Below are 252,436 nucleotides of genomic sequence, written 5' to 3' on the forward strand. Positions count from 1 at the left end.
GGGACCTGGGGGCTGCTGCTCCCTAGGCTCGGAGCAAGGAGCTGCCCAGCTCGCATCATGTCTGAGTGGCTTTGTAAGCACCCCATTGCTGAGGAAGACCTCCTGGCCTTCACCCAGCAGGGGTTGTGCAGACTCCGCTCCAGAAAACCAGAAAACCACCTCTATGGGAAGAGGAGGAAGCGCTGTCTGAGTTGTCTGAGCATCCAGCAGAAAATCCAGTGTTGTACCTTGGAAAACTGACCCTAAAGACTCCCAACTCCACGTCTGAGTGCCATCCCTTCACGTTTTGGGGTGGCGAGCACGCGAGGGGCAGAAGGATGCTCCGCCGGGACGGGGCTATCACCACCTGGGCTGGAGGACAGGAGAGCAAAGCGGTGCCACCCCCGCCTCCCCCCAGCCCTTCCAAAATAACCAGGCCTGGGAAATAACAGGCAGTGTGAAAGGGATTAAAAAGGCTTCTGCTCGCGTGTGCGCGCGCGTGTGTATGTGTGTGTGAGTCCTGCCAGGTTAATACCGCTGCCTATCCGCCTGACAGCTCCAAGATTGATTACCCGCCGCAGCGCTCTTTATAACTTGATCAGTCGAATTAATCTCTGGCTGCGGGCCCATCTGATGCCAGGCATCACAAATTTAATTTGGAGGTGTCCGGGATCTTTTATTCGCGCCTCCCTCCACCGTGTCCCCCCCCCACCACCACCCCCTTCCCCAGCCCCGTCCCTTTCCCTTTCTTCTCCGCTCGCCAGCACGCGCGGGCGCGAGGCTCCCGCCGCCGTGGGGATGACCCGGGCTGTCAAAGCATCCTCGGGGCTGCGGGGAATAGCATCATCAGGTAAACCCCTGCTACCCGCAGCAGAAAAAAAAGGAAAAAAAAGAGAAAAAAAAACAAAAACAAAAACAACAGAGGCCAAAGCAGACACTAAGTAAGACATATTAATGTACTAAAGACTTAATGAAGTTTGGGGGGGGGGTGGCGGGGATGGAGGGGAAAGTGCTTACTTTATTAGTTTATGGCCGATTAATGGGAACGGTCATTACAGTGATGGAGATGGATTGCTCCCATCAAACCCAAGCACCAGCCCCTTTTGGAAGGTAGAGGGGTGCCGGCGCTGGCGCCACTCCACGTGGCCGGGCATGGGGAGGAAGGTGCTGGGGAGGGGGTGAGAGGGGCTCGGGGGGCTGCAAGGTGCTGGGGGGGTCGGAGGATGCCATGGGAGCGAATGAAGGGGGTTGAGGTGGTAACGGGAAAGGAGACCCCATGGCAGCAGGTAGCCCGGGGGGGTTCTCAGGGCCCCCAAAAAGTGCTCAGGCCCAGCGGGAGAGCATCCTGCACGTGTCAGCACCAGCTCTCAGCCAGGGAGGGCGCAGGACGGACAGACGGACAGGCCAGGAGCTCGGCTCCATGGGTGGTGAGCGGTGGGACTCCAGGCAAGGTCTTCAGGACTTGGAGATCACTTGGTTCCCTGCAGAACCCCATTAGATACCTGCTCCAAGCCCCCGTGGCAATGGCCCAGTGGTCCCCAGGCGCCTCGTGATAATGAGAATTACCCAATAACTCCCCAACCACTAATTGGCAGTTACCTGCCAGCCCCCCGGGGCAGGCTGGTGGCTCTCATCCGCCGTGAGCTGCGCCACCAAATGCCACTTTAGGGCCAGGGGGATAACCACAGCAGGGTCTGCATGTTACCTGGTGGGCCGGCTGCTTTCTCATCCACTTGGTGGACAATCCTAAGGCAGCTCGGCCTCCAGACCCCCTCAGTGCCACCAAGGGGCCGAGGGACTGTCCCCATCCCAAACAGTTCCACGGCGAGGGAAGGATGCTCGGCTGCACGCCGGCATCGAGCAGCACCGCCGCTCCCAGCACCCGGCAGACTCGCAGCCTTTCATCATTCCCGAGTGATGAATAACCAGCCTAATGAACGGAGGGAAACTCGATTAGCGCCGAACACCCATGTGCTTAAACCGGGGCTGATTAAACCCCCATCTGTGCAGGGAGCGAGCCCCGCCGCCGCTCGGAAGCGAGGGAGCTGGCAGCACTCGTGGACACATCAGGTGTTTAGGGGAATTTTTTCCCCTCTGTCCCTCTTGTAAAGTACCCCAGGAAAGCTGAACTGGAAAGTTTTGGAGCTCGTTTTGCCAGGCACTGGGCATTCCTGAGCTGGCTGACCCATTCCCAAAGGATGCTGTTGCAGCTACAGGAGGGAAGCTGTACAAGACTTAGAGACATTTCTGCTCCATGCCTCAGCTGGGGAAAATCAGTCTCACCCTCCGTGCCTCAGTTTCCCCATCTCCCACTGACACAAGCAGCAGCTGCTTAAATGCAGAAGCTCACTGGGATGGGCTTGGTGCTTCCCTGGCCATGCCAAGCCCCTTGGGATCAGCACGACCCAAAGTTTGGCTGCCAAGCACTTTTGGCGTTGATTTTCTCTCGTGCTCGTACAAGATGGAGCCGCAACACCTGCTGGCCGGGCATCAGTATGTAGGAAAGCGCAGCCACTGCTCTGATTGACGGCCCCAGCGATCCTACAGCTCACGCTTCTCACCAGAACTGAGCAAACTGCCCAGAAACCAGGCCCTGGAGGTTTTTTCCCCAGTTTCTCTGCAAAGGAATGAGGCAGCACTGTACCCAGAGCTGAGGGGATCAGTCTGTGCTTGTGCTGGGCTCATAGCGTTTGGAAAAATGATCGTTGTCTTGCATCTTGGTGGAGTTTGGCTGCTTGTGCTGCTTTAACTGCTGGGCTCATTTGCTACCAGGTCCGGAGCAGAGACCCAGGGGATGCTCGGCATCATGCTCACACCAGGACCCTGATGCCACCTCCCAGTCTGGCGCAGCACCTCGGGACAGCCTGGGAGCCCCGAGCCCTTCTCCCCAGCTCAGATCAGTGCTGAAGAAACTTCCCTGTCCAGGACGAGGTCCTGGCGCCTCTCCGATTCTTCTCCTCCTTCCCCAGCCCAGCGTGCAGCAGTGCTGGAATTAGGACAAGGTCCAGCTGCCGGTGTCACAGCTGTGTCACCCCAGCTCTGCGCTGAGACAGAGACGTATGTGGGGCTCAGCTTCTGCCAGGGCTGCCAAAAAAGCACACAGAGGTCAGCACGCCGACCTGCGCCCCCAAATCTCCTCCAACAAGGGCTGTGCTGCGAGACCCCAGCCCGAGCACCCCGCATGGACCCCAAATGAGCCGCGTGCCAGCGGCTCCTCCACCGCAGTGACAGCCTCAGGTGTCCCAGCCCAGCCACATCGCCTCCTACACGCGCTGCCCGGCGCTGGAGCAGCAATAAAAGTGTCAGGGCCGTCTCCTCGTGCATCAGCAGACCGCAGCATTTCGGGAGCGGCCTGCGCAGAGGTTAATTATTGCTTCCCTCTCTTCCCCTCGCGCTCCCAGTTTAAGATGGATCTGACTGTCAGGAGGGGTGACAGATGAAGACAAAGCACAGGTACGGCTCCCATGAACTCTGCGCCCGCCTGCAGCATCCCGCAGCAGCTGGGAGCGGGGCTGGGGGAGGCAGAGGAGGGGGCGAGTCGAAAAAGCAGCAGCCCTGCCAGCGCTGGAGCAGAGATGTTGGGCTGGGAGAAGGGGAATTGCAGCTCCACACGGCCCTCTCTGATGGGAGAGGGGGCTTTTTTTTTTTTTTTCCCCCCTTCCTTACCTGTAAAGGGTGGGAGGTTGCAGCTTCGTACACTCATGTGGTGTCGGTGGAGGAATTTTGCCAAGCATCGAGGACTGAGGTTGAGCACAAAAAAGGGGGCGCACAGACAAAAACCTTCTGCTCCACGGAGGTCCCATTGCTGCAAGTACGGGCATGCATTCAAGCATCTCTCCCCTGAGATTCGGCACAAGAAAAGCTCTTGCGGGTCACTGGAACCCTGTTTTTGAGAGCAGGCCCAAGCCCCTTTTGGGTGGAAGGAGGATTTGAGGAGCTGTTTGTGAGCAGTCCCAGCAGCGTGACAGCACCCGGCTCTCAGCACCCCTCCTCCGTGCGCAGGGCTGGATCAAAATCCATCGCTTCCCTCCCCGGCCAGGAGCCTCGGGGCCAGCACGAAGCCCCCAAAGCACCCGGGGTGGGGGAGATCGCAGGGTTCCCCGTCCCCAGAGGGTTTGGATCTTGTCCCGTGCCGGGAGCTAAGGGACGAAATGCCAGTATCGATGGTTTTCACCTCTGGGGAAAGGCTTCGGTGGCCGATCCCCCTGGGAAGGCCTGAGCCCAGCCGTTCCCAAATAGCGCGCTTCCTTCCCAGGCTTTCCGGCCGTTTCAGCCTCGTTTGATGCCATTTAGCCGCAGCCACTGAAGGAAACATCACTTCAAATTAAACCAAAGGGGAGCACTTCAGCTGGACAACTTTGAAGTCGGAGGTTTTGATAAAAGCCCGCATTTCCTCCCCCTCCTCGTCTTTGTTTTCCTCCCCAAATGGGGAGCTCTGGCCTGGCTGCTCCAGCCCAGCCCGGGTAAAGGCTGCGGCTGTCCCCTGGGGAATCACATCGCATCTCCAGGACCCAGCCCTGCTTTGGTACCCGCAGCTGAACCCGTGCCTGAGCCCCCCCAGCCCCAGCGAGCCCCCGAGGTGCCCAGGGGTGGGGGCCAGCCTCCTGCACCCCCCTCCCTTCACCACCCTGGGGACCTGCGGGGAGGGCTTGGAGCGCGTCCCCTCCCCATAAACCAGCTAAACGAGGCGAGACAATTAAATGTGCGGTTTGATGGCTGCCTGGCAGAGCAGGAGCCTCTCTCTCTTTTAATAAAAGGCCTCTTTCTCGGAGTCGCTCAGGCTGCAGCGAGGGCTGGAGCGCGGCAGCCCTTCACATTTAATTAAACAGCCCGTCCGAGCCTGCCCGCCGCCGCTCCAGCTCCGTACTGCTGGAGATGCTCCGAGGACGGGCAAAATGTCCCTGCCTGACCCCCCCCCCCCCAGACCCCCTGCCCGTGCCCCGAGCATCCCCCTCTGCCCAGGGACGGGGACCCCAGCCCGGCTTCCGCCAGCTCTGCTCCTCGTCAGGAGGCAGAGGGGAAGCGCCCCGCTCCTGCCCGGGGATAAGGGAGATGGATAAGGGCAGGGGGCAGAGGGGAGCCCCGGGCAGCTGCTGGCTGTTTCGGTGAGCACTTGCTGTGCCGGGACCTGCGGTTTAACCCTTCCGTCCCCACCGCCAGGGCAAGGTGGTGGTGGGAGAGAGATGGAGTTTGGGGTGACTCTTGAGGCCGGGGGGACACCGTCCGAAGGTGATTGGCGTTTCGGGTCCTCCTCCCGTGTTTGAAATGAGCCCTGCTGAGCTGGGATCAGCACTGCTTGATTCTGGCTCCTCCATCCTCCGGCAGCGAGCACGGAGCTGCCCGTCCTCCTTCCCAAAAAGCTTGCAGGCTGCTGCTCCCGTCCTGCAAAACCCATCAGCTGCAGGATTGCTGCATGTTATATATGGACACGGGGCTCCGATCCATCAGCTGTGCTCCCAGGACACCCCAGGTCAGGGGATGTGAATTTTTGGGGTGTTCACTAGTACCCAGGATTTGCAGCTCCCCACGGGGCTGTCCCATGCCCCCTCTGGCATCCCACACTCCCAAACCAGCCAAGCCCGGGCAGGAGGTTGATGCCGCAGCCCGGGAGGCTGCTGAGGGGTGCGAGCACTCTCCAGCCTGCGTGGGCTCGGGGGCTGCTCTGCAGAAGCCCCATCACTCACAATTTGAGGCCTGCCAAGCCAGAGGCACGGTAATTGCAAGCCAGATCCCCCCCACTTCCGAAGCCGCGCGCTCCGGCAGGGACCAGGCACAGAGGCTCCCATTTCCTCCTGCCTCCGGCTGTTACGGAGCAGAGAAGTGACAGAGAGCAGCCCCGGGGCAGAAAACGCCCGCGAGGAGAGACAGCAACCAGCTCCGCGATAAGGCAGGTCCCTGCTGAGCACCCCCTCGCTGCTGAGATAACCCCAAAAGGAGGAGCCCCCCCCGTCCTCGGGCTGGTGGCACACAGACGGTCACCTCGAGGGGACGGTGGGACACCACGTCCCTCCCCTGCACCCAGGTCCAGCTCACCCAGGTGCTGCCCCACGCACAGCCCTGCCAGCACTTCAGATAAGCCGGGGGAAGGAGGCTGCCTGCTGGGCTTTATCTGGCTGGAAACCCCCCCCGAGATAGGGGCTGCTGGGGGAGCCGCAGGTGCCCCACTCCATGGCTCTGCGCTGGGACAAACCCCACAGCCTTCAGGGGAAAGGGGCTTGTTGCTAATACAGCAGTAAATGAGCTGGCACGCAGGGAGCAGCCTCTCCAAACTCCATTTCTATGGGGGAACAGTGCAGGCAGCCTCTGCACCACCTCTTCTGGTTACTGCAGGAGCAGGCACTGCGATTTCCCAGGGCCCACCCCAAGCAGAAGGGATGCTGCTGGGATGCAGGACCAAGGAGGGGAGGTAAGAAAGCCACATCCCTCAACCCTAGGGGAGAAAGATGGAAATATCAGCAAAGGGAGCTTGGCAAGCCCGCAGCAGGGACAGTGAGAGGGCTGTGCCACTCCCCAGGAGCTGCCACTTGCCACCAGCCCTCAAGCAGCCCCCCGATGCTCCCTGCAGCCCCCATTACGCACAGCCCCATGGCCCCAGCAGGCTCACAGCCCCCTCTGCCTGCTTTTAAACCGCCCCAATGGATCAGGGCAGGGCTGCCCAGGTGGATCTGCATTAGGTCCAGGCAGCATTTTGTGCCTTACCCCTGCCCACTGCTGTGCTGTGCCCTGCCCAGTGTCACCACGGTCCCATCTCGGAGCCCCCGGGGCCAGCCCTGCTGTCCCCCCCCAGCCAGCACCCCCTGCTCGCCGTGCCTGAGCCAGGGACCTGGCGCTTTTATTAAACTCCTCGCTTCCTGTTTTAAGCTTAATAATAAATTGCATGTCACATTACGGCGCTGTTTATTAAAACCCATTGGCGTGGGCTCCGCTCTGCGGCGGCATTTGAATTATTGAAAGCAACCCCCCGCGGAGACCTATTTGCTGCAAACGCAGGAGGATTTATTTCCATTTTATTTATCAGACGGCGTAAGTGCTGCGGGGAGGCAGGGAAGGGGTCTTGCTCCTTTCTCTCTCCCCAAGCCAGCGCGGAGATGTGCCGTGCCGAGGGCACGAGGGACGCAGGGGTCCCCAAGGACGGGGACGGGCTGGGGACAGAGGTCGGGGTGCAGGTGGCCGCCCCTGCTGAGCCCTCGGTGGCTCCGTGCCTCAGTTTACCCGCTCCCAAGCAGGGCCGGAGCGCCGGGAGGCCCGGCCGGGGACCGTGGTGGCGCGTTGGTGGCTTTGCCAGGAGGTGGCACTGTTCGGCGACACGGAGGCGACGAGGGGCCGGGCTGGGGCGGCTGGCGACACCCTGAGCCCGGGGGAGGACGGCACCGGCTCCGGGCCTTGGGGGGATGCGGGAGGCTCGGGGAGATGCGGGAGGCTCGGGGATGTAAGTTTGGGGCAAGCGCTGGGGGGTCAGGCCGTGAGCTGGGGAGGGGGACACGCCGGTGCCATCCAAGGATCACCCTGGTGGCATCCAGGGACAGCCACCGCGCACCTCCGCAGCCTCCTGGCCGGCACTGGGATGCTCTGGGGACCTGGATGTGTCCCCACACCAGCTCTGGGACAAGCCAGGAGCAGGGGCCAAACCACCCCAAAAAGCAGGGCAGCCAGCCCTGTCCCCACGCTGCCACCAGGCGCAGCTCAGCCAAGTCCCCAGGACCCCCTCCAGGTGCCCGGAGCCGAGCACCGTCCCCACGCAGACCCTGGGGGAGGCACTCACGCAGCCCGTGTCAGAGCTGACCGAACGCTTCCCGAGGCAACAAATAACCTCAATTAGGCTCCCTGGCAGTGACCGATTCCAGCCACGCAGCGATATTGGCTCCTTTAATTTTTAAGGGGCTGGGAGTGGGCACGGGGGACACCAGCCCCCTCGCCTTGCAAGGAACAGAGCCCCAGCACCATCCTGCAGCCTCTCTGCCCCATGGATGGGGTCCAGCCCATCCATCCCCCGGCCAGCCCGGTGTGTCCCAGGCCCGTGTGGCATCGGGCAGGGCTGGCCGGGGTAGGATTGGTACGGGAGCCTGGCCGGGGGCCAGCCCGGGAGCCCAGCGAGCGGCTCGGAGCCATGGGATGCTCTCGGGTTTCCCCGCGGCAGCCGCAGCCCCAGCATGGCCCCGTTCCACCGAACACTTACACAAAGGGGGAGGGGGTGAGGAGCGATGGAAGTGCCCCAGTTTCTCCAAAAAAAAGCAGGTTTTGCACCTAAAAAGAGGCAGAAATAAAAACCAAGAATGGAAAAATCACGCTGCCTGAGGACGCACCAGGCAGTGAAAGCAGCCCAGGAGGAAGGAGCATGTCCTTTCTCCCAGTTTTGTGGGGTTCCCCATCACGGAAAGGGCCCCAGGGCCACGGCAGAGGTGTGGGGACCTGGTGGGGACAGTGACAGGGCCAGGAGCCGCCGCCAGAGGGGCCGGGGAGGCGCAGCAGCGCTGCTGGCTGCGGCACGGGGCTGGCCCAGCCTCACCGGCTGCAGGAATTTCGGGCTGCTGCCAACTCCAGACAAATCCCTTTTATTTGCTTGTTCAGGTTTTGATGCTGTAATTGCATCGTCCGAGCCAGCTCTCGAGAGAAAGAGGAAGGGAAAGAAAAGAAGAAAGGGAAGGAGAGCAGCGTACAAACCCAGAGCAGCCGGGCTGGTCGCATCCTGCCTGGGGACCGGCCAGCTCCTTCCTCGAGGAGCTGGCTCCTGGCCTCGGCTCCAGACCTCCCTGCAGCTGGGAGGAGGGAAGGGGCTGGGGACGGGTGGTGGCAGGGGTAGGACCCGAGGAGCTGGGGGTGCAGAGGGCCAGCTGGATCCCCACCATACAGGGGACCCCCCCAGGACGACCCCTGTGGGTGCAGGACGCTCGCTGCCCTGGGTCAGCTCTGCTCCGTGCACGTGTTCACCAGCACCCACCGAAACGTCCAAACACAGAGCTGCTTGGAAGGGAAGGGACAAAGTCAGTCTGAAAAGGCCAAAAGTGTTTCTGGCCACGTCGGCGTTCAGGCCAGCATTGTCCGGGGAGGGGAAGATAGTGGTGAAAACCACAAGTGTCTGGTTTCCTCAAATCACTACTTTTCTGGTTAAAAATGAAACGGGAAGGAAGGGTGTTTCAGCAGCAAGCTCCTAGGTGCTGGGGCGAAGCCTGGCTGTCCCTACCCAGGGGATGCAGACGGGCCTGGGGACGACACAAGTGTCACCGCCATGTCCCGGCCCCCTGCACCACCCCAAAAAAAAGAGGCTGCGGTGCCAGGACTGCTCAGAGAAGGAGGTTTGGTTTGGGGGTGTTTGCTCCGGAGCCATCCCAACCCCCAGGGATGGGCACCATAGGATGAGGTGGCACCCCCGTGGGGTGAGCACTGCCCATTGCTGGGCTAGTAGTAGTCCTCCTCGCTGTCCCCGTAGTCCTCGGGCACCATGCGAGGCTTCGGCAGGGACGAGCCCGTCAGGTTGAGCTGGTCTGAAACGGCAGCACAGGGACGGCGTGACATTGCCCCCCTCCAGCACCAAACCACGCCGCTGGCTGTGCCCAGTATCCCAAATGTCCCCTCCCGCATCCCCCCCGGGACCTCACGGGGACAGGGGGACGGGTGCTCACCCGGCGTGAAGACGGTCAGGCTGGCGAACGCCACCACCTCCCCGACCTTGTTCCTGGCAAAGCAGCGGTAGGTGCCCTCGTCTGTCACCCGCACGCCCTGGATCTGCAGCCAGCCGGTCACTTCGTACCTCTGGGGACCGCCTCTGAACTGCGAGGGGGGGGACGGTGGTGAGCCCTGGGGCGAGGGAAGTCCCAGCGGGGTGCCCCACCTGGCTGTGGGGAGCGGGGTGCATGCCAGGAAAAGTCTTTTCCCCCCATTAAGTAAGGTTTTGGGGGTGGGCGCAGCCCCCTGGATGGGAGAGGCAGCTCTCCACGGGCAGAGCGGCGTGCTGCAAGCCCGGCAGGGATGGCTCAGAGGGGCCCCGAGCTCCCTGGCGCCAACTGGGCTATTTTTTGTTTGTCCCCAGCACGAAACAACCTCCTCCGGCCCCAGCTGGGCTGCAGCTGTTTGCAGGCTGCTATTGCCATGTGGTGGCCGGGGCTGGAGAGCTGAGGCTCCCTCGGCCGGGCAGGGCCCTCAGCCAGACCCCTGCAGCAGGGCACGGGGGTCAGAAAGGCGCAGGAGAGCAGCACCTACAGCCGTGGTGGGTGCTCCCCACCACGATCCCCCCCCTCATCAGTGCCCGGCTGCGCTGCACGGCCCCGTGCCGCTGCCCACACCCTGTAACGGCCGGGTATGGCCTGGCTGGGTGCCGTGGGGCTTGCTCCGTGCTATATTTGGGATCAACCACGGGCAGGATGCCGGCAGGGTGACCAGAGGATGAGCAGGGCTGATCCCCTCATCCAGCCCCACCGGCAGACACGGAGCGAAGGCAGCAGGCAGGGCGAGCCGAAGGCAGCTCCCTGCTGCAGCGCTCTGCAGGTGCTACAGAACCAGCAGGAGATCGGAAACTACAAGAGGCATTTGCAGGAGAGGGGAGCGCGCCCACCTGGACAGAGATGTGGGGGTCATCTCCCGGCAGCAGCATCTCGGTGCCGTCCTTCCTCCACTCGATGGAGGCCATGGGGTAGGCGAAGACCTCGCAGCCAAAGATGACGTCCTGGCCGGTGACGTTCCAGGCGTCGTAGGGAGGGGAGGTGATCTGGGGCTCTGGGGGACACAGAGGAGCCAGGAGAGCCGAGCTAGGAGCATTTGGCTTGGGTAGCGATGCCAGGACCCTCCCCCACAGCCCCTCTCCAAGCCCATCCACGCAGAGCATCGCTGCGCCCCAGGGCGCTGTCCCTCCTCCCAGCCAGGGCTGGGGGCCACCCCCAGCTCCCCACAAACCCACGGTTGTTGCAGCCCCTCCTGCACCTCAGAGCTCCCCAGGACACAGCCTTCACATCCCCTGTCCCCTTCAGGTCCCCTGTCCTGGCCACAATCCCCCCACCTACCCCAGGAATGCCCCGGCTCTTATGGGCGCCCAAGAACATGCTCGCAGAGCAAAAACTCAGGGACAAGACAAGCTACAGAAAATGAAACCAGCCCTGACACCCCCTTGGGCTGTGGCAACCGGTGCCACGGGGCTGCCCACAGGTTGTCCCCCATCCCTTAGCCACACTCTGGGTTTCAACGTGCAGATGGAAATGGCGCAGCAAACCGACCCGGCCCAGCTTTCTGCATGCAAGCAGAGGCCAGGGCGAAGGAGCCGCGCTTCTGGGGAGTTTCTTGGCACCAGCCGCGCTCCAGCCGCACGGTGCCGCGGCCAAGAGCTCGCTAACGATGCCCTGGATCTCCCCCAGCCGCCTCAGCAGCGCTCAGCCTCCCGTAAATCCCGCGCAGACTTGGCAAAGCCTCTCCCAAAGCTCTCCACATGCCGTGCCCGGAGCAGGAAGACCCCAGGGTGAAAGACTTAACCCAGCCCCCTTATCCCACCGCTCCCCTCAGGTGCTACCTGCCTCGCAGGGACCCTCGTGGGCCACGGTGAGGTTGGCATCGGGATGGGCGCGGGCGGCCTCCAGGAAGCGGCAGAGCTGGGGGTAGGTCCTGCCGTCGGAGCCGCAGAGGGCTCGGTGCGAGAGGCAGGCGCACTGGGGCTCGGGCACCTCACCGTGCCGCAGGTCGCCGGCGTCCAGCCGGCACTCCAGGTGCTCCCCGCACTTGCCGTAGAAGTGGTTGGTGTTGTCCAGGTCGCAGATCTGCCCCTCCAGGTTGGCGCACTCCCAGCAGCAGTCGCAGGCGTCCCGCACCGTGCCGGCCAGGCACCCGCGCGGCTCCGGGCACTCGTCCGGCCGGCACTCGGCGCAACCTTCCCCTTCCTCCAGCAGCCGCTGCCAGCCCCGCTGCAGGTAGTCGGCGGTGCTGGGGAAAGCCTGGCCCAGCTGGAGCCAAGCCCAGTGTGCGGAGAGCAAGGAAAGCACCAGGCAGGAGGAGCTCAGGGGCTTGGCCTCAGGCATCCTCGCGGCGGCTCCCCGAGCACGGTGCCACCATCACTTGGACGGGGACCTCCGGCACAGCTCCGGCCTCCCGGGTTAGAGCCGAGCTGCCATCGTGGCCTGCCAGGAGGGAGAACATGTTTTAGGGGCACGGAGAATGCGCCCCAGCCCCCTGGACAGCACAGCAGGACATGCAGGGGGGGCTCTTCCCACCCTGCAGCTCCCCACCTCCCACCAGGCTCCTAAGCCAGCTCCCACCCCAAAACGTGACACCACACAGTCCCTTCTTTCTCCCCAAATGGGGCTGCTGACCCCACACCCAGCTTCACCCTATTTTCCTTGCAGGTACAGCCCAGCCTGCTCTGACCCCACCAGGGCCCAGGCACCCAAGAGGCTGCTCCACGTCGCCCTGGCAGCTTCGTGCCCTGCTCCTCTCGGGAAGCTGCTGTGGAGCCGGGCGCCCCTTTCCTTTCCCCACCTCTCTGCAGGAGTCACGAGGCTTTTTTTCCCCTCCGTCACTGCCCGGACGAGCGCAGTGGAGCGGCTGATCCAGCAGACAAGGGGCTCTTTCCGTGCTGGAGGCAGCCAGCCGAGAGGAGCCGAGCCAGGAGGATGCTCCCGCTCGCTCCTGGCTTTTGTCCCCCCCCCTCTCCTTGCCATGACCCCTCTCTGCCCTCACCTCCCACCCTGTATCTCAGCCGAGCAGGGGCTCATCCCCCTCAAAAAGCTTTACGACCCCCCCCCCCGAGCTATCACATTGATGGCTGAGCACGGGGGAACTCAGTGCACGAGTGGGCAGCCTGCACGGCGCAGTGGGGTCCCTGTCCCCAAACAGGGGGGCTGATCGGCCCCCAGGCTTCCCACCTCTGCTGTGAGCCAGCCCCTCGAGTCTCCCCCAAACAAGGACTGCAGCCCCCTCCCCAGCCCCCTGTTTGTCCCCATTAACCCCCCCCCCCGGCTTACAGAAGGGACAACAAACCTCATCCCACAGCATTCACCAAAAAGTTCACCGGAGCCCCCCCCCGCTGCCTAGCCCCCAACCCTCTGCCTGCACAGAGAAAAGCCCCAACCCCGAGCGGCCACGGCAGCTGGGGCCAGGAAAAGGGGGGGGGGACCGGCCAGGATGCAAAGCCACCCCCCCCGCTCCCCAAATCCCCCCAGGACCTCCCTTTCCCGACCCCAAGCCGTCACTTACCAGAGGCTCCGGTGCGCAATGGCTTCGTGCGCCCAGCCCCGCGACAGCCCCGCTGCCACCGGCCGTGATGTCAGCGCCACGCCAGTCCCCACGCCCCCCCGACGGGCCCCCGTCCCAGCCCCGGACAGGCCCCGGGCTGGCGGCCACCCCTTCCCTGCCGGGACCCGCCGTGCTGCGGCAGGACCCCCCGTTACCGGCGTTACCCCCCTGGTGCCACGGCCGGGACCCCCCACCTGTGGGATGCTGTCCCCGGGGGGGGGACTTCATGGGGGTCCGTGGGGAGACGTGAGCGAAATCAGATTGGCACGGCCAGGGCAGGGAGCAGAAGCATCCCACGGGCTGTAATTCGGGCAGCTGGACGCCTGCTGTAATTAAACAGGGGGGGGTGATTCCCGGGGGGATGCCCGTGACACCCCCACCTAGCCATGGAGCGGGCACAGAGAGGACACGAGTGGTGGCATTACCTTGGTTGGGCCCCCCCGAGCCCCAGGGGTGCACAGCCCCCCTGCACGGGGCTGCAGGGCCCCCCTGCCTCAGTTTCCCCTGCTCTGAATTTGGGGGGGGGGGGGACGGGGGACACCCAGCACCTTCCCGAGCAGGGAAAACACAGTGCTGAGCACAAACCCGCTGCGCGTTCGCGTCCTGCTCCGCCACCGTGCTGGGGGGGCTGCAGCCCCCTCCCCTTCTCCAGGCGAGGAATTTGTGGGATTTGCTTCCACGGCGAGTCTCAGGCGAAGCAAAGCCGTCCCGGGACCCCTCGGAGGATCTGGTTTCCTTCACTGCGCTGAAAAAAAATGAAATAAAAAAAATCTGCTTTTGCTTTCCAAAACCCCGCTGCAAATCCATTCCAGGCTCCGGAGCTTTCGCTCAGGGCACGTTGCGAATCCGGCCCCGGCTAATGATGGAAAATCCACGGGGCTTCAGCCCCCCAAAACCCGCCCTTGCTGGCAAAAATCCCCCTCCAGCCGCCTGTCACGGAGGGGGGGTCCTGCTGGCTCTGCCTTCGGCCGCTCTCTGCTCCCCCTTAGTGGCCCCCAGCCCCGTGGCTCGGGGCCAAGCCCCCCCAGCTCCTCTGGCCCGGCCCACCCGTGCTGCAGGTTTTTTGGCAACCCCAGCAGCTGGGGCTTTAGGGGGTCCTGGAGACTGCCTGGGGAGCAGGGGAGAGCTGGGGGGGCTGAGGAACCCCTTTAGGCACCCCCAGAGCCACAGTCCTGGGGGGAAACATCATCCGCATCCTCAGGCAACCCCATGCCAAGCGCTGCCTTGCCTGCCCCTAAAAGCTGCTGGGCTCAGAAACAAGATGGAGCTACAGCCCCGGCAGGTAATTAAACCTCCTGCTTAACGAGGCTGTTGAACGTGCTAATAAATAGCAGCAGCTCTGAATTAGGGGTGGAAGCTCTAACCTGTGCTTAACGAGGAGCTGTATTCCATCACGCCCCACTTCAATCAGCGTGCCCCCTGGCGCGGCGCACCCCAGGGCTCCCGTCCCCATTATTTCCCCTAGTGATTGTCCCATATATCCACAGATGCCCCCCCCCGGGCCGTGGCACCCCTTCTGGCTGTGCCGTGGGGACGTGGCCCCATCCTGCTCGCTGCCTGTCCCGGGGTGCCCCGGTCCTGCCCCGGCCCCGGGCCGACGTCCCAGGCGATCCCAGGGGGGGGCTGAGGCTGACGAAAATCCCACCCTGGAAACGAAGCCGTGGGCCAAATGACTCAGGGTTGTGTCAGTTTTGGCAAGGAGGCGCCGGGGCGGGAACAGGGGCACGTGTCTGCTGCCGGGGGTGCTGGCCGTGGGGCAGGGAGCGCCCCCGGAGCCGTGAGGGTCCGGCTATTAATAACCCAAATCTCCCTTTTTTTGGCTCAAACCCACCTCTGCCCCCCCTTTTTTTTTTTTTTTCCTGCCATTCAGAGCAGCTTGAATCCAGCCAGCTGACCCTAGAGCCACGCATCCCCCGATGGGTCCCAACCACGTCCCGTGGGTCCCCTACGGGGACAAGGCACGGGCAAGTCCCCCTGCCCCATGTGCCAGGCGGGACCCGCGCCATAAAACAGCCGGGCTCAGGTTTCCCGGGGCTTCTCCGGAACAAATTCCTCCCCAGAACGAGCCCGTCAGCAAATTCTTGGGGAAGCGGTTGCAGCTGCGCGCAGGAGGGATGGGGGCTTCGCAGGGGGGGGACCGGGAGCGGTGGCCAGGTGGCGAGGGACACTCCGGTCCCCGGGCACTCAGCGGTCTCCGTCACCTCTGTGGGGTTTTTGGGGCACCCGGCTCCTTCTGGGGGGCTGCGGGGACCCCCCCCCTTCTGTATGGCATCCCCACGCCGGCTTCGACACCTTGGGGCGGGGGCAGCCCCCACATGCCAAGGTCCCCCCCCTGCACCCCTGACCCCAGGAATGGGGCAAGCAGGAGCTCGGCCAGGCTCTGGGATTTTTTGGGGGACAGCCCCATGGCAGGGTGTTTTGGACAGGAGGCCGTTCTTCGCCACCCCACTCCCATGCAAGTGGCATCGCCCGTGGTTGTGCCCCCCCCCCAGCCTGGTGCTGATGGCCTCCCTGCCACCTCTGTCCCCCCCCCCCCCGGCACCGAGGTCACCTCCACGCCTCCCACCAGGACCATTTTTGGGGACCCGAGCTGGGAACCCTGCCCCTACGTGGCCGTGGGGTGCCCTGTCCCCTACACCCTGCAGCTGGGGTGGGGGGGGGGCGTCCCCATTTTGGGCTTGGCGGCCCAGAGATGTAACCCTGCGCTCAGCCTTTGATCCCCCTAAATGTCCCCCCCCCCCCCCGGTGGGTCCTGGGGGGGGGGTGACACTGCCCGGGGGGGGACAGGCAGCAGGCTCTGGGGTCTCTGCTGCCACCTCCAGGGCGCTGCTGGCCTCGTCCCCATGCCACGACACCCTGTCCCCACACCCGAGCCCTGTCCCTGCAGGTCCTCGCCCCCCACCCCCCCCACCCCTTCCCCAAAACCACCCTGGGGACCCCACGGCAACTTCGTGTCCCCCTCCAAGGGGGGGGGCTGGGGACCCTGTAGGGGTTTGGGGACCTGCCCAGGCGGTGTGACCCCACTGCGACAGCGTGCCCCTTGTCCCCCTGCCTCGCCCCAGGTGCCTTGGGGACCCCCCCCCCACGCCATGGGACCGTGCCAAGGGGCCGTCCGGGTGGCTCCGTGTGCCGGGACCCCCAGCGCCAGCGGGGCTGGGGCGAAGGTGACCCGCACCCGGCCGGGACCCCGATACCCCCACCCTGGGGACCCTGAGCGGGGAGGGGGGAGGCCTGCGAGCGGGCTGCCCGTTTCCAGGCGTCATTAAAGAGCAATTAGCTGGAAATTAAGCTGAGAACAAGTATTGATTAGCTCATTAAGGCTGGGGGAGCCGGCTGGGGCAGGAGGGATCGCTGCCGCTCGCCCTCATTATGGGCAAGGTTAAAGCCTGTGGTCGGGCAGCTCATTAAAAATGCCAGGGACCAATCGATGTCCCCCCCCCCCCGGCACCCCCAGTGTCCCAGGGACGTGTGGCTGCTCCTTCTCAGGGACTGGCCTGCCACCTTTGGGCTGGGCCAGCTCGGGAAGGGCCCCCAGTGTCCCCCAGGGTGGCAGCGGTGGGGACGTGGGGACAGATGTGAGATGTCAGGCACCCTGCGCAGGGCTCTGTGCCACCCTGCCCCACGGCCTGGGGGGGGGATTGGGGTGAGCCCGGCCCTGTAAGTGCCCTCCCCAGCCCCATCTGAGCCCCTGCACGCAGGAGCTGTCCCTGCACAGGTGTGGGGGGGGAGAGGTGTCGTCATTATTTTTGTTTTCCTCGCACCGCCCTGCAAATATATTGTATTCTCAGCTAATCCCGTTCAATTACAGCACAATAAAACACATAATAAAAACGTAATTCATTTTTCCCGAGCGCTCCATCTCCCCGCGTCTTGGCAAGCTATTAAAAATTTGTCTTCATTTTTCTGGCAAGAGCCTTGTACCTTTTCATCTTTAATTTATGAGAGCAGAATAGCAATTGACAAGCCCTTATTGCGCGGCGAGGGGCTGCATTATTTATAAGCCGCCGATGGCTGGCTCAGGGGAGATATTTGCAATATGCTGGGGCTGGCAGGAGGAGGGGGCTGGAGCCGCCCCGTGCCCACCCCACTCCTGTCCCCCGTCCCGGGTGGGTGCTGGCACCGCCACGGTGAGCATCCCCACGGCTTTGGGCACGAGCCGGTGGCCTCTCCATGCGTGCAGCATCCCAGGCACGGGCTCGCAGAGCCCTGGGCGAGGTGCTAAGCTGCTTGTGCTAAAAAAAGCCGCCCTGACAGCTGGGCAGCAGGCTCGAGCACCCGCTGGAGCACCCAGCGTGGCTGGCACAGCACGAAATGGGGGCACGGCTGGCCCCGGGCACCCTATTCCCATCCTCGCCCTCTTTGCAGACAGCCCCCGGGGAAAGCAGGCAGCCCCTGGCCCCTTTCCACCAGGGAGGAATCGGCGACACGCTTCTCTTTGCTTTCGGTTTTGTATAAACAGCCTGCCTTTATTATTTGGTACGTGTAGGTACAGGAAAATAATATCAAAATAACCGGAGGAAACGGTGGTGTACTTAAAGCCATTGGAGAAGGTCTGCTGGGAAGCAAGGTGTAGGGTAACCCCTTGGGGGAGCCAAGCCTCGAGCAAAGAGGGCATTAAAAAGAGAGCAAAACAGGGGCTCTGCTGAGATTAATTCCTGCCGTGTGCTCCGGGGAAAGCCAGCTTCCATCCCTGGAGCACCCTTGGGGGTGCCCCCGCCCCGGTATGCACAAGCTTTCTTGGCGCTGGCACCACGGATGGGGACGGGGACAGGGACATTTGTCTCCCCCCACGCAGGACGGGGCTTCTGCACAGTGACACGCACGGGCTGGGCACAGGGAACGGGGACACTTCTGCACTGTGGGTGCCCGCGGCGGCACACGGGGCCCCCCGGCCCTGTCCTTGGGAAGGACGCCATGACCGTGCCGTGCCCCGCGGCGTGCCAGCACCCAGCGCCGCTGCAGCCTCTCCCCCAGCCCCTGGCACCGCTGCCTGCCAGCCGCACGTCACCAGGGAATTATTCCCCTCCTCCCGGCACGGGGGGGGGGACCGTGACACTGTGGCTGCTGGCCCTGGGGACAGCCCCACAGCGGGGACGGGAGAGCAGCAAACCAGCTCTGGGGACAGCTCAGGGGAGGTGCCGGGGTGGGAGCCCCTCTGGGTTTGTTCGGGCGCTCAGCTACGCCCCGGGGGGGTGAGCACCGGGACATAAGGACAGGTGACAGCCAAGGGACAGCAGCGGTGTCCCCGGGGGGCTCCGAGGGTAAAGCTCAGCGCCGCAGCAGCCCCGCACGGAGCCCCGCTCACAGCCCCTTGTTGAAGTAGACGGTCTGCAGCTGCGGGTCCCTCTCCCGGATCCCAGCTTGGAGTTGGGGCTCCAGGCGACTCACCTGCATCGAGCTGCAGGGACAGGGGTGCAGGGGATGGAGGGGGGGGGGGCACGCGCGTTTTCAAGCCTCTGACCGCTCAGAGGAGCAAAAGCACCTCTGGGGAGTCAGAGGGCACCAGGAGCCCGCCCGCCCATGGGGTTCGTGCGCGCGGGCACGGTGCCTGGCCTTACCTCTTCTGCGGGAAGAGCGCGCAGCACAGCGGGGTGGCAAACACCAAGCTGCACGGGGAGGACAAGGAGAGGAGAAGCAGGGCTGTGCAGCCTGCTCCCACCCGCAGCCGGTCCCTGGGGCAGCCACGAGGCAGCCCAGCACCGTGCCGGGCAGTGCCAGGGCTCTGGGGGTCTCTCCAAGCCCCAGACCCTGCTTTGCTGGCATGGGGCGCACAGGGATGCTGAGGAACCCACTGGAGGCTTCAGGTGTCCTCCCAAGAGCAAAAAATCTCCCACTACAAGACCTCCCCCCATCCTATGTGACTGGGGAGCAACAGCAGCAGGGTGCCCCCGTGCCCCCGCGTGGCCCCAGGGTGCCCCAGGGGGTCACTTACCAGAGTCCCACCAGGCCGACCTGCAGGGGAGCGTTGAGGTACGGGTACCGCTGCCAGGGGACAGGGGGAGATTTGGTCTCAGCAGGCAGGAGGGCGCCCATTTCCCCCACTGGGTGCCAGCGGGGTGTCCCCAAGCCCACCGTGCCCTCCCAGCAGCCAGCAGTACCTTCAGGAAGGCTCTCTTCTCCAGGGCGTTCATGATCACTGGAGGGATAGCTAGGGCAGAGGAGAAGGAAATGAGCTCCGTGGGACCCCATTAAGGGCATGCCATTATGGGGTGGGGTCCGGGCACTTACCCATGGCCGGGGCTGCCATGCCGATGCGGGACACCACCACCTGGAAGATGGCCTTCTGCGCGGCGGCCACGGACTCGCCCAGGCGGTTCCCGTTCTCGTCCGTGATGGGGATGCCCAGCTTCAGCTCCCTGCGGGGACAGCGGGGCCGAGGGGGGCATCAAGGGGCACAGCTCGGGGGGAGGCTGGTGTCCCTCCGTGTTCCCCATCCACGGGCTGTGCGATACATCGGGGGGTCTCAGTGGGACAGCCCGGGTGTCCCAGTGCCCCCTCCCCGCGCGGGCACCCACCTCTGCCTCATCAGTGGGATGTTGATGCAGTTGGCAGCGGCCACGGCCGCGAAAGGCACGTAGCGGCCGATGATGGCTGGCAGGTGCTGGGGGGGGGAGCGAGGAGCCGGTCACGGAGAGGCTTTGGGGACAGAGCCAGCTGCCCCCAGGTCGGCCACCAGGGAGAACGGCTCCCCCCCCCCATCCCGCTGCTCCCAGCTGCTGAAAGCTGCACAGCCCGGGGCGGGGGTGAGGTGTCCCCTGTCCCCTCCCAGCCCTGGGGGGATGCCAAGGGACAGGTCACCCCCAGAGCCACCGCTGGGGGTAGGGGCTGCTTCACGGGGCCCCCCCAAGCATCGTCTGCCCCACCCAGGTGATGGGGTGAATGCCCCGCTCAGCTCAGACCCCGCGGGGGGGGGGTCTCAGCGGGGAGACGATGGGGTCCACGAGGGATGGCGGGGTCACCACGGGTCCCCTTACCTTGGTGAGAGACTTGAGCCCCAGCGCCGTGACCACCGCCCCGGTGGTCGCGCTCACGTAGGCTGTCCCCAGCTGGCTGCAAGCGACGGGAGGTGACACCGATAAGCCGGAGCCCACCCCCCTGCTGTGCCCCGTCCCTGGCCGCCGGTGTGCCAGGTCCCCGTGGCAGAGGGGACGCTCACCTGGGGGTGATGGGGGCGTCCCCGCTGCGGTTGGTGTAGTTGACGATGGCGTTGAAGGACTGATTCACCCACTGCCAGAAAACCACGGCCGGCATGGTCCTGCCGGGCACCAGCATCACCGGGGGGGACCCCACGGGGCTGGGGGTGAGGGCACGCACCCGTGGGAGGGGATCGGGGGGATGGGGGGGGGGTCCGGTACCTGTAGAAGGTCAGCATGCAGCCGGTGATGGTCATGTTCATGGGCACCTGGGCCGACATGCGCCCGATGAGGAGCATCTTCTCGCCCGTGTCGGGGTGGAAGGCCGAGTCGTAGATGTACTTGGCCCGCCACAGCTGCTCCTCGGTCAGCCCCGGGGGCACGGTGCCGGCCCTGCGGGGGGGGGCACGGAGCCGCTGGCACCCCCAAGGCTCACCCTATGGGTGCAGGGGGGGGCCGCAGGGTGCCACCCCCGGACCCGTACCCTACCGGTAGTCGTGCACCAGGCGGCGAGCCTCCTCCAGGTCGGCCCCCGAGAGCAGCAGGTTGCGGGGGTCGGTGACGGCGAAGAAGTGCCTGGCGCGGCCCTGGAAGGTGCTCTGGTCCCAGCGGGGCTCCCGGATGTCGATGGAGGCGGGCAGCGGGGGGGGCATCCTCTGGGGGGGGGGAGAAGGGGTGCCACGACACGGCGACACGGCGACATAGCGACACGGTGCCACCCACCCCACGCGCACCCCTCCATCCCCGGACCCCCCCTAGGAAAATCTCCAAAATCTTCCCCCGCCCCCCGCATCCCCGGACCCCCCCCTAGGAAAATCTCCCCCCCCCCGCCCCCCGCATACCCCAGCCCGGTGCTTTGGGGGTGGCTCTGAGCCCCCCTCCCCATCCCCTTGGGGTGACCCCCCCCGGCCCGCCCGCACTCACGGCTCCCGTGCAGCGCCCGCTCCGCACCGCCCCGCACCGCCCCGCACCGCTCGGCGCCGCCCCGCACCGCCCCGCTGACGTCCGGGACCGTCACGGGGCCGCGAGGGGGGGGGAGGTCCGGGGGAGGGGATGGGGGGGGCACCGGGGCTAAGCCTGGCCCGGGCCATCTGCGCCGGGCGGCCCCTACGTGCTGCGCGGCACGGAGCGCCCCCCATGCGTGTTTTCGCGTGGGTGGGCGTCCGGGCGTGTTTATTTACGCCCGTGCACCCCCACACACACACACAGCCCCCCCGCGGGTGTTGGTGCCGGTTCCACGCGCGTCCGCGTGCGCCCACGCGTGTTTCACGCGCGCCACGGGGGTGGCACCGGGGGACGAGCCCCGCGCAAGGAGGGCGCGGGGCAGGGGTGCGCAAGCGTCCACGCGTGTCCCATCGGCTGGGGGGGGCCACACGCGTGTTCGCGGCGCTGCGGGGGCTGCCAGCCCCCCCCCGGCCGCCCTGCGCCCCGCCGCGCATCACCTGAAACCGCCGCGGTGTCGGGTTCGCGGCGCCGGCCCCGCCGTGGGTCACGGGGGGGGGTTGGGAGGGGGTGTGAAATGTGCCGTGGGGAAGGGGGGGCGCACACGCACCCCCCCCCCCCCGCACAAAAAAAAACCCCGCGCACCCGCCCCGCGCCTCGCTCCCCCTGTGCGCAAAGCCCAGCCCCGCAGCCACCGCCCCACGCGGCCCCCCGGGGGGAGCCTCGTCCCCCTCGCCCCCCCCCAGGGCGTCCCGCGGGGGTGTGGGGGGGTGACACGGGGCTCCCCCCCCCTGCTCAGGGCCAGCCCCGGCAGCTTGAGCGACAGCTCCCCCGGCCGGCACAGCGCCGGGGCGGCCAATCCCCGCGGGCAGCTGCGGGGGGAGGCGGTGCCGTGTCCCCCCCCCCCCCCCCGCGTCCTCTCCATCCCCCCCGCGCTGCCGGTGTCTCTTTCGCAGGTGGCACCATGGGGACAGGTGAGGAGGGCACGAGGGGGGGGAGCCCGGAGGCTTCAGGGGGGCCCCCGGAGCCGTGCGCCCCGTCGGGGAGGGGGCACCGCCGGGTGCTGCCGGAGGGGGGCTTGGGGACATGGTGGCGGGGGGGGGGGGGGGGAATGGGGCCGTGGGGGGGGTGCTGCCGGGTGGCGGGGACACCGCCGTGTCCCCCTCGCTGTCGCCGCAGGCATGGCGACATCACTTATTTATGGAGGTCAGGCCGGGGCGAGCGGGGGGCGGTGCGCCCACGCTGGGAAAATCCCCCCCCGCGGGAATGGGGCGAGCGTGGGGGCGGGGGGGGGGGGAGGAGATGCCCCCGTCCCGGTGCAAATCCCCGCGGGGCCGGATCCTGCCCGGCCGCCAGGTCCTGAGGTCCCCGCGGTGCCCCCCGGGAGCCCCGCAGCCGTGCGTCCCCCGGGGCGCAATGGGACGGGGTGTGCGGGGAGGGGGGGGGGACACAGGTACAGGACTTGAAGGGGGGCCCCCCCACATCATTTGCTGTCCCCACAGGTCGTGCCACCGTGCCCGGGACCCTTCTTGCCGCCAGCCTCCAGCCGGCCCCGGCGCTGCGCTGCTGAGGAGCTCGCCCCAGCCCGGGCATGTGCTGCTGGAGGGTGCCACGGCCCCCCCCCGCCGGCGGGCAGCCCCGGCCCCGTGAGCACCCGGCGAGCCCCAGCCCGGCTGCTCGGCCACCGCCATGGCCCAGGGCTGGGAGGACGCGGAGATGACGGTGCCCGGGCGGTCGCGGAGCTCGAGCAGCGAGGCCAGCCTGGCGCCCCGCTGCCTGCTCAGCAAGCAGAGCCGCCTGCTCAACGGGGCCGTGCGGAGCGCCCGCGCCACGTCCCCCATGGGGCGCGTCATCCTCATCAACTCGCCCATCGAAGGTGCGTGGGACAGGCCCCCGTGGCCCACGGGAAGGGATATTTGGGTCCCGTTCCCCCGGCTCCAGCCCGGTGACACGGCTGTCCCCGCAGCCAGCAGCAACGAGAGTGACGTTATCAACGCCATCACGGTGGAGAAGAGCGCGGACGGCAAGCTGGGCTTCAGCGTCCGTGGTGGCTCCGAGCACGGGCTGGGCATCTTCGTGAGCAAGGTGGAGGAGGGCAGCGCTGCCGGTAAGTGGGACGGGGCGAGGGACACCGGTGGGGATGGACACGTGCCACCGAGATGCTCCGGAGAGCCGCTGGGGACATGGTGCCACAGGGGTGGTGCCAGCTTTGGTGGTGTCTCCTGCACCCACTGGGTTCGGATGAGCTTGGGGACACACGTGGGAAGGACAGGGCGCCTGGCAAGGGCATTGGCACAATTTTGGGTGCCCATCCGAGCCGCTCGCCCCTCGCAGAGCAGGCTGGGCTGTGCGTGGGCGACAAGATCACGGAGGTGAACAGTGTGAGCCTGGAGAACATCACCATGAGCAGCGCCGTCAAGGTCCTCACTGGCAACAACCGCCTCCGCATGGTGGTGAGGCGCATGGGCCGCGTGCCGGGCATCAAGTTCTCCAAGGAGAAGACGGCCTGGTGAGCAGGGCACCGGCACCCCAAAACCCCGTGGAGGGCTCGGTGGGGGATGCTGTGGGGCAGGGAGGAAGCAGAAGTGGGGGGACCCTCGGGGTGGGCTGCACTGGAGGTCCCCAAAAAGGTGGGAAAGCCCAGGGAGGGTGCAGGAGGGGATAGGAAAGTTTGGAACTTGCAGGGTGGGTGCGAGCCCCATCCTCACTACCCCAATCACTGTCCTCCGCTGGGTGACACCGATGTCCCCATCCCACTGGGGGACACGAGCTAGACTCCTGAGCACCCCCTAACACCCTGCTCCAGGGTGGACGTGGTGAACAGGCGCCTGGTGGTGGAGAAGAGCGGCTCGACGCCGTCGGAGAGCGGCTCCGAGGACGGCCTGCGGCGCATCGTCCACCTCTACACCACCTCCGACGACTACTGCCTGGGCTTCAACATCCGCGGCGGCCGCGAGTTCGGCCTCGGCATCTACGTCTCCAAGTACGGCCACCCGCGTGTCCTCGGCTCCTGGGGACACGAGGGGGACACAGCCCCGGGTTCCCGCTGGGGCTCAGCACCCTGCCCTGGCTGATGCAGGGGCATCACCACCCTGGGTGCCAGGGCACGGGGCTGCCCGGGGAGAGGTGTGGGGCCCTGTCCCCATCCTTCCCCCCCTGCTGTCCTTAGGGTGGACCCCGGGGGGCTGGCAGAGCAGAACGGCATTCGGGTGGGCGACCAAGTCCTTGCAGCCAACGGAGTCAAGTTCGAAGACATAAGCCATAGCAAGGCGGTGGAGGTGCTCAAGGGGCAGACCCACATCATGCTGACCATCAAGGTACCCGTGCCCGGCCCCGCGGGACCCTGGGGGTCTGCGTGCCCCCACGCTGGCTCTGCCCCAGCTCATCCCGGTGCCGGGGTGGGGGGGGGGGGGGGTGCGGCACGGCCGCGGGCTGGTTGGGTTTCAGGCTGGTGGGAGGGGGATGCATTATTCATGGCTGGCACCCGGATCGGGTTCGGCCGGCACGCGCTGACCCCCACATCTTCTCCCTCTGTGCCTAGGAGACCGGGAGGTTCCCTGCCTACAAGGAGATGGTGGCCGAGTACTGCTGGCTCAGCCGCTGTAAGGACAGAGCCGCCCGGGTACCGGGGGGAACATGGAGGGGCTGGGACCCCCATGGAAGGGGTGTCCGGAGGGCGCAGGGACCCCAGTGCCCAAGTGGGGAGGGAGAAGCTCCATGTGCCATGGGGTCCCCGCATGTCCTCTGTCCTGGGAAGGGACAGAAAGCTCCTTGTGCCACAGTCAGCACCCCCACGGTGCCCATGGCCTTGCAGGGTCCCACGTGTCCCCATCCGTGGAGGGGACACAAGGATCCCCGTGCCATGCTCCCTGTGATCTCATGGCCCCACACGTCCCCACCCCTTTGCTATGGCCCCGCAGTACCCATGGCCCTACAGTCCCCACGTCCCCCCATCCTCAGGGCGGATGCAAAGCTCCCGCGTCCCCGCGGTGTGTCACCCCGTGTCCCCGCCGTGCCTTTGCAGTGACCAACGGGCAGCTGCAGCAGCTGTCGCAGACATCGGAGACCAGCTCCTCCATCTCCTCCTACTCTTCGGGGCCACCACCGGCGGTGGTGAACGGGCTGGGGACGGCGGCCCCGGGGCCACCCACCCGCACCGTGGACGTGGCCATCTCCACGGAGGACGGGCCGCGGCGGGGCTGGGCACGGGAGCACGCCGAGCGGGCCATGCAGACGGACCCGGCCACCGAGGGGCTGCCGGAGACGCGGCGCACGATGCGGCCCCCCGAGCTGCTGCGGGACACGGCCATCCGGGGCCAGGGCGCCCGCGAGCCCCCCGGCACCCACCCGCGCCGCACCTTCACCCACTCGCCCAAAACGGCGCTGCTGCTGGCGCTCAGCCGGCCTCGGCAGCCCATCACGCGCTCCCAGAGCGACCTCACCGTCGCCGGTAGGCACCGGGGTGCTGCGCCCCTCCTTACGGGGCTCTCCTCCAGTCGGTGCCCCCCAGATATGCCCCACAACCCCACCTCGCCAGCCCCCAACCCCTCAACTCACCCCCCCTTTATCCTCAGAGGAGAAGCGGAAGAAGGAGAAGCCGGAGGGACAGGGGGCACGGGGGGCCCCCCCCGGGCTGCACCGCTCCAAGACCCTCGTCAACCTCTTCTTCAAGGGCGGCCGTGCCACCAGCCAGAGCTGGGCCCCCCCGAGCCAGGACCCCCCCGGCTCCGAGCGCCGGGCACGCGCCAAGTCCCCGGGGCGCCCCGATGGGGACAGAGGTACCGGGCTGGGGGGCAGGGACCCGGCCTGGCACAGGTCCCCGCTTATGGGGCACCACATGGGGGGGAAGTATGGGGAGGGGGGGCCCCGTGTGCACAGTTTTGGCCTCCCCACGGGCGCTCACCCGTCTCCATCTCCCTTGCAGTAGGCGCTGTGCAGAAGTTTGTCATCCGGAGCCTGAAGCGGGGTAACGCGGGGTGCCCACGGGGTGGCTGCAGGGCAGCTCCTGCATGCGCCTGTCCCTGCACGGTGTGCCCAAGCAAGGGGGTGGCACCGGGGGGGGGGGGGGGGGGGTCCCCAAATCTGGAGCTGCGTGTTTGCATGTCTGTGTGACTTCGGCATGGGTCGAGCCCGCCAGCACCGGTGGGGTGCGTGGGTTTGGGGCTGGCGGTGGGCACGGGGCGCCCCTGCCCCCCTGGCCACCCCCTGCTCTGCCTCCCCGCAGAGAAAAGCCGCCGTGCCAGCATCCTGGCCCTGGCTGGCCCCACCACCCCGCAGCCCAACGGCAGCGACCCCGAGGCACGGCTCCCACTCATCCAGGACACGGCAGCACGGCTGCTCAGCCCCGACGAGGTGGCGGCCGTGCTCCGCCACTGCACCCGGGTACGGCACCGCGGGGACGCCGGGCAGCTCCGCGGCCCCGCTGGGGGGCAGAAGGGGGGCACGGGGTTTGGGGACCCGCCGCCGACACCCGCCCTGTGCCCGCAGTACCTGCACGAGGGCAGCGTGGAGGATCTGGTGAGGCCTCTGCTCGCCATCCTGGACCGGCCCGAGAAGGTGCTGCTGCTGCGGGACGTGAGGTGGGGCTGGGGGCACCCCGGGGACGGACCCAAAGCTCTCCGGGATGGACCCAAAGCCTCGCGTCCTGGTCACCACCCACCCTATTTTGTCCCCGCAGGAGCGTGGTGGCCCCCACGGACCTGGGCCGCTTCGACAGCATGGTGATGCCCCTGGAGCTGGAAGCCTTCGACGCCCTCAAGAGCCGCTCAGGTAGGGCCTGGCCCCAAAGAGCCATGGGGAGGGTTTTGGGGGGCCGGGGGACACAGGGGTGACCCCCGCTGCTCTCCCCCCCCACTCAGTGCGGTCGCCTGCCCTCCGCCCGGCCCACCACGACGTCCCCCCCAAGAGACACCTCATCACGCCAGTGCCTGGTGGGTGCCAGCGGGGTGCCAGGAAGGGACGGGGGTTTGAGGACAGTCCGGAGGGGGGGGGAAATGGGGAGCTCGGCTACAAGGAAGGGTGCAGGGGGTGCCAGGGGAGAGGGGGGTCAATGGGTGCTGGGCGTTATGGGGTCCCTGGGGAGAGAGGGGTCTGGGGTCCTGGGGGGATCCTGGAGGAGGAGGATCCAGGGCCCGTGGTGCCAAGGGGGCTCTGGACGCCTCAGGCCCCCCCCTGAGCCCCTCTCGTTGCAGACTACCGCGGCGGCTTCCTGCTGAAGCCAGCGGGGGCCCCGGAACTGGAGGAAGCCGGGGGGCTGCCGTCGAGCCCGGCCCGTCCGCGGGCATCCCCCAGCCCCCACCGGCTTCACCCCCGCTCCTACACCCCGCTCCCCGACGTGCCAGTGGACGCCTACAACTGCACCAGCCGCCCCCCGCCCGCCCCAGGACCAGGGCCCCCCAACTGGCTGCTGGCCGAGCCCCCCCGCGAGGGGCGCAGGCGCTCGCGCAGCCCCCAGCCCACCCGGCGCACGGAGCCCCCCGGGGCGGGCGAGGACGGGCGCTGCTCGGGGCTGGGAAAGCCCCGGAGGGCACGGGCCCCCCTCGCGCCCCTCTTTGGGGGGCCAGGAGGGGAGGCGGGGGCTGCGCCGGCTGCCAACGGCCCCAGGGAGGAGGAAGAGGAGGAGGAAGAGCGGCTGCTGACCGTCACCCTCTCCAAGCTGAAGCACTCGCTGGGTGCGTGGGTCTTGCCGGGAGGCTTTGGGGGGGGTGACCCAGGGGTGGGGGTGGGATGGGGACCCCCCATCTGGGCACAAGCACCTTTGGGGTGGGTGCGACCCCTTTGGCAAGGGGTGGCCTGTTTGTGGGGACAGGGACACGGGTAAAACCCTCAGCACTGCCAGTTCCCGTTCCTCCAGCCTCATGCCCTCGGGTAGGGCCGGAGAGAGGCCATACAGCCCCATGGCGGTTTGGGGGGGGGGGACAGACACCCCATCTACCTGGGCCCAAAGGCATCGCGGCTCCCTTGCAGGGATCAGCATCTCGGGCGGCATTGAGTCGCGGGCGCAGCCGGTGGTGAAGATCGAGAAGATCTTCCCCGGGGGAGCCGCCTTCCTCAGCGGCGTCCTCAAGGTACTCAGCTGCCCTTTGGGGGGGGGGGGGGGACAGGGGCCCGTCCCCTTGCCCCGAAGCCCTCCTGGGGCTGCGTTTCACCCCGCTGCCTTCCCTCCCGGGGACAGGCAGGGCACGAGCTGGTGTCGGTGGACGGGGAGAGCCTGCAGAACGTCACGCACCAGCGGGCCGTGGACATCATCCGCCAGGCGTACCGCAACAAAGCCAAGGAGCCCATGGAGCTGGTGGTGCGGGTTCCCGGCCCCCCCCCGGAGTGACACCAAAAATACCAGCCCCCCCCCGCCCGAGAAGCCTTCCCACAACCCCACGGAGCCGGCTCATTCCTGCACCGAGCTGTGGCCGGCCTCAGCGGGCAGGGACAAGGGGGACCCGCGGGCACGGAGGAGCTGCCCAAAAAGGGACCGAGGTGGGGGGCACGGTGGGGTATGAAAAAGTGTGTGGGGGGGGGACAAGTGGACCTGACCCTGCTCCGGACACACGGACGCTGCCCTGAAAAAAAACACAGCCGGGGGCTTGTTTTTAATCGGCGTTTCCAGGTGGTACAAGGGCGAGCCGGGCTCTGGAAATGGGACACAACCGAAATAAAGTACAAAAATACAATTCCACCACCCCCCCCTTCCCCCCCCCAAAACAGTTTGGGGGCGAGCAAGCCAGAGCTGGGCACGGCCAGGCTTTTCCTTTGGTTTGACCCCGTGGCACAGAGCCTGCCCCCCACCCCGGTGTCCCCGAGGTGTCCCCCACTGGTGGCCAGCGCTGGCTGCCCCGCACTGAGCCCCTCTCCCCCGGGCCGAGCAGGCTGGGCGTCACAGGGGCACGTGCTGGGCTTTTTTTTTGGGGGTGTGGGGGGGAGACACACAGGGATGCTGGGGCAAGGGCACGGGGAAGGCACTGAGGGCAGCGCGCCCGGTGGCGGGGGTGAGGGGTCCACAGCCAGGCAGGGCGTGAGCACGGAGAGGGCGCTGTTTTTTGGTAGGTCCTATAAAAATAGAGTTATTTAAAATGGCACAGAAACGAATCCCCTGACAAACACGCTGGGGGGGGGGGTGGAGGGAAGGCAGGGACAGGGCACGCTTCCCGAGGGGACAGCGGCTGGGTGACAGTGCTGGGAGGGACAAGAGGGAGGGGACAAGCCACCCTCCCCGTGCCCAAGGTGACCCCGGCTGAAGGCAGCGCTGCTAATCCCCGGGCGCTAAGAGGATCAGCAGGAACCAGCCCCAGGCGGCCCCGGGGCCGTGACGCAGCACCCCCCCGCCCCACAGCTCCGGGGCACCCCCCTGCCATAGCGGGGGGGCCAACACAACCTCACCCCAACACCTCGATGCCAGGGAGGGGGCAGCTCCCCAAGTCCCCTCTGCCCCCTCCCAGCGCCGGCGGTCTCTGCATAGCGGGGGGCAGAGCGGGGATCCCCGCTCCCAGCCCCCAAAATCCCAGGGGCTGGAGCCCCCCCCCGCTGTCCAAGCAGGGAGCCGGGGCAGGCAGCGTCTCAGATCTCGGTGGCCGTGATCTCCTCGAAGGGTGGGTCCGGCCCGGGGGGGTCGCAGGGCTCTGAGGACGACGGGGGGTCCTCGCCCTGCAGCCGGAGGTGCTGGAGGCGCTGCTCGAGGCGCCGGTTGCGGCGGTACATCTGGATGTAGTTGTACTGCAGCTGCTTCTGGTAGCGGATCACCCGCTCCTTCTCCCCCTGCCACGTGCTCCGCTCCTGCTCGAAGGCGTCCCGCTGCTCCTGCCCGCGTCGCCTCTCCAGGGCCACCTCCGCCCGCAGCCTCTCCAGCTGCCTCCGCAGCCCCGCCATGCCCCGCGCCTCCTCGCCGGGCTCCGGGCAGCCCTCGCCGGGCTCGGGGCAGCAGCGTCCGCGGGCGGCTTCCCGCAGCCCTGCCACCTCCTGCTCCAGCCGGCCCGCCTTGGCGCGGAAGAGGTCGGCCTCGCTCTTGCGGCGCTGCAGTTCGTTGGCGCACACCTCCAGCTCCAGCGCCTTGAGCCGGGCGGCCTCCTGCAGCCCCCGCGCCTGCTGCTCGCCCGCCTGCAGCTCGGCCCGCGCCTCCCGCAGCTGCGCCCGCAGCACCAGCAGCTCCGTGCCCCGCTGCGCCAGCTCCGCCTGCGACTCCTTCAGCTGCTGCTTCAGCAGAGAGATCTCCCCCGACTTCTGGCACACCTGCGGGCAGCGGCGGCGGTTCGGGTGCTGCGTCCCCGTCCCAGCCTCTCGGGGACGGGGACACGGCGGTCACCCCCTGCCCAACCGAGCAGGGACGTCACCGTGTTGTGGCTCACCTCCCACTTGGTCTCCTCGAGCCGGGGTCCCAGCTCGGTGTGCTCCCTCTGGAAGGAGGCGCAGCGCCGCTCCAGCAGCTCCCGCTCCTGCAGCAGCTGGGCAAAGTCCTCCTGCAGCTGCTTCTTCTCCTGCTGCAGCTGCAGCACCTGGAGCTGCAGGACCTGCTGCCCGCGCTGCGCCTGCTGGGCCGCCTGCCGCACCTGGGCCGCGCAGCGCTGCCGCAAACCCTCCAGCTCCTGCTCGCAGCGCCGCTGCTTCTCCTCGTACACCTGGGCACGGGCACATGCTGGGTAGGCGGCGCGGCCCCCCCAAGGATGGGGACCCCCCATACCGCCACCCCCACGTCCTCAAGGCTGGAGGTGGGTCCTGGAGGACCGAGCTTCCCAGAGCGGGACGGAGTGCTGCCACCCCCAAGCCGGACCCCAAAATGTGCATCCAGAGTCTCCCTCAACCCCACACCGTGGGGACAACCCAATTCTGAGGCCCTGCCCCAAAAGCAGGCCCACGCACGGGGGCTGTACGGCTCCCCCACCAGCACCACTGAGGAGCCCGCCCCCCACACCCAGGCCCGTTCAGACCCCGCGGGCACCCACCTGGCAGATGGCCACCTCATTCTCGTCCAGGCTGTCACGCAGCTGCTGCAGCTCGGCCTCCCTCTCCCGCAGCTTGTCCTCCAGCTCGCGCACCAGCAGGGCCTCCTCGCCGGGCAGGGGCGAGCGCCCGCAGGAGCCGCTCTCGGAGGAGGGCCGGCCCCGGCCGCTCAGCGAGCCCGTGCTCTTGCTGGAGGACGAGCGCCCGCTGTCCGAGTTGGAGGGGCCGGCCGGCGGGCGGTAGCCACCCGGGGGCTCGGGGTGGCCGTGGGGGGTGGCCGGGAGGGCTCCCGCCTCGGCGTGCTGGCTGCAGCCCGTGCTGTAGGTGGGCAGGCTGGACAGGGAGTTGCGCCCCGAGTCCGAGAGCGTGCCCGAGTGGCTGCTGGCGCGGCAGCTCAGCGAGCCGGGCTTGTCGGCCCCGGCGGCCCCCAGCAAGTGGGTGAGGCTCACCTGGCTCTCCGAGAGCGCCGGGGCCGCCGGGCGCACCCCCAGGCTGGCCGGCCCCGGAGCAGTCCTGATTTTGGGTACCACTGGTTTGAAGGCCATGGGGCGGATCAGGGTCTTCTCCACGTTCTGGGAAGGGAAAGAGGCGAGAGCGTGGCTCCGGGACCTGGCAGCCTCCAGAGGGCTGGCCCCGCACAGGGGGAGGGCTTGGTAACCCTCTGATCCTGTCCCCATGCAACGCTTTGAGGTGTCCCCAACCCAATCGCTTCCACGTGCTGAAGGAGACAACCACCAAATGCTCTCTGCTCCAGCCCTGCCACCCAGCGGGGTCAGAAAGGCTCCCACATTCACAAACCCACCCCTGGCACCAGGAAGGGGATGTCAGGAGCGCAGAGACCACCTCTGCCCCCAGGGACAGGGACAACGTGACCACGCAGCCCCTACCCACACACCCAGGCACCTCTCCCCGAGGCCCCCCAGCCCCAGCACGGCACTGGGTGCTGAGCAGAGACCCCAGCACCTCTCCCACTGTACCTCCTCCAGCTTGCCGGACACGGGGACGAGCTTGGGGGGCGGCCCCCGAATGCTGCCGCTGGGGGCTCGGTCATCCCGGGCCTCGTCCGAGTCGCTGCAGGGGCTGACGGGAGAGGCGGCTTCCAGCCACTCCCCGTGGAAACCTTCGTTGGCGTAGGCATGGGCGACGCCGGGCGCAGCAGAGCAGGGCTTTTTGGGGGGCAGAGCGTGGAGCAGGGGGTCCGGGGGGCTGGCCCGCAGCAGCCCGTCGTGCACGCGGAAGGAGCCCCCGCCGCCGGGGGGCTGGCAGGAGCGGTCGTGGCAGGGCCGGCCGGCGATGAGGCTGCCCACGCTGCCCATGGCGCCCCGTGAGGACGGGGGGGAGCGGGCGGCGGCGGCGGCACGGGGCTGGGCGGCCCCCTCAGGGGCGGCCTCGATGGAGACGGGCAGCGTCTGCACGATGGCCATGGCGGGGGGGCCCCCGGCGGGCTGGGGGGCGCGGGCAGCCTGTGGGCAAGAAAGGAGCGGCGTGGGGCCACTGGGCACCAGAAGAAAACCCATTCACATCCACCCCATAGGACCCCCAATAAATGGGTGCCGGGGGGGCAGAAGCGAGGGAATGGCCTGCAAGGGATGCCCCGGGCAGGAGGAGGCGCCAAGTGAAGCAGAATAAAGCTGGGATTAACCGGGGGGGGGCACAGGGCACGGTGGGGGCTGTCCTGCTGCCCCGGACCCTGCCCCACTTGCTGCCGCTCTTCTGCCCCCCAGCACCGCCACGCTGCCATGGCCCGGCTCCCTACCCCCAGAGCCCTCGGGACACCCAAACACCCCCCCGTGGCTTGCCCCACAGCACCCAGCACCCCAAACATCCCGTCCCAAAGCACCCTCTGCACCCCCACACCACGACACACTGCCCTACAGCTCCGACACCCCCCCCAGCACCCCCAAACCCTGCCCCGCTCACCCCCTACCCCCTCTCCCCATCCCTGCGTGCCCCGCAGCCCCCCCACGCCCCCCACCCCACCTCCTCACAGCCCCCAGCAGCCCCCAGCAGCCCCCAGCAGCCCCCAGCAGCCCCCAGCCCCATACCCCCGGCACCCCCCCATTACCCCCCCCCCCCACCCCGCTGTCCCCAAGCCCCCCAGCGCCCCGACGGGCGGCCCCTAAAGGACCCCCCCGGCTCCGGGGCTACCGGGGGGCTGCGGGGGATAACCGGGGGGCCCCCCCCTCCCCCGGGCCGGCCCGACACCCACCTGGGCCGGGGCGCCCCATGATGCGCTCGGGCCGCCTGGCTCCGCCCGCCGGGCTGGCACCGCCCCGGCTCCCTCCGGGCCGCCCCCGGGGCCGCCCCCCCGGGTCCCGCCGGCCCCCGGCAGCGGCACGGCCAGCGGGGGACCCCCAGCCACCGTGTGCCCGCCCCCCCCCCGCCCAAAGGATGGGATGGGGGGTGCCCCCCATACCCTGTGGGTGCCGGGGGTCCCCGCCCCACGGCAGCAGGACCTCGGTGTGGGGCCGGGGCGCTGCCACCTGCAGCCCGCCCGGTAACCGGGGCGCCCCCCCCGGGGTCCCCGTCCCCCCCCCCCGCCCCGGTTCCCTGGGCACCCCCCCGGTGCTCACCTCGCCAGCCGCGGCCCATCCGGGCGGTGTGCCCGGCTCCCGGCTCGGCTCCGTCGCCCCCTGCAGCGGGAAAGAGCCGGGGGGGGAAGGGGTCAGGGCGCACAGGGACCCCCGGAGCCCCCCCGGGTGCCGGCGGGAGGGAGGCGGCCGGCGGGGGGAGCCGTGCAGGGGGCGGGCGGCGGCGCCTCCATCTTCTCCTTCTTCCCCCCCCCCCGCCGCCGCCAGCCCGGAGCATGGGGAGGGGGCGAGCGGCCGGGACCGGGCTGCAGCCCCCGGGGACCCCCCCCGGTGCAAGCAGCCGGGGACCGGCGGGGGGGCGCCCCCCAGCCCCAGCACGGCGGCGGGGGCCCGCTCCCGGCCCCCTTCGTCCGCCCGAGCCGTTCCCCGCCCCCCCCCCCCCCCCCCCCCCCCGCAACCGCCAGCCCCGGAGTCCGCCGGGGTCCCCTCCGCCCCCCCGCGGGCCTCCCCCGGTCCCGGCCCCGCTCACCCGCGGTTCCGCCGCCGCCCTCCCGCCGCTCCCCGCCGGCCCGGGCCGCGCCAGGCCCCGCCCGCCCCGCCGCCCCCGGCCCCCGGCCCCGCGGCGGAGCGGGAGGCGGCAGGGGGGAGCCCTACGGCCGGGGCGCCGGGCAGCGACGGCAGCGGAGCCGGCGGGGAGCCGGCGGGGGTGGGGGGGCTCGGCGGCTGCCCCCCGCTGGGGGAGGTCGCGGGGGGGCCGGTTGTGGGGCTGGGGGGGGTGCCAGGCTCGCCCCCGGGTCCGTGTCCCCGGTGGGGGCCAGCCCCCCCCCGGTTCGGCTCACCGCCACGTCCCCGCGGCCTTCGCCCGCCACGGGCCCGGCTCCCCGAGGTTCTGCCAGCCCCACACGCGTGTGGGTGCCGTGGGGCGCGGTGGCGGGAGGCACCCGTAGTTGGGTCAGGATGGGGCGGGATGGGGCGCGTGGGGCAACGTGGCCCCGCGGCACCGTCCTCCCGTAGGGCTGGAACACAGACCCCAGACCCCGAATCCAGGACATGCGCCTGACCCGCACCCACAGGGAGAAACAGGGCCTGGAGGTGGGGGATTTGGGATGGGTCAGAGTGTAAGGGCACCCCCTCCCCGGTCCCAGGCAGCAGAGGACAAGGTACAGGAACAGCACTCAACGCTTCTGCTTTAATAAAACCAGAAGGGTCGGACCCAGAGCCCACCACGGGCTCCCCACCGCAGCGGGGACCGGCCGCGTCACAGTATTTTGCCATGAAATGCCCCGAGGGGCCCCAGGGGCTGCTCCCTGAGGTTGTGATGCTGGTGATGCCCCACGGGAACAGGGGGCTTGGGGTGACCCCAGCCAGGGGCCGGACCCAGCAGAGCTGCACAAGCCCCACAGCACGTAGCAGGAGGCGAACCCGGACCGTGGCCCCAAGCATTTGGCCCTGCTTTAGCAGCAATTTAAGGACCTGCCCTGGGTCCAGAGACCCCAAATTCCAGGTGCTTTCTCCTGCTCCTCTCACATGCCCCAGGGCAACGGGGCCAGCAGCCACAGGGCTGCTTCGCACAGGAGGACAGAACACGGGCGCATGGCACCGCTGCCCCCGGTGTGCCCCAACAGCAGCCCCATCCCTCCTGGTGGGCCAGGGAAGGCGATCACTGGACTCAGGGCTTGCCGGAGCGTCCCGCACCTCCATCCGGATCCTTCTTGGATGAAGGCGCCTTCTCCTCCTTCATCTTCTTCAGCTTGGCCTTGTTCTTGCTAGAGGTGGAGGAGAACGTGAGCGAGGCCTTGCTGAACTCCAGGGGGAAGACGCCCACGTCCCCGTCAAAGCGGTTCTTGGACACCTGCAGGTACCGCTTCCCGGGGCCCGTCGTCAGCTTGCGGTCCTGCAGGATGAGGACGTTGTCGGCCTCCTGGCTGGCCTGCGGGAAGAAAACATCTCCAGGGGGTGCTGCGTGGGGAAGGGGCACCCCAACACCCAGCCCTGCCTTGGGCGTCCCGGTGAGCTGCGGGGACAGAGGGACCTGGAGGGAGCTGCTGCGGGCCCCAAGTGCCCGGCCTGGATCACACCAGGGCACAGGGCAGCAGGAAAATGGGTGCTTGGAGGGCAAACCCAGCACCCTCCGTGCTGCTTCACGTGGTAACTCATCCCCCATCCCACTCACAGCCAATTAGCATCAATTAGCTGCACCCCACCGAAGCCCACACGAAGCAGGACTCCGCGCACCCCCAGCAGGTGACAGGGACACCCTGCTCCACCACGGCACGTTTGGGGCCCCCGGTGACGGCACGCAGCGTGCCGATGCCACCACCCCGTCCCCGCCCGAGGGCCAGGAGGAGGCACCTTGGCGGAGCCAAAGATGGAGGCGGTCTGCAGCTCCTTCTCGTCGTCCTCCTTGCGGGGGTGGATGATCAGCGTGATGTGGCACGTGTTTTCCGTGGCGAACTTGCGGAAGGCACCGATGATGAAATCCTGGGCTGCGAGCCTGCGGGGGGACAGAGAGGACACATCAGGGGCAGCCCCGCACTCCCATGGGTGCTGTCACTCCATGGGGCAGCAACCACCCCAAAATGGGGCTGTTGTGCTGGATGGGACCCCAACAGGACACCCAGCTGGTGTTATAACTCCCAGAGAAGCGTTACCTGTCTGCTGAGAGCTGCTCATGCCCCATCATGAACTGCAAGTTGTCCACGACCACGTGGGTGATGTCGTACATGTAGACAGCGTGCTTCATGGTGTCGATAACCGTCCTGCGTGGGGGACACCAGGGTTACTGAGGACACGGACACCGAGCCAGGCACGGGGAGATGCAGAGCTGGCAGGGCCAGGTCCCCTCTCTCCACCCCACCCCAGAGGAAAGCCACGACAGCCCTGGTGACAGCAGGGACACTGCCACACAGCCGTGACAGCCACAGCATGCCCTGTCCCACGTGTCCCCTCACCCCGCAAGCACACAGAGAGCAAGATTTCAGAGGGAACAAAGAAACGGGGCCGTACTTGATGTTCTGCTGGCCATGGAAGGTCATGAAGTAGAGCGGCAGCTCCTCGAAGCGGTCGGCCCACTCGTCGTACAGCTCCAACTGGTCCTCCAGGCGTCGCGCCGCAAACTGGGTCAGCATGATCTTGGCCAGGCGGATGTTGTTGATCTCGAAGCTGCCCCACAGCGTGCACACCCCCTGCGTGCACAGGTCCAGCGCGTACTCGCTGATGAACGTCGTCTTCCCGCTGCCCGTTGGGCCTGGGGGAAAGGGGGAAGTGAGCTGGGGGAGAAGATGCAACCCGTGCTGATCACTCGGGAGGGTATTTGAAGAAAAAGACACCAGGGTACAGCCAAGAGCAACCCAAGCCCGGCGTTCCCACCAGGAACAAGCAGCATCCCATGGCTGGGTGCTCGCACATCACCCCAGCACCTTGTGCATCTCCACGGCTGCGAGCAGCTGGGGTTTGAGGCCGGCTGAGCCCTGCGTGCCCCATCCTGCAGCCCCTCACCTGTGAAGACGGTGAGCTCGCCTTTGCGGTGCCCCTTGAGGAGCTTGTTGAGCTCGGGGAAGCGCGCCCACTTGACGCCGGCCACCTGCTCGCTGTTGGCCAGCTCCCCGAAGACCTCCTCGCGCAGCTGCCTGAAGGAGACAATGGACTTGTGGCCGGCGGGCAGGGCAGCGCGCAGGATCTTGGTGAGGTTCAGCCCCCGGTTCAACGCCTCCAGGGGCCGGGGCTGGAGGTCGCCGGGGCGCACCAGGGAGCAGCGCTTGACGCTCAGCTTGCGGGCGAAGAGCTTGGCGGCCTCCCAGGAGCGCAGGTCCTCGCCCAGCCACAGCGTGACGCGCTTGAACTGCTCCAGGTAGGGCAGCAGGGCCGGGGGCAGGCAGGTGGCACCCCGCGGCAGGGCCAGGCTGGGCACCCCGGTGGCCTGGTGCAAGGCCAGGGCGTCGAGCTCCCGCCCCGTCAGCACCACCTCGGTGTCCCGGCGCCCGATCAGGGGCAGCCCGAAGAGGTTGTGGTAGGCGTCGAAGCGGGGGAACGTCTCCTCCGTGGTGGTCGTGGCGTTCCCCTGCCTCTGCGTGCCCACCAGCTTCAGCCCCCGCAGCGCCCCGTCGCGGGGGCCGAACCAGGGGAAGACCAGCGCCCTGGCGGCCCGCAGGTACCGCACCCCGAAACGCTTCAGGGTGGCGTCCGCCAGCTGGGCGATGCCGAACGCCGCCTTGGTGGCACGGCTCTCCTCTTCGTCCAGCAGCTCCCAGAGCGGCAGCGCCCGCTCCCAGATGCGCCGGGCGTCCTCCCGCGCCCTCCTGGCTTCCACCTCCTCCTCGTCCTCCTCCTCTGCCTCGCCGGGGCCTGGCGGAGGGAGCCCACGGTGGCGCAGCTCCACGGCGGCCTGCAGGTCCTGCCAGGTGCCCTCGGCCAGCGTGGCGGTGCAGAGGAAGCCGCCCGTCGTCTTGTCGATGAAGAGCGTGAAGGGCGGCCCGGCGGGGCCCGGGGCGAAGAGGCTGGGGGCGTGCAGGCAGCTGTAGCCATCGTGGAAGGGGACCCCCTGCTCGCGGAGGTACCGCCGGATCTCGGTGACGGACACGGCGGGCGCGGCGCCGCCGGGCTCGGGCAGCACGGCCTTCTTGTAGCGCCGCTGGCTCAGCCGCCCCGCCGCCTCCTCCACCACCCCCCCGGGGGGCGCCCCGCGGCTCCGCAGCAGCAAGAAACCGGCGGCGGCTCTGCAGGGCCGCAGCGGCACCGCCGCCATCCCCCCCCCCCCCCCCGCCCCGGTAACCCCCCCCCACCACCCCCCGACCCCGCGGTACCCGGGGCCGCTCAAGCCGCGCCCCCCACGCGGAGCCCCACGGGCGCCGCCATTTCGCGTCCCGCCTCCTTCCTCCTCCCCGTCCCCGCTTCCGGGGCAGCGGGAGGCGCCATGACGGGCCGCGGGGCTCCCAGCCGCTTCTTGGCGGCCGTGCTGGGCAGCGGGCTGGGCCGCTCCGTGCGGCAGCTGCAGCGCCTGCAGCTCCTCTTCAGCCCCGCCGCGCCCGACGCCCGCGGGGCCAGGTAGGGACGGGGGAGCCGCCGGTACCGGGTGTTTGTTTATTTTTTTTTGGGGGGGGGGGGGAGGTGGTGATCGTTGACCCCTGAGGATTTTTCGGGGGGTGGTGGGGGGGCGCCCCGCAGGCAGTTCGTGGAGGAGGCGGCGGCGGAGTTCGCCCGGAGGCACCCCGAGGTGGTGCTGTACGTGCGGCCCGGCGGGGGGCCCGCGCCCGTGCTGCTGGCGGAGTACCGTGAGTGGGGGGGGGGAACTGGGAGGGGGGGACTGGGGGGGTACTGGGAGGAGAGGGGGGACTGGGGAGGGGGGAACTGGGAGGAGAGGGGGGACCGTGGGGGCACTGGGAGGAGAGGGGGGACTGGGGAGGGGGGAACTGGGAGGAGAGGGGGGACTGGGGATGGAACTGGGAGGAGAGGGGGGACTGGGGGGGCACTGGTGGGAGGGGAGGGGGGGCTGGGAGGGGGCACTGGGAGGAGAGGGGGGCACTGGGAGGAGGGGGTGACTGGGGAGGGGGGAACTGGGATGAGAGGGGGGACCGTGGGGGCACTGGGAGGAGAGGGGGGCTGAGGGGGCACTGGGGGGCGGCTGGGGTGGGGGCACTGGGAGGGGAGGGGGAACTGGGAGGGGGACACTGCGGGGGGTAGACACTGGGAGGGGGAACTGGGAGAAGGGTATGGGGAGGGGGGGCAGCTGGGGGGTGACTGGGAGGGGAGGGGGGACTGGGCAGGGGGGCACTGGGAGAAGGGGAGGGGGGACTGGGCGGGGGGGCAATGGGAGGGGAGGGGGAACTGGGGAGGGGGTCTCCAGGAAGAGAAGGGTATGGGGAGGGGGGAAATGGGGGCAGACACCAGAGGGAGGGGGTTACAGAAGGAAGGGACACACACACACACACACACACTCGATAAGGGGGGGCACTGGGGACACCCCGGTCTCACCCCCCTGTTGTACCCCCCCGTTGTGCCGCAGTGAACGGGACGGTGCGGGAGGAGCTCATCGCCAACAAGACGAGCGAGGAGATCGCCCAGCTCGCCACCAAGCTGGCCAACCAGTCCGGCCTGGACATCGTGCGCATCCGCAAGCCCTTCCACACCGATAACCCCAGCGTGCAGGGCCAGTGGCACCCCCTCACCAACAAGCCCCTCGCCCTCCTCGTGCGGGGCCCCCGCCTGACACCCCCCCCAATAAAGCCTTGACCCCCCCCCACCGTGCTGTGTGCATCGCTCCCCGTGTCCCTGCACAGACACCTCCAGACAGAGCCATCACATTTATTGCCCCGGGGCCGTGCCGGGGGGAGCAGGCAGGGAGGGTGATGCCCCCTTAGGGGCGTAGGGGGTCGATTTTGTCCCCCCTCTCTTCACAGCAAAGAGGGAAGAGGCAGGAGAGGGCTGGTGTCCAGCCCAGCAGGGAGGGGGATGATCTCTGGGTAATGCTTGGGGGGTATGAGCAAGGAACGCCACCCCAGCCCAGGTTTGTCCTCCAGTGTCACCTCGCTGGGACACGAAGCAGGCAGGAGCAGAAGTAGTTGGGGTGGGATTTGGGGATTCAGGGCTGGTGGCTGCCCCTGGTAGTGCCGTGAAGAGCCAGAGGCCCTACAGGAGGCAGGCCCTGGTGCAGGGATCCTCCTTGGTGCGCAAGGGACCGCCGAGGGGGCATCTCTGTGCCACGGGGGACAGGGCAGTGCCCGACCCCCCCCCAGACATCCATCACGCCACATGGGAGGGCTGAAACGTGCCATCTCCGGGCTGTGCAAGGCGAGGACACAGGAGCGGTGCCGGTCCCTTCCCACACTGCAGAGCAAGGACAGGGACAAGCCGGGCAGCACACACGACCCTTGGTCCCGCTGCCTGCCACCATGTCCTTTCTATGCTGCCAGTAGCGCCCTGCGGGGAGCGGGCAGGGCGCTGTCAGCGTCAGGCCCCCCAGCTGCAGTGCCACCTCCCCACGGCGCCCATCCTGCACCTCACCCAGCGCTACTGATCCCTCCTCGGGGTGGGCACGGGTAGCTCTCCTCCTCCTCTTCCTCACCGTCCCTCGCCGAGCGTCCTGCCGGGAGAGTGAGCCCTGGGGGAGCAGATGTGGCAGCGGGCAGGGGCTGGTGGCCCCCACAGCACCGCAGCCCCCCCCTGTGCCCCCATCCCCACTCAGCACCCACCTCTCAGCAGCCGTCCGGCTCCCAGGCACCCAGGGCTGGGGCTGCCCGACGGGGCGGGTTGCATCCTCACGTCTGGGACACGGTCTCTGGCCTGGACAGACAGACGGACAGAAACTCTCCCTCCCCTCCCGCCCCCCGCATCCACCTTCAGCCAGGCGCCAGCTCCTGCCTCCAGCTTGTGACCGCCGTCAGTGGGTTTTTGTACTTAAATAAAGGTTTCAAATTTAAATAGATTCTTCTCTGGGCTTTTTTTTCTCCTTTTCCATTGTTTGTTTTTTTTTTTTTGTACATCAAGTCTTAAAAGTGAATGAAAAGCCAAAGGAACCGACGAGCCTGGGCCCGGCCCAATGCTGCGGTCCCGGAGGTAGTTTCGCCTGAGTCTCGTAACACTGCTGGCAGGGGGTGGGAGAAGGGGCCGGAGGGGAGGAGGGTCCCGCGGCGGGTCCCCCCCGGCCCCTACACGGAGCTCTCGTCCAGCTTCTCCACCAGCTGCGTGTGTTTCCTCTTCTCCAGGATCTTGCTGAGCTCCTCGGTGAAGGAGGCGCTGCACAGCGGCGAGGCCAGCGGCTCGTCCTGCTGCAGCAGCATGTAGCTGTTGCCGTTCATCTTGCGCAGGACGCTGGGCAGGGCGCCCACCCCGTTGGTCAGCTCGGCCGGCAGCGGCGGCGGCGGCAGCGGCGGCGGGGGAACGACCGCCGGCAGCTCCTTGACCGGGGAGGTGGCGGCCGTGGGCGCCTCGCCGGGGATGATGCGCAGGCAGCCGTCGGGGTAGGCGAGCTCCTCCTCGTCCTCCTCCTCCTCCTTCTCGCGGCCCTTGCGGAGGCAGCTGGCCGACACCGTCTGCAGCTCGGCGTTGGCGGGCCGCGGCTCCCCGAGGACGTACTTGCCCTTGCGCTTCTCCAGGCAGGACACGTAGAGCAGGACGATGCCCAGCACGGCGCACAGCACCACCAGCACCACGATGGTTGAGACGTAGACCACCTTGGCGTCCCCGGCCACCTGGGAGGCGGTGTGCGGCCCGGAGGTGGCGGCGGCGGCGGCGCGGGGCAGCTCGGGCAGCACGGTGAGGCTGTAGGCGGCCAGCAGCGTCCGCAGGCCCCGCTCCTCGCCGTAGCAGCGGTACTCGCCGCCGTGCTCCGGCAGCGTGTCGGTCACCAGCAGCCCGTCCACCCCCACGCGCAGCCGCTCCTGCCCCGCGCCCGGCACCTCGCTGCCGTTCAGCAGCCACACGGCCCGCGCCAGGTTGGAGCGCTGGTCGCAGGGCAGCAGCACGTCGTCCCCGCGCAGCACCGTCCGGTTCTTCCACGGCAGGAAGCCTACGGGGGCACACACCCCGTCGCAACGGTGCTGGGGATCCCCCCCCCAGCCGCCCAGCACCCCTTGAAGCCCCCCCCATGCGTGGACTCACTGCGCCCGGAGCCGCTCCGGCATCCCGCGTTGCCGCCCTGCACGTCCTGCACCAGCCCCGTGCTGCGGGACAGGGGGGGGTTCAGCACCCCGGGGCCTGCACAGCCCCAAAACCACCGGGGCGATGGGCACACCGACGGCTGGCCCTACCTGTCCCTAGAGGCCGTGTCGCGGCAAGCCCGGCCGTCCCAGGCGCAGTAGGGGTCCCGGGCGAGGATGCAGTCGTAGCAGGAGGTGTACCTGGCGCAGGAGGCCAGGGGCACCTGCAGGACCCCGCTGGCTGCCCCCACGTACAGGCTCCTCTGGGGTGAAAAGGGCCAAGCTCGCAGCATCGCCCCACACAGGGCAATAGGTCGCCCCCCACGAGCCCCCAGCCCCATTGCCACCCCTCACCTGCTTGTGGGAGACCACCAGGGTCTCCACGGGCTGCGGCTCCCCGAACACCTGCACCTCCTCGATGATGTGGACGCCGGAGTCCAGCACCACGGCCTTGTGGAGCCAGCCGTCCCCTGCAGAGCCGGGCGGTCAGGGGACACGAGACCCCGTCCCCGGTGCTCCTCGGGGACCCGTCCCACGTCCCGCACTCACCCGTCCCCATGAAGAGCACGTCGTAGGAGCGCCCGTCGAGGGCCCGCACGCGGTCCACGGCCAGGCAGCTGTAGGCCACGCTCCTCTTGACCAGCAGCGGCTCGCCGCCCGCCGGCTGCACCTCCTCGAACATCAGCGGGTGCAGCTTGACGAAGTCCAGCACGCTGTTGGGCAGGTCCTGCGAGGAGTTGAAGCCCCTCCTGCGGGAGCCGTCCGTGATGCACTGCCCGGGGAGGGGGGGACACACACAGCCGTCAGCGGGGGGCTCGCCCGCCCGCGCCCCCCCAAACCCACGACCTCCCCCGGCACTCACGGAGCCGGGCCGGGGCTCGGGCACCGCGCCGTCGTAGCGGGACCACTTGCGAGAGGAGTCCTGGTACTCCATGTAGGGGCCCTCGAAGGCGCGCTGCACCTCGGAGATGTTGTAGCGGCACACGGCTGACGCCTCCATCGTCCTCCTGGGCGCACAGCTCTGTGTCAGCCTGGGCTCTCCCTTTTTTTTTTTCTTCCATCCATCCCCGCGCCCACCCGGCCCCGCTCACCACTGCGCAGAGAGGGTGAAGGCGGCGTAGAAGACGGTGCTGGCCCAGGTGCCCCCGTCCAGGCTGCAGACGCTGCGCAGCACCTCGTAGTAGGGGATGTAGCACACCAGGCGGGCCTTCATGAAGGACGTCCACTTGCGCTGCAGGATCTTTTTCCCCCCCACGTCGCTCTGAAGGGCAAGTTCCGGATGTTGGCGGGTGTTTGCTGCTCTGCCCGTGCCTCAGTTTACCCCCCGGTGCAAGCTCGGAGCCCCTGCAGCAGGAGGAGCAGCACCCTGCTCCCCAGGGCCACCCCTACCTTGCACACGCGGGCCACCCGAGCCACGCGGGCCACCTGGCTCTTGTCGAAGAAGGAGGTGGTCTCCTCGCCCGCCCGCTCCGTGAAGAAGTAGTAGATTTTGTCATCGTCACCCACGGGGCTGTCCTTGCTCTCCCGGACCAGCACAGAGGCCACAAAGTCAGCGTCTGGGGGACGCGGAGCGGGAGGTGGCAACCGGGGGCCCACCAGGTCCCCAACGTCCCTCCCTGCCTCAGTTTCCCCTTGCAGCAAACCACTCCGGACAAGCACCCGGGGCAATCCCCATGCACCAGTGCCACCAGTCCGAGGGGACAGGGACAGGGACAGCCTTACCGTTCAGCCAGTGCAGGGGGGACTCCTCCATCTTCAGCGGCCGCTGGTGCAGGTTCCTCCGGATGTCGGGAAGGCTCCGAAACTCGTAGCGCGTGGCCGTGTACAAGCCACCATCTGCGTGGGGCATGCACCCATCAGCACGGCCACCACCGCACACCAGGGACAGCCCCAAAAGCCACCACGTCCACGTGCAGGAGCGTCCCGTGTGCGTACGGTGCCGCTTACCCACGATGAGGCCGGTGTAGCCGCGGGAGGGGTCGTAGGGGCACTTCTCCTTGCCTTCCTCCAAGCGGGCGGGCAGCGTGAACCTGTCGGCATCCTGGGGGACAGGCGGCACCATCAGCAATGCCCACATACATGTCCCCCCGCCCCTGGCAGGATGAGCCTCCCAAAAAAACCCCACACAAGCGCCTGGCACCATCCCCAGCAAGCCCCAGCCTGGCCAAGTGGCCGCTGCCCGGCTGGGCCGGGTCCCCCCCGAGGCCGTGGCGACGTCGGTGTGTCACCGCAGGAGTTATTTTCTTTGGGGTTTGCAGTTCAAAGCGCTTCATATAATGACGGGGCCAAGCAGCGTGGCGGCTCCGTCAGCGGCCGGGGACAAACCAGACGGGCAGCACGGCCGTGGGAACAGGCACGGCACAGCCGGGGCTCGTAGTGCCACGGGCAGCTGGGGACATGGGGACGTGCACCGTGTCCCCGCGCCCCTCCGTCCCCCGGCTGCGGGAGGGACAGGGGCAAAGGGCGGCTGAGTCACAGAAGAGCTGCCGTGCAGGGGTGGAAGGAGCGGGGGACACGGCACCCTCCTGCCACCGCCCTGAGACACAGCCACGTAGGGACCCCAGCCCAGGAAATCCCCGGGGAGGGAAGGATGAGTCAGAACTGCCACCGTCACCATCCCACGGCAGCCTCGGAGCAGCTCGGGGACACGCCATGCCGCTGACACCCTCAGGGATGCGCAGCGTGGCTCTCAGAGACCCCCAACACAAGGACGTCCCACCCCTCTGTCCCCCCCCCGGTGTCCCCACACGTCCCAGCACCACCCCGCTGCGGGGTCAAAGTCCAGCCCCAGCGCCGGGGTGGGGACTGGCGGCGTCTGCGTGACGGCGACTGCGCCGGGGCGCTGCCACCCCAAAGCCACGCGCCCGGACACGGGGTCGCTGCGCCCCAGGAGGGGACGGGGACGGGGACGGGAGGACTCACGATGGCAGCACAGAGCGGGTGGAAGGCGTAGGTGCCGCAGGTGTAGAGGTGCGTGCTGTTCAGCCTCTGCAGGAACCGCACGTGGTTGAAGCACTCGGTCTGCGGAGGGGAGGAGGATGCCAGTCACCGGCCGGTGACGCCGCGGTGGCCTCCCCGCTGCCCGGCGCTGGCCGTACCTTGTTGTTTCTGCCCTTCTGCAGGCAGTCCAGCCGCTTCTCCGGGGATGCTTCCCAATGGATCTGCGGGGGAAAAGGAGCCATTGCCTCACAAACCACCCCCCGTGGCACGGGGGAGGCTCTGAGGGAGGCCCAAAGCCTCCCTCCCCGTTTGGAGGCTGCTTGGGGACGGGGCGGCGCTCACCGTGCGGTGCGAGCCGTCGGCCACGTTGCTGGCGTTGAGGGCGAAGATGGCCCCCCGGGCCCCCACGTAGAGGATGCCCCGCTCATCCTCCAGCAGCAGCGTGGTGTAGTTCAGGCTGCGCCCGCTGAACCGCCGCACCCCTGACAGCTCTGGGAGAGAAAAGGGGGCTCTGGGTGGGGGGACATACAGCCAGGACCCCCAGGTTGGGGGGACCCCAGGTCACAGGGGAAAGTCTCAAAGCGGTTTTCGCCGCAAAGCACTCGAAAGCAGACTGAGCTTCCTTCCTGTTTTCCCTCCCAGCACCTGCTTGCTCGCCTGCCCCAACCCCACTGCTCCCCGGGGGGGGGGAAGCTCCCGGCACCCACCCCGCACCCCCTTACCGTCAAAGGTGACCGTCGTCCTGGGGGTGGCATCCAGGTCGGTGGCGGAGCGCCGAGACGGGTAGCCCATGACCGCAGCCACCAGGAGGGCAGTCAGGACCCTCACCGTGCCCCCGAGCATCTTCCCTGGCCCCCGGCGAGGGTGGCCCCCGGGCTGGGGGGGCCCGGCAGAGCCACTGCTGGGGACGGGCTCCCCAGGACCCTCCTGAAATGCAGAGCGGGGGTCAGGGGTGCTGCCAGCCATGGGGATTTGGGGACACCCAGCTGCAGCGGCGTGCACAGGGGCGAAGGCGCAGTGAGGGGGAGTGGCAGAGGATGCTACGGTCCTGTGGCCGGGGACGCAAGCGTGTCATGAGACCGCAAGTCTCCGCACCAGGTGCAGAAGCAGAAGCGCCCCAAAGGCCCCCAGCACCACCTGGCCGGCAGCTACCCCGTGGGGACTGTCCCCAGGCTGTCCCCAGGCAGGGGGAGGTGGGCGGCGCGGCAGCTGCTGCGCCCCAAAAGCCAAAGGGCTCTGCCCCTTCCCCAAATCCAGGAGCCCCGGGGAGGAGAGAGGAGATGGCAGGAAGAAAAGGAAGCCCCAAAAACACAGAAAATCAGCCTGAGATCGTAAGGACAAAGGGCTGGGGAAGGATGCTTCAGGCACGTGCAGCGCAGAGCAAGGGAGAAGTGATCCGGAGCCATTTGGCTCCTCCATCAAGTCTTTCCAGATGAGAAGGTTGTTTTCCCCCCAGTGTTTTTCCACTACATTTCAGTTTCCCTTTCATCAAAAGCTGCCTTGAAGCTCAGCATCTGCCTCAGCTCCCAGCCAGGAAGCTAAAAACCCCGGCCAAAAACGCTGCCGCTCCCCCAAACCCCACCTCAGCCGGCCTGGGCAGGAGGTGTGAAACCACCACGGGGAGATAGCGAGCCGAGCCGAGCCGCACCGGGAAACCACCGTCCTGCCCCCGGGGAAACAAAACTGCAAGCGGGACGGAGTGGGGCCGGACGGGAGGATGGGGAGACACAGTGAGGGAGGACGGGACCGGGGATCTTGTAAAGCAGCCAGCGAGGAGCAGCACCTCCATCCTGGTTGGGAAGTGAGCCCGCAGAAAGGGGCACCCCATTTCCCCGAGGGACCCCCCGGCACCCCACAGCTGCCTGCTGGCCTTGGGGGTGCCGGCGAGGACAGAGCCCACAGGGTATTTCCGAACGGGAGACCTCCCCGTAGAGCAGCCGGCACTAATATGTTTGCTTAGGGTTTTCTTATATATAAACCAAATACCTGGCCCTCTAGCAAAGCTGTTCAAACACGCTCGCTGCAGACGGTTTCCCTAAAGCAAATACCTCACCGGCCGGGCTTCAGACGGAGGGGAGGGAAAAGCAAAACAAGGCAAGAACCAGAAGGGCCCAGGAGGAGACGCAGGAGGCTGCTTTTTCCAGCCAGCATGGTCCCAGTCCCGGATCCTGCAGTGGGGAACGGGATTTCCCTCCCCGGGGTGGCTCCAACACCTCGGTATTACCCCAGAGCTGGCAGGGGGGCTTCAGCCCCGCACGGGGCCAGGAGGGCGCGGAGCATCCCCTGCTCACATAACCCCTGCGCCCCAGGGAGGCTGCGCTGCAGTGAGCGGTCTGGGGGGCAAACGGGGCTGCAGGGGGGCACGGGGGCATCCAAAAGGACACACGGCAATGGGGACAGGCTCCAGCGGCCCCCTCGCTGCAGCTGCCGCAATCAAGGACCGGAGAAGTGCATCGAGCCCTGCGCAAACCCACGCCACCCGGGCTGCGGGGGGGACGCGCGGCGCCTGCGGGTCCCCAGACCTCCTCCCAGCCAGGAGGACACCACGAACAAAAGCAGCACGGCCACACGGGCTGCCCGCAGCCAGACCACGTCTCCTGCCCGCAAACAAGCCCTGACCTTTGCTGGGTGCCCCCCCCCCAGCCTCCTGCCCCCGCTCACGCAGCGCCCGCGGACTTTAACCCGCACCAGCGCCGCGAGGGCTCGAGGCAGGGCCCGGGTCGGGCCGGGGGCACGCGGCTGTTCCAGCCCAGCGGCTGCACCCATGTGCAAAGGCTCCTTCGCCCCAGATCTGGTGTTAACTTTGTCCTGAAGGAAATTAATCGCTTTCCTCTAAGGGCCGGTTAATGTTTTACTCAAAGGGAAGGGCTGTCTCGAGCTGCTCTTTTTTATTTATTTTAGGTTTTTTTTTTTTAACACCTAGGGATGGGGGAAGGAGCAGGAGAGAACTGAGAGCATCCCTGGCCCCTCTCAGATCACCACGCCAGGCCTCCCCCGGCCCCGCTGCTCCCCACAAAGCAAGACCCGAGCCCAGGCTCCGTGCCAGGGGCAAGAGAGCTCAGGATCACAGGACGCACGCGGCTGGTTTGCTTGTTCCAGCACAGCTTTCCCATCAGAAAAGGGAAGAGCCAGGAGAGACGCCACGGAGAGATTTCTCCACGGGAGGGAGACAAAAGGGAGAGAGAAGGCGGCGGCAGCTCTGCTGAAACCTGGGATTTGAGAGGAAAACCACCCAGCACCGCTGGGATGCTCCGGTGCTGGTGAGGATGGAGGTCGGGCATCAGCCGCGCTCCCCGTGCCTGGCATGGGGACAACGCGGGCAGGGGGACCCCAAAAACGTCCCCAGCTGCCGGGCGGTGCTGGAGGAGGAGCAAGGTGTCACCGCCAGCCAGCCCCGGTCAGGTCGGACTGGGTTTACTGGGTCACAGCTGGAGCGTGGCTGGGCCAGCCTCCGCTCTGCACAGCACACCCAGACGAGCCGGCCCGGTCCTCGGCTACTTAAAATGCCCACATCGAGCAGCTCCGTAGGCGCGTGGAGAGCTTTGGGGTCTGGCCGAGGAGACCCCCATGGGGCTCCTGCACGCCTCGGTGGCCTGATCCTGCCTGGGATGGGTGCTGCCTCCTCCTGATGGAGCTGGCGGGGCGGACATGCAGGTATGGGGCAGCTCGTGGGACCCAAAACTTCCCTGTGCATGAGAAGAGGCTGGAAACGCCGTCGGGATCAGCCCTCCTCCCCGAGGATCGTGCGCTCCCACGGGCACACGACGCTCACCTCCTGCTCGCAGTGAGGAGCTCCATTGGTCCCCTCCGGCTCAGGGGCTTGCAAAACAGCTCTCCCCAAATTCAAAGCAGGACGGCGGGAGCCAGCAGCAGGCTGTGTCTGTCACGCCATGGTGTTTTAAGGTGGCCCAACCTGGGCTCAGCCTTCACACCTCCGGACAACCCCAGGCACACAACATCCCCGTCCCACCCGGCTCCTGCGGAAGCTGCCCTCGCGTTGAGCCCAGAGCGCGGGGACGAGGCAGGGAGAGCACCCGGGGCACCACAGAGCCTCCGTCCAGAGCCTCCCCCAGCTGCCAGCATCCCAAATCCTCGCTCTGCAGGACAGCAAACACCTCGGAGCCCAGCAGCTGCAGGCGCGGGGACGAGCGAGGGAAGCCCGGCAGAAGCAAGGAGCCGCGAGCGCGTCCCCGGCAGCCCCTCAGTTTGAGAGAGGCTGTGAAATCCTGCGAGATCCCGCGGTGCCCGGCAAGGGCAGCTGGGATGAGGGTTGCCAGGCAACTTTAATTCGGCTTTTTCCCAACTTGCAGGCTGTAAATCACCCGCGGGTCCAGCACCAGCTCGCAGCAAACGGCCCCCGGCCGGGGCTGAGCGGGGTCCCCCCGGCACCGTCCCCAAACACCAGCCCCAGCGGCTGCGTCCCGGGCCCGGAGGCGACCCGCAGGACAGACATTTCCCAACCGGCCGGGATTTTGTCAACAGCAGCAAGAAAAATGCTAACTTGCCAAAAGTCCTCCGGGAAAATGGGATCTGCGATGCGTTTGGGTGCTGGGGACGGGGAGGGAAGGAGCGCAGTGACCTTCTGCCAGCTCTTCTCCGCGTTTATTTTAGTCGACTTCTTTAAACAAAACCGAGCTCGACCCCGAGGCGCTTCACTGGAGATGCACGAGAGCACGAGCTAGTGCTTCTTTCCCCAAATTAGGGATCTGGGCACAGCAGAGGGGAAGGAGAGCAACAACAGCCAACGAGCCCCTGCTGCAGCGTGGCCCCGTTCCCCCTGCATTACGCTCACAGCAAAGCCAGGCAGGGAAAGCTGCCCCCGGCCTGGGGTGGGCAGAGAAGGAAAACTGAATTTTTCTACCAAATCTGAGTCCCCACCATGCAGAGCCCTGGGCTCAGCCCTCCCCAGCACAGCCCTGGGGAGCCGTAAATGCTGGTGGGAAGGACCCGTGGTGGGAACGGCGCCCACCTCCCCGCTTTCCAGCAAGAACCCCTGCCCCCCCGCAGCCGGGTCGGGTTTGACACAGGATAAGACGTTCGAAGGACGGCGGCGGCACTCCTGACACCTCCATCCAAACCCACCAAAACAAGAAAACCCAACTGGGAACTCAGCGAGCCCCCCATCCAGCACGTCACCCTGCGGGTACCCAAGCAAACCCCACATCCCCAGAGCGCCTGCGCCCCAGGCCGACACGGAGACACCGCAGGAGCCAAGGGGACAGAGAAGTGAAACAAACCCTAAGGGAGCCGAGACACCGCCGAGATGCCGCGGCCAGGCGCTGACTTCCCCCTGCCGCCAGCCCTCCCCAGTACGGGATGGGGACGTGGGGTGCAGTGCCTCGGCACGGGGCCCTGGGGATGCTGCAGAGGTGCTCTGCAGGGAACAGGAGGGAAAGGCAGCCCCGGGGCGAACGAAGCCAGCCCCAATCCCACCTCCTGCATCCTCAGCATCGCCCCGCACCAGCACGGGGAAGCGCTGGGAGGAGGAGGCAGACGCAGCGCTGGGAACGTCACCACCAAAAATCAACATTTTTTTCTGTGCTTTTTTTTCCCCACTGTGGCAGGCTGAGACAGCACGGCCGGCCGGACAGACAGACAGACAGACAGCCGGCCCTCCGTGCCACAGCAGAGGTTCCCAGCGAGGGGGCGTGCGGCGCCTCGCTCACACACCGCAGCTCGTCGCAAGGGGCTGGATGCGATCTGCAGCTCGGCCTTAAAAGGATTTGTGGTCGAGGCACGTTGCTTCCACGGCAGAATAAGCGGAATAATTTTAGAATTTGACTCCCAGGAACAATTAAAAAAAGAAAAGAAAAAAAAAAAAAAAGAAAGAAAACAACCCTGAGCCCCAACCCTAAATTTAAAGGGATGCTGCGGAGCCTGCTGCCGCCGACGTAGCCTCGCTCGGGTTTTGGGGGCTTTTTGGTGAATGCGGGACCGTTTTGCTCATCCCCATGGACACACTTTGTTTTGTCCCGCTGGGCTCGTACAATGCGGGGCAATGAATTAGCGCGGGTGTTTGCTCAGAGCTGCTTTGCCTTCCAGTTTCTTCTCGGGTTTCAGAGCCGCGTGCTGCCGACGGCGCCGTTCCCACGGGTGAGCGCGGAGCAGGAGGTGCCCGGCACGGGGAGGGGGCTCCCAGGCCCGCAGGGTTTTAGGGCACACCAGAGGCTGCGGGGGCAGCTGGAGCCCGACCAAGCCGGCCTCGCCCCAGTTCAAGGCTTCTGACCGCAAGCCTGTCCCTCTCCGTTTTATTTATCCCAAAGATAAACTGTTTTTTTCTTCTTCTTTTCCCAAACGTCCAGCAAAACCAGATGACAGCAGCGTTTTTATTGGTTCCAGCTTAACCAACCTCGGCTTGTTTGCTTCGGTTGCCCTCCGAGGAAGCTTCAGCTTCGGGGTCAAAGCGAAGCCGATGTCCTTTTTAGCTCCGGGTCCAAAGCCCGTGCGGCGCACGAAGCCCTGAGCTTTCCCTCGGCCTTTCCCAGAGCGGTTTGCGTGCCGCCAGCCCGGCCGCCTCCCAGCCAGCCCCGGCGTGTATTTGCATGGGCTCGGCAGCAGGAAGAGGGGAGAGATTCCCAGTCCAATCAGGAACTTCTCAGCACGAGGGGAGCACGCGCTGGGACAGCCTGGGTCTCCAAGCATCAGCAGTGAAGATCCCCAAAACCTTCCTCCTGCTGGCAGCTGCCCCCCAGCCGGATCAACCTGGCCAGGAAACATCCTGAAGCACCAGGACCCCCCCCGGGACCCCCAGCAGAGCCCCCCAGCCTCTCACCCACCCCAGCTCCCCAGCAAGCCCCATCACGATGCCGTGCCAAGCCCGGGGGGGTGGGAAATCCCCGGGCGGGCAGGGACGGCGCGGCCCCCCCAGGCCCCCGGGTGCCGGCCGTGCACGCTCCCGTGGGCAGCCCCACCGAGCGCACCTGGCTGCTCTCGGCCCGAATTCGCTGCCAGGTTTGCCCAACAAACCTCCCGGCTCCGGCATTCCTGGCGGGGAAAGCAGGGAAAGGTTCAAATGGATGTTGGCTGGGAGAAGGCGGGGGGGGGGGGGAAAGAAAAAGCCTGACGCCACAAAGCCCTCGCTTGCAGGAACCGAAAGGGTTGCGTTGGTTTGTTGGGTTTCATTTTCCTTGTTGCTTTTTTTTTTTTTTTCCCCTCCGGTTGCAACACAAAACCAAAGCCAAGATAGAGATCACAGCACGCGGGGGGCAGCTCTCCGCCCCGCGTCCCTCCGGGCAGCGCCGGCCCGGCCAAGGCCACGTCCCGGGGGACCCGCAGCGGCGTCACCGTCACCGCGGGGACGGGGTCCGGGCAGGGGCTGAGCACCAGGAGCACGGCCGGATCCTGCCCAGCCAGCGCCCGCCACGGAGAGGGGAAAAGCAGCAGGAGCCCACGGCGGTAGCACAAGTAGCACAAACCCCGGCATCGTTATTATTAATAATTTCCCTGCCTCTGGGGGAATCTGCGCTCCTCATCCATTTTGGGCAGTCTCTTTGTCTTCGGAGATGATTTTTCTTGGCACCAGAAGATCCCTCTCACGGTTCCCCCTCCCGCTTCAAGCCCCGGGATGTCAAGGCCGTGCACAAGCCGCCAGCCCACCCGGGATACCGCTGGGGAGGGCAGAGAGAGCCCAGACCCCAGTCCCGGCCGCACGGCGGGTCCCTCCTGCCCCCACGTCTGCACACCCACCCCGGCACAGCCCCAACCCCACAGCCCCCTGCATCCCGAGGGAGGGCTGCACGGCTCCCCTGGGGCCCCAGGTAGCTCTCAGCCTCCCCAGCACCGCCGGCAGCCCTCGGCACAGCCGCGACCCCCAGGCCTGCTGTCATGGGGGGCTGCACCAACCCCCCCCCCAGCTGGTGCCCTGCCTGCTGCAGCCCTGACCCCCATCACCTTGCCCCCCAGGCACGTCCCCCTGTCGCCCCAACCAGATCCCCCAGCCCCAAACTGTCCCCAAAGCTGGGCACCTGCGTCTACACCCCCCCTCCACACGTCCCTACCCCCCCCCCCAGCCCTTTTCACACCCAAATCCCCACCTGCACCAGAGCCCCCCCCTCCCCAGGGCTCTGCTCCGGCTGCCCCCCAGGCTCCTCTCCCAGCACCCACCCACCGCCCCCGCACCCAGCTCCTCCGTGGGGCGCCCCCCAGCACCTTAGACCCTGCCCTCCCGCCCCCAAGCGGGTCCCAGCCCCCTCCTCCTGCTCAGCACCCTGCCCACGGGCGCAGCCCCCCCCAGCCCTGCCGGCCGCGCTCCCAGCCCCCCAAATCCCCACCACCCCCCTCCCCGCACGGGGGCCAGCCCGACCCACAGCCAGCACCGCACACCCGGCACCCCAAATCCCCCTATTGCGCGTACGGGGGGAGGCACCGGCACCGGCACCCCGCACCCCGCACCCCGACCGCGCGCGGTGCGCGCACGCAGCGCCCCGCACCCAGCACCCGCACCCCGCGCCCGGCCCCGCGGTGCGCTCGGGCTGGCCCCGGCCCCGTCTCTTGCCTGCGGCTCGGCTCCCCGGGGCTCGGCACGGCTCCGCTCGGCTCGGCTCGGGGCGAGCCGCCCGGCGCAGGTCGCTGCGCGCAGCCCCGCCGTGGGCCGTGCCGTGCCGTGCCGCCCCGCGCCGCCCCCTGCCGGCTGCGCTGCGCCCCGCCGGTACCGGGCCCGGGGGCAGCGACACCGGGCTCTGCCCCGCTCCGGGAGCCCGAGCGAGAGGCACCGGGACCGTCCCCTTCGTCCTCCCCCCGCCGCATCCCCTCCCCGAGGCCGCCCCGACCCTGCCTGCGCGCCCGGCTGGGCACCGCGCCCGGCGTGGCGCGGAGAGGGGCAAAGTCTCCAAAGCGTGCGCCGAGGGCGGGGGGGGGGGACACGCGGCCTTCGGCACTGCCACGGCTGGCTTGGGGACGGGGGTGCCCCCCGGTGTGCTCGGGGCGGGTTACTTGGGGGCCGGGGGCTTCGCCGGAGGGGTGCTGCGCCCGCTGGGGTCTGCAGCGCCCGGCTCCGGGTGTGCCGGCTGCCGATTTGCGCCGCGCCACGTTGCGCGCTGCCACGCTCGCCGTGCCTCATCGCGCCGTGCCGCATCGCGCCGTGCCGTGCCACGTCGTGCCGTGCCCTGGTGCACCGTGCCACATGGTGCTGTGCCACCCTGCGCCGCGCCGCACAGCGCCGTGCCGCCCCTTCTCCCTCCCGCCGGCACGTGCCTCTCCACGCGGTCTGCGTTCACCCGCGGCGGGAGCTCGTTTTGGAAGCGCAGGCAGGGGCTGGGCACCCTAAGGCCCCGTGCAGAGCCTTCGTGGCCTGGGTGGCTTCTGCAGCTCCTCCCCACGGGCAGGAGCTGCCAGGTCCAGGCCTGCGTTTGCTTCCTTTCGCAAGATTTCGGCTGCCGGAGCGCCCAGCCGAGCCCTCCCTCCGTCACGGCGGCTTGCCGAAAGCACGAAGCCCGAGCACGGGGCCGTAATCAGCAGGTCGCATCTAGGGCAGCGGGAAGTCAGCTGGAGCGGGAGGCGGAGGTGCCGTACCTGCGTACGCCGGCTCCCGCCTCGCCCCACCGAGCCTCCCGCGGTTGCTGGCCCATGTTTACCAAGCCGCGCAGCACCTGGTGCCGGCACGGTGCCATCGGGCGCCGCTCGGTCCCTCCTCTCCGCTCCGGCCCCACGGGAGGGGGACAAGAGTCCGTCCCCCCCCCCAAGCCCTGCATCCCGCAGCTGCGCCCGCGGCGGGGCTGGGTGCCAGGTGGGTGGTGCTGGAGAGCGATTTTTGGAGGATCACTCGGGGATGAGGGTCGGCCCTGCATGGAAACTGCTCCTCACCGCCCGGACCTCACCTGTGCATGGGAAATTTGGAGGGGGGGGGCAGAGCTGACATAACACCTCTGGGGGCTCCTGCGGGCACGGTGCCTGCCCCCATCGCCCTCATCCCCATCGCAAACTCTTAACCTGCGCAGCATGAGGGACCCCCACTCCCCGGGGGCCCCCGAGCAGAGCGGAGACGCTACCCACCTCCTCCTGCGCTCCCGGCCTCCCTCCCGCCGCGCCTGCACGCTCCAGCAGCTAATTGCCATTTCCTCCTGTCCCTGAGCAAAACCCGAGCATCTCCACGCCTCGCCTCGCCTCTCCGCCCACCCCACGGAAGTCGGACGCCCGCGCACCGGGCTCGCTGCAGCCCTGCCCGGCGCAGCCTGGATGGACCCGGCCGGAGCCGGAGCGCTGCAGGAGGGAGCAGGAGGGAGGCTGGAGCAGCAGCACCGCCCGCACGGCAGAGATGCTGTTTGGTCTTATCCCGGGATGGGGGATACGGAGCACACGGTCCCCCGGGTCAGGTGCTAACCCCTGGGTTAGCGGGGGTGCCGCTCTCTCCACCTCGCTGCAGGCACGGCGACCTTCGTGGGGCAGCAGGGCGAGCAGCGAGCGGGTTCCCCGGGGGCTGCGCTCTCCTCGACCTCCCGTGGGAAGCGAGCAGGGCCCGGCTTGCTGGGGCTCCCACCAGGGTGGGCGCTGGAGCCTTTCCCCCCAGAAAGGCACCGAGGGGGGAGCACCCCCGGCACGGCATGGCACGGAGGGGATGCTGCCTGCGTGCCCGCTGTCCTGGGGAAGAGGCCAGGCTCGGCTAGAGGCTGTGGGGATGGTTACGGGACAGCTGGTCTGTCCCGTCCCATCCCATCCCATCCCATCCCGTCCCATCCCATCCCGTCCCATCCCATCCCGTCCCATCCTGTCCCGCAGCAGCGCTCCCTGCCCACCCACGTGGCTACAAGCCCAAATTCGGGTTGCGCTAGCTCCTGGCCTCGGAGCGGGGTAATTAGTGCATGAGCAAAGAGCGAGCTGAGCCTGGCGCGCTCGACACTGCGTATTTACAGGCCCAAGCTTGCGAGGCTTTAATTAATTAACGCGAGTCATCGGCAGCTGGAAAGAGATCTATTTCCAGAGCCTCCGCTCGCTCTGCTGCCCCCATGAGATTCTCCGAAGGAATTTAGGGCCCCGCTGGTGCGAAGGCCAGCCCTCGCTGCCTTCTCACGGCTTCCCGGGGGCCAGCGCGGGGTCCCACCAGCCGCGGCCGGGAGCCGAACCCAGCCCGGCCCCGTGGGGAAGAAGAGGAGCCGCCGCGGTGCCCTGCCGGCCTGCCCAGCCCGGCTGCTCTTTAATTGTGCTTTGCTCTCACTGACAAAGCCGGGCTGGTTCCCACCGGGCCTGCCCACGGCCTGCTTCACCCCTCTGATGCCCAGCCAGCACGGATGAACCCCATCTTCTGCCCGCGCCCCCACCCCAGGTGACCGGTACCTCTAAGATGCCCCCGGCGCCTCGATGCGTTGCAGCTGGGCTCTCCCCATCACACGCACTGAGCCCCAAATTCACCTCCTTTGGTCCGAAACCGCTTGGCGCGGCCGCCTCTCCCTCGCCCCGAGCGGGAGCAGAAGACAACCCCCAGCCCGGGGATTTGGCTCGCTGCCGCCGCCAGTTACAAAACCTCCTCGCTCGGGGAGCTGGGGATTTACGAAACCCGCAAAGCACCGCGAGCCCCGCGCTCGAACCATGCCAGCACACGCCGTGCCTGCTGGGCTCCCGGCCCCAGGGGGAGCCCCCTTGGTTTTTGGGTTTCCTCTCCCCCTCTGCCCCCATCCCTCCAGCCAGCGGCACTGGGGATGTCCCAGCCCGGCCTTTCTGCAGAGCGCTGCGGGCGAACCCTGCTGAGCGCCCCGCATCGGCCCTGGGGTAAGCGCCCCGGCGGGCACAGGGCACGGCAGGCACGGGGATCCTCTTCCCTTTGAGCCCTTGAGCAAACTTTCCAAACCACTCTTCCTCCTTCGGGCCGGGAGCCAGCGAGGAAAATTACAATTGCTGAGGGATTTGTCTGAGAAAGTTGCGACGTGCCAGAAGGCAGCGGCACGGCCTCCGCTGCCTCAGCTCCAGCTCAGGGCTCGGTTTCTTTTATGGACGGGACCTTTCCCCCCTGCTCCACGCAGAGCAGGGTTGCTGTCCTCGCTTCCCACACGACCCGTTGCCCTATTCCCCTCCTGCAAGCGTCTGGCTGTGAAAAGGGGGATGCTTTGCCCCAGCCCCAGCAGCCCCAGCCCCACAGCGCGGTGCCAGCGCCGATTTCCAGCGGGGAGAAGCAGCTGAGTCACGGCAGCCTCTGCCTGCCTTCCCCTGCCCTTCTGCCGGGGGGCAAGGCAGGGGAAGCCCTTCCCAAAGCCCTTCCTGGCCGGTCCAGATGGACAGATCGCACACAGCTAGGCTAAACCAGTGGCAGAGGGGAGAGGAGGGAGTCGCAGAGCACCAGCGGGAGCAGAAACGCTCCCAGGGATGAGCGGTGACGGCAGGGACGTGGGCAGCTTGTTCTGGCTGCGGGGCAGCGGCCTCCCCCCGAGCCAAACTGACCCCATCCGCGCTGCAAGGGAACTGGCGGCACAGTAAATAACCCGCCAGCACCGGCAGCCGAAGCCGAGCTCGTACATCACTCTCACGGCTTCCCTTCGTCTCTGACACTTTGATAGGGGGGAGGGGGCGGGGGAAGGCGAGGAGCTTCCAAAATTTATGAGCTCGGGTTTAAAAATACATCCCCGAGCAGCGCCGCGGAGCTGGGGAGGAGAGCGGCTTGAAGGCTGCCTCGGGGAGCGAGGGCGAGCGCCGCGCCTGCCTCTGCAGGAGGGATTTGGGAAAGATTTGGGAGACCCGCGTGGCTGCATTGCAAACGGCGTCCCTGTGGGGATCTCTTGGCCAGGCACGGTTATCCACGCAGTGCCGGACAGGTCTGCTGTGAAATGAAAGGTAGGGGCAACAAAATACCTGCTGAAATCCCTCCAACCCTAAATAACACCATCAGCCATAACACAGGGCGGGTCGGGATCTCACCTCCAGCCTCCTGCAGCTCCCCCTCTCCGAGCTCCCCACGTGGCGAGGGGCTCCCGGCCTCCTCCGGGCACGGGCCCCTTGGAGCCCGCAGCTGGGATTTGGCCGAAACTTCTCTGCCACAGGGAATCAGGGGTCGAATGATAAAGCCGAGGGGACGTCAGGAAGAAGCACGGCGACGTCCAAGCCCTTGGCCTTCACGGCCAGACTCTGCCCCAGCGGGGTGCCGCGGAACGAGCGGCTGAAAAACGCTGCCCTGTCCTGAAAAGCATTTAAAACCAATTTAGGCTGAGTGACAACGATGCTCAAAGCAGCAAGAATTTGTCTGCTGAGACGAAATGAGCTATTTCGGTCTCGCCTTTGGTTTTAGTTTCCCTTTAAAGTCGGGAGGGCTGACAAACGCCGAGCAGGCAGCCTTCCCGGCACGGCCCCCAGCTCCCACCCTCCGCCGGGGGGATGCTGAGCGCACCAGGACGGTCCCCAGGGCCACCGCCGCATCTCCGCGCCGTGCAGCAGCGCCGAGGGCGATGGTTTTGCCATGGAAACATCTCCCTCCTAACAACACAGCTATCAGCACGCGTCCCAAAGGCAGCCCGGCTTTCATTGCGTGCTGATTTTTGCTTCCATCCGAGGAACACTGCAGCCTTACCCTCCGCGTGCTTTTATTTTAAAGTTTGGGGTTAATCCTTCAAAAGCACAGCATGGGCCCGAGGCTCCTCTTACACGGCCTCGTGGGGAGAACTTTGGGGGGCTCTTTAGACACGGGCAACGTTCCAAATGCCCAGTGTTAAATGTTGGAGGGGAAACAGGCAACTTATGTGTCCCCAGCCTAGCTCAAAGCCAGTGAAATTTCTCCTCTGCAGCCTTCGGTAATTGATTTGTTTCTCACTGGTACCTCCGCCCAGGACTGCTCAACCAAGTTAATGTATTCCAAAGCTGGATTTATTTTTTTTTCCCCCTTACGTAATCAGATTTTGGGAAGTTGCACTGAGACGCCTCACAAACAGTTTTTGTCCTGGGGTGTTTTCAGACCGGGCAGCACTCATCGCATCCTGGCGCTCTCGCGCATCTCCTATTACGTGACGGTACAAACGGGGCGCGCAGGAGTCAGCTGAATTCCTTTGATTCATGTTCCTGCGTATCCGCACAGCTCATTTACCTTTATAAACAAAACAAAAAGGGAGAGAAGAGAAGAGGAGGGAGCTATTAAGAAGGACGGTGGCAAAGCCGGCAGGGCGCACGCCGGAGGGCTGGGTTAATGAGCTCCGCGTTCCCTCCCCGGCTGTCTGGAGCCAGCGCCGCTGTCCCAGCAGGGCTGACGCTGTCCCCAGCAGCCAGCACCTCAGGACCCACGGGCACTCCGCAGCCCTGGCTGCTGCCACCAGCCCCACACGGGCACGGGATGCTGGGGGGGGGCTGTGGGGCTCCAGCCCCCCGGTGCCACCATCCCCAGCGGTGTGCGAGGAGCGCGGGGGGTCCCCCTCCTACCTGGACACGGCTGCGCTTCAGGGAAGGCACGAAATAGGGAGGCATCGATTTTGCATCGCACGCCAAGGCTGAGCCACGCGCCCCCCCCCCCCCGCCCGCAATGTCACCAGCGCCTCCCCTGCAAGGACACTGCCACGGCGGGGGAGCGGGGACGTGCGGGACGCCCGTCACCGTCGTTTATTCCTGTCATTTCTGACCCGCAGGGTAAGAAGAACATCAGAGCGCTGCGGGCATGGAACAACCGGCTTTGTAGGTCGTATCAGCGCGTAAAGCCCCATTAGGAACCGCAGCACGAAGCGTGAATAATGCTCCCTTTATTCCACCATACACCTCAACGCCCTTTAAATAAATGTAGACGGTTATTTACGGACTGGGTTTGGATGACACATCTGCTCGGGAACACGGCACTACAACGGAGCTGGAGCAGTGAATTTGCTCTCACCCCTGTACACAAGTCAGAGTAACCGCAGCGCTGATAGGATTAGGGATTGCCCAAGGGATCCCGGGCTAAAGAACAGCGGGGAGACGGCTGTAAATCCGACACGTGCGGATTTACGCGCTGCCCGCTAGCCGAGAGCCGCAGGGGAGCCGTCCTCTCCTGCCACCCCCCGCCACGGACAGCGGGGCAGGAAGGACTTTGAAGGGCTCCAAGACTGGGAAGGGACCTTCGAGAGCCAAGCGGATCATTTCTGGAAAGCAGCGAGCAGCCCAACCTTGGCGGCCTCCCTTAAATCCTTTCAGCAAATAACAACAGCGATTGCCAAAAATTATCTGATAACGCAAAGCCAGGGAGCGACAGCGAGCCCTCCTCTCCCAGGCACACTGAACTCCCTTTCGTCTTTGCGACCACAAAAGCCACGCTCTCGGCTGGAGCAGGGCGAGGTTGCCCCCAAGAGGCAAATCCGACACAGCAACCACAGAGGGAAAACGCTGAGTTCTGTCCCGAAGAGACCACCTTGCCCTTATTTTTCCTTCTCCACTATCTGCAATCATCTACCGGACGGGTGGGAGAAGAGAAGCAGGTCGCTTTTGGTGTGTGGCTGGTTGGCTTCGCCGTGTTCTGCTGGAGATCCTGAACCATAAGACATGTTTCCAAGTCTTTCTTGCCATGTCATTAAGGATCAAAAAAAAAAGACGCTGGGTTTTCTTCAGCCACGTGAGATGTGGTCACAGGGCTGTGACACCTTCAACAGCCACTTCTCGCAGGAGCAGAGAGACAATCGTGAATGTGGCACTTTGGAAACCGAGATGGCGTGACACTGACACGAAACCCTTTGCTCACCCCTGATGTAAAAGATGAAGGCAGCCCAGCACGTCGGACCAGAACCCTGGGGCCTTGGGGGGGTGCACGAGCAGGACAGCCACGTGGGGATGCCTCCCGGCACCGTCCCGCACCCTCCAGGGATCTGCAGCTTGAAGCGTTCTCAGCCAGGGACGGCCACTTTCATTCCGTAGTCCCTGATGGGTTTTTCTGCCACAAAACACTTTTTGAATGTCTTGGCTTTCAGCGTCCCCAGCATCCTGAGGCGAGAAGATCCCCAGCTCCACCATCTCCTTCTGTTCGCTTTGAGCCTTCACGCTAATAAAAGCACTACAGAGTCTGAAGCCAAATTACAGAGCGGAGTTGAATAACTTCTCTCTCTCTGCCCTTTTTTTTAGGCCGTGTGATTGTAGAGCTCCCATTTTACCTTCCAGCATCACGACTATTACCCACTGCCGAGCCGAAGAGACGCAGCCTACTTAGAGGACGGCGACTTGCTTTATTCCTACCCTATGAGCACACACGTACGCAGGCTCCCTCCCCAAAGGGCTAAGCCTAGAGGCTGATACACCCCAGCGAGGGCTGGAGCCACTCTCTGAGCGCCCACAGCCAGCGGAGACGTGCCCAAGGTACTCACGGCAGCTTTGCCGGGCTCCTCGTGGTCCCCCCGCGGCACAGCCCCACATCCCTGGCACGGGGCGCGCACTGCGGCGCCCAGCTCACCGCCAGCTCCGAACCACAAGGGGCATCTCCGGCACGGCCGCTCCTGCCAGGCTCTCCATTACGAGGAAGGCCGACACAGTTTCTCGGCGAACAGCAGCCGCGTCCTGCGGGGAAAAAAAAAAAAAACAAAAAAATACAGAATGAGGGCAAGGGAAAAATGGGCTAATAAGAAGAGAAAGTCAGCCGGAATGAAAAATGCGCTGTGCTGCGCAAACTTTGCCGTAACGATGGAGCCCAAATGCTGAAGAAATAGGTTAGTACACGGGGAAGGGAGGGAGGCAATGCTCCATAAACGTGTAGGGGAATTGATACGCAGCACAGCTTGCAAGCGGTCCTCACCTGCCAGGCCTCTCCCCACAGCCGGGGTCAGGGCAGGGGACACAGATTCGGTTTCAGCACGCAGATCAGTGTGTCTACAAGCCTGACTGATGCTGTCTGAAGAGCCTGCAGCTGCCCTGCATGATTTACATCGCCTTTATGAGAGCCTGCAGCGTGAATAAAGCACAAAACGTAATGCCTAGCCATCCTCCTCTCCCCACCGCCGAGCCTGACAGCTTTCAGCTCTTATTTTTATTCCAGCAGCAGCCTGGTGGCCAGCCTGCAGAGGAAATGGACCTCCTGCTACTGCCCGAGCTGCAAGAGCCAGGACTTTCATCTCGAACCAAGCTTTGAGAAAAGAGAGCCAGAGACTAAGCGGCCAAGCCCTGGAGCCTTTAAGCCAAGCCCCAGTTCCCAGCACTTGCCACCCCGGGGAAGGGCTGTGGCCCTTCGACAGCTCCAGGGCTCCCCCCGGGCTGGTGGCAAAGCCTGAGACGCCTCGATGTCAGCCAAGGGAACGTTTCCAGTTGTTCCATCTCCTTCCCTATTACTGCCCCCACAGGGAACAGGGATGCTGGAGGAGACAAAACGTTATTCAGCAGGCTGAGAGAGGGGAGGCAGTCGAAGAACTACAAGGCACCCGAAAGCTGCTTAAAAGCCAGGTGAAAACACATCTCAGCAGGCAGCACTTCCACCCAGCAAGTATGGGGACTAGCTTTCAGCACCCAGACCGAAACACCAAGGCAGGAAGATGGGAATGTTTTTCCTCTCTCACCACCCAGCGCTACTTTCGATACCAGATAACATATTCCCTTTCAAGTTCCTTGCTGCCGAGATGAAGAAATGCTGGCTGAAAGCAGAAGGCAGACAAAACTAAAAGCACCTCGGTGAGGACAAGCCCTTCTAGGAATTGACTTTCTCTAGGAGCCTTCCCATCAGCAGCCCACGCCATTCCCCAGCACTGAAAGTCCTTTTCAACACGAGATAAGGAGGGGCCCCATCAGTTAAGCTGGCAAAACATCCACAAGGCAAAACACCAAGATATTTCGCAGCCTGGGGGAAGATGGGAAAAAAAAAATCACAACGTGAACGTCATTAAGAGCACACAGATAATGTAAACCACAAGGAACGGCCTAAATCCGTCAGCCTGACCTCTCCGGGCAGCTCCTCACCCGCGCTGTGTTCAACGAGGGCAGCGTATGTCCCTGCCAGCCCCTCAAAGCACAGGCACCTTTGACAAAGACAGAGCTAGTTTGGCTGTGCTCAGGAAGCTAATAAAAATACATAAATCCACACTGAAATGCCACCTCTATAATCCTATCAGGTCGCAGTCCCACCAGCCGCTCCGCCAGTAAGAGCAGAGCACTTCAAGCGCTTGTTCCAGTCAGCTGCTCTTCCCAAAGCCATCCGCAGCTCAGCTACCCGCTTTGGGGACTTCAGAGAGTTCCCGCAGCCGCTGCATCAATGAAGCATCCGTGTGCTACTGACCTTCAGCCAGACCTGCCTGCGAGTCATTAATCACTTCCGAAATCCCCATCCATTACTGAGTTCCACAACAGAACAGTGAGAACATGAGATGTGCTGGGCCGGTTTCTTCAACTTAGAAACAAACTTTTTTAAGCCATACAGAGGCTTGTCAGAAGGGGGGGAAAAAAAAAGTAAAGAAAAAAAAGAAAAGCCACAAACGTATATTTTATAGGCAGCCTTTAATTTTTTGTCTGTGATTACTGCAATAAAGTGCACCTAATTATCCATGAAATGAGATAACATGGTTCTTAATACAACCAACATAATATCAAGATAAAACTCAGTGCAAAAATGCTTATCTGAAGACAACCAAAGCAGTTAAGACATTTACTGTGCAAACAGCCTTTTCCAACGTGTGTAACTTCTGGCTGGGGGCCAGTAAATGAGTCAGCAAAACACAAAACGGCAGCAGGTTTGCTATTTCACTGCCAGTCCTGAAGCAGCACTCAGCTCAGCAGTCCCTTTAAGACTCTGCAGCGATGCTTTGGGATCATCTCTGTAGGGACGCCGGTGAGCTCCAATTCAGCCAACGTCTAGACTTCAGCAACTGGGGGATTATTACTCAGCTACAAGACAGATGGAAGCAAGTCCAGACAAAGGGGGATGGGGGAGAGAGGAGAAATGCCAGAACGTATACACAGACATTAAGCATGAAAACACAGAACTGGCTGAGCTAAGAACTACTTCAGGACTTTCTCCATTTATAGTAAGCTAATCAGCTGTGAACCTACAATGCCTGCAGTAAGACCAAAATAGGACCTGCAGCCATTTCTTTGTGGAACACAGTTGATGCATACCCATTTTGTGCAGAGACATTTAATTAGAAAACCACGTCTGGTTTTATTTTCCATTAGTCTGTTAAATATAGGTACATATCAAAGTGGTTATTTTGTATGGGAAAAAAAGCACAGCAGTTTCAATGTGTTCTGAACTGCAGTACAAAAGAGGTGTCGATCTAGACTCCAACCCTTTCCTTCTTCAAAATATACAGGACTGCAAAGTCAACTTTACATGGTAAGAAAATATATACACGTTACATACAGGAAACATATTCTGTACTTTTAAAAACTTTATACAACATTAGTGAGAAAAAGTATACACATTAATAAAATCACATACAATATATTCAACATAGTGAGCAAACGCTACCAGAGGGAAGGCAGACACACCACAAAAGATGAGCAGAGCAGAGGATGGCATTGTATACCATCACACCATTTTTTTAAGCCTAAAACAGTTCTGTTGTCAAAGATACCCTTTGAGGTAGACTCATCCAATTCTTAAACAACATGTTGAGATTAAAAAAGGGGATTTTTCTTCTCCCCTGAATAATGTTATACACGTAACTCTTCTTGTTGTTAAGATGATTATCCTGTGAAGGGTACAGCTGCAGACTTAGGCTAACTCAGTAACATTTGAAATGAAAGACAGAACATTGAATAAGATTTGCAAATAAAATACCTTTCCTCTAGGTTGTGTCCAATCTAGAGCAGTTCCTTAACATGTAACATACTTAAATCTGTATTTTTTGTTTGAATTTGAGCCTTATTTTACATTTTTGTAAAGTCGTAGCAAGTCTATCATACAAGACAAGGTAATCTATAAAAATTAAAAGGAAACAGTATTATAAAACACACATGTAATTATTAAAAATTTCGGTTGTTAAGGGACTCTCACTCAGTGCTTTTACCCAATACCTTACATTTCTGTTCATACACACACACACACCCCACAAACACAACAGTGTTTAAATGATGGCATTTACACAGAAAGCACAAAAGGAGATTACCTCTCGGGTATTTCACAAAGTTCAGGGAGCTCTGAGCACACGCTGCGTATGCTGCAAGACTTTGCACAAAGGAATTCAGATCTCATACAGCTTTCACAGTTATTTCTACATGCATGGGCCAAACGCTCATTGCTCTAATTTCCATTGACTTGGTATTTCAGAAATAGTTATTTTCTCTGTTTAGAGAAAGCACTGAAACCAGATAAGTTTCTTAAAGAGGAATACAACAATAGTACTCGTGTATTAAGATCTCATTTACAATATGGTCTTGGAGAATCTCTTTCTTTCTGTGCAGTCACATACACTGCATACATAAATCAGTGCCTGAGGAAGTTAAAATGAACGCATCACTGTAATAACAAATCCTATTCTCTTATTTGATAAAAGACAACCACAGAGCAAAGAAGTGTCCACAGGTTGTTCGGGTACAGCCACTCTTCAGCTCTGTCTCCACCCTCAGGTGAATGAGATAGTCACTTGTTCACATGTGACTGCTGTATTTTGTATTATTTAGAGAAACCGGCTGGTCATACCAATTCTTGCTTTGCAGATTAACACGCGCAGGCAACTCTGCTATTCAGCTCGTAGTGAAACTGAGCTTCCCCACCTGCCCACAACACGGGAGGTCTAATACTGTTTCTCAACTCACATTTCACATCACGGGGCAGTTCTTTCTCAGACATCCTAAAGCAATGCTTACAGGTGTGTGCTGGCAAGAAAACTGATGCATACTGTTTTCAAAAACGTCTTGTGATTAGCAATGAAAATGAGAAACTTCCCTCAGCTTTCAATATGATAAAATACATCTGGGCAATCCAGACAGGGCTATAGAAATAGCTACTTTTTCAGTTTACCCACTTCAATTTTTCTGAAGTACCATATTTGTAGTAAAAGCAACGATAATCAAATTGAATCACTGTGTTTTAACGCTGGCCTGAATCAAAATCAAGTTCTAATTCAGGGGACTGGTTCCTTGTGTTCCAACCAAGTTGAAGCTCCATTCATTCTGCATCTTCCTTGGTTTCAGGTATTTTTCTGTTATTTCCCTGAACTAGGCAAGCTCTCACGAATCTGGCTCCCAGAAGTCATGCAGTTTTCCCTAAAGAGTAAAAACAAAATAGAAAACGACTCAAATTTGTAAGGACTCACAATCCAGCGTGGTGACCTTGAGCTAAGCAGTTGCCTACTCTCTTCTTTATTTGCTTATTTTAATTTGGAAACACTTTCCAGTTTCCCCACATGTGAATCAAACCCAACTGCCTCTGAAAGAAACAAATCTGGAAGGACTGCATCTTTAATAACTTTCATCAACTGCTAAGTACCTCTGTAACCATGTCTACCCTCTAATTCCCCTCCCTCCCTGTAACAGGAAACTTGAGACACTACAAATGATGTCTTTTTTTGTGAATTGCTTTGAGTGATTATTATTCTTTACAGATAAATGTTTGATTACACATTTTTAAACTGAAAACAATACTAAGCATATATGTGTAATTTAAACTTCCTAGAAATGCACTAGATTGCTGGAAAGTTGAACAATTTTTGTATTTATTTTCAAAGGTAACTTTGTATTCCAAGAGGGGACCTCAGCACCTTAAGAAAGAAACACAAGAACAGAGCTGAACTCTGGGTATTAGAAGAAGTCATCCACCTATTCCACCAAGGTCAGCAAGTTATTGCGAAGACAAGTATTAATGAAAGACTAATCCTGAAATTACTTGCTACTGCATCCGTTCACAGAGCACGAGAGGGTTTTCCTACTCATTGCACGAAATTAGACACTTTCGAGGCAGGGGGCAGTGGGGGGCTGTTAATCAAGAGCTGTTAAACACATGTGCGTAGAGCCCTGGATTCGAGCAGTCTCCAAGTGACAAAGTGCCAGACAATAGCAGGAAGTGCATCACAGCATTCCTGCCCCACTCAGTCCTTTCCAAAGCATCCACTAATGACTGTAATCAGAGACAAGCCCTGCAACTTGACTCAGTATTAGCAATTCAGGTTATTGCGTAAGCCATTTATGAGAACAGCACTTTTAAGGGTAAAGATGGAATCTTGGTTTTACCGCAGCCAGCAAAATAAGAGTTTTAACTAAGGACTATCCTAATACACCTAAGTGTACTCAACAGCCACGCAATTTAAGGAGGAAAAGAAATCCTTTAAAAATCAATATGCTATTTTCAAATGGTAAAGAATGAATTTAATGCACTCTGCAATATGAAAAGAAATTAAAAAAAAGTTTTCATTACAATACCTGAGCAGGCAGAGTGGTTTGTATCATATCTTGCCATTTGCCATATATCCTAGCAACCAAGTCTTTTACCTGCAAATTCAGATTAGTTTAGCCACTTGTATTTAAAAAAAAAAAAAAGAAAACTACCCACTCCCCTCCAAAAAAAAAAAAAACACCCAAGGATTATCGGGAGGGAACAGTTTACAACAGGCATACAGAGCATCGCCACCTCAACTCCAACAAGATCCCTATAATCTGGGATTTTGAATCCAAAATTATCTGCTCCACAAAAGCTCATTACAGGAAGACGATTTAAAATGTTAAGTGTTTGGCATCAACATGCAAGCCTCTGGCCTCCAAATACCCATCTCTGCCCTTGGGTAAGTTAGCTTTGTTACACAAGTCTGATTGCTTTTAAGGAGAAAAGGTGCCTGCCACGGCAATCACGAAAGCCAACTATGCAGCACTGTCTGAATCCGAATTCCTTATACATTTTTTTTCCCCCATAACCAATCAAACACAGGTGTTAAATACCAGGTATTCAGAGTTGAGATTTGCTTCACATACTGTGTAAAATCGTCACAGTGGTGCCTTCTGGCAGTTACTGCAGTATCACAACAGAAGTAGTGAAAGGGAAAAAGCAAATAACATTTTTATCTCCCAGGGCAAGTGCAATAGAAACAAAACAGACAGGGGTCTGATACTCAAAAATTCAAGCCAAGATTCTGTAACTTGTTAAAAGGATCCATGCTGTACTGATCTTGCTGAATAAAAAAGGAAAAGTCTTACTGAGAGTTAAGAATGCACAAATATACAAGTGTTTGATTTAAGGCTGGTAAAGCCAAGGCTTTTCAAAGTTGAGGTGATCCCATTTGGCTTGCTATGACAGGAGGCAGATCATGAAAGTCACAGAATTAGGACTAACATTAGCAAGCTACGTACCACAAAGCAAATGAAAGGCAATTATCCAAGCTTGATGCTACATCACATACAGTGTTGGCTTAAACCCACAACATTTTTAACAACTAATTTTAACTAAGTCATTATTTTGAAAATAAGAGACGTGCAAGATGGTCAGGCTAGTTTTTCTGTACTGTGTCCCACACTGTATGTAGCTTCTGCTTTTAAAAGCAGAAGATGGCTTAAAAGCAGAAGATTGCTTCCTGTCAACTAACAAGGACTGCCATGAAAAAGAAAAGGAGTGACTCTGTGGGTCTGAAAGTTGAGATAACTAGCTAAAAGGCAACAAGCTCGCATCTTAAGAGCTCTTAGTCCTGTAGTTAGCAAAAAGAGTATTTTCAGTGTATTAAAACAGACATGTATTTATGTATGAGTACAGATGTGATTCAGACAGAGAAACCAGGAAAAGAAATCCATGAGGAAAGCTTAGAAATTCCAGGGTTGGGATGAGGTAAAAACGCAAAAAAAAAAACCCACACAACTCAAACCAAACAAAAAAACCAACGAAAGCAGATTGTCTTACCTTAGTTCGATAAAACAGCCTTGCATCTTCCCTAATATCACATTTTATGTGCTTATCTAAGGCACCACAGAGCTTCAGTAAGTGTTGCTAAATAAAGACAAAAATGAACAGCTATTTTAATATTCCATGTTGAAACTAAAAACTTGCTTCAAGTACTATTTCAACGTAACAATTACATGCTTCAATCTGAAGTTTTCTCCAAAATATAAAGAAATGGAGAAAAAAAAACAAGATCTGAAGATCCTGTATCAGCTGTTGATATGCACCTCATGAGACAAGTTTAAGATCTTAAGAGAAAAAAAAGTAGTTTCAAAATTTTATCAGAGCACAGCTATATATCAAAAATTTTAAAGTTCCTACTAGCTAATTTATAAGTCCTTTCCGTTCCCAAAGCAGCAAGAACAGTGCCATTCAGGCCTTTTACCAACGAAAAAAGTTCTGGAGCTAAAACAGCTAAAAATAACCTTTTCATTAATAACTCAAGTAATTTCCTTTTGCAGTCTGCAGGAATTGGCTGAACAGGTAAAAACGTACGCAGTGTGTATGCACTGATCTCTAAACTTCTGATGGTCTTTTTTGCAACTTCATAATCTCCTAATAACAGCTCCCAAGATCTTTGATATTCTGTGAATCTCATGATAAAATTCTCATACTTAATCCCTCACTAACCTGCTGCAAAACAGCTCCACTCTGTAGGTGAAACATGCTGAAATTCTACTTATAAACATTTACTGGTGTCTCAAGACCACGGCAATTCACCCCATCCAACTGGAAGAAGACTAGAGCTGAAATAATAATACTGATTTTATACCCAGTCTAGCCTGCACAAGATTTATATACAGTGCCATTCAGCCACACACCGTGAATATCAGGCTCTTTCTTCATCAAGAAATTCAGAGACACCAGTGTTGTGCATGGGTTTGTGTTTTAATCAAATTCCCCATAGATCTTCAGAAAGCAGTTGTAAAAGACACATCTCAAAGAGATCATTGCAATATAACTATTTTCTTTTTTTTTTTTTTTACCAAAGATGTTTTTGCTTCACTTTGCAGTCTGTGATAATCTTTTTGCAATTGAGTAGGCAACTGAGACTGTTGAGCCCCAGGCTCTTTAGGGAAGATAGGCTGGGAAGATGAGGAGGGTGTGTTGTCCTGTATGTGAGAAAGCAGCTTGCTTGCATGGAGCTCTGCCTGGGGATGGATGAGGAGCCCACTGACACTCTTTACCGGGTTAGAATTAAACAGAAGACCCGTAAAGGCAACATTGTAGTGGGTGTCTGTTACAGGGCACCTAGGCAGCAAGAAGCGGCAGATGAGGCCCTCTACAGACAGAGAAGAGCAGCCTAACATTCAAAAGGCCTTGGTCCGCATGGGGGACTTCAACCACCCCAATATCAGTTAGAGAGAGAACACAGCAAGACATAAACCAGGAGTCTCCTGTATTGCACTGATAACTTCCTCCTCCAAGTAATAATACAGACAGCAACAAGGAGAGGTGCTCTGCTAGACCTCATGCTCACCACCAACAAGGGGCTTGTTGGGCATGTGAAGGTAAAAGCAGCCTTGGCTGCAGTGACCACAAAGAGTTCAGGATCCCGAGGGCAGGGGTGAAGGTGAAACGTAAGCTCACAACCCTGAGAGCTCCAAGAGAGCAGACTTTGGCCTCTTCAAGCATCTGCTTGGAAAAGTCCCACGGGATAAGGCCTTGGAAGGAAGAGGGGCCTGAGAACACTGGTTAGTATTCTAGATCTGGAGGTTTCATCTGAACAGCAGGAAAACGCTTCTTTACTACAAAGGTGACTTAGTGCTCAAACACATTGGTCAGAGAGGCTGTGGAGTTTCCCTCAGAGATACTCAAAAAGCTGTCTGGCCATGGTGCTGGCCAACCTGCTCTAGGTGGCCCTGCTTGAACCCCCAGAGGTCCCTTCCAACCTAAACCATTCTGTGATTCTGTGAAAAAGAAGCAAATATTACTGCTTTACCTCCCTCTTCAAGGCTTCACATACCACATTTCTTAAAAGCCAGGAGTGGTTCTATAGAACAGAAGATTTACACAAACATCTTGCAGCAAGCAACTCACAGCAAATGTTCGCAGAAATCTCAGTAAGATTACCAAGAGGCTAAACAGAAGGTATTACTTAACAGATGTTCACATCTCGCAGCACGAGGGAACTATGGCTACGTAGAACAGAAGAGATACAGTCCTAGCCCTCCCTTGCTGATGGTTGCACTCCAGCACAGAAAAACACAATGTGTTTGAGCATATTTTACTGGATATTTTCAAAATGGTTTTCTTCTAGATTAAAGTTTCAGCTTTACTTAAGTAGTTCATAGGATCACCAGAGTTCTGAGGATCTGTGTTGAGTTAATCTCCAGTTACTCTGTGAAAGACAACGTCTGCTGATCGACAGACTTGTGTTTTGACATAATTCCACTTGCAAAAATGCAGGAGAGGTTTCTTTCTCTGCAGTAACTGCAAGGAAGAGCTCTTCTGCATTTACTTTGCCTCAGAACAAGTTTCTCCCAGTGCAGTTATCCTCTGGTGATCTTCTGTCACCTTACCAGAATGGACCAAAAGTGCATAATAATTCGTCTTTAGATTTTAAAAGATCTAGCCACTGTAGTTACTTACCCTTTGATTGGAATTTACAGTGTCAAAGAAGCTAGCTTCACTGACTAGATGAAGGAGGATGTAGACTAGGTAGTATACCTGTAGAGAAACCAACAGAGCTTCAGCAGTCAAAGCACAATCTTTAGCTACAGCATTATCTTTGCTTTAATGATTCAGTATCATGACTGTACTGGCATCCTCCAACAGCCAAATAAATGAATAGGTACATCTACACATTTACCTAAATAAATAATATGAAACAACACATTCATATATTAGAAACAGTTTAAAACAGTACTACGCTGTTTTAAGTTACCCAAGTGACCCACAAAGCTTTCTGTGGTTTCAATTACTGAAAATTAAACTCAGCAGTTGACTTTGTTTTCCTATCATCTACATCCAGATCAAAATACTTGCTAAGAGATTACATGGTAGACTCAAATAACCAAACCAATACTGAATTCTAAGATGAGTGGAAGTTTTTCTAAAACTGGTTTATAAGAAAAGATTCATTTTCAAAATTGCAGAAGATGCATAAAAAAGACAAACAAAAATATACTATCAGCTATATACCTCCTGTTCTAGTTCTGTATGAAGGTGGTCTTCACTGACATTCTGCTGCTCATCTGTTCTCATCTTCTCTAGTAGATTAGAAGGTTTCATGTACACCAGATACTGATGCAGAAGACACATCTACAGACACATGCATTAACAGATTGGACTGGTTCACTGGCAATGGAAAATTTTAAACAGTGCCACTACCATATCACATGTCCATTAACACAAGAACATCTATAAAAGGGGCTCTTAATTAAAATGATTATTTCACACTTTGGGTAATCCTTGACTATTTGCAAACTAAAGCATTTGTATGTTGCCTCATTAACCCCTTGTTTTCATAGAGTGATTCTACATAAATATAAAAAGACAACAAAGAAGCATAAACTTCTCTCCAATGTCCAAAATTAATGTTTAGGCACTTAAGCAATATTACACTTACAAGCTGCAGAACATAAAGGTTACACACATGTACAAATATACTTCTAACACTAAAATAAAAATTAGTGATTGTTTTCATACTGTAAGCCTATTTTCCTTTTAAAGAATGACCAAACACAAAATACACAAGTTTTCTAAAACTTTCAAAATTATACACATGCAAAACATGCAGTCAGTACCTGCTTGTCGCTGTCATCAGGTATTCTTATATGCTTTTTATTAAGAAGCTTTCCAATTATCACTAGGCTAAGGCGTCTTCTTACTTCCCTGAAAAAACAAGTTTGTTTTTTATTTCTTTCCCAGAGAACGTCTCAAACCCACAGTTTCGACAACGTATAGTGAGGCTGTGCATGGTTTCCCTAGACACAGACTTGCTCACAGCTATTCAACTGGATTTACTGAAGATAGGTGCTATTAAACCAGTAAAGGTACAAGTATCCTTGTCTCATTACAGCTTTTCTTGTGGACAAGCAAACATTGCTAGAAGCTTGCCTCCAAGCCTGAAATCAAAGGCCAAAATCATTCTCCTCTCTCAGATACATTTTTTTATTTATTTCAAAGATGCAGAACACTTGACAGACTGACATAAAATCATATATTAATCACCTAAAGAACATTTAATTTTTGATCATTCGGCCAAAGATTAGAGTAGGTGATAGATGTTAGAAGTTATGCCTTTATTTACTACAGGGTACCAGAAAGTTCATAGCCCAGAAAACTATGTATAAAATGTAAAATAACCCTTTTCCACCACAGAGGTGATTAAGAAACTACATATACACAATGACATGCACACACATCTGTAACGTATGATAAAACCCAAATATTTGTGGTGGCGGTGGTTTTTCAAAGTATCTCCCTCCTCCCCCACAAAAAAACATAATGCAAAAAAACACAAAAGCAATGTTAACACCTATTGCATTTATCAGGCTCTGGGCTTATACAAATAAATTAGCTGTTAGTGTGTCATTACCGTCCACGTATTATCCAGCTAGGGACCAGCTGAACCAGCCACAGAAGATTATGGTGCTGACTGGAGAGTTCACTCACTGCCAGACACAGCTCAGGCATCTTTAAAAGAACAAAAACAATTTAAAAAAAATCACCCAATTTACTAAATAATGGGGACATTGGACATTTGTTTTATTTGCAAAGGAATACACATCTGCTACCAAGAAACACACAACACAGATGTTAAAAGGAATTGGGCTAGCAATAGATGATGTGCATAAAGATATTTCCGCACTGCAGCTGTAGCTATGTCTCCTAAATACTATTTTACAGTAGGGTAGCTGAGATCAGGTTGCCTTTCCTGACATTTCATCAGCTTAGTGCAATCATTTCTTTTATTCTTTCAAATAGCCATTTTAAACAATCTATAGTTAACACAATTGCTGCAAGTTCAATACAACAATCCCCTTGCAGAAGGGGACAGGCAAGCGTAATGTTTTTAGGCAGACACTCTCTCAGTACACCCAGCCCCCTCCTAAATCTCAGACACCTACATAGTACATCTACAAGCAGTATTTTTCTGCTATGTAAAGGAAAAAAAACTTCAAAATAGATTTCTTGAAAATTAAGCTGCAGTTTCATAAATCTAGCACTAGAAAATGAATTATGAAGTTACCTTTGTATCCCAGTCTTTTATACTTATCAGAAGCTTTATGAAAAGGCACTGAAAATCTATCAAAGGAACTTGCTTTAGCTGTTTCTCCAAGCTTATTTTGAATAGCAATAGAAGCAGCAGCAATATTTCTTGGTCTGTATATCCACCTTCGACTACCGTTGTACAGAAATCTAGAAACTTTAAAAGAAATAAAAAGCATTAAAATCTGAAATTGGTTTAGCTTCTAATGAAGTGTGATGAGAACTTAAGTTTTCCACCCTCACTTTAAAATGCACTTCAGGTAACAAATTGTTCTTGCAATAAATACAGGAAAACTACTAGCTCCCCGAGTAACTGTCTGCATTTTTTATTTTTTTTTTTTTAAAAAACACCTACTGGAGGCTCATCTTACAAACATTTAAATACTTTTGAACAATGACAATAATCCCTGGACATTAGAGTACGAAAGATCTTTCTACACTGCACCGTTAATCCTATTCTAACTAAACAGAAGACTGACAGACTTTCTAACTATACAAGCAATACTGAAAACAATCAAGAGATTTTTCCCCGCCCAATTATCATCACATGGATTACTTACAGTACGGGATGTGTATTTTTAAAAGGAAACACAAATGAATCAAGAGACATGTAAGTCTGTCTCTAGAGGAGATGCTACATGTGCTTCCCTCTTGAACTGCGTGATTATATACGATCATCATTTACATGATCATGACAAATCTCTGAAGAGGCATTGTTAGGAGGGTTCAAATATTTCCACAAGGAACTTGTAAACCAGTTACAGAGGCAGTATTTTCATAAAGCGTTTAATCACAGAACAAGCCCGGGAAGTGTGACCAGCCCATGGTTTCACAGGACGCAGCATGGATTAACAGCTCACTTCCACAAAAGAGGCAGTCACGGCTCCACCTGCCCTCCACGAGCTCTCATCTCATTCACCTCCTGCTGCACAGGGACTGACCACAAGCCTCTGTGAGCTGCACTAACACAGAGGCAGCATAAAACATAACAGCCAATACCAGCTCCCCCTCCCACTGGAGCACACTGACGCTCTTCTTTTATATGAGGGAGCAAAGAAGCCTGATAGAGAGCCATCCTGGAAAAGGGAGGCATCAGGAACTGAGAGAAGCCAACGGAAGTCAGGGAGAAAGGAAACTGAAGTTTGCAACAAGCCTGCAACAATCTCTGCTGAATGTGGAGCTGAAAGCCCACCACAACACCTACTCAAAAAACAAGCCCAGGGCTAGATTAAGGCACCATTTTTTTTTTTTTTTGCTAAAACACAAAAGAATAAAATTAACAAACAAACACCCTTGCATAGTAACTGGAGTTTTCTCACCTTGATTACATTAATTAGATTGTTTTCCGGTAGACTGGTGAAGGCTGGACTGCCAGAGGAGAGAGATCCTCTTGGTTGCCGTTTGCTCACTGTTCCTTGCATCTGACTCCTAATGAAAGAGATACTAATCTGAGCAATCAACAACTTAAAAGCCCACAAAGGCTTATTTGCATCAAACCGAAGGAAAAAACAGCATGGCTTAAACACCTTCAAATCAGAACTATCCCCAGCTACAGAGCACACGTCTTAAAACTTATAACCAATTACTTACAATTCTGCCCAGCTATTTAGGCAACAATTCATGTAAATACCCATTAGACAGTTGTAGGACAAAGAACAATAATCTGATTTGCTGAATCCTTTCTTTACAGAAACTGTTTTAAACTCTGGCTTATTTACTCTTATGAATACCTAAGTTTAGAATGTAAAGAGATGGAATAGGGGAAAATAAAGAAAAACCACCTGATTCTACATTCTAAACACAAGACTTGCTTACACAGGATCTAAGCAATAGCTGTCAAAATGAAAATACTTACAAAACATCACACTCATTAAAGTTGGGCTGCAGATGCTCCAATGGAAAGAGAAATGCAAATGTAACACCCATATTGACAAAAACAGTTGACACATCAGCTAGTGAAGGTATCCAGGGTTTAGACTGTTCATCACAGATGGAAGCTACAAGTAAAAGGTATGGAATGGATTAGTTTAAATTTAGTTCTTAATGTTAGTTCCTTTCCAGGAAAGCAAATGCATTCAGCTGTTTGCATCAATTCTGCCAGCTCTAATCTCAGAAGAATTGCCGTTATTTTCAGAACTATAGTGTGAGGGGTAGTCTTACGCAGTATTTTACACTGAAGAAACAACTCGCCTATGTAACAGGTAAATTACTTTAAGATTCCACCCATTTTCTCTCACAGCTGTCTCTCATCACATACAGTAGAATAAGCAAGAAGGCAAGATTTACTTTAAGAGAACAGATAAATTGCTGTTCTGTGTAGGTAGAGGTAAGAGCGTGTTATAATGGGACTGAAAGTGGAGCTAAATAAGATTTAAGACAGGGAAGGTTTCTAGAACAGAAGTGCAGAATACAAGGAATTCACTGATTGAGGTAAGCAAAAATGCTCATTGCAAAAAGCTGATTTGTATCACGACACATCTGAACATCTGCAAACTGTACAGAGGATTCTGTATAGGATACAAACTAGCAAGGTGACATCAAACTCGATGCAGCGTTTTCCAAACAATGGCAGAAGTCTCTAGAATTTTGAATTGGATCACTTCTCTCAGGGTTAATTCTTTAAGAACAAAAAAGGCAAATATAATAAAACAGTAGCACTCAAGACACTGCAGGTTCAGATCTCAACATTCAATTCATGTGTTTTTTGTTGTTTCTTTTAAATAAAGCATCCTTAGTTAAGTACCAGAACAGAACATCTCAGAACAGTTTTGGAGACTCCACAATTTGAAATTTTGTAGTTAGACAAACTTTTAAGGAGTAACTGTAGCCTATTTGATCCTGCTTAAGGTAGATACATAGGTCAGAGATGGGCTAAGATCTCTCCCAGTTCTTAATTCTTTGAATGCTCATTGATCAGCTTGAATTGTTCATTCTGAAACGAGCTTAATGTCAACAAAGCAAAAAATCATAGAATCACAGAATTGTAGGGGTTGGAAGGGACCTCAAGAGATTCAACCCCCCTGCCAAAGCAGGTTCCTTAGAGAGGGAGGCTACATTTCCTCTCATATCAGCTCACAGTCCTGTTTCAAACAAGATTTAAAATACGCAGAACAATTTCAATAGAACTGCCCAAGAATGTCAAGCGAACTTGATTACTTTAATGATGTTAACTGTTAATTTAAATAGTGACTTTGATGGATCTGAATGAGGACACTGAGAACATCCAAAACAACTGGTACTGAAGAAGTTCAGAGTACAGATGAAGAAAGGCAAAATGCACAAGAAACAAGCAACAGTGTAGGCTGAACCAGACCCTTGTAAATGTTTACATGCAAGTGTATAGCTCTTTTCCCTTTTGCCATTTATTTGGAAAAAAAACTACGCACTGCTACATACTGAGTATAACTGCGTGAAAGCCATCTTGTAGGTCTTAGTTTATGAAATGAATGTCTGCATCTACTGAAGAGAAAGATGGAGAGTAAACTTGAGCAGACCGGGCTTCTCCTCAGGTCAATTCCATTTGTGAAAGAACAGAAGCGTGTTTACAAGGTTCTGTGCTGGAGGCACAGATTTGCAAGTATATGCCAGGATCACTCCCTGTGGTACAGCTTGCACAAACTCAGTGAAGACCAACTCCTGTTACTTAATGCACAAAGGCTAGAAGAACTTAAATTCATGCCAGAATCACAGAACAGAGCCAGGGCTTTTTCCTTCCTTCCCAACACCTTTCTATACTTAATGGAAGGGAAATACCTTTGTTCAGATGGTCAGTCTTCCATCCCTCAAATACTCACCATTTTTTAGTGTTATTTCAATCAATCTGTTTAAAATCTGTGAGGAAACACAATAGCCAGGATGAACAGACATCATCTGTGGAGGAAAGAAAAGTGCTATGAGTCAAACATCAAGTTGCAAGATGACAACATTTTTCTTTAAAAAAAGAAAAAAAGCCACAACTCTTCATTAAAGTTTTAAAAAAAGCTGTAACAGAAAATGAATACCAACGCATAGCACATCATGGAGAACAGACTATTATGATTTCAAGCAGTACACACATTCTGTGAATGCTTTTAAAGTAATTATTCACAGTGTCTGAAAAACTGCAACCCCATGTTGAATCTGTCTGTTCTTAAGAAGGTACTGAGGATTAGCGGAATGGAAGTATCAGCTGTCCTTTTGGAACCCATTTGTATTCGTGATCAGACTGAACTCCTTAATGAGAAGTGAGGGCAACTGAGAGTTGACCTCAACCTTTTCCAGTCGCAGGTAAGTAGAACACGGGCAAGACTACACCAAAACAGTCAATTGTTAACTACAAAAATATGACTATGAAATGCACGTCACGCTCCCTAGCATTTCACCAGGCCAGCAAAACCTCCTCTTCTTCTCCCACAAGTGCTGGACAGTTTTGTGCTCTGTGGGCAAACTGAACTGGCTCACACTTCCACCTTATCAAAAGAACGCCAGAGCTCGTATAAGAGTGGAAGGCAGTACTTTCCTAGCGGGAGAGAAAGAGATGGAAAACAAAAATGTCTTCCTTTTGGCAAAAGCAGAAAGGGAATTGACAGACCCAGGCTGCAATTCTGCAGGCAGTCCAGCTTTATTCTTCATTTCAGGCACAGTTAGAAAGCGGTAAGTAATAATGGAATGAAGATAGGAAGTGGGTATTTTTTCTGAGTAACAGAACAATGCACATTCCCTTGGGACTTGGGTACTGGCACAGACATCTAGAAAGAAGACAGCCACAACATTTCCTTAGACAGCATCTCTACTTTTTTTTCCCCCCTGAGCCATAATGCACATCGACTTTGTCAGAATAAAAATTCTGATAATGCAGGTATTTAGATTTATAAAGTACATACTACAGCGTGTACTTATTTTTTTCGTGTGGAAGGAAATAGATAAATAATTGCTTTTGATTTGTCCCACACTATTAACATCCCAAAATATCTTCTCACCTAGCATGTGCAGAGCCCTTTTCAGATGAAATACCATCTATGAAGATGGACAGGAAGCTTTACAGTCACTCAGAAAGCGTTTTATTCCTAGTGACAGTCAAAGTATTCCAGACTGGAGAACAAATCAGAACTCTAAGAATTGCTAAACAAATGCAACAGATTCACAGACTGGTACCGATTATTTCTGCAACAGCTGGCTTCCAGGAAGAATATTCTATCTGACAGAGTGTAACTGCAGAACAGCGTGGTCTTACCCAGAAAAGCCACTTCAGAATTGGTGTGGGACACAAGCTACAGCTGTAAGCAGAACTTAGAAAACCATGAAGAGCTAGAAAAAGCTGCTGTGTTACGTTGGAACTGTAAGACAAAGATGGGGTGGGGGGAAAAAAGGAGAAAAATCCATTAGTGGTTGAATCAACAGTTTCACAATTAAGTTTCACCATTAAGAAATTCCCCACCCCTCAGATCATCACCAACAGCAAACAAAGACCTGAACATCCAAAACAGATGATATACTTTTACCTACTATAAAATACTACAGTAATTAAACCCTATTCTTGACAAAAATTTTTAAAAAACTAAATTTAGAACAACTTTTTTTTCGTCTACAATGCCATACTATATGATTTGGAAGTATTTGTATTGTTAGAGGAAAACAGCTTCAAACAAACATGGATTTACACTATTGTATTATGAATCATTATTCCTGTCTACACAGATGGGCTGATGGGCTCTGTCAGATCAGTGAATAAGATACCATATTTTATTATTTTTGTTACTGACAATGACCTTTACAAACTCTTCTGCAGGAAAAGAGAAAAAACATTTCAGATTTTTTGAATTATCTCATTTTTTGGAAGAATCTTTCAAATAATCTAGAGGTAAAACAAAGCAAATAAAATCAAATGGTCTCATCTTGCTAGGCAAGTCTGTGAGGTGCAGAAAGTAGCTGTTGGAAGAACATAAAATCTGTAAGATTTAGTAGAAAGTTCTTTCAGTTGAAATCTTCCTTAGCAAGTAATGTGTGCCATAAGCAGCTGAATTAATGATTCTCAATTTACCACGTATCCCTGTTTAGGCTCCTCTGTTCTCAGTATCTACTATAATAGGTAGTTCTGTTATGAGACCTGTCTCCTAGCTTCTCCATATCCCACCCATCTACCCAACGAAGCAGCTAGGAAGACATCCATGTGTCAGCCGGACAGCCAATATGTGCCAGCTGGATGGTTTCAGAACACCAAAGCAATTAAATCATAACTGCATTTTGCAAGGGACAATTCATTTAACTCTCATTCCTCCAGTCACTGATTTACAAGATACTTCTTAAAGCTTACATCCCCGTGACCTTCACATATTAATAAAGAGGCCTGAAGCCAGAGGAGCGTATCACAAACCTGACTTGCTCAGGAGACAAGGAGAAAGCACCCACCTCCTCACAGCCACAACAGCAAATACAAATGTTTACAGACAGAATCTTTTAAGGTTCTGTCTATTCCCTCGGTTTCACTCATGCCAGTTCAGAGTAAAATATCAACTGAAATCAGTGGAATTACTTTTAGGATTTGCACTTGTGGATTAGAAAAGAAATTGTCCATCTATCTGTAGCCTGACAGCCTCATAAATACAGACCACAAATCTCCACCAGTTACGTAACGGTTGTGTCTGTGTGTCTATAAACACTTTTAGCTTGGTGACTGCATCTAACAGATGCCGTAAACCATAACTTCCTGCAATCCTGATTATGTGGAATCCTAAATCCCAGGCTCATTCAACACAGAAGGTTTTCAGCAGACATAACACAACATTAGAAAGAGGACTTTTGTGACCATCTATCTGGGATATTTAAGCTTTTGTTCATCATAATATTTCAGTTCTGCACTCATCTTCCATAAATCTGTCAGATTGTCAGCAACAGCCCAACGCAGTATAAATACGGAAGAGGTCAGGACACTTCTTTTCCTTCTCCTGATGCCTCATTTAAGATGTTTTTTCAAAAATTTGAGGAGTAAAGAAGGAAGGTTCAAGTAACTGTTCACTGTTCTATAAAGTGAATCTGGAAAGCAGAATTCCAGGAAGATCGTCTTGCTTTATTACTAAGATAAAGTTCATTTGTATGCAAAGACACTATTTTATCTTAAAAAACTTTTAGCACTTATGAAAAACCTACAGGTAAACACAGAGTGAAGAGGACAGTCTTACCTAAGGAGGAGTTTTTCTATAGGATTTTGAGGGATGAAATAAAAATTCCTCAAGTCGAGGTCATGTTGATTGAAGATTTTCCCAGAGACTGTTAAATCAAATATGTCTTCTCCAGGGTGGTAGTCGGGTATGGCACAAGCTGTTACTGAAAATCTCTTTATAAATGCCCTACAAAATTCAAAATTACTTTTATGAATTTCAAGGAGAGGCCACGTGCTGTTTGAGACAGTCATTTTCAGATGACGAACACATCAGCTACATATGAAAGCAGAGTTAGGTTATAATACAGTAACACCTAAGAAAATCCACCCAACCCTAAAAGACAAAATGGTTCGCACTAGACACATTAGCAGCAACTGATGGAATGAGAGACAGATTAGAAAAAAAAAGGCTAGGAAAACTAAGTGAAGAACTAGGTTTAATTGGTTTTAGAATAGGAAGGACCTGTGTTCTTCTGAGAGGTCTTCATCTCCAGTGACATTCTCATCTTCTCTATCTGAAGAATCAGTTTCCTTTTCTTGTATGTTTTCTTGTAACCGTTTTTCTAGTTCATCTAATCTGAAATAACAATAACAGGGAAACATATCATCACGGTGTAGTATCTATAACAGAGGGAACCAAAATTCAAGCTCCCGAACCCAGGGGCCAATAGCCCACTAAGCTGGGAAAAAGCATGCAAGACATTGTATCTGTGCAAAGAAACAAGCATCTTGCTAGTCCAAGATACAAAGTTGATGCTTCCCACTGCCTGATGAATTTCCAACTGCACATTCAATCACTAGCTTGTCAGAGACAAAGACGCTCAAACCAGCTGCTGACACAATTTTTTTGCAGTTGCACAAAACTTTCTATCTCCTAGATTTTTTTTTTTTTTTTAAAGCTTAATACTAGTATTCTATTTGTTAAATAGTAGCAGTTATAGAAGCATTCACTACTTTATTGTCAGTCAGCTCAATTGTTACTAGGGTCAGATTCTTTAAGAAAAAAGAATATACTCACAGCTAATTGCCATTAGTACACATACCACATTACACTTTTTACCTGAAAGAACTCTTCCAAGAGCATGTATTAGTTCTGAATTGTGTAACTACTTGGATACTGACAGTCTACACAACTTTGGAAAACCAAAACTGAGCTACAAATGACTTTGAAGGAACTAGCACAGTCAGTCTACATAAATACTCTTATTTCATGCCCGACTAGCAGCTGTTAGCTGGCTCAGTGACCTGCAACAACAGCATTAGTAAATTTAGTCCAGCTCTTGTGGGGTAGACAGATTAATCACAAACTACTCATTATTGCTTGCAAGGAGCCTATCACTCAGCTTTCAGAGTTAAGCTGCGCTGGTAGGTTCCATCAGATGTATGTTAGCGGTATCAGCAGACAAAGCTTAGCGTGCTGCTACCCAAACCCTATCACTTTGGGCAGAAAAGGTAAATCTAAGCATCCACAATTCCATGCCAAAGTTTTCAAAGCAGCTTTAAAAAACAAACCTTTTAGATTCTTCTTTCTCCTTCAGGAGATGTTCCAAGCTGTTCACATATGACACCTGGCTAACAACAGGAGTCTTAGAAAGCTGTAAATGAAGTAGCAAGAAACTTAAGAAACACCACAAACTATCAATTGATTCACTATTAGACAATAAATATGATCAAAACATTAACCTCGTCATATTTTAAAGATATTTTAGCTGAAGGTGAAAAATAATAATTAAAAAAATAAAAATCAAAGGAGGCCATGTAAAGTTGGACAACTAACTGTTCGGGTTTCTCAATTCCCTGATAGTTTTCTATAATTGCTAAACCTTTCTCAGTGATTAATTTAGAAATAATTATGCTTCCCAATGGATCTGAACAGCAAAGCGAGTCTCTTCTTCTCTCCCTGGGGCCAACCTCCAGCTAACCTTCATGGACAGCATTAGCACCAGAAGCCTGCTACTTCACAGCTTTATCACTATCCACCGAGACCCTGGGAATCCCCATTCTTGTGCAGGAGACAAACTCCTAAAATGATTCAGCACATCTTTTGTCACTTTCACCCTTGCCTAGAGATATCTTTCAAATGCAACAATCAGAATATCTTTGTGGGGAAATTTTGAGGGTAAGCTGAAGCCCTCTTACCTTATTTTAGGTCTGGTTAACATGCCCTGACCGAACAACTAAGGAACGAAGATTGCATTCCAGTTTGTACGTGCCCCCTCTTACGAAAGAAGATAAGAATGCTAGTACATGCAAAAACCATGCTCACGGAAATTTTGGGACAGTTCAATTGTTTTGTGTCTGTTGGTCATTAATTACTAGAAACAGGATAAGCCAAATGCTATGGTCATACATGTTCCACAAAAATTTGACCTAGGCTGCATCTGTTTATCACTCTTAGCCATTAACTACCCAGCCATGTTGGTTCAGACTGTGGAATATGTATGTAACCACAAAAGCCCAATCTGTAACGTGTTTGCATAATTAATGGTAAGGACAGATAAAATAATTGTGGCTGTTCAACACCTGCCTATGGAAATACTTTTTAATAGAAATTCAATCAGCAAAATAAACCATTTCAGAGATTTATAAATGGGGAGAAGAGGACAAGGACCTGCATTTATATGGGCATTCTGCTAACAACAGGTTTGTTTTCTGTTGCAGGAAACCGGTGGGTTGATCCCAGCCAGCAGCTAAGCACCACACAGCCTGTTCATTTCCCCCTCCCAGTGGTACCGGGGAGAAAACAGAAAGAGTGAAAGCAAGAAAATCACAGAGCTAGATAATGACAGTTTAGTAAGTGAAAAGAGAGGGAAGAAAACAAAAGTGACGCAAATGGCACTCGCTCACCACCTCCCCCAAGCAGACTGATACCCAGCTCGTCTCCAAGCAGTGGCTTCGTGGCTACCTGCCAGAAGCTCGCCGCCACCTTTCGGTTTACTGCTGAGCATGACACGATGCAGCACTGGAAATATCCCCTTGGTCAGCTGTGCAAGCACTGCTCAGCAGTAGCCAAAAAAAGAGTGTCTTATCAAAGCTGTTTTAGCCACAAATTCGAAGCACATAGCACCAAAACACAGGCTGCTCTGCAGAAAATTAACTCCATCCCCACCAGATCCACTTAAATACAGCCATTTCCAACCCATATCTGCTTTGTAAGGAACGCTACGCTAAGTCCTAGTACAGGACTTTCCTAAGTAAACCATTCTTTTACAATAAACCTGCAAAACTAACAACTTTTTTGACATGCTGTAATTGACCAAATAGGTTAACTTTTAAAAATAAATCAATTTATCGCCATATCCTGTAAACTGGTAGTTAAATACTTCTCCATCCATCCCCTATAAGCAGAAGTCATTCAGCTTTCTGAAACCCTTTCTAAAATACTTCAATTTCCATGAAATTCAACCTCAAGGAAAATATCTCACACAGACCAAGAACTCATAGATGTACATAGATTTCTGACAAATCACAAACTGTGACAAAGATCTATTATTGCAGTCCAGCACAGATCTCTCAATGGACAGATCAATTTCCTCTCATTAACTTCAACTCATGAATACCTTACCCCATCAGGAAAATGAAAACATTAGACCCCACACATCTTCTAAACGTAACCTCTCCCCTTTTTCTTTAGGCGAAAAACGTGCAAAGACAGAACTCCTGAAAAAACACTGATGGGAATACGGCTCATGCAGTCCAGCTGCACGAACCATCTTTCAGCCATTCCAGCGGCAAGAAGAATAAAAAGCACCCTTTGACTGACGACATTCCACCGTGCAGCATAGGACCCTCAAGTAAGCTCACCGGTTTTGCAGGCAAATATTCTTAAGGCATGAAAACTCGGTTAAAGGAAAAGGGTCATACCAAAACAGGCAACATAACCTGATACAATGTTTTTTTGTTTGTTTGTTTTAGCCACTTACATGAAGTTTCAGTAATGGAGCCGCGGTGTCCTGAGAAAAACTGTCAGAACAGTCTCCTTCTGAGGCTTCCGTCTGTGACCTGGGAGTTGAAAACAGAATTTCTTGCAGTGCCACAAATGGTTCGTCGTCATCATCATCGTCATCTATAGCACATTCCAAACTCTCATCTTCACTATCAAAGCTGCTTTTTGATTTTCCATTCAACTTCGACATCTCTGTACAGGTGCTTTCAACTTTTAACTCTTGTGAGAGTTGCGAAGATGTATGGTTGCTGTCCTCGTACCCTTCTCGAAAAGGCAAAAAACGGGGAAACCCTTCACCAGTCTCTTCTGAGACTGTAAGTTTCCCAGAACCTTCCACCAAACAAAAATTGGAAGCATTTTCTGAACTATTTTCTTCTGGTTTTGAAAAAACGTTGCTGGGCTCAACATTATCAGCTCTGTTGAGTCTTTTTGGTCCTTTCCCATCTTGCTCCATCTTAGCATCTAATACCCAAGATAAGCCAGCCGTGTGGGGTTGAGATTTCACAGCTTCTGTGAACACAGCTTCTCTTTGTGTTATGTGGTGTAGGGAAGGCAATGCAGTACTTTTCTCCTGAGAAGTAAGGGACTTTTCCAAGAAAAAGTCAGAGTTGGCCACCTGCAATTGATTCTCTTTGGTATCCACAAGAGAAACTTGGTTATTTTCATTAGGACTCCGTGCAGAACATGATAAATCTACAGAGAAGCAATTACTTTTCTCATTTTCATTGCTTGAGACAAGGTATTCCTCTGAACAAGCAGAATCAGGTCCAGGTAGAGCAGCAACCTCCATTAGCTGCAGAACACCACTACGAAGAGGCTTTAAGCCAATGTTTTTAACAAAAGTAGACTTTCTATTTTTGCATTTTTGAGCTGACCAACTGAAAGCAGGGTCGCTCAAACTTGTTACTTCAGAACCGTTTGCATCCACACTCATTGCAGTGCGTTTTCTTTTCCCAGGACAGCCTATTTGTTCGGATGGCCCGGAAGACGCCTTAGATTGAAGGCAGGCTGATGGAACAGACTGGCTTTCCCATGTACTGGCAGCTTTCTTGGATGAGGTATCATCTCCAAATTCACTGAGAATATCATGTTTTAAAACCTGCTTTACTTGGGTTGGGTCATCTATGAAAAATGTTTAAGAAAAAGTAAATTACTGTTTTAAAAAACAAAGTCAAAATTGTAACAGTTTACCCTTTAGAAACAGGTAACTTAACATTTTTACACTTACTATGTCTGAAATTATTGACCAGGAAAAGCAATTCTGCTTGAACACCAGAGACCACAATTAAGATTTACTCTACACCGTACTCTTAGATTGTCATCTTAATTAACTTGAAAATGAAATTAAATCCTTTTATTTTAAAAGCAGCTCAGCACCTACAGTAGAACACTTCTCCTGTACACTAGAATCAGTCTTTGGAAATGGCCAACAGGGCAGGCAGCGGCACCTGGACGCCTCGTGGCCAGCTACTTCTTGGAGCTTATCTGGCTGAAAATTTCTCTGGCATCCCAACTCAATCCTTGGCTGGATCAGGTCCTCGCACCGCTGGCTGAGTCCCAGCGCTAGCCCAGGTGGAATCATGGCAGCACAGTTTGACACGTTCACAGAGACACGGAACCACAACACGGGAATCCTCTCCTTGGATTTGTTTTTTTTTTTTTTTTTAAAAAAACAATCCTCCAGGCTTGGTCCAGTAATGAGAGCATGGCTTTGAATGCAATTATTAGATCAAGCGAGTTACGCTACGCAAGAAGCACAGCAAGACTTGATCCTACCTAAGAATAATTTTGCCATTCTGTGTTAGTGTAGAAGTTGGCATATCAAGCCATTAGAACATTATTGCATAAAATTAATGCTCCGAAGCAAAGTCATCTTGCTGATCTTATCTGTATCTTATTGATCTAGCTCAAACTTTCACATTAGCTTTCTATAATGAGTTCTACTTATCATAGAGAAAATTATATGGTTAAAAGGGGCAAAAAAACAAGAATACTGCCTAAATTTTACTGTTCTGTTCAGTAGGAATTGTGTTGTGGTTGGATTTTTGTTGTTGTTGCTGTTGTTATTTAAGCTGAAATTCAAATTTTGTTAGCCACCACAGTGAAGACAGATTTTCCAAAATGCAAGATAAAGAATGAAAAATTCATGGATTAAGACAAAAAAGATCACTTTTAATTAAGTTATTAATGATCTGTTTTTCACTAAATGATCCCAAGTCCAAAATTACTCTTCAAGCTTGCCATATATTAGAAATAACCTTGACTGTACAGCAGTAATAATTTTTGACAAGGAATTTAAGTAGATTTACTTCTTACAGCAAACTCACATTTCTGAAAAGTATCTTAAGTCTGCTTCCCCTATCTAGTTACAAACTACTTCTAACCACTGTCACTACTGTTCAAGCCTATGAAATTGTATGAAAACTGGCCTAGTCACCTGAATCACACTACCAAAATAATCCTCTTTATGAAGTAATCTTCACCTTCATTTTCCTTGCACTTAACTGTCAGAATACATATCAAAAGCTGAAGAACGTGTTTTAACTACATACATGTAACAAAAAAAATAACTTAAAAAAGCACTTAAGGACATTAAGTGATGAACTTGATTGCTCAATTAATTCAATATTATCAGCACTACCTGAGGCAGTCTCCCTCGAACCAAAACGTGTTATTTTTCTTAAATGATATCCATTTTCCTAAAAACAAAAACGGAGAAAATCAAAAGTTAATTGCATGCTTTTAAAAACAGGATGTTGACGTCCTGAGCCAAGCATCAAGTCCAGCACAGGCTCAGTTCCACACATCCTCAGAAATATGATAATATACTTCACACAAACTTAAAACACAGCTGCAAATACCTTAACAAAAGGACTCTTCCCCCAAACCCTAATTTTAGGCTTTTCCTTTAGATTGGCCTCTATTTCTATATCTCCCCACTTTCAGTAATAATTAGTGCCATTAGCCACTTGTCTCCCTGGGCTATCTGGCAAGAGGCTAGCCAGCCTTCCCTGAACAATCCATTAGGAACTTAAATAAGAAAACGATAGTAAGCACTGACAAGCAAATACAGGAGGGGTGCTAATGAGAAAAAAGGAAACAAGCTTAATAATCTTTTTTTGTTTATTCATAACATATTATGGAGGCACACAATGAGCATCCCTTCAAGTAATTACCTACCCTCTAAAGGGCTATCTTGGTTAGTAAAAAAAAATAATTAAAAGTGTAATGAAATATCACATACTTAACAGGATCACTCCCACCTCTACCCAAGTACTGTGGCTTCAGTGCATAAATCTGAACTGCTACTCACTGCAACTTCTAACTAGTAGATATTTGCCCATCTGTTCCCTACACTACTACACTGTGGGGAAAAAGGAAAGATCATTTCTACTAAGACATTTTCTCTACAAAGTAATTACCATTTAAATCCCATTGCATCTTCGTGCTCGCATCTACACCAGCCCATCTCCCTTGCTCTTAAGCCAGTGAATTTCTCATTTATTGAAAAATAGTTATCAGACAGCGTACCCAAGCAAGACCAGGCTTTTAAAGAGGAACAGCAAAAGAGCATGAATTTTGTTACAACTCAAAAAGGCAGCACCCAGAATTTCACTCTACATTTAAAAAAAGACAGAAAAAAAGCATGCACAATGGTCACTGCAACCTTTTTAAACACACCTGATATGACACATTTGTTCCTGAGAACGGCATTACGGGATGCGCCTTAGACTGTTTGACTCTACGTTTCTTGTGCTTTCTTCCTCTGTGCAGTGCTAACCTCACTTTGGAGTCAGGTGGAGTGCATGGCAAGTTCGTGGGAAGCCCCGAGTTTTGACACAGCGACGTGTTGCCGTTATTTCTACCACAGGCCTTCTGAGTATCAGCTTCTGGTAACGAAGCCCATTTGTCAGAGTCTGAACTGGTCTCTTCTAGATCCACACAATCAGTTTTCTGTTCCCAACTATTTCCACAAGACAATGGTGTTCTTGTTACACCCGAATACTTCTCATTTCTTCCCTGGTCTGTCTTGATAGCTTTATCGTTTTTGGCCAAGAGACATTTGGGAGAACCCGAGTTAACAAGGAGTTTTCGAACCACAACCCTTGGGTATACTGAACCCAGTGACTTGCACACTCCATTGTTCTCCAGCATGTCTACATTGCCCCTTTTCTCAATTCCTCTCCGAAAGGCATCTAACACAGGACTCGTGTTTGGTGTTTGGTCTGGCATCTTTTTCCTTTTAACCTTCTTTGCAGAAGATATTTTCTTCTCAAAACGTTCGGCACTTAAAACCGGCAGTCCATTTCCTGCATCTTTTAGATAGGTCGTGTCTGAGGAGCACAACACACTTCTGTCTTTATGGCCAAGGTCTAAAAGAATAAAGAAAACATCATCGTATCATAGAAACATTGGAAAACATTGGAAAAGACCTCTAAGAACATCTGGTCCAACCTTAAGACAAATCATTCACAACCACAATATTGGAGAAAAAAATCTTCTTGACTATATTGCTTGGTACTTTACCTCTGTCACGCACAATCCAAAATTAATTTACTTAAACATTTAGTATTTGCTAGCACCACACAATTTATTTCATATCAAATAAGAAGTGCATGATTTATGCCATGGCTGCAGTTGCTATAAACAATTTAGCTGAAGCATGAGAGAATAACTAACCAATAATTACATCACTATTTAGAGATACTAATTTAAATAGAAATTTAATTTTTCAATTAAGTTATCAGCAAAAAATTAAACGTGCTCATTTTGACATACATGGTAAGCTACAGCCATTATATCACTGCTCCAGTTTGGAATGAGTGTAGACTATACTTCTGCACACTTCCATAATTATTATTTTTTTAAATAGAAGATACTTATATTTACCTTGTTTTAAAATTGGTTTGAAGAATTCTTTAATAGACTGGTTTCTGAAAAGAAAACAAATATTATCTTTTAAAAAGAAAAATATCTAAATGCCCACACAGCAAATATCAAAATTAAAACGCTGCGATACCTTTTACTTTTTTTAAAGCCAGCAGCTCTTATTTCAGTCTGGAGTTTAGCTTTCTGACAGATCGCAGCAAGCACCACCACCATCGCCTTCAAGCCTTTACTCTGCTCAGCTAATAAAGCCAGATTGCCAGTGTCCTCTCAAACACCACTTCTTTCACCAACCCTGTAAGTTTCACCAGCTTAAACTAAGAGGGACTGACCTCAGCTGTGCCCAGTACTCAGGGTGAGCCCCCCCCAGTGCCTTGTGTGATGATGTTAATGACCCCTCCACCGTCAGCACTTTTACCAGGTAACTCCTATGACGAATTTTACTTTTTTTTTTTTTTAAGGTCAGAATCACATTGGCTGATGTGTTGTTATTCTAAGGACAACAAATTAATTGCCAGTTCAACTCAGTATCCCCCAGAAACGTCGTCTTCTGTCAGATCAAGGCATGGAATTTGTTCAAGAAGAGGCCAGAGCCAGTATGATGAAAGGCGAGCAGGAAGGTGGATGGAACAGGATTCTCCTCCTTCAGCACCCACAATCTAGCAGATCAGCTCTCCATAGCTTCTGGATCCAGTCTCAGTCCCTTAACACAACCACAACCTTCCTTTCACCACACAACATGCGTGTGTAGTGTAAACTGTCTATAAACACCTGAGCTATCAATTTCTAGTAAGCCTATAGAAAGCAGAATTATCAGCTGAGAGACTTTTTCCTGAACAGTCTTACCAGGAACAAGCAGAGAGAGTTTCCATAAAGTAGCAAGTTACACGCCAAAATCACCCATTAAGTTCAAGCTCTCACTCCACTCCACACAGAAAACAAATTCTAAAAAGCAGCATAAAGCTACACCACTTTCATAAAACTTGTGCTAAAATTTCAGCCTGAGACAGCCTCTGGCATGAAAAGCAACTTTACAAGCAGCAACCAAGCTACGGATGACTGAGAAAAGGGTGTTAGAGCATTAGGCGGATGGCCTGATCAACACCAAACCCCTTCAACACATTATTAATTCCGTCAAGAATCACACAGACTTATCTGCAAGTTGTTAAATTCAACAAGCTCCGTAACTTTCTCTTTCTTGTCCAAAATGCACCATGTTTGGTGCTTTTGTCACTCATCTGGTGCCAGGTTGGGAGGCAAATTCCTCTCTGTGCTGCTACCTGGCTTCTCAGCAGGAACTCCTGTCACGCCAGTGACATCGCATCCAGCACGTATTAAGGGCATCCTCTGGTTTCCAACAGGAACAGCTGTCTTATTTTTACATACGCACAACAAGGTAAGTACCAGCTTTGCATCAGAGGTATTTTTTCCTTGCAAAAATATGTGGGACTTGAAAGCGAGCAGGCACTTCCCATGAGAGAACGTTCACTTCTAAACGTGAGCAGGTTGTCTGAGTAACGTACACTTTGAGTATTACAATACTGGCCTGCGAACTTGCTATCTCCTCTTTCTTCCACGCAGCATGGAAACTTCTGACAATTTCAGGCTACACGCACGTCTGCTTTACAAGTTTCTCTGAGTTCCAAACAAGAAGCAACGGTGTGAGAAAACATGAAAAATACCCGTCTGTTTAAGACTTTCTTCTATATGTTACAAGCCTGCTGTGCCTTCCAAAACACTCGAAGCCATACTGCTCTCTGCGTAGCAGTGACTACAGAGGATGATATCATTTATTGCAGGCTCATGTTTCCAGGCATCCCTACACTTCTGTGCTTTCACAGACTCGGTAACTGTTTCTGAAGTTGGAGCCAGAAGAACCCGCTGCTCATTTGTTCAAAGTAAACCTGCAGTTACAGCCCAGATTCCTTCCCCACACCCGAAAACAAACCAAAACCAAGCCCAAGCCCTCCTGTATCCTCTCCCTCCTTTCCCCAGCCACACTCCCTGTCTCAGCTGTGTCCTTTCAGCTGTCCTTCACTCAGAACAGAGAGCTTTGTAACAACGACCGTATTTGTACCACAGTTACACAGAGCTTTGTATAATGTAGCTGAAAACAGAGGCAATGTTGATTAAACAAAAGGAGGGAGGTGTTAAAAGTCTGACTGGAGTAGTGATCTTAGTGAACCGTCTTAGGCTGCCCTTTTTTAAGTGTTCACCTCTCAACATTTTCTACTTTGCATTTGTTATTCGGCATTTTCAAAGTGCAAGGGATAGGGCCTGTCCAGCTAAACGGGAACAATAATTTCCTCAAGTGCCCCTCTGCGGCACCGCAGACAAGGAAGTGCACCAGAAACTTAAACACCACAGGGCTGGGAGGGCAAGCAAGCACGTGCTGCAGCGCAAGGAGGATCATGAGAAAGTATCGGGCTTCCCAACCTGCTTTTCATATCTATGAAAATATGAAAAGAGCACGTGACTTCCTACATGAGCAGGACCGTAACGGGAGGATTTCCGGTATCATTTTAATAGGAGGTCTACTATTATTTTTTTTAACGAAGCATCTTGAGAAGTACTAGAGGTGACAGAATTAGAAAACAAACAAAAAGCAGAAGAGTTACACACAAAACCTCACAATTTTTCTCTTTTTTTTTTTTAAGACAACTGAAATGTAAAAGACTACAAATTTTTTCTCAAAACAAAACCATTTTGAAATATTCACGAGCAGCAAAACCAGAACTCATGCAGTAGTTTCACTTTCACAGGCAAGCAACAGCACAGACAAGGAACAGATCTTTTACTTCCTCCAGAGGTCAGGGCTACCAAAACAGAGGCTCAGCAGAAACAAAATAAAGTGCTGCTAATGGCATAAGAAAATTAGGACTTGCCTTATACAACAAGGAGCAAAACTTACTTAATTTGGCAGCCTGTGAAAAACCTTACCAAGTCTATGGCAGAATTAGGATTTCCAGCAGATGGACAGGTTCATCATGTCTAAAAACTCTCACTGATCACCACTGCATTCACTGGAGACATCAAGCTACATTGCCACTAACAGTGCTTCTCCAAAGGGACATTTCACAAGCAGAACGGGCTGGGGAGCTGTATCAATGACAGCTGAAGTTCTTTCTTTACAAACTGCTGAAGCCTATAGGCTTGCCAACGCCCAGCGACAAGTAAGATGGATACACAAACAGGTACGTGTGGGAGCACACATGTATTTTGAATGCTGAGCTGAAGATGCCGGTCAGAACACGGCCAGAAGTCTTCAGCGTCTTTGCTCAGTGTTGGGCTGCCTGCCTGCAGAATGGCTGAAGTTGGAAGGGACCAAAGGAGATCGTCTAGTCCAACATCCCACTCAAGCAGGGCCAGTCTTGAAGTTCTCAAAGAAGGGAGACTCAGCGAGCTCTCTGGGCAACCCGCTCACTCACCCTCACAACAAAGCAGCCTCACGGAACATCCCGATCTGAAGGGACTCACAAGGACCACCGAGTTCAACTCCTGGCTCCACGCAGGCCCACCCAAAAATCAGAAAGCGTATCCGAGCATCGCCCAAACGCTCCTTGAGCTCGGGCAGCGACCGGAGAGAACAACGCCATGCCCACTGCCCTGGGGGCCTGTCCCAGCGCCCCACCACCCTCTGTGTGCAGAACCTCTCCCCCAACACCCCCTGCCCCAGCTCCCAGCAGCGCTGCCCCTCCCTCACCGCCTCACCACCCCTCCCTCACCGCCTCACCACCCCTCCCTCACCGCCTCACCACCCCTCCCTCACCGCCTCACCACCCCTCCCTCACCGCCTCACCACCCCTCCCTCACCGCCTCACCACCCCTCCCCCGGGCTCTCCCCCTGCGGCCCCGCCTCTCCCGCCCCGAGGAGCCCAGACCCGGCCCAGGCCCTGCAGCCCTGGGATCCCCTCCCGCGACCCAGCGCCCCCCGTCGGCCCCGAGCGGCCTCGCCAGGCCTCGCTGCACCCCCCCCCGCACCCCCGACCCTACCTGCAGTCCCGGGCCGCCTCCCTGCCCGCCGCCGCCAGCCTAAAATGGCGCCGGGACCTGGCTGCGGGCGGGCTCGGTGATGGCGGCGCCAGGCCCAGCGGCCGGGTCATGGCGCGGGGGCCCGGCCCAGCACAGCACCGGGGCCGCCGCCCGCCGCCCCCACAGGCCCCGCGCCTCAGGCGGCCCTCACGGGGGGGGGGAGGGAGGGCGTAAGCTCAGCCGCCGATTGGCTGAGCGCCTGAAGGCATCGCGCCTTCCATTGGTTCTTCGCCTTTAGGGCGGGACTCCGTGCCGCTCCCCGCTCGCTCATTGGAGGGCCTCGGCGTTCCCGCCTCGGCTCCCCTCAGGGCCGAGGAGCGGGGGGGGGGTGGTGGCAGCTCTGAGGGGCCGCCCTCACTCAGGAGCACGCGCAGCCGTGAAATTAGCCTTGTAATTAGTCCGTGAAAATTACCGGTAGTTTCAAAACATCCCCACAGCAGTAGCCGTAACGGCTAAAGCAGGCACCACACAGATACCACCTAGCTCCTGCCCTTCCTCTGCAGAAATAATGGGTAATAAACAGAGCTGTGCCTGTCCCAGTGCCTGAAGGCTGGTTGGGGCGGTTTATGGCGAAAGTGGTTGGGTTTTGTAGTGCTTTGTCTAAGAGTGGAGGTGACCACAGCCTCTGGCTAACTCCACTTGAGCGGAAATGTCTCCGCAGCCTTCAGGCAGAGTCTGCAAAACACAAGGAACAGCTGCAAAACTGAGCGCCCAAGTCAAAATACACAAGTCAAAACGGGAAACGGCTGTTGGAGCATCTCAAGCGCCTGAGCGTCTGCCCTGTGCTGAGTGCTCCAGCCCTCCTTTCATCCCACCCCATCACTCATTGCCCCTCAGTTTTTCGAAAGCTTTCAGTCATATAATCCATCACGTCTTCAACCTAACCTCAAAAGAGTAAAACAAAAGCTTCCTGCCATCGCATAACACACACTGCTGTCTCCTCGCCTTAGCCTGCCCTGCACATGCTGTCTTCAGCTGTGAGCTCTGCCATAGGGACCATCCGTGACCATATCTTTGTAAGAAACACACCACGAGGGGATCCCACTATTTGGCACAGTTCAAGATCTGCCATACACAACAGTACGAGCAATCCGTGGTCTCGCTTGGTGTTACTCTAACGACAAATGAAGAACAATTGGGTTTGCAGTCATATAGTTGCTTGAAAATACTACAGTACGTATTTGAATTACTGTCTAATAAAGTTCCAAACCAAAATTTCATGCCCAGTGCTACCAACAAAGAATTCCAGAAGTATTTTTCATGTCACATTGAGTAAGCACATCAATTAAGCATTATCTTTAGCTTTCAGTTTAATACTTTAACCTTGCAAATTGTCACTGATCTGGAGACAAACAGTCACAAAAGACAACAAAAAAATCAAATACAGAATGTATTAATGAGTTTACAGGAAATGCAGAGACACTGAGGGGCTTCTACAAAAAGACCAATTCCGGCATTAGCAATGTCAAGGTGAAGCTGTTTCTCATAAGCAGCACACAACAAAGATACAAGGAACAGCATTAAATAATAACATCGCCTATATTAACTTGTTTATGGCAAGTATCTGAAAGGCAGTAACTGCAGAAGGTAGGATATTATGGCACTGAGGACAGCAGGGGAAGTAAGAATAAAGGTGCAACAGCTGTAGTGGTTTCAGTTCGACATCCCCCCAGTGGGAAACTTGCACACACACACATGCTGTTTAAGCTAATAAATGCCCTTCAGCAGGCCTTAACTTCAAATAAATAGGCAACAGCACTTATTAGGCACAGAAGTATAGCTACAAGAATGTAATCATAATAAACTACTTTTTAAATTTACCTTCCCTGACCGTTTGTGAGCACCTCACCGCTTACAATTCCCTTTGCCAAATTAAGCAAAAGTTAGAAAATTACCTCACAGCCTTGCTTCAGATAAGTTGGAAATTCATTTGCCTCCTGTCCGTTCCTTCTATTGATGCTCATTTCTGTTAGTTCTTCCCGTAACACAGTCTGAATACCCACAAACATAAATCATCAGAAACTTTGAAAAGGTACGAATCTGAAGAACTTGACCAACTTTTACAAGTAGATTTGGAAATATAATGGGGGCATTATGTAAGTCAGCCTTTGCTATCAGTTTCACTTCATCTGTTTCTTAATTGCCTTCCAGCATGACTCATGTCTTTTCTTTTAAGCAAAATCAGGAAGTATCCCAGAACGCTGTGTTCCCAACGGGGAAATGGGTTGCCCATGGAGTGGCTACACAACAACGATCAACTGTGAGCTGGCCCCAGGCCATCAACATCTGAAACATATCACTCACCCATGTGATCTTTATTATAATATTTTGATGTAGACTCTCTAAATAGAGTTAAAAGCCCCGAACCCAAAAGGGCACATCTGCTTTTGTCTAAGAGATAAAAAAGAGGAAAAAAAAAAATCAAAGCATCATTTCTAGTCCGTGAACAATAATTACATTTAGACTCCAGAAAGCATAGCTGAACTTCGTAATTGTTCAATGTTCATTTAAATACATCAGTACCTTTCTCCTGTGTCAAATCTTCTAGAAAACCATCCATCACTGCAAAATAATAGCACTTTAATACAAGAAACATCAAATATTTCTGAAGTCTTGCAATGGTAGCTGAAACCATCCTGTAAAAAATTCTCCATTTCCTGAAGAGTTTCAGTCTGCATCTTGATTTCAGAAGCCACAGAGATAGTTTATACCTCATAGTTATTTGTAGAAAAAGAACATTGTTCCCTCCTCCTTGTCGATCCACTGCCCGTGGCTTTCTCTGCTGAAACACCTGCTGAAGGGGCAGGAGAGACCTCTTTCAGACATGTACTCCAGCAGATGCCAGTAGGTGGTTAATTTTGTTTTGTTAACTTTGCTTCACGTGAAGAGATGTAAAATATGTACTTCAAGGCAAAGGCACAGATGACCCAGGCCTTGAAGGATGAATAACTAAGAAACTACTTCATCAAGAGGATCATTTTTAAAGGAAAAATGCAACACGCATGCCCTTGAGTTTGTTAATAATTAACTTGTTCAAAAAAATAGGCTGAAAAACAATGATGAATGTTATAATATGAACTATCCTCATTATAATATTAAAAATAATACCCCTAGGTTGAGACCCCAGCCCAACAAGAGACCCACCCCCTCTGAGGATGCACAAAGCAATCTTGTCAGCAGGATGCTAATTACATAACCAATTAGAAGTTAGAGGGTTGTACTAACTTGCAAATGTACTGATAAGAGATTGTATAAAGTGGGGTGTCAAAAATCTTTCGGTGTGCCAGCTTAGCAAGAAACCACCTGGTACCCAGGCTTGAACAGATCTGAAATAAACAATATCTTGATGTAGTGCGTGGGCTGGCTTATTGCACACCAGGTAACAAATCCAAACCTTTTATTGGACAACTTTTATTGGACAACACAACCACCAGCCCTCCCAACAACTGCAGGTTCTGCCTGTGTCAGGTTCACAGGAGGCTATAACGTGTTTGACCATTAACTCCAACTTCCTCTTCAAACAGCTTGTGTCAGGATTTGTGTCAATGGGCAATTTGCAGCCCCAATCTAAGTGACGGAGGAGGTGTTGTGGGTTGCAAAGTCACATAAGTGTAGTGTGTGACACACGAGGCATTGCACATGGATGGCCTTCTTGGGCCATGAGTCTGCACCTCCTTTACAACATTACTGTTTCAAAGCTCCACAAGAACAGGTGACATTTATCCTAATCACATAGTCTGAAATTCTAGGGACCTTCTGTCTCATTAATGTGTCTGTTCATTTCTACCTTGCTTTAGTACACCCGACCTCACCAAAGGCACATCAAAGGGTAATTCATGTATAATCACTGTGTGCTACCTCAAGGGAATCAGAGTGAGAAGTCTTCCTGAAGCGGCAGAGGACCATGAAATTCTCCTAGAACATCACGTACCAGAACAGAGGCAGGCAGCAGCAAAGAACACAAGCAGTGAGGCTGCAAAAGACTTCTCTAAGCAATTACATGGAGTGATGGGTAATGGCAAAGGCAGGCATCTTCAGAAGTCTTCCCTCTTCGAGTTTAAGTGCTGTGTATCGGGGAAAAGGCAATTTACAATCAAGTCTATGGAGAAGCAGATCAATCAATATCTGTTAGCATACCTTTTATTAAGCTGCTATAATAGATTAGTAACAGGTAACTACTCAGACAGTAAATTCAATTATTTTTATGGTTCGCATATGCAGTCACTCATTTTTATCCAGGGGAGAGCTGACCACAGGGGTTTTCTCAGATATAGCAGGTCGTACCGAATTGCCAGTGGCTTCTGGGTCAACATCCAGAAAGCCCATTTGCTTCTGCAGATGCATGTGTAATCCTGTAATCCTTGTCTGTGTACAAGAGCCGCTCACACCTTGGATGTGGCCCAAGTTATATGACCATTGTTGATGGCATGCGTGCCTCATGCAGATCCGTCTGACCATGTCCTAACTCATCGGTCCTTGTGGGTTCAGCAGGACCCCAGGCTCTGGAGTCTGTTGGTTCCTGGGAGACCTTCACACGCTGCCTCTCAGCATGTACATTTCCTCTCTTCAGCTTCCTGCTTTCTGGCAAACACTCCTCCATCCACGTGTAGTTATGGAGCCTGTTCAAACACACGCAGAAGGGGTTCGTGACACGAGTGCTCCACGCATGCAGCAGGCTGTTCCTCCCAGACCCTCTTCCCACCAGTCACCACGAGCACTGCAGGTCACAATTCGCAGTGCAGATTCCCAAATCCATCCCCAAGCCTGAGTTTTCTAGGACCTTGCTTACCCAGAACCACCCAGCCACAAAGCTCAGCACGCCACCACTTCAGCCATGCATGCCCTTTCTCTGGTAGCACAAATCACTATATTGCATGTTGGCAACCTAATGTTAAGCTTGGGGTGGGGGGAGTCAACTGTCCAGTAGCCCAAATTCAAAGATTCACGTCCTTCATATTCCCTTATAGACATTTAAATAATTTCTCATACACGAGATGATGCATTTTCCTCCTTGTGGTTATCTTATATCATTTTTCCATCATTTTCATTACCCATGCACTAAGCATGCTTTCAAGCTACATCTGCTTAGCTACCAGAAATTCATGCAGTATATCCCAGAGCTACATCACTCACCACCATATACTACCACAGGTGTGGTGACAGCGCTGTTTGATGGCTGCAGATACCTGCATGTTAGTCTGTTACCTAGCTGCTTAGCAGTCGTGCTTTCCAGCTTCTCCTTATTTCAGCTAAACAGCTGTAGCAATAAGTTTTCTTGTCCTTCAGGACTGGCTAGGATTACTTCAGTATACCCATACAGCAGTTGCAGAGAGGGACAAGAAGCAAAGACCAGCTCTATCTTAGCATCCATTTATATGGATATTATATCATGTGGCACATATGAGGAAAGCTAGGAAGTAGTAAAAAAAACAGGTGACAGATCTGAATGTGTATATGGCAAGGAATGGATAGAGAGGCAGGAGGTGTTTAGAAGATTCTCCTTGTGTTCCCTCTCCTCCAGGAGCACACATACTGGAAAGAGGTTTTGGAAGTGGTGGAAGGGATAAAATCCACACTCAGAAGTGTTCTGATATAGGCAGACATTGCTCTTCACACTACAAAAGTAAAGGAGATTGCTTAGCACTAGTTTTATACGGGTTTTGCCCTTAAAAAGTAAAATAAAATGCTCATCCGTGGAAAGTGAGTAAAGATGTTTTCTTTAGGCTTAGGCTGGCTTCCTGTGACTTTAGCCTGTACCTGAGCATATAGCTAGAAGCATAGCTGCAGCTCACCCAACAAGTCTGAGCTAAGCCTGTGTAAGCTCATCACACTGCTCTTGTTCTTTCCTGGGCACCTACAGACCTGGCTTCGCCTGCCTCAGCTGCTCTGTTCCCTTCACCACCAATCTGATGTGTGGTTTCAGCACCGCCACAAATTATAACGCAGTTCAGATACAGACTGGCATTCCCAGTTTTCTTCCAGCTTTCTGGAGGATCTCTCCCCTTCCTACTAATTTTCTGATGTTATCAGATCAGATTTTCAGTGAACCCCCTGAACGTCCCAGGAACCGACTTACACCTGCTCTACCAAACAGCCACTTACCCTGACACAGAGCCCTCTGGCCAGAAGACTGCATTTTAATTATAGTGAACATCCGGAGAGAACATTTATGGTACCACAGTTTCAGCTGCAATAATAGGAAAATTCCCCACTGATTAAACTGTCTTAACATTAAGTATTGACTCTTCTTTTACAGCCTATTTCACCCAGGGAAAAGTTAAAGTTCCACCTATTTTGCTTCTCCAATACCCTAACTTCTAATTACCAGTGTCCTGTGCCAGGACAGTTATCAGTGTCAGGACTCACACTTCATAGGCGAGAGCCATATAACTACCTACACTAAATTCCCTTGTCATGAGCACTAGAAATAGCCTGGTTCACAGCTTAAGCAAATTAAAGTAAAAATGGAAAGCAATTTCACCCGCAGCTTCTTCAGCGGACATCTATCATGTTAACATGTGCCAAAGACAGTTCCTGTCCTTGCAGATACCTTTCCACGGAGGTTCTCAAAGAAAAGTAGTGCTATGTTCTTGGTAAACATCCTACCTGCTGCTGATGGTTTCTGTGAAAAATTAATCATTCTTGACACAAAGTTCAAATGATGCCAAAAATAGTGATGAGTGGCAACGCACTGCTAGCAGTCAAGGAAAAGGGGTTCTCCTTCAGCAGCCTAGTGTTTTTTTCACCATATCATGAACATATTGCTTTCAGCATAACATGCAACAGAAATTAGTCAGATGATTCGTTTAGCTAATCAGAGTTGCCAGGCCTCATTCCCTTCTTCGACTCACACATCATGCTGCTCCTTGCCTCTTAAAAGCATTCTATAAAGATTGAGGAAAAGCCCTGCATCAGCTTCAAGTGTTATTTGCCTTTTGCTATGAGAGATCTAATGAAGTTGAGGCTGCTCAGCCTCTGAAAAAAACAACAACTAGAAAGTGCTTGCTGGGAAATGAGAATAAAAATCATATCCTCCATCAGAAGTAGGTTGAGACAGGGCATTTGATGTCCAGTTAAAATGAATGACACTTGAGTATATTTCAAAAACAAGACGTGCAACCAGTCAGTAAAACCCCTCAGCCTGCCTCACTGCTATTTCCATGAGTTCCCCATATCTGAACTGGGAAATGGCAGGCTGATATACAGAAACACACCTGGAATACCAGCCGGCTTTCAGAAAATAAACGTGATTGTTCTGGTAGAATGATTCAGTAAGCAGGCAAAGCCAAAATTCTGCTTGCACTTACAGCTTGCTTTTGTATCAATCTGGAGTCTCCCAGTTTTGTCACCGATACCAGCATGTTAACAAGGTTTGTGGAACAGCCTGTGAAGGGGCTGCTTCCTCCTACAGAAGCCCCGAGTCCCCTCACACCTACAAAAAGCTACGGATCACCGTACACCACATCCATCTGCCTGTTCCAGGAAGGCTGGTGTTCAGATAGCAATGCATAGCAAAAAATCCTGAAGGTGTTATGCAGGGGAATACCAGCAGAAACCATTAATTGAGCAAGGGCTAGAAGAGCAGCCAGGAACATGACTGAAACAAGCTGAAACATCGATAGGGGAGGTGTTTACAGCATGAAGCCTGTGCTCTGACAAGGCCGCGGCACAAACGACTCATCATCGATAGACCTGTGCTCCGATAACAGCAGGGCAGTAATAAGGCTATGCCGTCCTGTATGGGCCTTTGCTCTTCTTGCTGTCCCAGGGGGATAGACAGCTGTGGCCACGAGGATACTGAAAGCGAGACAAAAAGAATGGGCAGCAACCTTATCCGAGACTGATGGAGAAAGCAGCAAGAGTCTTAGGGGAAATAAAAAATCACTGCAGTAACTTACTTGTAAAGGAAATACTAGACCTGTTCAAAAACTGGTCCAAGTCTGCTCAAAATCCAGGCTTAGGCTGATCAAGAAGAACCCAAAAGCAGCAGCAAGTATTTGACAGCCGACATCTCATCATACCCTTCCTAAAGATTAAGATTATATTATTATATTATTTTCTTACAGGCACAGGGCAGCAAGTGCAGCACGCTTACCTTCCTTGTGTTATGTTTCCCTGCACTCTCCCTGCCTAGCACTCCAGCAAGTTTCCCCATATCACAAAAAGCTGTGATGAGTCACAGGCTTTTCTCGGATCTCAAGCCAAATCACTGCCAGAAATGCACAAAATTGGGCAGCGCGCAGGGTTGCCTAGAACACTTCCCACCTGAGAAAGGTCTGGCATTACTACCGAGCACCACTAATCGCACTCCTCCGAGCTCCCTCCGAGGGGTTCACAGCTTTCCTGAAGAAAAAAGCACAAACCTGCACACAGCGTTCCCACTGTGGCACGACTGGCACTGTGTGGGGCCAAAGCACACCCGCAGGATAAATTCCTGCTCGTACATCTAGAATTTTTCTTCCTCACCACAGTTGTGGTTTACCGTAGCCTGCAGATCGTTTCTTGCAGAGCTGTCGGTGAGTGACCGATCTCCTTCTGACAGTCACGCAGCTGATGGCTTTAACTCACGATAAGGAGCGGTACGAAGGATTGCAGTATTCCCAAGACTATTTCTCTTATTTGTCAAGATAACTTGTAATGCTAAATATGTTCTCCAGTGCTTATCGTCCCTCCCAAACTCACAACAATTTAACAAACATTCCCTGCAAATGTAGTTAAGTACACCCTTCGTGCTGTTATATAAGCTCATAATGAAAACATTGAGTGCCCTTGGACATCGGACAGGCTCCTGTAAAACTTCTACTAATAAATCCTTTCCTTCTGGTAACAAGCCTTTAATAGCTTACCTGAGTACAAGCAGGCACAGCATGGATACAGATGGCCAGGAATTGGTGCAGTTCAGGCAAAAATTGCTGCACTTTTGTTTCAGTCTTGCAGGCTGCCTGTCAAGGTAGACAGGCACATCTCAAGAAGGCAAATATACCTTGCAAAGTTGTGTTCTGCAGGGTTATAGCGTGTTGATTTCTGAACTTCAGAGTTTGAAAATAGTTTGGGGCACACATGCTAGCTGGAGTCCTCATTCAATGGCAGTTATGTGTAAATATGAAGACCAATATGCATAAATATGAAGAGCACTTGGCAATCAGGCAGCTAAATACAGGACAGCATTGCAGCCGGCTGCAAGTGTGCCCGCCAGCCCTCTGACCCGTGCCTGGGAGAGCTGTCAGTGGCCGTGCCTCAAGTCACTTCTCCACGAGGACCTTCAGGTGTACTGCCTCAGGCAGGAAAAACATCATCTTGGATGATTCCTCACTTGCTTTTTTACTAATCAATTCCCACTTCCAGTATCCCCAGCTCAGGAGAGAGAACTGGGGTCCCCCCCCATGCTCTATTTTGTGTTTTCGTCTCTGAGCAGGCCCCCTCCACTACAGCCTCCTACTTCCAACCAAGCCTGCTTCCTTCCAGCTTCAGAGCAACACCAGACAGCTATCCTGGGGCACCCACAGCTGTTTTTCCTTGGCGGCTTATCTGCCACTTGATGAACTGTTGTCTCCGCTATTACACAAGCGGCCTGTTCTGATCCGCACATCAAGCCCTGAGCTAAGGCGAGCTGGTGCAATGCAAAATAAACCTTGGGAAGGGTGCGTGTGACCCTCTATAACCCTGCGTTGACATTTTAATCCTTAGAAGCTCCATCTCTAGGTACAAGGTTAGTATTCCGGGCAGGCTCGTTGAGTTTGGTTATCAGAGTATCTTAGATCATGAAACTGTTTGGAACTTGGCGAGGCATTTACTTTTACATCAGGTGATAGCCCCAGTTTACAATTATCTTGTTTAATTATTAACATAACTCTTCTATAACAAGATAATTAAGTCATAGAGGCTTTTACTCAAAAAAATTATTTTCACATAACAGCTTTGAATAAGTTTTTTTTATTATTATTACGTGAAGAATGACACTGCATGAACTCACCTGGAAAGCATTTCCTGCGTTAAAACAGCAAACAGTAGAATTGAGTCATACAAAGCATGACATTCAGCTTCATTAAACGGGCCACAAAGGGTAAGAAGTGGCTCTATCATACTATCTTCACACTTCGCTCAGCTGGGCCAAATGGCTTCCCTTTAATTCCTTTTCACAGACAGGAGTAACTCACAAAAGATAAGACTGCAATCAACTCCGTGGGTGCCACCCGCGCCCCTTCCAGCACAGCCCTACCAGACAGGTCACTGCCCTCTGCCGCCGCCTCGCCTCTCCTGGCCCAGCACTAGTTGCACCTTCACCCGATTCCATCGGAGTGGGTTCGCACAGCTCATTGCAGAGACTTTGCTGCCCCAGGTCGTTTGAACTGAAGCGAGCGTGCGTGCAGAAACGAAGATCGTCCTGCATTTCCCCCACTGACAGCTCCAGCTCACATGTGCTTTAATTCGGCTGAGCGTCTGTAAGTTCACCTTCACTTCAGGTGGGCTGATACCAGCAGGAATATTTATCTGTCTGTGCTCCCTCTCCCTACCAGCCCCAGGAGAGAACAGGGCGCACGCTCGCAGTGCGTGCTGGCACTTCTTCCCGTACTTCTGCCCTCGGTGAGCGGCTGTGGTCCTCCAAATGCATGGAAACAAAACCATTTTCTTGCCAATCAATGTACTGCTCGCTCTCAGGCACTCAGAGCTTGATTGCTTCAATTTCAGTAACGTTTTGTTCCATTTACACAGCACTGTAGGCAAGGCTGGCTGTGCTAGGCGCTGGGAAGTGACCTTTTGCTTTTCTCTTGGTCTGAGGACAGGAGAAGCAGCCCTCAGCTAAAGGCTTCGGCTGCAGTTTGATGGCACAGGTGGCACTGCTACGACATCCCACCCAGCCCTAGCCGTGCTCTGCACCAAACCACCACAGGCATCTACACGGCCCTACGGTAAGCAGGCTGCAAGCTGGAAGTAACCCAGAGGCTGCAAAAAAAAAAAAGGAAGACATTTCAACAGAGTCAGTCCCTGACCTGCTGAACTACAGGGCTGCATAAACATGTGCTGGAGAGGGAGGGCACAAAGCTGCTGGAAAAGGGCTGAAAACTATAGGAATGGCTTTTTCCCAGCAGAAATAGCAACAAATCCCAGCTTTTTCAGGAGAAAAAAAATCTGAAATAATTAATTACCATACCCCACATTCTGAAAAAGAAAGGAGATACTATACCAGAGCGCATTTTAATTCCTCCTGATATCTATAACAGGAATTAATGTTTAGGATTTCAGCCAGACAATTGAGTAACAAAAAAAAGAAAGGGTGGGTGGGGCGGGAGTAGCGTCAGTAGTTAACTGATAAAACAAACTATCTGGAAAAATGTTTCTCATTTCCTGGTGTCTTCAGATCTGCCTTTTTGAAAATATGTACTCGAGCATAAATCATGGTTAATTTCCAGAGAAACACGAAGAAAATGCACAGCCTGTGAGAGCTGGGAGGTCAGCCTGTGCAATCCAAGGGTCTCTGCCTGTAGATCTGAACCCCAGGACAAGAAATAGGGGTTTATTTTGCGTCTGCATGCACGCTGCACAGCGCAGAGCTCAGACAGCTGGCTCCCGGCCCCACACGGGCTGTTCCACCTTCGGCCGCCCCATCCGCACACGGACTGCTGTTTGGAGCCAGGTGCCAGCAAGGTTCACATCCAGCTCCCCGCCCTTCTGCTTTGCTCACTGCAGGACACGGGTGAGGTTTGGGTTCCTCTCCTTCCTGCTCTGCGAGCCATCATCCCAGACAGAGCCTGACCTCGTGCCCTACGCTCCGTTATCCCTTCCACTGCAGCAGCTTTCTGCAGTTTCTTCGGCAGCCTGACACAACCCACAGACCAGAGGAGGGCCCCGTCAATGCTTTCCACTTCTGCGGGTCCCACTTAGCCCATCACACCGAGCAAGAAGAGGTCATTTTTGGCAGAAAAGGAATGACTTTGCCTCTCCTTTCCTGCTAAGGCCAGCAAGAAGCTCTTACAAAGCAGTACCCAACCAGCGGTTTCTCCTCCTGCAGGTCTCAGATTGCTCACCTGGGTTAAGGTAACCAGCAGGCACCATCAGCAGGGGAGAGGCCTGAACAGCCACTCCATAACCGTGTTGTTTTTATCCCAAATTCCAGAACACAAAACATAAGTATTACTAAATTGTGAGAAAAATCTCAAGTAATTTTCTTCGGACAGGACTTTCTGTGAAGCTATTTTATTCGCGATTGCAATGGCAGGCGTCCTGTCAATTAGGAGCCCATTATAGTAAACAAATCATGCCTTTATATTCCCTATTACCCGACACCTGATCACCTCCCCTGTTTCCTCATTGCCTGAGTACTACAGGTTCACAAGCTACTCGACATTCCTCTACACCATATATGTACAATTTTTTTTCTTCAAACCTTTAATTTCTCCTTTTTCCCCTTTTTTTTCCCCTCTCCTTTCTTAGGTTTTGAGAACTTGTGATCTTTGTTTTACTGTTCTCACACTGCTCATCCTGTTTTTCTCAAGCTTCTACCTTATTTTGGAACAGCGAGGCCTTCTACTGTCCACTTATCTACTTAGCGTTTCTCCTTGTTATGATTACACAGCTACCTTTGAATACAGAAAATTAGTTCTCTACTGCAAAAACACAGCTTAGTTTCTCACAGTATGGAGCTGTAAAGGAATATTTCCAGCAGTAGCTCTGAGCACCCTATCCCAGCACTTAAGCCTCAGTTACACCCTGCTAATGCATCAAGGTTAACTCTCTGGGACCACAGTGATCTCTCAGAGTGCCTTAGCAAAATACTTTTATCACAGGAATTGTTACAACTCCACCCACCCCAAGGATTGCACACAAGCTTAGGCAATAAATCGGAGTTTTTATCTAGAAAATCAGATGTCTTTCATATTAAAGGATAATCATGTCTCGTACTGTTCCCCTTGCTTTTATATCAGCCAGCCAATCTCCCAGGCAGTTCAGTTTCTGGTTGGGGGTGTTTGCACGGATCCCCCTCTACTTGCCAGCACCGGCATTGCCAAATAGACAGCACCATGTGACAGGAAAGCAGAGGTCAAATACTTCTGTGAAGCCACAGCACAATCATCTCCCAAGAGGTAAAAATAAATACCCAAACACCTCCAATCCCAGGACCGCAAGGCAGCCCTGCCTGTGAAGGCCGGTCAGGAAGGTCCTTACCTTGCTGGTGCAGGCCAACAGCCACTTGTAGAAATGCTCAAAGGCAGGAGAAGGGAGCCCAAAAAGGAAGCTTCCAAAGGCACAGCTTGGTTTCCCCTTTCTTGTCCCACATTTGATAAGAGCCGTCAGGCTTCCGCACCTGCAGCGACCCAACACAACCAGGTATCGATCGGGTTTCCTCTCCAGAAAACGGAGAGGAGTTTAACACTGCTAAGAGAAAGCAATTCAACTCCAAAACGTCTGCAAAGGTAGCAACTCTCGGGATTTATTTCCATGAAATGAGACGCAGCGATGCTAATCCTGAGTGTTCAGCGTACAAGCAGCAGCCTCTGAAGTGCCTGACCTCCTGTTCCCAATTACAGTCTCCTGAAATGTAGATCAGAGGACAACTTCTTAATCTGGACTGAAATTGAAAGCTCCGGTTTTCAGAGAGAAGTAAATATGATTATCCTGCCTGATACGATATAAAGCAAATCTGATTTAGGGTTCCTTTTGAACTCCTCCACGAGCCTGTGCTGACAGAGCAATAAAGCTGAAGGGCCTCTCCTGCTGCGGGAGCACAGACTCCAAAGCTGGCTTTTTCTTCCCTTGCCTTTGCTTTACCTGCATGCCAAGCAATACCTGCACATATTCTCTTATCCTAACGAGTTCACGCCGTTTTCCCCACACCTGATGCACATCGGGATTGTCTTTTATTCCCCCCAAGCAGAGTTATTACAAAGGCAGGGCTCTGGCCCAGCGCAATCAAGTAGAGACCCTCGTGGACAAACACTTCTCCCATGCTGCTGGCACCCTTGAGAGCAGAGGTTTTACTTCACCCTCTCCCTCCTGGGTACAGAGGCACTCAGAGCACTGCAGCTGCCTCTCGGCCATGCAGCTCTGTGTGCCCAAGGACAGCCCACGTCTCTTGTGATGGACCCAAAGATTTACCCACATGCTAGGTCAAAGAATCCAGCCACACTCAAACCAGCACGCACGAAGCAGAGGGGACTCTGCTCTCTGTCTGCCTGGTGCCTCCAGCAGGCCTCGGAAGTGTTTTACCAGGCAAACCTCAGCTGCACAATGAGCGAGGGCAAGCCGAAGCAAGGAGGGCGGCCTGAACTCGCTGCTGCTCTTGCCGTATGAGAGCATCCCAGCCGGGACACCAGCAGCAGGACCGTGCTCAGCCCTGCTCCAAGCAGAGGAGGCTGCCACGTGCTTTCAGTGCTTGTCCCACCGCTGAGGGAAGGCACCAAGGGGAGCATTTCCATCCCCTGCTGTCAGCAGGGCAGGGCAGGAAGATGACTCAGACTGAACCCACTGAAAGCAAACACCTCAGATACCCTAAGGAGCAGTAACAAAAATGAAAGCACCAGGACTTCCACGGCCTGCTGCTGGCCAGGGACAGCACCTGGTGGGGCACGGGGCTCCCCTAAAGACACGCTCAGGCTGCATCAGCTCAAGCTTGCTGACACGGGCTTGTACGTGGGATATGGAGACGTGTTCTCAGTGTGCTCAGACTGCAGCACAGATTTCATCTTGAGCATCAGGCACCCAGGATGCGAGGAGAGGTCCATCTACAAGAGCAGGGAAGGTCATCAGGAGCAGGACACAGAACTGCAGCGAGGTGGGAGCTCCTGGAGGGCCTCAGTACAGCAAGCAACCGCTCGAGAGCTCTGAGGGATGGAAGGAGAATCACAGCTGGTCCTAAAGTGAAAGGGACCCCCATTCCTCAGCAGGAGGCTGCTGCCAAGGAGGCAGCCTTCCCCGGGCAAGTGCTCTGCCACTGCATCTCCTGAGGGCTCAGGGAACAGGGCAAGCCCCGCATAGCCTCAGCAGAGCCACGATTTGCTTCTTTCTGCTGTGCAAATTTGCTCAGACAGAAGCAGAGCTTCAGAAAATTGGAATTAAAGTGATAAAAAAAACCACGCCATCTTGGTCACACAGAGGGTAAATGCTAATTCTGCAAAGTTACCCAGCTCTCTCCAGCGGGTAACGGAGCCCATTCCAGACCCATCAGCATTTCCAGCTGCGTGGTTGGAGCCACGTCTGACAGCAACAGCAGGAGGATGCAGCCCTCTAGTGCCTGCTCCCGGCCACGCGTCCCGTGTCCCCACAGAGCCACCACTGCTCCACGTCCCCCTGCCACGAGCAGGGCCACTTGCTCCCAAATCTGCTCCCAGCACTGGGGCATCGCCCCCCGCCTCCGCACCCTGGGGCCCACCCCTCACCTCCCCACCTAGGGTCTCAGACAGGTTTGAGGCTTTTTCCCCCAAAAATCCTCCCTCACCTGCTGCTCCTGGAGGGTTTCTGAGGAGCCCAGGGCACAGCACGGGGAGGGAAGCAGCTCTCCGTGGGCACAGCAGCGGGGGGGGGGGCTGCCTGCAGCGTCCTTTATCAGCTGGCAGCAGGTGCCTGCAATCTGCCCTTCCCGTCACCGGCGGGTCCCAAGGAGCCCAGACCCCATCCCTAGTGCCCCCCGGCTGCTGTCCGAGCCCAGCACCGCCTGCCCTTGCTGCAGCCCTCGGGCACAGCGCCAAGCGCTTGCTGTAAGGAGGTGTCTGTCCTGAGAGTCTGATGTGGCTGGAAGATAGCACGGCTCTCTGTGGACACACAGATCTCTTCTCACCTGCTGTTCGTTGCACCGTGGGGTACCAGAGACAGCCCACGGGGTTGAGGGATATCAGAGGACCCCGGCAGACCAGGGGGAGCACCGCAGGCCATCCCAAGGGCTTTGCACCCCCGTGTTGGGCAGCCACAGCAGCCCGGTCCATGTTATACCAAACCCAGACCCAGAACCATTTTTTTTCCAGAGAAAAACGTTTCTCTCCAAGTGCCCCTGGCTGGGATGTCTGCCTGGCAAACAGCCTGTGGGGCTGCCCTGCGGGGAGCAGAGCGCTGCTGCTGGCTGGGACGGGCTCGGCCACCCCCCGGGCTGCTCCCTCCGTGCCCCCCTCCTGCAGCAGGCCTGCCCGGGGAGGCCCCGAAGGCCCACGCTCGCTGCGTTTTCCTTCCCCGCACGGGTGATTCACCGCACTTTCCTCTACAAGCAGTGGGTGGACCCCGGCTGGATTTCCGGGAGCGATGCCGCGCCGATTCCCGGCCCGGGGATTTGCAGCTCTGCACCTGGCAGCACCTGCATGCTGCAGCCCTCGCGCCCCTGCACGATGCTGACGGGGGCACGGAGGGCAAGGAGCCCCCCGCGAGCCCCCGTCGGGGTGGCAGGGTGTGGGTGCAGCGCTGCGCTCCCCTCGCTGCCCACCAGCTTGCGGCAGGAGCCCAGCACCGCCATCTCCCCGGACTCCTCATCGGGTGTTGGGGGGCGTGGAGCAGTGCAGGGACACCCGCTGCCCGCCCTGTGCCAGGCAGAAGCCTCCTGGCACGTGTAACGTGGTCCCTAACCCGGCTGGGGCCAGGGATCCCAACGTGGGGGTGATCAGCGCGAGGGGTCCCCTTGTGCCCCCCTGTCCCAGCGGCAAAACCCTCTAGGATTTGCCGCTAGAGGGGGGTGCGGGAGCTCGGAGCCGCTGCACTGGGCGAGTCCCACATCTGGACCTGTCCCGGGCCCCATCCTGCTCCGGCCACACGCAGCTCCTGAGGCTGGCAGGAACATGGCTTTGACCATCGAGGCGTTTACATTTCGGGGAAACACCAGCCCTGGGCGCAGAGCGCGGGGAAGCAGCAGCACGATGGCGCAATCACTCCCAGCACCAGCACCAGCACCAGCACCAGCTGGGCTTCTGGGGGGCTGCAGCAGGGGCTGGAGGTGGAGGTAGACCGGGCTCACCCTGCTCCCCAAGTCACATCTGGGGGTGCCGAGCCCCGGGGTGCCCTTTCCTGGAGGAAACGTTTCCACCCTGTGACCTTCAGGGTGCCTCCAGCCCCCTCATCACCCCTCCGCCCCCACCAACCCCTGCCAACCCGTGGGGAACTCCAGCCCCGCGCCTTTCCCCCCATCCTCGCCAAAAACACGTGAGACGAGCGGGGCCGCCCACCTTGCAGGCTGCCACCCCGAGTCCCATCGCTAACCCAAAGCCACCCCTCGGTCGGGAAGCTCCTTTTGGGACACATCCCCCCGGGGGTGCCCGGCCCCCCCCCCGGTGCCGTTTCCGCTCAGAGCAGCACGTTCCCCGCAGCAGGGGCAGGACGCTGGCGGCCGCCCCGCTCGCCGCACACCTTCGCTCTCGCTTCTGCTTCTTTGGCCGCCGGGAAGCCTTCCTGCCGTGCGATGGAAACCCGCCAGGGCTGGTGGCAGACGACGCACGGCCACCGGCTGAGCGTGACCATCCCTAGGGGGGGGCTCGGGGGGACCCTGCCCGGACGCGGAGCTCTCCAAGGAGTGACTCAGCCCTGCAATTTCCCCCTGTTCATCCCTGACCGTTCCTTTTTTCCTTTTCCTCCCCGCTTCAAGGGGCACGGGGAGGGCTGCCGGTACGCGTGGAGCGGGGCTGGAGGGGAAACAGGAACCTTGAGGGGAAAAACAACCCGAGAAACTCCCTTCCCCCCACCCTGCCCTGCTTCCTCCGGTGCTGCAGGCATGCGGGGACGGCTCCATGGCTCCCAAGTCCCGTGTGTGTCCCCTGTTCATTTCCATTTCCCCCCACTCCTGGAGATTCAGGAAACATCACCCAGTTTTTATCCATGTGGCCAGGGGGAAAAAGGTCCCAAAGGATGGGAGCATCTGTCACGGGGCAAAGATGGCTCACCAGGTAGCGGGCTCTGAGCAGGTCCGCAAATACCTCGGAGGCACCCGCTGAGCCCAAACTGCCCCCGGCTCACTGCAGCCCTCACCCCAAAGGGCAGGGAGAAAGATGTGCTTTCCCCTCCGTGGGATTCTCTAGTGTCTGCCTCAGGGCTGAGCTGCTGCTGCCGTGCTGTGCACGGCCTGAGAGCAGCCCTGGGGCTGGGGAAGCGCCCGGCCCCATCCCACCCGGGGGTCTTGGCCAGCCTCAGGAGGAGGGAGCGGGTCTTGTCGCCTTGCACAGCGCCTGCCTCGACCCGCTGCAGGCTGCCTTCACTTGGGAAACGGGAGAAACTGGAGGTCACAGAGTTCCCGTCCAGCCCTGTCCCTGCTATGAGGGAGGTGTGGGGCTGAGACCACGCAAAGCTGGGGCGTGCGGCCAAACCCACGTCGGGCCGCCTGCAGGCACGGGTCCCCAAATCGGTGACGCCGGCTGCTTTGGGCACTGCACGGTAAATCCGTGGGCTGCAGCTCGAGTGCTCGTCACGCGCTCGGGGCACAGATAAGCCAGCAGGGCCTGGCCGGCGGCGCGGCGCACAGCGGCCCTGCGGCTCGGTAATCTCATCCCCGCAGCCTTCCGGGCGCTTCCTGCCCCTGAAACGCCCGGCGGCCCCCAGAAGATGAAAACACCGGGCAAACATTATCTAAGCGCACGGGTGGCTCTGCGGGCAGCGAGGAGCAGCAGGGCATGCCCCCGCCCCGCGTGCCGCTCTCCGCGATCGATCGATCCGTCCATTAAGGCGCGAGGGCGAGGAGCGCTGGCTCCGCCGGGGCCCCAGCCTCTCGTTTCCAAACCGCGGGCGGAGGGGAACCCCGGGGGACCTGACGTCAGTTCTGAGCAGAACAATGGTCGGGCGCACGGCGGCCAGAGGGGGACAGGACAGGAACAGGACGCCGGGCAACGTGATCTGACGGAAAAGCCATCCCACCAGGCCCATGCGCTCCCCCCACCAGGGCACCTGCCCGGCCACGGTGCTGTACGCGTCCCGGCGAGGTGCTGAGGGGATGCTGCGGGGTTAAAAGCACAGGGCTCTGCGGGCTGAGGACGGACAGTGCTCGCCGCAGGTGCGGGTGACGTGGATGTCAGCCCCAGCACCGACACCGCTCGCAGAGGAGCTGCGTTAGCACAGCAGCGAGGGACGAGGTGGCTGGGCAATGCCAGGAGGCGTCCGAGTCCCGTGGGGACTTCTCGTCCCCGAAGGCAGAGGCTGAGCCTCCCCCGAGCCGTGCCGGGGAGGAGAAGCCCCCCGGCCCCACAGCACCACGCAGCGAGCTCCCGGAGGCTCCCGGGGGCCCCCGTCCTGGGACCCCCTCCTGGGGGCCACGAGCCCCCGGAGGCTGCGTCCCTGGCACGGGGATGCCGGTCGCTCCCTCCCACGGCTTCCCCTTTTCTCAGAAAGCCTGGAAACCAAAGGTGAAAGAAGTGGGTGGAAACCCTGCACGCCGCCGTCCAGGAAGAGAAGTGAGTAAGTCGGCTGCGATATTTAACGGTGCCTCCGGCCGCGCGGCTCGCAGTCACGGTGCGGCAGAGACGGAGCCGGGGCAGGAGCTGACGGTGAGTGCCGGGGTCGTGCTCTGCGGGGTCCCTGCCAGAGCCACGGGGTGCTGGCATGGCTGGGTGAGGGGGGGTTCCCCTGCTGCTGCTGTCCCCAGGGAGCCAAAGCACAGATGTGCTGAGGTCTCACTGCCGGTCACAGCGCGCTGGCTCCTGGCAGAGGCTGCCAGACCCGTGGGCACGAGCATCTCCAGACCAGCCTCGGTTTTATCGGTAGTTTTTTGGGTGATCTGCGAAACCGGAGCCGTCCCGCTGATATCTTAACTCGGGATGGTGGTGGGGGGGGGGGGGGGTTGCGTGTAACTATTTCTGCAGGCTTCCTGGGAAGACAAAGCGAGGCAGGCTGGATGAACGCCCACGCGACGCCGCTGCCCGGCCCCGGGCACGTCCTGCCTAATCAGTAGCTCCCGAGCTAATTAGCTGGCAGTGCCAAAAGCAGGGCGCTGCTTCTTCCTCAGCCCCGTAGAGCAATAAATCTTTTCACAGCTGCGCGGCGGTACCTGGGGTCCTGGCAAGGAGGCTGAGCTCTGGCAAAGACACAGGGGGCTTGCACTCGTGTGATGCCCGGGTGCGGTGCCCCGACCCTCGGTGCCCCCTCCTGCTGTTGCTTCCCTCGCCCTCCCTTCGCCTCCCTGCGCAGCGCGGCTCGTGGGCAGCCTGCCAGCAGGGCCGTCTCTGCTCTGCTCTCAGGGCCAGGGCTGGGTTGCTCAGTGGGGTTATTTCTTCGCTGAAAGCATTCACTCACTGCAGGGGAAGCAAACGGGGGAGCAGGGGCTCCCCCAGGTCGATTCACTCGGCCCCGGTACATAGGAAACCCCACAGCAGCAGCAGCATCCCGCTGGACACCCGCTTGCCTGGGGTGTCTCTCATCTCGCCAGCATTTTTGGGCCACAGGAGCTGGGCCCAGCAGGGGACACGTATCGGACCCAGCGTGGGGACCCTGCGGGCAGGGGCAGCCTGGGGATGGGGACACCAAAAAGCAGAGGCAGAGTCCAGAGGGGGAGATGAGCCTGGCACGTGGGGAGCTGCGCCGGCATATCAGGCTCCCCAAAACCCCAGATAGGCACCATTTGAGAAGAGGACGGCTGGGAAAAGCAGGAGGGCAGTCCCAGGAGCCCAGCGCCGCTGGGGGGCTCGCATGCCCCTTCCTCCTGCAGCTGCCCGTGGTGCTGTGCCCCGGGGATGTCCCTGGTGCCAGGGGTGCTGCTTGCAGGAACAGCCACAAGCGAGAGGAAACAGCCAGAGCCTGGAGTTTGCACCTCAGCCCCTGCGCGCTTCCCTTCGCGCCCAGCTCACGCTGCCCCGGGGCCTTTGGGAGATGGGCTGCCCCAAAAAGAGCTTGCCTGGAGCTGGCCCTGCTCTGTCTGGGCGTGCATGGGGACAGGGCACAGCAGGGCACGTGCCAGGCTGCCACTGCGCTGCCCTGCACGGCCCCCGCACCCATCACCTCCCCGGGCACCAGCGGGGCGGGGGTGTGGGGGTTAACACCCCAGCTCCTCTGCTTGAAACTCTTCCCCTTTCTGTGAAAAGCAGCACGCGGAGGAAGACCAGGGAAGGCTTTTCCCTCGCCTTTGCCTTTTGGTTCCTGGAAGCGGAGCTGCTTGGGGTGGCCAAGGGCTGAAGGCGGGTGGCCGGCGCTTTGGGTGGCAGCATCCTGCAGCCCTTTGGGGGAAACACATCGGGGAGGAGTTTTACAGCATGGGAAAGGAAAGCACAAAGGATTTCAACATATTTAAACAGCCAAAGGCTGGCCAAGGAGCCCCTGGACACAAGCTGCACCCCGAAGCCCCCAGTCTCTACCTGGGGCTGAATACCAGCACCCCCCAGCCAGACCCCAACAGCCTGCTGCAGCCGTAGCATCTCCAGAGGAGAGGAGGAGGGAAATCACCCCGCTTTTCTCAGCGTGGGGGTCTCAGGGCTATCAAAACCTCTCCACCAAGCCACAGCAGCCTGAAAAATAGCACAGCCGGGTCCCTGAGCCCACCGCTCCCTCCCCAGCACAGTGAGCTCAGTGGGAGCAGGGGAGGCACGGTGGGCTCGCGCTGCCCCGGCTGATCTCGGCTCCCCGTGGGCAGACAAAAATAGAGCCCCAGGGCGGCTGTTGAGTAACCGTGGAGTTGGCTCCCGGCGCAGACATTTGCTGGGTATTTCCCCCACCAAAATCTCTGTCGGGGCTCCAAAGTGCGCGTGTCATTTCCCGTCCCTCTGCTGCTCCACCAGAGCCGGGGGCTCGTCTCCGGCGCGCAGGCAGAGCCGCAGCCCCCCGCCAGCTGCGCTCCCTCCCCGGCCACCCCGCGCTGCTGCTGCCGTCACAGCCCTGTCAAACCACCGCTGAGCCAAAAAACGCCTCTCTGTGCATGTCAGCTGCCAGCCCAGCCTCCTGGTTTGGTTGAAAATGAACATCGTTTTGAGCAGCTCACAGGGGTCCCCACCTGCCCCATGCTTTTCCCAAACCAGGCGTGGGGCTGGCAGGGAGCAAAGGGCGCACGCGTGGCTGCTGGGTGCACCAGGATGTCCCAGCCCAGCCCCAACCTTCCCCATCTGCTGTATCTGAGCTGGCTGGAAGGGACCTTGCTGCCTGGAAAATGCCTTTCACTGCTTCATTTCGAGCTGCAGAATTGCCCTGGGGACTCTTGCAGCCCCAGGCGGGCAGGCTTGTACTCCACCTGCAGCGCAACACGTCTCCATCCAGCAGCCCGTGCATCCCAGCTCAAGGGGGTTCAGCAAGCACTGGTTTTGCTACAAGAGCACCGAGCAGTCCCCCCAGTGCTGCCCCTGCCCTGCTGTGCCCCTTCAGAGAGGGACAAGCAGAGGAAGAGCAGCTTACGCCGAGGGACGTGCTGCATCGCTGCCCACGCACGAGGCAAACATGCAGGCAGGCTTCCTCAGGCACCTGCGAATGACGACCACATCTGGAAGAAGCCGTGTTTCCCTCCCAGCTCCAGCAGGTTACAGAGCTCAGGGCCGGCACGAAACCCCGCAGCAGCTCCAAGTGACAGGGTGACACGTGGAAGCGTTGGGAAAAAAAAAAAAAAAAAAAAAAAAAAAAAAAAAAACCAGCAGCCAGCTTGAGCAACGCTTCCAAATAAAGCCACAGCTGCGTGCACTGCGTCTGGGGCAGAGCAGGAGGTGCCAGAGCCCTCTCCTCGCAGCGGCTCCCAGTCGCAGAATGTGTGTCAGCTCGCTGCCTGCGCTGTGTCATCATCATCGCCAGCACCCTGAGCTCTTTTCTATTTTTTCCTCCCCGCAGATGGAGACGCAGCCGGGCGGGCCGGCGGGAAGGCAGCGCGCACTGGCTGCTTGGCTCTGAGAACTGAATTCCATAGGCGTTAGAGCACCCCCAAAATGCCCTATGGATTCAGTTCTGCAGCTGGGCAGCAAATAAGCCTCAAACCTCCAAGAAGAGAGAGCAGCCGAGTGCTGCGCCTGCAAGGAACGTGTGAGCCTTTGCTCCTGCGGGGAGACCCAAGTCGGGGTGGAGGTGAGTTACGGCCACCAGGGGAAAATCACGGTCAAAGCGCTGCTTGAGGTGGTGGGCGCTCGTCACCTGCTTCCCCAGGAGGCAAAAAGAGCCCAACCGCAGCGTGTTTCTTCCATCTGGGAGCAGAACGGCACTTCAGAAAATACATTGCTGCCTCCTGATGATCGTAAACCTGTGCTAAAAATACACATGGTCAGAACAAGGGCCTGGGTGTGCCCAGCAATCTCCTGTACAGAGTCCGGGCAGCAAAACCAAACAAGACTTGGGAGAAGATAAACAGAAGGGGCTGGGTAAAGCCGTGGGTTGTGCCTGCTCCCTCCCTGCCAGCCCCAGAGGTGTCCCCAGCAGGACAGGAGAGGCTGCGGGAGCCAGGGCTGCTGGCAGGTACCCGGGGAACCCAGCAGAGTTACCTCAGGGAAAGTTTTGTGGAGACAATTGGCTCTTTCCAGCCATCCCTCACATGCCTCTGAGAGGTTTTGGCTGCCCACATCAAGTTTCAGGGACTTTTTCCATTACAACATGGTGCAAAACCGGTACCAGGCATGCCTGGAATAGCGGCATTTAGGATGAATTACGCAGGTCCTGGCAATTTGTGCAGCATCTGATCACTATCAGAACGCAAACCCCATGTTCCCCTTTATCAGCCCTACCTGCACCAGCTACAGGGGATGCGAAAAAAAATAATCCACGTGCACCCCGCATCCATATGGGAGAAAATCCACCCGAGTGCTGCATCACCCACAAGCATCTAATGCACAATTATGCCCCTAGTAGCAGCTGCTGGTGGAGGGACAGCAGACATCTCGCCAGCACCTCCACGCCTGCATGTAGAGGATGCTCTGCTTAGCCAAGGGAGAGCAAAGAGCTAAGAGTAATTGCTTTTCTCCTACACTAGTGATCAGGGCAGGCCTGGTCGGCTGCCAGTCATTGAGCAGAGCACGACCGTGGCCCCTCCAGCAAGCCCCGCTGCTTGCAGCGCAGCCAGGCAGCAGCAGCTTGGTCTGAGGTTTCTGCAGCAGTTTTGTTTTTTTTTCTGGTTCAGGCCTCTCACTGCTTTCTCTAGCAGCAGAGCTCACCCGTTTCGAAGAAACCGATTGGGGAAGGGGAAATCCAGATCGTTGCTGAGCTGTTCTGGCAATTGCTTAAGCAAGCAGAGCTGTTGCGTTGGTTTATGTAATGCATCCACTTGCTTCTCCTTTGCAGTAATTCAGAGCCACTGAGGGCCCCCAAGTGTGTCCCTCCCAGGCTCCCTCCTTTGCCATGCTGATGGTGAGCAGAAGCAGAATCTCAAAGCAGCCTGAGAAGCACATGGAACACGGCAATTAAATTGGGAGGACGTGTGAGTCAGGGACTACATCTCCATGGCATCCCACTGGGGACTGGGGGCTCAGTTACGAGCCAGGAAAATGAGGAGACAGCTGAAGGGATGAGCTGCACGGGTCAAGCTCGTGACTTCACAGGAATGTGCCAGAACAGGTAGCGAGCTGTTTGCAGCAGGCTGCAGTCAGGCAGCTAAAGAGCAGAAATTTAACTATCTGCATTTGGTTTTTTATTGTTTATTTATAATCATTTAAAAGGTACAGAAGTTCACAAGCAAGTCAGACTCAGCCCCGGCCCCTCACGCCCCTCAGGGTTTCCAGCACACCTCAGGCCCCCCCCTCCCAGGAGACCCACCCGTGGAGGTGCTGCAGCTCCAGGAGCCTCAGCAGCGAGCCAGCACCTCCGAGCAGAGCCGAGCCAGACCCGGGGCAGGGCCTCCAGCAGCAATTTCAGCAAGGACACACGGCCAGGGAAAACGAGCACCAGGTCACCAAGTGTAAGGGGATGGGGACACCGAGATCTGCCAGCGTGCAGGGAAGTGCCGCGCGGAGGCGTCACACCGTGAGCAAGCACAGCGGTGCGGCCATAAACCAGTGACGAGACGTGCAGACGATTGCTCTTTACAGTGCCTAAGAACTGCTCTCCCCTCTGGACCTGCGCTGCCTCCAGCTTGGAGGAAATCCAGATTCCATCTCCGCAGATGAGTGCCAGGAAGGGACCCGGCTTCCAGGAACCTCCCTCGGACAGGGTGGGAAGAGGCCCAGCTTCTAGGCAAGGGCTGCTGCCTGGGGATCCCCTCACCAGACCGTGACCGCTCAACCAAACCAGTGGGAAGCAAACGTTTGTTACAAAACCGGGACCAAAGAGCCGGCCCGACAGAGAGTCAAGTGCCAGGTGGTTTCTTCACAGGACGGGCGTCGTGCATCGGACGGGGTGAAGCTGCCGCGAGCTCGTGGAGGAGGGGGGAGCAGTTAGGAGCCAGTGGGGGCACCCGTTGCTTGTGCTACTTCCCGGCTGCACCGAGAGCCGCTGCCAGCTGGCTCCCACGGGGGGCTCCGGAGCATCTGTCCCTGGGGCAACAGGCCGCATCAGTGTCGCAGTTTCTTTTTCTTCTTCCGATTCCGGTCCTCGCTGCTGTCGTCCGCCTCGCTGGCGCTGGGGGTCAGGGCCCTCTGGATGACCTTTTTTTCCACCGTATATTCCTGCTCTCCTACCTTGGGGTCTCCCTTGACCAAGAACTCCCCTTTCCGGTAGGTTATGGAGACGCTGGTCCGTGGGTAGGTGCCATAAACCCTCCGCAGATCATCCTTCACGAATTCCGGGAGCTCTTTCCTCGGCCCAAACACCTTCCCAAGCTTCCCCCACTGAAGCTCCCCTCTCATCGTGAAGCCTTCCGGCCACGTGTCTCGATACTGATCCGCCCTCTGGTAGGCGGCGTAGGGACTGTAGCTTGGATAGGGGTTGTACAGAGGGATGGGGAGCACAGGGGGGAAGTGCCAGGCGTAGTACGGGGGGAAGTAGGGGTGGGAGGCACCGTAGAGGTGATGATACTCCACCTGGCCTCCCGCGTAGTCAGGGTAGCCGTTCCTGTCCACCACGAAGGTGACGGGGCGGCTGTAGAAGTTGTGCATGTGGATGGGGGGGAACATCACGGACCCGGCGGCCTCTTCCGCTCTCCCCGCCCGTAGGGGCAGGTAGGTGTAGGCGGGCGGCGGGACGACGGCCGGGCAGAACTCCCGCGGCACGAAGGCGGACTGGTACATGGTACGGGAGCCGGGGCCTCACAGCGGGGACATCCGTCCGGAGCAGTTGCTGAGCGTCAACAGCTGTGAGGGCGGGAGCAGAAGAGAAGCTGACATCGTTACACGTTCCAGAACCAGGCTGAACAAGCAGGTACGCCTGCGCTGTACGCAGACTGACACCAACAGAAGGAATTCCCCACGTCTGCAGGTCAGCACGCCAAGAACAGAGCTGCACTGCCAGCGGCTGCCGGTTAGCTGCTCAGCAGGAGCCATCACTTAACCCCCCCCAGGTCCTGAAGGAAGGCACACGGGTGGGAATAAGCTGGCATAAAACCCACTGCGGGCAGGAGAGACGGCCCCGTGTCCTTGTAACAGTCCTGCACAACGCTGGGGGACCCTTCAGCGGGCTGTTAGCTACTTCCAAACACGCTGTCTGCCTTACCCAGCACTACAAAACCCAGAGGGTACTGTACATCAGCGGCAGCACGAGGCAGGTAAACAGAATAAATGTCTTTTCTTCAGAGTTTCAGTGCATCTTTCGCTCTAGTTCAGTGAAACAACCGGGATCCAGCATTTCCACGGATCCTTTGTGTTTCAGAGCCAGTGATCCACGCAGAGACCACAGGGCCACCCTGCCTGGGCTAAGCGGAGCCAGCACAGCTTGTTCTTTGCACAGGAGCACCTGGCGCTGCCCTGCTCCTGCCTGCCCCAGCACAGATGCAGCCCCGTGCCCCCGGGGGCTGACAACATGATCGACCCCATCACCGCACCAGCATCCGTGGCCTGTGTGGACCCTCAGCCTGCTCTGGTTTCCAAAGGATGGTTTTGGGAGACCGCAGCTGGAGCGGAGCCCTGCTAGACTGCACAGGGCTGAGCTAGGGTGCTAAAAAACAAACCTGCGTGGGGACAGCAGGAAAAGGAGAGCCAGCACCAGCCTGCCTGGCCCCACGCCTCATTCACCGGGAAAGGAGAGCAGGCAGGACTTCAGGAAACACGGTGAGACCATCTGACAGCCAGAAGGCATCAAAAGCCAGCTGCTTAAAATTAAATTACCAACATTACCTAAGCAGCACTCCTTGAGGAAGGGGTCCTGACCCCATCAGTCCCTGCTCACCAACAGGGAGACCACCCAGTACCAGGCTGGTCCTGCTGTGAGTTCAGGGAGCTTTCTGTGCTCTGGAGCACAAAGAGCAGCACGAGCTGTGGAAACGCAAGGAACACAAACATCCAGACCCGTGCCAGGCCGTGCACAGGCTCTAGGAGCGAGGTGAGAGCCTGGCTGCAGCACAGACCGACAGACGAGGGGAGGCACAGCACCCGAGGTGCGCCCTGCAGAGACACCAGGCACGTCTGGGGATTGCTTTCACCAACACAAGTGTGCCGGTGAGGGTCACCAAGTCCTTAGTCCACCCCACACAGCAAAGTTAGCCAAGTTCTTGGGCCCAGCTGGCACATCAAACAGGTTATTTAGCGCTCAGCCTGTTCCCGAGGGAGTACCCTGAAAGCCAAAGCAATTGTAGAGACTTTTGGCCCACTGTAAGAGGCACGGCCGTCTATGGGAGGGCTGGCCTACACATTCCTCACCCACACCATCACCCTACAACCAGATCCCAAATGAGAACAGGGAGACTCCACTTGCTGCCTTTCTCCTCCACTGTTCCAGCACCCAGCCTCGCAGACTCCTTCCTGGTTTTCTTCCTGCCAGGTTTTTCTCCCCACCCCACAAAAAAAAAAAAACACAAAATCCAAAACCCACAGATCTGTTGCGACTTCTCTGTAGCAATCCCCAAGGGTACAGGGATGAGTACGGCGAGAGCAACGTTTTCCCTGAACCAGGAGGGATGAAGTCACGAGCTATTTCCAGTTAATCCCCACATTTTTGAGCAGACTCCACAGAACCGTTGCCATCTGGCAAAGCTTTGGCAAAGGCCTCCCTTGGAAAAAGCACAAAGCGAGAAAAGCTTCAAGGACTTCTCTGGAAGTGAGATGTTGTGACCAAGTCTACTCCTTCACGTCACTGTGCCAGCACGTTGGGCTAAGGTTTGCCCTCCACAGCCCCGGTGTCAGTCCCGCACGCTTATCCAGCATCCCCATAGCTGGAAATTGTGCGTGGGAGAGGATTGCAGCAAAAACATTTCTTTTCCCCCCCCCCCCCCCTTGTCATTTCCTTCCCCCTACTGCCAACGTCAGATCGTGCTCCGGTCAAGGTCTCTGGAAAGAAAATAAACCCTCACCCAGGAGAGGCCTCCCAAGGGCTTCTTTTGGGAGGGAGCAGAGGGAGAGGAGGGGAAGGGGCACAGAAAGCACCCAGCACAGCGCCAGGCTCTGCTCCCCCACCACCAGGACTGATTTAAGGCACGGGCTCCCGGCTGCCTTCCTAGGGGGGATGCTCTCGCTCAGCCAGACGTGCCTGGCAGCATCGCAGGAATCTGAGTGAAGCACAGCAGCTCGTTACAGAGCAGGCAAGCTGGGCTCTTCCAGGCCTTAATTTTTATCCGGGGCACAGATCCCCACACTTGCTTCATCCTGCAAGCACTTCTAGGTTGTGTGGCCTTTTCCCAGGAGGATAAAGCAGCGCTGAAGGTTTTTTGCTGCACTCTGCAAGCCAACACGAAACCCGCACGGTCCCAGCAAAGCCCTCCAAGGAGCAGTAAGTGCTTCCACAGGAGGCTCCCCCATCATCCCTGCCACAAGGTGCCACGAGGAGGTACCTTCTGGACGAGACCAGCTCTTGTAGCACCTGGGAAGGGAGACAGTGGGATGCTGCACGGCGGGTAGCAGCCAAGGCAGGCACCTGAGCTGACACAGCAGCCCTCCAGCTCTGCGCAGCACCCGGGACCAAGCAGGCAGCTCGGGAGGAGCTCCCTGCTTCAGGCTTGCACCCTGGATATCGCCACAGTCACAGATTTCTGCATGCAATCCGCTTCCTACAAAGCCACGGTGCGTGCAGCGGCAATCAGCTTCCTGCAGGCAGCCAGTACGCACCAGCGCCTCCCGACGCCGATTGTCGTTAGATATTTCTGGACGGAAAGCTTGGCGAGGCAGGAGAACCCAGCCTGCGCTGCTCAGAAGAGGGCTGCGGCTGTCCGACGCGCTCCCGTGCGGTGTCCAGCAATGACATGAAAAGGAAGAGGATTGGTACTGACAGCAGCCTGAGAACAGCCCACCAGGAATAAGAGGGCTTTACAGAGACACACAGGTGCTCGGAGTGATGATTTCCCCAAAGAGCAGTAAAGCTACAAGGCAGAAGGGGTTTGAGAGAGGTTAGATGCGTGACGTTATTCCTAGAACCAGAAGAAACACACCAATGCTGACCGTTTCGGACACTTGTGCTATAGCAGCAGGGGATTTGGGTGGGATCAAGGAGAGCCACAGCCCGGGCAGCAGCAGGGGGACGTACGTGGACCTTCCTGCAGACACGGCTTCGCTGCCCAGGCTCTGCCTGCCGAGACACAGCCGATACCAGCACGCCCTGTGGGGTGGGCAGCCCAGAGCTCCCCAGACACCAAACCCACACCGGGAAGGAGCGAGCTGCCACCCTGCCCAGCGGGCGTTCACACAAAACCTGCTGCTTTGGGCCTCCCCCAGGCCCCACACACCACAGACACCCCCTTTAAGCTCAGCCACGGGGGAGGATTTCACTCGTGAAGCCAGAAGATCCCTCTGAGCTCCAACACCGCCACAGCACCACAGCAGCCACGGAAATGGCAGTGAGGATGCGTTCCAGGCAGCCACCCCTCGCGCAGGCCTTTCAAGGGGGAGTAGATCTGTTTCAGCTATAAGCCGCGTTCCCAGAGAAGACTGAAATCTGGCTTGGGTCTGACGTTTGTTTCCGAGGTCTGCTGCAAAGCCTCTGAACGAGGTCAGAGTACCAGGCAAAAAACATTGCCAAGGGAGCCTTCGCTCGGCTCTGGTGGTACCACAGCCACCCCCTTGCGCAGCTCTGCTCAGAGGGGCTCGGAGCAGACACACACACACCCCCCGCTGCTGCTGGACAACGCAGCAGGTCCAGGACAGCTGCGCTGCCACAAATAAATGCCCCGCTTCTCCTCCGAGCTTTCTCCTTCCGTGATATATCCTCCTTCCCCCAGGGCTTAACTTCTGAGCAACTGAAGCTCCCACCGTTGCCTTGCCTGCCTAGTAGCCCCTGCAGCCACCCTTCACCAGGGAACTTCCTCACCCGCGGTTCAGATCTCTGCCCCACGAGACCTGGGATGTCAGGAGCCCAGCCTGCCCTGCCAGAAGCCACCACCTTCTTCTGACCCAAGCCCTCTCCCAGAGGGAGCTCTTTATGTAAATGCTGCTTTCTTTGATCAAGCACATTTTTCTCTGCACGCCGTAACACTCACAGCCCCAAGGATCCCCTCAGTGTTCCAGCAGAGCCTGCACCCCGTCCGCCCCCCAAAGCTCATCTGATATCCACCTCCTCCATCCACACACCCCTCTTCTTTAAGCGGAGGATCTCACTATCAGTTGCTCAGGCTTCCAAGCTGGGAGACCCTGGATGAGCCCCTCTCTGTACCTCAGTACCCAGCCCTCCCCCTTCAGATTGCAGCCTGGAGACACCTGACTGGAGAGACCAGCCACTACAGATTAATCACCCCAATAAGTCACCCGAAGAATCAATAACCTCATTAACACACCACTGGTAACTCAGTTATTTAGATCATTCTGCACACAACTATAAAACTCCTGGTCACGCCTTCCAAACAACACAGCATTGTTATTGCGTTAGATGTATCACCCTTCCCTCCCGCAGCACCCAGTGCGAGGGTGCTGGTCTGACCCCCCCACGCCAAATCTTTCCAGCCTAGACCTGACGGAGTCCAGCAGCCTGTCCGAGGAGCTTCACCCCAGCAGCTTTGTGTCCCCAGGCTCAGCTACCATCTGCAGGTGTCTGCACTCCTTCGTTCAGCCGGTCCCACCCTCCTTTGTCCTTTCATCTCATTTAATACCTCGTTTTTTATTTCTCTCATTTCAGTACCCACTCTTTTGCCATGCTGATGCCTCCCTTCCTCCGGCCGGTCTCCTCCCAAATAGTCATTCCACTCCTAATTACTTCTTCCTCATTGGTCTCAGTTTTGCTACATCCATAACCGAGCCTGACACTTCTGATACCGTTACCTAGGTGATCTCAGCCTTACATGGCGTTCCTGATACGGTCTGGGCAGCCTTGCACAGTTCTGCCCTGCAAGGGTTGCTTCAGCCTCCCCTACAATTATCTGGTTATACACTGTTGACTTTACACCCTCCAAAACAAACCATTCTGCTGCAGCCTTGGCTCCCCTGCCTAGCTCCAGTTACCTACAGGCACCTCCTTATCAAACAGACAGTTTGCATAGCAGAGCAGCATGTTTTGCACCATCCTGCTCTCTCAGCTGCTTGATTACAAGCCTTACGCCCTTGAAGACTTCTTGGGAGAATCTCCTGGCCTCCTGCAAAGGCCTGAGCTGGTGACACAGCCTGGTTCTCCAGAGGGATTTCATGCTCATAGTGGGTCTCCTCCAACTGTTGTCATACACTGGTGACTAATACCACAACAAAACATTTGCACTTTAATTATGTGTCTTAAGAATACCAGACATCCCATTCCCATGCACCCCACGTTGAGGACATGTTGTTAAAAAAAGAAAGGAAAGCAGAGCTCGTTTGTACTGGATCCTCCGTGGGATCAACAGCCAGCCAGAGCGAGCAGCAAACAGATTATCCAGAGTTTGGGCTTGTATGACATATCATGCCTTTAGTGTATAAAACTAGCTTCTGTTACAACAACTCCACATTTTTGAACACCCACACTGTGTTTCTAGTTTAAGCTCAAGCTTCTGAGCTAAAAATAGCCATGGGAATACTGCTTTTATTGCACCCCTAAGGAAAACAGCTACAGCTTCTGCTGATCTAGGACTCTATATCATGCACTCCCCCCCTTCCAACTACCTTCTGTTATGGCCTTTCAGCAGCACAGAGCATAGCTTACAAGCAACTTTATTGATTTTTTTTCTAACGGGAGTGAAAACGCAACCCTGTGTTTCCACGAACACAATCACTCAGAGAAATCTGTCATTTTTCTAGAACTAAAGTGCTCGAAGCCTACCACCACACAACAATAACAATTTACGTTATCTTTCACAATCAGGAGATGCTAGGAAAGTTACAGGCTGGAGCACTCGCATGAATCACTGCCCCAGCTGCACTATTGCACATGCCTCTACCAGAGAAACAGAGGACATGCAGGGGTGAATGAGGCATTGCCTCCAGGGGGATTCAAGCCAAACAAGAGTTAGAAACCCTCACTTACACGCTCATACTGCAAGCATTTAAGCTAGCAGCCATATTGTTTTGCCATCACAACTTTTGAAGTATTACAACGTAAGTCTTTAGTCACAATCAGACATTTGTTTGGTGTTTATGTACTCACTTCTTGAGGAAAAACAGCCAAGGGGATGCCTTTGCTTGGATCAGGAGCAGCAGGATAACCCGGCCTCACGAAGGCAGCTTTCTTCTGCAGCCTCCTCTCACCAGCACACCCTCACAACACACCAGGCAGTGAATGCACACAGGTACAGCACCACACCTTGCTGAAGCATGCTGCTGGTAGCCAGGGCCACGGTGCCTGCTGCCCTACAGAGCCACACACTCAGGTGGGGAGCCTGAGGAAGCTTACCTGAGCATAGGTATGGCTGCTAAACCTATCACAAGGTAGATGCTTTAGCAAGGGAAAAGCCTCACAGAGAAAAAAATAGAACACAAGCACTTGGCATAGACAGAATATCAGGCACAGGTGAAGGAATAAAGTCAGTACTTGCAGAACAGCCATCCAGCATGAACATTGCAAAGGCACTCACCAAAACTTCAGGTTCTTCTCAAAGCACCAAAACACTACTAGTAGCCCTCAGAAGAGAGCTATAATTTTTAACAGCAACAAGAACAGGAAAAAGAGACTAACCCTAGGCTAGGTGCCTTGAAAACAAAATTTTTTCTTTACTTTTTCCCCTCCCTAGCCCTTCAGTTGCCCTTAGTCATAGGGATTGAGCTTGTATTTGTACCCCTGCTCCTTCAGCGGGCTCACCGCCAGCACCTGTGCTGCCACAGGCCTTTAGGGGCTGCAGCAGGGTCAGTGCGGGGTGGGCCAACACCTTCACCTTGCTAATTACATGGCCCACAATTGCATGGCTGTTGTTAACTACCTGGCTTCCATGAATTCATAAAAATGACCCCTATAGGTGACTACTGTCAATTTTGTAATAGGATGCAAGTGAAGCAGAGTATAAAATACAAGTACGTAGCATAGTAAGCTGAAAGGATTGCTGAAATTGCTAAATTGTGCTTTTTAAGAAACGTAACCATTGGGACTTTGTTTCCCCAGGTGAGATGTGTGGGACCAGAGCAACCGCTGCAGTGAGAGGCGGGGGGGGGGGGGGACGAACACCGAAAGATCCTTCTTCAGGAGAAAGCATCGAAATGAAGTCTGAAATAGTAAGGGACAACTGCAGCCTTTATTTTATTATTATTTTGGACAACGTAATGTCAAATAAATCTTGGGAGACGAAAGGGTGCCCCTTTCAAGCCACCCTGACGGGGTTCAGTGCCGAGGGCCCAGGCCCGGCCCCGCAGGCCCAGGCCTCGCCGTTTCCATGGAGACCGGCGGGGGACCATAGAGAAGCCGGCCTGCCCCGGCTAGAAGGGCCCCAGCAGAATGCGCCCGGAGGGGGCGTGGCCATGCAAATGAAGCGTCGTGCAGGCCACTTCCCCTCCAGCTGCCCTCAAACGAGATGGCGGCGCGGGGGGCGGCTTCACCCTCCAGGACGCAAAATGGCCGTGGGGTGGGGTCGGGGAAACCGCTGGACGCGCATGCGCAGACGCTGGTTGGGCAGCGGAGCGGCGGGGCAGCGCCGGCACCGGACGCAGGTAGGAGGTGGCGCCCCCCCCCCTCCGCGCAGTGGTAGCGCCCGGCCGCCCGCCTGGCCCCGCTACCCCGGCCGGTCCCACGCGGAGCTGGTGGGGGGGGTTCCCCCCCCGATACCCCCTGGTAGCGCCCTCCCGGGGAGGGGGGGCTGCAGGGCTGGTGGCCGGGCCCTGGAGCTAAGGGGGCTGAGGCGGGGCGTGAGGGAGCGGCCGCTGCCTCGAGGGGGCCGTGGGTGCCCTGAGGAGGAGCTGGGCCGTGGTCACTGGTGCTGGGTGGGGTGTGCCTGGCGGTGCTGCCGCCGGGGGAGGTTTAACCAGAAAGGGTGTCACCACGCTCCTCGTGACACCACGTTATGTGGTGGTTGGATCAGTACGCAGTCCTGGGAGAAGCCCGAAGGGGCTCTTCCAGCGGCACGTTTCCCCGTCCGGACCGGTGGCGTTGGGGTTTTGACGGGTTCGCCCCTTCGCCCTTCAGATACCGGGTGCTGGGGGTGAGTTCGTTGGTGGGTGGCGTGGGACGGCGCTTGGCGCTCCGCTGGGGCTGTTAGCGGGTGGGTTAGCTGAGGGAATGGGGGGTAGGGTTTCAGCCCAGCGGAGAAACCGGGAGCCTGGCAGGTGTATCCACCTCCTAGAGGGTGCCCGGGTCAAAGTTTGGTCAGAGAAGCCTGAATTTCTGTGGGGCTTTCCTGGGATAGGAATAGGACTCTGAGACTTCTTATTTTAAGCGAAGGTTCCATCAGTTTGAGCGAAACGGCTTTGTGCAGGGGTTGCCCTTCTCACCCGACAAGGTCCTGCTGGAATAGTGGGTCCGTGGGTGGGCACCGATGGAGGTTTCTGTGCTGCGGAGGCCTCCTGGGCACCACGAGCAGGGCGGGATGGAGCATGAAAGATGTGGTCCCCTCTCCCCAAAGGACTTGTCACTGACCGGTCAGCCTGACCCGTGAGCACGCCCAGCACTGTGCTTCCTCAGGCTGTGCTTCATCACCTGTGGGGTCTGGAAGGAATCGGCGTGCCCGGCACCAGGAGCTTTGCTGGCGTGGGTCGCAGAGCAGCAGCGATTTCACAAGCCCGGCTTCTCCAGGAATGGGGCTGGGCCGCCAGCAGCCCCGTCCTGTCCCATCTGGCCACGAGGAATGTCTGGAAGTAGTCCCCTCTGGGTGGCTTATCCTGCCAGTGGATTTACTGCGCTGTGGCTGTGCAGACGCAGCTGGGATATTTACTGTCCCTCTGCTTTAGCCAGTAAGACACCCGAAGTCCAGAATACACGGCAGAGGCACTGCGGTGACCGCTGGAGCGAGCACAGACGTATTCTGAGGCATTATTTGGGATGTTCCACCCTGCCTTGCCCACGTAGTGGGGAACGCACTGAAGAGTCATGCTGTGACTGCGGTCAGGTCTGCAGATGACTACTCCAGGTCCTGAGCAGCAGCTTTGGTACAGAGGAGTCATCTGGCCCCGCTTAACAGACTGCGTTGGGCCAAGGGCGTGCGGCTCCGCTGCCAACTCGGTCCGAGAGGCTTCAGCTTGGCAGGGGGCAGCTCAGGCCCTGGAGCTGGGTCTCGTTCTAAGGCCAAAGGGTTTCCAAGTCGCTGTGGGACACAATGGCTTGTGGATCCGGCTGTGAGCTGGCTGGGAAGCTAGAACAGATGTAAAAGCCCCAAACTGTGGTCTGTTCCCTGCTGCCCTTTGCCAGCATTCTCAAACAAAGGCAAGGCTTTCCTGGTAGCCAGTACTCAAACATCCTTCTCCAGAAAGATAAGATCTGCAAACGTCACTGGCAGGAGCACCGCCAGATGTCAGATGCGGAGGTGGAAATGTTATGAAATAAAGGCTAGTCGCTTTCTAATTTATGAGCTCGTTGCTTTATGAGTGTGCATTAGAAGTTCAGTGTGAATGAATGATAGCTATTCCCTCTTGCAGCTCCTTTTCCCCCTAATTTTAAAGCGTCATTTTGAAAAGTTCTGACATAGCCCATGACTAACGCTCTGTCCCAAGGAAAAGGTTATGAAAATACCAGTGTGGCAAGCTTAAATAACAGCGCTTTGGATGTAGATGCAAAATCCACTTTTCATGGGCAACTATAATTTGTTTCTTTTCATCTGTATGCTTGCAGATGAGGGAGGGGGAAAAAAAAAAGACAACTGTGCCAGCAAAGTGTGAGATCACTTTGAAATGTCAGCTGGCTGCAGGGGTTGCCCATCTGTGGGGTGTGATGGGGGGGAGAAGAGAGGAATTGGGACTTAACCTTTTGTAAAGAGCTGTAGCACATAAATGACAAAACAAGGTGTCTCTGGAAACCTCATCAGCTGTGGTTTGTGAAACATGTGCTTAGCGAAGCGTCGCTTGGATGGGCTATGCGTGTAAAGTGCAGTGCGAAGTACTGAGCCTAGAGCAGGCTTTGCTTTCGAACAGACTTTGGGGAGCAAAGGCGAGCCCACCTTCACATGGAGGTAGCGGTTGTGCCATCGGAACCGCTGCGCTGTGTCTGGTGTACAACTAGCTGTTACCAGCAGTGCTTGAGGCTTTCTAACGTATTTGTCACCCACCCTTTAGCTGTGCCCCTCCGCAGTAATAACCCAGGAGCTAAATCATCCTTACAGAGAGTCACAGTAGAAGGGGTGTTTGTGTGCACCCCAGATAACAATGTCCTGGGAAGGGAACTTCCCCGGGTGGAGCAGCAGTGAGCTCGGGTGTGTGTATTTCCCTGTAATTCCGGTGCTGACGGCATGCAGGTGCTCTGCCATTGCTTCCTGCGTGTCTCCTTTCGGCTGCGCTCGAGGCACCCCCAGCACACGCAGCCCTCAGGTTGGTGGTGCTGATTCCCTGGGATCCCCTGCCTGTCCCCTTCAGTGGGTTGTGTACAGCATTCCCTGTCAACTTGTCTAATCCTTTGAATTTGCCACCCATCTCTGCAGCCTCCTTTGATGGCAGATCCCAGGGGTTTGCCACCTGTCAGCACTTCCACGCGTTCTGAACTGATTTCCTGCTCCTTACAGTGGCTCTTGTGTCCTGGCACACCGCAGTTCCACGTTCGCCTTACCTCTTGTCCCTGTCCCCTGTGCCTGAGGAGCCCCAGCTGCTCGGCCTCTCCTCGGAAGGCAGCTGCCTCACTCCCTGGCTCATTTTAGCCGCCTTCCCTTGATCTGCCCTCCTCTCCCCTTCACGGGAAGCGTGTAGCGGAGTTAGATGTGCAGGCAGTGGCCGAGATCGGGATACACTGAGGTTTCCTACAGCCCGAACTGACGCTGGCTGCCTTGCTGTCTTTCTACCTTCATCTCCATACATCGCAAACTCCTGACTCCTTTTCAGTGCGTGACCGTACGAAATGCAATTTCCCTCCGAGGCTTGTCAGCGTGTCTGTCTTTAATTACACCTACGAACGTTCGTTGTCTGGCTGAGCTCCCCGTGGAGCGGTGTCATCCTTTTATCTGGCCGTGGGTTTTGGCGTGGCGGCTCAGCACCGCCAGGGCTCTGCAGCTGGATCCGAACCGAGGCCTGGTGCTTCAGCCAGGAGTGGGATGTGCCGTTTCAGTCGAGCGATGTAAGTGATTGGAACGAACGCCGCGTGCTCCTGCTGAACCAGTTACGAGGAATTCCTCGGGCTGGGCAGAGCAGACAGTTATTTTTTGCTTTTCTCATCCTGCCTAGAAGTGGTCAGGCTGACGGCTTCTGGGAAGTGCTGAGTGGGACTGGAGTTTCATCAGGTTTCATACCCAGCTGTTTGTTCTTCCCTTGATCTGCTGCTTCTGCTTGGGCTTGCTGCAGCTGGTGGTGCAAGCCGCGAGGGCTGGCTCAGGATGCGGTTTCCTGCTCCCGACACACTCGCTCCTACCCCGCGTTGTGAATCGTCACCCGATGCGTCTGAATCGGGTGCGGGCGGGCTCTGAGGAGCTGGAATGGGAAAGTCTCTCAGGTCCTTATCTGGCTTTTGGCAGTGTGGAGATAGCGACCCTGTTGTCTTAGGATGGTGTAGGCCAGGGAAGCTGACTGCTGCTGACTTAAGAACCCGTACCACCTCACCAGACACACAAATGGCCGTGAGCTCAGGTGGGTGCTGGTGTGAGGAGCCCTCTCCTCTCCTCTCCTCCCCTCGTCCCTCTGGGAACATGCAGTGAGTCGCTCCGGGCTGAGGCTGCTCTTTCCGCTTGCTTAGTTTCCATGTATACTGCTGCCCAGCTCAAGCATCTTTATTCCAGCCCTGAATTCAGGCTGTCCCAAGGCAAGCCGGACAGCTGTCAGGTGGCTTTTGGTAGCCTTTGTGGAGTGATGGCGCCGTGTCCGCTGCACGCCGTCACCGTCTGGTCGTGTCTCTTCATGCCACAAAGCAGCAGCAGCGCTGCTCGCCATAAATAACTCCCGTCTGAGTGAGCCCAGGTGCGCTCAGCTGCGACTGCCTGGGGAAAGCAGCCTGTGTGAGATTACATCAGGGCTGTTGTCACTTTTATTTGGCTAAAAATTAACATCGGCACCTAAAAACGTCAGTGACTGGGGCTGTTTTCTGAGGGCTGCTTTGCTGTTTGCAGCTACGTAGCTGGATTCCTCCTCTGACCTTGCTTTTAAAGAGGTGGAAAGAGCTAATCAGCTGGCTGCTGGCTGACAACATTAAGGTACAAAGGATGGGGCAGCTCACCAGGGGACAGCTGCACCCCTGAGCACACAGCCTGGCCTCCCCTTAATGAAATGGCTTCAGTGCAGCAGGCAGCTTCTGGTCCACATCTCATCCAATCCACGTCTGAACAGCTCCTCAAAGCTATACTAGTTCCGATCTCTGCTGGCAAAGATTTATCAATTAATTAGATTCAATTTTTGTTCATTTAAGAGATTGACTACTTTTTTTTTTCCCTCCTGCAGGAGCAACCATGGATTGGCCCCAGCAGAGGTGCAGCAGGTGTTGGGGGAAGACATCCCATCTGAAATGGAGGTGATCCGGGGAGCTGACCCCCGACCACACCGACATGGGGTTGCGCCTGTTGGCTTGTCTCTTCCGTTTGCCCACCGCAGTGATCTACGGGTCCTTGTCGCTGTTCGTTTCCATTTTGCACAACGTGTTTCTCCTCTACTACGTGGACACCTTTGTCTCTGTTTACAAGATTGATAAACTATCCTTTTGGATAGGAGAGGTTAGTCTTTTCCGTGGATTTCTGCCCTTGTAAGAAGAAATTCTGAGACAGGTCCTTGCTAAAAGCGTACGGGACATTAGCTGTAATAGCTGTGTTCCTCTTTGGGAAAGGAGCGCGGGAGCCTTCTGAGTGCTAGTTTGGGTTTTTTAGTTTTTCCCACTTACACAAACAGAAAAGGAGCTGAAATAGAAAACCCAGAGACTTTGTTCTTAAGACAGGCTTTTCCCTGGGGACATGGGGGCGTTTCACAAGCCTGGAAAACCACCGGCCTCGCTGCGTTGGTGCCAGTTGCCCCAGGCAGGGGAACTGTGCCGCGGTGGTGACGGCGCAGGGAGGGCGCGCTGGGGGTTCCTGCTGGCGGGTCACCCTGCCAGCTCCGCGCTGCCTGATGCAGGAACAACAGCGAGTCTCTGCAGGAGCTGTCCTGTGGTTTGTTTCACTGTCCTGTTTTCTTTCCTAGACGGTGTTTCTGATCTGGAACAGCCTCAATGACCCTCTGTTTGGCTGGCTGAGCGACCGGGTGTTCCTTAGCACACAGCAGTAAGTTAAGTTCCACTTCCAGCAGACGCTGGGAAGTCGTTGAGTCTCTGGGGGAGGTGGTGTGAAAGTGGTAGCTTTAAAACTGTGGCATTGGAGTGGTTACTGGAGAACGAAACTTTAAAGATCTCCTTTTCCTGCCATCTTAGAAATTCAGTGTTGTTTGCATGTTGTTTCAGTACCTGGCTGGATAGAGGAGGTCACGTATGTACCAAGTAGATGTGACCCTAACCCTTAACAATCACAAGTCATACAGAACGTAAAATATCCGCATCTAAAATCCCAAGCCCTTTACTGGGGTGTTGGAAAGTGTCTGTACGTGGTCTGGGGGACTCGGGGGAAAGGACAATTTTTTTTCCACCTGGAATACATCAAACCAGTTGTTCCCAAAATCCGTGAATCATAGACCACTGACGGTCATTAGCATTTCTCGTGTATTTGCTTTGAGCTTCTAATGAAAATCACGGTGTGGCTTCCTGCACCTAGTGAAAACTTCTTAAGCGCTGTTTGAAATAACTTACGTTACGCAAAGCAGACAGTGCAGCACTATCGGGGAGACCCTTGCTCGGGAGAAAAAGGATCCCTTTTCTTTGTGCTTTTTGGCCTTCTTAAGCCCACGTTTTCTGTGGATTCATATATTAGATGAGAATTTATCTTATGTGGGTGTTTGTTACATGAGCAAAAGCTGCGTTGTTGTCTGGGCCACTTACACAACTTCCTTGGAAAGCAAGGGTATGTGGTCATGCAGGGTTTTGTCCAAGTGTCTAAAACTTTTATCTTCTGTTGCAGGCCAGGAGCAGAGATTTCCTCCCCAGAAGTAGTTCTGAAGAGGCTCAGAGCACTAAGCCACAATGGCCCTCTCTTTGCCATCTCTTTCCTGGCTTTCTGGGTCGCCTGGGCTCATCCTGGCGTGCAGTTCCTTCTCTGCCTTTGCATGTACGACAGCTTTCTCACCATGGTCGACCTCCATCACAACGCCTTGCTCGCAGACCTGGCTGTTTCGGCAAAAGACAGGACGAGTCTCAACTTCTACTGCTCTCTCTTCAGTGCCATAGGCTCGCTCTCTGTCTTCATGTCGTACACAGTGTGGAACAAGGAAGACTTCTTTTCCTTTCGCATATTTTGCGTCGTGCTGGCCCTCTGCTCCATCGTTGGTTTTACCCTGTCCACACAGCTGCTCCGCCAGCGATTTGAGGCTGATGGGAAAGCGAAATGGGACCAGGAATCAACCCTAAAACAGTAAGTGTCACCAGTTCTGCAGCAGGGACAAAGGCTTGGCATAGATCTGTAGGGTCCTGTTACATCCCACAGCAAACTAAATGTGTGAGAAGATCCAGGACAAGGAAAACTTTTGTTAATCATCTGTGGTTCTTGTCTGTTGATACAGTTTTCAGAATCACCTCTGCCTGAGGTCACACTGGCTCCTAAGGCCCTCTGAAAATAGGACAAAACTATCTCGTGAAACCCCTGGCCCAAACTGGAGCCCTGACCTGCTGTGTGGCCTTCCCAGTGTTTGGAACGAGAAATGAGTTAGTATCTAGAGCACCCACTGAGGCCTGTGAGTGGCGAAACGTCAGAAGCAGCTTACCATGGAAGTATTCCTGCTTGAGCATGAGACCACCTTGCTGCCCGTTTCCTGTGGAGCAGGACAAGCGAATCCCTTACCTTTTCGCTCGCTTTAGCTGCCTGATGGTGACTGGGCTGCGCGGGCCCCGATGCAGCTGGTTTCCCCGTTCAGCTCCCTTGCTTTCCCTTGGGCTGCCTCACTTGTCTCTTGTTATACTCACTTGTCTCTTGTTCCAAGCTGCCAGCTTTACGCTGTACTAACACAGCAGGTCCTGACGAGATCTGCCAGGTGAGCTAACTTGGAGTAGGGGCATATATGTAGTGTAATGGCTGACAGGAGAATGCTTTTATGGACAGAAATCTGAACTGTGGGCTCAGGAAACAGATGTTCTTTGGGAGACCCATAGCCTTTTGTCCTTGCAAACATTGTTGAAGACTCTGCTCTTCTTGGTTTGGTCTAGAGAGAAGGAAGGTCGGAATGGGAGCTGAAAAGGGACAGCTCTGCATCTGCACAGGGGCTTTGCCCTACTTGTGAAGGAATCACAGTTGTTTTGTTTTTTGTTTGTTTGTTCTTCCCCCTCTCCCTTTAGGCTGTACATCGAGAAACTCTCCGTCCCCCAGGAGAAGAGGATCACCCTGGCAGAATACCTCCAGCAGCTCACGCGGCATCGCAACTTCCTCTGGTTTGTCTGCATGAACCTGGTCCAGGTAGGTGCAGCAGCGACGCGCTGAGATTCAGAGGATGCAGCCTGGCTCTAGCTGCTCAGTGGTTCAGCAGCACACCAGTTCCCCAGGAAGGGCAGGGGTGTTTCTGGCACCCGCTTGCTCTCAGGGCTTCCTGCACGTACTGGCTGTGATCCAGCAGCTGGTAGCCACTCTCCCTGCTTGTGACCTGAGGAAACTTCCTGAGCATCTGTGGGGTGCTGCCTCCTCTCTGCAGCGCAGGCTGTGGATTACAGGGGCTGGCTGTAATCATCCATCTGGGGTGCAGAAGCACGAGGCCTGGTTTGTGGTGGGAAGGGTTCAGGAGGGCAGTTTGCTGGCTTGGCTGTCAGCACCGTCTCCTCCTGCTTTCCCGAGCCTCATGTCACTGCTCTCACTGTCCAGCTGGATCCATCTCCCAGCTGTTTTTTGCCATTTCTCATCCTCTTCAATTACTACCAAATGCCAGCAGCGTGCCCAACTTCCCTGAGCTTGGTGTGCTGCCATCACAGCTCTGCCTCCCCTCAGGCTCCCCTCGGTTCCCCTCAGGCAGGCTCTTAATGCCTGCATCGTTGTGTTTGAGCCTTGCTGCCTTGTTGTTATCCTGACAGCTGCTTCCTCCCACCTGCTGTGCCACTATTTCCTCCTTCAAATCCTGGTGGCCACTGCTGTGGACTCCTTGCCCTGCCCTGTTGTGTGCCCTGTGAGCTCACTAGCGAGGAATGCTTTGGCAGCTGGCACGCGGTACTGGCCCCAGGCATGCAGTGGGCACAGCCGGTGGCATTGTAGCTTTGCAGTCTCAAAAGCCTACAGGGCTGTAAGCTCCACAGCCAAGCTCTTTCTATGCTAAGGTACTGGAGGCCCATCCTGCACAATCCCTCGGCACGGGACTCCCAAGTCAAGAGTCCAGGTGGCTGTTAGCTTTTTCTGTTCCCTCTTACTGCTGTTCCTGCTGACCGGCTTGTCTGCATGCTGCTTTCACAGGTTTTTCACTGCCACTTTAACAGCAACTTCTTCCCCCTATTCCTGGAGCACCTGCTGTCAGACCAGATCTCTGTCTCTACTGGATCCTTCCTCCTCGGTGAGTCTCAGACAGGACCAAAGGGAGCAGCTGGGTCAGGGCTTGGCCTGAGTCTGTGTTCTGCCTTCCCAAACCCCAGCTGGGGAGAGGTGCACATGGGTCTCTGGGTTGTCAGATTGACATATGACACACCCTACATGCTTCCCTGGAACCTCCTTCCTGGGCACGAGACAAGTAACTTGGAGCCTTTTCTAGAAGTGAAAAGCACAAAGTGCTGGACTCTGACTCCACGGCTCCACACAGGTATTGCTCTGAGGATGACGTTAGTGTCTGTGGATACGGCTCTAGGATGCAGCTCTTAATTTATTCCCTCTCTGTGCCACACGGACCATGTCCAGGCTGCCCCAGATCTGTGGGCACTGGTCCTGTAGGGCTAGAGCCACCCTGGGAGAGTTGTGCGTGGGCCAGGTCTGGTCATGCTGCCCAGTCTCCCTCGCTTCTGCTCCAGGGCTGAGCCCCATCCCCTGGGGAATAATGGGCAAGTCTTTTCTTCCTTCCTGCTCATCAGGTTGATGAAGTAGAGCACGCACTCTGCCCTCTGTAGGAACAGCGTGCGCTGTGTCACAAACCCACAAAGTACATCTACTACAGCTACCTTCTCTTGTGTGTATTTGGGGGCTGTTTTTTTACCTCCTGCCCTAGCCTCCTTGTCCTCTCTGTTGTTATTGGTACTGGGGGAACGGTGGGTACTGAAACCCTCTCAAGCAATTTGTGCCTCTGTCTTTGCTCAGGTGTTTCCTACATTGCCCCCCACCTCAACAACCTCTACTTCCTGTCCCTCTGCCGCCGCTGTGGGGTTTATGCTGTGGTCCGAGGACTCTTCTTCCTGAAGCTGGCTCTCAGCGTCGTCATGCTCCTGGCAGGACCTGATCAGGTCTATCTGCTCTGCATCTTCATAGCCAGGTACGCAGACAGCAGTCGCTTCCCCTGCTCTCTGCCAGCTGGGAAGGAAAATGACTTGTCCTTGTTTCCCCCAAGGAAGAGTAGCCAGGCTCACAGAGAAGCCACGTGGCTCCCAGCTCTGACAGCACCCGGTTCGGGACAGGTCACTGCAGAATCCACTGGCAGCAGTGCGGGAGGCAGCAATGACTGGTTCCCCTCCAGCAGCCGGGGCTTCTGAAATTCTTATTTTAAGCGTCAGGGAACCTCTCACATCTCCCTCTCTCCATTTTCTCTGATCTCTCGCCTGTTCCCATCACTTCTCGGTGCCCCTATTCAGTGCTTTGCCTGTTGTCCCGCAGCAACCGCGTGTTCACAGAAGGGACCTGTAAGCTGCTCAACCTGGTGGTCACCGACCTGGTGGACGAGGACCTAATCCTGAACCGCAGGAAGCAGGCGGCCTCGGCGCTGCTCTTTGGGATGGTGGCTCTGGTCACCAAGCCAGGACAGACCTTCGCCCCCCTCATAGGCACCTGGCTGCTCTGTGCCTACACTGGTAAGTCCGCCCCGGGGGACAGCAGCGGGGTGGCAGAGGGAGGACGTGAGTTCAGGCCCCTCCGCAGTGGGCGGATGCAGAGAGCTCTTCCAGAAAAAGCTGTCACTGGTCTCTGCGTCCCCACGCCCAGAGACGAGTGTCCCCACTGACCCGCCTCACGACCTCTTCTCGACACCAGGCTACGACATCTTCCAGCGCAACCCCTTGGGCAACGTGGTGAGCGCCCAGCCGAAGCTGGAGTCTGACGCCGCCTTGGAGCCGACTCTTCGCCAGGGCTGCTTTTACCTCCTCGTCTTTGTGCCCATCGCGTGCGCGCTGCTGCAGCTCCTCACCTGGTCGCAGTTCAGCCTGCACGGGAAGCGCCTGCAGCTGGTGAAGGCTCAGCGCCAGGGCCTGATGCAGGGTGAAGCGCCAGAAGTGAAAATGATCTAGGGGTGTCTGAGCCCATGGGGCCGTCCTGGTTCCAGGCTGGGGCAGGACTGCAGGCAAGGTGAGGGGACTGCTTACTGAGGAAACCCTGCGTTTACGATTTGACTGTGAAATGGTGCAAGGCCAGTGCTCCCTCATTCCAGGAGGGGCTGCTGGGGAAGGCAGAGAAGTGCTCAGCACGCAGCGGGCCGGGGTAAGTGGCTTTGACACAGGAGCAAGAGCATTTTAACCTAGCTGGTCCCGGGGGGCTGCTAATCCCAGGGCAGGAGGAGCTGGGGTGCAACATGGGCTGGAGACATACACATCCCTGGTGGGCAGAGCAGGGCAGGGAGCACACAGGGAGCCTTTCCTTGCTCCTGAGGGACCCGGTGACCAAGGAGGGGAGATTTCAGGACAGCAGAAGGGATGGGAGGACCCTGAAGGCCTTGCCAGTAGCTGGTACCACCTCTCCCACACACAGTGCTGTGCGAACCTGCCCTGCTGGCTGGGGCTGTGAGGTGCAGGTCAGGGAAGCATCCTGATACCCAGGGGCTTGTCATGCCCCTCTCCCAGGACTGACCCTGGTGCCTTGCCTTTTTGCAGGGGGGATAGCACAGCCGGGAGGAGACAGCAGCTCTTGCTTTTGTGCCTTTGATTCCACTCGGGAGCCCGTTTGACACAATGCTGGGTAGTCACAGGGGTGAGATTTTACCTCTGGAGGGGAAGGACAGACACCACAGCTCCTCTCTGCTTGAAACAGTGCCCCAGAGGTCGATTGTCCAGCTGGCTGCTGAGCCGCGGACCCAAGGGGGAAGGACAGGGCAGGTGGTCACCAAAAGTCCCCAGGGTGAGGGAGTGTCTCCTCCAGCGCCCTAGGGTGAGTGTGGTGCCAAAGCAGGCGGGGTGGGGGCCAGCAGTGCTCTGCCCTATGCCCCCCCGTAGGACGAGGCGTGCTCGCTCACATACGTGCTGTTCTTCACTTCGTTGCCTCCCCAGCCTCAGTACCAGGCTCCTTCTGGGGTTGCAGCCCACAGATCTGCCGTTTTGCCTCAGGACACAGCTGCCTCCCGTCTTGGACCAAGGTGTTTCTGCCACGGGGCTTCTGTGGTTCTCAATAGTTCAATCATAACTTATTTGTGCAGATTTTAACAAAGTTTGATTCTTCATTTCATAAATTAAAGATCTTTTCTGTATGGCTGTGGTCCTGGTTGAATTATTTAGCACCCATCTGGCCCTGCATGGGCTCACCTAACCCTGTGAGGCCCCAGGTGCAGCTTCCCTTGATGAGGTGGGAAAGAAGCAGGAGCTTGAGCTGCAATTAGGGTATTTTGGAATGCTGCTTGACCCACTTACAGCTGGCAGAGGCTCAGAAAAGTACCATTAATGAAAACGGAAGTCTCAGGGGTGGCTACAGATACATCTTACACCCTGGCCTTAGCTGGATGTAAGGACTTGGTTCAGACTGCAGGGATTGAGAACCAAGTCTGACCAGTCCCTGCTCCTGTTCCTTCACCAGCTTGTTCTGGAGGTGGCACAAAGGCCTAGGCACTGAACCACGTTCCCAGGCCTGCCCTGGGAGGGAAGCTTGCCTGCTGGTTCTCCGCAAGCACCTGGGCCGGCACCAGCAATTCCCATGCCAGCAGCATCACCCCTCTCACCCCTGCTCAGCCAGGGCTGCCCTCACTGCCTGCACCCTCCCCCTCACTCCCTCTTACAGCTTCCCAGCCCCTCAGCTGCTCTGGGGATGATGACTGTCGAGGACAGCAGCTTTGGACACCACCAGGGAGACCTGAACATCCTACCTCAGCACAAAAGCCTGCTCTGAAGGCAGTCTTGAACCACAGGTGCTGTCTCCACGCAGCAATTAGCCAGCAAGTTCTGTACAGGCAAGAGAAGAACACAAGTTACCTCCTTAAAAAAATGCAAGCGTGGGAAGATGAGGCCAGGAAGCTTAAGGTTTGTATATGAATGACTTTATTTAAGTATGCTGGGCACCACCAGGCAACATGGTTTGGACAGTGTGCGAGGGAACAGTCAGGCAGATCAAACAAATGCTAGATTGGAGACGGCACCTTTCTGTCCGGTCACTGCAGTTTACAAAACGGAGCACTGCTGCTTCTGCAAGGCCAGCAGAGGGGCTGGGGAGGGGAAGAAGAGATCACTGGCACTGCCTGGGGCACGTGGTAGGTGAGCAGAGGGGTTTGCTTCCTCCCCTCTGCACAGTTACAACTGACCAGCAAGAACGCAGCTTATTTTCTGGCAGAAGGAGGCTGAGCAGTGACAGCTCTTCTCTACCTGACGGGTCCGTGCTGAAAACCACGATCTGTTCTGCTAGGGGTAGGAGAACAAGCAACACGGCCTCAGCTGGGAACACACCACCCAACCTGCCTACCTCCAGCCTCCCAGATCCCAGGGAACACGCTTTGTGCTAGGGCAGCGTGCTGCTTGCTTACATTCACATCAGCTGGGACAACACGCCAGCTCCTGCCCAGCCTCTGCAGCAGGGCTGTTTGCAACCCTCCCGCTCCTGCCCCTTCTCAGCTCTGGCGAGGGAGTGACCCCAAGGTGATGCGTGGAAACGAACGGAAAGGAGGGGAACAGAGAGGAAGTGCCACCAAACAACTCCAGGCCCACTGCAAATGCCGGGTAATACAGAAAATCAGCGGTGAAAGAAATGAAGAGCACCAACAGAACCAAGGGGAACAGTGCCACACCCCCACACAAGCCAGCCTCTGGGCCCTCCCAGCGCTGCAGGAGGGAGGAAGGTGTTCCAGAGAAGAACAGCCAGCAGCTGAGCAGAAAGGCCTAAGCAGCACAAGAGTACAGCAGAACACAGCCCCCACCACAGCTTGCTGCTCCCAAACCCGCTGCTCCCACCAACGTACTGATGTGATTTATTGTCCTCTCCTTTAGCGCATCCAGAGAACAGCGAGGCTCCCTAAAGAACAGTTACCGAGTGGCGATGCAGGGCTGGCTGGTTATTTTGCGAAGCGTGTGTGCTGTAAACAGTGTTAACATCAAACAACAGACAACTGGGCAACAGGTGTTCAAGGAAGACCCAAAGCAAGATTCCCAGGTGCTGCGGTCAGTATTTGAGATATACTCAGACATTTCAATAAATAAAACAATTCTTACATTACAACGCACCTTTCCAACTATTGTTTTGCCCCCAAGTGGATATAGTACACAAGTTATGCCTGGCTGAAAACGCACGCTCCCTTCGCCCTGACGTGGCAGGGAGGAGGAAAACAGCCTCAACTCTTACAGAGAAAGAACGTGAGCGCTCAGTACTGTAAATCTTGGCAGGTTGAGGGGGAACACACAAGTGCCTTCACCCCCACTCTGGGGCACTTGCTTCCAGAGGAGAAAAGTTATTTAAAACAAGGAATGAGAGAGTAACCGTCTAGTATAATGAAAGCTGATTAGAGATTGCTTTGTTCTACTCCATGCAATATGAACTAAGTCCTATCACCGACCTCTCCAGCTGTGGCACCGACCCACACATCAGTCTGAGAAGTTCCACCCAGCCATACACACACACACACACACCCACACACACCAAAAACAGTGGGGGCAAACGGGCTTAACTGTTGAGAATGTGCTTTCTCTTAATTAAAAAAATATATTAAAAACAACTTCAAAAACCTACTGATGTTGAAGACGCTGCAGACTAACTAAGAAAGTAGCTACGGGGCCTCAGGTGTGTATTTCCAGACGATCCAGGCATTGCAGTCAGGCCGACTAAAGCCTGCGTGAGCGGTTTGCAGTGGTTGGCTCCCTTCTGGCTTGCTAGGCAGATTCTAAGCTGTTCCCTTTGTTTTCGCTTGCTCGTTTTACAGTGGCAAATGTGATCATAACACAGGAACTAAGGGACTGAAATGAAAAAGGAATGGGCCGTTCTGGAGAAATTCAGACTGGTATTTTCTCCTTTCCATTAAAAAAAACAACAAAAATAAAAAAAATATGAAGTTAGTATTAATACAACCCTCCTGCTGCTGTCGTCTTTGCTCAGTGACATCGGGGCATGCTGGCGCACACACACACATACAGGCAGCTCTCAGACACTCGGACTCAGAAAAGCGAGTTTAGAACTGAAGTGAGTCTTCGGAGGAGACTGAGGACAGGTCCCAGGGCTAGAAGGTTTTTCGGTGGATGGCACGAGCTCCGTCTTCTTCATATTCCTTTTTCGAAACCCACATTTTCTTAAAGGTGTCCAGTGAGGCCAGAATAGAGCCACTGGGGAGAGACAGACATGTTATGTATTACAGGAAAACGGGGGCACTCCCACTGCATCTCTGCTGAGAGGAGCTCTTTCTATGGCACAACACTTCCACGCTGGAGAAAGGTGCCAAGGCTCCTGGTTTCCTACAACAGAAATGCTCTCTGAACGGTCACCTCCTCTCCCGTTAGCCTCAAATGTGCTGGCACCACAGAGTCTGGCACCAGCCACCTCCCAAACAATGCAGTGACGCTGCTGCAAACACCAGCCCTCTTCACGTGGGATCTGGTCTCACTGCCTTGGATTCTGGAGCTGAGTTTAGTTCTCCCAATCGGCAGAGATATACACAAGAGGGAAAATGCACCTAGAGCCTCTGCCCGAAGGCATTTACTACCAACGAGCTTGTTCAGCTTTGGCAGAACTGGACTGGTTAAGACAACAAGGAAAATTAACAGGACTTGCAGGAGCCTTAAAGATGCAAAGGGCTAAGGGGCTGGTGGCATGGATGGAGACAGGCTCAGGAACCAGGCTGAGTATCACGTGGCGGAGCAATGACACCCTTCCAAGACACAGCAGCAGGAGGGACAGTGGTATGAGAGCCAACAGACGGCGATTCCCCTGCCCTCATCCCACAGGAAGACCCGGCAGCATGCAGTACATACCCGATCCACGTGGAATACAATCTCTCCTGAGGAGCCGATATCTAGGAGAAGCAGAGAATCAGTCAGTACTTTTCCATGCTCCAGCCTGCTCCTCCTGGCACACTGCCCTCCCCACAGCTGACACACACAGGTACGACCTCTCCCACCATAAAGGCACCCAGCAGGTCCCCCACAGAACCACCCCCAGGATCCTAGACAGGCATGCTGTCAGAGGAGCTACCTTCTCTGATGAAACCACACAGGTTTTCATCACGATAGCAGATACTGTTGGGCTGTTTCCAGGAAAGCTGTTGCTGGTTTGCACCACGTGGCAGCAGCATTTTTAGCACAGTTCTTTCAAGAAGACAAAGGCCCCAGAAGAACACACAGAGCATGTGACAAACACCCAAGAGAATGCTCCTACCCTTATTTTGACATCCTTCGGAGCTAGTTTCTTCACTTCGCTCAAGAGCCTATCACCAAAGCCTGCACAAGACAAAAACAAAGTAGTGTGAATCCCTCAGCAAAATTCCAAGTTCCATCTACTAACAATGTGGCCATATCCTACACCGTCCTATTTAAACATCCCACTCCAGATCTCACAAAGAAACCACTTCGGAGAAGCACAGAACACAGCCAGAGAAGTACCCGGATCTTGCCTCACTCAGACCTCAAACACTACCACGACAGACTCTGTCCCTCAGTAGCTGCATCCAGCCCCGTTGTAGAGCAGAACAGGGTTTGAATGGGAAAAACAGGATCTATCTGGAGATGTCTACCTGTGGATAAAGGGAGGACAAGTTCTGGCAGAGGATATCTGTAAGTTAATAGGGGCCAGATGCACCCTGGTTCTGAGTAAGACTCAGAAAATTAGAGTGAGAATTTGTGGTCTGCTTCTCACAGTAACTCCCCAGAGAGAACAGAGTTCCCACAGCCCTCATCCCACAGGACAAGCTGGGTGATCTAGGTTATCTTCCCTGTTTCACGGGAGAAGGAAAAGAAAAAGAGATCATGTATAGCGCAGCCCACTGAAAGAGAAGCAGGAACCTTTGAAAAGCGTGGAGCCTCCAGACAGCACAATGTTGGAGAACAGCGTTCGCCTCAGGTCCATGTCTGATTTCTGAATGGCAAAAACGAGCACCTCGTGGAGTCCTTCACATTCCTCCCCTATCAGGTCTGGCCGGAACAAGAGCTCCGGGGCTCGAAAACGGGCGGGGCCGATCTGCAAGGGGAGAAGGTCGCACAGAGTGAGAGCGCAGTGCGGCCCAGTTCACTGTCTCAAGTTTGGGTCTTTCTCTCTTAGGCAAAACTTCAGAGAAAGAGTTTCTTGGACACTCGTGCTGCATCGTTAGCTCCCAAGTGACCACCACATTGACCTACTACTTCTGGCAAAGGTGCTATTTCTGTTTTGCAGATGAAAGAGATAAAGAAACCTGCTGTTGCAAATCTTTAAGTTGCTGTTTCAGCAGAATTTACTACAATTGAATCGTGGTGTTAAATTGGCTCATGAGTAAGTGCTGTTAAGAAGCACACAATCCAATCTAGTGATTTGCCATAAAAGTAACAATAAATCCTGTATTGCTGCTAAATCAAAGCTCTATAAAAATAATTTGCAACATTTGCTCAGCTCCATACAGCAGGTCAATGGCGGACAAGGGAGCAGATCCACCCCTGGTGCTGGGGGTAAGACCTGCATTTCTTCTCATTCAACCATTCTACAGAAGGCTCAATCTTTTGAGGAGTATTCCCAAGTCACTCTTCAAACCAATTGTTTCTGCAGCTCTAGGCAGGACAGAAGCCATGTACAAAACCCCAGTGGGATTTACAGTAAGCTGGTACCAACCCACAGTTCATACCTGATCCACATAAAGATTTGATAGATCAGGTATGCACTCAAACAGCTCTCAGTCCCCCTGGCCATGCTTTGTCCTTACCCAGGACTTCCAGAAGAATTAGTGAGGTTTCTAATAACGTTTTCTTCCCCTAAAAACTCCAGTGCCCCAGTCAGCAGCCTGGGATGAGTTCTGCTCTTTTAAAATTACCCTCTCCCACCCAACATTGCATTAAGTTTCCCATCAGGAGGCAGAAGGCTATTCTGGAAAGCCAGTGCATCACAGGAGGAATCTTCTGACAGTGGTCCTCACAAACCTCAATCGTGCTTCCATCTGGCAGGTAGTACTGAGCCTTCTCAGTCTCCAGAGTCTCATCCTTCTGGGGGTTTATTGACAGGTAGCAGGCACGCTGAGAGAGGAAGCAGAGTCAGGGAGAAGGAGGTGAGAAGGGTAAATGCAAATACCTTTTATAAACACTTTTCTGACTACAAAAATTAAGTTCCTTAACTATCAAAATCCAAGCACCCCTTTGGGGAGACCAATTTCAACACTACTTTGTGTTGGGGAAAAGACCTTTTGGGTTCTCATCAGGAAAAATACCTTATCTGCTCTTCATGCTTCGGCTCCATGTAACAAGAAACGTTCAGGCTACTCACAATCGCTCTAGTTGCTGCTCACCTTTTGTTTTCATCCCTCTCTTACTGCTTAAGAAGTTATCTCCATCTGCTGCAGATGGGATAATTAATGTGAGAGCACTTCCAACCTATTGTACCACAAAGCAGAACAGGCACCTGAAACACCTTCAGTGACACTAACCATATACAAGGGTGGCTTTAGGTAACTTAGCAACAGATTAGGAGCATGAACAAAATCTGTTATCGCATTTCAGAGGAAATAACTAATAGCCAATAGTAAAAAATTCTTAACATGGTCTACGTGGCTTGCTGCCTGTTGTCCGCTTACATTTAAGTTATAGGAAACAAAATATCCTGACTCTTCAAACTGCTCCAGCAGCCTGTATTTTTTCTTCCATAGTTAAGCTTTGCTGTTCCAAATTGTTATCACTTGGAGATTAAAAAAAATCCCATCTAAACAGAATCACAGAACAGCTGAGGTTGGAAGAGACCACTTGACATCATCCAGTCCGACCCCAATCCTCTAGTAGAGTCAGCTACAGCAGGCCGCATCCAGTCACATCTGGAGTTATCCCCACAGATGGAGAATCTACAGCCTCCCCTCTGGGCAACCTGCTCCATTCTTTGGCCACCCTCACAGAAAACCCTTTTTAAGGTAATTTCTTTTATAAACTGTTTAACATCCCAATTTTTTTTTCCTAATTTTTCCCCTTAAAAAAAACCTTGAGTCAGACAGATTGCAATAGATCACAAACAGCTTTTGGGACTGAGAAACTCCCGTGTCTGGGATCTAAGCTTTGCAGTTGCCACAGTACATTCAGACTAAATTTCCAAACATCTCCAGAAGAAAGCAAGCTACAAACACAAGAAGCCAAAAGCAACCCTTCCAATTTGCAAGTCAAGTCACAAGCAGCACCAGTATCACAGAAATCTCACTGCAAGTTCCAGGCTCTGACATCCCAGAAATACGCTACACTTTCCCAATTAAAATTTATCTTAAAATAAGGCAAAAGGCGTAGGTTAGAGAGTGAACACCAGACTGCTTCCGCTCCTCTTCAGCAGTCTCACTGGTGAGGGTAGTCAGTAGGCAGAGCAGGCCTTGGCTCACTTTTCCCTGCTTTGTTTCCCTAAGTCCAGAGAAAAGACTGCACGGGTACAAGATGTTGCATCTAACAGCCTGCACGATGTCTTTTAAGAGCTCTATCGCCCAGGATGCAAAGGGAGCCCTGGCCACTTACAAAGGATACAAGCATAATTCTGCAGAGTACCAGCTTCTTGCTCTGTCCCGTAAGGACACTACAATCACATTGCAACGCATGCTTGGTGTGTCAGAACAGGCTGCTTGTGAGGCACAGCCTTCTCTTGCAGGCGCCTGATCTCTACAACTCCTGGTGCACAGACACTGTCATACCTGCACGTGCTGCTTGCACCTGCAGCAACTGCAGCTTGTGTCGGTGGGGCTCGCAGGATGAGAGTAACTGCCAGACATGGGCGGTACTGAGCTGAGGACTGGCCCTGGGTACCGAAGGCATGAATGGCAGGCAGCCCCTGTCACACAAAGCCTTGCTGAAATCAGAGAGCAACCTGGCTGTGGGAGCACGGCGGTACCACGAAGCCGCTGCGAGCAGAGCAGTCACCAGTTCAGAACTGCTCTTCGCCGCCCCACCTTTGTCCTCTTCTCTCGAAACACAACAGAAGGCAAGGTAACTGCTTTGCCAGGGATCTTAATCATGCCTTTCCAAACTGCTGCACAGCTTTAAGGCCACCAAACACTGCATTTGCCACTGAAAGGGAAGCCTTTGTAAATAGGAATGCTGCCAAGTGGATTTTTTTCCATGGGAGGGAAAGAAGTAGCAACTTGCAATATCCCACTCGTAATCCCTACCTGTTACGGATTTTCCAGTCTTAGCTTAAAGAGTAATACTAGTGAAATACTGGTGAAAGGTGTCAGACCTGAGAAACTGCAGTGCAGATACATGGAAAATACTCTGAACCGCCAGCTGTCTTCACCTCAGTGTGTACAGCCCCTTGGCAGGGATTGGACACAACCTGGGCTATAAATCTTAGACCACACGATGGCTGAGGTTGGAAGGGACCTCTGGAGGTCATCTTGTCCAGCTGCTCCCATTTCCAGCATGGTCACCTACAGCAGGTTGCCCAGGATCACATCCGGGAGACTCTACAACCCCTCCGGGCAACCTGTGCCACTGCTCGGTCACCCTCACATTAAAACAAATAAATAAATAAAATCCCTTTACATTCAGAAACTGTGTTTCAGTTTGTGCTTTCTGTCCTGTCCCTGAACATCACTGAAATGAAAGTGAGTCTGGCTCTGTCTTCTCTGCTCCCTCCCTTCAGATATTTATACACATTGACAAAACCCTCCCAGCCTTCTCATCTCCAGGCTCAATATTCCCAGCCCTCCCAGTATTTCCTCACATGAGAGTTGCTCCAGTCCCTTAATCATCTTAGAGGCTCTGCTCTCCCTCAGGTAGAAAAAGAAATGAGGTTCAGAGCTAGGTAGGCTGGCACTTCCCACTGTATTTCAGAGAGTCACAACTTCCCTGGGGCAGAAATCCCTTCCTGGATAACCACAGGAGCAGACAGTACATCACCTCCTTGATGGTCTTGACAATCTCAAACTCTGAGGTTGTGTGGAAGTCGTAGCCTTCCTTCCGGAGATAGAGGCGCAGGAAGCGGGACACATCGCGGCCAGCGATGTCAATCCGCATGATGGAGTGAGGCATGGCAAAGCCTTCGTAAATGGGAACCGCATGGGTAACGCCATCCCCGGAGTCCAGCACCACCCCCGTGGTCCTCCCAGTAGCATACCTAGTGAAGGGACAAACCATCGAGCCAAAAAGAGCAATTAAAGGTGAGCCCCAAGCATGCAGCACAACCAGACCCAACTCTAGGAGCAGAGATGTCACACAAACAGGCTATTAAAAAAAAATAAAAAATCCCCACAGCCAGTTCTCATCAGATTTCATCCAATTCCTGTGAACTCTATTACAGAAATTAAAATTTAAATTCAGTTTATGCTTGAAACAGGAGATAAGTCAAACATTTGTGTGGTCTTCCCTGTTTTTTGTTTGTTTTTGGTTTGGGGAACAAATAAAATAAATTTCAAGAAACATTTCACAAGCGCAAATCAAAGATGAGAGGTACGTACAGGCTGAGCACAGCTTGCATGGAGATGAATAGTGCCGGCACGTTGAAAGTCTCGAAAAACACCTCAGCAGCACGTTCTCTGTTCTTGCGTGGGTTTAGGGGTGCTTCTGTCAGCAGCACAGGATGCTGGTAAAGAAAAAAAGCTGTGCTGTAAATAACCAGGACGCAGCTAGATGCGTGCTCCCCCCCAAAAAAAATCTGCTTATTGTTTCCCTTTTGGAACCAAGAGTAGAACAAGACATGTGGAAGGGAGTAACTTCAGGTAGTGAGCTCTGCTAGACGGTGAATAATCGCTACTAGGTTGGGGGACCAGCAGGGCTCTGGTCTAGTTATGAAGACATCTTAGGAAATCTGCCCTGTGAGTGACCCTTTTTCATTAAGGATGAACAAGGTGACCCTTTGTACCAAAAGTCAGCCAGACTGCCCAAAAAACACAGCCCCTAAGAAAGCGTAAAGGCGTATGGGTCTTGGCATGTGTAAGCAGAAGAAATATTCTTTCTCCACTTACACAACCTCTTACTCTCAGTCATTTAATAATTTTTGGTCAGCTCCTTCCAAACCACACGACTGTGGTTTTCTCCTTCCTCACTTCAAATTATGTCACTGCTGAGTGGGTATGCCTGATGCACAGGCAAAACAGGAAAAGTAAGGAGCACTTGGCATAGAGCAGAATATATTAGAGAGTGTGCGAACAACAAACGTTGAAAGTCAAATTTTCAGTCAGGCCAGAACATGAGATATGGGGAGGAATTCTTCTTGGACATTTCTCGCATCTCCCGAGAGGTGAAAGAGCTTAATTTAACAACAGGTAAGTTTAGAAAGAACAAAGGAAGAGTCCCAAGTTCTTCCTGAAGTTCAAAGCCTCCCGGTGTTATGCACAGCAAGGAGAGACTCTGGTGTCATCACATAACGAGACATCTCACCTCCTCTGAGAACGTCTGAAGCTGGTCTTTTGAATACACATACTGCCAGATGCGCTCCATGTCATTCCAGTCCTTCACTATGCCGTGTTCCATCGGGTATCGGATCGAGAGAAGACCTCTGTGCTCCTGAGCAAACAGAAACGACAATCCAGCATACCTGTCGGCGGCTGAAACAATTCACTTCTGAGCATTACGACTACAAATTCACCTGAGAGACTCGCTTATTTCCGACTCCACTGAAAACCAACACATCTCCAGTGTACAGGGTGAAGACTGAACGTTAATCACAAACATCTCTTCCAGAGAAGCATACTCAAAGATTAAACAAGGCTGTTTTACACAGATCAGGAACGCATGGTGTCTGCAGAGCGCATTCCATCCTAACAGGTTTCGAGCCAATGTACAGACACCTATCAAATGCTATTTTTGCTCTACCAGCTCGGCCACGATATAAAACATAACAGGGTGATACTGGAGAATGTAGTTCAGAGGGCTCAGGGGAAACGTGAGACCAGAACGACTGCCTGCTGACAAAGGCACGACTGTGGAAAGCGAGAGCCTCTTGCCCACACCAGGGAGATAAAAGGTAACCCACTAGGGTCCATGTCTAAAGTTCCCAGTCAAGAAGACGGGGATGTAACCATACAGACCACAAAGTAGCCTAGAAAAAAGGAGAGAAACAGAAGGACTTGTGAAAATGAACTGGGACTGAGGAAAAGGTCTGTGGACAGCAGGTTGGCACAAAAATTTCATGAAGGTTCCAACTTCAGACTGGACACACTTAAAAGCGACAATCTGTTCTGCTCTTCAGACCTACCCTGCTCCCAAGGAACCCCAGCTCTTTCAAGTGAGACTGCTGCAGCTCCTACAGCAGCACAGCAAGGCACATGGGGAAGTGCAGTAACACAGGCTTTCTTACCTCTGCCTTCGGACCAATGAAAATGTCCCCTTCTAAAGCACCAGCCATAACACGAACGTGCTTTGGTCTCCCCACACTGCAACAGAGGCAAAAGTATAAATGCTTCAGGAGACAACTCAGGTGTGCCCAACAATTTGCTACCTTTTGTTCCTCTCAGCCCCAGGCAGAGCTTTCTAACAGCAATGACAGTCTGAGGGCACTCCCAGGTGCAGACAGACCCAGGTTGGCTCTGTGTGAGCTAATCCCAGAATCAGAAGCGAAGGGAGCAGACTGTGGACACTTCTGAAGTAACAGGACATGAGCCAGTTGAGTCTGGCCACACTTTACCTGATGATTCAGGATTCCAACAGTGCCTGAGGTAAACACAGCTAGACTGAGCAGCGGCCTGAGCTGACAGACCCCCATGATATTGCTCGACCTCAGGCAGGCTCCTCAGGTCAGACCTTTATAGTCCCATACCCCATTTCACCATACAGCTGAGTCTGCATTGGTCAGAACAAATACATCCGTTAAAAAAACACCCCGTTCCAAATAACAGCCAGTGACTATTCAAAGTTCCTGATCCAGCAGTCCTTCTTCCAGTAAAGCTGTCAGAAAACCTCCAAGGAAGTTTGGCAGGAATGAAGACTTCAGCCCACACACCGAAGGAATGCAGAAGGATTCACACCTCCAGCCCCAACTTCGTCTTTTTGGTGGCGACCTAATGTCTCAAGACTAAAGAATCCTGCAAAGCTGTAGTGGTTTGGGGGCTGAGCCTGAGGAAGTGACAGATCATCCTTCATGTCCCATGTCCCCCCTGCAAACCTGCAAGTGCTTTACAGCAGAGATCTTCTCTCCCTGACGCTTCCGTACAGCAGGCAAAAAGTGCCTAACTCATTTACCCAGTAACACAACCAGACCACTCTTCCCCTCCACATATCAAAGAATTGGTTCACGGTACTGAGAACTGAACAGGAGTACTTACTAGTTCGGGAAGCAGTATTTCGGTATTTGATCGCCTGCAAAACCTGCTTTAATCACACCCGAGCCCTGTGGGAGGAACAGATAAATACATCAGCTTACCACTCAGTCACCTTCCCAACTTTTAGAAGAGCAGCAAAGTACATCAGCGTTGCCAGATCCTCTCCTTTTCACTAGGGATAAAGCTCCCCATGGATCCTGCGGGCAGGGCTGGCACAGGAAGGTGCCAGCAGACCGGCTCGGCCGCTAGAGGGGAGTAACTGGCACCCTCCTGGCAGGGATGCGTCGCGCAGGGCACAAGCTCCAGGAGCATCCTGCTGTGGCTCCGGGTGCACGCCCGAACACCGCCCCGTGCAGGTGTTTTTCTAACCAATTCCACTGCTTCTGCAGCGTGTTAGAGGTGCGCGAGGCTGAATCCCAGCTCTGCAGTTTTCTGTCGATCTTAAATGCTCCCAGGGTGGAGGAGAGCTCTTCAGAAAGCCGTGCAACAGCCACCAAACCCTGCCAGCTGTGAGGGCCACTGCTAAACCGGGTAGGATCAAGGTTGTAAGCCTTACAGAGGGAGAGGATCTGGAGAAGATGAAGGTAGAGCAGATGAAGTCAGAGAAGGGAGTAGGCAGTGTGAAACGAGTTGGAGCAGAGAGTAGGAGAAAGAAATTCAGGAGGGGGATAGGCTAGCTAGCGCTCAGGAGGCAGGTCACAGAAATCCGATCAGAAAAGACACTGGGAACTAAAAGGGACTGCGGTCTGGAAACGACAAAGGTGCCAGTCAGCCTGCAAGAGGAAGGGCTGGAGGCAGGAAAAGCAGCTGACAGGATGGGGCTTGTTTAAAAGGGACAAGGGAGATGAGATGAGGGATGGCAGTCGAAAAGGAGCAAATCCCAAAAGCTTCTGTGACGTTCGAGGCAGCACGAGCAGCCCACTCGGGGTGGGTGAAACACCCACGGGAAGCCCCTGGCAGGGGGCTGGGGCTGGGCATCCGGCCCCTCCGCTCTGTCCCTGGGTGGGCTCCGGAGGCATCCAGCGTGGGGCCATGCCGACGCCCCCCCCCCACACCCCGTCCTGCACAAACCAGCGACATCTCGAGGCACTGAGCAGCTCGCAGGAGCGCCCAAGTTTCGCTACGGAGCAGATTTTCCCAAGCTCACTTTGCCGGCTGTTTCAGACAAGGGGTCGGGCTTTGCAAGGTGTACTTGGTGTGCCCTGCACGGGGGCCAGCTGCTCCTGCCTTAAAACTCTTAGGGGCAGGTTTGCCAGGACGCATCTGCAAGAGAAGAATATGGGGGATGCCCTGCCAAGGGGACAAAGCTAGTTCTGCAGAAGTGGAAGGGCTGCATCCTACAATTCCTGTCTCCTGGCAAATCTCCCAGCGCCTGCACACACAGGCACAGGTGGGACGAGGCAGCCCACGAAGTGTTCAGATGCCATCCCCTCGGACGGCCGCTCCCCTGGCCCCTCACTTCAAAGCAAAGCCAGGAATAAAACAAACACTATTTTGATTTTCCTTATCCAGCTTATAAACTCTGTACCTGGGAAATAATATCATCCTTCGTCAAGCCCTGTAGCAAAAAAACAACAAAAAAACCCACACCAATAAACAAATAAAAATCCCTGAATCAAATACAGTAAGGTAACCCCACCAGAATATCCTTCTTACCGAATATTTTGTTCTAGCTAATGACTGATCTTCCTGCCAGGACACTCTGCTGCTGGGGAATGGTTTCAGAACAACGATGTTCCTATTTTAACACGGGGGGGGGAAAAACTGCTTTATGCCAGGCCAGAAACTACCCCGCACGTCCTGGTGAGCTTCCCAGCGAGTTGTGCATTTTAAGATTTACATACCGAAGTTCAAAGTCAGCTGAATGTGTCGGCAGCTCAGCGATCTTTGCTGGAGCTACAGACAAAGGTTTGTTTTGAACGCGCCAGCAAGATGGGACTGGAGCAGAGTTGTGCTTCCCAGCGCCTGGGCACAAAGCGAGTTTGCTGTCTCCATACTACCGAGACCTGAGAGCACTTTCTGGCCATTCAAATTGTCTTCAGAACTTCTTACTTCTCTGAAGTTGTGTGTGTACTGAGCAGACCTATTTATTATACCCCATTTTGAGAATCCTATGAGTTTGAGACTCCTATGTCTCATTTTGAGACAGAGGAAAAGGTTTAAGCATTGAAATAATCCTAGACAGTTAAGAAAGTTTAAAATAAAGAGCAGGTTTTTCCTCTTTGTTTCAAACAAACAAAAAAAAAAGGAAAAACAAGAAAAAAATACCATGCATCCTCCTTCTTTTATAACCTCCGATTTATTAAAACTTAAAAGAATTTCCAAATTAACATCCTTCCACTAGTAGCAATCCTGGCTGGGCTTTCATCCTCCTTGCCAGTTTTCTTTTCTTTTTTTATCTGAGCAAAATAAATAAATAAATAAAAGAATAAAGGAACCACATCTTCCTTGGCCTTCGTGTGTGAAATAATCTCATGGAAAATTATCATGAATATCTTGAGGTGGCTGAACATACCTCTCCTGCTAGCTCTGTGGCCAAAGTCAGTTATCGATTCACCCACCTCAACGCCTTTCGGACTCAAATTTAAATAGAAATCAAAAAGCCAATCTCCCATGTAATACTTTTTACGGAGAATGCACATCTCATATTTTAAACCTATTTTATTAGATGCACATTTTATAAGATCAAAGCCACACCAAAGACACGGCAGCCCTTACTGACAGCTCTGATGTTTAAAATGCCCCCGCTCAGACAACAAAGCCAAATTTTGTCCTCTTTACATGAAAGAGGAGACAATTCCATGAAGGTCAAGGAACTTGCGCTTGCCTAGGCCACAGCTGAACCACGGTGTCTACGAACACGTGCCTTCTGTCCACCAGGGCTCCCGGGACATTTATTCCACGGAGAACTTGCTGGAGTGCAAGAGGGGGTCACACGTGTTTCAGAAGTGACTTACTGGACAGGGCAGAGTATCGGATCATGCAGGGGTACAACTGCAGCCTCTCACTGTACGCTACAAAACTCCCTGCTGGAATCGGGAAGCTGAGCTTACTGTTTGGCACAGAAAACAAGTCGTGGTTGAGGTTGTGGCCACATACCTGAACATCCTTTTGGAACACTCCGGGATACTGGGGCAGACTGGGACGGGGAGGGTCTGGCTTGTTGACCAGCTCAGTACCTCAGCTCCCCCTGCCCGTCCTCCCGCAGGTGCACATCCATGGGCAGGGCAGCGTTCAGCCTTGCAAAGCTGTCGGCAACTCTGAGGCAGCAGGAGCGGCACCACCTTTCTGTGCAGCTCTGCTTCCCACCCTGCCTGAGCTCACGAGAGCACCAAAAATGCAACGTCACCACAGGGCTCATCGGCTGACAGCCTGCAAGCACAGAAGGCAGATCTCACAACAACTGCTTCATTCCACAGCTCATACAGGGAGGGGACGGAGGGAACTCATTTATCAGAAAGGCAAGAGTAAGAATTAGCTTTTAAAAGCAGCTGTTAAAATGACAAAACAGTCGGTTTCTGACCATGAACCCTTCTTCAGGTCTGAAGCAGGGATAACGAGCAATCGTTGTGCTAAGTAACAAAAAGGCTGCTGTTAGGCAGAGGCTGCTATTACGTGACTGTATCACAACAAATTTGTCCTCACAGTGCCTGGGAAGAACTAGCGGCTAGCTAATCACTGCAACACGGCAGGATCAATGTTACTCCAGTCATTTCTAAGAACAATCAACCTAAGCCCTGCCTTTAAGTCCCCAGTAATCTCTCCGCTGTGATTCCGGAGGAAGAAACAACAACAATGCGTACTGGAGAGCTCCGGTTGTAGAGAGGCAACTGGGGCCGATAATAAAGAAAAGGTTGGAAGAACTGACTCGATCTGAGATCTATAAATCGTTCAGATTGTGAAAAAAGCAGTGGGTTGAGATGTGCTCGGCTAGCATGCACACATGTCATATGGTGAAAGGATTCGGCAGAAACTAAGATGACGTACAGAGAAGGCAGCGCGAGCACTGACCCTCTGAAACGGCAGAACTGGATCGCTGACAGGAGGGGCCAGAAGGGAGGGGCGTCAACGCGTGACTCAGCTGAGGAGGCTCCCTCCGAGCCTCCCCATCCCTTCCCTCCTCCCTCTCCTTCGTCTTTTCCCTCAGGAGGCCACCCCAAACTGCTCAGAAGCAGCCCAGGAGCACCACAGGTGACGGCCGGGACCCACCCCAGGCCCAGCCGCCACCGCGGGCCTGCTGAGGGGCAGCGCCGCGAGCCGGGCCCAACCGGCCGATAAGGGCCGCCACACCCCACGGCCAACGTGGCCCAGGCCGGGCAGAGCCCTGAGGGGCTGGGGCTGGGGCCGGGCGGGGAACTTGTGACAGGAATTTGAGACGCGGGGGGGTCCCGGTCCCGGCCCGGGGGTCCCGGTGTGAGAGGTCCCGGTGTGAGGGGCGGCGCCCGGTGCACGCCGGGAGCGCGGCCGAGGCCCCGCCGCGGAGCACGCCGGGAGCCGGGCCCCATTGTCCCCCAAGGCACAAAGCGGGCCGGGCGGGGCCCGGCCCCTCCTGACGGACAGCCCCGCCGGCCAATGAGAGCAGGCGCTCCGCGCAGGAGGCGGGGCGGGCGGAGCCCCGCTCCGGCAGGTGACGGCGCTGACTGACGGCCGCGCCAACCAATGGGAGCGCTCCGTCCCGCCCCGCCAGCACGCACCTCGGCGGCGGTGGGGGCCGCTCCTCACAGGCGAAGGGCAGCGACCCTCCGCCGGGTGACAGGCAGCCGCCTCAGCCAATCGCGAGCCGCCGAGCCGCCATAGCCCCGCCCCGCCAGGACGCAGCGCTGGGCGAGGGCCCGAGGCAGCCGGGCCGGGGGGGGGGGGGGGGAGCGGGCGGGGCGCGGCCGCCCCCGATGACAAAGGGATCGCTGCCGGCGGGCCCTCCCCGCTCCCCCCGGCCCCGGGGCGCGCCACCGGCCGCACTCACGTTGTCTATCACGACGGGCTGGTTCGCTATCACGTCGTAGGACTCCATGGCGAGCAGCCGCCGCAGCCACCCGTCAGGGAGCAACAGCCCAGCCGGCGGCGGCGCATGCGCGGAAGGGAGGCGCGCGGCCGGCTGGGTGATGTATTCCTCCGGCCGCGGGGTGTGATGGGAAGTGTAGTCCTGGCCCCGCGGGGTGCTGCGGGAGGGCGTGGCGGGAGCGGGGCATGCTGGGAGTTGTAGTACGGGGAAGTTGTAAATAAGGGGGGGGGTGGGCTGTGGCCGACTGAAAAAGGGGTGGCACAGAGCCACGGGGGGGCACTGGTGGTTGTGGGGTGCAGCGATTCTGGAACAGCTGCTGCCTCCTTCCCTCGTGGATAGGCATCTGGGTGTCTGCTTGCTAGCTTCTTGGTTGTACACGGCCTCAATTTTATTGTGAGTTACTTTATTTTTGCAATAAAAGGCATGTTTAGAGTAAATTCTCAAATATTTAAATAAATGCAACAAGCAGCAGTGCCCATCCTAACCTCTCCGCACTCGGTAGTCCTTGTTTTCTCTACGCTGATGGAAAAGCAGCACGCTCCCCTCGCCAAAGCATGCGGGAGTGCTGAGCATGTGCCGGCTCACGCTTACACACGAGGTCTGTGGGACCGCAGGCGTGCGCATCTTCAGAGCGTGCAGTGTGCAGGTTAAGATCCTCGATCAGACAGCCTTGGGGCTCCCCCTCATTCTGCATCGCTTCTGAGCTGCCTCTGCGCTACCTACAAATACAGAAAGGCGCACAGCAGACAAAGTCCAACAGAAGTGGCTGCTGAGCAGCAGCTTACAGCCTCAGTTCTTTAGGGAAAATTTGCGGAGGCTTGAGTGGGTGGCAGAGGGCGTACGGCAGCCCTCTGCCCAGTATCCCCCCTGCCAGGGCTCCTGCCCCAGCCTCAGGGCTCATCCTGCAGCTGCCCCTTCGTCTTCCCTGAAGCCAGTATCCTGCTGCTCCAAAGGCCTTGTGGGGGCTGCCTTCCCTCACGGCCGCAGGACCTTCCTTGCAGTACACCCCTGTGGCTCCATCCCAGCCTATGGCTCCCCCTACAGCAGCTCACTTCCCCACAAGCCCCCCAGCTCCCCTCACAGTCCCCGTATCTCCCCCCAGCTCCCCTCAGACCCCATAGTTCCCCTCACAGGACCCCAGCTCCACTCACAACTTCCCCAGAGACCCCATACATACCTCCCCTCACAGACCCCCCAGCCCCCCTCAGACCCCCCGGCCCCTGCCCGCCACATAGATCCCCTCACAGCCCCCCTAGCTCCTCACAGCCACCCCCAGGCCCCCCCAACTCCCCTCGCAGCCCCCCCAGACCCCATAGATCCCCTCACAGCCACCCCAGCTCCCCTCAGACCCCTCCAGCTCCCCTCACAGCCCCCCCCGCTCTCCCCACAGTCCCCCCAGACCCTATATCTCTCCTCTCAGCCCCTCAGCTCCCCTCACAGCCCCCCCAGACCCCGTATCTCCCCTCACAGCCCCCCAGCTCCCCTCACAGCCCCCCCAGACCCTCTAGCTCCCCTCACAGCCCCCCCAGCCCCCCTATCTCCCCTCACAGCCTCCCAGCTCCCCTCACAGCCCCCCCAGAACCCCCAGCTCCCCTCACAGCCCCCCCAGACCCCATGGATCCCCTCACAGCCCCCCCACCCCCCCCACCAGGGGTCGCGCTCACAGAGCGGCGCGGCGGGGGGGGGAGGGGGGGAGGGGGGAGAGGCGCGGCCGCCCTCCGCGCCGCGCGCCGCCATTGGCGGAGCCGCGCCGTCAATCACCGTCGCCATGGCAGCCGGGGGCCCGCCCCCCTCCTCCCGCAGCGCCGCGCCGCGCAGCGCCGCTTGGGCCGGGCCGGGCCGGGAAGCGGAGCGGGGCCGGGAAGCGGAGCGGAACCGGAGCGGAACCGGAGCAGCCGGCGCCGCCATGGAGGGCGCGCGGCCTGGCGGGGGTGCCCCCGCGGCAGGGCCGGGCTCCGGGTCGGGCTCGGGCTCGTTCCCGTCGCTCTTCCCGCCGGGGCTGCACGGGATCTACGGCGAGTGCCGCCGCCTGTACCCCGAGCAGCCCAACCCGCTGCAGGTCACCGCCATCCTCAAGTACTGGTGAGCCCCGGGGGGGGGCACTGGGGTCTGGGGGGGGAATACGGGGGTCTGGGGGGGAATATGGGGGTCTGGGGGGGGGACAGAGGGGTCTGGGGGGAGATATTGGGGTCTGGGGGGGGAGTAGTGGGGTCTGGGGGGGGGAGTAGTGGGGTCTGAGAGGGGAGTAGTGGGGTCTAGGGGGGCAACAGAGGGGTATTGGGGGAGCAGAGGGGCTGGAGGGAGCTGTGGGGTCTGGGGGAGCTGTGGGGTTGTGGAGGGAACAGTGGGGTTTGAGGGGGGAGTTGTGGGGCGAGAGGGGTGTTGAGGAAAGGAGTGGGGCTGCAGGGGTTCGGGGGAGCAGGGAGAGCTTGGGGGGTTTGGGGGAGCGGTGGGGCAGGAATGGGGTTTGGGGGAGCAGGGGGGCTTTGAGGGGTTTGTGGGAGCAGGGAGAGCTGCAGGGGGTTGCAGCAAGGGGAGAGGCCGGGGGCTGCAGGCTGAGGCCCGGGGAGATGCCCAGGAAGGTCCGGGGGTGCTGTGGGGTGCCACAGGGCCGCGTGCTGTGTGTCAGGGAGGTGTGGGGGCCGGAGGCAGGGCCTAGAGGCAGCTCTGCAGAGCGGGGATGTGGGGGGATGCGTTTTTGGGGTGACTTGGGGTGAGGGATGGGGCTGATGAGGGCCTTGGCTGGGGCAGGGCGTGGGGAAGGGGAGCTTCTGCTCCTGGGCAGGAGGCTCAGGCTCTGCCTTCTGACCCGGAGTTTGGGGTGCAGGCATGGCTGGGATTAATGGGATTGTGCCAGCCTCCCAGCCCGGTGCGTGCTGTGCGCGCCCATAAGCCCAGGGGACCGAACCAGCTTCTCCTGCCCTCGTGTAGCCACGTGTTACCACGGGCTGGGAATCTGCTGCCTCTTCCCCTCTCTGCTGACCCAGTGTCTGACACCAGTCGCAGCAGTTGTTTACGTGGGAGAGTGGCACGAAGGAAGCACTTGGATGTTTGGCTGTCGGGATAAGTGTCTAGCCCCGTGGGAAGAGGAGTCCCTTCTGCTTCTTGCCCTTGCCGTGCTGCTCAGCCCTCTCTTCTGGACTGAAGGAACACGGTCAGGTCTGCCTGGAGTGTCTGGTGGGCCTGACGTTGACCAGTCCCTAGTCCGGCACTGTGAAAAAGTTTAATAAAAGTTTAATAACTGTAAAATAAATTTACAGCTCATTTTAATGTGTGTGTCTCTATCTAGCTGAGTCCTGGGCAGCAGCAGAATAATATCCGTCCTGTGCTCTGCTCTGACTGAGCTATTGCTGTTGCCTCCCGAAGTGCTGTCTTTAATGAGCTTCTAGCAAGAAATATGCCTGCTAGTTGTTGTTGCTTAGATTTGTTGGGTAAATCACTTAAACTGGCACGGTGGGCTGAGATAATTTCCTAATCAGCCGCGTGGGGCAGTCCTGCGGTACTTCAGCGCTGGTCTGATCAGATTTTTACACCTGTTTGTACCCAGGTTTGTAAGGAAGGGTGGCAGAGACCCTCGTTTGGGAAGGAACCTGGCTTCTTGTTTGCTCAAGGGGTTGGTCGGGGCTTCCCTGCAGCTGGGGCTCGGACGCAGGAGGAGGTGGTGGCGGTGGGTCCCACGGGCGGCGCTGCCAAGGCCTGTTTGCGCTGGCACTTCGGGCTTTTTTTGAAACTGCCGAGCAAAGTTCGCCGCCTTAGGAGAAATATTGTAACGCTAATCAGCTTGTAATTATACACAGCAGCTCCTCCGTGGTTAGCAGGAGTTTTGTTGTTCGGGGAGCCGAAGGGCTCGCCCAGCGGAGCAGGGATTTCCTTCGTGGCGCTGGGGGATCTGCGGAGCCGCTTACCTGTGAGATTTGGGGTTCGGATGTGCGGCGTTTTCGTGGAACGAGCCTTTTTTTTTTTTTGTCTTTTCAACACGATTTGCATGTCTTGGGAGAAGGTTCGTGATTGCAATCGGGACTTCTTGGAAGAGCTCCTGGCTATATTTGTAGCGGCTGTGCGCTGAGCTCGCTTTTGGTTTTAAAACACGGCTGGGTGTTTCCATGCCTTGAGGCCTAAGGCTGCTGGTGAAAAAGCAAATTTGCAGCCTCCTTGTTCTGTGATAGACTTTGAGGAGGGCAGAACCGAGGCTGGCCTGCTGGTTTTCCGTCGCCTGTCCTGAACCGAGGCCCAGAGCTGGAGAGCCGGAGCGCTGACCTGTGGTCTGCGGCCGCTGGGAGCGTTGTCGGAGGGTAGCTGTGAGAAGCCCGCCTGCCTCTGAGCAACCCCCTAAAGACTTCTCAGGGGAAACGCACGGGGAATTTTCCGTCTTTTTTCTCGCAGTGGAGCTGTTTCCTCTCTGCCCGCTTTGGGTTCCTTGGCCAGAAACTTCGGCGCGCACTTACCACCAGGCAGGGAGAGGTGCCGCGCGGACGCGAACCCCGTTTTTCCCCCCGAGGCCGCGCTTCTTGCTCCTGAATGAGCTCCGCAAGTAGAGAACGCAACAGATTTGTACCTGTAGCTTTGAAGTTGGGCTCCTCCTAACAAACTCCTCCGACGCTGACAGGGGGATGGCGGTGCGAGGTCGAACCGCGCGGCAGCGGCCGTGGGCAGGAGGATCGCCTGAGCCGAGCGGCGAGAGCTGTCCCCAAAACAGCGCCTGTGTCAGCAGCCCTGGCGGAGCTCTTCTGTCCCGTGTGTGTTCCTCCAGGCTCAGAGCTGGTGCTGGGTGCTCCTGCGCTTGCGGGGGCTTCAAGGCTTTGCATGTAGGGCGGAGGGCGAGGTGCTTAAGGGTTTGTCCTTTTGTCAAAGCACCCATGCTCCCATGTGAGTCGTTTGACATCCAAGGTGGTGTTAAACCCAGCTTGGGAGCAGGTTTTGTGTGTGTGGGACACGCTTGTTGCTTCGTCTTTTCTTTCTGCTGCAAATCCCCCACGGCAGCTCGGAGCTGTGTGGGTTGGTGCGCCGAGCTCTGCCTCCGGAGCCTTCCCGGCCAGGTGACTTGGTGCTGCTGCTGATTTTCTGAATTGACGGTTTTTCCTCCGCTGTTTTCCTCCACTTCCGTGGCTACGCTCAGAGCTCTGGGTTGCTTTCCTCACAGCGTGGATGTTCGGAGTTGCGCTTTCAGGAACAGCGATGCTCTTTTCAGTGAGGTATGTGCCTCTGGCCCGAATTAGGAGCTTGCGGAGCAGGTACAGCTATCGCTCCTTTACTCGAAGAGTTTTCTGGTTTTCTTTGTTTTGCGGAAGTTTTAATACGATTTTCCAGACGTCTTCATGCTTTAATGTTAAAAACATTGTAGTGTTTTGCACACATGCACGTTGCCTTCCTGTGCTCCATGCTTTCTGGACTTAACCCAACCTTCCTCCTCATTTTTTCAGAGGTAACTAGGCCATGCTAATCTTATCGCTAGCTGTGATTTAAGGCAGGTCAATCTACAGCACCTTGTAGAATCTGCGGAGACTTCCCACTTGTCTTGAATAAGCTGATTTACCTGAGAATCTTTTTTGTTTTTAATGCAGGCTGGGGGGACCTGATCCTCTGGACTACGTTAGCATGTACAGAAACGTGGGAAACCCAGCGCTGAACGTTCCTGAGCACTGGCACTACGTCAGCTTCGGGCTGAGCGACTTGTACGGAGACAACAGAGTGCACGAGTAAGCATCACCCACGTCCCGGTGCTGTCCGTTGTGTTTTGTGTCACGTTTGGGGGAGTGGAAGTAGAACCCCGTCCTGCTGTTCGTGTTATTTGAACAGCTGCTTTTCTGCTGAGAGTACCGTAGCCCTGGTCTTCTGGGGGGTGACGTGTGCCTGTGGTGGGATGTAGAAGAATTACTGTGTTCCCCTCTTCAAGCGCTGCGTGCAATATATGTCCTTGTTAGTGTTGTAAGTTGAGTGATTTGTGTTTTTTTTTTTTTCTTTTTTAACTCCCAGGGAAACTTTTTTTAGCTGAATGTCTCGTGTTTTTCCCTCTTGATAGTCGGTTATGCTCATATGCTTCAATCCCGACTCCTCCCTGTGCATGTTACATGCCTTCCTCTGGAAAACTGCTGTGAGGGCATTTTTCCTGTTGCTGGCACGGCAGCGTTACTGTCAGCAAGTGGACTGCCACCCAAGTGCCTGCTGCATGAAGTGTGAGTCTCTGGTAACAGAAGTATAAAACAATTGACTGACTTTCTTCTCTGCGGTAATGATTACCTTAGATCGCTGGTACAGACGGTCTTCAGGAGGTGTTTTGTGTTAGATGGGGCAAGTAGCATGATCTAATCTTGTTATTGTCTTGCTTTCACCGACTTTGCTCCTTAACTCCAGGTAAAATAAGCAGTCACCAAGCTTTCAGAGTCGTGGGGCTCTGAACGTGGATCCCTTAACCAGGCAGAAATGGCAGGTTTCTGCTGTTGCTGTTCAGCGAAACTCCTGTGCTGTTTCATCGTTGCGGGCTAAATATCCGTGATGAATGGCGCAGCAGAAGCCCTGATTTGTTCATCCAAGCTTTTCCTCTTCTGTTTGTCTTGGTTGAGTTTCAGCCAGCAGTCTTTATGGGTTTTGTTTTACTCAGGTGCTTCTCTTGCAACAGCGGCAGCTGAGCAGTTTCTTTAACCTTACCCATGTCCTCAAGGCAGTTTCTTCTGTTTGTGGATACAGAGCTGTTTTTCAGAGGTCTCTTTTAAGAGCGGTGTTTACACAGAAACCCAGTGTCACTGAGACCTGCCTGGGGCGTTTTGACCAATGCATCTGGCAACAAACCCCATTCATTAGGTGCTGGGGCAGAGACAGGGTAGGGCAAATAAAAGGTGAAAGAAACGAAAAGAAGCTTAAAGGTTTCCTTCCCTTGCTTTCACAAGAGACCCAGCCATGGACATGCAGGCCTTCACACGATGCCTTTGTTCTCAAATCATGAGATTTCATCTTTGCCACTGAAAATCTGAGGTTGCCAAGATTAGGCAACCTGTGTTTTCCAGCCTCGTTCTACTGGAAGTTAATTTTGGAGGGAGTTAAGTGCTGTGCTGGCTTCCTCTTTTTGGTGGCTTGCCAGCCTGAGGCTTTCTCGTGGTGAGAGTATTCTTCAGTCAGACTCACTGCTGGTGGGTTTGGGAGAGAGCAGCGAGAGGATGTGGGGGTCTCAGCTGAAGACGTGAAGGGTGGGGAATGGCTTAATGTGTGGCTTGATGTGTTTGTATGAGTGAAGAAGCAAACTGTGTACGGACACCACCACCTCTTGTGCCCAGAGTGTGGCGTGTGGTCTGGTTTCTCAGCCCCCGACTGCTCTCAGCTAAATCAAAGCCTGTTTGTTCTGTAGTGGGAAGCCTGGGGGAGGAGGAGAGAAACTATCACACAGGTACGTCACAGCCTTAAGGAGCATTTCCACTCTTGTCTGTGTGGGCTGCCGCAGCGTTCCTGGGCTCTGGAGCAGGTCATCCATGTGTCACTCGTCCTGTGAGGTTCATCCGACTGCAGTTTGTCGCCTTTATTTTAGCCTCACTCTTGGAGCTGCAACGCTTAGGATTGCCTGGGCTGTCAAGAGGGCTTTATCACAAACAGTCTTAATACACAGCGCGTGTGGTAAAGCTGTCAGAGCCTCAGCATCTCTCAGACGGTAAGCGTGAAGTGATCAGCAGGTAGGTGAGCACTGGGGACGGGCAGAGGAAAGGAGCTCAGCCCCACCAGCAGTTCTGTTCCCTGCTCCTGAAACACCACTGCCACGTGGACTGTACGGCTCCGGACTGGCGCTGAGCGTGCTCAAGAAGCTCTCAGTCTCCAGGAGGGAATGAGAAAGCCCCTGTTTACGGCCTCTGCTGCTCAAAGGGCTTGGAAATTCTGCTGTCCCAAAGCATCCTGCGGGACGGCTGGCAGGAGAGCGGGGTGACAGGGGCGCTGTTTAAATCTTTGGAAGATTTCCTTTAAAGCTGGCGTGACACTGAACTCTGCTGGCCAGCGGAGACAGCTGCTGGTCTGTGGCTTCTGGTTTGTTTTCCAACTCTCCCTGCAAGGAGCGCAGAGCTGGACCTGCCCGTGACAGACAGCGAGGTTGCAGCGATAGAGGCGTGTGTCCCTGAGCTCGCTGCCTTTCATCCTTTGGAGGATAGATAGCACTGCTGAGGACCCTTTTAATCTCCCCACTTGACTTTGGGTAACACGTGGCTTGTTTCTGGTGGACCTCTTCTGGTGATACAGGATGATGTAGACCACTTATAATGCAGTACTAAACGAGAAGGACTTTTTGATGATTTTTTCAGTGATCCAGGGCTGAGTTGAAGGCCCCTATATTTTTATTTATAATGGGATAGCAAACAGATGTAGCGTGTAACACGAAAATGTTGACTTTAATTTATATTTTTTAATAAGAACCTGAAAAGCCTGAAGTGGAGCTCTCCCTGTGCCTCCTTGTTGACAGATTTATTTTCAGTTAAAACAGCACTATTTCCTGCCCTGCTTACATATCAGCTCCGCTCCGCTTATACAACCGGCCTGTTTCTGAGAGTCCATGGAATAACGGGGAAGAAATCTCAGAATTTCAAACGGGGGAGCCCTATTTCATTTAAAAACACTCACTGCTTCATGGCATAGTGGCAACCACGACACCAGCTGTGCGGGGCTGATGGCTCTCCAAATCCTAAACCCTGACGTCAGGGCGGAGTCAGGGAACCGCCGGCCTTGCAGGGGGATTGCCAAGCCCCTCGCCTGGCAGTAAGTCTCTCCAGTCAAGCATGCTGCACGACTCGAGTGGCAGCAGAAGACCTTCTGGGACGTTTTAGCAAGTTAATTGCCATTTCCAACTTTTTCTGTCTACTTTAAAATGAAAACGGATGGGTAACTGCTTGAACTTAGTGAGCGGGGTTAGAGTACAGCCTCGTGTTTCATTTTTTGACTGCTCTTGCTGTCTGAAAGAGACGTGTTGTTCGCTGCAGCGATGACTAGGTGCACAGGTTGTGAGTACGGGGCCGTGGGACACATCCAGCTCTCTTTTCCACCCCACAGGGGACCCGTCCCTGTGCATCAGGGCATAGCACGGTGCTGCAGGCACCTGCTCCTTCCCTGGCTCCCAGCCCTGATGGTGACTTCTGGCTACACAGACAGCAGCCATCAGAGAAGCTGTTCCTGTAGTTCCCCAAGTGCTCACCCTTTTTTTTTTTGGTTTGGAAGTGCCTTTAAAATGAGGCTCGTGATGCGATAGGATTCCTGAAAGCCTGGAAGAGTCTTATGTGTACTCAGATGGCAAGGCTGTCATTCAGAGCCACGGTAGGAAGCAAAAGTTAAATTACGGCTCGGTTAGGAGATAAGGTTTGTACGCGGGGCCTTCCCACATCCCGAGAAGAAACACGCCAACCGCGTTTTGCTGTTCAGCCTTTTATGTGAATGCCAATAATTGGGTTTCCCGACCTACACAAACTTCATGTCGACGAGGGTTAGTTTTTTTTTTTTCCTCTCTCTTTTTGCCTGGCAGCTTGCCAGGGGACTGAGCGCAGCATCCCTCCCATCTGCGTGAAGCCGCCCAGATTTCAGCTGCCTCGGTCTCTCCTACAGCCGCGCGGTGCCACCCGCCGAGGGGACGGGTCCCCGTGCCTGCCGGGATAACGGGGTGGCTCTGTGGGTGGTGCCTCCCCATTAAAGGTGAGGGTAAGCATGAGCCTTTCACGATCTCCCCGTCCAGCTTGTGTTCTGCTGCCTCGTATAGCTCCTCTGAATGACCCGGGCTTGTAAGAGGGCAGGGATGCTTGTTAGAGCTGGGAGGAAGAAAAAGGAGCGCAAAACTGGATCAGGTAACAAATGCGAGGCTTGCAGAGGGGTGGATGTTTTCTGGAAGGCTTTTTCCGAGTGTGAAAGGAGTTTGAAAAGAGTATTTAGAAAATAGCCTGGAAGTTGGAACGAGCGCTCTCTTTCTTTTGAGTGCACACTGGCTTCTCTTTTGAGCCCGCATGAATGTAGGATGGAGTGGTGCTGACAGCTGTCACTTTAGTGGCCTCTTAGTTCTGTAGCCTTTCGTAAATTTAAAAGCTCGCTGCCCTCAGCTTGCCAGCCTTTAGCCTTAAATTTTGGTATTTAATGGGTCCCTAAGTGCTTTCTAAACCACAAGCCTAAAGCACCACTGAAATATTACACCAAACTCCAAGGTGACAGTGAGCTCTTTCTAAATGGCGCGGACGACTCTGCCCTTCTTTGTCTTCACCAAAATGCAATAAAACAAAGGGCCTTTTAGGAGACAGTAAATTAGAGGTGGATGGCGGTGGTTGTTACAGATCAATATTTCAGAGAAGATTTTGAAACAGCATTGATAGAATACAGGGTACAAGTGGAGAAATGAAAGATCAAACCAGTTTGGGAGCAGAGCATGAAATTCCAGGAAAATTACTAAAACCCCAAAGTTTTCTTCCATCTTCTGTGGTGTCCAGTTTCTTGCAAGTGTGGGATTGAAGCATGCTTGACGCAGAAGACCCTCGGGACAACTTCTTTTGAAATAGCAGCACAGAGGTGCCAGCCCCTCCTCATCCTCACCTTGCTTCACTCGGCTGCTAGCTTTGAAGCCAGGCGACACCTGCTGCGTAAGGGCTGACTACTTGGTAGCCAATCTGGGACTTGGTAGCCACTTCGGGGTATGGAATAGCGAAGCCAGGTTGAGTTTGGGGACAGATCTTCAAGTTGAGGACCTTCTGGGCACTGTTGCTGGAGAATAGAGCATCTGCCCCTGCTAAAGGGAGTGACATGGGAACGGACATCGGCAAGCCTCGGTTTAGGAAGGAGGTGCCAGAGCTAAGATGGGAGGGAGGAGAGTCTGAGATGAACGCTGAACCCTCCTTTTCTTATTGGTTTTGTTCATCTAGCAGAAGCTGACCCCAAATGTAGTGCTTATTTTTCTGATCAGGCTTCTTTCTGAGGCAGAGCGGAGAGGAAATGTTGTGGCAGAGTGGGAAGGGAGAGGGTGCAGGATTAGGGAGCTCTGTGACCAGGAAAAAGTGTTTCCTTTTGGTAACAGCTTATATGAGGCTCCATCAGAGTTGAAATGAGTAGTTTGAGATGCAGGGGTCAACAAGATCCATTTTTGATGAATTTGTGCCTGGATTTTTTTCATGCCTACCGAGATATGAGTTAGCCTGAGTTTTTTTTTCCAAACTTAGGGTACTTGTACCAGCTCTCTCCCACGTGGATTCCCTGGTGTCTAGAAACACAGCTGTGCTTCCACGATGCCTGCTGGGAGCACCTGTAGGTCCATCGGTCCATCTCTTCTGCCTGTTTGTGTCTGCTTGGTAGAAATGTGGTGGTCTGGGGACTTCTCTTCCTTTGCAGAGCTTTGAATTGCCCAACAAGTTCAAAAATGGGGACGTTTTAAAGACCCACGAGTGTGATGTAACATTCAATTCCACGTTTCCCCAGCAGAAACCAGCTCAACCAAGCATTGTGCCCACTTACGCACCCCGTCGGTGGTGTCCCCCGATGGCTGGGGCAGCGCACCAGGACTGGGACTTGTGTTCCTCTGCTGGAGGCAGACCTCCCTTGAAGCTACGGGCACCATGGGGAAACCTTTTTTTTCCCCTCCTCCCAGGCAGAGAGTGCACTTGGCTTCCAAATGTCATTTGCTGGAGGTAGTTAGCACCATTAATAACGTGGAAGATGGAGGCCACCTACGGAGAGGTCTGCTCCGTGCTGCGGTCTGTCTGTGTGCCTGCGGAGCTCGGGGGACCAGAGCACGCCTGAGCTGTGCTAGATTTGGAAATTATTTTTTTTTTTTTGAAGCATCTAAGGAAATTCGTTTAACGTTTGCTGTAAAGTAGTTGAATTTACAAGAAGGCCTGTTTTCAATAAAAAAGGAAAAGATTGGATGTAAGTTTACAGCTGAGCGTTCCCGAAAGCAAGGCCGGCTTCCTGCTCAGTAGCGCATCTGCGCGTGCATCCTGGTAAGAGGAGCCTCTGCTGCCATGCAGGGCCGGGGCACGGCGTTCAAAGCAGGCAGTTTCGGTTCTGTCAGCAGAAATGCATCTGTGAGCTCGGCGTACGGGAGGGGAGTTGGCCCCAGACAGGGCTCCCTTGCTGTCGTCCCCCGGCTGGGCTGGCGCTGGACGAGCTCACTCTCCGCTCTCCCAGCGGGTTCAGCCTGCCGGGAGCAGGAGCGACTGGGGATCAAACCTGGGTCTTCCTCTGAAAGATTGCTTAATTTGATGAAGATCAGCTTAGGATGTTCTAAAAAGCAGTAATTAAAAGATAGAGTTGTTTTTTTGTCTTGGTGGGACATGAAGGTAAAAGCATTTCTTCGTCTGTGTGGCCACTCCAGCTGTGAGATCAAAGGAACGTTGACTTTTTTTTTTTATCCTTTTGCTTGCTGGAATAACGATACTAACAAAATGAACCTTTGAAGAGATGCATCTGAATGCTGTTACTCGGACCTAATCCCTTTTTCTCCTCAATGCTAGGAGCACGCCTTGCTAGCTGGTGCAGTGCTAGGGTAGTGTGTGTGCATCGTGGTGGGACGGTGGTTGCCAATTAGCAGATTTATTTTAAAATTTGAGCTGTCAGCATTTTCCCCCCCCCCTTAAGCTGCAAACCCCACGGTGATTACTAAACTCGTCTGCCTTTCTACTGTCATCTCAATTTTGAATCGAGGCCCAATAGGCAGTGACACCGGGCTAACAAAGGAGGGCTGTAAATCTTTGGTGGTCTCCCATTCACATGGTATTCCCTCCCCTGGACAAAGGGGTGGCTAGGGCTCCGGGTGCCACGCTGCCTCCAGGGATGGTAAACAAGGGATGGATGGCTTGGGGGAGGCATTTGTGATCAGTTGACAAAGCTGATTTGGGTAGCTGGGATGCCACCTGACAAAGAGGCCTGAGGTTTAAAGAGGGATTCTGCTAGGGCTCTTAAGAACAAAAAGGAGAGGGGGGGAAAAAAAAGACCAGAAAAGTATTTTTTGTAGGATGTAACCAGGGTGGGAGGAGGTGAAGAGGGACTCGGCCATTCTTGGGGAGCTCTGATTTAAGCCCAGAGGGTAGAAACAAGGGAAGGAGGGAGGGAAGGGTGCACAGATGGCTCATTGTTTTGTCTAGCTCGGCATTCTTGCACTGCCGAAGCGAAGGGCGATTGTTTTAAAATCCCTTTTGCAAAGGGAGCTGTTTGCTTTTCAGCTATCGCTCGTCCCTGAAGATGCAAACTGTAAACCAGAGGGGCTGGGCTTTTACCACCCCTGTGTTTCGGAGGGTCAGGGCTGGAGCCGAGGGCACGGGGCGCTTGTGGGGCGGCGAGGCGTCGCCCGTAGGGGAACGGGGAAAGAGCCGCAGCAGTGGGAAGGGGATGCACACGGGGAAGGGGATGCACACGGAGGGGCTGATGTAAAGCAGCATCCACCCTGGGGAGCTGTACCAGGGGGCGAAGCATGGCATAAACCTGGCACGCACCTGACCTGCCAAGATACCTGATGCGCAACGCAGGTTTCTTGCAGCGTTTAATTTTTTCATAGCCGATGGTTCATTAGTCCAGAGAACCGTGCGGCCGTTCCCATACTGTTATTCTTTCTACCGGTGCAGCTCCTTCCCCCGCCTCCCCTGTGGATTGTTGTGGCCTTTCTGGAGCGGGGGCCTTTTTTGGCATGGTCGACAAAAATAAACCATAAAGGCTGCTGTTGTTATGAACGAGGCTCAACAGGGGAATTTTACCAGTAGAAGTACAGCAATGTAATTATACTGGTAGACTAGTTACAGTAAATTTCCTCATGAAGACAAGCCTTAAGTTGACATTTCCTAGCTAAGTTGAATCCATATGTATAACCTTATTACGCAGAAATAATGTGTCTCTGGGCCTTGAATTCTTTTTTACCCAGAAGAGTAGCATTGAGCAGAAAAGCAAAGAAGTCGATGTTCGAAGATGGATGGGGGATTTTCGGTAACAGAGCGGCTGTGAGGAGTTGTATGCTGAACTGTTTTACAGAGTAGGTTATTTCTCAGAGAGCGATCAGGAGCTTTCTTTTCCCTGGAATTACGGCTCAGCCCCCAAGGGTCTTTCCCTACCTGTTGAGTTGGCGAAGACTTCTTGCGGTGCTCATCAGCATATTTTTGAATGCACCCTTTGCGATGAAAAAAAGACTAGATAACAGCTCAGCAAGTAAAGAGACATTGTCTCGATTTCTGCAGCTAATGAAGTGAAAGATCAGGGATTGCATCCCAGATCCAGCAGGACACACAGGTGTCCAAACTCTGGTTGAAATCTGGAGTGCAGGCTCCTCAAAGCTCATGAATGCCTATTGTTCCTTGAGCTCATTTATCGTGCAGCTGAGAACTTAATTGTGCCAGCGTCCTAAAAATGTGGTAAAGGGTCTGCTGAAGTTCTTTCCTGCCTTTTTCTTTTTACCTATGCTCTTTAGCCAGCAGGAAGGTAATGGGAGACACCAGTGTTTATGTTCTAAGTAACCCGTTAGAGCCTGAAACTTTTAGGCAATACTGAAAACAACTAGCTGTAGCTGTCAGCATAGCTTCTAACTTGGGGTTTTTCTCTTACTCTTTCCACTCTCGCATACTGCTTTTGAAAGCCGCTTTTGTTATGCGAATGGATTCCTCCCAGCAGCTGCAGAACTTTCCGCAGTAGGAGCTAGGAAGGAGCCAGCAGACACTGCGAGGAAAGTCGGTGCCCTTTCCTCAGGGGCTCACCAAGCACAGCAACGCTGCCCTTCCAGCCACGCTGGCCCCAACGGGCCCTTTGCTTACGTCCTTTAGGCTGGCAGGATCGCAGCCGAGCCCTTAGGTGAAGTTTGGGATGTTTGAAGCTTTTTTTATTTTGAAGACCAGGGATGGGAGGTGGGAGGCCTGGGTGGCTCGGCGGGGAGCCCTCGAGCTAAAAAGCATGGCCAGTCCTCTAGTCACTTGATTTCATATAGATTTTTTTTTTTTGAATATGTGTTTTGGAAAATGTAAGGATGAAACGGTTTGGTCTTGTCAGTTTGATCATGACCATAGCAGGAGATCAAACCATCGCCAACTGGTGTAGCTACATCTTTATACCATAAAACAAAATAAAACGAAAACTGCCCTCATGCGGACATCTTTTTGCTGGGGTAAAGGGTGACGTATTCCATGCAGCCTCCTGTTTCATATTTTGGTGCCTTACTCATTTCCCACTTTCAGCTTTTGTCCATGCTGTGCAGAATGTGGAGTTAATTTCCCAGCTCTTCTGTGACCTTTACAGCTAGAATATACAGGCATTTGCTGTATGATGTGTGTCACATTACCATCTGAAGTGGGGAAACAGCGTTACTTTCCGTCTGAGAATCAAATTCCTAAGTAACTCGTTGAGGATGGCAGGATGTTTGCAGTAGGCAGGGGATTCAAACCTAGATCACCCGGATGCTGTTTTACGACTGTGAGGGTATTTATTCTGCAGCTTCTTGACGTAGTGTCAGTAACGAAGCAGATCTCTTTGGCACAGACAGGGCCATTTGCCCTTAATCTGCATGCATACATTCATACACGTACAACGCTGCTGGCACTCTCCAGAACGGGAGGATAATGCTTCCAAGCCTCTCAAGCTCGAAGGGATTAACCTCCAGCAGCTAAGCAGGATCCTATCCTTCCTCCACATACCGCTACTTTCATGGCACGGACAGCTGAACCTCAAAGCAGCAACCCCTAAATTGCCTTAATTTGCAGCCCAGCACATTAAAGTGCCCTGAAAGCTGATGGTGGTTTACTTTGACACGCAGGGCTGGAGGCAGCATGGTTCTGGAGCTGGTTCACACATGGGTGGGCAGGAGCCGAGCACAGGAACCGCTTCTCTCAAAGCGAATTTAGCTTGTGTGTTTGTGAATTATCAGCTGCGAGTGCTGTCAGCTCAGGTTTGGACTCGGCACCAGTAGTAAAAGTTCATACCTGTGCTCTTGGCCATAACGCTCTGGGACTGCTGGCGGTCTCTGGTTAATGCCTGCACAGAGGGCGGCTTCCCCCGCCTCTCTGGATCCTCTGCCAGGGTCTGACAGCTATCATGGTGGGGAGAAAGAAAACCACGCAACTTCCTGATGCGTATAATGAGAATTTCCAATTACTTTTGCTATTTTGCTGTGCTTCTCAGAAGGGTCTGGCTCTGTCCGTGCTACGTTTTAAAGTCACTTGTGCTTCTGGTGCTTCTCTCACGCCTGAATGATTTAGGGGTCTCAAAATTGGCCTGTCTGTCAGCTCGACAAAACGTACACAATTTCTGTGCCGCAGGTATCTAAAGCCACTGGAAAACTGTGCCACTGCCATGTGAGGCAGTTTGACTGCAGGATTAGGTGTAGTGTGGACTTGACACTGTGGTCTGGAGGGTTAGAGGAAAAATCTGGAAATCTGGTGTATCAGTATTCATTGTTTGCAGAAACTGGTTTTAAAAAAAAATCTTCAGCCTTCAGGGACAAGATTGTTACCAGCTGAGTTTTGAAATAAGCTGAATGGTAAAATGTGTGGAATCAGTGTTGTGGATGTGTGAGTGAAACTTCAAGTGAAGTATTTTCTTTCCCTTCTTCTCTATAGTATCATTGCTGCATGGGAGGTCAGTGAAGCAGAGCTCCGTTTTCGTACTGGCCGGTAGCACAAATTCACAAATTTCACTCGGGTCCATCTGAATGGGGGTTTTCTGAGGGGATCCTACGTGAGCGTTTCAGCGAGCTGAGAAACCTGCCTCCACAGAGCTCTCCGCAGAGCTGCGGAGGAAGTGCCTCTGCATCTGTTTGGATTTAGATGTTGGACTAATTCTCTAAAAACAATTTCTGTTGCTGTTTCTAGAAAGGTTTTCCATTTGGTTGATGGCAAACACATTTGATGCGACGTACTGCAGGAGCGAGCTCTCGGCAACAGTTTCGGGCCCAGCCATAGGCGGGTGTCTCGAGCGCTCCGTGTCACTGTCACCCCGATTTTACTTTGTCAGAAATCTTTAAGCATGTGTTCTTTTTACATTCGTAATTTTCCCCGCTTGTTTATGAAGCGTTTTTTTAAAATAAACCAGGGTAGAAGTGAGTCCGGTAAGACTTTCTGTGTGCGGGTTCAGGGCAGTGAGAGCTCGTGGAATTTCCTGCCGGGCGCTCTGAAGAGATAACCATCTGACGGCCAGATAACCGCTCCCTGCTCTGTCAGATGTTTTTATGTTTTTCCTCAAAATTGATGCTTTTCTCAATGCCAAGAGACAATCCAGGAGATCATGCGAGTAAGCAGGTGCGTTTTAGCTGAAACAACTTTTCTGGAGAGCTTTTAAGCCTTTCGTGAAGGGGGGCTGCTGCGCTTATTTTCATACGAAATTTCTATAGCAGAGCGTCTCAGCGTGCCGTCAGGGCTCTCAAATGAGCCTTCTACATTGTTTGACAGCTGCACTAAAAACAACCATTTCCTGTTCGGCAAGATGCTGGAAGTACGAGGTAGGGTCACTTTAATTTATTTTTTTTTCCATTAACTTCTGGAATCTGCGAATGATTTGCTTGTAGGGGTAGGACATGGTGTGAGGCGCCTGGAGTCTGAACGCAGAAGACTGGCTCGGAGTAAACTTGTTTGGGGCACATCGGCTCTTGCCCAATATCCTGCCCTGGAGATGGAGACAGGGAGGTGTTGAACTCAGACGGCCCTGCCAGCCTGCTCAGGGCTTTTCCTTGGTTTTTAGCCAGGAGACCACCCTTTGTGTGACTTGTTTGCAACCAGATGGGAGCAGCGAGAGGGAAATGGTGCGCATCTCGAGTTTTCTGAGGGAGGACCGGGGAAGTCTGTCAGGTCAGCTCGCCTGTCAGTTAAGTGCCCCGATGCTTTTTGCTACAGCAGTCCTCCGTGTTGCTAATAGTAGTATCCTTGCTAGCTGATAGCCCCCTGGGATGGTTACTAGCTGCGCAGTCTTCAAACCGGAGCGAAACCTGGGCCTTGCAGTACTTCGGTCTCGCCAAGCGGAGTTGTGGCTCTGCCCGTCAGCTCGGCTTTAATTGACTTCTCGAACTAATCAGGAGTCCTGGTACTGCTGCTGGGAGCTATGTATTAACAATTACTGGCACTTCGTTTTTTTGAGGCAGAATTAAGACTGCCTTATGATGGAAATAACAGCAGCTCTTACTGCTGCCAGAGCTGGAAATGTAGCGATGCTGTATTTTGCAGCCTTCAAAACAACATCAGAGTGGCTCACAAACAGCAGAGCAGGAAGCTTTGTCTTTGTGGAAGACACGAAGAAATGTAATTAAGGAGTCGAAGCAAAAGGCAGCGTAAGCAATTTCACAAAAGTAGCAGTGCCGGAGCTGAAAGCTGGAGCTGGGGTAAGTCAGCGTGGTGCTCTGCGAGCCTGCCCTCGCTTTGCTTCCAGAAGAAACCCATTTCACCTCACTGTGGTTGCTGGTAGTGGAGCTGTAACTCCTGAAAGTGCACTCCTAACTATTCTCCAATACCCTGACAGAGCGTTCTTGTTGTTCCCTGGCTGAAATAAATGTAGTGACTGAAGGGCCAGCATTTCCCTACGTAAACTCCCATTTTCGGGGATTGGTACATCTAATATATTTATATACACATACTCTTCAACTCTCAAAAAATAAACACCTAATACACTCTGCTCCTTGTCCAGTGCTGCGGAGCTTTTAACAGCAGACATTGAGAAATACTGCCATTTTGCACGGCAACAAAGCAAATCTTTTCTTGTTCCATGCAAAAGTTTGAAAGAAAATGCTTTGGCAAATTGCTTTGATTTAAACTGAAAAGCCTCTGGTTTTTAGAGCTGCTTTTAAAGCAAGAGGCTAGTTTGGCTTTTGATCCTCTTAAGCTGGGTTATTTGATGTGAAAAACGCCCTTGGTACTCTGCTGCAGAGGGGAGCAGCCTTTCAGCTCTCTGTGTGTGGCTTCAGGAGAGGGCTGGCAGCGCGCGGGGTGGTGGGGGGCTCGCGGAGCCTGCCTGCACGGCTCTGTAAATAAAGGGGCCTCTATTTCTTTGGATTCTTTTGCTGGAACTAAATATCACGATCGGTGAAACTCTTACCTCATTAAAGGAACAAGCCAGACGTCTTCAGCCTATGTGCAGTGCTGCAATGTGGTCTGTCCTGCTGAGCTGATTTGCTGAGCAGATAAAGAGTTTTAAGCCGAAGAATGGCGTGTAATATATGACCTTAGCTTTCAAACGGTTTGTTTTTGTTCATGCGACAAAATAAGGTTTTGATATTAAATATAGGGTTGGATTTGACTTGGCAGATACCAGAGCCTTCCATTACTGCTGTAGCCATAATATAAAACTATCTGATGTGTGCCAGTGGGCATGCAGCAAGCCAAGAATTTCTCCATCGATGTTTGTTTTTGTGAAAACTTACCCGGCTGCTTCAGAAATGGGTTGGCTGCAAAGGTGATGCCCTCTCTTGTCGGAGGGGGCAAAGAATTGGCAGGCAGAACACCCTCCGTGCTGCCTCTTTGTAGTTAGTATCTCGAGTGCTTGGGCAAAATGAGGATTTTTTTTTTTCTTAGTGTTTTGGGGGTGTTCAAAGAAAAATCACTCAGTCAGAAGTGCAGAGTTCAGCAGAAACAAGGCATAAACCAAACTATGTGAAATATTCAGATCTGTTAGTACAGAAACCTAATGCTGTGTTGCAACTTTCAGTTTATGTACCTGGGGCTATGTGTGGATACAAAACGTGCATTTTGAGGGCTCCTTCTCGCGCACACGCTGTCAGCACGTTGGTTGGGTTGGCGCTGTCGTCTTCCTGTCGAGCTGAGACACTCCTGGACTATTGTAACTGTGTTGAACGATAACTTAAAAAAAAAATAAAAAAAGGAAAAGCCATGCAAACTAAGAAACGAACACCAAAGAGCTGAAATCGTGCCTCTGTGGAACAAAAAGCATGTAATAAAGGTATTACCTTGACAGTTTACACAGGAGCCAGGGTCAGGCCAACCCACAAACAGCACGGGTGCTTTGCAGTCCTGGTGCAGGCAGCACGGAGCTTTGGCGCTGGGTATGGGAAGGGCCCTGAGCACAGCTCCCCACAGCTACCTCGGGTGTGCTTAGCAGGACTCCTGGAGAGTGCTTGATTTGCAGGACTGTGTGTTCAAAGCCACCATGCACATCAGGTAGGAGGAGGCAGAATTGCTTTTTGGGTTATCCTCACCACTCTCCACCCCGTTTTCTGTGGCTATGAGGCTTATTCAAGTCTGTACCTTTCGGAACGTTATTCTTTGTAGCTTGTTGGTTGATGGAGGCCAGCTTGAGAATGCTCCAGTGATTGATTTTCCCAGAAGCTTTGTGAAACGTGGGAGCCTGGAGGAAGGGACTTTGAAGGTGTGAAGGTGCTCTGCAAGGCATGATACCCTTTTGGCTGGTTCCTTAGCAGCCTGCGTGTCACTGAGACACCCTGCAAACGGCAGCGACATGCCGTGCGAGGAGGAGGCTGCCCTGGGAATCCCGTGTTATGGAACGTCTTACTATTCATTAACTCATTTTTGGGGAGTCGCTCATGATTAATTCCCCGATTGTGGGTGGGCTGCTTCTCTGGGATAAGTGCATCTTTTGTATTGTTGGTAAGGTTTGAACCAAAATGAAAACAGGTGGTTTGGGGGGAATGAGTGGCTGCTCACTGCCCAGATACAAAGAACAGTCTCTTTACCTTTGTGTGGGATCAAAACCATTTACTTGGTCTTCCGCTCCTACATGGAGGAGCAGTTGACGTGTCTAGCAGCCTTGAGCTTCTTATGGGGCAAACTGAGACCCGAGGCTGGTAGAAAATCCACGATTCTGAATTCCTGCCATAGTCTTGTCTCAACTTCTAGTGATTTCAGGATTTATTCCTGGCCACTTGCTGATTGAAATGAGCGTCTGTGAGGAAAGGCAACCTGAGAGTCAGTGGTTGAGCATAAAATTCACTTCATACATCGTGTAGCTGGATCCCGGGATTGAAGGATTTATGGGCGGTTGTTCATTGAGAGAAATTTTATGGCAGCTGTTGAAACTATTTTTGACTTATTTTCAAATACAAGACTTTCTTGGAAGAACAAAAGCAAAAGCTTTGGCAAAACTGCTGACTGAAAATGGCTATCCTAATTACATTCTGAAGATTAATAATTCTTTCCTTCTGTGGAAGACCTGTCTGAATTAAACAAATGTTTTGGTAAACCGTCAAGCTTTTAAAGTCATGTGTCGCAATTTCTTCAAAAACAAACAACCAATCTAAAATTAAGTGAGCTCAGATCAAAGACCTTATCAGCCGAAACCTTTGAACAGCTGTACAGTACAGGTGAATTGCGTGTATTTAAAGTTTTGCTCCCACAAAGCAGCGTCTTTTCAGCAATCTGTGTCCATTAACTATTCTAAAACATCTTAAATATAATCTTTAAATATTTAAATCTTACAAAATAGGATTTTTCTGAAAATTCACTGCTACCTTAAAAAGTTGAGAATTATAAGCATTGCACGCTATTGTATTTTTGAGTGTTTTTTGGCGGTTATGCATTTTCTGGTACTCTAGAGATTTTTTTAACATCTTAGAAGGGAAGTAACTTGCTTTATTCCTTTATTTATCTTTTATTCTATATATTTTCTATCAATTCTCTGAGAAGCTTCTTTATTACCGTACAAAAAAATAATGTGAGTAACGTTGCCTGTCGGTTTTTACCACTTTGCAACCACTGGCATGTTGCAGGCCAGCGTTGTTCTCTTAACTGCTCATCTTGCTTTAAATTTGTTGGAAACCCACCTGAACACTTCTGTTACTCGGTAACCTGCTTACGGATCAATAGAAAGCACGTGTGGTCTTCTGTTAAACAGTTATTTCTGTTTATCCCCTGAAGCATGGAGATCTGTGAAGTTCAGTTAAAAAAAAAAAAAAGATACAACCCACAACCTAAACTCTAGCTTAATGCATATTAAAAATAAGTGTTGCTTCAGAACCTGCCTTGAAAGGAGGAAATTCAATAGGGAGCCATCTTACTTTCCAAAAATTTTAACTGTGTAAGCTCAGCTTGAAGGCTTCTTGTTAACTTTGATCCTTTTTAAGATTGACCCGTTCGTAATGCGTCTCAGTTTCTGGTGAATGCTTTTTCCTGGAATCAGTCCTTGAAAACTACCCACTTTGAAGCATTTTTGTTTCTCCCTCTAAGAAATACTTCTGTTTTTCCTTTGCTAACTGATACGTGAAACCAATAAAACACTACAGGGGTGCCGAATGTCCAAAGTACAGCTTTGAATTTATGAGCCTACTGCCATCCTGTACCAATCTTTTTGGTAGACCCGCATGCATGATCGCAGAATGCAGGTCTCACTGCACATCCAAACTCCACTCTGTGATCACGGGCTCTCTGGTTATTCAGTAAGCTCTTGCTTTGTTGAAGAACCAAGTGTAATTATTTGGTTTGTTGCTTAAAGGTACGTTTGTTTCCTGGAAGAGGCTTTATACGTACCGGCTGACCGCTATGAAATGCATTGTCTGCTGCATTCATGGAGCGTTTGCTTCTGTAGTACATAATGCTCAAATTCTTTGTTGAGGATGACATGGAGAGAAAAGGAAACGTACACTTATATTTTTAACCAAATGAGTTAAGTATTTGTTTGCTGTATTGTTTGCTCACCTTTCTATCGCAGATGTCTGACTTTCGCTACCTGTCCTCTTGTTTTCAGTCAGAGCTGTTCGTAGTGTGGCTTTGTCCTTGGGTTCATTTCTTAACTATTTTCCTTATGTTATCTGCAAGTCCATCACAAACTCCTTGAAGAATCCTCAAATAAAAGTTACATTAAATCTGGAAGGAGTTGCACTGATGCTTAAATTTGATCAATTTTAGCACTTTACGTTAGTCAGGGTTGCTGAAAAGCATGTCTGCTTCAAACAAGCTCCATACTGTTGGAACAGTCCACCCAGCACTTGGAACTGGTCACGGCACTGCTAGCGATCTGTGTTTTTCAAATGGAAAGTGCTCTCATCACTTTTCTGACAGCCCCGCTTGGCTCTTTTTAGTAGAAGCTCAATGTTAACACTTTGTGCATTATATCTTTCACGTGTGTCAGCAGGGCACCAGCATCCAAAACATGCACAAAGTTTCTCCAGAGAATTTGCCAATGGCTGGAGGAGGAGATTTGAGTTTGCAGAATCATGGAAGCTTTCGTAAACCAGAATCAAGTGTCTTTATGCTCAGTATAAATCCTTTTTTTTTTTTTCTTACGTTTGCCTTCTTGCAACAGCTACAACAAATGAGTGAGGGATGTGATGGCAGTGGTAGAAAGGAAACTGGTGTCCCCAACTTGCTTTCAAGTTTGTGAGCCTAAATATTTGTTCATGAGGTTTTTCAGAGATTAAATGTGACAGTTTCAGCTACTGGGGACTTGGAACAGGAACTTTACTGTATGGGGATGTGTAAAATGCAGGATTCCTATGGACTAGTTTTGTTGAAGTGGAGTAGTATGGGGCACCCTTTATTTGTTCCTTTTTGTAACATCCCTGATGCTTCTAATATGACTTTATTCTCCTAGGTAGACCTTATTAGACCAAACTAAATAAAATAAGTTAACACCTATCTCTGTCAAACTGGGGAAATGGTCAAACATCCTAAGTCATGAGCTGTAGTTGTCATATTCAGTGTTCATCCTCTGTGTGTATGAGGATAGCCTCATAAATTCAAAGCTGTACTTTGTGCGTTCATGCATTTTGTATGTTACATACAAAGCTGTACTTTGTGCATTCATGCATTTTGTATGTTACATACAAAGCTGTACTTTGTACATACGTTTTTTTTGTCCCATATATATTGGTGCAAAATAAGAATTTCTGTGTTGTGTGAAAGATGACTAAATTTCTGCCTGCATCCTCTCCATTCCTTCCCTGTTGTCCAGCAGCAGCACAGAAACTGTGTGCCATACATCAAAACAAGCTAGTGTTTCAACCCAGAAGCCTACTACACAGTACTTAAGGTTATATTCCACTTTTGAATGTACAGAAATTTGAGTCCGCTAGAGTTGAATAACATTTCCTGTTGGGTACTTTCTTTGGTGTTTCCATTTAAGCAAATATAGTTAGGGCAGCTATCACTGCAAAACTTGCAAGTTTATTTTGAAAACAAACTCAGGCTGCTGAAGATCACATTGGTGCCCCAGAAGAAGTCGTGATTCCAAGACTGCATTATTCTGACTGAGAACTGTACTATGATGGTTATCTTTGAAATTGTCTTACGTCAGTTAACATAACGATGTTATGCCATTTGAGCTAGTGTAGACCAAAGCAAGAGAATTTCTAAACTTATATTTTCTGTGAGAACACTTTGCTTTTCTCTGTAGTGCTGATTCTGAAGGTACTGAAGCCTGTTCTCTTTACAAGAAGCATGTTGTGACTTTTCCTTTTTCATTCCCTCCAGGTTTACGGGAACAGATGGACCAAGTGGTTTTGGATTTGAGTTGACATTTCGACTAAAGAGAGAAACGGGAGAGTCGGCACCACCTACCTGGCCAGCAGAGTTAATGCAAGGCTTAGCCAGATACGTCTTCCAGTCAGGTACTGCAGGGTTAGATACGTTACCTTGCTTTTTGCTGCTTTCATTCCACATCTGTTACATGGTGTTACACTTGAGTCATAGGTGCTCAATCATATCTTAGGACTTTTCTCTGCGTGAGAACATTTGACCAAAAAAGTGGGTATCTTCCACCAACCCCGCTGCTGGGGACAAAACCCAGCTGCTGTTTACATAACTCCAAATCACGAGTATCAAGAAGCTGAAGGTACAGAACGGTCAGCAGCTATAGGAAGCCTGCCAGTGCCTATTTGTTGCTTTCTCACGTTGTTGGTTTCAGCTCTTTCTGGGTGAGAGGAGATGATGAGATGTAAGAATCTCATTTGCTTATCCTGAAATGGCTGAGGAGCACGCGTCTGATAAGGCCTCGCTTCTCAGCAGAAGGGCTGTAACTTCCAAAACGGTTGCAGTTCCTTCGCAAGTAAATTTCTTCCAGTCGTCTGTGTAATTCAGCAGCAGCAGTGTGTGTAAACAAACAGATGAAAAAGACATAAGTTGTAAGAGATGCCAAGGCTGGGAGGGCTAAAGAATTGACAGTTGGGAATCATCAGTGCTTGTGGAGACTTACCAGAAAGTTGAGAACCATCCAACTTTTTTGCACTACTCTTCCTGGATTTCATTGTACTAGTAGATTGAATATTCGCTTGTTTTGTGAGCACGTGAAGATCTGTGGAGTGACTGAGTGCATTGCATAATTGAAAAACACCCTTTACCATCACAAGATCTGAATGAGAGTAATTGAAGAACTTTTTTTTTTAACTAGTTTGGGATCCTTTACAGGTAAAGTACCTTCCAAATCAATGATTATTGAATTTGTAACGTTTGGTACTTGCTCTGCTAGTTAATAAATTGCTCAGTAACTTCTGAGTCTACTGCTGGTTTTCAGTCAGATTGGCTGACTGTCAAAAGGGAAAGGTCCACGTGAAAATAGGATTGCTCTGGTAATTTGTCACAAATCATTGAGGCAGTGGTAACTCAGAGTATTTTTCCTAAGTATTGACGGACAGAGATACAATGCCAGCATAGATTATTGCTTGTCTTCATATTGGAAGTGTATCTGGTTGCAGTTTGAAATGGCATAAGCATATTTGTAACCTTTGCTGTGCAGCTATCTGCCCCAATTGCCATCCAAATTTGGGTTCAACTGTAATCTTTTCAATCTTGATTCTTTGGTACTCTTAGGCATCTGAATCCACATGACTTTCACAGTTTTTGTAACCATTTGAGGTTCCCATCCTGCTTGAATTGTACAGTACAGCAGCTTTTTAGTACTACCTATGCAGTGGTGAATTCATACTCATATTTCTATGTATTGCAGGATATGCAAAAAAGCATCTGGCTCTAATGTCTCCCTCTTAGGTATAACATACAACATGTTATATGTTAAATTATATTACATTTAAGACCCTTTTTGTAGCCTTTCACATTTTCTAGTCTGGTGTAGTCTCTTTGCAACAGCAGTTTCAGTGCCTTGTGTTTGCATGTTCAGCAACCTCTCCTAGAGCAGTTGCTTGTCTAACCCTTTCCATGAGTAAGGGGATGAGTGCAGAGTGAAATGTGGTTTGATAGGACAAAATTCAGGACAGAATTCTCAGACTCAGCTGGTACTGAGGGCAGAGACTCCCCTTGCTCATACAGCAGCCCAAGAATGGGTCTTCCTGGCACTTTCTGTTTCATAATATTACCAAGCCATTGATTGCGTGCAAGTGTCAATGAGCTGTTTAGAAGAGTTTTGCTAACCAAAGGATTGTTCTGCTGGAAGATTTCTCAAGTTTCCTGCAGTAATGCAGTCTCGTCTGTCTGACCTCAAAGTAAACAAGCTGTTTTTAGACTGGAAAGAGCAGTTGTGCCCATGCATATCAGTCTCTGACGTGAACTTCTGAGGGCCTTCAGTATTATCTACTGCTTATCCGTGCTGGTTTTGACTTTCTATCTACCATGACTTTTTAAAGGCACTGCTCAAATATGCTTTAATGGATTGTAGCCTCTGGGTGTTTAGTTCTCAATTTACATTATTAAAAAATCCAGTGGATGAATCATAAATCGACTTCTTTGAATATGAAATTGAATATGAGCCAAGAGCATATAACAGGCAAACCACATAGTGGGTTACATTAAGAAGAGCATGACCAGCAGATTGAGGGAAGTTATTGCCTCTTCTACTTGGCACTGGGAAAGCCTCACTTAAAAAGCTGTGTCTGGCTTTGGGCCCCTCAGTTTGAGGGACTGAGAAACCAGATAGGGTCCAGTAGGCCCAAGGCTGTCGGGGCAAGAAGAGCACATGAACTAGGAGGAGAGTTGGAGGAAGAAGGGCTGTGTTGTCTATGCGGAGAAGGTGAAGGGCGATCTAACAGGAGCTGACAGCTGTTGGAGGGGTAGTTTGAAGATTGAGGGGTCAAGACTGAGGAGTCAAGCCCTAGAAAATACAACGATGAGGCTACAGCTCTGTGTTGTAGTATGGGAAGTTCTGCGATAGCTCCTCTTCGAGAGGAGGCTTAGTGAGAGACCTCCAGAGGCCCCCTAACCCAACTCTTCTGTGACTTTTTTCATACAGCTTCATGCCCTTCAGCAAGCAGCTGTGTGCTCTTGCCAAACATTACCAGCCATTCCTTCCCCTGTGTAAAAGGAAATTGCATGCTGTTGAGGCAAGTGATCAGGCTCTAGTTTTATTTTAGTAGAAATTTGTTTACTATTTGCCTCTTTTGAATAAGGACTTTCTCACTTAGGCTTAAATCTTCTAGCTAGTCACAGATGTCAGGTTAATCCTGGCAAGATGATGAATTTAAAAGCAAGACCTGGGATGCAGCAGACTATTCATGTTCCTTCCGAAACCCATTCGGCGTTGGGCAGGGTGTGGCACTCCGGCATTGTTTTATGTGCTGAAAGGTTCCTTTTTGCTCAAGTTCTTCTGACTGTGCAATTTGGAGCATTTGTCAGATGCAACAATACCTTATTGTTGCCCTGCTCAGTCGTTTAAAAATCTGCGGTGTCTCTCTAATACTTTAAAATAGCTTTAAAAATGTTTGATGAACCAAGACAACTTGAGTAATGCTTCTTAATCCACTCCAAACAAGAAGCAAGGAAAAAAAAATAAAACTGGCAGAAACTTTCTGGGTAGGCTCCAGGCACTTTGGCATGTCAAAGAATTGTTTACTTTGAAAGCTATGCTAAGAGCTAAATTCTTATCTCTTGAGCAACAAGCCAACTTCTTGGTTATCATAGATGTGCTTTGCTGGGTCCAGTTGAAGCTGTTGGGAGAGTAAGATGTAGTTGTGCTCCTGCTGAGCCTGAGCATTTTCAGTTGGTGGTGACTGAGTTGAAGAGTCATCTAGCAGCTACTGCTGTCCTAAATATTACTTCTGTGTATTGGAATTTCAAAACACATCTCGTTGCAGGTGATGTATTTTTGTAACAAATGCTTTTAGGCAAATGTAGGTTGTTTGGTTGTTTCCGTCTCTCCTGCACTGTGGCTGTAGTTTAGAAAAGCTGTCTTCCACGTTGAATTTCAAATCTCTTTGGCTTCCCTGTTCACTGTAACAAACACTTGATGCTTTGTGCTTTTGATTAAATAGCACTATTTCCCCTCTTTCAAGAAAACTAGGTTTACAAGTCTTAAAAAGTTGTATTTGTGGCTTTATCTGTTCTTAATTTTATCACTGTTTGACCATGACCACAAATTCCAACTCTGTTATTTTTAGTTTGGGGAAAAAAAAAAAACACACCAATCCCCCTAACCTTGAAAATGAAACCGCACAATTAAGTGACCTTAACTTGTCGTGGTTCATGAGTATGCTGGGAATATCTGGTGGTAGAACAAATGTATACTTGAATTCAAACAGAGGAAGAAACGTTCTTCCTATGGAAAGTTTATTCAGGACTTGTTACGATTAACTCTTTACGTATTGCAGTATTACTCTGCTCGGTTAGTATAGGGTGGCTGTGGGTTGTGCTTTCCTGAAATTAAAATCTGCAATTTTTTTTCTCTCTACAGTGAAGTTAGGTTGTTTTCAAGGGCCTACCTGATATACTTCATGAGGGCAATATGTTCATGTAGATGGAAACAAATGCATTGTTTTTGCTGCTTCTATGTTGCTTGGCCTGAAAGAGAAACCTCCAGCTGTAAGGTACAGATTTGGAGAAATTGTTAGAAAAACTTGTCATGCATAGTGCCTAACGATAACAATATAATGTATATTATGGTTGCATTCTCCACAACGGATGTCTGCAGTAGGGAACCATCTAGTGAAACTAGCTTTAAAAATACTGAGATAGCCCTCCGTGAATTTGTCCAAGGATTGCAGGTTGGCTGAGCTTGATAACTTTTACCCCAGAACACATCAATGTGTGCAGTCTGAGCCTCTGCAATTACCGGGGATGCAACTCTCCAGCAGGCTGGAAAATGGCAAATGCTGTCCTTTACATTGTCCTTAAAAAAAAAAAAAAAAAAAAAAGCATGAGGTTTATAATCAGTCGATGTTTGGCACCTAAGCAACTATTAGCAAACTAGCAAACCATCTAGAAGGTGTCCAGGGAATAATGGAAGTTCCAGCATGGATTTATCAAGAGTAAAACAGAACAAACTAGTTTAATTCTATGACAAAGTAATAGGCACTATAGAAAGCAGTGACTTTGTTATCTTGATACTAGTGAGACTCTGGACATTGTCTCATATAACAGGTATGTGAGCAAGCTGAGGAAATATGATCTTGATAAAAACTGAAGAAAGGGATGCAATACTGATTGGATATCTCGACTTGAATAGTTGTCAATGTGTTGTCATCAGCCGCAGAAGATGGGTAGAACTGAGATTCCTCTGAAATGTGTCCTAGGGCTGATGCAATTTGGGATTGACTGGGATGATGAAATGCAGAGTATCCTGACAAAACTTGCAGACTCAGCAAAGCACTGTGGCACATCGGGCTGGAGTTCAGAACAGCCTTTGTAAAGCAGAGATGGTCTGAAATGCCTGTGTGTGCAGGAAGGGTCAGTATGGTGCAAGAAGTGCAGGTTCCTGTGCTTATTCAGGAGTAATCCAATGCACAAGTACTGGCTGGAGAAAGACAGGCAAAGGCAGCAGTCCTGAAAGGAAAAGAAGAAGATTCAGAGTTGGTTTCACCAGTGAGCTACACCTAAACCAACACTCTTAGCTCTGAGAGGGAAGCAGAATTGTTCTGGTGTGTGTGTGTGTGTGTATATATATATATATATATGGAACTGTTCTGTGTGTTGTATGTGGTGCAGTCATATGCTGCTGGCAACAACTTGAGGGGAAAGAGAGAGCACTGTGTCCAGTTTTGGGCAAAAGACTTCAAGTCAGTTGGAAAAAGTCTGGAGGAGAGCAGTAAGAATGACCCAAAGGTCCAGAAAATATGACCTGTGGAGGAATGATTGAAAGAATTATGTTTGTTTAGTCTAGGGAGGAGAAGATGAAGGGAAGATGTGAGAATGGTCTTCAAATAAGCAAAAGGTTGCTATAGGTGATAAAGTAATATGAGAGGCCCATCACTACTTAAATTTCTGTAAGGTAAGCCTAGAGTTTGTCATTAGGTGAAACTTTCTAATAACAAGTACAGTGAAGCACTGAAGTAATTGTGAATTCCACATTGCTCCATGCCTTTGAGAGTTAAGTTGAACTATTCTTCATGTATGTTTGTCAGGAAGAGTTGATTCTTCCTTTTGGTGGGAGCAGAGGGGGAACCTTCTGAGTCCCCTTTATTATAAGTGTCTTAACAATTAGATGTCCTCTTCAAGTCTTTTATACGTGATCTTGTTCCATAAACACATAACTTACCTTTTTTCTTAGTTTCCTGATTACTAGTGCACTAAAAGATTTAAATGTGAGTTTTGAAGTCTCAGCCAATTTAAAAGTCAAATCCTAATATTTAACCTTTGACAAGTCAGTAGTAGGAAGTTGCTTGTGTTTTGGTGACTGCAAAGCAGTAGCAACAAAACCTACAAGCAAAGGAAGTAAGCACGCAAGATGCAGTTTCTGGGCGGTGCTTTAATGTAGCTTTCGGCTGATTGCTTCAGGAGAAAGTTGCTTGTGTGCCACAGAGACAGTTTTCAGATCTTGGATAACCCTGACTAAATCATTCCCTAGCGAAGTGTGTTACACCTGTGAAAAGTGTATTGGACAGAACTGATTCCAGCAGGTACGTGATGAGTTACACACGTTGATAGCAGTGTGTCAACACAGCACCAAATTAGCAATATTCTGTTTTTTATCCCACAGTCACCTCCGTTGGCATGTCTAGCGCCTTTGCGCTGTCACTGGGAGGGGTTCCCTTTCCAAAGGATTAAGCATGGAATGTTTTGTCCTCTGTTTATGCAAAACGTATAGGAACTCAGTATTTCCTGCCCGTGTCATTATAGGGCTGAATCAGTTTGAGAGAGTTACACCAGCTCTGTGTGGCTCAGTTTCTCCTCTGGTAAGTGAAGATGATGCTAGGAGTTGTAAGGACTGCAGGTGAAGAAGATGCTTTCTTCTTATTCAGCAATTTTCGTCTGATTAGTTTAGTTAGTTTAATCCGGGCCGCAGAGGCCCAGTGCGGTTGACAGGCAGTATAACTTCTGCACTGAAAATGAGACTCAGTGGGATTAAGTGATTTGGCTGAGGTTGCAGACCTGAGGCCATTAAGCTAGCGAACGCTTTGACACCTGTTGCCCTTGCTTAACCACTAGACCTCATCTTCAGATCCTCTGGAGTTTAGAAAGCCTCAATGTGGTAGCCTCAATGACTCTTTCCTTGCTGACATGTTTTCAAACACTCTTGACACTGGCCAATTTCTGTGTGTAAAAAGAAAAGAAAACAAAACAAACGCCCAGCTTCCTTGAATACAAATGAGGCTTGTCCAGCTTGTTGGTAAAACAGTGTTTATTTCTCCCTAATAGGGTGACTAAAGCCAAATAAAATCTTCCAGTATTTCATAGACTTTTTTTTTTCCCCTGACTGTGCCTTTATTTTTATTTTTTTTAATCCCAGGCTGATTTATTGTTCTCTTCTGGTTGCTATGGCTCTGTAAAATATATATTTTTCTATCATCTGTTTGTAATATTGACCGGTTTCCAGTATAGAGCTGCCCTGGCTCCTCTCTAGTATTCCAGGATTTTAGATTAAAAATGGGGGGAGATTAACTGTGTTTTTGAGCTCCACAAAGAAGTATAAATCAAACTTAATTTCAACAGAACCTGTGGTGTAGTGAACTCGGTGCAAACACTGGAAGAGTGGCTCGGTGCAGTTTGTAAGGCAGCGCCGGGCCCGTCCTTTGCCATAGGTGAGTAGGATTCGACCGAGCGCGCGGGCTGCGTGCCTCGAGCCCGTAAAGGGGTATGGAAATATGAAGTCACTGGTTCCAATTTAACCCAAGCTTGTCGTGGCCAAAAGCTCTCATCATCTGATAGTTATTCAGTGGTCCATGAGAAATCGGTTGGGTTTTAGCCTAATTCCTCTTCGACGTTTCCCATAAAACAAGCTGTTCTGCGAGCACCAGCGCGCACCAAGCCTGGTCCTTTACGTCTGCGCGTCCCTGCACCGCCGCAATAAATCCGCCTCTCCCTGCTCGTGAGCTCACCTCCCCGATATTTCTCATTCCCCCATCTCCTAAGGCGGCCGTGTCACGTCCCCTAGCTTCCAGCTGGGAAGTACGTGCCATGGCTGGTACGGAGCCCCGTGCTGGCTGCTGAAACCAGCCGGCTCCTCGTGCGCGGGGCGGTCAGCGGACGTGCCGGGCATGACAGGCAGCTGCCGAGCTCGTGCTGCGGCCGTGCTCGGTGCGGTGCAGGCTGCCCAGCTCCCGGAGCTGGCTGCAGGCTCCGAACCTGCTGGGAGGGAACTGCCAAGCAATACTCATGTAAATTGCCTCCCTCCTGGTAGGGATGGTGGCAAAGCGCTGGTCACGGATGGACCCGGCTCTTCTTTTCTGCTCTAGACACAAGTAAAGCTTATGCAGTAGTCCGGAGAAGCGGCTGTCTCCAAAGCTGCTGATCAGCCACTAAATGCTGAAGAGAGCTCCTGGAAAATGGTTTCATCAACAGACACGGTGACTCTAAGAGGAGACGTTCTGTAGGACTACAAAAGCACATCTCTTGGAACGCTGTCCCAGGGTTGCACAAATACCAAAGCTGGGACTGCGTTTGTTCTTCCCTTCCTGTTGCTGTCGGTGCTCGGGATGCTCAAGGGCTGAACCTTGTGGCTGAACACTGGCCGGTGGCCCTGCCCTGCCAGTAGTCAAACCACCCGACCTACAGGTCCGCTGGCTTTGCAGTGAGCACACAGGGCAGTGCTGCTTGCACGAAGCCCTTCCTTTGGCAGCCTTCTGGCCTCAGCCTCTGCTGGTAAGCCACGAAAGCTTGGGTTTGTGTCCGAGCTCTTGGAGGAAAGTAAGAGTCATGGCGTTTTTTCTTCGAGTGCACGTGAGGTATGGGGCAGCTGGATGCCAATCTGCTTTCCTGACATAGCAGTTCTCCGACAAGTCTTGAGAAGCCTTCTCGCTTTTAAGTCTTTGGGCTTTTTTTCTCTAATCTGCTTTGTTTTCATGTGACTGTTCTGGGTTTGGTGCAGCAGGACCCACTGAAAGTCGTTAGTATTGCTCTTCTTTTCCCCTCTCAAAGAAACTGTAAGCTTCTAGCACCTTTCTGTGTTTCTGTTTTCTTTTAATGTCAAGGTGTTTTTGCCATCTAGCAGACTCTAGAGGAGTGTAGCAATACTGACTGCCCATGCCGTGCAGCACAGGGAGCCCTTCCCTTGGAGAGGAACAAGAGGACGGACCCCAGCACCGTGCCGGTAGCGCTGAGCACAGGTCAGCATGCATCCTGCTGCCTTCTCTAGACGAGCTTAATGCAGTTCCTTCTCTGCGCACTTGCAGAGCTTAGTGTTGTTTGTCTTTTCATGTGTCTGTAATTCCGGGGACCTTTGAGGTCTGGTGCTTTCATTCAGGCAGGGAAATGCTCCCAGCTCCGTTTGCAGCTGGGTGCCGAGGCACGGAGGGAGGTCGGAGGCTTGCCAGTCAGTAGAAAAAAGCTGTGCGGTGGTCGAGGCTGTGGCCGAGGCTTCCCAGGCTGTGCACTAGCACGCAGCTGGCGGTCTGTCCTTCCTCTGCACGAGTCCTGTCTAGGCTGGAGAGGTGCTTTCAGATCCCGGTAGAAAACTGGCTGAGGGCACGGAGTTGTAAAGCAGAGCCCCAGGTGTGAATGCTGCCGAGTGCGTTCCCAGGCAGGTGGTGCGCTCGTCCTGCCCGTCCTCATTCATCCTGGCAGCATAAATGGAATTCCCTGACCTTAGACTTTTGGCTGATTAAATTTACTCGGCCTCTCTTTCTGTTCAGAGCAGGCAGGGTGCTGCCCCCCACAGTGCTGCAGGCGCCCCAGCACCAGGCTCCATCCTGCTCGCTGCCCCAGGGCACGGCCACTCCTTCAGCTGCTGATGTAGCACCTGGTGGGTAGCATCTCCCTGTCCTTTGCTCGAGAGTTGCTGGGATCTGTTCTCCACCAAACTGCTTTTGCTGCGCTGACGGGAAAGCCCCAGCAACACTCTAGCCAAGTTGGACAAACGCTGGGCGCTTTGTCAAGAACTTGAAAGGAGGGGACCGGCACCGCTGCTGTGTGACACTGCCTTTGGCTTTGTCAGCAGTGGTGACGTGAGCCTGGAGTGGGCAGGAGGCTCACCCAGCTTCCTCCTCAGCTCCAGTTAGCGGTCGGAAAGCATGACCAGGAACCTAAAACTTTCTGAGGACACCTGTACTCTCCTTTGGCTCAGGGGAGGAAAAGTCCATGGCTTATGTTGTCAGTGAGCAAGCTGTGTAATATAAATTAAAGCCTTTTCGTCTCTCCCTCCCTAACCTTGATGGAGTTTGGGCTTTATTCTCTCCTGCAGTCTGTCTGGGCTCGTGGATCAGGCTGGGCGGTTCCTGGGCCTTGTCATGGAAGTCACTATTGTCTCTGGACTTCTGGCTCTCTGCTGAGAACAGACCTGACCTTCCTGGGCCCCAAAGGCTAGGCTGACACTGAAGCACGGAGAGACTTTGTGCCAGGAGCAGAGGCACAGAAAGTCTTTGTTCCTTATAAAAGACCTGGCTGAAATAGAAGGAAAGCTGTCTTCCCTGGGCTGCTTTGCTGGTTGCATAGTATTTCTAGGCAGTAAGCGAGGGATCTGAGTGCTGCCTGAAAGAAGCAGCTTGTTTGCAGCCACTCCTGCAATTTCGATAAAGCAGGTTTAGGCCCGGTTTGAGTTGGCTAGGTTTCAGCTGGTACTGTCCCTTTTAATTCTGTCAGCCCGTGTCCTGTCCCTGCCTGGGAACTGAACTTGGCTCGTTGCTTTTCAGCTCTTAAATACAGTTCTTTCAGCTGGTTTATTAAAAAAAAAAAAATCATCTGTCTTCTGTTTGTGCTCTGCATCAGCCCGGGTGCCCTTACGCTGCTCTCAAATGCCGTGGATGGACAGAGCAGCAGCACATGTAAATCCGATGTATGTTGCATTTATAAATGCACAGTCATCGTAGCCTGTGTGCTGCATGTGGGCTCCCCCTGGAAGAGGGAGGAAACAAACAGGCGTGGAGACGCAGAGAAAGCTGTGACACATCTCCCTGCAAGGCTGCTGCAAGAGCCGGAGCGATGCAAGGACAGCCGGCGGGCTCTGTGCCCTGGGGTGCTGGCTCCTGGCAGGTGGTTATCGTGGAATAAATCGGTTATCAGAACGGATCTAGCTTGTTTTCTGCCCCAAGTGGAGGGGAGCTGAGCTCTCTGCTGGAAGCCTTTTCTCCACCCTACCAGGAGCATCCCCGCTGCAGGAGGGTGAGGAGCACATGTGCTGGGGACCCGAGGAGCACCTCTGGCTGCTCGGGCAGGGAAGCGGGCAGAAGCTGCACGTGGTCAGCCCAGCCTGGACAAAGGCTCTGTCCCCTGTGCTGCGGGAGGAATGCAAGACAAAGGAAACGGCTCAGGGGAAGGCAGAAACTCCCCCTCCTGCTGGTGTGAGGTCCTTTGGCCTCTTGTTTGTGAGTCTTTGTCCCTCCCGGCCTTTTCTGGGAAGCGGAAGCAGCCACTCTAATAGCGAAAGGCTTCTGCATCGAATAGTGCTGCCTCCTCCTATCGAGGAGCTGAAAGCCACAAAGCAAGAATTGTTCTGTGGTCACAGGAGCATCCTCTCCTTCTGCCTGCGCGCGATTGTTTGGGATGCACAGAGGAGTGTGTGAAGGTTGCACACATACTGAGTAGCCCCGTAAAAAGGACTGGTTTTTCCCTTGACAGCTGCCAGCCCGCGTTAGATGATACCGCAGAGCAGACTGAGCTGGAAGTTGGGTTCACTGTTACACGTCCACCTTCTTACGCTTCCTATTGAAGATCTGCGCAGCAAGTAGTGCTCAAACTGTGCCTTCTGACTAACCCCCTCTGCTTGCGAGTACGGCAGCACGCTGAGCTCATTACAGACCATCGTCTGACAGCCTTACACGCAAAGATCCTTTGCAGCCGCCTGCTCAGCCAGGAGGCAGCAAATGGGCACAGCAGGGGAAGCGTTTTGTTCTTGGTGGGGAAGAGAAACTGGGAGAGTGCATTCGGGGGCTGCAGACAGCCCAGAGCCTGTGGAAAGCCGCCTCTCCTGCTTTTTCTTTTAAAGCCAGAGCCTTAAAGGAGTCATCTCAGAATGCTTGGGATGGAGTTTCCAAAGGTACTCCACAAACAGACTGATCGTTTTGCATTCGATCCATAAATACAGCTCTTGGACAAACTTCGTGTTTCCCTTGCACTACTGTAACGAGCTGATAGAGCTCAGCTAATATTTTACACAAATACGTTTGAATACAAAGTTCCTCTGTTTCCTACCCTTCAGCTTCCTGCTTTTGCCAGAAGTAAAACTCAAGTTTGGCCCATGCGAGCTTTAAATTCCTGAAAACTTAAAATAACCACTGAGAAATACGCTTCGGTGTTCTCTAACACCTCCCATCCCTTCCCATTATAAGCCCCAGAACTAGTGGCAGGGTAACTAGATTACTTTTTTTAAGAGGTTATGATGTGATAAATGTACAGGTGTTTTGTCCCAGTCCAACTGCCCTTTCTGTCGAGTAACTTTTGCTTAGAGAGATCCCAGTGCAGTCTTACAGTCTACCTCTCAAGACTTGGGACTCGTGGGCTGTGAAGGCTGAGCGTTAAAGCTGTGTTTGACATCCCGGAGCCCATTCAGAGGAGGATAGTCCCGTAGTTTCACTTCCAAGTTCCTTAAGAGCTCTTGAATAGAAGTCTCGTAGATATTTAGGGGTGGCAAAAGCTGGCGGCAGCACGGCTGGCTGGGGGTGGCAGGGTCTGGCTCCTGATAAAACAGTGCATACGAGGGGCTGGGCTCCAGGAGGGTGCTGCCACGGTGCCTCTTGGCTGCTCCTCGCCGGCAGGAATTGCTGCAGAAACGCTGCAAGGTGTCTGCTCGGAGATCCAAATTGTGCGGCCAAGGGGGAGGCTTCGTCCGTGGGCTGGGACTCTCTTGCCTGGCCTAAAGCTCAGCGCTTGGCAAGTGCAGTCCTGCTCTCTGGGGGTTGCTTGGACAGGGGGGACGCAGGGAGTTAAGGCGGAGGTCGTCCTGCTTGCCTGCTGGAGGGTGTGAAAGCAGACCCGCTGCACAGCACCTAGGGAAGGTGGACCTGCGTGGGAAGGTGTAGAGGAGCGAGAGCTTGGAGAGGGGACAGTTTTGTGGGGCTGTGAAAGAGCAGCTTGCGCCCACGTTCGTTTTCTCTCTCTGCCATGCTCAGCGTCGCCAGGTAAGTCCTCTCGTGCTGCCGTGCCTTCCTCCAGGTCTCCTCCCCTGTAGGTGGGTGTTGTGCAGGTAAAGGAGCAGGCGGGTGAGAACCGTTGGTGGAAAAGCAACGCCGGAGCGGCATCCTGCCCTCTGCAGAGGAGGCGCTGGGGGTGCCAGCTCCTGCCTCTGCTGCTGCGTGGGGCTGGAAGGAGCAGGGGCAGCGCGGGGCTGGGTGAAACCGTGGGGAAGAGAGGAGACGGGGAAGGAGGTGGCTGGCAGAGAAGGCTGGAAGGAGTCAGGGAGAGGACAGGGGGCCCACGGCTGCCGGAGGGTGGGAGCGTGCCCTGGGCACGGGAGTCACTTGCTGGGAGCCTGCGTGAGAAATTCCCGGAGGCTGCAGTAATGGAAACTGCGTGCGCGCGTAGAGGTGGGCAGGGAGAGGGAGCGAGCCAGGCACGCAGATGTGCGAGGGCTGGGAAGAAACATCCTGGGAAACGCAGGGGGCAGGGGAGGCCCGGAGCCACGCTGCCTGTTGCATGATAGCACTTGGGCTAACACAGCGTGCTCCCCTGCGTCACACAAGGCATCCAGGTGTCCGCGTCCTGATACGAAACCCGGTATTTGTAACTTGGTCGGTGGAAGCTGCAATACGACAAGAGGTGTTTTCCCCCAGCCCTGCTGGGCTGAAGGCAGACAGTTGGGAGCGGTGCGTGGCGAGCGAGGAGTCCTCTTTGTTCCGCTGGGGCGGGAGGCAGGGGACGTCCCGTCTCTGGCCCCTTCGTCGGGCTTTCACTCCGGGGGACTTGAAAGATCAAATAAGTTTACATTCACTTGCATAAATTGATGGGATTCTTTTGAGAGGCTCATTGATTTTCCAGGGTTAACACAAAGTTTTTATTTTCAACCTGCTGATCAATTTAAAAAAAGATCTGCATCACTCCTGTATTTTCTAAACCCCATCTTCAAACCTCAGAGGTCAAGGAGTCCTTACAGTGCTGATAATCTGTTTTTCTCCACACTATTTTTTTTTTTTTCCTTTTAAAGAACCTTTTGCCTAGGCCCCTTGTTTGTAAAAGCCCAATTTGAATCCCTGCAGCGGAGCTATTGTTTAATTGTACTCCGGGGATTTAATTCTTCCTCGGGCACCTTGTCCGTGCTGCATGCCTGCAGCAGGCAGCAGCCCTGTGCGAACCTGCTCCTCCTTAGGGAGCCCGGGCTGGGGCAGTTCCTGTCTCCCAGACGGGAGATACGGGGCAGCAAATCTGAACTGCTTAAGAAAACCATGGGGGAAAAGCTTTTTTTTTTTTTTTTTTTTTTTTTTTTTAATGTAATGCAAATACGTCATGGCTCGGATTCTCCTCTTTTCTCCTATGTTCTTAAAAGGCTCAGCTTGAGCTAAAAATGAAGTTAAAAGCTAACGCTGCCAACAGGTCCCACAGATTACATCAGCGTTGTTTTCCTGCTTTACCAGTCCATTTGTGTAGTCCTTTGTAGGTTGGGAAAGGAAGCAGACAGACTGAATTTAGCATTAATTTGATTATCCCTAGATTATCTTAATTTAATGTGTCTGGCAAATGAGTCAGAATAAAGTCTTTTACTTTATAGCCTGTTTTTTTGTTTAAACTTCCGTCTGGATGATGAGTTGCCATAACAGTATTGCTTTGAGATCTTTAGATAATCTTCATATTTAGTTTCTGTATTGGTTTATTATAGCTGCATCCTTGCATGCATGGTCATAGACATTAGTAAGCTGATTAGAAATGTATTAAGTAGCTCTGGTAAGAAGTGGAGCTAATAGGTTTCAGTGTTGGACTCTGCGTCTGCCCCTCGTTTCTCTTAATTAATTCTAGCTGTTCAGTCTGCAAAATGGTACCGAAACACAGCACCAAAACTTACTCGTGACAGATTGCCAGACTACCTTTTTTTTATAAAACAAAGCCAGACCGAATATTAAAAATGTGTTGGGGAAAATGCACTTCTATAATAAATCATACAGACCGCGCATGTGGTAATAACAGTGCAATAAATTACATTATTTCTGCAACTATCGGCTAAGCTGCGTTCAATTTAAGCGTCTGGCTGCATCACTGTCGTGCTGCTCAGGAGCTCACAGGGGGCCTTTTAAACATTCCTGCACCCGTAAGTCCGGGGCTCGAAATCCTTCCCTGCTTTGCCGTCAGATACAGAATTCCTCTGAGTTATGCTGGCTGATGTCTGTTTCTCGCTGCTTCCATTTTAGCCGAGATCTCGCGGTCGGATCCAAGCTCCTGCCCCTCGGAGCAGCAAGTTTTCCAGCCGCCGAGCGCCGCAGATAACGTAGGGCTGGCTTGCGTAAGGGATGCGGTCATCGTGTTCGCCTGCCAGCATCCCCGGTGCCGTGCGCTGTCGCGAATTTCAGATGTATTTTTTCAGACCAAGCTAGCAGAGGGGAGTGCCAAGTGCTCGCAGGGCGGGGATCCAGGTAGCCCCTGCTGTCACGGGGGGGGCACGCAGGGTGGTTTCTTTCAGCAGCATCGCATACGTCTCGGAATAAAGTGACCGTGTAACGATGGGCTGGCTTTCTGCAGAAACAGGAGGAACACAGAAACTCGCTTTTGAAGGGTATGAGTGCAGCAGAGCAGCCGTTTTCCTCAAATTGAGCATGTTTAGTAGTTAATGTGCTTGGGGCTTCTCCCCCTCTGCTCAGCGTCAGCTCAGAACCACCACGGATTTATCAAACTCGTTGGTTTAGTGGGAAAAACGTAACGCCTCCTTTGAAGGTTTTAGCTGGTGTTTTGAAGGAGGAGATGTCTCGGAAGTGACACACAAGACTGGTCAGGTTACAAACCTATTTCCCTAAATAGAAAAGCTATCCAAAGAAGTGTTGGCGTGACCATGTCAGAAGGGGGGAGTTTTCTGGCCTTTGCTGGAATCAGGCTGATGTGATCTTAACTGCCCGAGGCCAGACTCAGGTTGGAGACTGTGTGCTAGGCAGGAGGGATGCTTTGAGTTCCCGTGCTGTCTCCTTGCTGGTGGAACAGCATCAGCGCTGTCTTTTCCCCCATACTGTCCCCTATGCACATGCAAGAGAAGATATTTGACTCGCAGGTGCTCAGACAGGGATTTACCTGCTCCTGGGGAAATGTTCGTGGGGCCAGCCTTTGGATGGAGCTCTCAGCTCCCACCGCTTGTCTCCGTTTGTTGTCCTTTTCTCCCTGCTCCCTGTGGTTATTCGAGGGAGTTAGGGCTCCTAGCAGGATTGTTCCGTAGATGTAAAAATGACAGGTTTAAAAAAGAAATGGAAAATACAGTGGGAAACAGTTTGTGTCTCTCTCTAGAGCTAGCTAACACCTCTTTAGCATAGATTGCATGCGCCACACTGTTTATAAAACATCTTGAGGCCAAGAATATGACTTGAATTTATTTCTCTAGGCATTAGCTATATTTAGGCAAATTAAAGGCGAGGGGAATGCGCTCCAAGAAAATACATGAGCAACGTTACACAAAGAAAATTTACTAGTCCACCGTGGAACGGTTGCCTCTGAGTTATTTCCCCAGCTCTCGTTATTGAGCAGTTGGATAGTAAAGTTAGGAGAGATTGCACAGCTGAATTATGACCATTGCTGCGTGAAGGAGCCTCACCTGCTTTATGTGGGCTGTAAAAGAAAATGGATAATGACATTTTAAAGACTTCAAAATATGGGAGGCTTAACAGAGAAGTCTGGTGTAGCTGTGGTATAGATGCTGCCTTTGCATAATGGAGCGATGCGAGAGCCGGTCTGGGGGAAATTTAGAGACTTCTCATCGCTGTGGAGCTAGAGGGAGCTTCAGATTTGCTGTTATAAATTATGAAATGAAATAATAAGTTTGAAATGAAATGTTGTAACGATTTCCTTGTTCAGTTCTTATGAAATCGATACCTCCCTATGAAGCATTTCAGTTCTGTGGAGTCAGCGTTCCCTAACAGAGCAGAATAATTCAGTAGGTTTTGTTAAAACGCACACTTGCAGGAAAAAAAAACAACAAAGTTGGGAATTCACGAGGACAGATCATGCTGCTGCACGCGCTGGGTTTAAGTCCTGGAAATTCAACAAGGCAGAAGGCTTTGCAGCAGCAAATGCCACCTTAGTCCTGGCGTTCGCTGCTCACAGGCTGATCATTGCCCTCTTTGAATGGCAGAGGAGGTGCTTTGCCATGGTTTTTCACAGCTCTCACTGAGAGCTCTCTTACCCTTTCCTGGATTCTGGGCCCAAATGCGTTTTGTCTCGTTAAGAAATACAGCACAAAGACTTGCGTCGGATCTGTTGTGCTCGGCCTTTGTACAGAGGAACTTGAATCCCTCCTCAAAACTGATAAGAAACTGCCTCAGCATGGCAATCTGCACAGCGTTCCGGTAGATCAAAAGGGCTGTCGGAGCAGAGCTTGTTGGGAGTGGAAAAAGTTGGGTCAGTGGATGCTGTGAGCGGGCTCGGATAAAGCAGAGTCTGTTCCCAAATCTCCAAGGGCATGGCAGAGCATCGGTGGTGTAATGGGATCACCGCAGAAGCAGCTTTGCTGACGAGGCTGTAAACTTGGAGGCTTCCTACAACCAAGATAATTTGCAAAGGAACATTCTGCATTTATCAGAAAGGAGAGATGTGTTTTGTCCTAGCACTAAGCACTAGGAACTGCCTTGGGATGCACATGGCATTGTAGGCATCAGTGCTTTGACTGAGTCGGTTCCTCATGAGCATGAGCTATTTCCTACCTTTTTTTTTTTTTTTACATGAAACAATTATTTCAGATGTGCATTAATTCCTATTTTCACGTCTGTATTTTCACGTATTTCAGATATAAGTCGCTTCCAGTTGTGACTGTAGGTGTCTCTTTCAATAAATCCAGTAGACTTCGAACCACATACAGAAGGTATGGCTGTAGACCCCTACTGGCATCGCTGTAGGTCCTGGTCACGTCCTGGTTCACAGCAGTGCACAGAAACGAGCAGGGAGATGGCAGGCTGCTTCTCCGGTTAGTCCGCGTGGTAAGAGAGAAATGGGGATGCTTTTTGGGGAACCGACCACGTCTGCTTGAAGTGAGTTGCTCCTCGCAAGGTGTTTGCGCTTCTGCCATACCTGAGATGAGCGCCCGCATCCTGTGCCGACTCATCTCTTGTTTTTATGGAAATAAATATCTATGTGCAGGAAATATTAGCACATTGTACATGTGCAGATGAAGGGAAGTTTGCATTGCTGACAGCACTGCAAATAATAGGAAGGGACAAAAACCGCAGGAGATTTTTCCTGTCCATCTGTGCTGTGATGTCTGAGGATCTATCTGGCTGATGCACGTTCCGATTCAACATTCACGAAAACCACAAATTGAGACGTAAATTTAGATTTACGAAAACTTTAGCATCTTTTGGTTAAAACATTGTTTGAAGCTTAAAGATTTTGATCGTCTTATTTTACAAATCGGGTGTAAGAGGTGGGAAGGGAGGATGCACGTCCCCGTTTCCAGCACGAGGCGAGTGCAAGTGGTTATCTCGTCCTTTGTTCCTGTAGCTCCTCGGTTTCTGTGCCTACAGGTCCTGCAGTTCAGGCTCTCCTCGGTACTACAGAGGTCTCTGTACAGGAGCTGATCTTACATTCTGCATGGGTTACAATGCAGCAAGCGCAGGGCTGAGTTTTGGGCTGTAATTCCGAACTTTTTGCACTCTTACAACTTTTAATTGGGCTTCGGGTTATTTGCAGAATGGTGTTTTTTTTTTGTGATTGAATTGAGTAGTCAGTGTGAATTTTTTGCTGTTCGGGTGCATGTGAGAGAGAGAGGGAGATTTTCTAAGTGTTCAGTGTTCGCATGGACATAAACAGGTGGATTTCCAGCAGAGCCATTTGCATTTGAAAACCTGCTCTAAACGGGCTGGGATTTCCCAGGAGAAGCAGCAGCAGCAGTGAAACGCAGCGATCGATCAGCATAGAATTGTGTGAGCGTTTGATGGGCAAAATGTTGTGGTATAGAGACAGGGCCCAAGAATAAGTTCTTTGTGGTTTTGTTTCATTCCTGAAAGCTGTGACTGAGAGGCTTTTATCATTTAAAAAATAAAATTAATCAGCCACGTTTTGCCTAACCTGGAAAAACATCGGCAAGATTCTTTGCAACTGTGCCGGTTTTGTCTGTTTGTTTAATCCAATTTTGATTTAAGAAAAACTTTGAAATCATATTTTTCATTTCTGCCTGCTTATACGTCCCAACCTTAAAAGTGAAGTAATGCTCTGAGCCACTCCTTTCAGCTGCAGAGCTGAAAGCGTGTAATTTATTGTACAGAAAGATAAACTCCTTTCTTTCTTTGAAGCGGCTCGCGTTTGCTATGTTTTCTTTCTTTCTTACGAAGGAAAGCACTCCCTTACTTATCTCAACACTTCTGTCCCATGCCTCCTTTTTCAGGCCGAGTTCCTTATGGCATTTTATTTTAATTTTAAAGTTTATTTTAACTCTTTCTTAATCTATTGAGCTGTCCAAGAAATCCGTCTGAAAAGCCGTATAGCGTAAAAAGCCCAAATAAACGCCAATGGGGACATCTGGTGGAGGACCTGGGAGTTGCCTGTGACACCCTGAATTAAACCCCTGGCCGTGTAAGCGTGAGTTAGCTCCCTGGCGGAGCGTTTTGGAGCACAGCAGCTGCAAGGTGCCTCTCGTCAGCTCACCTGCCTGCTCCCTGGCAGCATCCTGCACCGCTGCAAGGCAGAGAGGAGGATTGGCAGCAGGCAGCACTCCTGAACCGGACCGGCTCCACATCACGGGAGGTTCTCCGGTGTCGTTGGACAGCAATGCGAGTAATTGGTGATGTTTTCCAGCCCGCAGCAGAAGCCCTAGTCGTCCTTCAGTGGGCAAGGGCTGCCTTGCCTCTGTCCTGAGAGCACAGCCTGGGAGAGGCCATAGGAGGAGGGCAGCAGGCCAGCCTGGTTTGGTAAATGAGCTCGTGCAGGGAGGAAGCATGAGCTTGCAGGTGGTTTTAGAAGCATGCAGGCAATACTCGGTTCATCCCTGGGATGCTACGCCTATGTTAGAGGGCATAATGCGGCTTCCAAGCTGCTCATTTCTATGTACAGTGAAAACTATCCGGGGGGACACTGCAAGACCCCCGTTCGAGGCAGTCGGCTGGGCAGCACGCTTGCACATGCACTTCTCCAACTGCGTGCAGGTGCACCGTGCTTTAAATGCAGTGACAATGGCCGTGGCTGGTGGTTTTACTTCTGGTTCCTCCAGAAAGCAGGCATTAGCCTCTCCTCGTTTGAGGCAGCAACGTACACTCAGGGGTTCTGGTGTGCCTTTGGCTTGCACCAGCTGTAGGACGTGGGATTATCTGGCTTTTTTATTTCTGAGGAGGAGAGGAGGAAAAGAAAGGAATTCTTACAGTTGTGAAGAGGGGAGAATAATTTCTGGCCCTTTGTTTTGACGCAGACTATTCTGACATAGAGTGAAATTTATAGCCTATTGGTTTTCTCATTGTTTAGGAAAGAAGGAACATATTAATTATAATTCTGCACCAGAGCCGCCAGACAATTAGAAGAGAAAGTGTCTTTGACTTAGACTGTCACAAGTTGGGCAGCAGACTGTGCTTTATTAGGTATAGCAGGGCATTATTTGTGTCTAATTCACATTTCAGAATCAGTTCTCTGTGGCAAATCGGAGTTGCAAATCAAGTAAGAATTGCTGTCCCATAGGCATCCTGTATGGCCCTCTGACTGTCTGTACCCTGTCACAAAATTAGACAAACAGTAAATTAGAGAGAGACTAATTTTATTTGAGGGTGTTCCTGTGTTAGGATTAATTTATAAACTTAATTTATAACATTTTTTTTTTTTTGCCATAGGTTTAACTCAGGATTGGGCCATTTTAAAATCAGTGCTTGAATCCAGGTGGCTCAGGGAGATCCATTTCCTGGTTCAGGTGCTTCAGCTGACTTGGGGATGCAGCAGAGCCAGCTGGGGGCAGTCGCTGTGAATAGCAGCCAGGGACTGTCCTGGTCCTCAGAAGGAATATCCCAGCAGAATTTAGGGACTAAATATTCCTTGTTTCTCTTCCTCGTAGAAAACACCTTCTGCAGCGGTGACCATGTGTCGTGGCACAGCCCTTTGGACAACAGTGAATCAAGAATCCAGCACATGTTACTGACGGAAGACCCTCAGATGCAGCCAGTGCAGACTCCTTTTGGGGTCGTTACTTTCCTACAGGTATGACACACAGCAGTGGTGGCTCTATCACTTCCTGGGCGTGGAATGCAGCTAACACTACATTTTATTTAGCTTTGATAAGTCAGATGCTTATTCACTTGTCTTCCGCCTTGCTTCCGTATTTGATTACTATGACTCTCATCTTTGAGTTGTTGCCCTGGAGGTGTTCAGTAAGGATTTTACTGGGATTGAGCAAGGGCACACTCAGTTCTCAGGATAGAGGCCTGTCTTATGCAGAAAGGGTTTACACCCTGAAACACACCTGGAGTTGAACATTACCTTACTGCTCTGAAATTTCAAACACGAGTTGGGGGAAAAAAGCTGAGATAAACACTTGTAAAAAAAAAAATATATATATATATATATAGGGCTAAATTCACATTAATGTTATGGCAGTATCAGTGGATGATCCGTTGGTTTCAGTTCTAGAAGAGATGTTTTTAGTAGGACTGGCAAATTATTAAAATTATTTAATGGCTGAAATGCAGCCTGCCACATAGACACAAGGATTGTTTGGAGGCTATGTGAGTTTGCCTGTACTGATCTACTGCTTAAGAAAGGTTCAGGATTGCTTTGCAAAAGAAACAGCCCTTGCATGTTAACACTACTGTTCAGAGAGGGGAGTTCCTTGGCCAAACAGGTTTGCTTGCTGTCCCAGGCTCCATTTTCTCAGTGGTGTCCAAGCTTCTCTTGGACAAGGGCTGCTTTGAACTTTTAAAAATTACATGTGGACTTACTAACCTTAGCGAACGAGCTAGCATAGTTGACACCAACTGGTGATTTTTCCCTGCTCTGTGGAGAAGCTTCAGCCATGTGGGAGAATGCAAGTGTCTGTATTTTACAGTTTAAGCTTCTGTTTGCTTCCATTTGTGCTTGGCTGTAGTTGCAGCGCATAAAGGGAAGCTCCATTATCACAGACCTGCACAAGGCAACTGCTGAGCAAGGGCAAAGGCTTTCCTGAAACTTCCATTTTGCCCAAAAGTCTGTGTTGTATCAACGGGAAAGAGATGGGTGTGGGGTTAATCAGTAAAAGGTGAACTGTAGGATCTGGAAGCAGAAGTAGAGAGTCAAGCTAAGCAGGGTGATTCCTGGCTGACTCCCCAGTTAGTGTTGCATTGGTCTGCATCCCTTCTTTAGTGCCCAGCTGTTCAGGATCAAAGGAGAGTCAGCTTGTTGCATCCTGAGGCTCTTGGCCTCCAGTCTTCTGCAGCACATACAGTTGACTTGTTTTTCCCCTTTGTTTGTTTGATGCTCGTTGTTATGGATTTCGTTTGACCCATGAGGATAAATGATTGCAAGAAGAAAAGAATGAACACAAAATAATTTCCTGTTTAGAGTCTTGCTGTTTGCATGTAATTAGTGAGTAAAGGCCCAGGGAGGGGTGTGCTGAAGGGAGGGTGATTCAGGCTGTTCACAGAGGAAGCCTGGGAGGTGGGTGGGGATGAAGTGAGTTCCCAAGGGCTGGGTCCTGAGAAAGTGAGCTCTGCGAGGGGCAGAGGAGGTAGGGTGCAGAAGTGTGCGTACATGCTGACAGGTTTCCACGCAGATCTCGGTCAGTGCAGGTACTCGCTGGCAGTAAAGGCACATCGTGTACTCCTGCTTACTGCTCTACAGGACTTAAGTTTTCAATTTTCCTGTTCTCTGATAAAGCACCACTTGAACAGATTCTGACCAAAAATTCAATGTCATTAGGAAAGAAGTCTTGAGAGACAAAGCAGAAGTCCATGGCTAAAATCTTTTCTCATCCCAGGGGGTGAATCACTGTGCTCCAAAGCACAAGCCAGTGGTTGATGGATCAAGGAAAAAATAAAAAACAACTGCCTTTCTCTGTCAAGTGAAGAATATTTCACCCCTTCATTTGAAGCGTCTGATCTCAGCTGCTGTGAGAGGGATATCTGGTATTGTTCAGTGTGGTAGATCCCATCCTGAAGAGCAAACACATCCTGCATTACGCAGGAAGGCAGAAGTCTGCAGTTGACTGCAGTGCAGAGTGGATTATGCGTTATGTTAGCAGCTTTACTTTATGGTGGTAGGTGAGATTTAACCGGTCAGCAAATGGAGTCGGTCAAGGATTCATGAGCACCAAAGCCTTCCTTTGTGGCAGTGAGTTTCCTGCCTGATAGAAATTGCTGGTTTGTTATCGCTTTTGCTCCTAGCAATTGGCCAACAGCACAGTGTTCTGCATGTACTCAGACCCTAACCTGTCCTGGCTTGGTTTCTCTTGTGTGGACTAGATTGAAGTCTGACAACAGACCAGTAAGCTCTGATTTTTCACCAGGCCCTCCTCTTATTTAATTCACACACTCACACACTCCATGCGACGTTAAACGCTACATGCCAGGGCACTTCACATGATACTGAGGGGGCATAAGGAATTGCAGAATCTCTCTGTTGTCTCAGGCTCCATTTGTCCTCACTTGTCTCATTAGGTCAAAGGAATGGTGCTTCTCTCTATCTATACAATTTGATCCAGCACCATGTTCTTTACAGTTTTCACACAATTCCCATCTCTGTTTTTATTTATTCCAGATTGTTGGGGTTTGCACTGAGGAACTGCATGCAGCTCAACAATGGAACGGGCAAGGGATCTTGGAGCTGCTTCGGACTGTGCCAGTGTAAGTGCTCGTGTAGCCCCATCCAGAGGAGCGTACTGACAGAGAACAATTCAGTTGTTTGTTTTTATCAACAATCTTTAACTGGTTGACGGAACTTATTTAATCCCATGCTGTAGCTAGAGATGGGAATTCATTGCAAATCTGTTCACACACAGATGCTTAGATGGCAAATTAATGCATGTGGAAGCCCACATGTTCAGGGTGGAACACAATGAGCTTTTAAAAGCTAAATTTCCTGTCTTTTACACCTGCAGCATTTTCCCTTTGGTTCTTCCTGAAGGAGCCAGAACAACTGTTACTGGTGACCTCTCTGAGTAGTTCAAGAGAAAGGGAAGTGAGGGTCTGACTTAGAGTGCCTAGCAAAAGCTTGGGTGCTGTCTGAAAGTGAGAAAATCACTCTGTCTTGAACGGTCAATTTGCAGCAGAAAGAGTGTTCATGGAAGTGAAGTTCATTCTGTTATTTCTTCCTTGGCAAAACAAAGATATTGTTGGGTCAAGGAGGAGATGGATTTTAAATGTTACATGCTATGTTGATGCTTTATTTGTTGCCAGGTTGCAACCAAACTTTTGACTTGCAGGCATTTGCTTTAAATGTTTTCCTCTTATATTTTGAGATTATTGCAGTGTGGTAGTAGCTCAAAACATTTTAAACAAAATAGCTTTGAATATGTGCTCCTGGGCACAATAGTACACTCTATAGTGCCACAGCGGGCTTTAATTGATTGATTATTTGGAAGAGTATAGCCTTTGCTGCTGAATTTCTTAAACTTGAACTTTTTCCATTTAGGCACAAGTGCAAATAATTCATGTGATTGCCCTAGAGAAGAGGGAATTTGTCCATCTGCAAGCTTTGTTTCTGGGACCCCAAGACAATAAACACTGTCTGCAGCTCCCTTGACTCCTCTAAACCAATGCAGATGTAGCACCCCTCTCCCCAGTCTGTTTTCATGTTAGTTTTTGGCTTTTGTGCTGTGGCACAAGCACCTTTCCAAAGATAAAATGAAATCCAGAAATGTGTCTGATTCAAAGGCAAAGCTGCAAACTTCTGGGCTGCTGATACGGAGTTAGGGTAAAAGGCTCTTGCATCCCAGTGAGGAGCTGAAGCAGATGGCACTTCTGCAGTTACAAATTAACAGCTTCCAAAGTGATGTGAAAAAAGAGTAGCTACCGATGCCTTCGAAAACCTATAAAATATTAACCTTTATTGGTCTGACTGCAAGTGCTTTGGGAGCCTAACACAGGCAGAGCCAGAGGAGGGGGCTTTTGACTGCAATAACAAAGTATCTCATGAAAAAAAGAAAAAAAAAGAAAAACAACTCTGTGGTGATTTCACAAGACTTCAGTTTTTATTTCAAATGAAAAGCTTGTTCTGAGGCGGATTTCTACGGCCTGGGTGCACTGTGACCCAAAGTCAAGTCCCCAAGTAGTTCATCTTCACAGTAATCTGCTTTCTATCACCTTTGTTGTGGTACATCCTGACCCTTCCAACTTTCATTGCTAGCGAAAACAGGGATTGCACTGAACCATCTGAGTACTCAGCCATTAAGTACCATCTGGGAAAAATGTCTATTGTGAGGATATTCATCAGAGCAATAAGCTTTTTATGGTGCTGAACATGACTGCTGATCTCAGCAAAAAGGGAAGTCCCATTGGGACCCGGCTGCATCTTCAGATACTTAGGAGAGGTATAAATCTTGACCCCATGCCTTGCTGATCTCTCATATGCCTATATCTCATATACCAGGTTACGCTGGACTTCTCAGTCCCAGTTGCTACCTGTAAAGCACAGCTCAGTCTTGTATGAGTAAGTGGGTCCACACAGGGGATAGCCTGCATCAGTCTGGACTGCCCTGCAAGACTTGGTGGTGCCAGACACTAGGCAGGTAACGGTTAGGTCCTGGAGGGCTTTCGTCACTAGCTAAACCATGTTTGCTTCATTGCCTTTCTTTCTTTGTAGAGCTGGAGGACCCTGGCTGATAACAGATATGCGAAGAGGAGAAACGATATTTGAAATTGACCCACATCTGCAAGTATGTCTTTAGTTAATAAAACATCATGTCTTTTGTAGTAGCCATTAAAACATCATGTATTTTATAGTAGCCAGGGAGAATTGGTTTAATGGCATAAACCAGTTTTATTATTTTCTGTAAAGGTGCTGTGATCTTCTAAATTTTTGCAATAATCTCAGAACAGTCTTAGAGACTCTGTTTGCCGGCTCAGAAGTGGTTCAAGAGTGCTCGTATTCTGCCCCCAGTGGATGGTGGCTTTAGGAAGAAATTTAGAGAAGCTAGGCCAAGAAAACATGGTCTCGTGCATGAGACCAATTAGTAAGATTTGTAGCATGTTTTAGACAGGAGGGAAACAGACGATGAAGAGTATAGAACGGTACCCAATTTAGAGATGGTAGAGCAGGAACTTCCTCCTTCGTTTTATATGGAAACATGAGGAGAAATAAGATGCAGAAAAATCAAAACTAGTAGTTTTTATTTCATAGCAAATGCGACAGTGTAGCTTATTCCTGTAGGATGTCACTTGAGGCCAAGTAGTTTGTATGATCTGAAAAATTATGGCGAGCCAAAAGCATCTCATGCCATTATTAGTAATACGTGCAGGAAGGTATATTAAACCTTCTGCTTCAGAGCTGAAGTTGGGAATTTCTCAAGTTTAAAGATAAGATCAGGACCTCTATGGAGGGATTACCATCCCGTGGCCTACCGCCGATTCGTGTGTTTGGGAAGCAGTTCTGTGTCCCTTCAGCAGAGCTGTGGTACTGGAGAGCAGGGGTCCAAGGCAAATCCAGCGTGGTGCTGACCTCGTTTCAGCGAGTCACGGAGTATTTCCCTTTAACAGAGAACTTATGGCGTAGCCTGGGAAGGCACGTGCATACGTGCACGTTCTGTACGAGCTCTTGCGTTTGCTTATGGGCTGTGTGTCTGTATCTGATTACCCCCAGTTGCCTCACAGCATCTTTTAATTTGAAAGCTTAAGAAGGAAACCAAATTCTACTTTTACTGTTCTTAAGAGTTTGTTCATCCAAAATAACAGCCCCAGTCTGAGAGAGAAAAAAATGTTCCGCAAACGTCCCACAGTGTGGGAGCAAATACGACTGCAAGTCCGACAGAGTTTTCAGGCTCTTCAGAATTTTGCCTGTGTGCCCTCTCCCCTCCTGGAGGGTGTTGTCTGTTCTCTGCAACAGCGGTGATTCCTCACGATAACAGGGTTTTCTTCAATTTACTGTAAATGAGAAGTGGCTCAGCTTACTGGAATCTGAGTCAGCCAAGGCAAGTTAAGGCAAATAAAGAGTACTTCTGCCTCACCAGCGTGTCCTGCCACTGACGGCTGCTCTGTCTGTGGTCTTTCCGGACTTCCTCACATTAAAACATTCCTGTTTCTGTTCTCTCTTGCTCTTTCAACAATGAGTGTGCACAGGTGTGCGCACTGCTCCTTCCTGCCGTGCTCCTACAGACTGCGGGGAGACACGGAGCAAAATCTGCAGGGACAAGTCCCGAAAAGAGCCCAAAACCTGACTGTGGGCAGGGCTGGGCCAGCCCTCCTGCCCACAATTAGTGGGCAAAGGATAAAGTGTCATTCCCCTGGCATTTTTAGTGGTGTTACACGGCACGTGGGAGCTGAAGGGCACAACCAGCAGATAGGTGGAGGCGAGGGGGGAGAGAAAATGACTTCCCAGGGCGCGGGCAGAGCTTGTTGTGAGGCTGCTTTGTCTCTTGTGGGAATTGGTTGAGGCCTAAACCCAGCCCTGGCAGCAGCAGCTGTACTTTCTGTTCGAAGTCGCTGAGAATGGATCCCAACTAAGATGTCATCCCAGGATGTCAGCAATTAACGCTGTGGCAGCGCTGGCTGCTTTCTGTGCAGCCAGGCTTCCCTGTAGGCCGTTCAGATTTCCCTGGCAGCGCTGTCAAACAGTCCCTGTTGGTCCCCAGCTCTGTGCTGATTCTCTGTCTTAGCAGATATCTCAGAAGAGAATAAAGCTGATTTGAATTTCCTGAGTTGTGGTTGCTGCTCTGCGGGTCACGCTGCAGTGCTCTGGCTCCTTTAGAAAGGGATCAATGGCTTAGAAGAGCCTCAGAGCATCCCTCCCACATGCTGAGAGGAAAATGGGACAGAAACAGCCTTTCTTTGAGGAAGGAAAAAGCTGAACCTCCTTTGCCCTGGGCTCCTCCAACCTCCTGCTCAGGCTGCCCTTTCATGGGAGGAAGAACAGCCCCTCAGCCCAGGCACATCTTCACTGGCTAGGAAGGGGGGAAAGCACTGCTTTCCCCAAACCAAGAGCCTGTGTTGGTTATTTCATTTTATTTCTCCCCCTTTGACATCAGTGCTTGCAAACACAGGCCGCCTTAGGCCAGCTCGTTTCCATCAGCTCCCCTTGATCTCCAAGGGATGCCAGCAGAGCAGCACTTCTTTCCCCCGAGGAAGTGCTCTGCAAACCAGCTGAGATGCAGACAGGGGCTGCAGAACATCCCTCTCCCCCTCCCTGAGGCTGCATGCTGTGAGCGGGGCCTCTGGCTGCGGGGATGGAGCAGCACATCGCAGAGACGTCCAGCTCGAGTCCTCAGGGCCCTTCCTACCTGCTCAAGGGCAAGTTTGGTGGCCCTCCTTCACTTCCCAATCTCTGGAATGAAAAATAACCATGCTGACAAAATCCCCAGCTGATTTGGATCCTTCCAGAGCACTGTGGAGGGCTCCCCAAAGAGCCACGTGGGAAATCTCACTTAGAGCATCGCTAGCATATGTAGCATCAGATGCAGGGTTTTTTGTTTTTTGTTTTTTCACAACTTCTATTTCTGGGCTAAACAACTAATTTTGTGTTTAGCATATAACAAAAGAAAATTCCAGCAGCTGTATTATTTCTCAGATTTTCCCATTACTTTTTCATAGAAGCCAGTTTCCCCTGACGCCAGAGGAAGATCCCAGCAAGTAGCCTTCTTCCAGGGAGAGAGACGGAAGGAAGGCAGTCTCTTGAACACTTAAACCTAAGCCAGGACTGCTGTGGTCTTAACCCCCGCTACAAGCCTCTGCCTCCCTTCTTGGGCCAGAGAGCCGGTTCAGGAAGGTGAAAAAGCTGGAAAAAAAAAGTCAGTTGGCTCAGGGGAAGGGGTAGGAGCACATGGAGGAGGGTGGGACTGCAGCCGCTGTGAATTACATCATCTTCAAATGCTGTGCAACCACACCCGGAGTGCTCGTGCTTATCTCTGAGCTGCTCAAATCCCCTCTTGGATGGTCACAAGAACAAGCAATGCTCTTTATAGGGTACAGTGGCTACAGCTGGGCAGGGGGAGGAGTGTATGAGGGTTTTAGCATGGAAACTGCTTCTTGGGGAACAGATCTTGCAAAGCACTGAATGCTCCCACGGTCTCTTGACTCCAGTGGCAAGGTCAGACCCGAGGCTAGGAATAACGAGCAGCAAGGTCTGTTCCTGTGGTGTGTGACACAGCTCTGCTCTTCCCTCAAATCTTCAAAGTTTCTGCCCTGCGAGCAGTGGGACTTACTGCGTATTTTGAGGTGACCCAGCTGTATGTAGTGAGATGCAGATCGCTGAGTGGTGTGAGAACTGACAGCCCTACAGAGCAGAGGAAAACGAGCCGGATTTATTTGGTGCCAGTAGAGGTACCAGCGTTATGAGCAGCCCTTCCTCGGTGTAACCCAGCCCTAAGTCTGTTCAGCTCAACATTACCCCCTTGTGGGAAATGGGTGGAAATTCAGAGTAACGACCGTTCCCATTAGCAGGTGGGTGTCTGCTGGAAGTTTTGGGTGCAGCTTAGGGGACAGTCTTGCTGGCAACAGATACACGTGTCCTTGAAAAAATGCATGGTGTCCAGGAGCATCCAGCTGCTTGGTGGTGGTGTGTGACACCAAATGGTGGTTACATGCTTGGAAAGTCCACCTTGCAAGGGAGGGAGCTTGCGTTTTTTGACTTTGACACTTGCGTGTAGACCGATGTCTCCTCGCACATCTGTCCTTAACTGAACAGGCCAGCACAGTAAAAAGCAGTTGTTGTATGGGCAGTTTGCAAATGGTGAACTCCTGGGAACAATGGGTCTCTGTGCGAACTTTTTGTTGTGGGACTCTTTGGTGAGTTTGGAAAGGGATCTCAGTTATTCGTGGGGTTGTTATCAGTAGCATGTAACAGGTAGAGTGAGAAGTTGTGCTTCATATAGGAGTATATAAATACTTTGGGTGTCAACTTGAGCTAACGTAGAAGCAACCCCAGAACCCATACCCCAGAACTCTCATTTCCACTTCTGTGGAGCAGGGAGGAAAGGCTACGGGTTCAGCTCAGCCTGCCATGAAGAAGGTTGTTCCAGTTCACATCAGCTGCCAGATTTGGCTCAATGTCCGGTCATCCTTAGCTGATATATCAAAGCACAGGTACTGGAGAGCGGAGGGGGAGATGTAGGAGCTGCTGATGGCAGCCGTGCTCACACTGCACGGAGCCAGGGTGGGTTCCAGCTCAGGGTCAAGTCACACCCAAAAAAGTCGTGGGGTTTTGGATCTTTTCAAGCAGGAGAGAGTCGATAAAGGGATTGAGACAGATGGCTCAAACCTGAGTGGAGTGAGTGCCAAATGTGCCTGGGACGATCTCAGCCGGCCCCCCGAGGATGATGAAGACAGCAGGAGCATTTGCATTGGGACCCAGCCGCGGCGGCTCTCCGGGAAAGGTAAGAGGACCTGGGCTGAGTTGCTGTCATGGGTTTTTGGCCTGTTCTCTGACTGGTCTGGGCAGCGTTGTGTGGTTCATTTAAAAAAAAAAAAAATCACCACTTATGCTGGAAGGCTCAGTGTGTCTCAGGAACAAAACGAATTTTGGTGTGGCCTCTTTGAGGAAGACAGGAGATAGAGAAAGAGATCTTTGCATTGTTTTCTCTAAATGCATCTTTCAGGTTTTAGGCTATTTGTAATCTAAATCTGCGAAGTTAAACTGCGAACTGGGTGAAACCAGGACTGTTAGCACCTGCAGGGTGACACAACTGCATTTTCCCAGGCTGTGTTTCCTTTTTAACTTTGTCTTTTGCTTCTTGGGTGGCACATTGGACTGACACTGCATGTTGCTGTAGCTGAACTCAAGTGGATCTTGCAAATACGGAACTTTAGAAAGAAAAAAAATTGAATACATTGGAGTTCCCCTTTGCAGTCAGATGCTGTGTCAGGGTACAGATGTTGTGGCCATTAAGCATGCTTGAAATTGCTATCTTTCAAATGGGCAAAGTAACATAAAATTTTGAGGGCTTGAGATTTCTTGGACTTAATGATGTTTTCCTTAAGAATATCTTAAGTCTATGATATCCGGTTTTTAAGTCCATGTTTTAAAACAAACAAACAACCCTATATGCATATACAGATCTGTCTGGCTTCTGTGCATGTATTTTGAACCGCATTGGATCTAAAAAGAATAGACAGTATTCTTCCTCAGCTGTGCAAATGAAAAGCCTGGGACAGGCATAGATGATATTTGTATGTCATATCCTTCAAAAGATTTTGAAATCATTTGGATATTTTTTCCTCCACCTAATTATCAGAAAAGATCAGGAAACTTCTATGCAAGTTAAGAAAGCATCCTGTTAAAGTATTTGGCCAATCAACATCATAGGAAAATGAAAAAGCAAGAACGCTGCCTCTGAGCTGCATATTTTGCATTTTATTTTCACACGTGAGCTTGAGGTTGAAGTTTACCCTGCATAAAATGACTTTCTTCTTGTGAATCTGGTTGTAAATGAATCACCAGATTTACGAAGCCATTTGTAAAAACTGTAGGATCTCCTCGAACTCATTTGGTAAAGGAACAAGCTCCTATTATGCCTAATGAGAAAAGTGACTTCCAGCACGAAGGCTGGCTGTGTCAAGAGGTTCTGCAAGAGCTTCAGGTACAGCAAACACCTCCTTTATGAAAGGGTACAAAACTACCCAGAATTTCCTCGTTGGGAAAAGCTTTCAGTTCTCCTTGCTTGACATAACCTTGCGGCCCAAAACATGAGAATTCAAGCTGACTTTTTATAAAGTGAAATAACTGCTAAGGTGCAGGAAGGGCCGTTAAGAATTCACCCATAGTATTTCTTTATTTCGTTCTGAAGGGGAAGAGTTTAGATGAAATACACCGTAGAGACAGGCCTTTTAAGAAAAGCTGGTGTCTCCTTGTGTTATATGATGTTTCTTGGGACTCTGAGTCACACTAAAAAAATTCTCTTTGCAGATACAGAACAAATCAGGGAGACTTTGCGGAGAGGGCTTGAGATTAACAGCAAACCTGTTCTACCTCCAATAAATGCACAAAGACAGAATGGGTTGAACCATGACCGAGCACCGTAAGTTTCGTCATGCATTCTCAGGTGATGGGAGTAGGAATACTCAGAGCTCAGACTGTAAAACTCACAGCTGGGTGGGAAAAGGCTTGGCAGGCAGAGAAGAAAGATGATAGCAAACACTTGCAAAGGGCAAAGACAAAGGAAGAATCAGGATGGTTTGGGTTGGAAGGGACCTTAAAGACCATCTAATTCCAGACCCTTGCCGTTGGCTGGACTGAGCCCTATAAAATGTACTGTCAAACAGTGCTGAGGTGGCATAGATGAGCATTTGCTGATATTTTTGCCTGCACGTTTTGATTGCAAGCTCATAATTAGAAACCTTTTGATTAAAACATTGATATTTTTAAAGTGACTTTGGTCTTGCCTAAGCAGGCAGGTACTGTCAGTAATCACCTGCCAATTATCACCCTCCTATCTAATGGTCTGTACACTAACAGGTGAGTAAAGTGGGACTAGGTGGGCCTGGAGATCTGTCCTCATTTGTAAATTTTGGCTTCAGCAAATCTATAGGAAATTACCTGTGGTTTCAAGCCATCTGCAGTATCTTCACTTCAGCCTTTTTGTGTTTCTTCCCGTTCCATTTTAGGCTGGTAACTAGTTTAATCTCTTCCATCAATCATAATGTTTTCATCTAAGTGATGCAGAAGGCATGTATCTTTGCGGTACTCTTTTTGTCTTGGTATTTCCTAGTCTCCCGTGCACATTTGTGCTTTCTCACTTCAAGAATAAAGATCATCATGAAATCAGCTCTTTCCTGTAGTGCCAGGCAGGAGCAGCACCCTGCTCTGTTTCAATTCCAATTTCATTCTTGATCAAGCATTTCACAGGAAAAATATTACTCCTACTTAATTAGGATTCTGATGTCCTTTCTTGTTCCATTTTCTGGGTGACCTCTGATTTAGTTTGCATATAAATATTTCCGGGTACTTTGGGAAAGTATTATGTCAGTCGCTGATACTGTGTACTAATAAGTAAGACGAGATACTGGTGCTTACAAAAAAAATAGTATCAGGTGGTTTTAGTATTGTTTTAGGAATAATGTTATTTTTGATATGTAGTAATTATATGGAGCCAGATTCTTACCTGACTCTGATTCTGAGTAGTACTTCTCTGCCTGAAGGTTGGTCCCATTGGCCCCACTGAAAAAATCAGATGATATCATCTCATTTGCAAGAATCAATCACTGCCAGCCTTAAAAGTACTGAGCAGGATTTCTCGCTGATGCCAGGCTCCTGCATAAATCTGCATGGCAGTAAAAGCTCTCTGTTTGCAGCAGCTGGGAGAGACCAGAAACATTTTGGGTGTTCATCAGGACAGGGAGGCAGCCGATGGGTAAGCCACAATGCTGGGAGGCAGTTGTTGCTTAGATAAGAAAGCTGTGTGCCATTCAGGGTATGATAAACAGAGATGTGCTCAAGACAGAGTGCTGAAACATTAGTAGAGGTCTGTGATGGAGCACACAAATATTTACCTGAGCTTTTAGCTGTTCTGAGACAGAGAGGAAGGCAGGTCAAATTCAGAGCTTCATATCCATGATAGTACCCTTTGTAGCAAAGCTCTCTTACCTGTAGCAGCTGCACGCCCGTCCTCCCTGAAGCATGAATGGTAGGAATGGCTGGTTCCCAGTGTTTGTCTCCTGGAAGATCAATACATTGCTCTGAGGTCTGTGGTTGCTGCTGTGGAAGCTGATAGCTAGCCTGGTTCTCCATAATAGCAATGCAGTTAAAGAAAGAGAGCTATCAGGCTGCTCTGTGTCTTACTGGTGGTCACTCTGGTTTACATCTGATCTCCTCAACTTAAACAGCGGTGTGTCCTAATACCTCCTTTCTGTCTCCTCCCTGACTACTTTTAGAGGAGTTTGGAAAAGGTCTTTTTCGATTTGTGCAGTGGTTTTTCTTCTCCAGTTCGTGTAACAGATACAATGGGACTTGTTTGATGCGTTGTCTTCATGAAATTGGTGATTTGTACCGTCAAGCAGTCTTTACTCATAACTTCTAACTAACTTGTAGTTAAATCAGACCTGATGATTACCCTTATTTTAGTGAAAACTTACTAGTCAACATTTTTTCCAGCATGGTGTGGTACAGATGAAGCAGCAGAGGAAGATCTTACTAGCTCTTGGCCTTTCTCAATATACTGTCTCTGCATGAGCATTTGAGCAAGGTTCACAACCTGCTCTTAACCACGTGTACATGGTCTGGAGTCTCTTATCTCCCACTGTTGCAGGGGGATGTAGCTTAGGAGTTCAGTTTTTGCATGGAGTAGTATACCTCCATCCAAATCCCCAAGGGGAACTGCCGGTGTTAAACCACGACACTACTGCAAAGGCTGCGGCATGCAAGACAAAACCCAGTGCAGATACAGTAACGTCACAGGACTTAGAGGCACCTGAGAAGGACAGCCCTGCACATAGATCTAGTCCTGCTGGTGCAATCCTGCTTGGGCCTGGTAGAGCTGGGTCTCAGTTCTGGCCTTCCCTATGAATCTTGTGTAATGAAAGGCAAGTCATCCAGCTATTGAGCTTCAGTTCTAAATCTATAAAATGGGACTAATAACAATGTCATCTTCTTGAGGCACCACAAGGATAAATATGTTAACGATTACGAGGTGCTGGCTGATGGGAACCAGGCTTGAGTGTAATCATATCCTGCACTGTACACACCAGACCATAAAATATCAAACCCATGGTTCGTTGCAAGGGTCCTGTGAATAACTGGTGCACTCGGGGCTCCTCAGGAACCTGACAGAAGCGCTCTGTTGGGGCATGGCAGATTGTTCCAAATCTATTTTCCATAGGGAGCACCGCAGAACCCCGTGGCTGTCAAATTTGCACCCAGCTGACATTAGGATGTTAAAGGCTGACATAGACTCTAATGGCTTCGTGCAGAAGAGGAATGTGCTGTTTATTTATCATAGATTTGCAGCCACTGGCTGCTTTCATAGTAGCTTTCTTCCCTTTCTTTTATCCTAACCCTACCACCCACACGCAATAATCTGTCAGGGTTTAAAGCAGACAACCTGTTCTGCATTCAGTGTCACTAAATAGCGTCAGAAACACTCAAACTTTTGAATATTTATTTGTATAAAATTTTGGAGATCCAGATTCCATGTGAATTTCCCCATCTTTGTGGTGTTACAGTTTTTGGTGCTTATGCAAAATCCTCACATTGTTTGGTTCCAGATAGGGCTTGATTCAGCAAGACACATACTTACATGTTAAGCATTCATATTAGCAGTTGTTCACTGTCCCAGAATCCTAAAAAAAAAAGTTCCTTTGAGAAAAAAGCTGGTTTCTGTCAAAACCCTGTTGGGCAGCTGTAGCACTTTGATTCATTAGTGTTATTACTGTAGACTATGTAGCCATTTTTTCTCCTAAGGATATGAATAAAGGCACTCTTAATGCTTAAAACTGCATTGGACATCTGTTTCTCCAAATGACTGTTAGCTCAGTTCATAAGCAGCCATTAAATCAGTTTGTATGCATTTTAAAAAAAAAAAAAAAAAGGAAAATCAATCTTTGGAAACATGACTAATCATTTTGACCATAGGTAACATAATATTCCTGATTACACCTTGGAAAAATGAGGCATGTATGAATCTGAATCTACTTGCCAGTGGCTTGTTATTTATTTCTTAGGACCCCTCAGCTTGGTAGGTGCTGTTGAGACACAAAAAGGCGATGCTCCCAGGCTCTTGGTGTGCACATTCACTGTCGCTGGATGCTGCGAGCTGTTCCCAACAGGGAGCGTTGAGATGTCAGACTAAACACTGGTGCTGCTAAGACCTCGGTGGGCTGGAGGCTCCAGATGTCAGAGATCAGTGACACTTGCAAAGCCTCGCTCCGTTCGCTGTTTAATTTCTCAATGTAGGAGATTCCAGGGCTGAGTCTGTAATAGTTCCTGGCAACTGGTTCAGTGCTGTCCTGTGAGGTAGGGGAGTAGTATCCCCGTTTTACACGTGGGGACAGAGGAGTTAATTTGCCACAGTTGCGGTGAGAGCCAGGGTTGGGATAGGGGAATTCTTGACCTTTTCCACCCCTCAAGGGTCCCCTTTATCACACAGCATTGCTGAAAGTGATGTTTTTCTGCCCCTTGGCTGACTCAGTTCTACTGCTCCTGTCAGCGGAGGCATGGAATAGAAACCTAGAGCTAGCAAGCTGCATTGCTGCATAAGTTGAGGCTAAAATTATCAGTAATTGCTACACTTCATTGTTCCAGGATTCAGGTAGTGCCCACGCACATCCCTGGTGTCTCAAGGTGAGGTTTGAGTAGTGGAAAAAGGTCTCCCAAGGCTGCGTCGATTTGACAAAACACAAGGTTTATCCAGCGTCTCCTTACAGTTTATCACTCTCCCTCTTGTCGAGGAGGATGAAGCAGTGTGGTTCAACAGGCCGCTCACGCATGGTTCCCATATTTCTGTCTGGGATTTCCCAGGCAGCAACGTGCTCTGGTCCCCCCCCGGGCCACTCATGCACAGTGGTCATTTGTCCAGGAGCCCACAGCAGATGCCCCAAAGACCTCAAATCCCATCTGCGTTCAATTTCCCGGCAGAAAAAAACAGGCTGAGTCTAGGGATCCCTTAACATATGGTAGCTCTGTGCCAGTGTGCTAATTCCATCCAGCCCTGAACAGTTTCCAGCTGCGCAGGGAAATGAAGGCAGGTTCCTGGCAAACAGAGCGGGGAGCGAGCCTCTGGCAGGTGGGGCTGGCAGGACCGTCCTGGCCGTGACCTCCCGGAGCAGGGCACCCTGAGCATCTCAGGTTGGTGCCCTTCCCTTGTGGGAAGAGGGAGTTGTTGTGTCACTCCACAAGTCCTCCGAGATCACGGTGTGATGCAGTGCCAGGTTCGGAGCGTGTGAATAAGAGTGCAGCCGCTTGCAAGACCGGAGGCCGCTCTCCGTGCAGTCCCTTTGACTCGGGAAGTAGGGCGTGCTGACCCCTCCTTCCAGTAAACGCTGTGCGTAGCATTGGGTTAATGCAAATTAACGAGCTCCATCTGAGCAGCGTTTCTGAGGAAGCTCTTAAGGTGATATCAAGATGTAGAATTTGCTTTGAGGCAAGTCTGCACTTTGCTTCTTCCAGTCGCGCTAGGTTTTGCTTGCTGCTTTACTTGGGCGGAGGGGAGCTGTTGTCTGTGTAGCTGGTTTCCTGTCTTCAGTTCTTGGAGGCAACGTTTTACATAAAGGGGAGCATTGCAGCATTCTCTGAAACTGTCTAGTTCTGGCTAGACTTTCTGATTCTGCAACCACTAAGCTGTAAGTTTCCAAGCCAGTCCTGCTTATTTAGGCATGCTCTCTCATCGAGACACCATTCAGTGGTGTCTTGCTTGAGTAAGGAATGCTGAAGGGGGGGAGGCAATGTGCTTTAGGGAGTGTCTCTCAGCATGAGCCTGAGTGCTGGGTGACAAGTCTGCGAACTAGAAAAGCGAATGGCTGGAAAACCAGTGTCAGGAGAAGTGCAGAATGGTCACCATGCTAGTAATTTGCACTTCTGCATAGTTTTCCCCATCTGAGAATCCAGAAGTGCTCTGCAAACATTGACTTAATCCTTGCAACACCCCTTCGTGGAAAAATGTCTCGGTTTTACAGGCAGGGAACCTGATGCACACAAGAGTTGTTTGAGCCTGCAGGGTGCCAGTGGCACAGCCTGAATCTCTCAGTCCTAGTTCAGCTGTAGGTCTGGAACAGCCTGGCCCCTGCAAGCACTGACAGCAGTTATTATGCAGCTTTCCAAAGGGATATGTGAGCGGCAAGAAGATTGTTGCTGCTGGCGTTGTCCTTGGAGCCCTTCTGCGCCAGGGAACGCACACAGAGCATCTTTACCGTCCGGTTGAACCAGGATGGTGAGCACCCAGATCTGAGCGCCTCAGCGAGCCTTGGCTCCGTGCGACCACAGCAGGAGCTGTGCAGCAGCGTCCTCCCCACTTCGGCACTTGCCTCCGTGCCTCTGTGACGTGTCCCTAACTCTGTGTGCCAAGATGCTCGGGGCTCTTTCCCACAACTGCTGGTTTGCCCTTCAGGGGAAGCTGTGGGAAAGACACTGGAAGATTGCCGACGCTTAAGTGATCTTTGACCATATCTTCATTAGGGAGTGAGGAAGTTTGAAATAGCCCCAGTTGGGAAGGGAGAAAGGAAGAAAAAAAGCAGGCCAGACTTTCTTTCCCAGCTGCTGTAAGCTTGCTCTGTGCCTGCTAACTCGTGGTGCTGGGGTTTGTACTTAGGAAGCGAGGAGCGGTGACTGCAGGTCGGGTTAGCGATGCGGTGGGCACCCACTCGTACAGAGTCACTGCCGTGGACAGCTTCCAAGAGTCTGGCCTTTGTGAGTTCAGTACCCAGGGTGGTGACTTGGAAACGCCGAGGAATTACGCTCCGTGTCAGTGACAGAGCTTGGAAGGGAATTGAGACCTCCTTCAGTGACAGATCCCTGAGATCAAACGCTCTGATCATCAAGCGGAATGCAAATGCAAGAATAAATAAACCTTTCTTAATCCGATCTGGTTATTCTTGAATCCCATAAAATAACTGCCATGGGGACTGCTCGAGAGGAGCCTGCCGTAAACATGACTTATAAGGAGGGGACATCCAAACTTTGCGCAACCCGCTGATTGCATTGGCCATTCTCCAGGATCCCCAAGGGCTGCTGCTAATTGGCAGAAAATTAAGCAGATTGCAGCCACCCTCGTCTTTAATACAAGGAGAGGGCCCCCAGGAGGCTGCAGGTTGCAGCGTGTGGCTGCTCCCATCGAGAAGGAGTGCAGCACGCTGGGACCTGTAGTCTCCTCGGGCCCTTTCTCCCTGTGGGCAGAGGTCTGGGAAGGCTGCAGTCCACGTTGGACCCCTTTGCAACAGCTTGACCACCCCTCTCCCTAAAACTTTGCTTTAAAAATCAAGTATGACTTTGGTTAAGTTCATGAAGTGTTAATCAGCATTCACAAAATTAAAAAACAAAACAAAAACAAACATAATTTCCTCCCTCCCTCTCTCCTCCGCCCAGAAGCAGACTACTGGTAGAAACCGAAGCTGGAAAAAATAGTTGAAAGTCAGCTAAAGTCACCTTGGTAACTGCAGCAATACACTTGCCCAGAACAGGAGACATCAAACCCAACTACAAACAGCTTTAAAGAAACAAAAAGAATGTAATCATCTAAAGAATTAATCTGACAACTGCCCACATTTACACCTCCCACAAGCTCCCAATCAGTGGGAAATGCGCTTTAATCTCCTCCAACTCCCCTCCAGTTTCACAAAACACTAGATGTGCAGTCCTTAAACTGGGGCATTTCCGGCATGCTGCTTCCATTTAAATCTCCTGCTTTCCCTAATGCAGCAGCCCTGGCTTTTGCAGACTTGTTTTTTCTGGACACTGAGAAACATGATTTTTTTTTGTGTGGGTTGGATGAAGTATTAAATCTGGAATAGACAAAGTTTGCAACATTTTACGTGATAGTCAGCTAGATCTTAGTCATAACAAATAAAACTCCATCAAATTCTGCTGCTGATTTATTTGGTGATGGGGCGGAGGAAGCAAAGGCTTACGGGTAACTGACAGTCGTAAAACCAGGGATGTTAGTGTTAGAAAGCAAACTTTTTCTAAATTTTCTTCTACGGCTGAAACGTACAAGCTGTGGATGGCAGTGTGTGTTACAATGTGAACTCTAATCTTATTAATAACACCCTACAAGTCCTGCTGACCCTCCATCTGGGCTATCACCCTTTGGAAGAATCAGCACAAGGATTTCCGTTCCCAGTGGGAGAATTTTAATGCGTCTTGCAGAGTCCCTGCACATGCTCGGAGTCTGAGAGGCAGACTTGTGGTCTTCCTCAAGCACCTTTCTTTCACTTGAGCGTCTCCATTTACAAACTGTAAGCCTGTAAATACCCTTCAAATCTTGCTTTTGTCTGTTTTATTTTCATTAAGTTGCATATCCCGGGATATAATAACTGCGGAGGCAGCGGTGGGTCGTGCGGGCCTACTTCCTCGCCTCAGCCACCGCGTGGGTCTGACCACTGGTCCACAGACTGGATGTAGGCCATGGGATCCCCGTGCCCCCCCTCACCACCTTTCCAGCGTGTTTGCAGGACACTCACAAAAGCACAGCAGGGCCCCAGCTGGGTCGGCGAGCTTTGGGGTCCCTTGCTGGGGAGGTGGGACCGATCACCTCTCGGCCCTGAGGTGGCGATTTCTGCTGAGGCGGAAAGTAGGTGCTGCAACCCCATGCCAAGTGGGGTGCACCGTCACCTCTCGACGTGTTATGCTTCTTCCACAACATGTCCAGAAATGCTCCCCCCCCCCAAACTCTCTTTAAAAATGTGTAGTTTAGCTAGAAGGGTGGTTTACTTTCTGCTCCTGTGGTTTCACCCCTAACTTTGAATAGCTGAGGCTGTGTGAGCTCCACTAAAGGGAAAAAAGAAACACGGAGACCGTGACTATTTTGGAAAAGTTTTGTGGAAAGGATTAATAATTTCATGTCATTCAAAGAATTAACTACCATTTTGCTTCACTCCTTCACCTTTTTGACAGAAGGGCTGGTTACTTATTAATGTGAAGTCATAATTATTGACAGCCTTAAAGTCATGACAGTTCCGTTTGATAGTTATACATTAGTCAACATCTTCTCTTGAGTGTGTAATGACAAACAGCGTTTGCTGTTTTTAATAAGATTTAGAAAGCTTTGCCCCTTGCCTGCAGAATATTGTCGTCATTCCTATTATTGCATTAACAACCGGAGGCTGTTTCCCCTCAGGACTGCAGCCCCATTGTGCTGGCAGCTGCACTGGCTCGCGTGGTGGAAACTGAAAAACCCACCTTCAGCTCCAGGAGTTTGGAGCCGGGGGTTTTGGGGAACTGTCCTCCGGCAGTCTGTCCTGCTGCAACACGAACCTACAGCACCTATTGCCTGCGATGCAGTGGTAGGAGACGTGCCCAGAGCACTTAGGCAATCCAGGTGAGGAGGGCACCGTCTCTTTCCGTAGCAGAAGCGTTGCTGTGTAACTCCTGATCTGCTCCAGGGTGCATAAACTCTGCAACTGCATTTAAGTGCGAGCTTATGGCTTGAAAGCTATGTGTTGCTAATGGCTGACCCTTTTAGTAGGGATTGATAAATGAATGATTGGAAGCGGTAGACCACAGGCTGACTTTCCCACAGCTTGCTGTGTATATAAGATCTGATAAGGAAGTTCAGGCAAAGCTTAGCTTAAGGTCAACTGATCATTAATCAACCGTGCACTTCTCAGGTAATCAGCCTGTGAAATGCTGGCCCACTCCGCTCTTTGAAGACCCCACCTACAAAGAGCTGTAAAATGTTTGCTGAAGTAGATTAAACACAGCTTTAAGTGCCACCTATAGACTACAAAGCATGTTGTGTCTCTGCCTCAGGGTTAACCCACCAGCCTGACACTTGGCTGACTGACAGCCCAGAGCCCACCCCGTGCATAAACTGGGTCCTGACCTCCTGTGTCCTTGAGTCCATTACAGTTTGTGTGTGGCAAAGGCAGAACACAGGACACGTTTCACAGTTTTTATCTTGCAGGGAGATGAGATGAGATGAGCTGCCCTGTGTTTGTTTGTTTGTTTTCTGCACGTTTCTGTTTCTTTGCAGGAAGGCGTGGTGAGATAGAAGAGTTGAGCTCGTACCCTCCTTTTAGAGGGAGCAGCTCAGCAGTCTGGGTGGAAGGCTCACCTGGGACTAGGTGACTGGGCAGAGTGTGGAGGTTGATCTGCTTTGGAAGCCATTCTGAACTATATTACTATGTGTGTGGTGGATGGGAGTAATTTTGTGACAACACCCAAATGTAAAGTCAAGTAGAGGTGTGATCTAAGTCAGCTCACGAAGTTCAAGCTGTTTCTTTACAGTTTTTCCAGATGTACGTTAAAGATGGCTCAGCTTGGGTGGAGGAGGGATCTGGGCGTGTTTTAACAGTGTTCCCAAGTGCAGCTGCAGCCTGGTAGCCTTGTTTGGTTTTTGGTCTGTCTGGCAAGATAGAACCACACTGCTATGTGGCATCTTTCAGCTCTCTCCTGCCTTCCCTGTTCCCCTCCTCTGGTGATTCTCTTGTATGGAAACAATCTTCACAAAGTCTTACTTCTACTAAGTGAACATGGAACATCGGGTCACAAAAATAAAAGCCACTTTTCAGGCACATTGCATCAATACGTGTCATCCTTAGAAACTGTAAATCCTGCGTTCTGCCTTCTTTGTTCTGGGCTATCAAGTAACTGCTCTTTGAACATATAAAGTGTTTATGGTCAAGTATTTTGAGATACACCTGCTTGATTATCTGGAGGGTTCTGTCTGGCAAAGTTCCTAATCATGTAACAACATAACCTTTAGTCATAGCTCCATGACATGCTGCTGGCCTTGCAGAGATGAATAAATAGGAAGCAAAGCTGCGTTGTCTTAAAGCAGCCCCGCTTCAAGGGGAAAGCAGTCTGCAGATGTCCTACTCATCACGTGCAGAATCCATCTTGTGGCTGATTTGATGCTGGTGGAAACAGAGTTCTCAAAACCTTTTGGGTGAACTGTGGAAAGAAACGATTTGGAGAGAATTGTAGGCATGCCTCAGACCTTAAAGGTACTCAGCAAGGGCACAAGAGACTTTTTGACCCTTTCCCACAGGCCACTGCCTAAAATAACCTGAAGATAGAGCAAAAGGGGGAGGGACGGCATACCTGCTAATTCTTCCAAGCTATTTTGTAGCGGTTTGGGCTTTGGAGAGTGCAGTTTTGCCCCAGTTCTTCACAGATTTTTTCTTTCTTGTATGCTAGGAAGGGATGAGGCTCCAATTCATATCCTAGGTTGTCTAATGAGAGTGAAGAGCTGCATGCTGGGGCTGGTAGTCTGCGGGAGGCTGCGTCTCTGTAGGGGTGATGAAAACACAGATGCGTCTTCCTAACAGTTTGCTCCTGTGTCCTTCAGCATTCGCACAGTCGATCTGAATCACAGCAGCGATGGCACACAGCGCTGGGACCCTAACTATGCATGTTTTGTCTCTCCTCCCAGAAGCCGGAAGGACAGTTTAGAAAGCGAGAGCTCAGCAGCTATCATTCCTCACGAGCTAATCCGCACGAGACAGCTGGAGAGTGTACACCTGAAGTTCAACCAGGAGTCCGGAGCGCTGATTCCCCTCTGTCTAAGGTGAGTGAGGTCGTCCTCCTCCTCAGCTTTTACTAACACGCAGCTTTTGCCTTGTGGCATTGTTTCGCCATACAGGCATGCATGCCATGAGTCTTTAAAGGCCAGAGTTGAGATAATTTTGCCAAAACACATTAAAAACAGATGTTTCTTTGCATGTGTGTTCATCGTGGTAAGACTGTTTCTCATTCTTTTTTTGTCCTCCAGTGTATTTTGAGTGCTGAAACAGGACGGGATTAGTATGCTTTTATTATTATTAGTCTAATGCTGGCAACTGTGATAAAGAAGAGATGTCTTATCATATTCTGTCAAAGAAATCCCTTGAGTTGTTAACTATGGCTTATGGACTCAGACACAAGTATTTGTACAAAGCCCGTTTGCAGTCAGTTTATGCATGCAAGTATGTTTTTAGTCAAATTCTGGCACTTAGGTGAATGAAAGGACAGAACATTGTGTGTACGCCCTATGCCTTATCTTTCGAAGGTTCAGGCTGTGCATACCACTGTAAGTGACTTTTCTAGATGTCCACAGTTTCAATCGGCGCTATTTTTAAAAATACCTGTGGCAAATGTTGTAGTCATTAGCATAAGACAAACGGTTGCAGGTGATTGAGTTACTTTGGCTTAATGAGTTACGTGCCTGTGGTATCAGAGTTATCAGCAGCAGGTGCACGGTTGCCTATGCCTGTTGAGAAACCAATGGGACAGTTAATGCAAACATATTTTATTTTACATTACAAATGTGTGAACAGTCTGTCCTGATCACTTACCACAGCTCAGCTGACCAGCAGTAACTCATCAGGCAGCTGTGACTGTTCTTAGGTGCCATATATCTTACCTGAACGTTTCCCAGTTGCATGTTGGAGGCATGCTTGTATGCAGAGTCTCTGAGCCTAAATACCAGAGGCATCGCTTTCCCCATGGAAAGCACTGAATGAAAAAATGGGAATTGATTCTGTAGATGATCACGTATGTGTATCTTCTAGCCATTTCATTGAAATGCGTAAGTAACACAGGTTACATTTGTCAAGCACCAGGGCAGTGGATTACTAGGCATTGTCACCGTAGATAAGTTTGGTCCCAGTGATGAGCCTGCTTAGACCCTACCACATGATGTGGAGTCTGGATTCTCTCCTGCAGCTTTCATCTCTCTGAAAGGCTGGCAGTGCCCTGCCCATGCATGCATCAGTGCCTTGTTGTGGGGATAGGCGTGCAAGGGGACCGAGGTGAGCTAATACAGCTCTGAAACAAGGCCCTGAGTTCAAGGGGGGAGGTAAGAGAGCTCCCTGCCTCAGAAGGAGACTTGTGACGGGCTTTGTGAAGCAAATCAGTCATATATTCCTAAAAAAAATTAATAGTCGCTGCCTTCAAATGGCTTCCATGCTGATGGCAGAAGCTATAGTGCTATATTACAGTGATATATCTTCATCAGTCTGTTGAATGCTGCTCACAGCCTTTCAATTCACACGCATGTTTTATTCCCCAGGGGAAGGCTCTTACATGGACGGCACTTTACATATAAAAGTATTACAGGGGACACAGCAATCACGTTTGTATCAACGGGAGTAGAAGGAGCATTTGCAACAGAAGAGCACCCCTATGCAGCACATGGACCTTGGTTACAAGTGAGAGAGCCTTCTTCCTTTTTCTCTCCTTTCCTCCTTTACAGTGTCATAAAAGTGATCCTGCTAAGGGCTTATGTGGGTTAAAAGTGTATCAAACCTGTCCATTCGTGCTGCAACGTTTCTTATAGTTCTTGTGTAATATTTTCAGTGACTATGGACTCAAAAAATAATGGTGAGCTGTTACAATTTATGTTAACGGAGCTCAAATCGATAAGCAGTGGCTGGAAAGTTCTAAAATCATCTGTGAATACAGTAGTATCCATTTCCTGGAGTCAGCAAACACTTTGCAGGCTGTATTTACACTTGATTTCTTCCAGAAAGGAATTTGGGGAGGCAGAGTGGAATGACCTAAACAAGAATGGAGCCAGGGCAGAAGAGTAGCAAGCTGATCTCAAGAGAAGGCTGTGGGACTTTGATCCTACAGAGCCAGGATCTCGGTTTTACATCGTCCTTTACAGGAGAGCAGCACGGATAGTGCAGCCTCTTTCAGTTATACCTCTTTCCTATTGATTCTTTGACAAAAGTCTGTGGTTTCTTGAAGCACCCACACGTTTTCTGCACCAGATTTTTTCTGTATCACAGATTTCCCTTGGAAGTTCCCCATCTGCTTGGTGTTGAGGGTCAGCCCTGCGGAGCCAGTGATGCACTAATGATATGGTGGCACAGCGCTATTCTAACCTTGAATTTCTTCACGGTTATAAACATATTGCAAACATAAAAAAAAGCTTTAGGGAACGTGTTTGTGCAGAAAAGCCCGTCTCTGAGGGACTGTATACATGCAGTGCATCTCTGCCTTCATTGTTACTGTGGCATTCCTGCCTCCCCTTCTGCTTTTAAGGCAGAGGTTTGTTTTAGCGTTGCAGTGTTGCATTTAACCTTCCACTGACTTGTTTTCAAGGCATTCCACTGCCTCTGTTCATACGTCTGGAGGACATCATACCTTGAAATCTGTACGACTTGTGAAGGAGCTGATCTTGGCTGAAATCATCTCGTGTAGGGATTTTCAAAGAACTCGCGTGCTTTGATTGTACTGGCTGGAAAGTGCAACGCTCCTGTAATGATTAACAGCAAACGGTCAGGTTTAAGGGTGGGTCATTTGCTGTTGGTTCCTGTGCTTGCCAACACATGATACACGGGATCTTGTGACTGTGTTAACTCCAAACATAAGAGTGTTTGTTTGCATTTACATCACATCTTGAAATGTATTGATGTGTGGAGTAGTCAGGTAACCTCTAAGAGTGAAGAATGGCAATAATTAGGTCACCACTCAGACAAGCAGCTAGTATTAACCCTTATGAGCCTGGTTGCTTCTGTGCCTGTTACTTGGGTGCCGAAAATTATGTATTTTTTTGGAGTAGGTGGGAGGGAAAGGTGGAGAGTTTCCGGCTCCTGCAGGGTAGGGAGAAGCAAGTTCCCTCGCTTGTCTCCTACACAAGGTCAGTGCATTGGATCTTCTCTTCTGATGTGACTGCCTTTGTGCTGGCTCTTGCCCCATCCTGTGATGGGAATGAAGGAGGACAGACCGGGTGGGGGAGGAAGGGAGGCCAGAAGCAGCCTGGGACAAGAGGAGGAGCACCCGGCTCTGTGAGATACATGTGGGAGTGTCTGAGGCTCTTGGCTTAATATGCAACGGGAGGCTTCATCTGCGCTCTGCAGTCCCTTGTGGTGTTGGGAGTGGAGGAGGGAGGTTCGTGTGGCTTTGCTTCAGAAGTAAAAGAAATTGTGGTGCGCAAAATTTCCGAGGAGGCGAGCTGTGTTGGGTTCAGTCCCTCGCAGCCTGGGCTGGCCGAGTTGGCAGGCCCCGCCAAGCTTTCGCAGCGAGGCCCGGAGGGGCTCTGCCTCCTCCCTCGCTTGGGACCCCAGGCACGGCGACGAGCTCCAAGGAGAGCTAGCGCCTGAAACACAGCACTGCAATGCAGGGGCTTGCTGCAAAGGCTTGTAAACGGAGGGACCGTGCAGGGGAAGAGAGACGGCAGGCCTCTCTCCTCCTGGGGAGGAGGCACGAAAAACCCCGGCCTCCACTCTGTGCGGCAGCCAGCGACTGACTCCTCTTGGGCCCGAGCGTTGGTGCGGTGGGAGCCCAAACGTGCAGACTAAACACAGTACCTCCTGTTTACATCTCGTGGGCTCGTGTGGCGCGTGTCCAAGGTGGGTCAGTCGATCAGCCCGGGCTGAGTGATGATCTGAGAGTCGCTGGCTCTGATGGACGGTTAGCGGGTGACAGGAGTTTGGCAGGTCCCGGCGCCGTTCCTACCAGGCAGGTGTCCGAATCGCCGCCGCAGCTGGCGCTCGGCAGGAGCCGTTTTAGCAGTCTCAGCAGAAAAGTCATTAGACCACGATGATTGTACGCCCCGTTTCTGTCAACAGCCTTTCCAGGTCACGTTCGAGGTATGTTACTAGGGGAAGCCTGTCCTGCTGCTGCCCGTGCTCTGGGGGTGATTAGATTATTTCATTCTCCAGAGCTGTCAAATTGGCACCTCTCCCAAGTACTTGGAATTTTTTTTTTCATTTAAGTAACATTTAATTAGTTCTAAGAAGCTAAATTCTATTAAAGGTCTAAGCATGTCAGGCTGGTTTATTTCTGAACTTCTTCCACTGTGTCATGTATTGTTGAATAGGGAAATTGCTTTGACTCAGAAACATACAAACATATTCAAGAAGCCCTCCTTGTTAACACTAGACTCCTGTTTATATGCTAGTTACTGTGGCAGAGCCTCTGATGTGTAACACTTGCATTAACATCACACATGATCAAAGGCTTCCGCCCTTCTTTCTTCCATTCCCCCTTCCCCCAGTGCTGTGGCAGCAGTGTCCCCACACTGCCTCCTAAGCACCCCTTGCCTCCTCTCCTCTCCTTTCCGAGGGGTAGATGTCCCAGATGCACGGTGAAAGGCTGTGCAGGAGCTGTCTGGCCCAGTGTCAGGGGGTTAAGGACGTTGATCTTGCACAAAGACTCTGACAATAACTGCCCCACAGACACATTTGTATTCGTGGCAGAGTGTCCGAGGTCCTTGGTCTGAGCTGTGCCAAGCACGCGGTTCATCACAGATCAACCTTGTTTGTCTGTAAACCTACCCGAAGCAAGGTGAGGTTGTGCGTGTGTTCTCCTTCCCTCCCTCACTTATGTTCAGGCAGATGATAGAGACGCTCTGTTGAAATGTGTTACTGATCAAGCCCGACCCAATAAAGTTGCCTGAGCCTTTAATACATATTAATATTATCCTGGGGTAGTTTGTGTCAAAGCCTGTCAGCATGCATCATCCTTTGGGAATTACCATCATTAAGTCTCCAGTGATGGGAGTCAGGACATGCTTCTGCAAAGCTCCCCTGCTTTTATGTGGAGCTCTCTGCCCGTCTAGCACAAAGCAGACTGTTCTCCCCTCCTACCTTGCTCACCTGGACTGCTTACTCTCCCCAGAGGGGAGAAGGAGGTTTGTTTAACACTACCTTCAGATAATTTCTGCTCCTGCTGCTTTAGGCAGTCATTGTTCTAGGGAAGAAGATGACAGTCGAGTCTTTGATCATGTGCAACGTGCATGTTACGCATCAGATATTGCTGCAAACTCTGACATACAAGCCAATACAGTGCAGTAAAAACAAACCTATAGTTAAAGAGTCCTCGTTAACTGCAAAATCAAGCATACAGAATTTAAGAAGTATTTGAACAACAGTCTTGCCCCTGCTACGTATGTCTATTTCAGTGCCATATCTAATTGAATGATTAGATTTATTTTTTTTTACAAGGTATGCCTCATTCAGTGCACAAGCATACAGCGTGTTTTGGGAATGAATCAGGAGTATGGAGTAAGGTAGACTCTCGCCTATAGGACTTCCACTTGGTTTGTTTGTCAGAATTAGAAGGTGTGTAGTGAATGAGGCAGGTAATTGCAAAAAATCACAATAGTCCCATGGTGAAGCCTGTTAAATGTTACCCTGGAGAACTGGATCCTGTCCCTGCCTCTATTACTCTGTTCTTTCTCAATGTTATTCTAGATTCTTAAGCTAAAATATTCACAGGTGGCAAATGAGTTTGTGTTCCTTATTTTCTGAATGGTCAGCTTGAGACCCGAGGTCTGATCCATGTTGCCAGCAGCACCCGAGGCCAGGAGGAATTCTGCTGCAGATCCCCTGTGCCCCACAGTGCTGAGTGGGCTGGAAAACAGGGACCTGCGAGTCTTGAGGCAGGCACCTGCAAGAAGTGGACGTTCAGACTCAATTTCCTCTTCGCTTGTTTTCCCCTGTCTGTTAAGGAAAACCTTCCAGTCATCCTGTGAAGATTAATTCAGTGCTTGCCAAGCATTCCAGCACCACAGATGAACACCAGAAGCAATTTCAGGAAGATATTAAAATTCATTCTTACAGGTCAGGAGAGAGAAAGGGAACTCTATGGGGTGTAGGGTTCAGCCTGGGAGTCGACGACTCATGTTCAACCCCCTGCTCTTATAGGTTTTCTCGGAGACTTTTTCAGGTCTCAGCTTCTTTTAGCTCCCTCCCCCATCTGCTGCAGGGAGAGGAGCGCTCCCTGCCTCGCAGAAATGTGAGGCTGAGCACGTCAGAGACTGTGCGAGCAGTAAGGACGGTAAGATTTGGTGCTTCCAGTGTAATCCATGCTGGCAGTAGTCGGATGGAGCATACTAAATAAAGGGGAAGAGAGTAGGAGGGAACGGGCAAACAACTTGAATGATAATGAAAAGAAATGATGACTAATGCTGCATTCAGTGAGCAGAACCATCCCGAGGACTGAGCAGGGCAGAGGTCTTGTGGGAGAAAAACTGCAGGCGATCTTGTGATTACAGATTTGTTTCGTGATGCAGACGTACGCTGGGGCCAAATTAGCATTGCGCAGGCAATCTCTATTCAGCCATTTCCAAAGTTTTGTGTGCCCGATATTGCTGGTCTCTGAATGTAGAGGGTGGTTGTTTTTTTGTTTTTTTTTCCAGGTAATTTACTCCGTTTCAAAACAAATGCTGTTAGGCAGATGGAGGCTATGGTTCATTTGCAGTTGGCGCCCTCCAATTCTCAGCACAAGGTCTGTCTCCACGTGAGCTGAGCTGCGGTGGGGTGTTATCCTCTGGCACCAGCCCCTGCCGGAGGACGCTTTGCTCGCCTCCTGTGCCAGTGGCTTTGCAGCGTCCAGCAGTCACTGTGTGGATGCTGAGGCTGTGGAAACGGGGTTCTGCTCCCGGCTCCCTACCCTTTGTGTCGCCTCCGGCTTTGGCCTCTGGTCTGCCCTCCATCCTGTTTTTGTGTCTTTGTCTTCCCCTCATCCTGGCCCGTCTCTGCTTTTCTCTCCTCCCCTTCATTCAAGTTGGCAAATTCCTTCTCCTCCTCCACATTGCCTGACTTCCAGCAGAAATGCTGAGAGCGCTGGAGAGTTTCCCTGCCTTTCGTCCTGATGTGCGTGGTGCCATAGCAATTCCTCATCGCTTGGAGGAATGATCGGAAGGGAAAGTCCTACTTAGCTGCCTCTGCCCTGTGTTTGGGGAAAAGCTGTCTTGGGCAAGGACGTGCTCAATGAAGAAGGGCTCTTCAGTTCATTATTCTGCCCTTCCCTGAAAGACTGTGGGCAAACAGTCACTTCCAGAGGCTTCTGTCTTGGCAAAGCGTTCTCATGATGGAGAGAAGGGCTCCTTTGACCTCTAGAACATTTTTTGCTAATCTTTGTAGCCCTCCTCGTGAGGGGTACTTCCAGTTGTTTGCAACAAAATGATTATCCACATTTGTTAGCACTGTCAAAAGATACGTTTTCCAAAACACCTCTTTGAGATAACTTGATTCCTTTTCCCCTAAAAACCCTTAAAAAAATCAAAACCAAGACATCCAGCATGGAAAAATAAGTTGAGGTTTAGGACAGCAAGGTCAAATGTCTCATAGAAAATGTTAAACAAGCAAGTTTATAGGCAGGATAGGTACCTGGAACCTGTGGGAAGCACCCAGCATTCAGGAGCTATCAACATGTGCTATCTGTGCTGGCACTTGTAGGGTGGGGGGAGATTGCAGTGAGCAGGGTCATAGGGGACGATCCATTCTTTTGGTTTGGCAACCTAAGTGAAAAATCTGGGAAAGAAGATCAGACCGAGCTCAATCTTTAAATATTTTTCAGTTTTTCTTGCTGAAACAAAAGCCTTAAAGAAACCAAAAGGAGAAAAAAAATCCCTTTGTGTTGAATGAAACCAGAAATAGAAGGTTTTCTTCAATAAAAACAGCCCCAAAAAAATCTAGTTTTACAGAATGGAACTGGAGTTGTTAGAAGTTTTGCCTTCTCTAATCAGTGTTTGGGGGATAAACCACTCACCCAGGATATGAGAAACTCATGTTCTATTCCCTTGCTTTTATTTCAGCCCCTATTTCTACTTCTTAGCTTTATGGGCACCACAGCTATAGGGTATTTTGGTTCTTCCTCAGCTCATCCAATTGGAGTCGTTCCACATCATATAAAACACTGAATTAGTCACAGAGACAGCACAAGAGAATGACTCTGTTCCGGTAGCGTTAGGACATTCCCCTGGAAATGAGCACATCTGGTTCTTCTCTCTGCTATACCACATGTTAAATCATTTATGCACATTGGCATAATGGCAGCAGCAGAGGTTCAAAGTAACATTTGGAAGAGCTACTCTGGTACTTGAGATGCTCGCCTGTAAGTGGCAGCTATGGGCCAAGTCCTCTTTTGAAGTGGTAGGGGATGGGTTTTGGTCTCCCCAGCTTGAATAGATGTGCCCAGAACCAAACTAGATGTGCTGTGCCTAGCCTGGTGAGTTTAAGGACAATGCCCGCAAACTGGCTTCAGTCACGTACAACTACAACCTGCTCTTACCCAAAACAGTTTTATGTATCTGTCCCAAGAAAAACATTTTCTAAATCTGTTAGGTTGCTTTCCCCAAATTCTTGGCCGGGCCTAGGACAACCTAAGCTAACGCTTTCCAGTAAGTTTATCATCATCCCCCCAGTACTGCACAAAACCTCATAGCTTTATATCGCCTTTTGTTCTTCTTTCTCACTGTCTGAATTCACGAGACACCAGGAAAAGCTTGCTTTAGAGGTTAAAACGTCCCGTTAGGTCATCACGATCCTTCCCATATCAACCCTTCTGCAGCGTGTTCCCTAGTGCTTTGTCCAGGCTAGTTTTAGATGAGTCAAGTTCTTCCATCCTTCTTAAGCTGGCTGACTATCCGACAGACTAGTGCCTCTCCCTTGCTACTCAAAGTACATTTTGGCTACTGTGTGTAGCTCTTCTCTCATCTGCTCGGAGCATTCCCTGAAATGCCTGTTCTTCTGTAGCATTTTCACTCTGAAAGAATGGGTATTGCCTGTCCTCTTGGCTCCCTTGCCAGCCCTCTCCAGCTGAACCAAACTTTGTGTGCTCACTGCAGGCAGCCCTGTCTGCAAGATGGGTCTTGTCAGGCTGGGCTACGAGGAGCCCCCGGGACTAGCCTTGTAGCTGGGAATGTCATGGAGAGATCCCACAAGGTCAAAATCTTCTGGCGTCATCCTGTACTTCCTCTTCTGGGATTGTAACATCACGGTGTGAAGCAATAGGGTCCCTAAGGCATCTGCGAGTGGATGTTTTCCTTGACACGGAGGGTTATGAATCTCCTGGAAGAGCAAGAATGGAATTTCCCATCGAAGGTGTTTGTTGCAGTACTGGTACCTCTGGAGCCAGTGCCAGGGCTGGGCATGACAGAAAAAGATGTGGTGACAAGGCCCTGAACCACTTGCAACCAAAGCAAGGCAGCACGAATAAGGCCAGGCCAGGGGGACTGTGGAGAGATGGGCTGGGGGGTGCTAGTGGCACAAATTCATTGAGGGGGTTTGCGGGTAACGTTTAAGTTCAGGGGGGAATGCTGACACGCCTTAGCTGCATTTTTTGTTGGGCTGTCGACAGGAATTAGTCTGAAATGATTTTAGGGCAAAGGGCTCCTAAAAGCTGCTGGGTATTTGCAGAGGTAACAGATGACATGCGGCTTAGGGTACAGCTGCTCCACCCATTCCAGGCACAGCATCTGTATGGATGGGCAGTGTCTGAGGAGGGTTGGGATTTACACAGGGGTTTATTGCGACGTGTCCCCACCTTCTCTGGCTGAGCCATGCAAGCCAGCTCTGTGCTAAGTCCAGATCTAATAAAACACGTTTTCTTTTCTTTGACAAACCTGTTAGAAAAGCTAGTGGCAATGTTTAATGCAAACAAAGCACTAGGGCAAAGTGTGGGATCGTTTTCTTTTGTTTTGAGGTAGGCAAGAAAAATGGGTATTATCAGTTAAAGCATCTCTGCATAATTGTCCCTGGGTCAGTCTCTTCTTGCCTTGGACAAAGCGTGTTCCCTGAAGCTGGACAGAGCTGCAACTCAGCTCCTAGCTCAGCTTCCGAGGGTCGTCTTTGATCAGAGGCTTGCCAGATGTGCCGGGCTATCAGCATCGGCGTGACCTGTGGTCACAGAATGTCAAGTCCTCGTGGTAGGGTTGAACCCTAAAGCGAGAGGTGGGGTGCTAGGTGTGTAAGGTACCTATAAGCTGACTATAAAGTCTTTAATGTTTTACTAAGCACAGGTTGCTTTCAAAGTCAGATGAACTGTTCCAGAGCCCCATGACCTTGTGTACATCTTCAGATCTCACCTGTTTTCCTGCATTCGCAGCTGCCTACCTGTAAGGAGTCACGATACAGGTTTCTCAACTATCTGCGGGCATGGAAGCTTCAACAATGAAAGCTTCAACACAGTCTCCTTCACTTGACCTGTAGCAGAGTCCCGTAGGTAAGAAGCAGGTTTGAGCAGGCTCAGGTGGGACTTGCCACGAGAGGGAGACATCATGCTCGCAGACAGCGCGTTCCCTGAACGCATCCACCTGAACGAGGCTGCCTGGCGTGGTATTTCGTAACGCGTCTGGACACATGCGGCTATTAGAACCAAAATTTTGGGCTTTGGTTGCGTGGAAGGTACCTGTGATAGAAAACTGGGACTTATCTTTAGGGTAGCCATCCTCTTCCAAGCACCTGCAGCATTACCAACGTTCACAGAGATGCAAAGCGCATGGGGAATGGAGTAGGGATCTGCTAGCAATGGGATGGCATCTGCCTGGGCCTCTCCGGGTCAGGTCACGGAGATCCTGGTGCAAGCAGGACTGTGCAGCACCAAAGGGAATGTCCCAGATATTCCCAGCTGGTTGGCAAGGCCATTCCCTTGTACATACTGCAAACAGGCATCACAAAGGCCGAGCTACACCCTGCAACCAGCTTCAGCAGGCCGGGCAGGCAAGAATGTTTGCACAGAGCTGTGAAAACACAGAGCTGCGAGCACCAAGCTGCTGCGAGCACCAAGCTGCTGCAGCGCTGGGGGACACCCGCTGCTGCTCGGGAGAGCTCCGTCACTTCAGCAATGGCCAAGGGATTTCATGGGGGAAAAAGGCTGTCTCTGCATTTAGGGACTGTTTCATTTGCCTACCAGCTCGCAGAGACTTCCCCTGGCTGCAGCTCTGTTCTCCTTTGTGGAGCGAAAAAGCTGCTTCATCATTATGATCTCTGTGCAGTGTCCTGTTGATAAGATCGGCTAACAGCATCAGAGGAAAACTCTAGATTCAGGTCTGAAATATAAAGTGAACAGGGCCTATTTGTTTAATTTGAGCTTCTAAGGTTTAAATCCCAAAGGAAATTAAATTAGGTGCCTAGAGCAATGGCAGTCTGTCATGTTTATTTGCTGGGAATGTCACCTTTAATATCATGCACATATAACGTGTGTGTGTTAATGTAATGGGGTATCATACTGTGCAGGAGCAGGCATGCTGCAAGAACTGGAAACCTGAAATATTGTGAGTGAGAGAAGCTGAGATGGGATCGGATTTATTCTCATCCTCCTCCATAGGAGCAAGGACTCGCTCACCAGCACAAAGCTGGTTTTGCTGATCGCAGGTGTGGGTGTCAGCCTGATCTATGGCCAGACCTTAATGCTCTTGGGCTGTTTAAATTGGGCTGCTTCTAAGAGGAGAAGTCTTGTCTGGCTGCGAATCCAGGATCGCTGTGCTTCTTGCTTCAAAGCTTTCTCCAGCAGCTGGTGTGCTGAGAGCGCCTGCCTTCCCCTGCATCCTCCAGAGAGTTCAAGAGTGCTGCCGAGGGACCAGCTCGCGTGCACCTCTGGTTACACCCGTGTTTCGGAGACTCCCTTCTGCTCCAGGAATTAGGGCAGGTTTCCCCAGCTGCGCGGGGTAGTCGGGTTTGGGGTATATTTTTTCTGACGCAGGCTGCGGCTGGCTCTTTAGGACAGGCTCCGAGTGACGCGCTGCGTGAATGTCACTGCAGCGGTTTGTCACTGCAGCCGTAGACGCTTGCCCTCCACCAAAGTTAAGTGTCTGTGCAGGGCTGGCAGCACGGCGCTGCGATCTTTTCTCAGCCTGCTCCGTGGCGCTGCACAGCGTAGGCTGCCGTCGCTGAGATCCCACAAACACGGTCCCTGAGACAGCTGAGCTGCAGACGGCTGTCCCACTCCACTTGTCAGGCCCTTCAGGGAGCCAGTTCGGCTCGCTAAATCAGTGGAATTTGGTTTTTGTTCAGCTAGATCAACAAATTCTGCTGAGAGGGTGGCAGCGAGCTGCAGATGGGCTCAGGCAGCTCCGGGGATCGCTCCCCAGGTCGGTGCTAGCCACAGTGCTCCGCGTGGGCTTGTCCCTGCTCTGCGAGCCTGTGGCTTAGCCAAGAGCTGACCTGTCCCCCCTTCGCTCTCTCTACCCTTTGCTGCTTACCCCTGCACACCCTGCCTTGTTTTCCACCAGGCTAAGAGCAGCTGGCTGCCTTGCACACGTGGTTCCCATTTCTCCCCTGCCTCTGGCACCTTGGGAGCGCCCAGGGGTCTTCCTGCTCTGCTCCTCGCCTAGTTCCCCTGCCAAAGCCGTGGCTCCTCATTCCTGCTCCCTCACCCATCCCAGCCTCTGGCATTTTTGCTCATCCGTGGAGGGCTGAATATTCATTTCCTCCTTGCCTGATTGCTGTGAATACCAATTCCTCCTCCTTTTTCCGGCTGCTCTCTGCGTTTCGATGCCTGCCAAATTGTTTTCATTCCCTCGCCCCGTTGCAGGCTGCACCTCCGCAGAAAGCGATCTGCTCCGCGCCGGAGCCCCGGCTCCCCACCCAGCTCTTCCTCCGGAGCTGAGCGGTCGGGTCGCCCTCCTGCCTCCAGCCCGGCCAGCCGGCTTCCTCGTTCTGCAGGCAGCCAACAAACGAGTGTCTCCAGTCCGACAGGCAGAGCGGTTACGGCCTCCTGCAAGGAGACTGCAGCAGTTTGCGGTGGCACTGCGTGTTTCAGCGCGATGTTTCTCGGCTTGCCAGTCTGCGGAGTGGTGCCAGGTTGCAGAGTCATGTCCAAAGCAGCGAGATCCTGGCTCCTGGCTGCAGCAGGGTTGTGTTTTTTTTTTTTTTTTTTCCAGGTTCGAGGTATGAGCAGAGAGGCCTGGTGGAGCTGCCTGCGTCCACGCTGAGCAGCTCAGTCGTAAACCCTGGCCTGAAGCCTGCTGCAGGTCGAAGCTAGGCAAGGAGGGAAATGTGATGGAGAGGGGAGGCTGTAGCTCCCTCATCCCCAGGGAAATCAGTGCGCGGTGGTGGCAAGGTAGAAGGGAAGAGAAGTTCAGAAGCATCATAGCTCTCAGATCTGGATTTAGTGTTTTCGACTCTCCAGGGCCAGGGGAGGGTGAGGAAGGGGCCTGGGGACGGTGCTCGCTTCGGGATGGAAAGCGGTGCCAGGGACAGAGGAAAGGGTGGAGTGAAGGAAGGAAAGGAGGAGCGGCGGGGAAGAACCAGACCTGTAGGCTCAGCTGGGGATAAGCCACCGGGCACTGCTGCAACCCAGCTCCCAGGAACGTCGCTGCGACGCCCCCGCGCCGTGTGGGGACCTTGGCCTCGTCCCGCATGGCCGTCACGGCTCCCATGCCAAACCCGCTGGGTGCCTGCAGCTCTGGCCTTCGTGGCTGTTGCACGGAGAGGCAGGACGTGGTTGCTTTTGGCTCGTGCGTGCTTTTTTGTAAAGAGGGTGGTGGTTTCTCCCCTTGAACTCCTGGGGCTGGTTCCCCTCGGTGCCTCTGCTCTGCGTGACTTGGGGGGCTTTGTGGAGCCGTGGCCCTCAGCTGGGGATTTCGGCCTGTCAGCAGCCCCTTTCATGGGCTACTTTGTGTTTGCTGTCCTGGCAAGGAGTGGGAAGGGTCCCCAGGAGCCACAGCCAGGGTCCTGGGACCTCAGCTCCCACCACGGGCACCTCCCTTGCCAAGCGCTCAGTTTGTCTAAACAACACAGTGTGTCAGACACAGCCCTCCGCCTGCCCAGAGCTCTGGCTCTGCACAGGTTTCGGGCTCTCACTGCACCGCTGTTCTCTAATTCAGCTGTGAGCTTCACTTCAAGGAATCAGATGAAAGCAGCTCTGTCTCCCACTGCCTCTCCAGCAGTTGTTATCTTGACCCCTTTTCCTCCTTCCCCACTCTGTCTGTCTAAAGCCGAGCCTCTAATTTTAGACTTAGGAAGATAATTGAGGGTCAAAAAAGATTGCCATATAATTTTAACATTTTTTGCAGCGGTTGAGGCGAGAGGCAAAGTTAGGAGCTCCTGCCCTCAAACCTTTGTGTTGCAGGAAAGAAGGACGTGGGGAAGGAGTGAGCTGGTCCGGCCTGCTCAAGTGCAGAAGTTGTTCTGCTGCTCGGCAATTAGCTAAAACTGGGAGTGCAGAGGCATAAACTGCTGTCTTTCCTTTGCAGATCCTATTGACCGAAGAGTTCGTAGAGAGAATGCTGGAAGATTTAGAAGATCTGAATTCTCCGGAGGAGGTAAGGCTGCCTTGTTCCCGCATCCCCCAGGTACTGCCCCAGAGAGCAACGCTGCAGCTCGCCCCGTCCCGCAGCTTGCTTTGACCCAGCCCTGCCCTGTAGGCTCGAGGCTTTGCTAGACCTTCACATCACATCTGCTGTGGGCTAAGGCACTGAGAGAAGGGATTGCAAGAAATGCAGGGCAGCGGTGGGTGTTACAGGAGGTGCTGCGCATCCTTTCCACAAGCATTGTTCCCAACTCAGTATCTGAGCACCCCGAGTCGAAGCGGTGCCGCCCCTGGGCCGGGTATCAGGGTTTGTCTCCGTGCTGTGGGTAACACCATCCTCAAGAGCAGCCCCCAGCACACCTCCTCTCCCCCTCTCAGAAAGGCTGAAAGCGGTGGCAGCACATTTGCTGCCGAACAATCTGTCCTAGGGGCCTCCTTTTTCCACTTCAGGGAGCAGACGGGGGGTTTTTCACGTCTGCTGCTTGGCCTTCACCTGCCACCCCTGTAAGCCGGTGCACAGTGTGCAAAAGACCATCACCAGCCTGGAAGCGTTGCAGCAGCAGCCGAGGGAGCTTTAGAAAGCTTTGCTGTGCGGTGCTAAACTTCCCCTTGCCATGTGATCTCTTCCTGGGGAACATTTAACACCCTGTCTCCCATGCATGCCATATAAATATTCTGCCTGACTTCAAAGAGCAGTGGCAGAAATGACATGTAATATTTTTAATCCCATTTTTTACAGCTCCCTGCAGACTCTAAAGAAACTTTCCTTGGCTTGCAGAGCAGCCCTCCCATCCCTCGCCCCACTCCCCTCCCCCCAGGAAAAATCTCAGGGCTCTAATTATTTAATCCGGAGCTGATTTAATGCCAGGGTGTTCTTCGCTGCGTGAGCGAGGGGAGCACGCTGCTGGCTGGGCAGGGACTTTCAGGCCAGCTTTTATCCAGTTAAACCTAATCCAAAGCTCATTTTTGCCGGTGACATGGGAGCCCGGGAGCTCTTGGTCTGCAGGCCCTGCAGTTAAGGCTTCGCACGGCTCACGTTGCTCTCCGCCGAGAGGCGAAGGCACTGGGCATGGCAGCTCGCCTCCGAGCTGCTGGGACTTTGCTAAATTAAAAAGCGAAAAACAAAGAAACGCAAAGGATGGCTTCTCCGAGAGGAGCGCTTTGGAACCGCTGCTGTTTACAAAAAGGAAAAATGCTTGAGATGAAATGTGATCTTTCAGCATCTAGATCCCTCCAAGGATTTGTAAGTTGCAGGATCCCAGTTTGGGCCAACTTCACGCATTCCTCAGCAGCCCTGGCTGGTTCCTGATGATATTCATGTGGTTGAATGAAGCCCCGTCGGCGCTGCAAGGAAAGCCTTTCCCTCGCTACATAACGAGCTGCCCCTGTTAAGTGAAATTAGCTGTTTGAGTAGCTTCAGCTTATTTTTTACATACCCTAGACCTTGAACTCAGAAGGATCCCCTGGGCTGTATGGGACCACTAGATTATATGGTGCAAGCTATACACAGAGCTTGAGTTTAAAAAAAAAACAGCCCTAAGTGGGACTGGGACTGTTGATGTTTCCTAGAGGAGAAAAAGTAGGAGTTTGTGGTAGGCAGTATCCTGAATGATCCTGCTGTGCCCCCGGATCGCGGTCAGCCCCTGACCCGCCGGCCTGGCGTATTAGGGTCGATGGGCACCGAGTGCAAGTCACCCTGGTGCGCGGGCTGCAGGCAGAGCAAGGTCAGGAGCAAAGTCGTAACCTGCTAGAGCCGTCCTTGCTCTGGAGCAGGCAGCTGGAGGGGAACTTCTCCAGCAGCAACCTGCCACTGAGCCTGTTAATGTCCTTCAGAGTGGGGCTCTTACGGGAAGAAAGACAACTAATGGGATAAAGGTGGACTGTTTGCAGGTCACTTTTCTCTTGCACCAGCTCTCTGATGTACGTAGCCCCGTGTAGCTTCCAGCACTGTTGGCCTTGGTCAGAGGACTCTTGCAGGAGGGGATCGCTGTGTCTGTAGTGGTCCTGGAGCAGCTGCCTCCAGGTCCGTTTGTTGCTGGTGGTGTGGGATCCCAGCGAGATTCCTCCCTGGGAGAGCCGTAGGGGTGTCAGGGACTGTTGCTGCATCAGGCAGTGCTACGCCATGGGTGCAGCAGGGTTTTAGGCAAAATCATCCTGCAAACTGGCTTCCAGAGCTGTCCCCGATGTGTTCTGGACCCTGAGGCCAGGCAGCGGGGTTGCCTGCAATGCAGGCCCAGAAGTGGTTGTCAGCCAGCCATGGCCGGGGCAGATCTGTAGCCTGAAAGATCCTCAAAGAGAACAGCATAAATCCAGCTGCCGTGTTGCCACGTAAGGATTTGAAGCCTTTGCTAGCTCTACATCTAGCGTGTTTGCATTTTTTTGGACTGCTTGCACTCTTAGGCATGTCCTTGCCAGCTCAGCAGTGAGAACAAAATTGAAGTGACACTGAAGGGGAGCTTTTCTTGCTCCGGGACTGCACTTGTCAACCCCACGGATGCCTCCCAAGCTGCCCCTGCTCCATCCTTTTGTGCCTGCCCTTTGCGGTGGGAGGGCCTGGTCCATGTTAACCCCTGCGGGGATGTTAATGCCTGGGAATGGCCGGTGTCCTTCCTCCCTGTGATGGTTCGGTTCCAGGCTCCCTCCCGCACCCCCTCGCTGTCTTTGAGAGCTCTGTGTGAATGCACGTGGTTGCGACAGGGGCTCCTTGGACCTCTGTCCCAGGCGGTCACGTTTGGGGGCAGAGATGTGGGGGTGACATCGTAGCCTTGGGCGGGGTGTCCTGGAGCAGCGTTGGGACGAGTGGGACAGGAGGCTTGCTCTGTTTGGGAAACATTGGCCAGAGACACTGCTGTGTAAACCAGACCGGGGCAAAAATCTCCATTCCCCGCGCTTCAATCTGTGTTTGCAAAACAGCCCGAGCAGCTGAGTGCCTGTGCGAATGCAAAGCCTTTGTACCGGCTGGGTTGGGCTGGAGCAGAAGTGCTGCTCAGGCACCCTGCCCCTCCCCGGGGCACAGGTTGCCCTCCCGGTTGCCCTCCCGGAGCCCCTTGCAAGCCCTCTTGATCCTGTCCCCCAGCAGAGCCTCGCTAGCTCGCGTACACCCCGCCCTGCGTGCCAAAATTCTCCCTCTGAAGCAAACGGGGGGCTCCGGGGGCCAGGTGGAGGGAAAGGGACACGGTCGGGTGGGAGGGGAGAGACTTGGGAATTTTCGGTGTGATCAGGGAGGGGAGATGGTGATGGGAGCAGAAACCCTCCGGAATCCATCTGATGAAATAAATAATGCGCGGGCTGAAATCTCCTAACTTTACTTTGGCAGCTGAGGCACAGGCCACATTATCTAATGTCCACTGCTGTCCAAAACATACTGATGGGGAAATGTTTTCCTAGTGGCCTCTTGTTTTAAATAATAATAATAACGGGGGGCTGCCTGCCTTTGTAACGAGTTTGGTTTTTTTCCTGTGGATGAGGTTGCAGAGATATATGTTAACTGGTTCTCTGTGTTGCCTTACAGTTTAAACTTCCAAAGGAGTACAGCTGGCCCGAAAAGAAACTGAAAGTCTCCATCTTGCCAGATGCTGTGTTCGACAACCCGCTGCATTAGAGCTGAATTACACCCTCCTAACGACTGGGAGAGCCAAGTTACTGTCCATTACCCAGTGACTCACAGGATAATTAATGCAGTAAAAACTCTGCCTGCAAATAAAAGAGTTTGCTGCACAACCACTGCAAACAGAAGAGGAGCTCCTCAGCACCAGCCCAGACCGAACTGAGCCCTTTCCTTTCTCCTTCCCAAGGCTGAGCTCTCTGGGAACAGCCTGCGTATGTGTGAGTGCGAGTGAGAAATATTTAACTATGAAAATCAGTAGTAAGAACCCTTTCTCTCTCCTAGCTACAGAACTCCCCTCTGCCTTAGCCCAGGGTGTAGACGCTCTGCACGCCTGTATTTACACATGCATTCTGCCAGGTGCGAGCCTATAATCCATGGATTAAATGTTCTTTACGTGACTCTGGAGTCCTTTTGTTAGCCAAACTTTTACTGACTGCAGAACTGTTCTTCCATGTGCTATTTTTTTTTTCTTTTCAGAAACGGAATGGTATTTCCCCTGTTTAAAGGAGGCCAAAAGCTCACATGCTTGAAGCTGAACAGATTTAAAGATGAACTTTCTAGTTCAGTCAAGAAAAACAAACCCAGATCCTCCCTGCCCTCAAATTAGGCATGTTTTAAGTGTTGGTCTTGGTGCTATTAGCTATGGTATCACTGCAAACAGAGGCAACTTTATTCTCGCGCATCCTGTCCTTGTGCCTGAACCCCAGGGAAGGTCGCAACCTCTGGTTTTGCACAAGCAGGAGGAAGAAAGCTACCGGGGCGGGGGAGATCTCCTGTTTACAGTGTGTTTATCTTTAAAGAGATACTGTCAAGTATTTTTTCCTTGCTATTGTACAGAATTTGAGAAGCTAGAAAGAACCGTTTGTTCACAGGGATAACTTAGGCAGCTCTGCAGGACCCAGAGGGCTGCTTGAAAGCGTATGAAACGGAGATCTCCGCTGCCCTGGCATAGCAGAGGGGAGACTCAGCCTCAATAAATCTGACTATTCTTGTTCCAGCAGGATTGGGCTCTAGCACAGCTCCATTTTCCCCTTCAGCCTTGCTGCGGTGGCCGTTGTTGTAGCTGGTGTCTCTCCTTTCGCTTGGATTTGGACTGTAGAGCATCAAAATCAGTTTGAAAAGCCTCTGTCCTCTAGCTCCCTGTGGCCTCCTCCTCGGAGCACAACGTGGTGTGCAGAGGATGCAGTCTTTGCACGGTCACGTTGTGTCTCCTCCGCATTGCAAGGCTGGCCACTGTGGATATGCTGAAGCAAACCACTGCGGCTTTGCCCCCCGCTGCTGTTGCAGGTTGTCCCTGACGTATTCCCCCAGCCCTTCTCTACCCATTGTCTTTCGGTGGCAACTCTTCACTCCTCGGCAGGGGAGGTGCAGCTTTCTCTTCCACCCCTTTCTGCTGACAAGCTGACTTGGCCGTTCCTTCTTCCCGATTTATGCGCAACTGTCGTGTGATCTTAATACAAGTATAACAAAAGCTTTTAACACTTAACTCCCCTGATCAAACAGCAAAGTCCAGGAGGCCTCTCAGTACCCCAGGGTTGGTTTTCTGTTTGTTTTCTGAGTTAATTTCTTCCTGGCACAGTCAGCTTTGATGTCTTTTTGCATATATTTGAGGCTGGTTAACGCCGGTCAAGAAGCAGAGCTAGGAGCCACAAAGCTTTCCTTGGACTTGCTACAGAATTCCTCTGTGGCCTCAGGCAAGTCACTCAATGTCTCTCTGTGCGGAGAGGGTGATTATTGACTAGAGGGCTGTAGGACCTACCGAAGCATGCCAGGGTTTGCAGGGGAGGGCGTGCTTTGTGTACAAAGTAGCATTTGTATTATTATAATTGTTGTTATATTATAATTTAAGGCAGGCCAAATGCAGGGTCCAACACCGCTCGGCAGAACCTTCCCTTCTGCAAAGCTACGAAAGCAATTTACATGTAAATGAGTTTGTCGTTTTGTCTGAACTCAGCGGATCATCTTAAAATCCTGCTGCGAAAGAACAAACTTTCAGATATCTGCGTGTGCCAGCCAGAGTGGTTTCTGTGCCGTGGCAGCCTGCGTTCGTCCCTGGGATCTCTTGGCCAGTTTTCCTTGTCCCGCTTCGCACTAAGCCGATACGAGCCTCCTGCACTCGATGCCTATCCAGGGGACACCGTGGGCTAGGGAGCAGCATGAAAATTGACGGGTCCAGCTTCCAGAGCAATGCACACGAGTGTCCCGCCGCCAGATGATGAACAAACAGACCATTGTGGCGGTCAGGAACGGAGCAAGGGCAGCGACTACAATATTGTCCCTGAGCCATCCGCCAGCAGTAGCCCGCGGACCGCGCCGGGACGGGTTTGCTGGGGGTGCCTGCAGCAGAGCTGGCTCGCTGCCACACTGTTGGCTGCTCTTCCTCGTTTCCAGATGCTAGCCCTCATTAAAAGGAGCTTCCAATCCACGTCGTAGCGGAGAAGGGACGTTCGGAAGGTCAATCGCTGCTGCTCCCGCGGAGATCATCACGGGGCAGAGAGAAGCCCATCGGACCCTCGCTGGGCTCCGACACGCATCGGGAAGGCTGGGGACCTTCTGCCCTGTGTCCTCCGGGAGCCTCGCAGCGGGGCCGTGGTGCTCAGCGCAGGGAGAGCAGCTCCTCGGGGCTGCCTCGTGCTCCAGTTCTGCCTGGCTTATGTGTATGTTTTCCTCGTCGTATTTACTCTCCTCAGACGCTCTGGGTTGGGTTTTCATTGACTTCAGAGGGAGCACACTGAAAGCGTTCGAAAACCCACCCGGTATCCTTGTGTGTGTGTATTTTTGTTCCGTGTCATGTATTTATATATAGTTCTGTGTATTTGAGTTAGGAACAGGTGGCATGCCAGAAATCCCTATTTCTGAGACGCTTTCTCACAGAGCTTTGCCGGTAGCCAGATAACAATTGAGGGGAAGGTTTGAGGGGAAGGAAGTGGAAATCTTCCTACTTAGCTAAGGGGAAAACTCTTAGACAAATAACTGCTAAAATAGAAGTCTCTGTCTTATCGTCAGGCCAACTGTAAGAGGGAAACTGGTGAAAGTCAACCCTGAAGCTCCAAGGTCACGCTGCTGCCTCTCGACAGTCATCAGGAATAAGAAAGTCGCGTGGTGTTCAGTGTTGTGAAGAGCTGCGCGCCCACAGGACATCCCCTCCCCTGATCTGCTTCAGGTTTGCAACCGTGCCAAAGCCTTACTCATTGGCAAGTAAACGAGATCTCGAGGTTGGATGTTTTCATCTCGGGGCAAGAGGACGTGTCTGTGTGTGAAGGAAATGGAAAAGAAACCTCTGTATTTTAGTAAGCAAATAGTTTTTAAAAGGGAAATGCAGCAGTGCTAATAAATGCCGCGGTATTTTCTAGCCCAAACCTGCTGAGATCTACTGTAGGTCTGCTTGGTGCTGATTTTGTTCTAGATTGTGTAGAAGGCTGGAAGCAGGATTATAGAAAGCCAAAACCCGCGAGGCGTCTGTTGTCTAGAGATAGCGATCTGGATCTAAATGACAGTTTGAAATAAGTGGGTCCAGGTTTTCTCTCTCCTGGAGAAGTCTCATGACGCAGACAGGCAGGGGTATTTCCAGCGACGAGGAGCCTTATGGCAGGCCCGCAGTGCCTTGAAAATCCGACATGTGACCGCAATTCTGAAACGAGAGAAGTCCCAAAAGCCAGGGCTACTTTCCTTCTCAGCTCATGATTAAAAACAGAAGAAATACCGTACAGTTTCAATATTAAAGCATGCGGGATGTGACCTGAGCGGAGCAGTCAGTCTTGTAGCTGGAGTGACCTGCAGTGATATTTTCAGTGGCTTAGATAGGTGCTGCCTGCTGTGCCTGGTGTCTTTGAGGATGGTGATGTATTGGTTTTCCTGCACGTAGGTTTGCCAGCAGTGGTTTGAAATGATATTCTGGAGCTCTTCACTTCAAATATGCAGTTGCTCTTGGATGGCTTTTGAAATGACACCGTCGGGTCATGAAATGGGCTTTGAAGAAGTGGGGGTTTTGTTTTTCATCCGCGACCGGTGGAAATAGTTCGGGGGTGTAGCCTCAAAAACAAATAGCTGAGAGCAGCGCTTGGCTTGGAGGGGACGCATTGCCGGGGAGAGGGGGAAGAGGTTTCGTGCTGGGGTCGGGCTGGCAGCCCCCCCTGCACCCGCAGCCGGGGCTTGGTCAGGGCCCTTGCGGCGTCTCGAGGCTGCGAGAGGAGCTGAGGGGGGCGCAGGGTGCTTCACCGAAAAACCCTTGGCTGGTTGCGTGCTTCGCAGGACTGGTGTTTGGAGGACGGGGCTGCTCGGGGGCTTGGCTGCTCGGGTGTTTGTCTGTCCCGGCGAGCATCCCCTCCTCTGTAGGCGTCCAGAGTCGCAGGCTCGTGTCTGGCCGGGGCAAGGCAGCGTCACTTGAGGTGGGGACAAGACCTTCAGGCTGGAGGCCACCCTTACATGTCCCGTTTTCCCCTAGCCAGGGCATGGCCTTGCACCCTGCAGCGCTGCTGGATGAAATCGGGGACCCCGAGCGAGGTGGGGGCCCCCTGCCAGCACCGAGAGCCCCTCCGCACCCTAGAGGCTTGATCATTTTCGTGGCTGCCCTCCCTTTCGAGCGTATGTTGTGCCTTAATTCTCCCTGTGAGCGACGCTGCAAGGGCAGACGAGCTGTCGAGCAACCGGGAGTCCCTTTCCGTGCGTCTGCCCCCATCAATAAAAGCGGGCTTGCCCAGGAGCCAGCCGGCATCCAAAACAAGCTCCGAATGCACGTTTGCCGGGGGAGTTCATGTCCCGAGATTTTAAAGCCAAATTTCGGTCTCTGGGACCGTTGTGGTTTTTAACGAGCTCTGTAGCGACCTACTGTTTTTGTAACGTTTTTTTTTTCTGTTGTGCAGTGCCTGCTTGTTCTCTTTCCTTTTTTTTTTTTTTTAAAAAAAAAAAAAGAGCCTTGTGTTCGACATGAGTCCAAAATTTCAAACGGAGAATAAGCCGGAGGGTTGCAAACGTGTCTCGAGCTCGGCCCCGCGCTGACCTGCGCCTCCCGGGCAGCCACCCTGCCTCGTGACGGGCTTCGCAGTTCCCCTAAAACTGCTGCCGGGCCCTAAAACCCCGGCGAGCGGCGCGTCGGCCCGCGGGCATCGCTTCTCTGCGCCGCTCCCAGCGCTGCCATCTCCCCTCTCGTAGAAGGGGAAGCGAGAGAAGCAGAAAGGACCTCTGAGAGCCGGAGGGAAATTTCCTGCCGCTTGTTGTGTTCTGCGAACACTGCTCTTTTTCTCTCTCGCCCTCTCCCTCCTCTCCCGGCGAGGCTGGAGATCAAAATGGCTCCTTTGTTCCTGTCCCCGGGGCCCAACTGCAAGGAGAGAGCGGCTCCGGAAACACCGCGCTGCACGCGCGGTGCGGGTGGGAGGGACCCGCGCTGTCGCCGTGCGGTAGGTCCTACATAAACACAACGCAGGGTGCCTGCGGGAGCTCCGGGCGGGTTCCTCGGGCAGGCCGCAGGTGGGGCTCGGTGCCCCCTTTGCCCTCCCCTCCTGGCCGCCCCGGGGCGGCGGGGGGCATCAGCCCCGCTCCAAACCGAGCGTGGGGTTTTAGCCCTTCAAATCCCTTCTCCTTCCAGCCCAGGCTCTTCCGTACATCCGTGCGGGATGCGGGTTGTGCTGCTTGCAGGGGTCGGTTTGCATTTTTGGGGGGGTTTCCTGCAGAATTTTGTGAAGGCAAAACTTGTCGGGGGGATCCGGGGCCACCGCGGCTTGTCCTGACCCCGGGGCAGCCCCCAGCTCGGCAGCAAAGCTCCCCGCAGCTCCTGGTGTGCGTGTGCGATTGTCCCCCCACCCCCTTTTTTTTTTTTTATATATAAAAGACAAATGGAAAGCTAAACTAGCAGAGGTTTTTAAATATTTTATATTAGTTTCTAATGTAAATTCCTACGTTGTTATTGCGGTGCTAGGTGTGTTTCGCCTGCACGTGACTTTTGTAATATTTTTGTGAATCACTAAACCTTTTTTTCCTCCCGTGTATCCTAAGTGCATTAAAGGTATTTGCATACTTGTCGGTGTCCTTCTGTGCGGGCGGCCCGGCGGGGATCGGTGGCCGAGGGACGGTCCCGCGGCCTTTTTGTGCTCCTCGACAATAAATTCCTTCAAGGCCGGAGAGGGGAAGGGTGGAATACGTAGGGGGGTGGAGGGAAGGGATGTGCGAGGAGCCGAGAGCCGGCATGGTTTTGCTCTTGCTCCTTTGGGGACGTTGTCTCGGCCTTCCTACGTCGAAGGGGAAGCCCGGGTGCGGGGTTAGGGGAGCAAGGCGCAGCCTGCAGCGGGTTCCCTCGCCCAAAACCCCGCATGGTGTCAGCTTCCCAGGCCTCGAAGCGTCTGCAAGCGAAGGGCTGCCCCTTTGGGACATCCCGGCAAGGACGGCGGGGCCGGGCGGTGCTGGGAAGCCTCCCGCCGGCGCCCAGTTAATCATTCAAACGCATCAAGGCTGCGCGGGGAGATAAGCAGCCGCTCGGGCAGCGGGGACGTGCCGGGCCCCGCAGCGAGGGCAGACCCAGAACGTAAATCCGGGGACAGGGAGAGCCAGCAGAGGCCCAGCACGGCCCCAGATCCGCAGGGGACCCCAGCCAGCACCCCTCGCCCCAGCCCTGTGCCTGGCCTCGCCGCGCTGCCTCCGCCCCAGCCGAACGCACCTTCGGGCGGTGAATTTAATTAAGGTTTCTGAAAAGCGGTGTCTGGGAGCCCCTCCTGGATCTGCGGCTCTGAACTTCATTAGGAGCGGTTTGTTGCTAATAACGCCGGCAGCTCCTCTAATTAATAATGGAAGGGCTGCGAGCAGATGCCAAGCCAGGAGAGGGAAGGGATTTGTTTGTTTATTTCTCTCTCACTCTTCTTTTTTTTTTTTCTTTTTACAGTGCGGAGGGAGGGCCGGGGCTCGTTTCCCATCCAAAAAGTGAACAGCAGCACCTGGGGACCTTGGCTGGCAAGAGGATGGGGAATGGGGAAAGGGGCCCCCGTGGCAAGGGGCTCACGCTCCCGGTGGTGCTCCCTGCTCACCAGCGCCGCTTGTGCAGCTCTCGGGCACCCAGCGTTGTCCCCGTGTCACGGCCGGGCCATATCAGAGAGGGTCCCGAGGGGACGGGCACAGCTGGTCCGGTCCCACAGCCGGTGATTTCAGGGGGGTTTTCCCTGGCGAGACGCTGGGGTCATGCAGCAAGTCCCCAGGAATCGCCACGTGGGAGACGGAGTTCATCCTGCAGCCCCTGCTCGAAGCCTCGGCGTGGGCACGTCAGGAGCGCGCTGCCAGTCCGGGTGTCGCTGGGACGTTCGCCTGGGAGAGCACCGATGGCTTTGGAAAAGAGAAATTGAACCAGAGCCGCTTCTTCCCCCCCGCATTCTTCCCCCTAGCGCCCTCAGACTGCCCCTGTGCCGAGAGAGAGCATCTCAGGGATGCTCCGTGCTCTGGGAGGAGGCGTCGGGAGCTCTGCGGCAGCGCCAAAGCGCTGGCACCCCAGGAAGGAGGCTGCCACGCAGAGACCGTGCGCGGCCGTCCCGGCGGGCACCTTCCAGGCAGCAGCCGCTTATTGCTGCAGCAGCTTCCCAAAAAATGTGGCGAGGTTTTGGTTTTTTGTCCGAGGGGAAAAGTATTTTTAATGCACTTTCCCATCATCCGCATTTCCTCAGACTTTCCACACCGGCCACAAATGACTCGCCGGGGGCAGGCAGCGAGGCAGCACGGCGGGGACGGTGCTGGAGGTGCCGCTGGTGCCCCGGGGAGCAGAATCAGGCTCAGATATTTGGGATCGTTCCCAGCAAGGAGGGCTACCCAGGTGGTAAAGGCTCAGGTAAGGGCGATTCCTCAGCCTCACCTGCGTGCCCGAGACCTGAGGAGCGAGCAGGGGAAGCCTCGTGGAAGCCCCGCAGCCGCGAGGCTGGGATGCGTGCTTTGGTTAAGTCTGTTTGCAAACAGCGATGTGTTGGAGACGAGCCGGGCACGCCGTTCACCACAGGTTCCCCGTGGGCCCGCAGGCGGATGCTTTTTGGTGACGGGTAAGGCAGGTGCGAGCCGGAGCCAGGGAAGCGCTCCGGAGGGACCGGGCAGGCACCCGGCGAGCTCGGCGTGCCCCTGGAAATCCACGCGTGCTCCTAACCACCCAGCCTGGAGGAAAACGCACAAAGAGGGTATTAAAAAAAAAACTCTGAGGTCAACCTGAGGAGGGAAGCACAGCTCCCCGTGCCGGGTGGGATATTCCCCATCACTTAAATGCGCGAATCCGGCTGCTAAAAACCACCGGAGCAAACAGCACACTCCTGGAGCAGGTGAGGGAGGGCTGGAATTAACCCCAAAATGATCCGAAACATCCAGCAAAAGGGGAACCAGCAGGGAAAATTAAAAAAAGGGGGGCTCGCAGGCATGGGGGACGGGAAGCGCAGCGGGGGCTCGTCCCCGGGGGCTGCGGGGCGGCGTGGCAGCCTGCCTGCAGCGGCGGCGGCGGCCCCACAATGCTGCGAGGCGTCAGGAGCACGATCAGCGGTGGGAATCCCAGTCATTGCCTTAAAAGGAGATTTCGGGGACGCTTTTATTTGAAATTGTTTCCTTGTTATTCAGCTTATTGAGGGCTTTATTTCGTTCCTGGCGATGTGACGTGAGGGGGGCTTTAGATGCGCTACCCGCAGAATTAGCAGCTACGGCCAAGGATGTTTCTGTGGATTTTCAGGCCAGAAGAGACCACTAAATCATCCCGTTTGACCTCCTGTATTCGCAGGCCAGAGAATTTCACCCAATTACTCTTGCATTGAGCCCAATAACTTGTGTTTTTGATTCGAGCACGCGTTCCAGCAAGACATCCTGTCTTCATTTGGGGACTTCAAGTGATGAAGAATCCACCACTTACTTCCCTTAATTGTTTGTCCTAGTGGCAAAAAAACGCACACACGAGGGAAAAAAAAAAAAAACGCTGCTGACTTATTTAGGATTCGGATGTGTCTGGCTCGCTCCGAACCGGGGGGCCTGTCCCCACCACCATCCCCACTGCCCCTTTTGTTGGCACGATGTGACGGGGACAAGGGGGGACCTGGGCACTCGTGTTGCTCTCGGTGGCCCGCGAGCCGGGGCTGGTGCTGGGCTGGACACCAGCACCCCTATTAGGCTGCCATTAGCGAGCAGCTCAAGAGTTAACAAACTTCGAACAGATGTGACCAACATGTCAAGACACGAGAAGTACGTGGTATGGATGTTTATAAGAACATCGACAGAAGGCATTCATAAAAGGTTATAAACCGTGGTAATAAGCAACCCATCAACTTGTTTGGACTCTAACACTTGATTAACCATTTATTAAAACATGCAGTAATCATTTATAAGCCGTAAGTGGAACCGAACGTAACGTATGACTCTTTTTTATGTTAATGGATGCCTCAAGACTTCCCTTTCCCCCTGCACCGGGTGCTCGCGGTTAAAGGCTAACCGTGGCCGCGGGGCGCCCCATCCCCTCCGCGCGGGCGCTGGCTCACGCCGGGAGCCTCCCGAATTTCCCGTGCCTCGCTGGGCGCAGGGGGGTCCCCTGGGAACGGGAGGAGGACCTGAGGGGGCCAAGACCCTGCCCTGAGCCCCGGGGAAAGGAGCAGAGCGAGCGTAGAGCAGGACTGGAAGCAAGCCCCGGGCGGCCGAAGCACGGGGCTGGGAAGGAAACGCCTCCGACGCCACGGCAGCTTCATCCTTCTGTCAACAGGACCCTCCTTTTTGTTTGCCATCGCACTCCTACTACCCTCAGACA

General features: G+C 53.4%; 12 protein-coding genes and 1 long non-coding RNA gene across 39 annotated transcripts; 5 read left to right on the forward strand and 8 right to left on the reverse strand.

Annotated features, from left to right (window-relative positions):
• Positions 1–8,515: 8,515 nt before the first annotated feature.
• On the reverse strand, positions 8,516–14,484 carry KAZALD1 (Kazal type serine peptidase inhibitor domain 1). Of its 4 annotated transcripts, none has more exons than XM_083844734.1 (6): positions 14,417–14,484; positions 13,774–13,933; positions 11,474–12,074; positions 10,529–10,689; positions 9,600–9,747; positions 8,516–9,461 (listed from the first exon to the last, which is right to left on the reverse strand). In XM_083844734.1, exons 3-6 carry the CDS (start codon positions 11,973–11,975, stop codon positions 9,376–9,378), a joined length of 897 nt encoding a protein of 298 aa, XP_083700860.1. In that variant the 5' UTR covers positions 11,976–12,074; positions 13,774–13,933; positions 14,417–14,484; the 3' UTR covers positions 8,516–9,375. The 4 variants fall into 4 exon arrangements, with proteins under 4 accessions (XP_083700860.1, XP_083700862.1, XP_083700861.1 ...); XM_083844736.1 differs by having other exon boundaries at positions 13,774–13,928; positions 14,417–14,473; XM_083844735.1 differs by lacking the exon at positions 14,417–14,484 and adding an exon at positions 14,236–14,354.
• Positions 14,485–17,633: 3,149 nt separating this feature from the next.
• SFXN3 (sideroflexin 3) lies at positions 17,634–21,817 on the reverse strand. 3 transcript variants are annotated; one of them, XM_083844672.1, is made up of 11 exons: positions 21,246–21,386; positions 20,811–20,977; positions 20,544–20,714; positions 20,345–20,443; positions 20,163–20,238; positions 19,704–19,789; positions 19,417–19,544; positions 19,287–19,336; positions 19,121–19,170; positions 18,747–18,794; positions 17,634–18,586 (listed from the first exon to the last, which is right to left on the reverse strand). In XM_083844672.1, exons 2-11 carry the CDS (start codon positions 20,972–20,974, stop codon positions 18,490–18,492), a joined length of 969 nt encoding a protein of 322 aa, XP_083700798.1. In that variant the 5' UTR covers positions 20,975–20,977; positions 21,246–21,386; the 3' UTR covers positions 17,634–18,489. The 3 variants fall into 3 exon arrangements, with proteins under 3 accessions (XP_083700798.1, XP_083700797.1, XP_083700796.1); XM_083844671.1 differs by lacking the exons at positions 19,704–19,789; positions 21,246–21,386 and adding an exon at positions 21,764–21,817; XM_083844670.1 differs by lacking the exon at positions 19,704–19,789.
• A 349-nt stretch (positions 21,818–22,166) lies between these two features.
• PDZD7 (PDZ domain containing 7) lies at positions 22,167–28,686 on the forward strand. 2 transcript variants are annotated; one of them, XM_083844659.1, is made up of 17 exons: positions 22,167–22,237; positions 22,766–23,139; positions 23,230–23,370; positions 23,598–23,772; positions 24,070–24,246; positions 24,433–24,580; positions 24,805–24,865; positions 25,288–25,713; positions 25,838–26,041; positions 26,188–26,229; positions 26,488–26,645; positions 26,751–26,842; positions 26,941–27,032; positions 27,122–27,193; positions 27,455–27,934; positions 28,230–28,330; positions 28,438–28,686. In XM_083844659.1, the coding sequence occupies exons 2-17, from the start codon at positions 22,953–22,955 to the stop codon at positions 28,585–28,587; spliced, it is 2,706 nt and encodes a 901-aa protein (XP_083700785.1). In that variant the 5' UTR covers positions 22,167–22,237; positions 22,766–22,952; the 3' UTR covers positions 28,588–28,686. The 2 variants fall into 2 exon arrangements, with proteins under 2 accessions (XP_083700785.1, XP_083700786.1); XM_083844660.1 differs by lacking the exon at positions 26,188–26,229.
• Positions 28,687–28,822: 136 nt separating this feature from the next.
• On the reverse strand, positions 28,823–34,788 carry LZTS2 (leucine zipper tumor suppressor 2). Of its 4 annotated transcripts, none has more exons than XM_083844661.1 (6): positions 34,561–34,788; positions 33,764–33,823; positions 32,168–32,653; positions 31,193–31,762; positions 30,599–30,868; positions 28,823–30,482 (listed from the first exon to the last, which is right to left on the reverse strand). In XM_083844661.1, the coding sequence occupies exons 1-6, from the start codon at positions 34,771–34,773 to the stop codon at positions 29,814–29,816; spliced, it is 2,268 nt and encodes a 755-aa protein (XP_083700787.1). In that variant the 5' UTR covers positions 34,774–34,788; the 3' UTR covers positions 28,823–29,813. The 4 variants fall into 4 exon arrangements, with proteins under 4 accessions (XP_083700787.1, XP_083700788.1, XP_083700790.1 ...); XM_083844662.1 differs by lacking the exon at positions 34,561–34,788 and adding an exon at positions 34,251–34,309; XM_083844664.1 differs by lacking the exons at positions 33,764–33,823; positions 34,561–34,788 and adding an exon at positions 34,251–34,269.
• A 94-nt stretch (positions 34,789–34,882) lies between these two features.
• On the reverse strand, positions 34,883–38,465 carry TWNK (twinkle mtDNA helicase; the record flags this gene model as incomplete). The annotated part of the gene is made up of 5 exons (XM_083844665.1): positions 34,883–35,651; positions 36,074–36,215; positions 36,373–36,480; positions 36,728–36,968; positions 37,220–38,465. 5 exons carry the CDS (start codon positions 38,463–38,465, stop codon positions 35,391–35,393), a joined length of 1,998 nt encoding a protein of 665 aa, XP_083700791.1. The 3' UTR covers positions 34,883–35,390.
• A 163-nt stretch (positions 38,466–38,628) lies between these two features.
• On the forward strand, positions 38,629–39,956 carry MRPL43 (mitochondrial ribosomal protein L43). Its single transcript, XM_083844678.1, has 3 exons — positions 38,629–38,764; positions 38,885–38,991; positions 39,723–39,956. The coding sequence occupies exons 1-3, from the start codon at positions 38,634–38,636 to the stop codon at positions 39,947–39,949; spliced, it is 465 nt and encodes a 154-aa protein (XP_083700804.1). The 5' UTR covers positions 38,629–38,633; the 3' UTR covers positions 39,950–39,956.
• Positions 39,957–40,005: 49 nt separating this feature from the next.
• Positions 40,006–63,496, reverse strand: SEMA4G (semaphorin 4G). Of its 9 annotated transcripts, none has more exons than XR_014586905.1 (17): positions 53,789–53,930; positions 46,017–46,221; positions 45,637–45,785; positions 45,453–45,515; positions 45,277–45,375; positions 44,302–44,395; positions 44,077–44,190; positions 43,744–43,910; positions 43,446–43,615; positions 43,217–43,361; positions 42,904–43,126; positions 42,709–42,824; positions 42,466–42,617; positions 42,317–42,378; positions 40,909–42,224; positions 40,721–40,799; positions 40,006–40,636 (listed from the first exon to the last, which is right to left on the reverse strand). XR_014586905.1 is itself a non-coding variant. In XM_083844657.1 (15 exons), the coding sequence occupies exons 2-15, from the start codon at positions 46,135–46,137 to the stop codon at positions 41,365–41,367; spliced, it is 2,535 nt and encodes an 844-aa protein (XP_083700783.1). In that variant the 5' UTR covers positions 46,138–46,221; positions 61,518–63,496; the 3' UTR covers positions 40,006–41,364. The 9 variants fall into 9 exon arrangements, 4 of the variants coding, with proteins under 4 accessions (XP_083700783.1, XP_083700782.1, XP_083700784.1 ...); XR_014586907.1 differs by having other exon boundaries at positions 40,721–40,817; XR_014586906.1 differs by having other exon boundaries at positions 40,006–40,799.
• Positions 63,497–63,610: 114 nt separating this feature from the next.
• SLF2 (SMC5-SMC6 complex localization factor 2) lies at positions 63,611–109,709 on the reverse strand. 3 transcript variants are annotated; one of them, XM_083844639.1, is made up of 21 exons: positions 109,643–109,709; positions 96,105–98,828; positions 90,181–90,224; positions 88,972–89,663; positions 87,932–87,989; positions 85,268–86,412; positions 82,857–82,939; positions 81,808–81,921; positions 81,364–81,531; positions 79,419–79,521; positions 78,001–78,076; positions 76,062–76,203; positions 75,526–75,634; positions 74,187–74,363; positions 73,533–73,630; positions 72,739–72,826; positions 72,134–72,253; positions 71,582–71,659; positions 68,951–69,037; positions 67,489–67,557; positions 63,611–66,336 (listed from the first exon to the last, which is right to left on the reverse strand). In XM_083844639.1, the coding sequence occupies exons 4-21, from the start codon at positions 89,521–89,523 to the stop codon at positions 66,301–66,303; spliced, it is 3,303 nt and encodes a 1,100-aa protein (XP_083700765.1). In that variant the 5' UTR covers positions 89,524–89,663; positions 90,181–90,224; positions 96,105–98,828; positions 109,643–109,709; the 3' UTR covers positions 63,611–66,300. The 3 variants fall into 3 exon arrangements, with proteins under 3 accessions (XP_083700765.1, XP_083700764.1, XP_083700763.1); XM_083844638.1 differs by lacking the exon at positions 109,643–109,709 and adding an exon at positions 107,374–107,961; XM_083844637.1 differs by lacking the exons at positions 96,105–98,828; positions 109,643–109,709 and adding an exon at positions 94,171–94,380.
• Positions 109,710–109,983: 274 nt separating this feature from the next.
• LOC310902717 lies at positions 109,984–119,044 on the forward strand. Its single transcript, XR_014586910.1, has 3 exons — positions 109,984–113,648; positions 116,899–117,129; positions 118,333–119,044. It is a non-coding gene; the product is annotated as an uncharacterized lncRNA (long non-coding RNA).
• LOC310902715 (uncharacterized protein C10orf95 homolog) lies at positions 118,670–127,210 on the reverse strand. Of its 5 annotated transcripts, none has more exons than XM_083844673.1 (2): positions 127,034–127,210; positions 118,670–120,275 (listed from the first exon to the last, which is right to left on the reverse strand). In XM_083844673.1, the coding sequence occupies exon 2, from the start codon at positions 120,210–120,212 to the stop codon at positions 119,538–119,540; it is 675 nt and encodes a 224-aa protein (XP_083700799.1). In that variant the 5' UTR covers positions 120,213–120,275; positions 127,034–127,210; the 3' UTR covers positions 118,670–119,537. The 5 variants fall into 5 exon arrangements, with proteins under 5 accessions (XP_083700799.1, XP_083700802.1, XP_083700800.1 ...); XM_083844676.1 differs by lacking the exon at positions 127,034–127,210 and adding an exon at positions 126,607–126,789; XM_083844674.1 differs by lacking the exon at positions 127,034–127,210 and adding an exon at positions 125,180–125,338.
• Positions 127,211–127,939: 729 nt separating this feature from the next.
• Positions 127,940–140,135, forward strand: MFSD13A (major facilitator superfamily domain containing 13A). Of its 3 annotated transcripts, none has more exons than XM_083844666.1 (9): positions 127,940–128,096; positions 132,945–133,213; positions 133,674–133,753; positions 134,540–134,989; positions 135,907–136,024; positions 137,003–137,099; positions 137,831–138,002; positions 138,341–138,534; positions 138,713–140,135. In XM_083844666.1, the coding sequence occupies exons 2-9, from the start codon at positions 133,049–133,051 to the stop codon at positions 138,964–138,966; spliced, it is 1,530 nt and encodes a 509-aa protein (XP_083700792.1). In that variant the 5' UTR covers positions 127,940–128,096; positions 132,945–133,048; the 3' UTR covers positions 138,967–140,135. The 3 variants fall into 3 exon arrangements, with proteins under 3 accessions (XP_083700792.1, XP_083700794.1, XP_083700793.1); XM_083844668.1 differs by lacking the exon at positions 127,940–128,096 and adding an exon at positions 128,157–128,584; XM_083844667.1 differs by lacking the exon at positions 127,940–128,096 and adding an exon at positions 131,978–132,140.
• Positions 140,136–140,899: 764 nt separating this feature from the next.
• On the reverse strand, positions 140,900–157,363 carry ACTR1A (actin related protein 1A). Its single transcript, XM_083844669.1, has 11 exons — positions 157,207–157,363; positions 152,247–152,311; positions 151,283–151,358; positions 150,364–150,489; positions 149,442–149,566; positions 148,885–149,101; positions 145,951–146,043; positions 144,850–145,024; positions 144,227–144,288; positions 143,824–143,864; positions 140,900–143,178 (listed from the first exon to the last, which is right to left on the reverse strand). Exons 1-11 carry the CDS (start codon positions 157,252–157,254, stop codon positions 143,076–143,078), a joined length of 1,131 nt encoding a protein of 376 aa, XP_083700795.1. The 5' UTR covers positions 157,255–157,363; the 3' UTR covers positions 140,900–143,075.
• A 1,662-nt stretch (positions 157,364–159,025) lies between these two features.
• Positions 159,026–243,101, forward strand: SUFU (SUFU negative regulator of hedgehog signaling). 2 transcript variants are annotated; one of them, XM_083844809.1, is made up of 12 exons: positions 159,026–159,327; positions 162,807–162,941; positions 181,566–181,702; positions 202,489–202,631; positions 205,161–205,246; positions 207,204–207,276; positions 211,767–211,923; positions 213,453–213,564; positions 224,563–224,697; positions 226,180–226,318; positions 239,041–239,109; positions 242,608–243,101. In XM_083844809.1, the coding sequence occupies exons 1-12, from the start codon at positions 159,152–159,154 to the stop codon at positions 242,695–242,697; spliced, it is 1,452 nt and encodes a 483-aa protein (XP_083700935.1). In that variant the 5' UTR covers positions 159,026–159,151; the 3' UTR covers positions 242,698–243,101. The 2 variants fall into 2 exon arrangements, with proteins under 2 accessions (XP_083700935.1, XP_083700936.1); XM_083844810.1 differs by having other exon boundaries at positions 159,027–159,327; positions 211,770–211,923.
• Positions 243,102–252,436: the final 9,335 nt, after the last annotated feature.

Source organism: Anser anser (assembly GCF_964211835.1).
Source record: "Anser anser genome assembly, chromosome: 7".
In the NCBI taxonomy this organism is placed as follows: Eukaryota; Metazoa; Chordata; class Aves; order Anseriformes; family Anatidae; genus Anser; species Anser anser.

What these genes read in the sequence shown, in the direction of transcription:
- KAZALD1 (XM_083844734.1), bottom strand. Translation starts at nt 11,975, where the DNA reads ATGCCTGAGGCCAAGCCCCTGAGCTCCTCCTGCCTGGTGCTTTCCTTG. An exon ending in CGAGGGTCCCTGCGAGGCAG is followed by an intron (nt 10,690 to 11,473) that starts GTAGCACCTGAG and finishes TGTGTCCCCCAG; the next exon opens with AGCCCCAGATCACCTCCCCT. An exon ending in CCTGACCGTCTTCACGCCGG is followed by an intron (nt 9,462 to 9,599) that starts GTGAGCACCCGT and finishes CTGCCGTTTCAG; the next exon opens with ACCAGCTCAACCTGACGGGC.
- SFXN3 (XM_083844671.1), bottom strand. Translation starts at nt 20,974, where the DNA reads ATGCCCCCCCCGCTGCCCGCCTCCATCGACATCCGGGAGCCCCGCTGG. An exon ending in AGAAGAGAGCCTTCCTGAAG is followed by an intron (nt 19,171 to 19,286) that starts GTACTGCTGGCT and finishes GTCCCCTGGCAG; the next exon opens with CGGTACCCGTACCTCAACGC. An exon ending in GTCGGCCTGGTGGGACTCTG is followed by an intron (nt 18,795 to 19,120) that starts GTAAGTGACCCC and finishes CTCCCCGTGCAG; the next exon opens with CTTGGTGTTTGCCACCCCGC.
- PDZD7 (XM_083844659.1), top strand. Translation starts at nt 22,953, where the DNA reads ATGGCCCAGGGCTGGGAGGACGCGGAGATGACGGTGCCCGGGCGGTCG. An exon ending in TCCAAGGAGAAGACGGCCTG is followed by an intron (nt 23,773 to 24,069) that starts GTGAGCAGGGCA and finishes ACCCTGCTCCAG; the next exon opens with GGTGGACGTGGTGAACAGGC. An exon ending in GTACTGCTGGCTCAGCCGCT is followed by an intron (nt 24,866 to 25,287) that starts GTAAGGACAGAG and finishes GTGCCTTTGCAG; the next exon opens with TGACCAACGGGCAGCTGCAG.
- LZTS2 (XM_083844661.1), bottom strand. Translation starts at nt 34,773, where the DNA reads ATGTCCTGGATTCGGGGTCTGGGGTCTGTGTTCCAGCCCTACGGGAGG. An exon ending in AAGGCCGCGGGGACGTGGCG is followed by an intron (nt 33,824 to 34,560) that starts GTGAGCCGAACC and finishes TTCCCGCTGCAG; the next exon opens with GGGGCGACGGAGCCGAGCCG. An exon ending in GATGGGCCGCGGCTGGCGAG is followed by an intron (nt 32,654 to 33,763) that starts GTGAGCACCGGG and finishes TCTTGCCCACAG; the next exon opens with GCTGCCCGCGCCCCCCAGCC.
- MRPL43 (XM_083844678.1), top strand. Translation starts at nt 38,634, where the DNA reads ATGACGGGCCGCGGGGCTCCCAGCCGCTTCTTGGCGGCCGTGCTGGGC. An exon ending in CCCGACGCCCGCGGGGCCAG is followed by an intron (nt 38,765 to 38,884) that starts GTAGGGACGGGG and finishes GGCGCCCCGCAG; the next exon opens with GCAGTTCGTGGAGGAGGCGG. An exon ending in CGTGCTGCTGGCGGAGTACC is followed by an intron (nt 38,992 to 39,722) that starts GTGAGTGGGGGG and finishes GTTGTGCCGCAG; the next exon opens with TGAACGGGACGGTGCGGGAG.
- SEMA4G (XM_083844656.1), bottom strand. Translation starts at nt 56,901, where the DNA reads ATGGGGGCAGAGGGGGAGAGGAAACCCAAAAACCAAGGGGGCTCCCCC. An exon ending in CTACACCGGCCTCATCGTGG is followed by an intron (nt 44,191 to 44,301) that starts GTAAGCGGCACC and finishes TGCCCCACGCAG; the next exon opens with ATGGTGGCTTGTACACGGCC. An exon ending in TTCACCCTCTCTGCGCAGTG is followed by an intron (nt 43,362 to 43,445) that starts GTGAGCGGGGCC and finishes CTGTGCGCCCAG; the next exon opens with GAGGACGATGGAGGCGTCAG.
- SLF2 (XM_083844637.1), bottom strand. Translation starts at nt 94,280, where the DNA reads ATGACCCGGCCGCTGGGCCTGGCGCCGCCATCACCGAGCCCGCCCGCA. An exon ending in TTCGAGGGAGACTGCCTCAG is followed by an intron (nt 86,413 to 87,931) that starts GTAGTGCTGATA and finishes CATTTTTCATAG; the next exon opens with ATGACCCAACCCAAGTAAAG. An exon ending in GAGAAAGAAGAATCTAAAAG is followed by an intron (nt 81,922 to 82,856) that starts GTTTGTTTTTTA and finishes TTGTTATTTCAG; the next exon opens with ATTAGATGAACTAGAAAAAC.
- LOC310902715 (XM_083844673.1), bottom strand. Translation starts at nt 120,212, where the DNA reads ATGTACCAGTCCGCCTTCGTGCCGCGGGAGTTCTGCCCGGCCGTCGTC.
- MFSD13A (XM_083844666.1), top strand. Translation starts at nt 133,049, where the DNA reads ATGGGGTTGCGCCTGTTGGCTTGTCTCTTCCGTTTGCCCACCGCAGTG. An exon ending in TCTGCATGAACCTGGTCCAG is followed by an intron (nt 136,025 to 137,002) that starts GTAGGTGCAGCA and finishes CTGCTTTCACAG; the next exon opens with GTTTTTCACTGCCACTTTAA. An exon ending in CTCTGCATCTTCATAGCCAG is followed by an intron (nt 138,003 to 138,340) that starts GTACGCAGACAG and finishes GTTGTCCCGCAG; the next exon opens with CAACCGCGTGTTCACAGAAG.
- ACTR1A (XM_083844669.1), bottom strand. Translation starts at nt 157,254, where the DNA reads ATGGAGTCCTACGACGTGATAGCGAACCAGCCCGTCGTGATAGACAAC. An exon ending in AGGCTCCACGCTTTTCAAAG is followed by an intron (nt 144,289 to 144,849) that starts GTTCCTGCTTCT and finishes TGTCTTGTGCAG; the next exon opens with GCTTTGGTGATAGGCTCTTG. An exon ending in TTGTATTCCACGTGGATCGG is followed by an intron (nt 143,179 to 143,823) that starts GTATGTACTGCA and finishes GTCTCTCCCCAG; the next exon opens with TGGCTCTATTCTGGCCTCAC.
- SUFU (XM_083844809.1), top strand. Translation starts at nt 159,152, where the DNA reads ATGGAGGGCGCGCGGCCTGGCGGGGGTGCCCCCGCGGCAGGGCCGGGC. An exon ending in GGAGACAACAGAGTGCACGA is followed by an intron (nt 162,942 to 181,565) that starts GTAAGCATCACC and finishes CATTCCCTCCAG; the next exon opens with GTTTACGGGAACAGATGGAC. An exon ending in GGGTCGTTACTTTCCTACAG is followed by an intron (nt 202,632 to 205,160) that starts GTATGACACACA and finishes TATTTATTCCAG; the next exon opens with ATTGTTGGGGTTTGCACTGA.